This window comes from Dreissena polymorpha, chromosome 1, assembly GCF_020536995.1.
Source record: "Dreissena polymorpha isolate Duluth1 chromosome 1, UMN_Dpol_1.0, whole genome shotgun sequence".
In the NCBI taxonomy this organism is placed as follows: domain Eukaryota; kingdom Metazoa; phylum Mollusca; class Bivalvia; order Myida; family Dreissenidae; genus Dreissena; species Dreissena polymorpha.
In genome coordinates this window covers 132,397,415-132,685,772 of record NC_068355.1, presented here as the reverse complement: position 1 = coordinate 132,685,772, position 288,358 = coordinate 132,397,415, and the positions used below count along the sequence as shown (strand labels likewise).

Below are 288,358 nucleotides of genomic sequence, written 5' to 3'. Positions count from 1 at the left end.
CTTTCAGACTTGGAAAACTCGCTAACTATCATAAAGGGAATGTACAGGGCAAGTTACTCTGGTGGTTGACATTTTAACGGAATTAGGGCCATTTTTTGTCTTAGTCACTATACATTTTTTGTGAAATTTTGTGTTTGGATCCACTTTACTTCTAAAGAATCAAGGTTATTGCTTTGAAACTTCAAATACTTTCTTACTATCATGAGGCCCTCAGAGGGTACTGTACCTGGCAAGTTGAATTTGACCTTTACCATTGAATGACCTTGAATCTCAAGGTCAAATTAATAAATTTTGCTTAAATTGCCAAAACTTCTTTATTTATGATCAGATTTGATTCATACTTTGACAAAACAACACTAACCTGACATACCACAATGGACTCCACTAAAACAATCCCCCACACCCCACCCCAGAATCCCCCCTCAACAAATATTGTATTTTCCTATTTTTCTTATTTTTGAAAGATCTTTTAATAAATGACCACACCCCCACATTATACCCCCATCTCGACCACCACCCCTACCCCATCCCCCACCCAACTGGGTAGATGATCAGGTAATTTACATAATATATATATATATATATTGCTTTTTGACGTCTGTCAATCGGCGAGAGTCTGTCCGTCCGTCTGTCACAAAAGTTTGAATGGCCATATCTCACAAATGTTTTAAGATATCAACATGGAACTTCATTGATGTATAGATATTGTTGAGAAGAAGTACCATGACCATGAATCAAAACCCTTCACAAGAGTTCTTTGTTGGTTTATATTGTGCCACTTTTCAGGGCTTTATCATGCTACAAGATTTCAATATGAAACTGCATGGGTGTATAGTTATTAATGAGGAGAATAGCAACAACAATAACCCTACACTTAAATATTTTTGAAAGATTATACCATATACCCAGGGATTTGCAACCATCTATTAACAAACTGAATTTTTGCTAGGATATCGAATCTACGAATTTGCTTGTTTCTGTCAGGATTCCTTTAATAAACATATATAATATGAAGTTTTAATGTGTAGCTAAATCTGATAAGTCTTTCAATGGTATTTTGCAGATAGTCAATGCATATTTGAAACTATTGTCAAGACAGTCGACAGACAGTTGGTGTCCTGGAGAAAAGAGAATGTTTTCATTCCCATCGTATGCTGCCACTCAATGGAAGGCTGGGAATTTTACGACATACAGATTTTCCAAGGTACTATTAGTATTATATGATTTTTGTTTTCAAAAAAGAAAAAGAATGTGATATTTGATAAATATCATATGCAGTTGAAAGGTAGCTCTTTGAGGAGGAGGATGTTGACAGAAATTGATGTAACCTTTATTTATTTATTTGTTTGCAATGGGTGGGGGGGGGCAATTATCAATAAGGGGTGAGAAATAGGGTATTTAAAATATTTTTAAAACAAGCAAATTCGTTAATTGATATCACTAATGGCTGACAATATACTATGTTCCGTAAAATAACAATGTGTGCTTTTAAGGCAGTTTCCCTAGTTTCCTTGTGTCTGGGTCTTAAATAGCCGTTTATTTTTACCACGTTTGTGATATTGAATATATATTTTAATTATGCGTTTACAAACTCCAGTTATCAAGACATATAGTATGTCAATAAACTTAACTGAGTTATCATATTAACACGCGTGCAACATCAATTGATAGGGATTTTATCATTTAAATGGATAATTGGTAAATCTTACATTTGAAGCATACTATTATTCACCAAATATATTACATGACAATTAATACAGAACCATTTTTCGATAGGTGGACTTTACCATGTACGACTTGATTATGGTGCCCAGGTGCAATAATAGCCATTGGGTTTTGCTGGTGGCCCAGCCAAAAACCAAAACTGTTAATGTTTATGACTCGCTGGGTGGTGACAACAAGGTTTTCTATGAGCTTTTCAGGTAAGCGAAAAAAAAAATGTTAAAAATTAAATGCAGAAAAAAAAATGGACATGTGCTTCAACTCATATAACTCATATGTCAATACGTGTGTGTGCAAAAGACAATAAAAAGCTTGCAAATCTATTAGTTATATATGAAACAGCAAGCAGGAGACATGGAATAAAAACTCGTCCCCTTTACCATGCCAAGTTCAAAACACTGGATTTTCTTGATAGACTATCAAAATAAGGAAACTAATTAAATGGAACATTGCAATATTAATTTACATATGTTTTGTCAGCTTTTAATCTTTAGAAACAAGAAACTTGGTAGTGAAAATCAGGTTTTTCATGTTAATTCACTTATTTACTTTTTTAATTTTTAATCATTGTAAGGTCCTAAGATTTGTCAGTGCAATTTATTGACTGGAAATCATCTGCTTGATCCATCCCCAATTCTATTAACAAAGAATATCAACTTCAATAAAATCTAGGTTCAAAAACGTGACATGGCTTTGAATTTATAATCTTTCAGAAAGTTCATGAGCGTCCGGTCCAATTATATGTCTGATGGAATGGATCAGTGGCATTTTTCATCAACAGCGCAGAACAGACAAACTGATGGAACAAGCTGTGGCATCTTTACTTTGATGGTATGGATATTTGTATTTTTAGTATCTCATTAAGTTTTCCAAGATATTCATTCGATAATATTTAATTTACCATTTAAATAAATTAAGCTTGTTCAATGAGTAGAACGCTCAACTACAAATCAGAAGATTTAGGTATTAATCCTAAGCCAAGGCTAATCACTTTTACAGGGATTGGCCATACAATTGTTTTCCACTTTAAAATCAAGTAGGAAAGTTCTTAAAAAACGAGTTGGTAAAATAATTGTAATTCAACTTAGTATTGTTGAAAACAGGAGAAATTCGATCAAACAAATGGAACAATTTGAGTAAATACAAATAGAGAAACCTCTTCCTTGCATTGTCAGTTCACACAGTTAGAGAGGTATCTGTTTTATTATAATAAATTACCTATTGATGTTAAAGTTAAAGTTTAAATGCAAACTTAAGTGCAATGATTATTTGGAAGTAATTATTCAATTCATTGAAATGCAAAATGAAATAAATTTGGCACTTGTGAATTTGATTGATAATGATTATTTTGAATAACTGGATCATCAATTGTATAAGATATTTATCAAAGACGATCCATGATTTCAATCAAAATCTTTAATATTTCTTTTGCAGAAGGCTGAATGTCTTGTGAACAATCTCCCAGCACTGACACTAGGACAGTCTCACGTAGTATTTTTCCGGAACTATGTTCGAGGACGTCTGTTGGCCTCTGGGGACAGGCACACATATTTATGTAATGCCCTGCAGTGTATTGACCCCGTAGGACAACTTAAGTGGCTGAACTGTGATGTGTGTGGGCGTTGGGTGCATGAGAAGTGCATTGGAACTGGTTTGGACACTGAAGGCTTTCGATGTGACATTTGCAATGTCCAGTACAGTTGATAAGATACTGATTACAGTTGATACTTCGAAAGAGGCATTTATATATGATGGTTTTACAATCATAAGTAAGAATTTGAAAGTGTGTTCAACTTCATGACTTCATAATAAGTATCAAACTGCTAGTTATGCAGCAATGGCGTGTACATATTTTATTTTATTGTTTTATTGTGTGTGCTACAGTTTTTATATCAAAGTATAACAGTCTACAGTGTTTCATTATTTTCTTGAAAGAAGTTACCGTTACAGCAAGTTGTAACTTTTGATGTTATATTGTTCCATTGTTATATCTATGTAGATATGATTATAAGTTGTTTTTGTACTGTTAATGATAATCCGTTTAGAACTACTTATTGTAAGTCATCAGTGAAACATGTGAGTTTTGTAGTGAAGCAATCATGAACTTATATTTTAAGGGTAAAATACAGATTGTTGCATAGTTATTGCCTGTACATCATATCATTCAACAAACAGATGGTTACCGGTAGACCTTAAAGTCTCTGTTTTCTGGTTAATAAACAACAGTTCAATAATTAAAAAAGAAAAATACTCAATCACTTTTTGTCTTTATATTAAACCCAGACATTTTATACTATTAATAGAATGTATTCCTTGAAAATATGTTAACAAGAATTGTTTGAATGATTTATAAAATATTTTCCAAAAAAAGTATCAAATTGTAGTGAGAAATTAAGCTCTGTTTAAATGTTGCTGTTTGGTGTCTATGTAAATATATGTTACAACAGGGAATCATTAGTTCCATATATTTGGTTGCTGTCTGATAGTACTCTGCCTCTTTTTGTATTGAAGACAATACTTTTAAGAGACTTAATATTGTTTTATGTTCAGCCTTATTATTTGAATGCATTTTTTTCCACAAGTACCACGCTATTTTACAGGAAAAGTATACTTAAAAATACTCACCATCTGATTTTGTTAGTCATGCCTCTACATCATAACTTGACTGTTGTGTTCACAACAAACTTTTTGTTGTTGCTATTTTCTTAGAATATCTATTATTATTTGTTTTATGAAACATGTATTGTTCTGAGGAGACAGTGTATTATTTAAATAATTATTCATTGCTTCAATATATAAATTTCTATTGTCGGGAGTTTCATCTTCTACTTCTTCTACTTGATACTTCCTACAGTCAATTACTGACTATGACAGGAGGGCGTCTGTCGGGGGACCGCGAATCTTAAATGTCACGTGTTAAAAATATATATACAGTATGTACATGGAAGTGATGTTAATTGACATACAAAATAAAATGGTGACGAACAATGTAAAGTTATTACATTGACTACTGATACAAGTATAAAAACAAGATACTTATATTTATTTCGAGACAGCAGCCAGGCCTGCAGTAAACTGACTGATGCTGGTGCTGCTCTTAACGTCGTATGGAAGGCCATTCCAATACCTGATTGTCCTTGAGAAAAAAGAATTTTGATGATAAGTTGTTTTAGAGAAGGGTTCCAAGAAGTTTAAATGTCTTGTTGTTGTTGTAAGATGTTGGTGGTCTACATAGATTAGATGATGTTCAATTTTATAAAGTAGTGTCAAGGATGAGTTTATTCTTCTCTGTTCTAGAGTTTGCCAGTTAAGTGTCTTTATCATATGTGAAACGCTACTGGTGTAATGGTAGTCATTTTAAACATAGCGGGTTGCTGATCTTTGCACTCTCTCTATTTGATATGTTAGGGTTTTCTGCCATGGATGCCAAATTGAGGAACAATATTCCAGTTGCGGTCTGACATATGTTTTGTATGCTGTTTCTTTTATTTGTTTTTTATTTGTTTTGACATTTCTCTTGATAAATTTTAATGTGTTAGTAGCTTTAGATGTTATGTTGTTTATATGCGTTTTCCAGTTGAGATCATTGCTTATAGTTAGTCCGAGATATTTTACTTTTTTCTGTTGTTTTAAGTTCTATATTATGGAGTCTATAAGGGAAATTAATTATCTTTTTCTTTTTCGTTATTCTTATTACTTCACACTTATCAGGATTGAATTCCATAGACCAGTTATCTTCCTATTTTTCTAGTTTGTGTAGGTCATTTTGGAGTGTGTTACAATCATTTTCTTTATTAATGGTGAGGTAGACCACCGTATTATCGGCAAATAGCCGTGCCCTACTTTTTAAGGAGTCTGGAAGGTCGTTAATGTAGGCTAGAAATAAGCAGGGCCCCAGTACGGACCCTTGGGGTACACCTGACATGACTGGGGCTGAGTTTGATTTTTGGCCTTCAACCACTACAGTTTGTGTTCGATGTTTTAGGAAAGAAGAAATCCAAGAAGTAGTGTTGCTGTTTACACCAAGTTTGAGAAGTTTAAATTAAATAGGAGTTCGTGGTCTACTTTATCAAGAGCTTTACTAAAATCCATTACTTTTAGGTAAGTTTGTTTGCCAGCTTCTAGGTTATCATACATTTCTTGAGAGAAGAAGATTAATTGTGTTTCACTGCTATGTTTAGAACGGAATCCGTTTTGGAATGGATTAAGAAGATCGTTAGTGTCAAAATAATTCACGAGGTTTTATACAATGATGTGTTCCATTAATTTTTAGGATATACAAGTGAGGGAAATGGGCCGATAATTGCATGCTTGACACTTAGCACCCTTTTTAAATATTCGGGCAACCTGTGCAGACCTCCAGTCTAGTGGGACGGAGCCAGTGTCAATTGATGCACAAAATATTTTTGTCAAGTATGGCGCTATTTCATGATGAAGTTCTTTCATGAGACGAGGTGATATTTCGTCTGGGCCGGAGGCCTTATTTGGATTTAGATCTTTTAACAATTTTTCTACGCCAGGTAGGGTAATGTTTATGTTATCCATTTTGCTTGAAGTTGTTGGGTGCTTACCAGATTTTATGAGATTAATTTCAGCTTGGTGTCTTAGATTTTTTGGTTTAGGCTTGGAGAATATGGATTCAAATTGTTAATTAAGAATGTTTGCTTTTTGTGTGGCGTCAGTATACGTTATTCTATCACTTTTTATCGGGGCTATGCCACAGTTTTCATTTTGTTTATGTTTTATGTATGAGTAGAATTTTTTGTTTTTGTTGTTTTCAGCATCACCAGTAAAAATGACAGATTCTAAATATTCCCAGTAGTTTGTACGTGTTTCTTTTTGTATTACTGCTTTAATTGCCGTAAGTTTTGTTTTTAATTTTGCATAACTTTGATTGTTACGGTTAGTATTCTTTACTTTATTGTACAGCTTTATGGATGAGTCTAATTGTACTCTTGGAGAGCCAGGGGAGATCACTTTTAGGTTTAGTTTGTTTTGTTGGTATATATTTATTTGATAGGGTTTCTATGATTTCTTTAAACTGGAGCCAGAGTTCGTTAGGATCTGAGTCAGGTTGGTTTTTGAATTTGTCTTCAAAATTACTACTTAGGTCAGACTTGAATTGTTCCCAGTCTGCTTTATTAAAAAGTTTTACATTTCGTATTGGTGGTTAAGGACGTCCTATTGGCATATTTATCTCATGGAATACTATGTTGTGGCTCGAAGGATGACTGAACCTGTTGACTGTTTATACGTCACATATTGAAAAATCCTTCGAGTTTTCATTGATTTAAGGTACCATGACTGTAAAAGTTTAACCTTCTCCCATTTTAGGAATGCTGTGCGTTGTTTCCTCCCACGTCTGAATTCGCTTTTGGTTTCTAAAATCATGGTAAATACCTTGTCCAGGTTTATGAAATTATTGTAATAACATTTACAAAAAATAATAAATATCTCATGATGTTTGACAAATATTTAGAATATTTTAAAGTGTCATATTAAGTTCTTTCCCATTTTAATGTTCGGTCATGGTCAGATGCGTGAATCTTTATTTAGAAAGTGAAATATTTTGATTACGTGTTAACAAAAACTAAGGGTACCAGACAACTCGCCCCAGAGTATACTTGCACGAAAAATATCGTAAACTCACCCCAAATATATCGGACAACTCCCCGAAACCGTAAGATAAATCTCCCCGATTTAAGATTGCAGACACTCGCCCACAAAAATGGATAAATTGAATGACGTGAGGGAAATACTTGCTCACTGTAACCTGTTAGTAGTTGTAAAAAAGATTTTCTCATTATTAGCCCTGTGTTAAACCATTTTCTTCACAAATCAATTCAAATATTTCATTTAGTATGCATTCAAATTTTGGGCGAGTTGACAATGTTTTGAGGCGAATGGTACTGGGCAAAGGTGGCTTTGGGGCGAGTTGTCTGGAAACCCAAGTACTAATAGTGTTTCAAATATGTATGACAACTCCCCATGGAGATTGATCTGTATGTTTGAACTCAGGTTACATGCCTTATGCGCCTGATGGGCATATACAGGTATCAGCTGAACCTGGGGAGATGATCAACAATTGCCTCGTATCGACGAAACATTTCAAGCACTACTGCAGAATATAGAAGCAGAACTGACACAGACAGCTAAGTGCTCTGAAGCAAGCTTGCTCCTTTCTACATATTGACACATACATGTGTTAATGGATATAATCATCTGGAGGTTATAGAAACTTTTGGGGGAATGTCATCTTTAATTGGCTAATTTTAATCTTGAATGAAAATGTTTAATTTATGACGCAAGTTTATTCTGTTTACAAGTTGTCACTATACCTTTCTAAAAATAGATCACTGAGATATGTTAACTGTCTGCTTTTTTATGATTGGTCGAATTGCTAACTCGAGCGCACGGGTTTTCGAAAAATAGTTCATACTTGTTTTTGTAAACGTTGAACACACAGCGTTAAAAATTTTGAATTTTTTGAAAAAAAATGATGATCGCAAGTTGTGATAAATTGGAGGAACATTCCGAGCCAGGAATCTTTTGTCAAGTAGAGATTGTTGACATCCTCATTTACTTAATTGTACATTATAAAATGGACTCGCCAATCGTTAAAATCATGTAACTATTAAATAGATTCATAAAGTACGAACTGTGACTTTATTCATTGTGTAAATAGTCATTAATGTTTTATAAATGCGTGTGTTTTTAATGTATGAACAATTGAAAAATGTACATGGTGCGAATTCGACATCAAACCTCGAACAGTGCATGGTGCGGATACGACATCCAGAAATAGACCCAAAACCGAAGACATTAAAAGTTCGCTTTGAAGATAAACATGAGTAATCGTTCCAAGAGGGACACAAAAAAGATCAACTACAAGAAATTGAACGATTCAGGGATGGCGGACGTGGGCGAACCGAATTTAAAAATAGAAAAGTCGACCGAAGTAACCCATTTAGAGGCTACAGCAGAAATACATGTAAACAAAAATGGCGTCCTCCAGGTGCTTTCAGACGATGAAATCGATGAAGACGAGCTTTCTCAAATGAAGGAAGAAATTGAAAATCTAAAGAGACAAGAAGAACAACTGCGCAAAAAACAAGAGTTTCATGAAACAAAAAAGCAGCTGGAAAAACAGAAGGCGAAGATTGAATCCCTGAAGGGTAAAGTAAAAGTACTTTCTAACGGTAACACATACAGTAAAACTAAAAGTAAAAGTAGTTAAAAGAGTGATCATGAACATAAGCTTACAATTGATGACTTAAGAAAAGATAAATTACTTACAACTAAAGTTAAGAAGCAAATATCAACGCTGGGTTTAATAGATGAATCATTATCTGAATCGGATGTTGACATTGAATCCAATTATAACTTTTCTGAACACGAGTCAGTGCATTCTGATGAAGATTCTAGCTCTAATTCAGAAATATCTCAAAGTTGTTCAAAACGGTCAGTCAAGGCAGTTAAAATCAAAAAGTTAGCTAATGATAAGGTTTAACATTCTCAAAGATACCCACACACTTACTTAAGATATGAATTTTTAAGCCAAAACATGACATTTGAAAGTTTGGATTTAAATTTATTTATAGCAGGAGAATTAGAAATAATATCAGACACTAAAACCAAAGAAACAGAACGAATGGTAGATTGGAATTGCTCAAACGCATAATGTGTCTAAGTATGACATATGAATTTGAAGGGCTGAAATGTTTTTGTGCGGCTGTGCTTAGACAAATTAAATTGAACTCGGGAAGAAAAAATGGAATGACGAATTCCAGTATTTAGAAATTGCTATCTTAAACAAATTTCAAATGAAACAGTCAAGCAATATCAAAAAATCATTTTCGCCAACATTCAAAAGCAAGAAACCAGATTCTCCGACTCTCAGTAAAGAAGAGTCAAATGTGTGGTTCTGTTCGCTTTACCATAGAAACAAATGTCAACACAAAAATGATCACACAGCTGTGGTAAAAGGGAATATGCGACACGCCCTACACATTTGTGCCACATGTTGGCAAAAAGAGGACAAAAAGCTTCAGCATCCTGAATGTTCACACGAATGTCCATGTCAACTGATGTGACTAAACAATATTTCAAACAAATTTGAAAAAGACGATGTGATAATAGACACATTTCTACCAACATACTGTTGGATTAGAGATTTTAAATTCTAATTTAAGTTAACATATGTGTTCACATTCAAAATCATGCACAATAGGTTCATGTACAAAAAATTCGTATAATGATATGCAAGAGAAGATAAGAATTCATGAAAAAGATAAAGCTTCGGAACAATATAATTTTATTGGTTGTAAAATCCCAGTAAATAATGGAATCAATACATAATTTATGAAGACAATTCTACATGCTTATAATGATAAGACAGTATGTGAATTGTTAAAGTATGGTTTTCCTGTTGGTGTAGTAGAATATAACGATGAATTAGAAACCACACTTCCAGTGTGGTAGTATTATAATCATAGAGGAGCTAATGAATATCCAGAAGCTATGTTAAATTATTTGTTGAAAGAAAAGAGTTACAATGCTGTGTTAGGTCCTTTTAAATCTAATCCTTTTAGTAGTAAGTTAAAAACCTCCCCGTTAAACTCTCTGCCAAAAAAGGATGTCTCAGAGAGGAGAATTATTTTAGACTTAAGTTTTCCAAAGGGTTCTGCCTTAAATGACTTTATTTACAAGTCAGAATATCTAGGGGAATCTATAAATTTAGTGTTTCCAAAAATAGATGACATGTGTGAATTGATAAAATCAAAGGGGAATGGTTGTTTGTTGTTTGAAAAAGGATCTTAAACGGGCTTATAGACAGATAAACATTTGTCCTGGTGATTATAATTTAGTGTTATTCATATACAAACAGCACATATTTTGTGACACTGTTTTATCCATGGGATTAAGGTCAGCATCTTACATTTGTCAAAGAGTAACAAATGCTGTAGCATATATATTACTTAAACTTGGTGTAATTGTTTTAAATTATTTAGATGATTTTGCAGGTGCTAAAAAAGTACAATATGCTGAGTTTGCTTATTTATGTTTAGAAAATATTTTATAAAAATGTGGTTTAGAAGAATCTACAGATAAATCTGTAAAACCAACTACAAGAATGATGTTTTTAGGTGTTTTGTTTGATACTATAAACATGACTATGGAAATATCACCAGATAGGTTGATTGAAATATTGTTATTAGTGGAGAATTGGTTAAGTAAGGAAGTCGCTTCGTTGAAAGAGATTCAACAATTACTAGGCAAGCTGAACTTTGTTGGAGCGTGTGTTAAAGCCAGCCGTATATTTATCAACAGACTATTTAACTGGCTTAGAAAGGTATATGCATTGAACTGTGAACATGATTGTCATGCAATAACAGATGAAGTGAAGTTGGATTAAAAATGGTGGAAAACGTTTTTGCCATTATACAATGGTATTTCAGTTATTTCGGTAGAAGAATGGTCTCCTCCAGATGAAACTTTCTCGTGTGATTCTTGTTTAAGTGTTTGTGGGGGGTTCTTTCAAGAACATTATTTTCATGCAACTTTCCCCATATTCATACAAGAATTAGAGTTACATATAAGTGCACTAGAAATGTTGACCATTGTAGTGTGTGTACATCTAAAGCATTTGACATTTAAAAGTTAAAAAAAATGTAGTACAATGTGATAACATGGCTGTGTGTATTGGTTTAAATTCAGGAAAAGCTAAGTGTAAATTTATGCAAAAATGCTTGAGAGAAATTATATTTTTTGCGGCTTTAAATGAATTTGAAATTAAGGCGGTACACATATCTGGTGTTGATAACAGGATAGCAGATCATTTGTCTAGGTGGCATTTGAATGAAAGTCATAGAAAGACATTTGAAGACATCACAAAAGAAGTTACTTTGTAGAATAGTGTTGTACAAGAAAAAAAATACATTTATTAATCCTTGGTAGTGTATCATGTTGTTGCAGACAGACATATGTCTCAACTTTGTGAGGACTTGAGAGCATCTAATAGACGAGCTTATGCTGAGGGATCCAGGAAAAAATTGAAGATCCAGTGGGAATCATTTCTTTTGTTTTGCTTTCATTTTGGGATAGTTTTTCTTCCAGCATCAACTCTTACTTTACAATTATATGTACAGTTTTATAGTAGATCATTTAAATCAGTTGATTCTATTCGTAATTATGTAAGTGGAGTTCGAACCATGCATCAAATCCTTGGGTTTTCTTTAGAGTAAATAAGTAAAGTAAATAATTTCATACTGAATCTAACCTTTAAAGGCGTTTCTAGAATGCTATGTCATCAAGTTAAACAAGCCTTACCCATATCTCCAGAACTTTTGATAAAAATGTATGCGGTACTAGATAATTCAGACATAATCTCATCAGTTTTCTGGTGTTTATTTGTTTTCGTTTTTTTTTTATTAGCTAGAAAATCTAATTTGGCCCCAACAACATTACAAGATCTAAAAGATCCTAAATTCTTATTGAGGGTGATGTGTCTATTGAGCAGCCTAAGTTATTGGTTAAAATGAAATGGACTAAAACTATACAATTTGGACAACGTGTATTAACCATTATTAGTTGTTAAAAATTCACCATTGTGTCCCGTGGCTTCATTTAAGGATATGATAAGTAAAATTCCTGCTGGACCTGGATCTCCTCTATTTGTATTGAAGTCAGGAAAACCAGTCACATATAACATTTATTTAAAAAAGCTGCGTGAAATTTTATCAAAATGTGATGTAGATCCAAATTCTTATTCTACTCCCTCCTTTAGAAGGGGCATGGCTTCCTTTGCATTAAGGTAGCGCACCTCTAATGATTTCCCGCGATTTCTTCGAAGGTTGAAGAGCCTACTATTAGTTGCCGTAGCCTAGTGGTTAAGGCGATAGACTAGAAATCTTTTGGGATATTCATGCGCAGGTTCGAATCCTGCCGACGACGTATACTTTTTCGCGACGCGTTTTATTTATTTTCTAACGTAATTTGATTTAATATGGCATATAAGCTATATTTATTGTTAAATATGTTGCAATTTTTATTCACATTCTTCAATTATTAAAATTAAAACAACGTTATGGCGAAATTGGGTGATTTACTGTTGAAAATACGAACCATGCATGTTGCATTTTTATTTTTATTTCAAAAAGTAAACGGTAAATCTGTCTATTTCTTGGTATTTTTGCTGTATATAGTGTTTCTATAAAAACTAAGTTTTAAATATGACTTAAATGATACTATTTTGAATTTTATGACACTTTGTTTGTAACCGACCCAATTTTTACTTGGCTGAAATCACTTAAATTTCATGGCGCTCTTCCATAGATAAAAATTTGTAAAAAATAAATGTCTGTAAAAAAAAACTTATTTCATCTTGTTTAAACTTAAAACACCTTTACAGCATCTGTACACACCAACTGCATGCCCATATTTGGAAATTTGAATGAATTATGGAACTTTTATACACCCCAGGGGTGAAAATAAACTGGACAAAAGCCGAGCGTGGGGGTGGTTTTGAAAAAATCGGTATATTTTTTTAAAAAGCATGGAAAGCCTACCTACAAATTTGCTTGTAGTTCAGTGAAATGATGCTGATTAAGAAAATAATTAATTAGATTATATTTGGATATGTGCCCATTAGAGGTGCGCTACCTTAAGATAAAACGTATCCGCTGATAAAATTCAGCTTTTAGGTGACTGGTGTTTAGACGCTTATAAAAAAATATCTGCATATGTCTCTAGAAGATAAAGTTGAAATTGCTGAATTCATATCTGAACATATATAATAACACGTTTAATAGTGTATATATGTAAATAATTATATTTTTTCCCACAAAAATAAGAATAGACTGATTCATTATGCAGTCATATAAATAGGTAAGAAAATGCATGTTGTCGTTAGATGTTTATATATGATCGGTGTTATTTTTTGTCTGTTTTTGTTGCTTTAGTTTGCACGCTTTATATTATTTCAGTAAATGAATGGACACGCTTAATATGTTCCTATTGCTTGATTGTGTTGCTTTTCTTGTATTGTGTGTTTGGCATAATGTTAGCATTTGCATGAATATTCTATGAATTATTATATGTGACTTATAATTGTATTAAATGAATTTGTATGTATGATCAAATTATCTATTTGATTAGTATTATTTCTTGTTTGAATTGTAAATTCAATAATGATAATATTTGAATGAATTTTCGCTGTGTTACAAGGACAAAAAAAATGTAACTATTATTGAATATATCATTCATTGTAGTTATTACTTTATATAATTTTTCACTGATGAAAACTTAAGGAAAGAAAATGGCTAATTTTAATTTTGAATTAAAATGTTAAATTTATGACGCAAGTTTATTCTGTTTACAAGTTGTCACATACCTTTCTAAAAATAGATTACTGAGCGATGTTAACTGTCTACTTTTTATGATTGGTCGAATTGCTAACTCGAGCGCACGGGTTTTCGAAAAAATAGTTCATACTTGTTTTTTTAAGCGTTGAACACACAGCGTTAAAAAAAAATAATTTCCCAGTCCCACGCTCCCAAATAAAAGTAGTTTTGTGTAAATCATTTTATATAATATGTCATTGTGAGATAAGAGAATTGATAATTTGTTATTGATTATTAACTTGCTTTGTGTCTATGTTTGTATAGTGCTTTGCAATTATAACATGAATTGTTTATTTACATACTTAATATTTGTTTTCAGCTTGAATTGTTATTAACATATTGCATAATGCTTGTATTATGCTTTGAATGCTTTTGCATGAATATTCTACGAATTATTACATGTGACTTATAATTGTCTTAAATGAATTTGTATGTATGATCAAATTATCTATTTGATAAGTATTATTTCTTGTTTGAATTGTAAATTCAATAATGATAGTATTCGAATTAATTTTCGCTTTGTGACAAGGACAATAAAATGTAACTATTATTGAATGTGCCATTCATTGTAGTTATTACTTTATATAATTTCTCACTGATGAAAACTTAAGGAAAGATATTGTGATGCCATTGGAAGTCACGCCTTTTTAAGAAGGGTAGAGATTGACACAAACTACGGAAAAGGTGGGTGAAGATGACCTGGAAACCCGATGCTGGTAACTGATGGTTGACGACAAGGTAAGCATTGTTATTGACTAGTTGTTGTTTTATTGTTCAGTTTTAAATAAATGTTGGACCAACAAAAATAACCCCAAAAGTCCTGAAATATATTTCATGTATTAATCAAACATGTTTATGCCATTCTATTTATTAAGACCCTGGTCTTCAGTAGTTAACGCATAGTCTCCCTAGATCTGTTTGTTCAAATAGTCATCATTGTCCTTTGCAGCTATTTAAATAGAATAATACTAAACAAAGGTTATCTGAGCATTTCAAGAGGATGTTGTTTTGGAATATTCACTGTCAGTTACCACACTTAACAATTAACTTTATCACTGAAAACAATTGCTAGTAATTTGTCATGGCCATATATAGTAGACTACAGTGTGAAATCTCTTGCAGTTGACATTATATTGCAGTTTACAATACACTGCATTATAGTTCTCAATAATACTAGTCCGCTTTTCATAGACATTTCTATGTTTTATCTATTGGAATAAAATATATAATTGTCCGATTGTCTTGGGATATAAATGTTCCGTGTCTTTTCCGTCATTGGTGTATATGCATAGACATTTATTAATGATAAAGTACTTTTATTATTCTCAACTCCCTCTCATCTCACAATAATTTAATAATGTTTGGTCTCAGATGAGCGCCTAGCCCTCTTGTTTCATGAATCCTGCATGACCTTTTTGGGGAAGAATATACGTATTTTCAGATCATCAATGGATATTTGAGTCGTTTAGCCAGATAGTTGACTAACGGTTGGTCTGTTCAAGAGGACAGCCATGTAAACATGTTCTTTGTGCTTGCCCTCACTGCTGAACATTGGTCAGATGGAAATTGTCATTGTTAAAGGTTGGTATTTATTAAAATAGTTATGTCCCGCTACACAGGCCCGTACCCAGGCTATGGGAGAAGGGGCCCGGGCCACCCAGCTGGCTGCCGAGTTAGGAAATTTTTAATAATGGGCCTACTGCAAATTGTTCTCTCATGAAAGGGCCCACAGTACTCATTCCAACATTACATAAGAGCAGATGTGTATTATTGTCCCTTATAAACAAGGGAATTAGCGCTCGCCAGTGGAGATAAGCGTTTAGGTCATGTTTTCTTATCGCCTTGTACACGCATACCCGAACCCATTGTGATCCTGTATGCTTCATCTATCGATGACTGATGTAACACGTAATTTGATTGGCCAAAGAAAGAGAAGCAGCTTATGGAAGCAACTGATACAGGTGGTCGTAAAACAAATTATGTTCGAAGTGAGAGGTGATATTGATAATCGTCGTTTGAACCAGTAAGTTTCTTTGTTCAAATCCAAAGCCCATAACTTCACCAAAAATCAATGGACCGGAACGAAACTCATACTTCATATGTAAGTCATGTAGTTACACTCACACACCAAATAGCAGGTAAATATCTTAAAGCTTCATGAAAATGAAATGCCGGAAGGACAGACGGACGGACAGTCCGACAGCTACTGTGAACACTATTTATTTTAGTCAGCACGAAATTTCGCTATTTATAAAAAAAGACTACTTCGTCATAACTTTAATTCGCCAATTTCTGGTTTTGAAAAAAAATGCGTCAGTCAATGTCCAATTTGTTTGTAATACATGTCTGCGATAAATCACAGTTACGCGGTTGCAACAAATAATGGTGGGGAAAAGGGAGGACAGTTGGGAGTCCTGTTTGTCACTTGCCAACTAAATAGTATTCTGTTATCAGGTGATAGTAATGGGCCCTTATTATTTATGCCATTGACAAATTCATTGTTATGATTAGCGGATTAAGTTAGTAGACCGTGTGAGAGATCTTGGTGTTACAATAACCAACACTCTTAATCTTGACCTTCATATCACGAAGAAGTGCCAAATTGCCCAAATGCAATTGCGTTATTTAAAAGCTATACGCAGGCATTAGACACAGAAGTTAGCGGAGGTGTTAGCGCATGGTCTTGTACACTCACACATTGACTTTTGAAATGGTTTATTCACCGATCTACCAGCTTTCCAAATTCAAAAGCTTCAACGGACTCAAAATCTTGCCGCAAGAGTGGTCCTAAATGCGTCATTTGATCAACTAAGTACTGAACTCTTGAAACAACTCCACTGGCTACCAGTAAAAGCTAGACTCATGTACAAAGTCCTGGTTATGGTCTTTTGTGTTGTCCATGGTTATGCTCCAGATTACTTGCAAGAAATGTTTGTCCCAGCAAGCAGTCGGTATATACTTCGATCACAAAGTGACTGTAATCTTGTTTTTCCCAGGAGGCGAACTTAGATGGCGGATAGATCTTTAGCTGTTGTTGGCCCGAAGTGGTGGAACAATCTACCAAGCCACTTAAAAATCATTGACAATGAGGGCTGTTTTAGATCAAGACTTAAAACTCAGTTGTTCAATCTTTTTCACGGATAACCAATGTGCAGTGTTTGTGAAGCGCAATAGAATATTTTTTATAATAATTTTTGCGCTATATAAGTGACATGTATTTGTATTAGCGGGACCGAATAATTGTAACCGTTGACGAGTCTTTAAAACAATGAAGTCAGTTGCCAATTGGTGAACACCCTTGAAAAACACAATACACACGATGGGAAATAAAGTTGTTAACAATAAGCGCTAGCCACCACTATTCTACCTAAACGAGGTCAACGCATTCGATACAGCTTAACTGCATCCGCATTTTACAGCAATTCCAAGTGTCAGTTAAATACACTGTCTAATGTGCATCCCTTTTTGTCAAAACCGGATTTATCTTGACTACGAAACAGACGAAGTATGTAAGATAAGATAAGATAAGTGTTATTTAAAGTCGGCAAGACAGCAACATATACAAACATAAGCTCATGTGAGCTTTTGAACCGACTATTGTACAACAAGGGTATATAATAAAACAAGTGTAAATCTACAATGTTAAGAATGTAAGTTACATGATAGTTACACAATTGTAATGGAGGCACAGTATTAAGTTTAAAGGCATCATAATAAAAAGTAAAACATCAATCATGTTATTTGAAAAACATGAAAATTACCTATCCGCTTATATATAAATGTTTAAAGAAGTACTATCTAGATTAGCTAAGGAATGATATAAAAAAAGTTAAAACATTTAAAAGGACTGTTTAAGCATCTTCAGTAAGAAACACACAGCGATTTGGCACATGTAGCAGATTGGCAGTAGTAATGATTTGCAGCACTAATAACAGCACATAGCTCTAGGCAATTTAAAATTTAAATATAAGCATCTACATATGACTAGCAATTGATTACATACAGAGAGACTACGGCATATGACATCTGGTAAGTGGTATGTCTATATATATCTATATATTTGATGTCATACGGCACAGGCTCTTTGTTTACAAGCAGGAAAAAACATGTTATTTACTGAAAAATAAACTCCAAGCAACAGCATGCAAAAGGCAACACAAGGATAATATATGAATCACTACACTGACTGCAAGCTGAGACACAAAGGGGGACATATGAACAGCAATTTAACACTAGAGCATGCCCAGCAGAGCAGACCGACCCCAGAGCTGCAAGCCAGATCGACCGCGGCACACATGCCCGAGCCAGATGGATCATTCCCGTCCTGAAGAACACGGACCTCCGATCAGCAACTTCACCGCACCTGCTGCACTGAGACACATGGTATTGCAGCTGTCATGCTCCAGTGCCACTGCTTAACTAAGACAAAAGCTATACACAAAGACAAACATGAAACAAATAAGATAACTGAAAAACATGCAGCAAGCAAAACAAAACACATATAAGCACATGAGATATAAACTCAAAGAACAGCTCGTCGGTGCTGGTGGTGCTCACCTACCCAGAGTCACAGGCTATGCATTTGCAGTCTTTGCCGCTCCAGGTGGAGATCAGGGTCTTAAACTGACTAAAGCTGGAGCAGGTTCTGAAGTGATCTTGGAGTGAGTTCCACAGCACTGGCGCAACGTACTTGAAGGAGTTCTTACCATAAGAAGTGGTTCTAACCGCTTGGACCTGTAATATATAAGAATATCTAAAGTTTATACCTTTAGAATTATTTACAACAAGGTCTGATAACATAGGAGGGGCAATGTTGTTGACTATTTGAAAAGTTTCTAGAGCCATGGTTCTCATCCGGCGGACATGCAGCGATGGTTAGTTTGCCTTTGAAAGTAACATTGAAATTCTTGAGGAATAATCATAGTAAACAAATTCAAGTGCACGCTCTTGAATCTTATCCATTTTTCTAGTATTGCTATCTGAGCAAAAGTGCCATGCAAATGAGCAAAACTTAAATTTTGATAACACCAAAGTATAAACTATAGTGAGCTTATTTAGTTTGCTAAGGTTGTTACTAATTCTTTTCAGAACATTGACCTGCTGTGCAGCCTTTTTACATTTATTACTAACATGAGAATCAAATTTCAGCTCGCAGACAATGTTCACTCCCAAGAGTTTGACGACTTCATCACACGATCAACTGAACCCATCTAAATGAAAAATTGGGGATTTGCTGAGTATAATTACAGTACCCGGGGTACATGTAAGTATACTTACGAGTATCCGGGGTATATGTAAGTAGTACCCGAGCCGACAATGACCAATCGAGCCCTAGTTTAGATCCCCAATGGTTTCACATCATGAATGCGTGGATAACATTGAATCTCACGCGTACGGTAATTCGGTCTTTTTGTTTAAACATTGGACATAGTTATTCGTTAGGATCTTAAATTCGTAACTCGGTCCACTGATGAAATATACGAAAATTATGCATGCCAAAAAATAATGGTTTCACAGTATATGCAATCTTACCGGGGGCATCAAAACCAGCCCAATATCTGAAAGAGTTGCGTAAAAAAAACTCCGGAAAACGGTTATTATAAAAAAAAATCAAGTACAAGGCCCATAACTTCGCCAAAAAATCCATGGACCGGAACGAAACTCATACTCCATCTGTAAGTCATGTAGGTACACTCACACACAAACTAGCAAGTCAATATCTTAAAGCGTTTAAAAAAAATAAGTCAGGAAAATGAAAGGACAGACGTACGGACAGTCCGACCGCTATATGCCACCCTATCGGGAGCATCAAAACCATCAATCGACCGGAACGAATTTCACACTTCGTCTGTAGGACATGTAGGTAGACTCACATACCAAAAATCGTCTCAATATCTGCATTCGTTGCGTATAAAACCTCTGAAAAACGGCTATTATATAGAACATTTCTAAGTCCAATCTAATGTCAGAGTTGTAAACAATTAAAATTGTTCATCTGTGATGATAATGGTGACATTTAAAATGTGTTGGAGATGATAAACATTTTATAAGAAATTTTCTTAAAACTTAAGAGGAGGTGTGAATTCAAAGATAAAAAACTATTATGGTTATATGTCAGTCATACTTTATGATACATTTTTTAATCAAAGTTTTTGGTTGCCAGGAAAGTTTGCTTTCCTTCTTCACCAAATATCATACATTTATTAAATCTTAAGCTTTAAACATTTTGTGTGAATTTCACACCAATGTTTAAAGCTTTAGACTTAAGTAAGGCGCTGATTGAGTTGTTATATTCCATAAATGTACCGGGTATATCACACACAAAAAATAAAGCAATAAAATTCATATTGAAAAGTGCCAAATAAAAAAAAATCGGGCGGGAAAACACCTCCTGCCCCCTTCCCGGTTGGGCTCCCAGGCAACAATTCCTGCGTACGGCCATGCTGCATGTAATTATGAATATATAGAAACTACAAATCAGATGATAGTGGGTTTGTTTCCTGGCCTGGCCACTATGCGTGTTGGGATTGATGATGAAATTATTCTTATTTCTGTTCTCATTTTCTTGTTATATCTAATTATCATTTGTGAAGGAAACTAAGATTAACATGACCAACTTGTGTTTTTAAGGAGGAATGGTGGTAGACTGAAGATTGAGAAATAAAAAATGAGTCCAAAAGTACCACGCGTGTTCAATTTATAACTTAACATGGTATATTTCAGTAAATTTATTTTACATTCTTTAATAAACCGTTCCAGAATTTAGTCATTACCCAATTATCTCCCCTGATTACTCTACGCGTCTGCCATATTCAACGGATGAATTTCTTTCTAAATTCTAAGGCCGTCATGACATGGCCTTAGTTCTTTTTGTAAAACTGTTTTGTTTGTCATGCAAATTGTATAAAAAATAAAGTTTTTCTGCCAGGGGAGATGTTACGCTGTTATGACAGAAAATGTTTGAAAAACATGTATTTTTAGGTGTTTGCCTAGGAAAACTTACTCACTGGCGCATTAAAAAAGCATTTAATTAAATTAAATGCAACATTTTTCATTTGATTATTTGCATAAATCTTAAAATCGTGTAAGCCTTTGCATTCCAGTGTTCAATTGCCCCTTTGTTCTGCATAATCTCGTTTTGATCAGATATTGTCCAGGATTAACTTACAACATGGTGGCATAAACCACACTGGGTGGCAGATGACAGTCTGGTCATTTACACAATTGATGATGCCACCATGTCTCCTCTTTCCGGTAGTATTTAGCAGTCATTTGGTTGGATAATTTACCTCCGACATACTTATCGCCTTGTACACGCATACCCGAACCCATTGTGATCCTGTATGCTTCATCTATCGATGACTGGTGTAACACGTCATTTGATTGGCCAAAGAAAGAGAAGCAGCTAATGGAAGCAACTGATGCAGGAGGTCGTAAAACAAATTATGTTCGAAGTGAGAGGTGGTATTGATAATCGTCGTTTGAACCAGTAAGTTTCTTTGTTCAAATTCAAGGCCCATAACTTCACCAAAAATCAATGGACCGGAACGAAACTCATACTTTATATGTAAGTCATGTAGGTACACTCACACACCAAATAGCAGGTCAATATCTTAAAGCTTCATGAAAATGAAATGCCGAAAGGACAGGCGGACGGACAGTCCGACAGCTACTGTGAACACTATTTATTTTCGTCAGCACGAAATTTCGCTATTTATAAAAAAAATACTACTTCGTCATAACTTTAATTCACATTTAATTAACTTACAACATGGTGGCATAAACCACACTGGGTGGCAGATGACAGTCTGGTCATTAAACACAATTGATGATGCCACCATGTCTCCTCTTTCCGGTAGTATTTAGCAGTCATTTGGTTGGATAATTTACCTCCGACATACTTACCAGTTGCGTGAATTTGATATGTTCGATATTGTACAAATTAAAAGTTATGTCAAATATAGAATATCAGAAAGTGTACACGGTAAAGATACTAGCCCGTTTAATTAATGAAAAAATAAAGTATATAATAATTATAAAATTTACGTAAAAACATTTAACGTATTTAGCGGGTATCGGTTAATTAAAACTTCTTCATTCCGTATGAAGATTTATTGTTAAGTCAATGCACGAACGACATCATAAAAACACAAGAAATTACATTTGACACCAACAGAGGTAAAAATATTTAAAAAAATATATATATGTATTTAAATATATGTGTGTTAAAATGTTAGATATTTGTCACTTTAACTCACTAGTAACGTGTTTTCAATATACATGAGTACACAGTTCAAATTGCATCATGTGAAGTTGTGTTTTTCAGTTGTATTTTAATATTCCTCAATAGCGTAATTCTTTGTACAAAACCCATCAAATTAAAATTACATGTAAATACCGTCTGACATGCACTTCGCTTTTAATAGGGCTTTGTAGTACGTTCATTTTCAATGCACCCCTTACACTTTCGATCACTCATTTGTTTATCACACTAGCGTACTCATCCCATTGATACTTATATTTTTATAATTTGATGTATTACTATTGTAATTTATTGAAGCTTTTCTGTAAAAAATAAAACGGCTTATGCATAGAGCTCTTTGTTGTGTCAAATTGTCGGCCTTTCAGTCTTCAGATAATCTTAACTTTGATGCTAATGCCGCGTTTTTTTTATTAAAGATGAATATAAATGTATTAATAAATTCGTTTGGCACTAAATATTATATTTTCGAAATATTATTTAGGTGTTTTTTTCTGAGTTTTTTTCGATTAATTGACTTAACAAGTGTCGTTATCCATATGTTTTGCGTTACTGCAAATACCTATAAAATACATTTGTTGTATTTTTAGCTTTATAGCTGTTAAATGATTCCAAGATGAAATCTATTCAACTAGATATATTCACATTCTCTTCATCTTCCGTATAATCACCTAAAAGATCGTCAAGATCAATATCACTCTCTCATGACAAGAAGTTGGTTTTTTTACTTGACATAATTCAAGCTCACAAAATTTAATTTAAATCCAAACAACATTTTGTTTATCTCTGATTTCAGTTAGAACAAGAAAAATAATGGAAGGCGTATCAAAAATGTCATTCTTAATATAATATATTATGATTTTAGAATATAGAGTTTTACCAATTGAGACCAATTACAAACAATTAGCGGTAATTAATTGCGCGAGAATCTTTAATAAGTATTAATTAAAATATAATCTGCTTGATGTTGCGGCAACACAATAATACATGCGTGAATTGTTTGTAAAAAGTTAAAAGTAACAAGTCTAATCAAAGACATAATATGAGCGACTGAACCGGCAAATTTTCGACGATGGTTACCACTTGATTACACACACAAAACACAAATACACGAAAGATCGTGTGAATTGGTATAGTTAAATGCGCCTGATTGTGGTGTTATTAAGTGCATATTGGATTGTGTATTTTCAAAAGATCCTTTATAATTCTAGAAGAGCAATTATTATATTTATACAGCATTCAAACAATTATTTTAACCCTTTAAAATTGTAGAATTGTTTGTAATTTTTGTATTAAAATTCTAGTACATAAATAATATAAATTTTAAAGAGTGAACATGCCCAATCACCTTGAATTATGCACTTGAAACAGTTCCAACATATTAAGGGTCAAAATGTTATTTCATTTGGAACACTTTAATCTGAAAAGCGTGTGGTCAAATAGGCCTCTTTTGGTCCTTTGAATAACATGGTTAACATTGTTGTTTCAAGTTGATATATAGGTTTGTGCTTGCAAATGCACACACCATTTTCAAACCAGCTTGTTTGATTACATGCCAACCTTACAACCTTGACCACCATTTTTTCCTGATTAATGAAGTTATTGGCATGGATGCATTTAATCCTTAGGAAATTGATATTAAAACTTAACCATTACTATTTTGGGCAATCAACAATGAAGGTCTGAACTAATTATACTTTTATGGTGGATAATTGTTATTTGAGAAAAAAGCAAATACTCTTAGGTGCTGTCTTCTGGTGGCTTTGTTTTAAATTCTTAAATTAATGTTATGTAAATTTCTAAGACCGTTTTGTGTATTTCATTTCAATTTATCCATGCTATACTAAGACTTTTATTTCATCCATGCATGTGTTGTATAATTTGTAGTACTTGCAAAAAATAAGTGTATTCAACAGTGTTCGAATAGTTGTTTTATTGGTGAACGATTAACGTTTCATTATTAAAGGAGAATATATATATTCAAGTGATCAGAACATAAGACAGAGGTAGGCATTGTATATTCATTTAAAAAATCAATCCCACTTTGCATACTTGCAATAATATATATGTAACATATATCACATAAATGATGTAAATTACCAAACACGGTTTGGTGAAAAATTATTATTTCTTTTGGGTAGATCCTACTTTAATCAGGAACAGATAGATTAAAGTAGTTGTTAAATTTAAAAAATAAGCAATGATTTACGTCCTAGCATTGTGCAGAGCATGTAAACAAAATTGAAAAATTATTATATCGTTGCAATTTATGTTAGCTTGATTTCATGTGCACAGTCATAGATTATTGAGGCAATCGAACTCATTATCTGGTTGGGCACTTTAGAGTAGAAATACTTTAGAGTAGGAGACAGAGAGAGAGAGAGAGAGAGAGAGAGAGAGAGAGAGAGAGAGAGAGAGAGAGAGAGAGAGAGAGAGAGAGAGAGAGAGAGAGAGAGAGAGAGAGTGTCCCAAGCGAGAAGATCCAGAGAACATTCCAGACATAGTCTGACAGAAATATGAATGAAATAGTAGGAATGAAATACTGGCATTTTATTAATGAAGTTATTGATATAATTGTGACATGTATTAAAGAAGGCTTCTCATTTTAAAAGGCTGTGATTTTGTGACTAGTCAACACGGTTAGTTGTTCCGGCTACAGAACAAATTTGTCAAATTTGAGTTGTGGGTAAATTACAATATGTTCAGTTGTATGTTGTTAATTCATGACATGAGCTTTTTTAAACACAAATAATAGTTTAATAGCCTGTCGCTCAACAGAATTTGCAATTGTACGAAACTGCAACCCCCTTATACATTTGTCAGAGAGAGAGAGAGAGAGAGAGAGAGAGAGAGAGAGAGAGAGAGAGAGAGAGAGAGAGAGAGAGAGAGAGAGAGAGAGAGAGAGAGAGAGAGAGAGAGAGAGAGATAGAGGAGATAGAGAGAGAGGAGAGAGAGAGAGAGAGAGAGAGAGAGAAAGAGAGAGAGAGAGAGAGAGAGAGAGAGAGAGAGGAGATAGAGAGACAGAGATACAGACAGAGAAGATAGAGAGAGACAGAGACAGACAGACAGACAGACACAGACAACAGACGACAGAACAGACGAAGCGACAGACAGAGAGAAGACTAGAAGACAATAGAACAGAAGAGAGACAGCGGGAGAGAGTGAGACAGAAGAGAGAGACAGAAGAGAACAATAGACAGAGTACAGAGAGAGACATAGAGAATAGAGAGATATAGATGAGAGAGAGAGAGATGGATAGAGTATCAGACAGAAGAGAGAGAGAGAGAGAGGGGGGAGAGAGAGAACACAAGGGAGTCGGAGTGATAGAGGGGGAGAGAGGGAGTGGGAGAGATAGAGAGAGAGGGAGAAAGAGAGAACACAAAATGCAACATAAACAGCAAAAGACATTTTTTACAAATATTTAGCGCGCGTGCTCATGACGTCAGTATTAATACGTCAAAATACAAAGTCATATTCTTTCCCGATAAAACTGCAGCTTTTAAGCGATATTTTCATTATCTCTTTAAAACTGGGGACTTAAAGGTATGATAAACAGAAAAACAGGTTACTGCCTGATTTTTTTGTAATATATCAGCTCGGCACGAATAAAATAACGGCTCGGCAAGCCTCGCCGTTATATTATTCTTAGCCATGCCTGATATATATGTTACACACAGATCAGGTAGTAACCTGTTATTCTCTATGTACCACACACTGTTCCGCTGCCTCTCTCAGACGTGATCAATACTCGGTCAGCTGAATGTGACGATTGCAAAGATAAAGATTATTTTCAATAAAAATAAAATGCATCTCTCGGAAATAACCGATAATTGAAGATCGGCAATGATCGTAAAATAAATCGCGGAAAATCATTAGAGGTGCGCTACCTTAGACACATTTTTATAATCAAGTCTCTATTGATATATTCACATTCCTGATGAATGAACTCTTGCATGTGGGATGTTGCCTGTCTTTGAGTATCGCAATCAAAATCTTCAACATGCTTTTGGGTCTTCACCCGATTTCTGGACAGAATAAGTATTAAATGTTGCACGTTCACACTCCTAAAGTAGTACTTCGAAAGTAGGATCAATCGTTGGCTAGACAACTTGTTAGGACGTTTACATATCGAGTATGTGGAAATAACTAAATATGAACAAGATAATTACGAGGATTGTGTCCAAAACTGTGGAACATAATGATGTCCTCAAATTACCCGTATCTCTGAGATTGATTTTATTTGGAAAAAATATGAACATAACATAGTTACTACATAATGCAGACAGCCTGAAATATATTATCACAGCAATATACATAGTAAACCATGGAATGCACACACAATACAAAGGATTACACAAAAAAGAGAACAATGATTTTCAATAATTTCCATTGTGGTCCTTGATATTGATGGCAGAAACCATGAAACAGTCATGTATAAGATATTTAATAATATATAAGTATCAAATATGTACTGTTTAATATATCAAGCATATTACTGATTAAGTTATGAACAAATATTATCACATGTTCATTTTATCACAGAAGTTGCTTAAGAAAGTATCACACTGCATATGTAGTTAATTAACACACTTTGTAGCACACTAAGAGTTTGAGAATAAATTTGATATCATTGCATCATAATGATAATAAGACTTAAAAATGTATTACAGTTTTTAAAAGAACATAAAATACATACTAAAATTATACTATACAAATCTATAAAGACTGTAAAAATTGTTTTTTGATCGAACCCTTGAAATGGTTAGGTTTAGTAACATCCCTGATGTTTTGAGGAAGATTGTTCCATAAACTGATACCATTATTTGTAAATGTTAATGAACCAAAACTACCTACTCTTGGTTTGGAAAAACGACCAAAATCTTCAAATGTAAAATTTTCAGCAAAATGGTCAGATTCTGGCTGAGCTACCATATTGGAATATATAGTATACCATATTAAAAATACTGATCGCCGTGGCCTAGTGGATAAGGCGTCCGCCTCGGGATCGGGAGGTCGAAGGTTCGAGCCCCATGGGGAGCGTTTGTCGAAGGATGGCTGTTTGTCATGGGACTTGTTCCGATATGGCCGGCTCGTGAGCCGCGAGCGTTAAACATGAATGGTTACCGACTTCTATCCGCCTGGCGCCTGGCATAGTGAAAGGAGTTGGGAGGTTCATGGTAAACACGCAAAATGTGTCTCATAAGCCAAATTGGCTGGCCCTTTCAATAGGGGTAACACTATAATAAAAAAGACCTTTTTATTTAGACCTTTTTTATTGGACAACGATTATGCATGCCAGACAATGGCTTAAAATGCTCACCCATGTACTCTGGTGCAAGGCCATTTTTAACCTTATGTACATGACTTAGTATGACCTGTTCTACTCTTTTTGAAACAGGCAACCAACCTAAATATGAAAACTGTTCTTGACCAACATGGGATCTGTTATGCATATCCAGAACAAACCTAATCACCTTGTTTTGTGTAGTTTGAAGCCTATTTTTAAGTGACTGAATAAGACCAGGGTACCAAAAGGAGCAGGAAGTCAAAGTGGCACTGTATAAGGGACATGACAAGAGTTTTCTGGTGTGCAATGTTAAGAACTTAGTTTTTCTGTATAGGAACTTTAACCTGGAGTTTGCCTTTGTAATAACTGATCTAGCAATGGTTTCACCAGACAGGCACTGGTCCAATATAGCACCTAGGTACTTAACAGAACTTGATGGAGTAATTGACACACCATTGCAAGAGACATTTAACTGAGGATTTGACCTTAGTTTGGGCTTTGAGCCAAACAATATTGACTCCGTTTTACCAAGATGTAGGGACAGTTTATTGTCCACTGACCACTCACTAATAAGTTCGAGGTCACTAGAAAGAATGGATTCCATTTCTGAAATGTGTTTACCAGCTACCAGGATGCCAGTATGATCAGCATAAAGTAAAATTTTATTTTTAACCACAGCGGCCATGTCATTCACATAAATTAAAAATAAAAGGGGACCTAAGATGGAGCCCTGAGGAACACCACAAGAGATGGAGGCCTCGGAGGACATAGTACCCGATACGTCAACAACCTGGTGGCGATCGGAGAGATAGGAGGTGAACCACCTGACTGCGTCACTATGGAGACCAATAGCCTCAAGTTTCATGATTAAAATACTATGGTTGACGGTATCGAAGGCCTTCTGTAGGTCTAACAATACCATACCAACCATTTTACCTTCATTCATCTCAAAACGAATATAATCAGATAAATGGGTAAGGCAGGTGTCTGTAGAGTAGCCACGCCTAAATCCTGATTGATAGCTGTACAGAAGCTTTCAATCATTAAAATAGCCTTCAACTTGGTCATAAATTACTCGTTGAAAGATCTTTGAGATGATGCTTAAGACCGAACCCGGTCTGTAGTTACCAACCTCAGTCTTAAAACTTTTCTTATAGAAGGGAATAACTCTCGCTGACTTGAGGTCATCAGGAACAGAACCCTGTATGATTGACAAGTTAACAATATGAGCAAGGGGACAATATATGGAAGAAGCACTATTTCTAACAAATCTGACAGGAATGCCATCCGAACCAGTGGCCTTATTCGCACTTAATTTTTGTATATGCTTTAAAATTGTATTTTCAGACACAATGAAAAATGAAAAACTGTTTGGCACAACACCTTTAGAAGCGTTGTACTTACTTACATAATTCCTGCCATATTTATGAAAACTCACTGGAAGTTTCTCGACAAGTTTAGAAGCAACTGTTGTATAAAATGAGTTAAAATGCTCCGCTACTGTAAATTTGTCAAAGGAAATTTGTCCATCAATCTGAAGCCCTATGCTACTAGATGCAGAGTTCCCTTTTTAGTGGGAAGACCTAACTGCTTAAGTGTGTCCCAGAGATATTTAGAATTGTTTTTGTACTGTTGAAGTTTGTCTGAAAAATAATGTTCTTTGGCCTTACAGATAAGTGACTGAGTTGTATTTCTCAACTCCTAAAAAGAATTTAAAAAATTATTCTATTCTATTTTTCTTATATACATGAAAAGCTTTGTCTCTAGCCTCTATACTATGCAAAATATCAGGGGTAATCCAAGGCTGAGTACGTTGTATAAATCTAATTTCTTTTACAGGTGCAATGTCATCAAGAATAGATGAAAAAAAGTACTTTTTAAATTATCCCGAGCTACAGAGACATTGTCACAAACTAAGACACTACTCCAGTCTGTAGATAAAAGACATTGTTTAAAATTTTCTTTACTGTAGTTTTTCAAGGATCTGATGTGTACATTGTTATGATTACTAATTGACCAATTGAGCCCCGTATTTATGTCAATACTGTTCTGTTGGCTTGAAGACCTGGGATAATGCTCGTTAAAAAACCTGAGCGCATTGTTTTCGTGTAATATGAATGTCAGAAAGGGTATTGTCTACTTATTGGAACTGATTGTCCACAGCTGTCGCTTGTAAAACTAATATTAAAGATTTTGCGCTGTGGACAAGCAATACTTTCAATATTAAATCAAACATGCCGGTAAGCGTTGATCCGTAAATTCATTTGACGATCATGCATAAACACAATTAGTTACCAAATTACATATCAATATGGTAATTAATTTTACAATTAGACTTACATATGCAGTATGGTATTAATATTATGGGACTATTTTGAATATTAGAAAATCACTAAATTATTATGCAAATTGTGTTTAAAGGAGTATACCTTTATGCCTAGTCAGAGAGTTATAAATTACACATTGCTGCTGTGACGTAATTACTCATTGTTCGTGGACAACACACAGTAACAAGCAAAGTTCATTTCTCTTTTCATAGCGATCTATTTATGTTGAATATTTTCTAATACAACGCTTGCTAATGTTCGTGAAATACAATTTTACAGCGCGGCGGCCAATATGGCCGCCACGACAAGACAACGTTACTACTTTACTCGATTGTCAAATTTAGCCTATCTTTTGATAAAGACGAAAAATCAAAACTGACCAAACAGGCTGTTTACGTTTTCTGATAGGTCGCTGTGGTGTAATGGATATGGTGTACACGTCTTTTGATTGGACAAGGAAAGAGAAACATCGAATGGATGGAACTGATACAGAAGGTTCTAGGTCTGAACGATAATAGTGTTTTCTCTTTTGAATTCAAACCTCCTCTAGAGGCATAGCTTATTAAACATGTCTGTGAAAACTGTGTTGTAGATGATAAACATTATAATGAATTTACTTTGAAACTTTATAAAGAGGAGTTTCGATTTCAAAGAGAAAATACTTGTAGGTTATATGTCAGGTACTGACATATAACCATAGTAGTATTTTCTCTTTGAAATCAAACCTCCTCTACAGTCATACTTTATGTTAAATTTCATAATAAAGGCTTTTTAGTTTCAAAGGTTGCTTTTACTTCTTCATAAAGTGTCATACATTTCTGAAATCTAAAGCTTTAAACTTGTATGTGAATTTCACACCAAGGGGCCGTCGATAAAGCATGTCACGGTTTTTTTGGACGATTTTTACCCTCCCCCCCCCCGCATGTCACAAACTGTTACAAAATCTTGGACCCCCCACCCCCTAAAAAACGTCACAAACTCACACTTTCGAACATTGTTTAAAATTAATACTTAATTCAAATTTAATCTAAAATACAATTCACTATTAAACCGTATTAAAATTTCACTTACCGGTATAAGAACTTTCACATTACAGGCTTTTATAACTGTAGGATTGTTACAATGAGCAGTATGAATATGTATCCACGTGTTAACCTCTAATAAAAACGAAATTATAATTTAGATTTTCTTTCAACCCTTGACTTACTAAAAATGGTACCGTTCAATAAATTATTTCGTCTGTGTGGAGGTTGTGCCTATTGAATAAGCCCAGCCAAGTTGCCTATTAAACATTCGAACAACAGAATCAGGAGATACGCAATTCGTCTTATTTTGACATACAACTAATTTAAATGTATTACAAATTTTTGAAAATTATTTTTAAATTCTACTAAAGAAATAATAAATAAATTAAACATTTCTTTTAAAATAGATGTGTGACATCACACATGGGCTGACCTCCATCCCCCATGTCACAAACTGTCACACTTTCTTACTCACCATCCCCCCCCACCTGGAGGGTGACATACTTTATGGACGGCCCGTAATGATTAAAGCTTTAGATTTCAGAAAGGTGCTGATTTACTTGTTATATATCCATAAATTTATAACACAACATAATGTTTCTATATGCATTAAAATTCACCTTGAACAGTGCCAAATAAAAAAAATCTATTCGAGAGGGGCAACCTCTCCCGCACCCTCCCCGTTTGGGCCCCTCAAGTCAAAATTTCCTGGTTACGGCCCTTCAATAACGAAATTGAACTCTCAATGTGATTTTCAAGAAAGGAAATTTCTCAGAATTCATGAAAACAAATGCCAAAATTACAGGGGGCCTGCGCATACGGGAGCTTACCGCGTTTAAGTGAGAAAGTTGGAGCAAAACTTCAAAGATGGCGTCGTTTTAGTGTTTTTCGTGAAGGAGTAGCAGATATTTTCACCCGGTAAGCCAGTTTATATTTATATTTCTTTTGAATGAATTAGCCCTTTCGGCTGTACGGTGTTTGTGCTCCCTTCGGTGTTTTGTTTCAATTACGTAGACGTCGGAATAAAAAAGTTATTGAAACAAAACCGTCGACAAATTTGTTGTTTAATTTCTTGACCTTCAAGATGTTGGATGTTCGAATATCATTTTCTCTCACAATAAACAGTACTTGTACATGTTTACAGTAAAATATAACATAAATCACGAATATTTTATTATCTCGACGCGTTTTTATGTCTATTAATTCATTTAATGCCGAATTATAACGGTTTAATCCCCCTTTTTGAAACTAAACTTCCTTTAAAGCACATTTTGTGACCTGACTTCCAAATGATTAACAGTTCTTTCCTATGTTAGAAGGTTTTAATGAATGAATGAATTCCGCATTGGTGCGAATGTTTTGGAAATCATTTTTCACTTGAGGAAATTAAGAGTTTTTTATTATTTGTTATATTATTAATTGGTATTATTATATGTTTTATCGCGCACGTAACGCTAACATTTAGTATGTTTAAAATATAAGACATTCGACGGTATTATTAACACAGTGTAATTCCTACCTGTTTATTTTAACACATATGGACATACTTATGTTTGAATATGCATCAAACTGAATACTATGCCTACTAAACGGAATACAATGCTTGCTATTTCCAGATATCAAGACGCCAGTTATATATGTCGAGAATGCCAAGATTAAATCAAAGTACTGACAGTACTGGTGTGACGATGCTTTTGAGAGGATGGATATAAAAGCATCAAGTTGAGTTTATCTACATCACCACAATCACCACAATTGTGTATGTTGGTACGAAAAAAAATTTGGTACAAAAAATTTGCGAAAAAAATTTGGGTATGAGAACAAATTTGGGTACGAAAAAATATGTGGGAAAAACATTGGGCCTGAAAAATTTTTAGGTACGAACAAAAAATTGGGGATGAAAAAAAAATTGGGTACGAACAAATATTGGGTACGAAAAAAAATTTGGTACGAAAAACTTTAGGTACGGAAAAAAAAATTGGGGGAACGGGAAAGAAGTACCTGTGGGGAACTTGACCCACACTCGCACATTTTCGGCCCTTTCCGTCAAACATCAGATAAGTTCCTCGAAGTCAATAGTATGAATACACATTTCGGAAGCGGTAATGCGGTCCTACCTACGCGCGTCAAAATGTAAGCGAAATATGTACACAAGTCTGTCAGGAATGATTGAATTAACGAAGGAAATCGTGTATTGATGTAAGTTTTTTTAAGAAATGTGCAGAAAATATATTAAACAAGAGCTGTGTTTGTGAAACACAATGCCCCCTGCTGCGCAGCTTTGAAGCCATATATTTTACCTTTGACCTTGAAGAATGACCTTGACCTTTCACCACTCAAAATGTGCAGCTCCATGACATACACATGCATGCCGAATATGGAGTTGCTATCTTCAATATTGCAAAATTTGACCTTTGAACTTGACCTTGAAGGATGACCTTGACCTTTCACCAATCAATATGTGCAGCTCTATAAGATACGCATGCACGCCAATATTGAAAAAGTTATGACCAATGTTAAAGTTTTTGGACAGACAGACAGACGCTTTATATTTGACATTTGAACTTGAAGGATGACCTTCACCTTCACCTTTCACAACTGAAAATGTGCAGCTCCATGAGATGCACATGTATGCCAAATATCAAGTTGCTATGTTCAATATTAAAAAAGTTATGGCCATTAAAGTTTTCGGACGGACGGACAGACTGACACACTGACTGACTGACTGACTGACTGACTGACTGACTGACTGACTGACTGACTGACTGACTGACTGACTGACTGACTGACTGACTGACTGACTGACTGACTGACTGACTGACTGACTGACTGACAGTTCAACTGATATAGGCCACCCTACCGGGGGCATAAAAAGCAATGGCAATAATTTGCTCAGCCACAGTTAATAGTTTGATATCACAAAATGAAAGTGAAAGTAGAACTGTCAATAATGACAACCTGTCAACGTATTGTTTTTGCTGGCACGAGAGGGCGATTACACTCAATGTGTTCACATTTAGACCATATGCTTTGTCAATGACCTTTATAGTATGGGTAGCTTTGATATTATTTATTGCCATCATGTAACTGCATGATTGTGTATATGTTTACAATACACAAAGCATAAATAATGATATAAATATACTGATTGAGCTTATAATAATCTGAGAACTATAGCCAGGTCAATTCAGGACTTAAAATACAATTTTGTGTCCTGATTTCATGAAGAAATGACCATGCATGTCCCAGATATCAAATTCAAGGCCCTGGTGTGACACATTGGTAGCATTACCGTTAAACTGTTACCAGGCTTATGAAATTAGTTTTTATTGAACTATCTAAAGAAATCTAAATCAGGCACTGATTTTTCTTGTTTTAACACAGTCATAGATCAGTTGTGGCCTCTGGGTAATGACCAATTTTTGCTTACGTGTCACACCCTTAAAACTTTCCACACGTCTATAATAGCAAATCTGGATTTAGGTGATCTTCAATGGTACATTTAAACTTAAGCTCTGTTACAAGAGTGCTGGTAAAGTCCAGTCACATATTTAAATCTAGGCCATGTCAAAATCAAAGTGTCAAAGACAAATGAAAGATGCGTTCATTAATTATTGTCCAGTTGTTTACTACTGCTGTAAGTTTTTATATAATATGACTGATGAACATCATGTGAGAGAAAATTCACATTATCATTGTATATCAGCTTTAGCAGCCTTTTAGATAACAAAGTATGCTAGTTTTCAATGTCGCTTCTGGGGATCAAACCCGTAGGGCTTTTAGGAAGATTCTGAAATTTTCGATCCCTCGAGAGCAACCAAACCAAAAATGAAGTCAAATATTGCCGACTCGGTTTTTTGAGTCGGTTCATGAGGGATAATGGAGCTTGATTGGTCATTGTCGGCTCTGGTACTACTTACATGTACCCCGGGTAATCTTAAGAACACTTACATGTACCCTGGGTACTCTAAGTACACTTACATGTACCCCAGGTACGGTAAATAAACGTAATTGTACTCGGTCCATATTAGACTGTACCCGAGTTGTATTCGCGCCAAAATCCGATGTCGTAAAAAGCGCAACCGATTATCTTAAACACACTTCTCTTCAAAAAACACTGCATCAACATGCTTTTTGAGTATGTGTTCCGATAATATAGAGGCCATTCTACAGAAAATTGACATAAATGTGTATATATAATTATTACAAAAAATAGTCGACAACGACTGATTTAGGGTTAAATTTCCCGGGTACATTTTAATATATTTACCGTACCCGGGATACATGTAAGTATACTTAAGAGTACCCGGGGTACATGTACGTAGTACCCGAGCCGACAATGAACAATCGAGCGATACCGTAAGGTGCAACATCTCTCACGCCCCCTAGCATCGCCTTTAGCAGTATTCAATTCTGAACAGGAAAGTGCTGTAGTCATTGATCCCGAGGGACAAGAAAAACAATTGATTAATGTTCGAAATACATAATTTGATTAATGACAATTCTATAATTTGAGCCAGGTCACAGGAAAAGCGCAGTCAAATCAGTATCCAATTAAATTATTTGTTATTGTCAGAAAAACGCTTTAAAGCAAACAGCTTTCAAGTGACTGCAGGCTGATCTAGATCCAAACTGGCCACAATCGCCTTAATGTCTCTTTTACTGTGACACAGTTCATTTAACTTTAAAATGATAAAACGTACTAACCAGTATAGAGTTTGAAATCAATGTTGAATTTCAGGACAGCTTGGTGATCTGCAAATCCTTGATGAAATGTTGATATCGGGTATCATAGTCATTCAATAAGTCGCAAAATGCTCGAATACAATTTATAAAGCACAATGTGACTTATATTGATAACTAAATTTACCAGTATGCCAGTTTTGCCGTGTCAAGCTGTTACGATCCAGAAAGTCCTTCATTCACATCGAGTATATATCCTTCGAATTCCAACTATTGTTGTCATAAGCGGAGATTTAGTGAATAAATAAATAATATATCCTAAATGACAGCTTCTAAATAGCGAAACAAGCCAATTTATTCAGTAAGAAAGTTTTTAATCGAGACTCTCATGGTGGCGGCTATTGTTGAATGTTGAAACACGAACGACAACTCTGCTAGGAGAATGTTATTAATGACGAGCAATATACTACGCAGTGGCGAATGCAAAAACGAAGTAACTGAAAAATCGAGTTATCTCAATCGGACTGGCTCGGTCTTTTACATAGGTCGCCATTGTGAAATTTGTTTGGATGGTTATGATACCTTGGACGATGCTGTTCCAGCATCGTCAAAAATACGGCGTAACGAAGTGTGTACCGCTCTAGAAAGCGAAAGGTACATGATAACCCACCAATCAAACAAAAAACATTACGTCGAAGTACCACGCCAAACAATCACATGTACGTTCAATATAAGTGTAATGAAAAACAGAAAAGAGTAAAGCCGTTTCAATACTAGTATAAGGATGCTGTAACCAAATACTGCCATTGTTGCAATTCGGAATGCATGAAGCAATTTGGAATACCTGACACTTGCTTAGAAGATGCATATCGGTGGATGTTTTTATATGAAAACTTTAATCTTAATTGTTTATTTAATACAATGACATTTGACACGTTTTACAATAACAATACTGATACATGTATGTTACTTGATTTGTCACATTTTGGACGACTTTCTTTTAAACCACTTCTGAGTTGGTCACTATATTATACTAGTAATCGCAAAAAGTGAATTTGTAGTGGATAGAAAGATTTGTGCAAATGCAATACACGATATGATTTCAGTAGAAGTGATCAATATATACATGTATTTTTTTCACTTTTATACATACGTGAATACATATTATTTAAAACTGTTGTATAGAGGGAATAAAGAATTGGTTCACATAGAAAGATTATTTCGTTGGTTCCTAACATTGCCTTCTAATCGTTAGTTAATATGTCAAATGAATAACGAATTCATTCCGACCCAAATCTTTTTTTATCGTGTATGTAAGTGGTGTATGTAAGTGCTGAATACAATTGAAAATGTATGCAGAGACATCGTTAGAAGACATGACGTAACACAGATAATGGTTTATTTTCATAAAAAAGTAAGAAACTAGCATCATGACATATACGGAACAAAACGTGTAATTAAGTAGCACTCATAGCGATTATATGTCAGACTTGTCTATGTAGAAATAATAAAATAAAACAAACAACAAACACACAATACATCAGCTGTACATTTTTTTGTTTGGTTCGTTTGTTTTATTTGCTGTTTTATTCCGGCTCTGTTGAAGGACTCTCTCTTGCATATTCTACATTAAAACTCATGTGGTCCATGAATGGGGAATCCCAGTCCTCCGCTAATGTTAAATTCCTAATTACATAATTTTATACTGCAACGAAAGATGAACTTATTATCAACTTTTAACCTTCGTCATCTGAAAAGACAGTAAAAGAATGGATAAAGAAAACTTCATATCAGAATAAGGTCGACACGTCATAAAATACATTTAATTAATTAAAATATTACTGAAAGGGCTGATAAACATTCTATTATCTCGTACATCAGCCATCCCACAACCCATCTTCTTTAAAATCGGTGAATTGATTGAGTTGGTCGGCAGGTTTTGTGTACAATATTTTTATAATTCTACAATTAAATGATTAAGAAAACACTTATATTGCACCACATAAAATGCTATAATATTGAAGTACACACAATAATGTCAATACAACTTTATTATAGATGGGTAGGTGTTTCGTGTCAATCTCTTTCACATATGAAAGAGCTGTTGGGCATTTGGAAGTCATGTTATGCTGCTTAAAGTACATATAGATGCATAACTTAATTTAGATTAAAGCAAAATTAAACACTAGGTATTTGCCAAGATTCATAAGTGTCAAATATATACGAGAAATAACAGCGTAATCGTGCGCAGCGAGACTTGCTCATATAGAATTGAACCTCTTATTGCTTTCTTTCGAAATAATTTCATGCCTCCGAACTAATATGCAATACGCCCGGTGTTTTTTTAATATGCGGATTAATGCTCCGTTTTAGATCTATAACTAATGAACGCCTCAATTTTTTTTTAAAAATTAACACCGGATTAATGTTCACCGACATTTTTTCATACATATTTTATATAAATATGATAGAGCTGAACAAAAAAAAATACATTAAGCCCTGTTTTCCCGGCACACGCGCTGGACATACACCTTTAAAAAACGCTATACAAATTCCAGTACTAGTGCACTTAATAGATTGTAAACAATGACGGTTGAAATCCGTACGTGGGATTTTTATTGGTAACCAAGAGCGACGTCAACGTTCATGAAGCCTTTCATTCATATATGTATGCATGCGTCGGGTGTCAAAACCAGCATCACCGGATGTAAAATCTATTTTTGACCTGCATATTATTCGTTGCTGTGTGCACCCCGCCAATAAGATTAAAATGGATTCCGAACCGGTAAGTCGATAACAAAACATCAGAACATAATATCCTTCCAAAAAGGGCGCTATGCTGCTTAATAGTACATGTATATTGCAAAAAAGTGAAGCTCCCCACGTATAATGTCGCAGTTTATATAACAATACAAGTTATGTTTCATCTTTTGTAATGTAGCTTGAGGTTTCGTTTCTTTGAAAAGTATGAAAGAGGTATACATTTAAACAGAGGAAACGTTCTTTAAAACATTCATATCAATGGTAAATTCATTCACGACAGAAAGTTCGTGTTTTTGGTAGTCATGTCCCAAAATGAGCTTAAAGGGGCCTTTTCACAGATTTTGGCACATTTTGAAGTTTGTCATTAAATGCTTTATATTGATAAATGTAAACATTGGATCTTAAAAGCTCCAGTAAAAAAATCAAGAATAAAAATTAAAAAAGGAAAAAAAAGCCGGTTCCAGGGCTCGAACCAGTGACCTCCGGAGTCCTGGAGTTAGTCTGAAGTGAAAACGCATTAGCCCTCTAGGCTATTCCGCCGGGTATACATAGTTTAAGTATTTTATACCTTTATATATGCAATCTTCGTAGTTTCGTAAATTGAAACGACAACAACAGAACCCTCCAAATTATTCAATCGTTTCGCGTTGCAACGCTTTATAATTTTTAGGTTTTCAAATCGTCAAAAGATACATATTGGACTACAGTAAATGTTCAGTAATACTGTTTCCTCACAAATATCATAACTAAACCGAAATTTGCGAATCTGAAACAACTTTTTTCAATTTTGTTAATTTACCAAACCGTGAAAAGATCCCTTTAAAAGGAAGTCAGTTCCAAAAAGAGGGGTTAAACCAATAGTTTTTGGCAATAAATTAGTTATAAGAGATAAAACGGCGTCGGGAAAATGAAATAATCATGGTTTTAGTTATATTTTACCGTACACGTGCATCAATACTGTGTATTATAAGAGAAAATTATATTTGCACATCCCATTTCTCGAACGTCACGTAAAGAAACAACAGATTTGTGAACGGTTTTCCTTCAATAACTTTTTATCCCTAGGTCTACGATCTTGAAACAAAAAACCGAGGGAAGCACAAACACCGGAGAGCCGAAAGGGCGTATTCATTCCAAAGAAATATAAATATAAATTGGCTTACCGGGTGAAAATATCCGCTACTCCTTCACGAAAAACACTAAAACGACGCCATCTTTGAAGTTTTGCTCCAACTTTCTCGCTTAAACGCGGTAAGCTCCCGTATACGCAGGCCCCCCTGAATTTCAAGGTTCCACTTGAAGTAAAAGGATAAGCTAGCAGAACTATGAATTTATTTGAATGCACATTCAATTAAAAAAAATTAACGGCTAACTTTAAAATTAAAGTTCTGATGACGTTATGATTATATAAACTTAGTTGTGGAAATTTGTCAATTGTTATCTATTGTTACATAAGGTCATATGTATTTACACCAAGGCAATCGATTAAAAAGATAAGTACTAATATCACAACTGAGGTGTATCGTTTCCCTCCTCTAAATAAGTCAAAGACACTGCTAAAAAACAACAAGAACGATTCAATGTATTCAAGTTATAACTTGGTTAAGACCGGTTCACTGTATGAAACTGTTAATTTAGTATCTAACACTTCATGGCGCATGACAGTAACTTAAAGTTACGGTTTATTGTCTGTATTTAATCGGTGTAACCCAATTTATATTTTCTTTTTTAATTACAACAATTATTTAACAGTCAAAAAAAGAACATTTCTTAATGATCAAATACAATGTATTGCAGGAGTCAAGTAATGTTTTTCGTGTAGTGGTTAAACCTGACATACGCGTGCAACGTCTTTGTGGGATTGGATGGTTTTGCGCCTGACCTGGGCCGTTTCTCCCTCACCAAAGATCGTGGCAAATACTTCCGCCAGCGTTTCTATGGACATCTTTGTTGCCGCACTGGCGTTCAACTGTTCTTAAAAGGCTCTAGACAATGATGTCAATACAGCTACAGCGTTACACGAACATGCCTTCACAGAAGAGAAACTTTGCTGTGTTGTTTCCTCTATTCGCTGGACCTTGATTTGGCCGACTGAAGATCCTGTTGTGGGATTGGGACTGTTTTTCAGCGCAAGAGGGGTCATCGGTTTGTGTGACCCAGGAAGTCCAGCAACGGACTTTCTAAGTATCGCTCATACTGCAAGTATGTTGAAAAAGTTGATTTTTTTACCTCACTCTAGTTCTAACACCGGTCGATGGAAACATTTTCTGGAGGTTGTTACCAACTGCTTGCCCAGGTGAAGTCATCTGGGCATTGAATGATTATGTACAGCGAAAAATTTGCCGAAACGAGGTATCTCGTCAACTTCCCACTGTGCAAAAACTACTGAAAGCCAGGTACTCGGATGGCCAGTACGTCTAATGGGGCCAAAACCTTGGGAGATTTAACAGGGTCGCAAGCGTTTGCCGCCGTGACATTGTGTGGTGTTTCCCAAATGTGAAGACTAGTAGGCTTAGAGCTATTAGTTTAGGTTTGTAATGGCTTAACAAGCATCAGAGGCATCATACAACCGTCTTCTGTGAAGACAGTTTCTTCTGTGTCATCCTCCGGGACCTCACAATGCGATTTGTTTCCGTAAAGCCCGATTGCACTATTCTCTGGTGACAATTCAATCGTATCACTCCATGTAACGTATAATGGTTTGTTTGTCCTTCTGAGTACTTAAGAAAAGTCAGGCCGTCCGACCGCTTCTCTATTTACGCTCAGTCTTATAAAGGGACCTACTGCTGTAACTGATTGTATAGCAGGGCGGGAACTACTTGCAGTGGTCTATTTCGCGAAGTATTTCAGTCAGTACCTTCGTGGAACGCGAATCAGTATAAGAAGCGATACTCAAGCCCTAAATTGACTCGTCCTCATGTACACTTAAATCATTCAAGAGTATAACTTATGGTTTTTTTTCGGAAAACAAGAAGTACCATCAAACTCAATCTGCATCAACAATAGGTTATTCTATATACTATTCTTTAGTTCTTTAACTCTAATTTGATTTAGTACAATAAGTATTTTATATATAAAAAACACATGTTTTGCTTAGTTTAATATTTCTTTTGTTAAATTGAACTTTTAAATTGATCAAAATAATTGTAAATGGACTTAGCTTCAGTGAGAGTATTTTTAAGATATTATAAGGGCAACGCTACCTGAAAATAATATTTAGTGAAGCCATTTCATTTTATGGACGCATGATACAAAAACAGACATCTAACGCTGTTGAGATCTGCGTAGATTGACCACCATTTCGTTTTAAGACGCTGTTATTAATGCATGTATTATGTTATTTACGTACGCTATTCTGTTTACCAGAGCCATCAGCGTTATAATCCACATTTTATCTTCAAACATGAAATCATCAATGAGGTAAAAAGCGAGCATTGCTTTACATTCTAGTTTTTTAGTCGGTTAATTTACGAATTATATACACATGTGTGTAATTCGAAGTTTATAGGGCCTTCTGCGCCTGTGTCAATATTGTGTGAGGACCCGAAGTGTTAAATTCCCCCCTACCTTATTAACTAACCAGAGTTGGAACGAATTTCAAAAGTATGGCTGTAATTTCCAGCTATGTACTTTTTATTTAACTATAATCAATTTTGAGGTTTTAGCTAAGAGGGCAACCATTGTACAAAGAGGAAACCTCACCAGCCCTGTATAGTGACCACCATTAGCCAAGCTCACATGCACCGGGCGCATGAATCGAACCAGCGTCTGCTATGAGATAAGAGAGTTTACACACATATGCGCTCAAATGGACAACCGTTTAGTGTCTACGTATGGTTAATAAAGATTTTATGCCAATAATACAAGTTTATTGAAAATTTTATTTTTTATAATTGTTCGTTATAACATAAGTTAGATATGTCGAACCATATACATGTAGCCATACGCAAGTTTTGCACACATATGATGACAATACATATTTCCATAAAACACGAACAATGCACGATGATATAACCAAATGATGAACTGTACTTGTGTGAAGTCGTGAAATCTGTAGGCCTATACAATTACGGTTAACACAATTGTGTACACGATTTGACGATTTATATTACCCAAATGTGTTTGTTTGAGCCATAATGTACACATTTCCAATGCGACGATATTGTTTTGTGATAAATACTCATAACGAACGAGGTTTTAATTTTTGAATTCAAGTCAAGGCGTAAAGATGCCTCACAAAAATCATAACTATGGAACGGTACTGAGGTAAAAATTACATCATTCGTGGTGAATATCTACATTATGACTGATGTTTATTCTAATATGCTTCATGACAATTCCAACATGCCTGTTGTCTATTCGTTTATTCTTGATGATTGTTGCAACATTACATCATTCATGGTGAACATTTGCATTATTCCTGATGTTTATTTTAATATGCTTCATGACAATTCCAACAGGCTTGTTGTCTTTTCGGTTATACTTGATGATTGTTGCAACATGCTTTTTGACTATCCAAGGCTGCACACTTTTTAGCCACCAATGCGAATTGGCCCCGGTAAAATTTCCAAATAAAGAGAACATTGCTCAAGTAAGCACCATTTTGAGTGTCTAAATAATAATGAATGTCAGGTCTGAGTTGTGGTGATTTTTATTGGATGTTTATAAGTTACCAAAACATTGGTATTGTAACTATAGCTGCATACAGGAAGTAGAATTAATGCAATTTGAAAACAGGTGTAATGCTGGCTCCGGTCAGTATTTCTGTTGGAAATTTGAAAGGGCGTACGGACATTGAACTATTACAAAAAATCTAATCCTTTGACACCAAATTTTCTCCATTGCCGTTTAGTACTTGGTAAGTTACCAATGTAAAAACATGGTTTCCAGGCACCTTGCTTCTGCAGGAAAGTGGCAGTTTGTTGTTGAAACTGGCTTAAAAAGGCTCGGAAACACACAGAATTCTTGATTTGAAATAATCAATACTAAAACATTTTGCCCCAACTCATTTGATTTGAATATTACTGATTTTTCAGAAGGCACAGCCTCAACAATTCTGGAAATGTGCTTGGTTTATTTTCAAATTTGCGAGGTGAACAGTTTCCAGACATCGGTTCGCTCCTGCTTGTGTACGAGATTGGCCGAGACCAAAATAACTGTAGTGTGCCACCCAATGTGTGTGTGTTCATTATTCCTGAAACCAGTCATAATCGGTTTTGCCACTAAGCGTCATTAACAACGGCAGATAGCAACAGGCAGTAAGCAGAATGCAACTAAGCAGAATGCAAGGTACCAAATTATGACAGCAGGTGGCGCACGTTTATTTTCCGTATGTTGAATAAATTACTTTTCGGAAAAAAGAGAAAACATCCGAACCATTTTGACTACTATACTGAATAAGCTGAATTAGTTCCTTTTGTTTTATAATCTCCATTAAACTTTATACGTCTATTATTGCCATTAAGACCAATAGGCCTACACAAGAAATTGAATGCCGTGAATGTTTTTTATATTTGTAAGTTGCAGTTGGTACTCAAGAAAATATACATGTATTTTATTCAGGACATAACGGAGCTGATGTGTTGTTGATGCTGGTTTTGACACCCGACGCATATAAATTTATGAATTAAAGGCTTCATGAACGCTGACGTCGCTATTGGTTACCAGAAAAATTCCCACGCACTGATTTAAACCGTCATTGTTTACAATCCATTAAGTGCACAAGTATTGGAATTGGTATAGCGTTTTTTTTTAAGATGTATGTCCAGCGCGTGTGCCGGGAAAACAGGGCTTAATGTATTTTTTTGTTCAGCTCTATAATATTTATATCAAATCTATATGAAAAAATGTCGGTGAACATTAATCCGGTGTTAATTTTTGAAAATATTGAGGCGTTCATTAATTATGGATCTAAAACGGAGCATTAATCCGCATATATAAATTGTATTGAATATTAGTTCGGAGACATGAAATTATTTCGAAAGAAAGCACTAAGTGGTTCAATTCTATATGAGCAAGTCTCGCTGCGCACGATTACGCTCTTAATTCTCGTACATATTTGACTCTTATGAATCTTGGCAAATACCTAGTGTTTTATTTTTCTAAATCTAAATTAAGTCATGCATCTATATGTACTTTAAGCAGAATAGCATGACTTCCAAATGACCAACAGCTCTTTCATATGTGAAAGAGATTGACACGAAATACCTAACCATCTATAATCAAGTTTATATGTGCACTTCAATATCATATTTTATAGCATTTTATGTGGTGCAATATAAGTGTACTCTAGTTAATTTGATATTATGTAATGGATTTCCATCTCAACATACATACAGAGTTCCAGATAACTTTTTCAGCAAAATCTTGGTTTACTCTCTATTAAGAAATCCAGCCTTAAAGTGTATTAATAATTCCTTTTACCGGTAAGTATACTTTTTGACACATCAGCATTTAGGTTTATAGTCTAGGAAGAGCTCATGACAATTGCCGGGTTTCAGCAGACTTTTTGCGAAAAAAGGACCAGATAATAGAAAGCGTTTGGCTTTTCGACTGTTTTAAAGATGGTCTGTAATTCATAATAACGTTAAAGTGCTGTTGATTCCATAATTTTATTGAGGGCCTAGACGAGTGAGAACTCATTGATAAAATGTTTACAATATATGCATTGATATTGAGTTTTACGCATGATCACAAATTTTGAATTCTTATTTTATTTTTTTAATGTGTAACCGTACGCACAGAATTTAAGTATACTTTTTTTACTAAATTTAATTCATTTTTTACGACTTTAAGCGTCTTATCTGGAGCTCTGCATACATGTATTAGTAGCATATATTGAAATATATCCATAGAGTTTCATTGGTTATTGGAGATACATGACTGTACAAAAATTATGGTTAGTCATTAACAAAAAAAAGTTAAGTCCACAAACACGCGGTTATTTTCGGTTCAGTAGCAAATATCATACAAAGGGGCGCAACTTCTGCTATAACATAAAATTTCCGTTATACGCCGTAAATTTCCGTAGTCGTCCGTAGCATTTCGGAACGACTGTCAATTGACAGCATTGTATCAAATATGTTTTTTTGAGCTTGGGTGAAACTCACATCTTGCCATCGCGTTAATTTATTCAGCGTATCAATGTTTGATTCCATCATGCACTGCGCCTATTGCAAAAGTCTCTCTGCACAAACCAACATACACATACCCAGCATTTCAATTTACGAACAAGAATGTTGCATCTGTACACATGAATGATACCATAAAGCAGAATGTAAATAGACATTGGTCATCAGGCAAGATGTAAGTGTCATCAAGCATGAAAAGGTGTATACATACAAATTGAAAGTTCCATCAAGAATCATGACACAGTCATAAAAAAGGATGTAACTTTTACCTAAATACCGTTCCATACATAACAGTAGTATGGAAAGCGGTTCGACGCATAATCCCAAGAAACTAGATTTCTCATGAGAACCTAGGTTCTCGCTTGAAGATTGCACATGGCTTCCAGAACCTAAGTTTTCAAATGAGAACCTAGGTTCTCATGTAAAACCTAGTTTCTAGGGATTATGCGTCGAACTGCTTGCCATATCCGTGGTTTTCATTTGGGAACCATAGTTCTCGTGAGAACCTAGGTTCTCATGAAAACCTAGGTTTACAGAATTACGCGTCTCTTATACTAAATCCGTGGTTTTCATGTGGGAACCATAGGTTCTCATGAGAACCTAGGTTTCCAGAATTACGCGTTGGAAGGCGTAAACTTGCTCGTTTGGAATACGGGACACATATTAATTTCGGGCGCAGGATCAATGGGGTTCACGTATGATTAAACACGGGCTGCACATAATAAAAACACGCCGTTAAGAACTTTATTTTTGTAGATATCTTAAGTTATTGAAATATGTTTGCAAAGTCTTTAGTGCATAAGTTTTCTTGCAGTGTGGGTCGATATCTTACGATTGAATAAGACATTATTACACATTATCAATAGAGATTAAACTTCTATTTTAATACCATAACGATTGCTTACTATATCACAGACATACTTTAAAAATTAATAGAAAACGATTAATCTGAATGTGTTTCAATTTTTAGTCTCACAATAATATTTACAATTAAAGATGGATTTCATAAGAAGTTTAATTTTTTATTAGCGTGTTCAGACCAATGTCGACCGATTACTTTACTTATTTCATTCCTCAAGAAGTTTCCTCCAAGTTTTGTTGAATATTACTTAGCATTGTCTGAACAATAATCAAAAAACGTTCTTGGGGAGTAACATTCACTGTTTCACGTCTATTACTTATCATTCTACACATATGCCGCCAGCGTGTACCAAGCAATGGGAGACAACTGGAGGTATGGTAAGCGGTTCGACGCATAATCCCAAGAAACTAGGTACCCATTAGAACCTAGGTTCTCATGAGAACCTAGGTTCTCATGAGAAACTAGGTTTATGAAATACCAAGAAACCAGGTTTCTCGTGAGAACCTAGGTTCTCATGAAAAACTAGGTTTATGAAATTCCAAGAAACCATTCTCATTTAAAAACCTTGGTTTACGCTAGAGAACCTAGGTTCTCATGAGAAACTAGGTTTTTCATGATAACCTAGGTTCTCATAGACACATAGAACTAGGTTCTCATGAAAAAGCTTAGTTCTTATAGCATAAGCCTCTGTGATACATTAACGCACATAAGAAGTTACTGATTTGTCACCTGAAACTAAGAGCTGGAGGAATGTCTTTACAGATGTGTTGATATAAAATATACGTTATGGATTTCCTTACATTAGGGTCATTAACCAAAAATCTTTCCAAAGGAACTTTAAATCACCTATAAGTAACGAGAAGAAATAGGTCTGTCAATGATTTGATTGCATGCAGTTTTATATATGTTGTCACATTATGGTAGGAAACAAAGTGCACATATGTACAAATAAACTTATCGATGAGGGAGAGATTAAAGAATAGTATAGTTGACACAAGGCCAGGTATGTTTGTATTGGTCAAGCAAAAGTGTTTATACAGATAAAGCTTGTAAATATTTGGGTGGTTTGTTTATCCCGTTCCCAGGGCTTCATTGATTCAGTATCTTTAGTAATCTAGCCAACCAACAACAAGCACGCATAGAACACTGACCAATGGGATTCATAACCGAGTTTCACGGGGCAAATGTTAGAGAGAGAAATATTTAGTTAGCATTTAGATCTTGAGGTAGACAGATGGAAAAAGACACAATCATGTAGCAATCACAACGTATTTGTATAATTCAAAATATTAGTTATGTCAGACATTAAATTGGACTAGAACTTGATCTATGGTGTTGTTGAATATTTTATCCCACATTATGCAGATAAATTAACATACTCTCCAACCGGACGTCTCATCTCTTCACCCAGACGCCACATCGCCTCCAGCAAAGATGTCAAAAATAAACACTATTCATAATGGATTTCCCAAATCAGTGACGCATTCCACTTCATTGTGATTAACATTGACTATTTAAATATTCCAACATTTTATTATTTCAGCAGAAACATTCGTTTAAAATTTCATTAATTATTTGCAGATTTTCATCATATATATGTTTTAGTCACTGATGTTTTCATGTTTGCGTGTTTTATTTTTTCATCATATGTGTTAATATGTTTTCGTTTACTTCCATACTTAAATTCTTAAAGATGTTCCTGTATCATAAAATACATTAAAATCAAATTGAGAGGATAGGTTGTGTCATATTATGGTAGGAAACAAAGTGCACATATGTACAAATAAACTTATCGATGAGGGCGAGATTAAAGAATAGTATAGTTGGCACAATGCCAGGTATGTTTGCATTGGTCAAGCAAAAGTGTTTATACAGATAAAGCTGGTAAATATTTGGGTGGTTTGTTTATCCCGTTCCCAGGGCTTCATTGATTCAGTATCTTTAGTAATCTAGCCAACCAACAACAAGCACGCATAGAACACTGACCAATGGGATTCATAACTGAGTTTCACGGGGCAAATGTTAGAGAGAGAAATAGTTAGTTAGCTTTAGATCTTGAGGTAGACAGATGGAAAAAGACACAATCATGTAGCAATCACAACGTATTTGTGTGATTGAAAATATTAGTTATGTCAGACATTAAATTGGACTAGAACTTGAGATATGGTGTTGTTGAATATTTTAACCAACATTATGCAGAGAAATTAACATAAATAGATAGGGACGGACTTGTCCCATGCGTGACACGGGAAAATGGTAGTTAATACAAATCTCGTCATCATGGCAATACGTGCATGACGAGATATTAAATGATAGGCTACACACCAGTAATTTAAGAGTAATGAACATTGCTAATAACTATGTGTCGTCCATGAACTACATACGATTACGTGACAATGTTTTCAGGTACTAAAATCAATCGAACGTACATGTCGTCTATATCAACGGAATATGGGATTAATTTTAAATTATCGTTATTCTGAGCAGCTAAAAGCAGACATTTCATTAACCCATTTATGCCTAGCGTCTAGAAAAAAGGCCTTGTCAAACAGCGTAGACCCAGATGAGACGCCGCATGATACGGCGTCTCGTCTGGGTCTGCGCTGTTTGCTTTACGAAATTTCTTTAAGAATTATTATAAATATAGAAATAAATATACTAGACATCCATAATTATGCAAATAAATTGATCCAATTGAGAAGGATGGGAGAGTCCACTAGGCATAAATGGGTTAAGCGAGTACTTAAAGAGACCTTTTTCACAGATTTGGAATGTTTTGATTTGGCTTAACATTTATAAATATAAGCACCGAAACTACAAAGCCCCAGTCTAACACAATAATAAAATTAAAGAAAGATAAAAAGTAAATAGCACCTGGGCTCAATACACAAATTTTTATATTAAAAGCGCCGAAACCACCCAGTAATCCATGCAAAATAGTGATATCGGCATATTTTATACTTAATGTAAACAATGCACGTAATGTAACCTAATATATGGCAAACAACAGAACTCTCTCAAGTATTCAAGTGTTTCGTGTTTGTAACACATTATGATTGTCTCGATTTCTAACGATTATTTTTCGCAAACGAAAAGTCGTGTTCAGTGTGAGTTAACGCTGTTTGTTATATCACCCACTTATGCACATGAACTTCTTAAATATGTGACAAAAAGTTTGTAAATTGTTATTTCGAAAAATAAAATGTGAAAAAAAAAGTTTAAAACTATGATGCGTATGATTCGTTTAATAAATATGTATACATATAAATAAACAGTATTATTAAACAGCGAATAACGTTCAGTTGTTTTTCCATTACATCTGTACATGAAAATAAATATTGTGTTTGGATTCGTCTTATCATGTTCTGGTTCGAAATTCTCTGCAAAAAAATCCTACAAAGTAAAAAACAATCAAGCACAAGTATTTAAATCATGCACACATTGACATTCAGGTGGACGAAAGTCAACAATTATCTTTTTGAATAAAATATTCATGACTAACGTTTTCCGTATGGCACAAATAAGGAAAACCGAAGCAAAAGTCACTGTGCTGCATCATTCATGTTGATGTTGTCTCGGCGATCTGTTTACCCATTACACGGTTCTGTGCGGTGACTAACGAATCCTTGACCCATTACACGGTTCTGTGCGGTGACCAACGAATCCTTGACCCATTACACGGTTCTGTGAGGTGACCAACGAATCCTTGATCCATTACACGGTTCTGTGCGGTGACCAACGAATCCTTGTTCCCGGGATTCTTACTCTGATTCCTCTTTTGTCTGAAAGACACATCGTTTAACCCATTAACGCCTAGTGGACTCTCCCATCCTTCCAAATTGGATCAAAATATCGTATACAAACAATAATACAAATATTCGTACCTGCATCTCACGACTTTTAAAACCCTTTTTAAATGTTAATATAAATCTGAAGTAGTTAAAGTATCTTTTCAATTTTGATTTTTCTCCGTTTAAGCTGTATTCGAAAGTGAAACTTGTTTTTTTTTTTTTTTTTTTTTTTTTTTTTTAAATCAGAGTTAAAAAAAAAACAAGTTTCACTTTCGAATACAGCTTAAACAACTTATGAAGCTTGTTTACGTTTGACCCCGCTATTTATACTTAAACCGTCGTGACGTCAATGACATGTGACGACCGTTAAAGTAAAAATACCTACCAATGAACGTCATACGAAATGGCGGATTTTAATGAATGAATAGGATGCAAGCGCGAACAACAATAATAAGTTAAATCGTTGACAAATACACAAGTTTAACAATGGTATGACTTTAAATATATTAATAAGATATTTATCTTTAATGTTACATATAAATTCTTGCTTTGATTATTATATTTAATCGGAAACGAACCTTATTTAAATTACGCAATACAATAACAACTGGGTGGGGTAACGGCCTAGCAGTACCCTCACCTTTCAAGAATTGTCCCAATTCTTGTGGACAAAACATCAACCATAAGGTAAGTATACTATTTTAAATTACATACATTACAATGACATAAAATGTATTTTGAATAAATGTTACAATATATTTAAAACAAGAGTTCCGCGGTCGGAGATGACCGCATTGAAGCCGGATTTTTTATTTAAATGACAGGAAAGTACCTTTCGTGTTTTTGTCAATGCAATACTTAAATTACTGAAATATTGTTCAAAGGTCAAAATGAAATGTAAGTACTTTTCAAGGCATGAGCAAACCTTGTGTTATGTTTTGAATGCATGCATATACATGAACAACAATAACATTTAAGGTCACAAATATGAACTTGAATTGACATTTAACATTTTTACCTACCAAAGTTATAAGAACTTTAACATTTTTACATTCAAGGTCACAGTGACCTTGACCTTAGAATGAATGACCTTGAAATGACCAGTGGTCATCTAAGTGTGCTTGCAAACCTTCATGTCAAGTTTGAAGACTCTATGTCCAAGCATACCAAAGTTATAACAATTTTAACATTTTAACATTTAAGGTCACAGTGACCTTGACCTTCAAATGAATGACATTGAAATGACCAGTGGTCATCTTCTAGTACTGGCCAATCTTTATTTCAAGTTTGAAGACTCTAGGTACAAGCATACCAAAGTTATAACATGAAATAAGAACTTTAACATTTTTACATTCAAGGTCACAGTGACCTTGACCTTCAAATGAATGACCTTGAAATGTCCAGTGGTTACTTACTAGTTCTGGCCAACCTTCATGTCAAGTTTCAAGACTCTAGGTCCAAGCATACCAAAGTTATAACAACTTTAACATTTTTACATTCAAGGTCACAGTGACCTTGACCTTCAAATGAATGACCTTGAAATGTCCAGTGGTTACTTACTAGTTCTGGCCAACCTTCATGTCAAGTTTCAAGACTCTAGGTCCAAGCATACCAAAGTTATAACAACTTTAACATTTTTATATTGAAGGTCACAGTGACCTTCACCTTCAAATGAATGACCTTGAAATGACCAGTGGTCATCTGTTAATCCTGGCCAACCTTCATGTCAAGTTTGAAGACTCTAGGTCCAAGCATACCAAAGTTATACCATGAAATAAGAACTTTAACATTTTTACATTCAAGGTCACAGTGACCTTGACCTTCAAATGAATGACCTTGAAATGACCAGTGGTTACTAACTAGTTATGGCCAACCTTCATGTCAAGTTTCAAGACTCTAGGTCCAAGCATACCAAAGTTATAACAACTTTAACATTTTTTATATTGAAGGTCACAGTGACCTTGACCTTCAAATGAATGACCTTGAAATGACCAGTGGTCATCTGTTAATCCTGGCCAACCTTCATGTCAAGTTTGAAGACTCTAGGTCCAAGCATACCAAAGTTATACCATGAAATAAGAACTTTAACATTTTCGAGCACGCCGCCACCCCGCCCGCCCGCCCGCCCCCCCCGCCCGCCCGACAACATCAATCTATAAGCCGAGATTTTTTCGAAAAAAATCCGGCTAAAAACTTAAAAAAACTGTGTCAACATTTATGATGTCACATAATATTTACATGAACAAAATGACCTTGTGACAAAACTTTGATAATATTATGATAAACCACATCACATTTATTTTTAATAAATGTTACAATATATTTAAACAAAAATGTGTCAAATATATGATGTCACATTATATTGACATAAACAAAATGACCTTGTGACAAAACATTGATAATGCTATCAATAATAATATAATAATATCACACATAAAATGCTATTATGACAATTATTTAATGACATATTATACAACACATAAAACAGGAAAATGTCATTTAAACAATATGTTCCAATATATGAATAATATTAAAACTTTAAACAGTTATTTAAACAATTAAAACATATTAATGTTTTTTTTTATAACAACACAATACTTACACAAACAAAAGCACTTTTTAATTATATATTGTTATTGCACTTTTTATATTTTGTATTTTCTTGTGAATGTCTTTATTTCGTACAGGTAACCTCCCTCATGGTAAGCCCTGCACTCGGTCCTTTCGGCCACCAGGGTCCTCCTCATTCTTCTAAGCTCCTGGATTTTTGCCTCTACCTCGACCAGTTCTTCCACATTAACGGTAGTTTCGTCTGTTGTGTCCAGCATGTATAGTTTTTGTCTTTTGTTTATGTTTTCGGTTTCAATAATATTTTTCCGTTTTTCAGATGTTTTTTCTTCTTTCTTCTTTTCTTCCTGCTCCTTTTCCCGAACTACTTCCGCTTTTAAAGATTTTTCTTCCGTCTCCTTCTGCTCTTCTTTCATTTCTTCTGCCTTCTTCTTTTTCATCTCTTCTTCCTTCATTATTACATCATTCTTCTTTTTCAGTTCTGCTTCTTCCTTCTTAAGTTTTTCTTCCTTCTTCTTCTGCTCTTCTTTCATTTCTTCTTCCTTCTTCTTTTTCCTCTCTTCTTCCTTCATAATTACATCATTTTTCTTTTTCAGTTCTGCTTCTTCCTTCTTAAGTTTTTATTCCTTTTTCTTCTGCTCTTCTTCCATTTCTTCTTCCTTCTTCTTCTTCCTCTCTTCTTCCTTCATAATTACATCATTTTTCTTTTTCAGTTCTGCTTCTTCCTTCTTAAGTTTTTCTTCCTTCTTCTGCTCTTTTTTCATTTCTTCTTCTTCTTCTTTTTCCTCTCTTCTTCCTTCATAATTACATCATTCTTCTTTTTCATTTCTTCTTCTTCCTTCTTTTTTTTTCCTTCTTCCTGTTTTCTTCTGATTCTATTTCTTTTTTTTTCCAATTGATCTAGTTCATATAATAAAACCTCGCTCTCCCAACTCATTTTCTGGAAACTTTTAAAAGTATCAGTCTCATTCTCATCGTCCTCGCTCACCTCCAATTCCTCCAATAAAACATTCAACTTTTCTTTTTCTTCCATCTTTTTCTTCTCTATGTCTACACACCAATCCTCTGTAGCTTTGTTCATAAATATCTCCATATCTCTCTCCGCATCTTGCCCCTAATTTCCGTTTAGCTGGTTAAATTGATAAAAATCGTCTTTTGTGGCTCGACATTGGTGGGGGTTATCGTTTCTTCTGAAGATTTTCCGACACAACTTGCACTTGAAACTTATTCCACTGTGTTGTTCTTTGAGATGCGCAAGGCAGGGAAAAATAAATCCTCGCATAACCCGCATCGAAACTTTTGCTGTAAACAAAATATCATTCTTCTATATATATATATATATATTTATTTTTTTTAGGTTGCACAGTATTTTAATATTTCATTTACATTCGTTTCAGATCAAGATACATGAGCTATAGATCACATTCCACTACCAATCAGGTATTAATTTTCCTTTATAAGGTTTAAGTCTATCATGATGGACAATTTTTGCTTTTGTCTTTGGGCCGGTTTTAATTCTATAAAGAATATCATTAACTTTGTTTATAATTTTACAAGGACCAGTCCATGGTATAAGAAATTTACTACTAAGTCCCTTCTTTTTCACAGGATGGTAATACCATACAAAGTCATTTTCATTATAGATTTTGTAATTTAAATGAACATTATAGTTTACTTTCATGCTTTCTTTAGCAATATCCATGTTATTTCTAGCCATATCATAAATAATGAACAATCGCTTTTCTAAATCTGTGACATATTGTGTTTTTGAATGTTCTATTTCAGCTTCATCTTTTTCAGTGGCACCAAACATCATTTCAACTGGTAACCTTAATTCTCTACCAAGATGTAACATTGCTGGTGAAAATCCTGATGATGACTGAACAGATGACCTGTAGGCCATGAGTACTAAATCAATGTGTTCATCCCAGTCATCTTGATTTGAAGAAACATAAGGTGAGAGCATGTTGATAATGGTAGAATTGTGTTTTTCTATAAAACCATTTCCTTGAGGATGAAAAGGAGAAGATCTTGTTTTTTATATCCCCCACTATAGTAGTGGTGGACATATTGTTTTTGCCCTTTCTGTTGGTCTGTTGGTTGGTCTATTGTTCTGTTGGTTGGTTGGTTGGTTGGTTGGTTGGTTTGCGCCAACTTTAACATTTGCAATAACTTTTGCAATATTGAAGATAGCAACTTGATATTTGGCATGCATATGTATCTCATGGAGCTGCACATTTTGAGTGGTGAAAGGTCAAGGTCATCCTTCAAGGTCAAAGGTCAAATATATGGGTCAAAATCGCTCATTTAATGTACAATTTTGCAGTATTTCAATATTCAAGATAGCAACTTGATATTTGGCATGCATGTGTATCTCATGGAGCTGCACATTTTGAGTGGTGAAAGGTCAAGGTCATCCTTCAAGGTCAGATGTCAAACATATGTGGCCAAAATCGCTCATTTTATGAGTACTTTTGCAATATTGAAGACAGCAACTTGATATTTGGCATGCATGTGTTTCTCATGGAGCTGCACATTTTGAGTGGTGAAAGGTCAAGGTCATCCTTCAAGGTCAGAGGTCAAATATATGTGGCCCAAATCGCTTATTTTATGAATTCTTTTGCAATATTGAAGATAGCAACTTGATATTTGGCATGCATGTGTATCTCATGGAGCTGCACATTTTCAGTGGTGAAAGGTCAAGGTAAAGGTCATCCTTCAAGGTCAAATATATGGGTCAAAATTGCTCATGTAATGTCACTTCTGCAATATTGAAGCTAGCAATTTTACATTTGAAAGTCATGTGTATCTCATGGAGCTGCACATTTTGAGTGGTGAAGGGTCAAGGTCAAGGTCATCCTTAAAGGTCAAACATCATATAGGGGTCAAGGTCATCCTTCAAGGTCAAACATCATATAGGGGGACATTGTGTTTCACAAACACATCTTGTTCTATGCCTTATAGTTGACATACTTCTAAAAATAACTTTGACTCAAAACTTTTTCCTTGGTCAGTGTGACAAATTAATGGACATCCCCATTTACTAATATATTTATTCACTAAGGTTTTAGCAACAGTAAAAGATTCTAAATTTTCAATAGCATAACACTCAGTCCATTTACTAAATACATCTCCTACAACCATCATATATTTATTTCCACTTTTTGTTTTGACAAATTGACCCATAAAATCAATAGCAATCCTTTCATTTGAATAACCAACATTATATGTGGTCAAAGGAGCTTTAGGTTTCCGCAAAGTACCTCTTCTACTATTGCAAACATCACAAGTCTTACACCAGTTTTCTACATCTTTTCTCAAAGCATACCAGAAATAACGATCTCGAACCTTCATTAGGGTTTTCTTTACACCTAAGTGAGCTGCTGTTTTATTGTTATGTAACTGTTTAAGTACGTCCTCTCTATGTGACCTTGGTATCAAAATTAATAACTTAAACTTCTCCTTACAATTTGTATCTTCCCATTTCCTGTATAACACATTATTCTTTACTACCAATGAATCCAATCTTGCCCAATAATACTTTACTTCAACATCATATTTTGAGACTTCTTGCCAAGTAGGTTTTACACCTTCTAAAATCATATCTTTCACTAACTTTAAATTTCTATCACTGTCTTGTATCTGTACTAAATCTAATTCTTCAATAACCATACCATCATCTTCTCTACTTGTAGTTTGACTATTATTTGAACATGTACTTGTACTTGGAATATTAACAGCACTTATCAAAACAACATCTTTATTATTTGTCTGACAAGCATTATCTAGCTGTAAAATATTACACTCTTTGTTACATAACTTCTTTGTATCACTGTTCATACTAGTACCATCATTCTTTCTATCAACTGTTAACTTATTCAAGTTATGGCTAACAGTAACAGAACTGTTAACCCTCGGTATAACCTGATAATCAACACATACCTCTTCTAGAATACAACTCCCATATCAACATAAAACTGACCATATCCATCTCAAACTTTCTAACCAGGACAACTCATCTTCTACTTCCCAAAAGATCAAACATACTGTGAATAATATCACTGAAGAAATACCACCAAACACAAACAACATAGCTAAAATATCTAATACAGTGTGTAACTTTAAAACACTGTTCTTTGACCTACTCTTCACTTTTATGTCTTTTTCGGTTATCTGTTTTTCCTCTAATACAGGGCTTTGCTTTAACTCTGTTATTTGCACAGAAGCCACTAAAGGATCACTTTTCATTTCTACTCTATCACAATATTTGCATCCATCAACACATGGACGTCTTGACAAAACATCTGCATTGGAATGCAGTTTACCAGCTCGATATTCAATGGTAAAATCATAAACACTTAAAGCTGTTAACCATCTTGCTAACTGACCTTCAACATTCTTAAAATTCAACAACCATTTTAGACTTGAGTGATCACTTCTAATAATAACATAATGATGAAAATGTTTCAAAGCACTAACACTTGCTAATAATTCTCTTCTGGTAACACAATATTTCATCTCTGTTCTAGTAAAACATTTACTAAAGTACCCAATCACTTTCTCTTTTCCATCAATTTTCTGTGACAAAACTGCACCTTGACCTACAAGTGACGCATCTGTATCAATAATAAATTGATCAGTTTCTGTGGGGAATGACAAAATTGGGGCATTTGTAAGTGCTGCTTTTATTTTCTCAAAAGCAATCTGACAATCATCAGTCCAGATAAATTTTCTATTTGTTTCTGCTAATTCATGAAGGGGTTTGGCTATACTTGCAAATTGGTAAACATATGACCTGTAATAGCTTGCTAAAGATATAAAACTTCTAGCTTCCTTTGAATTTTTAGGAGTTGGCCAATTTTTTATGACCTCAATTTTCCTCGGATCAGTTCCTACACCATGTTCGTTTATCTTATGTCCAAGAAATATAACTTCTTTTTGGAACAATATACACTTCTTTGGATTAAGCTTCAAATTAGCATTTCTTAACCTTTCAAAGATAATCTCCAGCCTCTCTTACTGGGCAGAAAATGAAGGTGAAGGGCAGATAATATCATCTAAGTATATTATGACTATAGACCATAATAATCCATTAAAAACCATTTGCATCAATCTTGTAAATGTAGCTGGGGCATTGCATAAGCCGAAAGCTAATTTTTTTCCATTGCCATTGAGATCCACCGGGTATAGAAAAAGCTGTTTTATGACGATCTTCTTCATCTATATCTACCTGCCAATAACCTGATTTCATATCTAAACATGACCACCATTTTGAACCTGCCAGTGCCTCAATACTGTCATCAATTCTAGGTAAAGGTTGTGAATCCTTAACTGTCACCTCATTCAGTCCTCTATAGTCACAACAAAATCTAACTAATTTGTCAGATTTAACAATTAGCACGACTGGAGCATTCCAAGGACTATGTGAACATTTTTCTATAACACCATCTTTTTCCATGTTCTGTATTTCTTGCTCAACAATTTTTCAATTGTATAAAGGAATTCTGTAAGGATATTTCTTAACTGGTTTAGCATTATCAGTATCAATTTTGTGAGAAATTAAAGATGTATGACCAATATCTCCAGCATCCTTACTAAAATATGTTGATGTTTTATTAAAAACTTCCTCAAAATCTCAGTTTGATCAGTATCTAAGTTCTCTGAAGACTTTTTGAACATCTCTGTTAAATGTTCAGGTAAAGTATCTGTTTTCTGACTTTTTCCTATTTTTACTGCATTAACTACCTTTCTGTCAACAATTTCAACATTTTCCAGTTTTGCAGTTGTGGTATCTTTAAAAACAGTAACTGGCTTATCTGTCAAATTAATTAGTCTCACAGGTACAGTACAACTGTTAGGATTGACCAGAACTTTAGCTACCATTAAACCAGTATTCTGCATAAAACTTTTCCTGGCACTATCGTTTCTGTATTTGGCTCAACTACTATCTTTTCTGTGATTGCTACCCTACAACAACTAGCTATATGTTTTGAATCATTTCTCATGTAGCAAGGAATTCTATCACCTTTAACTAACATATAATTTTTACTTATGATCAAATCACATTTATGACTTTGCATGAAATCAATACCAAGAATACCATCTTGCACAATGTCTGAAACTAACATCTCATGACTAAACACATGATTTCCTAATTTTATATCCACTTTTGTTTTCCCCAGAAAAGGCTTGTTTTCACCAGTAACAGTACTCATCATCATACTCACTGGCAATATCTCAGGTTTACTATCTTTTTCCCAAATTTCTAAAATTTTTGAATTTATAATAGAAACATTTGCACCAGAATCACACAGAAGACACTAGAAATCCATTTATCATCACATCACAAAAATAACCATTTTTAACCCCTAAACTATTTAATTGAATGACTTCACTTTTGGACCTTACATCCGCTGTGGTCTGGTTGTGGTCCCCCAACTTGACCTGTTTCCGTTTCGCTCAAACCTTCTATCTTTGAAATTGTTATTGTTCTGAAATGTTATATCTGTATTCTGATTTCTGTTAGGATATCTGTGTGGTCTGTTGTAAGCAGTTCTGTTATTGTTGGGATAATATCCACTGTTATTTGCTCTATTTGTATTATATTGATTTCCTCGAGGGTTAACTATGTGCTCTCTGTGATGAACTTGACCATTTTTCTGTGATTCTAATTTTTCTATTAGAGCTGTCAGTGTCTCAATTTTATTTATCACATTTTCTAATGTAGGTTTAGAATGACCCTGAGTTTCAACACTTTTTAAGACATTAATTGGTTGACTTCTTTGCTTGTCAGCCAGTTGGTGAGTTTCTAACCTAACAGGAATTGTTTCTGCTTCTGCCATAGTTTTTGGACAGCATTCTCTTAATCTCAATCTGATTTCAGAGTTATCCAGACTGTCAATGAAACAATCCAAGGACAGAATCTCTATCATTACCTGTCGTGTAATTTTCTTGATGTGTTGAGTAAGATCTGAAATTGACTGATTTTTCCCCCTAGTCATTGATTTTAACTGTGCTCTAAAAATTTCAGCTTTATTTCTAATACCATACTTTGTTCTCAGTATTTCCACTAAACTATCAAAATCCCCTTTCTGTATCTCTGTCAACGCACTAAGTAAAGACCTAGCATTTCCTGACAAGCTACTTGCCAAATACAACGACTTTGCTTGGTAAGACCAGTTATTTATCTCAGAGATCAAATTAAACTGTGTCAAATATTCACCAATATCATTTGAACCATCATATGTTTGTGGTTTCTTTTTCAAACTAAATGATGAATTTGTGTGAACAATTTCTGATGTTGAGGGATTTGTGAACTGATTTGTGTTCAAGTTCCTTGTTACCTGTAAATTTGGCAGTGATTGAAACTGACTTGGAACAGTGCAATTATTGTGTACATTTCTATTCCAATTGAAATTAATTTCTGGATCAGGATTTCTCATTTCTGAAACCTCTCCACACACAGTGTGCATTTTTGATTCTAAAGAATCCATTCTCTTTTGTAATGTATCATTTAAACATTTAATTGTATTCGAAATTGAGTACATTTGATTTGACATATCACACAATTTCTCTTCTACTCTAGAGCTACAATCTATTTCTAAATTATCTGACCTATCAGCAATTGATGTATCTTGATCCATTTAAAAAAAATTAATATGTGAACACAAAATAGCAATAAAAATTTCCTTGCAACAGTTTTTACTAACTGATTAAAATATCACTGACATTTACGTTAAAAATTTTACTGACATATCCATCTTAGAAAAATTTCAATCATATATTTTTCTATTTTCAGTTACTGATGAGGAAAATTTCCAAAGTGGTGCCAGTTGAATTTCTGCATTTGAAATATATTGTATTATAAAAATCAACAATTTTCTATGTGTTTCTTTTTACTTGTGGAAAATTCATAATACCTGCTAAACAAGGCTCTCATTGAAATTTCCACAAATTTAGCAAATTTTTCCTTATTCCCGAATTGTGAATATCCTTTACTTCTGACACCAATTTGTTATGCCGTATAACAAATAAAACAAAGGTTATAAAAGTTTCTGTACTTATACTTTCAGTTTCATCATTATGTTCATTGTCATAACAAAAACATATATCAAAATATCGTATACAAACAATAATACAAATATTCGTACCTGCATCTCACGACTTTTCAAACCCTTTTTAAATATTAATATTAATCTGAAGTAGTTAAAGTATCTTTACAATCTTGATCTTTCTCCGTTTAAGCTGTATTCGAAAGTGAAAATTGTTTACGTTTGACCCCGCTATTTATACGTAAACCGTCGTTACGTCAATGACATGTGACGACCGTTAAAGTAAAAATACCTACTAATGAACGTCATACGAAATGGCGGATTTTAATGAATGAATAGTGCAAGCGCGAACAACAATAATAAGTTAAATCGTTGACAAATACACAAGTTTAACAATGGTATGACTTTAAATAAATTAATAAGATATTTATCTTTAATGTTACATATAAATTCTTACTTTGATTATTATATTTAATCGGAAACGAACCTTATTTAAATTACGCAATACAATAACAACTGGGTGGGGTAACGGCCTAGCAATATTTCTTACAGAAATTCGTTTAAGCAAACAGCGCAGACCCTGATGAGATGCGGCGTCTCATCTGGGTCTACGCTGTTTGCTTAAAGGCCTTTTTCTAGACGCTAGGCATAAATGGGTTAAAATGATAATAGTCGATTGACAAGTCAAAATATCCTTCATTGTAATGGTTTCTCAATGCACAATACTACTCAACTCAATTTGCATCACTAGAATTACATGTGGGCGAAGAAGCAATTGACATATAGCCCGTACATATAAAATAACGCCATACAAAATATCCAACTTCCTAACTATCAGTACTCATATTTGAAGAACATGTTCATATAATACAGACAAGTGATTAGTTACGTAAACAATATATACAGGTCGCAAATGTTTAGGTAACTGAAAAGAAAGCCAAGGATAATTAATGCATATATATCCAGTAATCTCTTCGACGTAATTAAACAATCTGTTTATCGCAAGTTGTTTTGTTATCCTGGCTCAATGCTTTCTCTTTACCAAATGTTAATGTTATCCGATTTCTTATCCAAACTGTTCGATTGTGTGTGATCTGTGATTGAATCAAAATGACGTGCTCCAAATGTTATGCAGCAATAAAGATCATTGTATAGGCGGAGTCACGCGAATATTTTTTCAAAACAATATGCGAACTATTAGCTCCAGACAACCCTCCGTTTTGCGCACTCCGGCCAAGAGTTCTATCGTTCCGCTATTGTCACGCACAAGTTTTCAAGCATCATGCGGCGTCTCATCTGGGTAAACGCTGTTTGCCAAGGCCTTTTTTCTAGACGCTAGGCATAAATGGGTTAATATGCGTGGGAACAAAATGGCCTTGTTCACAAATTTGTGTTTATTATGAAGTTTTTATTTGATATTTAAAACAAAACATATGAACAAAAGGCTAATAACGAGATAAATAAATAGTAAAATATCACTGCTCCCATTGGGATTCCAATCCGGGTCGACCAGAACAAAGGCTGACGACACAACCACTCAGCCATTCAGTCCAGTGTTAATTTTGCACTAGGTTTTATTTTAGTATCGTAAGCAATATTAGAGATAACACCATTATCAATCAAAATAAAAGTCTTCATCGTTTCTCAATCTCAATTTATTATTTACGAAACGGTTTTCGTTTTATATTTCAACGTTAGTGTTATATGAATAGGTTATATATTTTTTTAAAAGATAGTAGATTTACCGTGTTTTCTTCTATCTATGTAACAAAAGCATTTAACTACGGGCATCTTATCTTATATTCGTCTTCTTTGATCTGTTACATGTCAATGAGATTGACAAATTCAAGCAGAATTCGGTGAATTTATACATATTGTACAAGTAATTCATTCAATAATCCATCAACAATTTTGGTTTGGTTTCGGAAACAAAATGATTTTCATCGACCTATCCGTTGAATGATCGTTAATATATTCAGTGATACACAGCAAACTACGGGCTCATATATAAAACACATTTAAGCAGCAAACTTGAATACATCAATCTAAGATCTTAAAGGGCCATGTACACGTGTTGTGAAAAATAAAAACTTTTCAGATAGCTATTTATAGCTGTCGTTGCAGATAATTTACATTTAGATAATTGAATTTTCCATGTGAATAGACGGGATATATTTAGAATGTATATGCCGAAAGCAACCTCTTTTAATTTCGCACTCTTACTCGTCCATACTTTTTGAAGGTACCGTGGTGTAGTGGATATGGTGTCCGCCTAGCAACAGTATAAACAGTTTAACCGGCGGTTAACCACATACCGGCGATTAAAAGTCGGTAACATGTTGGTTACTGGTCGGTTAGCGTTTGTATAAAATTTGGTTAGTTATACCGATCGTTTAAAACCCAGTAAAACATACCCTGCTTCCCTAGTACAAGTAACCGAGAGGTAACTTACACAAAATGGCCGCGCGCCGCGACATTATAAAAGCTAACCATCGACGACCTTCACAATTTCGACGAGTAAACAACAAATTGCAGCGACTGACACTTTATTTGACTTAATTTACAGGGCAATACGATTTCCGACTTCGTACGACAAATTTAAGGACGCACAGAACGTGTTTCTTATATTGTGTTATGGGTATGCCGTGTGTGATCCGATGCATCAATGGCGCCCATGTTAAAATCATTTCAGAACAGGGAACAACAAAAGTACAAACAAAAAACAAAACACGTTTGAATTAGTATCTTACCTTTAATAATCCTTTAAAATCCATAAATAATCCATTTAATTCAATAATTGACGAGTTTGCATCTAGGGTCTTTGATAATTATTTTAGCATAGTTAAATAAAGACCCTTATGCCATCATATCATTATACTCAAATGAGAACTCAATAAACTTTCTTCGTCGTCACACGCTACGTCATGTACTCTATGTACATTACTGCTGTTAAAATGAACCGGAGCAGTTTATCAAATGTGTCGTGTTCTGAGAAAAATGGGCATAATGTATGTGCTTAAAGTGTCGTCCCATATTAGCCTGTGCAGTTCGCACAGGCTAATCAGGGACGACACTTTCCACTTTTATGACATTTTTTGTTAAAATGAAGTCCCTTCTTAGCAAAAATAAATTTTGGGCGGAAAGTTTCGTCCCTGAATCGCCTGTGCGAACTTAACAAGCTAATCTGGGACGACACTTTACGCACATGCATTATGCCAAGTTTTCTCAGAACACGACACAAATAATAGCCGTTGGTGAACTCGGTTGCATTTGTAGATTTCTGCATACACAGATATAATTAAACTTGAACAATGTTTTATTTGTCTACAGTATGGTAAATTCCCTTATTGTACAAGAATGTAAGTAAGTTTATTGTAAACATAAGCCAAATTAGAAGAATAGTCTAGCATGTTACGACGACCATGTATAATTTTTATGTTACATCTAGAGCAACAAGAAGAATAGACGTCTTTGTTAGCACTCTCTTGCAGTTTGGAAGCACCAGGGATTCCGCTAAATGATGCAAATCCCGACATCATTATCAATTTGTCCCTGGTCATTTTGATGAACTCATAGTTAAAATTTAAACTTTATTTTTTATTGTGATCTCATTTGTAAATGAATTTGATAAAAAAAAATACATGTCGCTGTTTATAAGCGTGACACTTCGCGCGAATATTACGTCATTAGAAATGCATTGTGGGAATGTTTTGGTTAAAATTACCGGTGGTTAAATTCCACTATGTGCGGTTAGGTTACTTTGTAGTATATCGTGTTTATACAATCGAGTTACCTTGAAGGTTACTATACCTGAATAACCGCAAACTTACCAAGGTTTGAATGTCACCGAGCGGTAACTTTAACTAGCGTTTATACAATCGGGTGCTGGAGGTCACGGGTTCGATACACACTGTGGTAGCATTCTTTGGATCTGCCCCAAAGACACCAAATAATGGTTCTTAGTCACAGGAAAAGGACTCGTCTCAGGAGCGTATTACAATAAGCTTTGGCTTCCGATGCAATCGAGCGTAAGTAAATAGGTTAAAACAAACATATTTTCATAAACTTTTCAAAGGTTCAACAAGTTAAAAAAATGTCTCATTTAATGCAAGCAATTATTCAAGTCTCCACTGGAGTCATGTTTTTTATTTAATTATCAATAGCCATTAACATTGCGTTAAATGGTCTTTAATCGTTAGACTATTGCAAACGTTACTCACTGCCTTGTGTGTATAATATTCAAATGACAAACAACGAGAGGCGTAAAACGAATTGGCATAAAATGATGCTACATCTAACTCGGTAGTACCATACCGAGTTAGATGTAGCATCATTTTATGCCGATTCGTTTTACGACAGGAAAACAACTGTCGATTATTCTGCAAATAAACACATTCTGGACGCAGCATAATCAGGGTGCAGGATCAACGGGGTCCACAGATGATTACACACGGGCTGGACAGAATGAAAACACACCGTTAAGATCTTTATTTGTGCAAATATCTTAATTTATTTAAATATGCTTGCAAAACCTTTAGTGCATAAAACACTGTTTTCGTGCAGTTTGTGCCAATATCTTAAGATTTATTTAAAAAAAATGAATACGTCTGAAATCGGTGCCCAAATTGCACGTTGCATTCAGCATTAGCGTGTTAATGAATGTTGTAAACATCGAATTTTTGGCCAATAACACAGGCTTATTAAAGTAAGTACTTCTGCGGGTTTTCGCATTGCCATAAGCCGCATAAAAACTTTTATGAACTAATTGAAATTATTCAGAAAAAATGTTTTAACAAGTTATTTGAAAAAAGCACCACTTGTGTGTGCTTACACCCATTAACATCCATTTGTGAAACCCATACATTCACGTGATCCTGCACCCTAATAATTTTTTGAGCGTATTCCAGAATAGCTCATACAAATTGTACAGTTAAATACACGCTTATAAATGATTTATATCAAAATAATAAAAAAAACGTCCTATATTGTACCAAAACATATAAATATTATGTTTTTATTGAGATCGTTTATTCGCTTGTTTGGTTTGTGATACATGCTTGGTTAAGTGTAATGTTCGGCTAGCTCACACTTCGGTTTAAACATCAAATGCTTTGCATCTAACTTCCCCATGCAATGCTCCCTTTTTATTCATTTGATCGTTATAGTTTGTGTTCTGTAATAGAAGTAGTGGATAAGAATAAGATTTTCTCTTGTTAGAGTTCTGTAGTTTCATCGTTTGTGATGCTTAAACAATGTATACCTACAAAAAACGTTAACGTCATTTGACGTTTTCTTTTAGCTGTATTTGTTAGCATGTAACATTTACTATATTATCGATAAATAAGACATTCTATCCCACTTTTACAGCGAATTCGGTTGATTAAAGCCATGGTTATTAAATTTCATCTATAATCAACGTAAGGCTATATTCAACGGCACGAAATGAAATCATCAACTGCCAAACCGGGACTACTTTTTTCCCACGCACCTCGTCACCTGTATTTGCCAAGTGCATCAATAATAAAAACAATCTCAAATGTTTTTCAATCTTAATGATCTTAAAACAAAGACAAGTAGTAAAAAAACGTGTGTGTTGTAATTTATTGTCATTAAAACCTCTAGTATTAGGTAAATTTAACATTATATTGCAAATAGGTTCTGTTGTTGTTGCTCCCCTTTGGAGAAGTCAGTTCGAGTTGCTCCCCTTTGACCGTAGAAAACAATCGTCTGGACCAAGAAATCCTGCGTTAATTTACAAGCTGTACTCGGATATGCGTCCATCCGATTTTTCTTCAAGTTAGCACCTTTTCTACCTGGCAATACGCACAAATGACACAGCATCCCAGTGGTTCTTGCGTCAACAATTGGGTGTCAACAAGCTAGGTCAGATGCTGAAGGCCATGGCAAAAGACGCCGGCTTTCCCAAGCACAAGAGAATAACGAACCACTCAGTTCACAAATTCATGGTCCAAAAACTTCGAAATGCAAACATTCCACCCACTGAAACCATGGCCATTACAGGGCACACAAATGTCCAATCCATAACCAATTATTCCAACATATCTGTTGAACAGCAGCAAAAGTGTTCTTGCTCAGTCCAGTAAATGTAACAATCCAACAGCTTCCTCTTGTTAACCTTCATGCACCGAAACTATGGCCGAAATGCAGCCTAGACAACCACTGTCTACCGTCGAACAACTTCAACAAGTTGATCTTCATGTTCGCCCCACCAGTCACTTCACCAGCAAATGTCTTTCTCTAGTTCGAACAACTTTGCCTCACAATTCTTAGGTGCCACTTTCCACATTAAAATGTTAATGTATATAATTAGCTTAAATCCAAGTAATCTTTGAAAAAAACACATACTATAACAAAGAAGCAAATATTGTGCACCTCGTGATCGACTTGATAGTTTGATATCGAAAGTGAATTGTGTGTGGTGTTAGGCTACGTTGTAAACAAATGTAGTTCCTTGTATATAACAACTTAATGTCATATTGGTATTATACAACTTTAAGATTTGCAATTCAATATGATTAAAATTGTAATAAATAACGCTCGACTCTTTGTTACAGAACGATATTCTGATTCAAAAAATGATTATTTGATCAGCGGTTATTTTTGGAACGCGGAGTAATACACTGACATTGGTTTCACTACAGTCATTATCAAAGTACGACAAACACTCATGAAAACTAATTTTGTTTAAATAAAATAAGTTTACTGAATAAAAAGTGCTCGGCACGAAAACGAAAAAGCACTCGCCAAGGCTCGTGCTTTTTGTTTTCTAAGCCTCTCATGATAAACCTGATCTATAATCAACACTAACCTATTTTTCTCTATATATTGGATCTTATTTTTCAACCGTTAAATCTGATTCATTTGCTGAATGTGTTTGCAAGAAATTGTTTTGAAATGATAAGATAACGTCATCTACACGCTTAGATAATTAATGCTGCAAAAACATGGGCCGAATGATGATAAATACAGTTACCATTCATTTACTTTAAAAAAGATTCAGATAAAAGTAAGACCGTGCTAGAATCGAAATAACATATTATATATGATAACTATATCTTGTCGAATAACTCGCAAACTTGTTATTATGCAACATTGAGTAGTTAAATTGTATTTCTATGAGATTTGTTTTCTTGCATGCAATATACTGTATTGTACAGGCAATCGGCATTAAATTAAAGACTGATGGACAAGAGTTTCGATCCAGACAATATGAGCCGCGTTCTGTGAAAACTGGGCTTAATGCATGTGCGTAAAGTGTCATCCCAGATTAGCCTATGCAGTCCGCACAGGCTAATCTGGGATGACACTTTCCGTTTTTATGGTATTTTTAGTTTCAAGGAAGTCCCTTCTTACCGAAAATCAAGTTTAGGCGGAAATGTGCGGACTGCACAATGTGAGGACTGCACAAATTAATCTGGGACGATGCTTTACGCACATGCATTTAAAACATTTTGTCAGAGCGAGGCTCATTTAAAGTGTTACCTTTTCTATCGCACGTTCAACCGCCTCGCGAAGTTCTTGATCCGGAAGTTTGTCTAAAAAATAATAAGAGTTAAATTGTGTCTACTTCTAACAATAAAGGCATAGTTGCGTTGGTATCCATGTATGCATCATCGAATATACGAAAACGGTTCTGTAGCTCATAGCATTCACATATCTGTAATTTTCGTATGAAAAGTGATATAAGCAAATGGTTGTTAGAAAATTAACAAGGTAACGAATCTCAGTATCAAAGGTAAACTGCATTAACTAAATTCGTCGTCTATCAGTTATTTTATTATGAAAGTGTTTTCAAATTCCAGAAAAGGTGTTTTCTATTACATGTATTTTGATTCAAATGCAAACACATTAGTTGGGTAAATGTACAATCCTTTTTACAAAAAGTAATGGATCTAATTATAACAGCCGATGACATCACAATATGATATTGTATTATTATGATGTAAGCCGAATGTATATATTGTTATTACATCTACAAATGCATCGATGAATATTAAAGTGATTACAGTCAAGTTACCATTACTGGATCAGTAGCGTAATAAAGTTGTTCTGGTGAAAAGCAATACATGTTTGAGACTTCTTTTACACCAGTTTGATTAATATTACATTTGCATATTTTTAAGCGCAGTCAAAATGTTTTTGTGATACCTTTTTTCGCCTCAGAATTAATGCATTAACGGATCAGTTGTAACCATAACGGATCACATGATCGATACCATTCAGGAGGGCATCTAACACGCTATTTGCACTGTTGAAACACGAACTGCGTTGTTAACAATGACCAAGTAAATTGCCAGTCATAAATTATATTCATTTTTTGTTATTAATTGTTTTCTATATGTTATCTTGTATCTACACTTTACGCATGACGTTCTTGTGTGAATTATCTGTGGAAAATCCTAAATAGATCGAAACAATATGGGCGTCTTATAAACCATGTAAATTGTTTGAATCATATCTAATCATCGATATTGAACATTGAACATAAATAAAACATTAAGATTGAGATCATTTATTGAAAGAATTAACAAGATTTGCATATATTTTAATATAATATATTATCAATACGCATATTATTACGCTTGATCAATGACAGACTTACATTTACTTGAGAGTAAAATTCCTGAATCATCTGCATATAATAATAACTTGTATTTTTACCACAGCTGACATGTCATTTACATATATTAAAAACAGAAGAGGACATAGGATTGACCCTTGTTACACCCCGCAAGAAATACCCGCAGTTGATGAATAGGTTCCTGAGACAAAAACAAGCTGCTGTCTATCAGAAAGATATGACCTAAACCATCTAAAGATATCATTACCAAGGCCATCTGTACTAAGTTTCATAAGTAGAGTTCAGTGGTCCACTGTATCAAATGCCTTTTGAAGGTCTTAAAGTATCAAAGCAATAAGGTGACCTTTATCCATTTGCAACCTTATATAGTCCGTCAGATGGATAAGACATGTATCAGTGGAATAGCCATGTCGAAAACCCGACTGAAATTTATAAAACAACTTGTATATATATATATATATATATATGTATTTATATTTATCATGATCGGTTTTCTTTGTTTCGGTTCCTTACCTAAAAGTCTTAAATCATGCTTAAAAAGCGTTTTCAGACTTGATTTATATATCATATCAACATCCGTACAAGGTTAATTGAAATCTTCATTACTTGTTTTTGCAAATCTTTAACATCACAACCCACGTTAAAGGCATATCATGAATGCCGTAGGCGTTTATCTATTTTGTTACTTTTTCATCATACATTTAGTTCTTTCTGCTATTTTAGAATCGGATCTAACTAATAAATATACGCGAAATATCATAGAGTATTGTAAACATATTGCAACGGGTATTTGTGATCCGTTGATAAATAGAGACAAGCTATATACATGTATATGCAATTAGTGTAACTATTCAAATGACCATTTACGTGACCATTCGGATGACCGATTTTGAATCGCAGTAGCATCTTTGACCGAAATGAACCAGATGCAATCAGTGTATTTAGATGACCATTTTCATAACCATTAAGATCAAACCAATGCGATGGTATTTCTTGATAATCTGCTTTTGTAAGATGATGACTGATTTTTAATCGCAGTAGCATCTTTTACCGAAATGAACCAGATTTCCGATTCAAACTGAACAATTAATGTAAGATTGAGATAGCAATTGTATTTATGGTCGAATCAAAGTTATCTTTAAAGACTGAACGTGATTTCTGATAAAAGAAACACCATCCAGGTGAACCGTGGCGAGTAAATTTGACATTGGCTTCAGGTAAAATGTTGTGTAAAGTAATGGACAAGAAAACTGTAAATATACCTAGCCGGTAATTAGTTTAATCTTTGTAGGTTATTTGAAACTGTCATTTCAGATTCTCATGAATATGCCATGTCGTATACAAAAGAGCTTACTTAAAGGGGCCTTTTCACAGATTTTGGCATGTTTTGAAGTTTGTCATTAAAGGCTTTATATTGATAAATGTAAACATTAAATTTTAAAAGCTCCAGTAAAATATCAAAAATAAAATTTAAAAAAGGAAAAGAAAGTAGCCCGCAGTAGGGCTCGACCCAGTGACCCCCGGAATCCTGAAGTAAAAACGCATTAGCCAACTGAGCTATCCTGCCAAGCATACATACTGGCGTATTTTATACGTTATATAAGCAATATTCGTAGTGTCACAAATTTAAACGACAACAACAGAACTCTCCAAATTATTCAATCGTTTCGCGTTGCAACGCTTTATATTTTTTAGGTTTTTAAATCGTCAAATGATGCATATAATGACTATATTAGACCATGGCAAATGTTCAGTAATACTGTTTCCTCACAAATATCATAACTGAACCGAAAATTTGCGATTCTGAAACAACTTTTTTCAATTTTGTCAATTTACCAAACCGTGAAAAGATCCCTTTTTTAAAGAAAAGAGCCCTTAATTAAGCATATGGTCGATTAAACCACGTGTACCGTAATAAGAAAAAAGGGTTTTCGTTTTAATGACCAAGCGGATAGTTAAAGTGTTTAAATTCTTGTCATTCAAAAGAGTTATGATAGTTTTAATAATAAACAAGAAACATATTCTGAAAAATAAATTTCTTACCAGATTAACCAGAAGTACGTGATATATATTTTTTAAATCAGGCGCGATTAAAGGATTATTGGATACGCGGAAAATTATCAACCTTTGTAAACCGTTGACAACCGCTTCAAACTGGACAATATATAATATAGTTACGTGTTATATTCAGAGATACAAATTTAAACACGGCCGTGATACTGTGGATGTCTGTGGCAAAAATGTCTGTACTTTCTTGCAGTTCTAAGCAAGTTCGGTTTCGCTCTCCGCCCGACATTATAAAATATCTCGTCATTTATCAGGCAATCTTTTAAACGGCCATTTTAAACTGTATCTCCTGATACAATTAGGACTGTTACTGAAATACGTATGTGCACACAGTACAGGTGAACCTTTTGGACCAGGAAACGTGTCAGTTTGGTAAATGAAATAAGTAATATGAATGAAATACTGTTGAAAACGTTCTCAGCAAAGATTTCTCACTCGAATCATTCTATGGATCTCTTTCTGCTTGCTGTTAATGCTCGGCATTTAATAATGCTATAACTACTGCTGATTTTAGTACAATTTAAATAACTTGCTTTTGATATAACTGTTATCGCTTCTACTTTGTGTATTTCATTTTCTTATGAATAACATATTGCAAGTATTACTGCTGCTTATACTACTGCAAGCATTATGAATGATTTTTATTGAACAAGGGACCAAAAACAAACCATATTTTGATTTCTGTATGAGATAATTTGTGTTTGTAATAAGACTTGTATTTGTTATTCAAACATGTTTTTTTAAGTCTTAGAAGACAGAAACATGTATGTATTTAAAATTAGGATTTATACCTTGTTATTGACATCAATTTTGAGCTCATAACAAAAAACGCGGATATCATACGTTCAACGATAGAGCAAGAAAGATAACTGCGTACTTACATTATATAATATTTTTAATTAAGTCCCTTGATTTGTATTTCTTCTTCTCATTACAATACTTATTGTATAACCCTATATAATAATGTTATTTGAATAATATATTTCGTAGAAGCATTTTTCTCAAGAATGAGAATGTACGTTATTTAAGGTCCTTGAAAAGTTTGGGCTACCAAATTATTTATCTGGAAGTTTAGCGGGCAAAATGCACATTTTTCGTACACTGAAACACTGCAATGGTATATATATATAAATTCCCGGGCCGAAACTAAATCAGCTGTAGTTCAGCGTAAACTAGGTCACTTCCGGTGGATAACTCTTGTTTGTCCGAAAGGGGCCCTTAAAGGTGTGTAAACAGAGCATAACACGCTAAATAGGCTGTAGGCAACGCCGATACTAATTAAAATCCCGGGTCGAAACAGGCAGCCTACGGGAGTTTAACGTGCACTAGGTCGCTTCCGGGGGATAATTCTTGTTTGTACCAAAGGGGTCATTAAAGGTGTATACCCACTCGCCATGTAAACGGAACATAATACGCTAAATAGGCTGTAGATGACGCCGACCCTAGTTAAAACCCCGGGCCGAAACTAGATCAGCCCGACAGACAGCCGACGGAAGTTCAGCGTGAACTAGGTCGCTTCCGGGGATTACTCCTGTTTGTCCGAAAGGGGCCATTATAGGTGCATACCTGCTCGCCATGTAAAAAAGCATAATACGCACAATAGGCTGTATGTGACGGCGACACTAATTAAAATCCCAGACCGAAAATAGATCAGCCCGACAGGCAGTCGACGGGAGTTCAGCGTGCACTAGGCCGCTCCCGGGGGATAACTCGTGTTTGTCCCAAAGTGTCCCTTAAATATGCATACCCGATCGCCATGTAAATAGAGTAGAATACGCTTAATAGGCTGTAAGTGGCGCCGACCCTTATTAAAACCCCGGGCCGAAACTAGATCAGCCTGACAGGCCGCCGACGGGAGTTCAGCGTGCACTATGTCGCTCCAGGGGGATAACTCGTGTTTGCCCGAGAGGGGCCCTTAAATGTGCAAACCCGCTCGCCATGAAAATAGAGCATAATACATTAAATAGACTGTAAGTGACGCCGACCCTAATTAAAACCTCGGGCCGAAACTAGATCAGCCCGACAATCATCCGAAGGGAGTTAAGCGTGCACTAGGTCGCTCCCGGGGGATAACTCTCGCCGTGTAAATATATCATATTACGCTCAAAAGGCTGTGAGTGACGCCGACCCTAATTAAAACCCAGGGCCGAAACTAGATCAGTCCGACAGGCTCCTGGCGGAAGTTCAGCGTGAACTATGTGGCTTCCGAGGAATAACTCTTGTTTGTCCGAAAGGGGCTCTTAAAGGTGCATACCCGCTCGCCATGTAAATATAGCATAATACGCTCAATAGGCTGTAAGTGACGCCGACCCTTATAAAAACCCAGGCCCGAAACTAGATCAGTCCGACAGGCTCCTGGCGGAAGTTCAGCGTGAACTAGGTGGCTTCCGAGGAATAATTCTTGTTTGTCCAAAAGGGGCCCTTAAAGGTGCAAACCCACTCGCAACGTAAGTAGAGAATAATACATACGCTAAATATGCTGTAGGTGAGTCCGACCCTAATTAAAACCAGGGGTCGAAACTATATCAGCCCGAAAGGCAGCCGACAAAAGTTCAACGTGCACTAGGTCGCTTCCGGGGGATAACTCTTGTTTGTACGAAAGGGGCCATTAAAGATGCATACACACTTTACATCTAAATATAGCCTTATATGCAAAAAAGGCTGCAGATGACGCCGACCCTATAAAAACATGTAGAGACAGCTCTTGATGAACGTCTCAGGGATATCACAACCCTCTTGTCTCTCTTATTTCTCTATGATATGGAAAATAAAACAAATTATTCATTTCTATAAGGAATAATTTCCATTTATTTTCGAATAAGGTAAGGTTGTTCGCTACCTCGTATCAAGGGACGCTAAAGGTTGCTAACGCCGAGGTTCTCCGAATTTGCACACGTGACATTTTCTGAAATGCTACTTCCTTTCCATCGAGACGAAATTCAGTTCAGACAGACTTTAAAGCTTTTGTATAAAATCGCATTTAATCTCAGTCAGCATGAAAGGTAGAGGAACGCGAAGAAAGGCAGGGACGCAGAAGAGGCCGAGGTCGGTAAACCCAGATGGTAACAGACTAAACGAAGGGGAGAAAGGTAAAAAAGTTATCGATTTTGATCAACTACTTAGAAAGGCCGAGAACAGGAAAAAGAGACTGCCAAATGGTTCAAGCACCGGTATTGTTACAAGTGAACCCCTTCATGTTAGTGTACCCACTTTTAGTTTGCAGCAACCGAGCCAGTAAACAATGCCCGTCGTGTCGAACATCACAACAGCAAGCGCGGCCATGCCAAACATCCGGATAGTTTCGGATGACGTAGCGGCCCACATCTCCGATCAGTTAAAACAACAGATCGGGCGGGGTGAATTTGTCAATTTCGCATTATTTTTAAAAGGGTCCGTAGATCTCCGAAGTCATCTATCAGGGGCAACACTTTCAGTTTCAGAGGACGGCCGCCTGGTGGCGCAACAAAAAGAATGCAAAGACACGATTGGTTTGATCGAGAAATGGTCAGACGCATTCATTATCTTCATGTCTGTGTATTTATCTTTTGATCATAACAAATCAAAAACACAAGAATTGCTGAAATATTTTTGGACCATAAGAAAGGCCGCGTACCGCCAGGGTGGGTCGGCTTGGCGCACCTATGACGAGCAGTTCAGGCTCCGTCAGGGCATCTCACCCTCACCCTGATCGGAAATATATAATGGCCTTTGGTGGCGCTGTATGCTTGTGCAACCCGCAAACGCGCGCACATCGGGAACGTTTCTACGCCCCTCACGCGACCAGTACACGTGTAATTATTTTAACCAGGGAAGTTGCCGCCTGGTAAACTGCCGTTTTCCTCACAATTACTCGCGTTGTCGGGGTAACCATCCAGTAATAAACAGTCAGAGCGTAGCGGAAGCGAGAGTGTCGCCCAGCGCGCAAACACACCGAGGTTCGATGCTCCCTATCGTGGCAGAAATAACCCAAATTCACACAGGTTCGGGCAACGTCAATTCGGACAAAACCGAGGCAATTTTAGTCGATACACGCAGTAACTGTCAAAACAAAAACATAGACATCGCTCAGTCGCCGGTTAAATTAGACGCTTTACAAAAATTTCTACGAAGGTATGATAATGCGGAGGCAGAGTTTCTTTTTTATGGTTTCAAATACGGATTTTCACTTCAATATCACGGGCCCCGACAAACACGCGTCGCAAAAAAAATTAATCGGCTTACGAAAACCCAGAGGTAATTTCTGAAAAAATTTCGAAAAAATTGTTGGAGGGGCGAGTTGCAGGCCCTTTCTCTTCACAACCGTTCAACGAATTCATTGTATCGCCAATAGGTCTACCGGTAGTTCCAAAAAAGGACCCCGGTGAGTACCGCATGATACATCACCTGTCTTACCCAGAAGGGGAATCCGTCAATGACTATATAGACCCATCTATGACATCGGTCCAGTACACACGTTTCGATAAAGCTGTTGAGTTAATACAACGTTTGGGTAAAAATTCTTTCTTATTTAAAATGGACATCAAAAATGCTTTCAAGATCATACCAATCAAGCCTTAAGATTTTCAATTATTAGGGTTCCAATTTAACGGATCGTACTATTTTGATAAAACATTACCTTTCGGTGCATCAATTAGTTGTGCTACTTCCCAACGTCTTAGTTTAGAACACTGTCGTTTCCCGAGTGAACTCGGGACTGCTAATTCACTATCTTGATGATTTCTTTGGCGGTGATAAGTCTCGCTCACTGTTCGGTGATTTGATGTCCGTCTTTTCCAAGGTTACGGTCGAACTAGGTGTCCCAGTGGCAGTTGAAAAAACAGAAGGTCCAACGATGGTTCTAACATTCTTAGGCTTAGAGTTAGATAGCGCAAAAATGCAAGTCCGCATACCAATGGCAAAGATACATGAATTGACGGAAAAGATCAGCCAAATTCTGTCCAAAAAAAAAAACAATGTTGCGCGATAAACAGTCTCTCATAGGTTCCCTTAACTTTTGTTGTCGGGCTATATCAGCAGGTAGACCGTTCTGTCGTCAGCTCATTAATGCGACATGCGGTTTAACCAAGCCTTTTCATCGAATTAGAATCAGGCGAGATATTAAGCTGGACTTGCGCATGTGGTTGCAGTTTTTTGCAAATTACAACGGGATATCAATGTTTCACGATCAGTTTTGGCTGTCTAATGAGGATGTCAATATTTTCACCGATAGCGCGGCGGGGGTGGGGCTCGGTTTTGGTATTTATTTTGAGTCGCACTGGTGCGCAGCTAGGTGGCCAGTAGACTGGCATACAGACGGACATACCAGCGACATAACGATCTTAGAGCTTATGCCTTTTCCCGATATTGGTTTCAATTGCAATATGGGGATATATGTTACGAAACAAAAATATTCAGTTCAACTGCGACAATTCCGCTGTTGTAGGTGTACTTATCTCATGGTCTTCGGAATCGGACAAAGTTATGACGCCGTTGCGTCCCCTTACACTCAAATGTTTGGAATTCAATATTTTAATCCGAGCATCCCACGTTCCATGTACAAAAAACACAGTATGTGACGCACTATCTCGATTTCAGATGGCAAAATTCAGAAACTTGGCACCGGAAGCAGACGAGGAACCACAGAGGGTACCTGAGTACCTCTGGAATATCTTCAAGACAGAGCAATCTCTTTAATGAGAAAGTCGATATCACAAAACACTAGCGCAGCATACGAAACCGGTGTTAATGCCTTTAACGCATTGTGCGATCTTTACCATATATCACAACCAGTAAACTGCAAAACAGTAAAATGCAACCAGTACCTGAACAGGTTATCTTATGGTTCATAGCATACTGTTTTGAGAAAGGCTTAGCGACCCGCACGGTCAAAACTTACTTGGCAGGAATTAACTATTGGCAACAAGTACTAGGCCACAAGCCGTTTTCCGAAGAATTTAGGCTAAGTAAGGTTATAGAAGGTTATTCGCGATCAATGGGTATAAACAAGGACAGAAGACGCCCGATCACATCCGAAATCCTCTTCAAAGTAATACAGCAATTGCCAAACGTATGCTATAACTCGTATGGGGCAACTCTATTTGCTGCGATATTTTCCCTCGCCTAATTTGGGCTATTTCGTATAATCGAGTTGGTATCACCTAAACGACCAGAAATGTATAACCAAATCAGAACGTCCGACGTTGAATTGTCGTTAAACCAGTCATACATCTCAATACGCATCGCCAAGTCAAAAACTCTTCAACACAACGCGGCGGTCACACTCAAAATTCCAAAATCGGAGGAATCAATATGTCCTGTCCAGAAAATGCGCGACTATCTGTCTATGTCACCGGTAGGTCCTGCAGCATTTCGTCATAAGGGGGTATGCCAGTTACCAGACAGCAGGTAAATGCGGTACTAGCAAAATGCCTCGACCGCACTGAATTCGGCAGCGCTTTCTTTAACACTCATAGCTTAAGAATTGGGCGCGCAATGGATCTGTCAAGGAAAGGAGTTCCTCCCGAAGTCATCGCGAAACTTAGAAGTTGGACATCAGACACATATAAAAGGTACATTAGACCATAACCTTTAAGATTTATTTAGGGCACAGCAGCTAACAGCTGTGACGTCACTAGTGATCCATCCCAGACGGTCGCGCCCATAACGAGCTGTTAAAACCAGTATAAAACGCAGAGAGGTAACTCTGTAGTTCACGTTACCGTTTCTGTTATTTGGATTCAGGGATTGGCTCCCTTTCATTTTATTATAAGTGAATGAGGATTCTTATGTTGATTTAATACTCTAGTCTCTTATAACTCAATACTTCCGAGTGCCAGCTTTTAGTAATACGATTATGCTTTATTGTATGTTGTGATTGTATATATGCTGACAAGACTGTAATTAAGTAATGAACCTATATTCGCTAAACTGGGCTACAACATTATGATTCACAGTAATATAATTGATACGTAGAATACTTGTATTCGGATATACATGCTTATACAGTTTTATGCAGTTGCACTATGAGACCTTATAAATAACGTATACTAGTATGAATAAACAATTGACCTTTGTTTTGTGTACACCCAAAATGTTATTTGCTATTGACAGAGGTATGGGTTCTTGGGGACAGTATTCCTCAGCGGGCAGGAGCAAGAGCCAAAGAACGGGGGATGGAGAACCTGCGGCAGCCCACAAGCATCGAATGGTGGGGAATTGGCGGCCTGACATGGTCATCATTACGGAGGTCAATAGAAGAAAATGTGTTGCTTTCCACACCGCCAAAGATATTGGTATTACATCTGGGCGGAAATGATCTGTGCATCGACTCATGTACAAAGGTACGGAATAATATAAAGAGAGAAATTAAATATTTAAGGACAGCTTTCGCAGACACAGCAATAATCTGGGTGGACATCATTGATCGGATAAATTGGCGCTCTTCCCTCCCCAGGAAAATTATTACGTCAAAACGTCGCCGGGTAAACTGGTCGATTGTGTGTGCAGTGGGCAAGCCGCAGCACCAGTATCACTGTGGACATTGATGCAAACACCCCGGGTTTTTTCCTTCCGGATGGGGTGCACTTGTCACCAGTGGGGTTGGAGTTCTATCTGGACACCATGCGGGATGCCATTATGCAATTTTTATAACCCAAAATATATATGGCATAATCGTGTGTAAACATTGCAATGTGTATCGATCAAGTGGCTAGTACTGGTGTGCTATCAGAATGTTTAGGAATAATTTGTTTCAATTTATTTGTTGCGTAAAATTCTGTGAGTACAGGTTGTTGAATTTCTCAGTTCCACTCATTTTGGTTAATCAGTATTAATTTATAAATAAACAAGTATATTTTAGGGGTTTTGAGCTCTCCGCTGCCATTGTTTGGGGCTCCTTTGGGACAACACCGCAATGACGCAGTGGGCTCACAACCCATCTTTTAACGTAAACATAGCAAAAGGCTAACTGCACGGGGCGAGGTTTGGTTGGTTGGTTGCTTGCTTGCTTGCATGGTTGGTTGGTTACCCAGACTTGCAGGGGTCAGGTAGATTAGATCTTCCCGGCACAACACCCTGTTGGTAAAGTTTGGTGGTTACTGGCACCGCAGTAGGAGCCAGCGTGTAATTGTGTTTACCGGCGTGTGGTGTCAAGGTTACTTGCAAATGGTATAACTGGTGAGATATATGGGTTACCGGTAAAGGTTGGTGTATGCCAGACTGTTATATAGTGTGGCTGCCAGAGGGTTATATAGTGGGTCACTGGCACAGGTATACATACGCAATTACGCTCCGTGCAAGTCTAAATTAGTAACCATCACGTCTAGGAAACTATTATTAAACACACCAAGTGCTCACAAGGTTTTGCGCCACATACTGCGGCCTTTACGCCAATACTTATCCCAGGCTTTTGATAACTTTGACATACAATGATTAATTGAATGTATGGTTAGTTTCAACATAGAAATAAAGACAATCCACGTATATTCTTGCTATTTATTGTATATCATAAAATAAGTGCTATATGTTTGAATGTTTGATAAAGATTGGATACAAAATGTAGCTCTCATAGTTGTAACGAGCTAAAAGTTGACAACCCACGACAAACGATGACGGGCATTGGGTGATCACAATTAAATGTTTTGGTATCGGAGTATACATGTAATATTTAAGCGTAAATAAACGCAAACGGTAAGCAGTAACGTGAACTGTATCGTGTTCATGTTTACCTTAGCAATATAATGCAGAAGACCTGAGGAAAAATCCAACATTTTACGGTAAAGTGGAAAGTACAGACCACAACTGCAAAGCTCTTGTCGCTAGTAGTCTCTTCAACATGGTGAGCCGGGATTCTCCGAATGTAAAAAGACTTTTTATAACTTACGTGATAACAAGAATATTTCTTGAGCAGATACAGGAATATTATCGTGCCAAAGTTCGAGGAAAACCTTGGGTAAACTAAAATGGTAACAGGAAAATTAACGTCTCATGATTTGCGTTAACAGATAAGTAACTACATGTGTAGAAAACGGAATATTATCGCGTTAAGGTTCGCGTTAAGAAGAAAATTTAATATGTCACTTAAAGGCACTTTTAGTTAATTAGTTAAGTAATAAAATATCTAACACAAATAGTTTCCTAAACGGTAACCTAACATTAAAATTAATATCACAAAAACTAAGTAGTAACGCGAACCTTTTTGAGAACGTTAACTAGTTGACGTTATATTTTTCGCGGACGTGTGTGATTAACACGATACGTAAGTGGTTAACGTGATAATTATCGCGAAACTCATGTGGTTCTCGTATGGCTCTTTTTGCGACCGTAAACTTAGTATACTATGTATGGAAGCATATTTGTGCCACCACTTAACAACTTAAAATAACATGAAAATAATGGAGGATTTCGCGAAAAAGAAATTATTTTCGCGAAAACAGATACATTTTCACGGAAATAAATATATTATGTTAACACGAATTTATGCATGTTAGTGCTCTAAACTGCCAACACATACAGATAACATTTTCATGAAAATAATGGAAGATTTCGCGAAAACAAATAACTTTTCTCGAAAACAGATAACTTCATGAAATTATGAATATAAATACGCGAACGATGCCAGTTATATAAAAATAGATGCTCTTCAATCGGTGAACATTGTCTTTATCATACAGACCAAGACCTGGATTGTACGTGCATACTATAGCAAGTAGTAAGTTTCCTTTTATTGATTGATATTTTTAATGTAAATGCATCTTTGTTGACGAAAATACATAAAGCTGCTTTTAAATATTTATTTTCAGACACAAAAATGGAAATAACTGGTTGAAAAATGGATGTGCGATTTTTCTGTATTCATTAATGCAACAGTCTATACAGTGTAAATGTCACATTTAGAGTTCAAAGGCCGAAAACGGTACAGCACCAATGTCCCCCTTTGGAAAGCCACTTGTTAGACATTTGGAGTTTTTATTTGAATAATAGATCTCTAATTTTCTTGATGATAATTCCAGATCATGCCCGCATACGATATTCAGGACGCCGATCTTGAGGGTATGTCATCACCACAGCTTATTGTTTAGTATCGTCAGAGTGGGTAGTCTATACGTGAAATACTTGAAGTTATGGCCATACGACATGAAAAATAACAAGCGAACGATCAATTTTCCGAGTCTTGAGACATTACCGCCTTACTAGAGGCCAAAGTTAGCACAGTCTCGAAGAAATTATTCAAGGAATATTGCTTGAGTTATCAGTTCCCGGTGAAAATGCTGGTTACCGGCAAATGCGTCAAAGACTCCTGATTAATCATGGACTTGCAGCTACATTTGAGATGGTTCGTCTAATTTTAGGACTCATTGATCCACAAGGTGTTGCATAAAGTCAGGCGGGAAGGTTAAGACGGAGAATTTATATAAACAATGGTCCCAATTTTTAAATCCATTTAGATGGCTGGGACAAATTGAAGCCATGCGGTTTGTCAATTCAATGAGCTGTGGATGGATTTTGGATGTTTTGGCGAAGTCTTAGAGAAATGTGTGGAAATGTATGGATGAACCATTTTAAAGATATGAGCGATTTCGGATTACTGGACACATCTGATAGTGTGTACTTAGAATGCATTAGATACTGTTTTCTTCCTGTCGTTAGTAAAGACCTGAATGAAGTTTGCAATATTTGGAATACTCATCGTGTTCGTCGAAATTACCGAATTTCCTGTCCTGCAGGAAAACCTGAGGTGTTGTTCTTTCAGCCAGAAGTTTATGGTGCAAGAGATTGTAAAATACCACTGGTTGACAATAGGGAATTAAATAATGTGGAACGGGAGTATTCTCAACGCCCTCCAGAACTTGGTGTATCACAAGAGTTCCTGACAATTGCAAAAGCAGCTTTCGGAGATTTGAATCTTCAATACCCACCTAGAAACAAAGAAGAAGGAACAGAGCTCTTTGCTGCAATAACTATGTACATTGGTTGCCTCGTTTAACACGGAAATGAAACAAAAATGAACTTAATGATACTTCCTTACAAGCTGGCTAACTTGTGCATTGGTTGACAAAATGTCAATTAATTGATATAGTTGTGTCTGAAAGCAGAGCAAGTACTAGTTTTAAACAAGCTGTTGGCTTTGTATGCGCTGTCATTGCCATGTATGATTGTGTGTCAATAAAACAATACATATTTTGTCAGTTTCGCTTTAAAATATCATTTAAATATGTGGCCAAAATGTTACTTTTATTTGTTATGAACACCCTAAAATTTAAAAAAAACAAATACCCGGTTACGGTGTATATGGAATCAATACCGTCACGGGGGAAGTAGTGTTACACGAAGGGTAGAGTGTCTGGAAATATAAATTCTGGATCACTGCACTGTTTTTGTAACACTTCCAAATTTCATATGAACGGTGGAATGCTTCTGTTCTGGCCATGTTTGGCAATCGCCCTTATACTGTCAAATAGTTATAATTTTTTGGGGCATACGGTATGAACAAGGCAACACAAAGTGCGCCTTGAGACGGTTCTGTAAAGACTAAAGATAAACATGAGAAACTGACTCATTACGACTGTCAAATTTGATATCATTGTGTCTTGCAGTCATGGCAGAGGGCTGTCAGGTGTCATTTTCTCGTGTTACCTTGAATGCAGGGGTTGTCATAAGGCACTTCTCGTCTTGCCTTGTTCCGCCAATGTGGGGTGAGAATAGCAGTTTTATGCCATACAATAAGAGTGTTTCATATCCAAACTAATTTTTATTATGCAGTAGTCTACATGTGACCTTGACCTTTGAGTAACATACCTCAAACACACCAGTATATAAGGATAAATACATCAAGAGTTATGTAGAACTAACTATTTGTTAAGGTACAACTACACCGAGTATGTGAAAGTGCAAAGGTTAGTCAGAGGTTGCTGTATTAGTTGAATTTGTTTGATAGTAATTAAGATAATATTTAAACAAGAACCGTTCGACATTCACGCACTCGACTTTTCTCAGGGCAGTGCTAGATTATTATTATAAAATGAAAATCTAAGTGAACAAATATACGTTGAACATGGGGCATAATTCTGCCAAAATAACTATGCATAATGGTAGAATGAAAAGATCGTACCAATATGCATAGTTATTTGACAATTTCTAAACATAGAACTAAACTGAATATGAAAAAAAAACACTATAAAAGTACATATGGCGCATTGGGCTATATGCAAGCCTTCTGTCTGTCTGGCCGCAAAAATAACTCGAAAAGAACCTATGATAATTATTATCATGATACACATAAGGGGAAGATGACAGGATTGTGCATGGCCTTAAATTACCTAACATGTCAAAGGGCGACTGTCGGTTACACAAAACTCGAATTGTAAACAGAATATTGTAGCAAAAAAAAATCTTTTTTTTGTAAAACGATTTTCATATGTAAAACTTGTTTCATCGTATCGTAAAAAACATGTTTCCTTTACTATCCTATTTCTTCATTCTACGAAAACCGATTTTAGGTATAAATTGGTTTTGCTTTGATATTGCTTGATAAAAAACGTACGGGGCGGATAACAATAATTGCACTGTTCGTGGAATGTAATATCTTAGCGGGATGTCTCAAATGTTTCAATTAAGTTTCGAACACCTGATATCCGTTTGACAAAACCGACCCGCTTTGAAGAGAGCAACACATGTTATCCTTACATTGCAACCTAGTATAAATCAAAGAGCTGAAGACACTGCAGTTGTTTGCTAGTATATTATCAGGTTGAACTTTAGTTCTGCACTTTGATTTAAACTCAACATCGGTCCTCAAAAAGAAAGTGCGTGTGCTTTTTGTTCTACACCAAAGTCCGTTGATGTATTTCATGTTTAAAGTAAAACGAAACGCATCATCATTGTTTTTGTAATAATTCGACATCAGTATCATCATCAAAATCACCATCATCATTTGTATTGTCAGCCTAAGATTCGCCATCGTTTTTATCATCAACGCCGTCATTATTAACAACAGTATAGTAAGCAGCATTGTTCTCATCATCATAATATCATTATCAATAGTGCAATCATCGGTTTAAGCCCATTCGCTTTGATATGTTCATGCTTGTGTACTAAACGTTTGCTTCGTAATAAATACTATCATTATGATGAAGTGTGTATCGTGTATTATAAGATGATAATGGTGATAGCGTGATATTAATATGATGACGGTTAAAATGATTATGACGATAAAGCTTTGAAGACGATTGCAATTGTAGCGGTGATAATGGTAATTTGGTGTTGTTGTCGATGATGATAATAAACATGATTGTATGGGTAGTGCTTTCGTTGTTGTTGCTCTTTTTGATGGTGATGATGATGATGATGATGATGATGATGATGATGATGATGATGATGATGATGATGATGATGATGATGATGATGATGATGATGATGATGATGATGATGATGGTTATGTTCTGCGACTTATGATGATGATGGTAAATAGTAAGGAGGATAAGTAAAAGGATAAAAAGGGAAAATATTGAGGAGAAGGATTATATTTTTATTATCACTAAAAACAACAATTGAAAGCACGAGATTAGTACCAAAGTACGGTAACGTACATTGCTGTTGAACACAAATGATTGGTTAACGCCAAAGTGTGGCGCAACAAGACACAATTCAGTTGTTGTTGTTTTTCAATAATAGCAAACCTTATAAAATTAAACGCGTTTTTTGAGAGGATTGTTGATAAAGTTTATGTTAAAGGAAATGTGTCCACATGAATCCATTTCTAGCATATAAGTTTATAATATTAAATATAGTTCATATATCAAATAAATGTAACAAATTGCAAATTACCCTTAAAGGGGCCTTTTCACAGATTTTGGCATATTTTGAGGTTTGTCATAAAATGCTTTATATTGATAAATGTAAACATTGGATCTTAAAAGCTCCAGTACAAAATCAAGAATAAAATTAAAAAAGGAAAAAAAGTAGCCGGTACCAGGGCTCGAACCAGTGACCCCCGGAGTCCTGGAGTTAGTCTGAAGTACAAACGCATTAGCCCTCTCGGCTGTTCCGCCGGGTATACACACTTTAAGTATTTTATACCTTATATAAGCAATCTTCGTAGTTTCGTAAATTTAAACGACAACATCAGAACTCTCCAAATTATTCAATCGTTTCGCGTTGCAACGCTTTATAATTTTTAAGTTTTCAAATCGTCAAAAGATACATATAATGGCTATATTGGACTATGGTAAATGTACTAAAACGAAAATTTGCGAATCTGAAACAACTTTTTTCAATTTTGTCAATTTACCAAACCGTGAAAAGATCCCTTTAATATATACCCAATTTATCCCATTTTTATACAGACATTGACGGTATAACACCTCATGGAATAAACTAGCCTGTCTCCCACCTTGTTGAATATACCTGTCGCGTGCACGGACTACTTTTAACTTTTCCATTGAATGATTTTTCATATGAAATCTCTAGAGTCGAGAAATCATTAGCTTTAAAATTATACGACCTTCAATCTTTAGATCTAGTCAAGGGACATAATTTTTCGCCATCCGTATAATGAATCAGCTGATTGATGGCGTCATAAAATGACATAGCTACTTATCACATATTTTTGGAGGAAAATATGTGATGTCATCTTATGGTGTACACGAAACTAGTATTATGCGATGTCTGGTAAAAAAACATTGAAGACGCGCATTTTTTTCGTGTAAATTTATCCTGGATGTAATTATGAAAAAGTGCATATTCTATGGACTTATTACCTCAAATGGAACCGGTGAGAGGAAGGATTTAGATCTGCATGTAGATCTAGCTTATTCGTGTTATTGATGTTCAAAATGTGCGAGCCTATTTGGATGCAAAATTGTGTGTGTAGAACATATTGATGGGTGTGTATTATGGTTGAGGAGTCTATTCGAATCTTTTTGCTTTTGGATTTAAGGTAGCGTAAGGGTATTTTCTTTGATGAATAAACTTTGTCTATTCAGTAAGAATGACCCGTTTTCAATACGTGTTTCAAAGTTTTATAGAATTATGATGGATTATCTTGTGTTGGGTCACAAACTACAGGATGTGAAGGCTAGATCTAAACGCCATCAAAAACTGCAGCGTCCATGAAAAAATAAGGGGAGTATAGTGTTTTGAAAATTTATGTTTAGAACGACTCTGTGTGTAAATCTACATGTACATGCATGTTGACATCGACATCATTTTGCCAGGAGCAATAGCCGCTATATTGGATTTTGATCATTTTCTTTGAAAATTAAATGAATTATATTTAAGTAAAATCTTCTTTTGGCGTACTGTGTTACAATATGCATGCTGCTTAAAATTGAATCGAGGCTTATGGTGATATTTTTTTCTCGTTTTACAGTTTTTACACCGAAAAAAATCTGCTTATCTGCTTCCTGTGAACCTGATTATTTCCTTCGTTTGTAACAAACTTAAATTATCGTCACGAACAATTATGAGTATGCGCGGAAATCAAAGCAAAACACCTTTTTATTTGAAATTGTATTAAGCATAATATATTAAACTTTTTCTTTAACACAATACACGCGAAAGTATTTATAATCGCAAAGTCTTTCTTCTTTTCGCATATAACATGCATAAAAAACGGTTCGACCACATGACAACGACGCATCGAATTGCACTATTTTACACAAGTGTTTTCCTTCGTGACATAAAGCATTAGCTTTTTCTGTTTTGGTTGAGTTTTTTTGTAAGCTAGGGACACAAGACTCGTTAAAAGTAAATTCTTAAAATTTCATTCTACGCCGAAATTGAAAACGGTCAAAATGCAGTTGATTTTCCGATTAATGTAACTGTACCACACAATCGAATAAGTCATTTAAGCCATGAAGTTCGCGCACAGCAATCAAGCTTACCGTAACTGGTTTCTTTGGTTTAAACTGTCTAACTCTAATACACCAAGTATTTGCCTGTAACAACGAGGGCTGTTATGTTACGAGCGTTGTATATATTGTTTAAAAAAATGAAAATTGAACTCTACAGTATGTCTGGAGTATGTGCAAACCTAAATACTTCAATAAATCCCACTTTTAATAAAGCAAAATATAAACGTTTAATGTTTAACGATAGACAGTATTAACACCACAGGCACTTTACGGACCATTGGTGTTCATCGCTAGTTCGACACACATGGTTGTTTTTTTAACACACATTGAAATTATACATTCAAATGGAACAATGTAAAAATACTTAATACAAATATTACATACCTTATATATGTGCCGTTACAACGTCTTTACTCCAGCCCACACATCAGATAAGTTCAATGCTGGGCACCAGTAGACTGTCAATGAATTCTGTCGAGTATATCTTCTACTACAAAACAAATGTTAACGTTAGGGTTGTATGACACAATAAATATCTATGTAGACGTCGATACCAGTGTCATGAGATGAAGAAGAAATAACAGAATGAAAACTGGGCCACCTATTCAAGTTCACCAATTAAGGCCACGTCGGTTCCTCATCTAGCTTTCGAGGGATAACGCTTTGTTTCATCCAAGGAAAAGTGCTTAATCGCATTCGACTGATCTGAATGAAAGACGCTGTAAACACGAATCACTGTTACCAACAATCCGGCTTCCGAATGGAGAGATTTATCGTGGATGAGATCTGGACCAATCCCTAGATTGGAGCTCACCCATCTAAGGCAACTTAATCGAATATGAGAAGGCGTTCGACAGCATTGACAGGCAACTACTGAGACACTACGGAGTGCCCGAAAAGATCACCAACATCATCAGTGATTCATATAAAGGAATGACCTGCAGAAACGTTAATTGCAGACAGCTCACTTACGCCTTCAAAGTCAACACCGGAGTGAGGCCAACCTGCTTATTCTCACCGTTCATGTTCCTTATGGCCATAGACTGGGTCATAAAGACCTCGACGGACCAGAAGCGAAACGGAATCGAGTGAACACTTTGGAAGAAGTTGGATGATTTTAACTTTGCCGAAGATCTGGCTCTTTTCTCCCATACCCAACAACAGATGCAGGAAAAGACATAAATTATTTCGAACTATTCAACTAGACTGGCCTCACCATCAACAGAAGGAATAGCAGGGTGTTCAAGACCAACGCATCCGACGACACACCATTCACAGTCCAAGGAAAAGGCGCTGGGAGGGTAGGAACGCTTCAACTATCTCAGTAGCACCGTGGATAACATAGAGGAACGGATGCAGACGTCAGAGTCCTTAACGGTAAAGCAGGAGGAGCCTTTCTTTAGCTGAAGAACATCTAGGGGATCTAGCCCGATAGGCATCAACACCAAGATAAGCCTCTTTAACACCAACGTGAAACAAATACAACTCATTGAAGTAGAGACTTGGAGAACCATCTTCACCTACATGAAGAAATTTCGTGTCTTCATCAACATCTGCCTCAGGAAGATCCTTAACATCCGCTGGCTAGAAAAGATCCACAACAAAGAATTTTGGTGAAGAAAGAGGAAGAGAGGGCGGCCTATAATTATCTGGCGCCGATACCTTCATGCAGATGCCAATCAGATGGGTAAGACGTGGGGACAGCTGGAGAGACTCGCCCAGAACCCAGACGCCTGGATAAAGCCTGTTTACGCCCTATATATTAGATATAACAACAGGTGAAATGAGATGTGATTATTGATCATTGATAAAAACATATTTACAAAATCCACATTTGTATTCTTGTTTTTTGTTCACCGATGCCTTAATGTATATGTCTACATTAAACGTGAAATCTTGTTTATATTAGATTAAGTCGTTTTCTGGGTCAACAAAATTGTCACGATCAAGTGTTGTTTAATGAAGTTTTCTCAATGATGGTGGTCTTGATCTGAGTATAAGTCACAAGGGGTATCATACACGAGATGACTTAAAGCTCATCTGTCTTTCATAATCCAGTACCTGTAAAAAAGGGAACTCTCTCTCTCTCTCTCTCTCTCTCTCTCTCTCTCTCTCTCTCTCTCTCTCTCTCTCTCTCTCTCTCTCTCTCTCTCTCTCTCTCTCTCTCTCTCTCTCTCTCTCTCTCTCTCTCTCTCTCTCTCTCTCTCTCTCTCTCTCTCTCTCTCTCTCTCTCTCTCTCTCTCTCTCTCTGCTCTCTCAGCTCTCTCTGTCTCTCTCTCTCGTTATGTTTCGTTAAATTCCGAGTATCACAGTAACATGGCATCTCAGGTATTGTTTGCCAGAACCACAATCGGTAATGATAGCCTGTATTTCAATAATACTCAATAGTCTTTGTTCGAGCTTCTCTTTCACAAACTGAACAAATATTTAGTGATTTCATCACAAAATCTAATCAATACAGTTTCACTTTCGGTTTGGATAATTTTGGAAACAAGGTTAATTCGAAAGTAGGACTAACGTGGTGAAATAATGTTGGAATTTTAAACCATTTGTAACATTGAATGAACAAATGAAAGTTGATCGTGCTGTTTTCATCAAAATTTGGGCAGAAAGTTTGGCGCTAGTTAGATACCCGTCGTATACAGCCTTATAAAAATACACGGATCACGCGTTTAATGAATCAGTGCAAGACACGAGATCTATCTACCGGAGCATACCGGAGATAGTCGATGTACCATGAATGTAGTTTTATCATAATCATCTTAAAAATATGTAACCTTGACTTTCCTCGTTCTACGAAAACCGATATCATGTTTTGAAGCCGTTTTCCTTAATCATTCGTAAAAAAAACATGTGCGCGTTGGATAACCTTGACTGCACATTTCGTTGAATGCAATTATGCAAGCATGAAAACTCAGATGTTTGGTCGTAGTTAACCATTAAATTAAAACGAGGAAAATTTATAATCGAAATTCGTCTTTTAAACTTAGTCATATGTGCGATTGGAAGGTGAATCATTTGCCTTGACAGTATAATTCGTGCGATTTTCAACATGACAACGTCACTGACAGTTGTGAGTACCGTTTTTTTCTTTTCAGACTTCAAACTTTATCTAGAAACAAAAGAGCAAAAATGACACACTTTGAAATAAATATTAAAAAATTTGAATATAAATAATTCACATTTGTATTTTCATAATTTAGGTATTGGCTTGTATATTGTGTTGATCGTCAAAAAAATATTATTGCAGTGAAAGTGAAAGTATTTTGTCAAATGTAATTTGATCTTGTTTAATACATGTAATCAATACACAGATTACTTAAAACTAAGGACAAACCGCATACACTTGCACAAAGAATGTACGAAGAGGACAATAGCTGGTATTTTACACATAATTGTGTCAGTTTTATTACGTTTTCTACCAACTTATGATATTGTTTGTCTTAAAGCAAGTTTGAGTTAATAAGCTTTACAATTAATTTTGGATTAAAGTTAAATTTATATTGTGTTATGACCATATGTTTATCATTCCGTTATAGACTCTTTCACATTCCCGAAATTGGGTTTTCTACGAGTTTGCTCTCTGTCTTTATAAAACGAATCGAAAACTAGGCACAGGTGGTTAGCGTGTGGCTATGATATAAATTAGTGAAAACATCAATTTGAATGATAAATTATCATATTATAACTAAAAATAAACGTTTCTGGAAAAATTACTATCAAATATATATATATATATATATATATATATATATATATATATATATATATATATATATATATATATATATATATATAACAAGGTATTCAATTCGAAATCACCCCAAAACAGGATGCATCGCTTTGAACAGTTTCATCAATTTTGCAGCGATTTTCACGATCTTGGTCTTATTCAACGCAGAAATTAATTTCCTTTCTGGAAATGTATATGTCATGCAATATTGTAACAAATACTGGGTCAACTTTTAAGAAATAACACGATACACAACTCGTGTGACCCAGTTAACAACGATCAGACCGTATTCATGATTGAAATCTTCACGGAGTAAAGGGCATTTTCCCTGCAAAGTTCACGGACCTCGATACCATAATTCAATAAAACGTGTGAAAAAACATTCTTACCGTGCTTGCCGTTACATTATGCATCAAAACTAACTGTCCAGCGCCGTTTGAAACCTTTGTTCATACATTTCAACTGACATTTTAAACACACGAGTGATTTCATCGGTCCAATGCGAAGGTGTGTCTTTACAACTGGAGATTTCATTCATAAATACGGTCTGATCATTGTCAAGTAGGTCAAGCGAATTGTATATCGTGTTATTTCTTAAAATTTGACCCAGCATGTGTAGAAATATAACAAGATATATACATTTCCAGAAAGGAAATTCATTTATGCGTTGAATAAGACCAGGTTCATGAAAATCGCTGCAAAATTGATGAAGTAATGGCTGTTCGAAACGATGCACGCCGTTCTCGGGTGATTTCGAGTTGGATACCTTGTTATATATATATTTGATAGTAAAAATTATTTTCAGAAAAGTTGATTTTTAGTTATAATATGATAATTTATCATTCAAAATGATGTTTTCATTAATTTATATCATAGCCACACGCTAACCACCTGTGGGCTGACGATGTGGAGACTGGGATAGGATTCAAATACATTTTAATGTACAGTCGATAGAATATTCAATAAAATAACCAAAGTCTGTTTTCTTTGACATTTTGACAATTGAAAGAACAGTTTGTTAAGGTTGGTTATATTGCCGAATCTAATTGTCACAATGCAAATATACTTAATGATCACGATATAGCCTCCTTTAATGACGTTACAATGATGGGTATAATTCTTTTGTTAATGGAAAAACACATCATTTAAGATAATAGTTGTTCGAATGTCAATATAAATTAATCGTGACTTATACAATTGAATATTACATTATTAATAAAACAAAAATGGTCTAATGGGAATGTGTGTACCCATGGGTCGAGTGAGTTTTGACAATAGGCATACCCGTGACAGAATGTGTTGTCATTGTCTTTCGAACTGTAGTAACTGTATTAGATTACCTTGCATCGCCTACAATCATAGTACGCAGATGTCTGAAGATATATATCATATAATACCATTGTTCCGTTTTGTAAGTATTTTATTATTATAAATATTATATAATATAGAAGGGTTTCCGACTAACGAGTAATTGCATGAACTTTTTTTTCAGTTGGAGATTGTTGGACCTTGGAAATTGGTTCCATTCTTCATAACCTGCATCATTTTCTTCGTGTTGTTTGCTAATACGCCTGCTTCAGAAACAAGCACACCCTGGTTCTACTGCATCGTGAAATGTCTTCCAATTATTTCACTGATGTTGTTCGTTCTCTTACATTTTATTACCACCACCGTGAATAACAGCTATTCATGGCATATCCTCATTGGGCTAATATTTTCTTGTCTAGGAGATGCGTTTTTGGTGTGGGAAAAATATTTTAAGCTAGGAGCGGTCTGCTTTTCTATCTCACAGATTTGCTATTTAATGGCCTTTGGATGGACCCCGTTTGACCCATATGTTGCGATTGTAGTGTTTGGAGTCGGATACCTTGGATACTCATACCTCAGCACTTCCCTGCATGGTGTAATCCGTTATATGGTGGCAGCTTACATCGCTGTGGAATGCACCATGACATGGCGCGCGGTGGCCCGTGTCCAGTTCTCTGATGATCTCGCGAGCCAGTGGACGAAGTTGTCTGCATGCTTAGGATCAATTGCGTTCGTGATATCAGATCTCAAGCTTGCAATTGATATGTTCAAGGGTCCGATTCCCTATGCTCACGTCGGGATCATGGTGACGTACTACGCAGCACAGTTCGGAATAGCTCTCTCTGTTGTTGAAAGTAAGGCTGGATAGATAATTGGCTCTTCCTAAATAGCTCAGAAAGAACTGATAAAAAAGCAGGAACGTGATAAAACTCGGAATGGCGAAATTGATGTCATTCTCACCATAGCGACAATGCCATGAACGAATCTTCAACTATGGAAAACCTTGTGTATAAATGACTTATTATTGTGTAAATATGGCATTTATTTTCCAAAGTTCAATTCCACTTCATGTTTGTTTTTTGTTTTTTGCTTATATTGTGTAACTTAATCGTTATAGATATCAATGAGTAGCCGGTATATTTAAACAAGATGTGTTAATGTCAATATTATGTACTACACTGTAGCAATTATGTGTTTACTTTTAGTCCCTTTATTTTGAATATTGTTTTTATTACATGATACTAGTAATGACCTATTAACAATATCGTATGATTCGCAATTCTTAATGGCTCCTTATGAAATAATATCCCGATCGAAATAATATTCAAACAGGTATTGCAATTTATTGCTATAACTCTTAGATTGTGTAAATATCTTATCGTTTGAACGACATTGTATACATTCGTACGGTACATTTGATAATTGTCAGCAATTTGGGAGTTATATGGCCTATCTTTTGAACGTCATTGTACACTTTTTTACTTTTACATTTGATAATTGATAGGGATAAGGGTGTTTAGAGAACACGTCGAAACAATTTTCTAGAGAACGTTTTAGTTTAACGATACTGTTGCATTTTTTTAATAAGCTCATTTCGTCCATTTAATTATGTTCAAGTTGGGAGCAATGGATACTTCTATAATGTTATTGCTGGTCACACAGTGACCTCTGTTTAATACCAGGTGCAGGCCATCTCTCCCATGAGTACCTTTGCATTTCTGCTAATTGCTTATCTCTCAATTTCTGCAATTTCTAGAAATTTGCATATTGGCGAAAATTTGCATATTGGCGAAACTTTGCATATGAGCGAAAATTTGCATACAGCCTTATTTGAATAGTATATAAAGAGGGTTTTGGGGATTAAAAGGGAGTTCAGGAGGGAAACGGATGGATGCTTTAAATATATATTGTTGAAAACGTGTGTCTTGAAATCAGTACGTAAATGTTTTAAATATACTTTTTGTTACTAATCATAATAGTGTATTTCTAGTGTGCTTTCTTGAATAATGTGTGATTGTGAAATAAAATTAGTAGAAGACATTTGAGTTTGGATTCAATAATTGTTCACAAATTCAACGTGGACTGATGGCAGCAAATTTACCGCTGTTTGCCCAAACTAATCCATGTTATTTTGGGCCATGCAATATTACTGACCGTGGGGAGGAACTTTATTGACACTGTGTGTTGTATGTGTTGGATTTTAAAATGAGTGACCAAGGGAAAATAAGACAATAATTACAGACAGATATGAACTGTAATATTGAATGACGCTAACATTTTTGAAATTTCAATTTAATCTTTTTCAATAAACTGATATTTAAATGTTGTAGTTTTTACATGGTTTATCTCTATGCATTATTGCTGTGTGCGACATTGTATCATAGTTTATGCAATTAATATCTTTTTAAGAAATTGTCAACGTGATGATAATATTATCATTGTAAACTGTTTTCTTAAACTGTTTAGCATTATAATATGTTTGTCTCATTACTGCTTTAAAATTGCTTTGCTTTAGGTGAGGTATATATATAGATGCTGTTTTCTTTTTATTTGCCAGAGATATTGTGTTGACTTGTTTTGTTGTTGTTGGGTGTTGTTGTTTTTTTTCTTTTTTAATGTTGATGAAAATTGTTTTGAAATAATTCTTTAACAGTTTTTTAGGGACAGTGCATGGATAAATTTCAAAAATATGTTATGACCTTGTGTGGATGAAGTTTTTGAATGGCATAGGCCTGGTCAAAATAATTTTGTTTTTAAATTTATCCATACATTTTTTTTAGAGTATCAACAAAAAAGGGTAGTTTGTAAATTTACTGTTTGAATGTGTGAGTGTCTAGTAACTGCTTATTATCCTGTCGCCAGGAGGCTCCAATCCGAGAGGAGGGCAGTGTTGCATTTTTTTAATAAGCTCATTTTGTCCATTTAATTATGTTCAAGTTCGGAGTAATGGATACTTCTATAATGTTATTGCTGGTCACACAGTGACGTCTGTTTAATACCAGGTGCAGGCCATCTCTCCCATGAGTACCTCTGCATTTCTGCTAATTGCTAATCTCTCAATTTCTGCAATTTCCAGAAATTTGCATATTGGCGAAAATTTGCATATTGGCGAAAATTTGCATATGAGCGAAAATTTGCATACAGCCTTATTTGAATAGTATTTAAAGAGGGTTTTGGGGATTAAAAGGGAGTTCAGGAGGGAAACGGATGGATGCTTTAAATATATATTGTTGAAAACGTGTGTCTTTAAATCAGTACGTAAATGTTTTAAATATACTTTTTATTACTAATCATAATAGTGTATTTCTAGTGTGCTTTCTTGAATAATGTGTGATTGTGAAATAAAATTAGTAGAAGACATTTGAGTTTGGATTCAATAATTGTTCACAAATTCAACGTGGACTGATGGCAGCAAATTTACCGCTGTTTGCCCAAACTAATCCATGTTGTTTTGGGCCATGCAATATTACTGACCGTGGGGAGGAACTTTATTGACACTGTGTGTTGTATGTGTTGGATTTTAAAATGAGTGACCAAGGGAAAATAAGACAATAATTACAGACAGCTATGAACTGTATTATTGAATGACGCTAACATTTTTGAAATTTCAATTTAATCTTTTTCAATAAACTGATATTTAAATGTTGTAGTTTTTACATGGTTTATCTCTATGCATTATTGCTGTGTGCGACATTGTATCATAGTTTATGCAATTAATATCTTTTTAAGAAATTGTCAACGTGATGATAATATTATCATTGTAAACTGTTTTCTTAAACTGTTTAGCATTATAATATGTTTGTCTCATTACTTCTCTAAAATTGCTTTGCTTTAGGTGAGGTATATATATAGATGCTGTTTTCTTTTTATTTGCCAGAGATATTGTGTTGACTTGTTTTGTTGTTGTTGGGTGTTGTTGTTTTTTTTTCTTTTTTAATGTTGATGAAAATTGTTTTGAAATAATTCTTTAGCAGTTTTTTAGGGACAGTGCATGGATAAATTTCAAAAATATGTTATGACCTTGTGTGGATGAAGTTTTTGAATGGCATAGGCCTGGTCAAAATAATTTTGTTTTTAAATTTATCCATACATTTTTTTTAAGAGTATCAACAAAAAAGGGTAGTTTGTAAATTTACTGTTTGAATGTGTGAGTGTCTAGTAACTGCTTATTATCCTGTCGACAGGAGGCTCCAATCCGAGAGGAGGGCAGTGTTGCATTTTTTTAATAAGCTCATTTTGTCCATTTAATTATGTTCAAGTTGGGAGTAATGGATACTTCTATAATGTTATTGCTGGTCACACAGTGACCTCTGTTTAATACCAGGTGCAGGCCATCTCTCCCATGAGTACCTCTGCATTTCTGCTAATTGCTAATCTCTCAATTTCTGCAATTTCCAGAAATTTGCATATTGGCGAAAATTTGCATATTGGCGAAAATTTGCATATGAGCGAAAATTTGCATACAGCCTTATTTGAATAGTATATAAAGAGGGTTTTGGGGATTAAAAGGGAGTTCAGGAGGGAAACGGATGGATGCTTTAAATATATATTGTTGAAAACGTGTGTCTTGAAATCAGTACGTAAATGTTTTAAATATACTTTTTGTTACTAATCATAATAGTGTATTTCTAGTGTGCTTTCTTGAATAATGTGTGATTGTGAAATAAAATTAGTAGAAGACATTTGAGTTTGGATTCAATAGTTGTTCACAAATTCAACGTGGACTGATGGCAGCAAATTTACCGCTGTTTGCCCAAACTAATCCATGTTGTTTTGGGCCATGCAATATTACTGACCGTGGGGAGGAACTTTATTGACACTGTGTGTTGTATGTGTTGGATTTTAAAATGAGTGACCAAGGGAAAATAAGACAATAATTACAGACAGATATGAACTGTAATATTGAATGACGCTAACATTTTTGAAATTTCAATTTAATCTTTTTCAATAAACTGATATTTAAATGTTGTAGTTTTTACATGGTTTATCTCTATGCATTATTGCTGTGTGCGACATTGTATCATAGTTTATGCAATTAATATCTTTTTAAGAAATTGTCAACGTGATGATAATATTATCATTGTAAACTGTTTTCTTAAACTGTTTAGCATTATAATATGTTTGTCTCATTACTTCTTTAAAATTGCTTTGCTTTAGGTGAGGTATATATATAGATGCTGTTTTCTTTTTATTTGCCAGAGATATTGTGTTGACTTGTTTTGTTGTTGTTGGGTGTTGTTGTTTTTTTTTCTTTTTTAATGTTGATAAAATTGTTTTGAAATAATTCTTTAACAGTTTTTTAGGGACAGTGCATGGATAAATTTCAAAAATATGTTATGACCTTGTGTGGATGAAGTTTTTGAATGGCATAGGCCTGGTCAAAATAATTTTGTTTTTAAATTTATCCATACATTTTTTTAGAGTATCAACAAAAAAGGGTAGTTTTTAAATTTACTGTTTGAATGTGTGAGTGTCTAGTAACTGCTTATTATCCTGTCGCCAGGAGGCTCCAATCCGAGAGGAGGTCAGTGTTGCATTTTTTTAATAAGCTCATTTTGTCCATTTAATTATGTTCAAGTTGGGAGTAATGGATACTTCTATAATGTTATTGCTGGTCACACAGTGATCTCTGTTTAATACCAGGTGCAGGCCATCTCTCCCATGAGTACCTCTGCATTTCTGCTAATTGCTAATCTCTCAATTTCTGCAATTTCCAGAAATTTGCATATTGGCGAAAATTTGCATATTGGCGAAAATTTGCATATGAGCGAAAATTTGCATACAGCCTTATTTGTAAAGTATATAAAGAGGGTTTTGGGGATTAAAAGGGAGCTCAGGAGGGAAACGGATGGATGCTTTAAATATATATTGTTGAAAACGTGTGTCTTGAAATCAGTACGTAAATGTTTTAAATATACTTTTTGTTACTAATCATAATAGTGTATTTCTAGTGTGCTTTCTTGAATAATGTGTGATTGTGAAATAAAATTAGTAGAAGACATTTGAGTTTGGATTCAATAATTGTTCACAAATTCAACGTGGACTGGTGGCAGCAAATTTACCGCTGTTTGCCCAAACTAATCCATGTTGTTTTGGGCCATGCAATTTTACTGACCGTGGGGAGAAAACGGTTACAATACGATCGACGAAACTGTGTAGATATTTATGCAAAGTGATATACTAGTACATAAACATTGTGAAACTACTTTCGTGAAGCAATTACTATCACATAAGAAAACAAAATGTTCAAAGCAATTTTATTATTTGTATGTGTAGAAATCAATAATTATTGATACATTAAACCGAATTGTAAAATCCAAGTAATTAATGTTGATAGTGAAAACCTAGTTGCATTTTTCAATTAAAAATTGTTAATTGTTTTATGCTTTAAGCATTACATTTTTTAATATTAATTTCATGCAAAATGATTTTATGAGATGATAATATTTTACAGTTGCACAAAAAGCTGAAATCAAGTGTAACACGCTTCGTCAGCTCACTGAATACCGGTACATAATGTTCATTAATTTCATACAAATAGAGTAAATGTGATGTAGTGATGGCTCAGGCTTCCTTTTAACTTATATTTAATCAACATAAATCGTGTACACGAAACACATTTTTCTACAAAACATCATTAGAAAATCTGTATTTACAGATACAGGAACAGATTTATGATTTATTTCCTAAATTCTGTCAAATTGTTAAAGGCCGCACATAAAAAATATACAACTTTGTTGAACATTAATTCCCAGAATATATCATCTATTTATATATCATATAAGTGGTAACATGAATATTATGATTTACGTTGGCAGATTATTATCTGATAGCAGGAATATTATCTTGTACAGGTTCGCGGAATACCTTGGGCAAACTTAAGTGGTAACAGGAAAATTAACGTGTTATGATAAAATTTAACAGATAATTAAAAAGTCGCAGGAATATAACCTTGTTAAGGTTCGCGTTAAAAAAAAAAGGTAATTTATGTCACTTGTAGGAATTTTTCGGTAATTTAGTAAAATTACTAAACATAAATAAGAAATATTTTCAAAAAAGGTAACTTAATATTCAAATAAATTTCTCGAAAAATAATTAGTAACGCGATTCTTTTTGAGGACGCTTACCATTCAACGTGATATTTTCGCGGACTTATGTGATTAACACGATACGTAAGTGGTTAACTTGATTATTATCGCGAAATGTATGTGGTCCACGTATTTCAGTGCTTGCTACCATAAAATTGGTATACTGTGAAATCATTTATTTTCGCCAGCACGAAATTTCGTCATTTTTAATAAAAATGACGTTTTCGTCAGCACTTAAATTCGCCAATTCCTGACTTTGAAAAAACAAATGCTTCAGTCAATATCCGATTTGTTTGTCCGAAATATATCGCGGTTGCGATAAATCGTAGTGGGGAAAGAGGGGGGACACTTGAGATTCAGTTGCATGAGGTGGGGCCTGTTTGTCACATGTCAATATACTAGTCTTTTGTTATCAGGTGACCAGTAATTTGCCCCCATTAGTGTATCATTATTATAATTAGCGGATTAGTGGGACCGAATAAGCGTTAACGAGTGTTTGAAACCCGGGTTTGAAACCAGTGAAGCCAGTTGCCAATTGGTCCTAATTATTTATAATCATGGCCAAACTAATAACAATCTTACCTTTATCGGCGCAAATGAGAGTAGGTGCGAAGATTATTGGTTAAAATTAGTGTTAGCAAACTGTTTGGTCAGTTTTCAATAAAGTTTCAAGAGTTTTGCATCGAAAATATTTGATCACTTTAAGTACAATAATTTTCGGAAGTGTAAAATTAACAGTGCATTATGGGACAGCGGTTTCATAGGGCAAAGTTCAGATTTAATTGTAACTACCAATGGACGAGTGAGTTTAAATTAGATTGAATGCAATAGGATACAAAGCAATGCTTTATTGCGTCATACTCAGTCATTCGAAACACGTGCTTTCCGGGGATTTCATGGTAATCGCGCAAAATAAAAGTTAATTTTTGAAAACAATTTCCTTACTTTTGGATGGAACTAATCGTCATGACAGCTAATTTCTCTTTACCTGTTACGTTTTCAATTGCTACTAGTAACAATTATTTGAAACATGTATCGTAAAACTTGTAAAAGATGTAATTGATTAAAAAGATCGATAGCCCATAAAACGAAGCACAAGCTATTTTTACACCTGTATTGTAGTTAAACGCAAACAACCAAACACAAATCAAAATGTTCTGTATTGATTTGTAATCAATGCGGAGAATGTTTACGGTAAGTATATACTTCATCATCCTTTAATTTTGTTTATTGTCTTTGATCCGAATCTAATCCGGTGCGTGGAGGCTGTATAATCTTCTGCAACAACACTGAAAAACACAATACACACAATGGGTAATAAAGTTTTTAACAATTAGCACTTATCATAAAAATTCTACCTAAACGAAGTCAACGCAGTCGATACAGCTGTACTGCTTCCGCGTTTTAGAGCAATGTTACGTGTCAGTTAAGTACACTGTGTAATCTACACCCTTTTGTGCCAAAACCGGATTTATCTTGATTACGTAACAGACGGAGTATGCATGCGTGGATTACGTTGGATTTTAGTGCCTCATGTCTTTGGTAATTCAGTCTTAATTTGTTCAAATATGGGACACAATTGTTCGCTAGGATATTGAATACGTCGAGCTACGAAATATACGAAAATTAATGCCTGACGATATATAATGGTTTCACAGTACTTAGACACGACATCGTAAGGATTATGTACGACCTTTTCATTGTACCAATATGAAAGGTCATGTCACAATAACTAACCATAGAACAAAGAAAATATGAAAAAACTAAGAAAGAACATTAGAGGTATTATCATGCATCACATACATTTCAATCCTTGTTTGTCCGCTCGTCTGTCCACACAGAATACCTCGAAAACAACAAATGATAAGTATAAACTTGATATAAACATAAGGGCAAATGACGCGGTTATAAATTGCCTTTCGTTGCTTCACATGACAAAGGGCAGATGACGGTTACACAAAACACACATTGTAAATGACTTGTATAAAAAAAAACATATCCTGTAAAGATGTTCATATGTACAACTAGTTTCATTGTATCGTTTAAAATATGTTCCCTTGACTATCCTCTTTCTTCGGTCCACGAAAACCGATTTAAGTATGAAATGGTTTTGCTTCCTTCTGCCTGAAAAACGTACGGGTCGGACAAAAATAGTTAAATACTGTTCGTGGAATATGAGTATGTTTGCTGGATGTCTCAAATGTTTTGGTCATAGAAAACTATTTTATGAAGGAAACGTTTCCTAATCACCAACAAGTCCTGTTCTGATTCAGTTGCGAACATGTGATATCCGTTTAACAAGGCCCAACCACTTTTGAGGCAGGGAGGGAGGGAAGATGGTTTCTAAAAAAAGCGTTTGGGGCATGACATGCGTATTCAAATGGCGGATATAAATCAGTTGACTGCTTGGTAGGTATTTATATTATTACATGTCATTCTCTAACAAACACCACCGGAAGAAGAAGCTGAAGGCTGAGAAGGCATGGGAGTGTCGGGGACAGTACCACGAAAAGTTTCCATACCACGGTTACGATAAGTGTTTTGAGCACATGAGTATGCTAAACCTAAGTGGAGTACATAGATCCCCTGAAGTTGAACGACTATAGAAAAAAACTCCATATTTTTAAACATTATCAGATTGACATTGATCACATAAAATAGTTGATATTTGTAACCTTCTGACACTGCTTTTTTCACTTAGCACCAACGGGATAAAGATGAACTAAAGTGACAATGAAAAACAAGATACGTATGTGTTTGTCAGAAACGTCCCCTTCTGTGCCGCTTTGAAGCTATATATATTTGACCTTTGACCTTGAAGGATGACCTTGACCTTTCACCACTCAAAATGTGCAGCTTCATGAGATACACATGCATGCCAAATATCAAGTAGGTATCTTCAATATTGCAAAAGATATGGCAAAATGTTAAAGTTGGAGCAAACAAACACACAAACCAGCCAACAGACAGAGCAAAAACAATATGTCCCCCACTATAGTGGTGGGGGACATTAAAAAAAACGCGTCCAAGCTATAATTGAGTATGACTCAGCGATTTATACATTTCTGTATTGGTTAAACCATCTATCCTAATACTGTGTTACTAGCACCATCCGAATATCACAATACAATACAATATAGTTTATTCGTATTTTAGGGCCTCCAGACCATAATACACAGATTCTGCATATACCTGTATGTAACAGTGATAACTATACACAAAACATCGTGTATTTACATATGATACTACAAATGAGATTAAGAAATAAAGCAAGACCTATAATGCAAAGAATCAAATGGTAACAAAATGTATGAATATGCATATGCATTATTTTTACCGTTTCAGGGAAAATTATTCACGCGGTAGTTGAATCATTATTTCCGCTGATAAACGTTTTTCTTAGCAAAGTTGCTTTATGCAAATAATTAAGTAATCAATTAATCAAACACGGGAAAAAAACAAGGTGCTGTTTAACTACTTTATTGTCCAGTTACATCACCAGTGTTTGAAGTACTGCCAAACTCCTTTATTTTGTGATAACAAATATGTGTTGTCTAGGTTTTTATTACAATAAAAGAAGGTTTGCACAAGCATAAGTATTTAAGGTGGCAAAGGTAAATTCTTGTGTAAACAACCATGTTTTCAATGTGTCTCCCAGGGTTACATCACTAGTTTGTGTAATATGAATGGGTTTTTTTTCACAAACTATTGTCAAGTGTTTGTTCTTCATTCTTAAAATGCAAGTAATGGACGATGACTTTACACTTCAGTAAAATAATCTAATAAATGCATGTTTATTTTTCAACAAAAGTTTTACACCTGGAGATAAGGGAGTTAACATAAAGTGGTTGAACAAAAAAAACGTTCTGCTAAACATGAGATGGCTTGTCACGTAGTCAGGATGAAAGACGCCACCAAGGTTTCCAAAGTGAATTAGTTCATATGCGACAAACTCTTGTTTGTCAAAAATAGGCACTTTAAATTGCCAGAAATAAGCATTTAAACAATAGTTTATAGCTAGCTTTATAACACGTCATGTGCATGTTTATAATAAAGACGTCTTGTTGCCTAGCCAAGATGGGAACTAAAGTGGTGTCCAGAATGACACAGTTTGTTATACGGGTAAAATTGTTGTTTTTCAGAAATGGGTACATAAAATCTACAGAAATAAGCATCCAAACACCGTTTTATCATCACATTGAATCTGTGTCACTTTCACGAATATAAATTGGACAGAATCTAAACTAGACATGGTGAGTATTTATATAAAGTACTTAGGTCTCAAATGTGGACAGTACTTAGGTCTCAAATGTGACATACGAGTAAGCCGTTAGACGGAGCAACCTCTTGTTAGTCAAAAAAAGATACTTAAAAGTGCATGAAAGGCACTTGAACAGTGCAAATTAACTAAATAATGTCACATGCACGAATATAAATAAGACAGCATGACACCTAACCCGGGTAACAGACACTATATAGTTATACAAATAGGGATAGATAGTTTATTATATGGGGCGAAATTCTTGTTTGTCTGAAGTAGCAACAGGTACTGATATACCTTTCAGAAATATGCAAACAAAGAATGTTTTACTCCTTGTCATGTGCACGATGTAAAATAGACGACTTGTCAGCTAGTGAGGTTGATTAAGAGTATTAGGGTCACCTTACACCCCGTCAGGTTCAGAATGAAATTTAGACTCATTTTCTTACTCAGAAATTGTGACAGACAGTACCTAGTTCTCCAACGGGACATAGATTGCTTTACAGGCAAAACTTTTGTTTGTCAAAAATGGTTACCTAAAATCAGTGCGCAATAAGAATTACAAGAGATGTGTTCGTCAGAAACACAATGCCCCCTACTGCGCCGCTTTGAAATAAAATTTCTATTTATCATTTGGCAGGTATAGAAATAATCTCCCTTTGAAGCTTTTTACTTCCTTTGGATTTCGTCCAATCTAACGGGGGGGGGTCTGTAGACAGTCAAAAAAGACCAAGTCAGACATCACTGACAACGGAGGCCTGTGGTTTATCAAAGAGATCATAGCCAGAGTTCATCATGTATCTATGGACACAAGTCCACAGGTATGTAATGAACCCTACCATTCACAAATTAGTACAGGAAAGAAATGATAATTATATCATTTAAAAACAAGAGATGTGATCGTCAGAAACACAATGCCCCCTATTGCGCCGCTTTGAATTTAAAAAAAAAAATTGACCTTTGACCTTGAAGGATGACCTTGACCTTGAACTTCCACCATTCAAAATGTGCAGCTTCATGAAAACGCCGCTTTGATTTTATTTTATTTTTTACCTTTGACCTTGAAGGATGACCTTGACCTTGAACTACCACCACTGAAAATGTGCAGCTTCATGAGAAACACATGCATGCAAAATATCAAGTTGCTATCTTCAATATTTAAAAAGTTATGGCCAATGTTAAAGTTTTCGGACGGACAGACGCCATATATTTGACATTTGACCTTGAAGGATGACCTTGACCTTCACCTTTCACCACTCAAAATGTTCAGCTCCATGAGATACACATGCATGCCAAATATCAAGTTGCTATCTTCAATAGTGAAAAAGTTATGGACAATGTTAAAGTTTTTGGACGGACGGACAGACGCCATACATTAGACATTTGACCTTGAAGGATGACCTTGACCTTCACCTTTCACCACTCAAAATGTGCAGCTCCGTGAGATGCACATGCATTCCAAATATCAAGTTGCTATTTTCAATATTGAAAAAGTTATGGCCATTAAAGTTTTCGGACGGACTTACATACTGACTAACACACTGACGGACAGTTCAACTGTTATATGCCACCCTACCTTTTACAACTCAATCATTTGAGTTATAAATAATCAAAAATCTGTACAGTAACTGTGAAAAGAACTTAAATTCTTGGTATGGAAATATATCATCTGAGATTTATAATTATATAAATTACTTCCCTTGAAAATAATTGTCTCTAACAAATCTCTATTTTTAGTAGCAAATAAGTAAAAGCCACTACCGTGACTGTAGATTCACCACTCAAAATGTGCAGCTCCATGAGATACACATGCATGCCAAATATCAAGTTGCTATGTTCAATATTGAATAATTATCTCCCTTAAAAGCTTATTACTTCCCTTGGATTTGTATATTTGACCTAAGACCTTGAAGGATGTCCTTTTACCACGATGTGTTTGTCAGAAACATAATGCCACCTACTGCGCCGTTTTGATTTTTTTAACAAAAAATATATAATTTGGCAGGTCAGATAATTATGTCAATTTAAAGCTTATTACTTCCTTTGGATTTTTTTTTTCGACCCCGTGACCTAGTTTTTGACCCGGCATGACCCATAGTCGAACTTGACCTAGATATTGTCTAGATACAACTGCTGACCAAGTTTTGTAAAGATCGGATGAAAAATATTTAAATTAGAGAGCGGACAGTGTGACAGACTGACGAACAGTCCTAATCCTATATATACCCCCTTTTCTTCGAAAGAGGGCATAAAAACAGCATTTTATCACCTCCTGTTTCCCTGCAACTAGCACCAATATTATTTAGACAGCGTGTCTCTTAGTCAGGATGATAGACAGTACTTAGGTCTTCAAACCGACATCAGTCGTTATATGATGAAAACTCATGGGTACCTTAAGACTGTCAAAAATAATAAGTAATACAGCATTTAATCCCTATCATAAATCCCTGACAAGTATATCAATATAAATTATAATGCATGCCACCTATTCATGGTCCGGGTTACAGAAATTGACACAGCGCTTTATCTCTATCCTCACCCTTTGCCACATGCATGATTAGAAGTTGCACTGAATGTCACTAATTCAAAGTGTTGGACAGTACTTAGTTCTCCAATGTCAAATAAGTCGTTGTTTGTTCCTTAAATCTGTCCGATACCTCATTACCTGGCCCATTAGTAAATGCATGAATATAAATTAGACCGCATGCCACTAAGTAAGGTTGTCCCCAATGTAATATACGTATGTAGGTTGATATATGGGGAAACTTTTGTTTGTCCGAAATGTGTACTAATAAGTGCTTGAAAACGTCATTTATACTCCCTGATGTGTACTTATAGTGCTTGAAAACATCATTTAAACTCCCTGTGTACTAATAAGTGCTTGAAAACATCATTTAAACTCCCTTTCAAGTGCATGATTATACTGGTATGCAGTGAATTTCGACCTTGACATTGAGAAAGTTCAAACCCTATCCAGTCAGTGTTCAAGACATCCCAGTACAAGATACTGGTTCCATTCTTTAAAATGACTCAAAATGAGATGTTTTCTTTAAAAACTATGCTAAATGAATGTTTGTGAAGTGTCGTTCCAGATTACCCTGTGCAGTCTGCACAAGCTCATCAGGAATGACACTTTACGCCTAGACTGGATTTTCATTCAGAAGAGACTGTTAAACGAAACATTCCATGATAGCGGACTGCACAGGCTCATCTGGCATGAAACTTTACAAACAAGCATTAAGTCTGGATTTCGCAGAATGAGGCTAAAAATATCCCAACATTTCATGGATTATCCTAGGCTTCTTCTACATCCATACAGTTAACAAACAAGAGGGCCCAGATTTAAGCAGATCTATCATTGTATACAATTTTTAAGTGTATGATTCGGAAGTACAAGACAACAACCAAGAGAATGTGTCATGGTGGCGAAATTTATTGATTTTCTGTCCTTAAATACATCAGACAACTGATACATGTTATCAAGCATTTGCAAATTTTGAAGTCATTAACTTGAACAAGTTTATTGCCAAAGTCCTGTATTAGGCACATGCAACGATGGTATTGACTTCTCAAAATAAAAATATTATTTTTATTCCATACCCTTCCCTTTTCATGGGATTTGCATCATTAATAATGTATAAACAAAATTATTTTCACTTGCTCTGTAAAATGAGGGTTTTATGCATGTACCGAAAGTGTTGTCCCAGATTAGCCTGTTCAGTTCGCGCATGCTAATCAGGGACGACACATTCCGCTTTTGTGATATTTTTCGTTTACAGACAGTTTCTTCACAGCAAAAATCCAGTTAAGGCCTAAACATACGCACATACATTAAACCAGGGGTGGCGAAATCAAATGTCCGAGTTGCCCGAGTCGTACATTTGCTTGTCTGGGCAACTGATTTTTTTCAATTAAGTTGTCCGTGGACAACAAGTTTTTTAAAAGTCGGGTCCAGGTATACAAAAAAATAAATTGTATTAAAGCCGTAATTAAGTTTTACAAAACCGGATGTTGACATGCGATTACATTTTCAGTGCTATTTGCGGAGCAATCAAGCTAAAATACTGCCACTCTCCTGCACAGTGATCTCCCTTATTCTATAAGAGACCAGGAGCATGCCGCATTTTAAACATTCGGCCCGACTGTTAGACAGTGTACAGACTGGTTTCTTTATTTTTACAATCAGACGGAAATAAAAAGTATCAAAGTAAGATAATCAAAACACTGTCTACCTTAATATTTAAGACGACTTTAATGGTAAAAATGGAACATTTAGTTTTTTTAAATCTTCAACAACGGAGCAGAAACCCGAAGCTTTGAGCAGTCCACCTCCCAAAAAAACTAAGTAAGATTATGATAAAAAATATGATCTTTTAAACGCACCAGAACTTTTCAAGAAACTTGGCTCACAGATTTTCAATGGTTACCAGTTGATGATAATCAAATTGCTACCAGTATTGGTGCAGAGCCTCAGTCTGATGAGGTCGACATATTGCACTAGTTTAATTTGTTAAGATTACGATGTACTTATGTTCAACACATGTTTTAATAACACTAGCTTTGCAAGATTAAAAGTTTTCGAAAGTCTTTATATTGTTTATAATATACTGCTATAATGAATGTACTATTGAAATACAACTATAAACAAAACTAGCAAATCATACTCATTTTGGTATATTCCACATTGTTTTACATTAATCAAATGATGCGTTTATAATTTATATAAACATTTACTGACAAGTGTAGTTCAGCAACGGACAAGTAAAATTTCCGAAATAGTTGTCCGTGGACAAGTATAGTTTTTTGAGATTTCGCCACCCCTGATTAAACCCTTTTTCACAGAGCATGGCCCATATGCAAATGTACAAGTAATCGATTAATGTTATGATAATACTGTATATTCACACTCCAAGTTAAAATCCTGAAATTATACAGTGTATTTTTTTTTTTGGGGGGGGGGATAAATTAGTCAGGCAATTTTACTGATTCTTTTCTGACAGTAAAATTACAGGTTGAACATGGGGGATTCCGTGCATCTGTGCACTTTGCCTTCAAAATGTAATAATATCTTTTGCTAAAGCTGTTTGAGGATTAGAAAACCAGGTGTCAATGTCAACTTTTGGGGAAAATGCATAATTGTCACAAAAACATTCATAAATGGATGAGGTCCAAACTGTGTCTCAGTTATGATTTGTGCTAGCTGACACACGTGATCACTTATCATGTATACATAGAGGAGATAATGCACAGAAACCAACAAATTTTCTTTTTATTTTATGTTTTTTTCACAGTTTATATACATTGTTAAAGAGTTAAACTAAATAATTTTGTTGGGAAAATGACGTCCTTTCATCACAAAAATGACGTCATTTAACATAAACAGTGAAAATTATCGATAATTTTCACTGATAATTTTCATTGTTTGAAACAGTGAAATTATCAGCTTAATTCACTGATATTTCTCTATAAACCACAGGAAAGCATAAAATAAATACTGGTTACCAGCCTACATGCTTCAGTAACCAGGAAAACATGTTCAACAATCAGCTTTATTCATTTAATAAAGATTTGACTATATAATAACTCTCAATAAAGCATGCAGACATGTAAACAGTATTGAGTAAAAACTTTATGTTTGCACATATTTGAAAGACATTCAGTCTTATACAAAGCTATTAATAAATATAGAACACTAAGTCTAACACACTTTTAATGTTACCGGGTACAGTTTTGTTTGCAAGCTTTGCACACACTTTCTTCCCTAATGTTTCCATTACACAATTGAATGCCTTCATAACACCCTTAAACAACATCCTTACACTGTTATGGTAATTAAATTCCAAACAATAACTTATCCATTTTGGCATTCAATGAAAAGACTTCTCCCTGAAGAATATCGTTTCCATGGATACAATAACCATGTCTACCAGCAGACGCAGCCTCATTTTGGCGCACATGAAGCCACTTCACGTGAAAGTCACTTTCTTTTTCTTAGAGTTTGGTACAACATTTTTGTCTCTCAGGACCCTTACTGCCTCCCGGATGTGACGTGGCTGTATGGGGCCGGTCTCTCCCCATTGCTCAAGGACATCAAGGGCTGAGAAATAACAAAACAGTTAGCATACTTCTGGGAGAACTGTGCATGTGCAGTAAAAATTCCCAGTGCAGGGCTAATGAGCTTGTGTCTTATTTGACTATATAGTCACTTTATGGGAAAACTGGGCTAAATGGAAGTGAGTAAAGTGTCGTCGCAGATGAGCCTTTGCTTAATAGGGAGACTACAGTTTTTGCCTCAACGGTATTTTACCTTAGTGACATCCTTTACAGGAAAAAAATCCATTAAAGCAAAAAGTGTTTTCCCTGATAAGCTTCTGCGGTATGCACTGGCAAAATTTGACCTTTGACCTTGAATGATGACCTTGACCTGTCACCACTCAAAATGTGCAGCTCCATGAGATACACATGCATGCCAAATATCAAGTTGCTATCTTCAATATTGCAAAAATTGACCTTGACCTTTGACCTTGAAGGATGACCTTGACCTTTTACCACTCAAAATGTGCAGCTCCATGAGATACACATGCATGCCAAATATCAAGTTGCTATCTTCAATATTGCAAAAGTTATGGCCCATGTTAAAGTTTGACACAAACCAACAAATAAACAAACCAACAGACAGGGAAAAAATAATATGTCGCCCAGTATAGACTGGGGGACATAAAAAACAAAACCACAGACTTCCTACACGACCAATATTCAAGATTTCTGTCCATATGCTTTTAACACTCTCATCATTGAAAGTCTAAATATACGCCAAGACTGTCCAAATTACACAATGATACATGATCAGAAAACAGGTCTAATTTCAGATGTTGCAAAAAAGTTATTTACATTTATTTTTGTCACTTGTCAGGTTATTTCGATGCCGCAGAGCATTACTTTTTCATCTTAATGTGTCATCTTAATGTGCCAAAATTATCCTACTTTGCTCTACGTGGATCACAAGGAATAAGTCTCAGAGCTCTACAAAGGAACTACACTTCAACACCGTTATTTCGAACACCGATAATCCGAAGTCACCGTTATTTCGAAGTATTTTTCGGGTCCCGAGTTTGGTTCTTCTTTGTTTAATGTAAAATTTTATTGTTAATCCGAACTTCGTAAGACCAAAGAAATCGTTAATTCGAAGTGATTCAGTTGGTCCCAACACTATAATTCGCTACTAATTATCAATCTTTAATCCGAAGTCAAAACTGCAAAATACTGAGCGTAATTTCACACCTTTGTCGTGTCAATAGCCGATAATTACACCTTTGTCGTCTGCGCGAACGCCAGTGTTCAGAGAGACATTGCGTATTAGTTAAAAAAATGTTAATTCATTTCCGAAAATGTATTCATATGTATGTATGTCTGATCATTTGCGATATTCGTTATATTTTATATGTTGTGTAATTAGACAAAAATAGACACAAGAACAAGAATCGTTTATTCCTCCGTTTGTTACAAGTGGAAATCTATTGCTATCTGACTAGTTTACGCTAGAATTCCACAACGATTTTTTACAGAATCAAAGAAGTCTTCGGTCAAATGTTTATTTTGAATCATCGTTAATCTGAAGTTTTTTTAACGGTCCCGACGACTTCGAAATAACGGTGTTGAAGTGTATCTTAGAAATGTTAACAAGTATTTATATAGTATATGGTTTTAAATTTAAACAACATGAACAACACAATACATAATTAAAAAGTTGCAATGAGAACAATAATGAAATATAATTCTCATTAATAGAAAAAACATTTCAATGTTATCGATCAAAAATCAAACACACTATGCCCCTATAAAAAGCTGTAGTAAATTAACTCCAACCAGAAAATGGTTTTGTGTTAAACTCCAAATAAATGGCTTTGAAAAGCTGATTTCATGAAAAAATACTATTTTCAAATTTTGAATATTTTTTTAACGTGGGCTTGTACACTCATTTTAGCAGTTTTTTGCCTCTAATTTTGCTTACAATTTATCCGAAGCCAAGAAATCAATACATACAAAAATTAGGTCAGCAAATGCACACTTTACATAACTTCCATGTCAATGTGTGTGTTGATTGGTTGGCAACTGTTTAACTGTCATCAAAATACCTTCCAACTGTGGAAGATTTAGGCACTGCAGCAGTAAATATTCAACTTCACCCTGCCCCTTAACAAACATGGTTGAAAAATGATACCATACAAAGTCATGGACAGACAACTTTTAGCCCCTTACAAAGATAGTTGAATTCAAGTTGGTGATCAAAGAATGTTTACCTACATGAATGATGCTAACCCTTTCCCGCACAGAGGCATTTTGAAAATGACTTGCAAACAGCATAAAACCAGAAATGCCTGTGAGAAACTCCCAGGCGGTTCAGGTGGTATGCTGTTTGCCGGTCATCAGTATTGAAGGGTTGGAAATGAAACCTTTAAAACCTTATTATATAAAGTCTTTAATTCATTTTTTTTTTCTAAGGGACTACAAATAAGTATCTAAGAGGTAAAGGGTTAAATGAAAGATCAATTTTGCCAGACTCACCTTCCTCTACCACTTCTCCCACAAACACCTTTGCAATTCCTGCCATTGCTATGACAACGTTCGGAGATATGGTTGTACCTGTGATGCTCTGCATTAGCTGCAATATACAATATACAAATGCTGCTGTCATTAAATTGAACAGAGGGGCTAAAGCACCCACCTGAAATTTGTCCCACTGTATGCCTCAAAGACTTACTCTGATGATCTAGTTTTGCCCCCCACATAATGAAAAATGTTGCCTCTTGACAGGTACTAGTAATAAGCTAAAAATTGACCATAAAGTTTCATCAAAATTGCATCCTCAAAGTTGCTTCTAGGGTAGTGACAAGGTTTTTCAAAAAATATCATGTGACCCATATTTTTTACACACTGTTACACATGACCCTGATTCAAAAGTGGCCTTGATACAGTCAAGATAAAACTTTCTTACCAAGCTTCATCAAGCAAAAATGTGTTCTCTAGAGTATGAACAACCACAAAAGTTGACACGGCACGATGCCAATCCCTATGGCGCACTAAAGAGGCTGAAACTTTAACTTCTGCTGCAGCCCGAGCAGCATTTTTTTTTTGCTGCAGCAGAAAAATCCTGCTTGACCAGCATTTATTATTAGAAACTGTCAGCCAATCAAATTTGAGCTTATAAACGGACAACATAAGCTACCTCTACGGAATCAAAACAGACCTGACAATAACTTTAGAAATTAAGAATCATTAAGTAAGTAAATTGATAGAAACAGAGAACCTACACTTGCCAGCAGCAATAATTAAGAATAATTAAGTAAGTAAATCGATAAAAACAGAGAACCTGCACTTGCGCACCCATTCTTATCAGACATTGTCGTAATTTTCGCACAAGTTTTAACAGCCGTTAGACATGAATTCTGATTGGCAGATGCCATATTCCAACAAGGGACAAAATTGTCACAAAACCAGGTTTTCAATTGGAAAAAAAAAGTCTGATATTAAAGGGAGACAATTCAAAATGCGCATTGTTACCCCTTTTGTGTAAGTTTCAATCCATTTTTACTCGAGGCGACCTTGATTTCAATTTGAAAAAAAAAGTGTGATAAAGGGAGACCAACTCAAAATGTGCATTGTTACTGATCAAAGTTACATGTATCCCCCTTGTTTCAAAATCAATCTATTTTAGTCGTGGCAACCTTGACCTTAGAGATATTGACATAATTCTTTCCCGCAACACACCGTCCAATGATGGTAAACAAATGTGCTAAATGATTTTAAAATCTCACAATGAATGACATAGTTATGGCCCGGACAAGCTCATTTATGGCCATTTTTGACCTTTAAACTCAAAGTGTGGCCTTGACCTTGGAGATATCGACGTAATTCTTTTGCGCTACACACCGTCTAATGATGGTGAACAAATGTGCCAAATGATTATAATATCTCACAATGAACGACAAAGTTATGGCTCGGACCAGCTTGTTCCGCCCGCCAGACTGTCCGCCAGCCCACCTGCCGACATTCGCCATTCTAATAAACAGTTTTTTCCTTCGGAAAACCTGCTTAAAAATAAATGCTGCACATGAAGGAATTTGCTGGTTGAGCAGCTGCTCGACCAGCATTTTTTCTGCTGCATTAGACGTTAAGTTTCGACCCCTTTGGTGCGCCATAAATCCCCAGTCATAAGATTATCACAATAGCTCACCATAAGCACTTAAAACACATCCTTTGCTTTAGTTATGATAATAACAATATTCAGGCATTTTAACAGCCACTTTAGCTTCCTTTATGATGTTAACAAATATCAATTTAGTCACTTTTGACAAGTTATTGTTATCTTACTTCTTCGGCTCAAGTGCAGACTAAAGTATGGTGATAAAACAAACAAGGTCTGCTACAATTCATTTTGCCTTTCCCTTCCAGAAAATTCACTGCTTACCCTTTTGATAGAGGCTTTAGGAAATGCAGCTCTCCTGAACATTTCATAGCGATTCAACTGATCTTCTGAGAAGTTGGACACAAGCACCCTGGAAAAGACAGGAATATCAGTGAAGTTGATAAGTGCTAACCCAGTGTAGCCTAAATAAATGTCATTAAGAATAAAATCTGAACGCTGAAATACTGGTCTGAAGAAATCATAACAAAAAGTACAAAGTAACTCAATATTGCCTAATTCCAATGCACTGGCCAGTCAACTACTATTGATAATTGACTTAAGTTTTGTACGAGAACCAGCAGACTCTCGCAGTGACTGTAAATGAGTACATCATGAATGATGCAACAGAAATGTTTGTTGAAACTCTGCATTTAAGAAGATAGAGTTGAATATTAGCACAAAAACTCAAATGACTTTAAGGTGACAACTTATATTAACTACTCCCCAGTTCTTCACTTTGTCATTGAAAGTGAATTATTAATTCCGGAGACAGCGCCCAGCAATGAAGAAACATGGAATACCTGGGCAATAACTTTTTGAAAAGATAATGCACCTAAATGTCCTAATAATATGTGCCAACCTATAAGAAGATTAAAGTTTATTCAGTTTATAAATTATTGAGACCTTGCAAATACAAGAACACACAAGCTTAGAAAATGTCCTATTTGTAATCAAAGGGAAATTATTAAATGAATTTTTTTTTAAATGGAATGACCTAAACATTTGAATACATTCATCACAATACATAGTGATGCTGCATATAAAATCAGAACTGGCGTGGCAGAGGCCTACGCGTATCCCCACGCCGCATGTTTGACCCAGGGGGCATCCCTGGGTTGGTAATGGGGCCATGCATAGTTGAGATTGACCGTATTGTCATAAGAGATGTTCAGTATCAATTGGAAGTAAATCGGTGTAGAAATGAAGAAGTTAATGTAAAATAACATAAAACAAGAGATGTGTTTGTCAGAAACACAATGCCCCCTCCTGTGCCACTTTGATTTATTAAAACAAAAATTATCATTTGGCAGGTTCATTACTTACATGTACCTCCCTTTAAATCTTATTACTTCCCTTGGATTTGTTTTTTTTACCTTTGACCTTACACAAGGCCCTCTCCTGCGCCGCATTGATTTATTTAAAAAAAATTATATCATTTGGCAGGTTTATTACTTACCTCCCTTTAAAGCTTATTACTTCCTTTGGATTTGTTTTTTGGACCTCTGACCTTGAAGGATGACCTTGACCTTTCACCACTCAAAATGTGCAGCTCCATGAGATTAAACACATGCATGCCAAGTTGCTATCTTCAATATTGAAAAAGTTATGGTGAATGCACCATACCTGGGACATAAAAATGAGTGAAAATCTCTGACCTGGCCCCACCCCAAACCCCATTACTTTTGACCCAGGGGTCAGATCAAAATTCCAAATAGTGCAGGGTCGGACATATGCTCATAGCTACCATGTGTGTAAGTTTCAAGGTTCTAGTGCTTATAGTGTAGGAGGAGATAGTGGCCAGGAAGGACGGACGGACGGACAGACAAACAGACGGCGGAGATAACCACAATATACCCACGCTTTACAAAAAGCGTGGGGTTAAAAATAAAAATATGCTGATTTGCATTTCTTTCATGATATCCAGGGCTCAGCATTACAAATTTTGATAAAACAATCGATACACCCACGCTTTCAATGCGGATGACATGACGTTATACATGCAGCATGTTTTTGGCATGTTTTTTATCAAGAAAAAGAATCAACACGAAATACATGTGAACTGTTTATTTGAAGCTATAATTTGTTGAAGACACGTTTTGGATTACAAATTTAATTATGCTCCTTCGAGAATTAAGCAAAACGTTTAAAGTTGTGCGTAATGAATTCAACGATAATTCGTTGAAACGCTTGACATGTCAAAATAGAAATGGCACGGCAGAGGCCGACACGTATCCCCACGCCGCATGTTTGACCCAGGGGCGTCCCAGTGTTGGTAATGGGGCCATGCATAGTTGAGATTGACTGTATTGTCAAAAGAGAAGTTCATTATCAATTAGATGTGAATCGGTGTAGAAATGAAGAGATTATAGTAAAAGGCAATTTTGCGTGGGCGTGGCTTATGTGGGCGGGGTGCCCCAGGGTTGGTAATGGGGCCTTACATAGTTGAGATTGACCATATTGTCATAAGAGAGGTGCAATACCAATTTGAGGTAAATCGGTGTAGAAATGAAGAAATAATAGTAAAAGGCAATTTTGGGTGGGCGTGGACTATGTGGGCGGGGCGCCCCAGGGTTGGTAATGGGGCCTTGCATAGTTGAGATTGACCGTATTGTCATAAAAGAAGTTCAGTATCAATTTGAAGTGAATCGGTGTAGAAATAAAGAAATTATAATAAAAGGCAATTTTGGGTGGGGGGCGGCCTATGTGGGCAGGGGCCGCAGGGTTGGTAATGGGGCCATGCATAGTTGAGATTAACCTTATTGTCATAAGAGAGGTTCAGTGTCAATTTGAGGTAAATCGGTGTAAAAATGAAGAAATTATAGTAAAAGGCAATTTTGAGTGGGCATGGCCTACGTGGGCGTGGCCTATTTTTTTGTGGGCGGGGTGCCCTAGGGTTGGTAATGGGGACATGCATAGCTGAGATTGACTGTATTGTCATAAGAGAGGTTCAGTATCAATTTGAAGTGAATCATTATAGAAATGAAGAAATTATAGTAAAAGGCAATTTTGGGTGGGTGTGGCCTACGTGGGTGGGGCGCCCCAGGGTTGGTAATGGGGCCATGCATAGTTGAGATTGACCCTATTGTCATAAGAGAGGTTCAGTATCAATTTGAAGACAATCGGCGTAGAAATGAAGAATTTATAGTAAAATAACAAAAATAAGAGCTGTCAGAGGACAGCGCGCTCAACTATTTGAGTACTTGACAGTATAACGTAAGCCATCATTGGGAAATTGTTCATATTCAATAATTTATTAGATGATCTTTCAAATATAAAAAAGGACAACAAAAATCTTTTTAGGTAGGGGGTAGGGGGGGTGGGGGTGAGAGAGGGGTATAATGTGGGGTGGGGTAATTTATTAGATGTTAAAAAAAAAATGGGGGGGGGGGGCTTGGGGGGGGAGGGATTCTGTTTGGGTGGAATCCATTGTAGTATTCAGGTAAGTGCTGTTTTGTCAAAGTAATAATAAAATATGATCATAAATAAAGAAGTAATGGCAATTTAAGCAAAATGTTCAATTATCTAAGTGTAAAAGGGGCCATAATTATGTCAAAATGCTTGATACAGTGGTCTGCTCTTGTTTATAGGTTGGGGTCTTGTTGGTAAACAAGTAGGCAACATATAAAAGCATTATGTCAAAGGATATAGCAAATATTTGGGGTAGTACGCAAACTTTAACATAGATATATTAATAATATGCATATTATAAGTATAAAAGGGGCAATAATTATGACAAAGTGCTTGATAGAGTTGTTTGCTCTTGTTTATAGGTTGGGGTGATGTTTGTAAACAAGTATGCAAAATATAAAAGCAATATGTCAAGGGACAATGAAAATAAATGGGGTAGTACGAAAACGTTTACCTTTGCTGCATATTCTAAGTGGAAAATGGGCCATAATTATGACAAAATGCTTGATAGAGTTGTCTGCTCTTGTTTATAGGTTGGGGTCATGTTGGTAAACAAGTATGCAAAATATGAAAGCAATATGTCTAGGCCTCTAGGGACAAAGAAAATATTTGGGGTCTTACGAAAACTTTAACAGTTGCACGCTAACACAGACACTAACGCTAGCGCAGACGCTCACGCCGACGCCAGGGTGAGTAGGATAGCTCCTCTATATATATTTCATATATAATAGTCGAGCTAAAAATGAGTAAAAATCTCTGACCGGGCCCCACCCCAACCCCCATAACTTTTGACCCAGGGGTCAGATCAAAATTCCAAATAGTGCAGGGTCACACATATGCTCATAGCTACCATGTGTGTAAGTTTCAAGGTTCTAGTGCTTATAGTGTAGGAGGAGATAGTGGCCAGGGCGGACGGACAGATGGCAGAGATAACCACAATATCCCCACGCTTTTCAAAAAGCCTGGGGATAAAAAGGGTCAGTTAATGCACCCATGATTGTTCAAAAACTGACAAAAAGATAAACATTGCACATGTGGTGTTTAGTGGTTGTATATTATTCATCATTTCATCATTCCTAGCTCTTTATGCACCTTTTGCCTTTTTATGACCCTCTGTACTAATGCTAACCTGCATACAGAATTCACAAAAGAGAACAAGTCTTGAATTCATTTTTCATCCATAAATACAAGGTATTTCATTTATCACATATTCAAACAAGAAATGGCGCAGCAGAGGCCTGCGCGTATCCCCACGCTGCATGTTTGACCCAGGGGGCACCCCAGGATTGGTAATGGGGCCATGCATACTTGAGATTGACCGTATTGTCATAAGAGATGTTCAGTATAAATTGGAAGTGAATCAGTGTAGAAATGAAGAAGTTAATGTAAAATAACATACATGTATGACAAGAGATGTGTTTGTCAGAAACATAATGCCCTCTCATGCGCCGCTTTGATTTATAAAAAAAAATATATCATTTGGCAGATTCATTACTTAACTCCCTTTAAAGCTTATTACTTCCCTTGGATTTGTTTTTTTTACCTTTGAGTTTGTCAGAAACACAATGCCCCCTCCTGCGCCGCTTTGATTTATTTTTATTTTTTTTCATTTTGCTGGTTCATTACTTACCTCCCTTTAAAGCTTGTTTCTTCCCTTGGATTGGTTTTTTGGACCTTTGAACTTGAAGGATGACCTTGACCTTTCACCACTCAAAATGTGCAGCACCATGAGATACACATGCATGCCAAATATGAAGTTGCTATGTTCAATATTTCAAAAGTATTCATAAAATAAGCGATTTGGGCCACATATATTTGACCTCTGACCTTGAAGGATGACCATGACCTTTCATCACTCAAAATGTGCAGCTCCATGAGATGCACATGCATGCCAAATATCAAGTTGCTATCTTCAATATTGCAAAAGTATTTATAAAATAAGCGATTTGGGCCACATATATTTGACCTCTGACCTTGAAGGATGACCTTGACCTTGACCTTTCACCACTCAAAATGTTCAGCTCCATGAGATACACATGCATGCCAAATATCAAGTTGCTATCTTCAATATTGAAAAAGTATTCATCAAATGAGCGATTTTGGCCACATATATTTGACCTCTGACCTTGAAGGATGACCTTGACCTTTCACCACTCAAAATGTGCAGCTTCATGAGATACACATGCATGCCAAATATGAATTTGCTATCTTCAATATAGCAAAAGTTATTGCAAAATGTTAAAGTTGGCGCAAACAGACCAACAGACAGACAGGGCAAAAACAATATGTCCCCCACTACTATAGTGGGGGACATAAAAAATATATATCATTTGGCAGGTTCATTACTTACCTCCCTTTAAATTTTATTACTTCCCTTGGATTTGTTTTTTACCTTTGAGTTTGTCAGAAACACAATGGCCCCTCCTGCGCCGCTTTGATTTATTATATTTTTATATCATTTGGCAGGTTCATTACTTACCTCCCTTTACAGCTTATTACTTAGCTTGGATTTGTTGTTTTTTTACCTTTGAACTTGAAGGATGACCTTGACCTTTCACCACTCAAAATGTGCAGCTCCATGAGATACACATGCATTCCAAATATCAAGTTGCTATCTTCAATATTGCAAAAGTTATGGCCAATATATGCACCATACTGGGGGCATAAAAATGAGTGACTATCTCTGACCTGGCCCTCCCCAACCCCCCTAACTTTTGACCCAGGGGTCAGATCAAAATTACAAATAGTGCAGGGTCGCACATATGCTCATAGCTACCACGTGTGTAAGTTTCAAGGTTCTAGTGCTTATAGTGTATGAGGAGATAGTGGCCAGTACGGACAGACAGACAGCGGAGATAACCACAATATCCCCACGCTTTTTGAAAAGCGTGGCGATAATGATTGTTTTGTAGTACATATTTGCCTTTTGCAAATTCTGTCAGTTACATGTGTACATGGTGAGTGGATTCACAGAGACCCATGTAAGGCATTAGCTAGGTCTTGGTGTACTTCATAACAGTGCACTCAGGACCTGAGTATGTATAAAAACCGTGAAAATGATCGCAAAGTAAACAGTATTATTAAAGTAGTGTTCCAAAAGGCCGAACTTGGAAGTCACTGGTGAACTTCAGAAAAGTCACGAATGGACAAAAGAGAGATATGTGCATTGTGCTAAAAAAAAAAATTATTTTCTGTAGTTGAGATGCGCTAAATTTTGACTTATTTTGAAGTAAGTTGATGGATTTATTCCAATCGGTGTTAGATATCAGATATTTTATCATTGATGATTTCGTCTCTAACATTTTCCTGTTTTAATAAGCAGTGTTTGGAATAGAATCTACCAAAATGCAAACGTCAGGGTAATGTATACAATGACGGACAATTTTAGTAGTGAATAATTAAGTACTTCAATTCCTGTCGGGTGTTAACCATCTTAACATCAACTTTTAGCAAATATTTTGGTAAGAATCTATTACTTGGGAATCGAAATGTGTTGAGATGAAATTTCTTTTTTGTGGTCACAATTTGCAATGTTAATCGCCAACATAAGAGACGCGGACGCCGCCATGTTTATAAAGCGTAAACGAATGGATCTGTAGTTATCGGATACAATGTCCTATAGGCAAAACTCATAACGTACTGTACAGGCGAAAAACATCGCCATCAGATTTTTATCCGCAACCAAAAGAATCGTTAGGGTCGGGGGCAAAAAATCAAGACTATTTTTATTTGGGCCTTATTCAAAGTGTACCGTAGGTTTCCTCGTATAGCGCGCAGTGTTTTACCACCAAAATTCGAATTAAAAAGCTGGTGCGCGCTAAACACTGATACAACACTATCCTGGCTGCTAAATTGGTAAAAATATGTTTGTAATCGTAAATTATCAAAATGGCCACCATTTTTTTTCCAGAAAACTACCACCCTATAATCGTACAGACTGAGGGGCCATTGTCGAAACAACAAGAAGTCGCTACTGGTAGATATGAACGCGGTAGAAGAAGTTTTGGTCAAAAATAAATTTGTTTAAATAAACTTGCGGACATTTCTTTGTTTGTGTTTTTACACTTCTTTATGGATGAATTCCGATGGGGACTGTTGTCGTCATTCCGGAGAGCAGGCAAGGGGAGGTGCGAACGAGGTCTTTTTTGCGGGTAACGGTAGGTGTGAAAGGGGGTCATTTTGCACTTCGTATTTAATTGGCAGATGTTATTGAGTAATATGTTCTAGATTTGTTTAGACGCTAATTGACATTTAATTGAGACACTAATTGACACTTGACATCGTGAAAATATGCAATCGCATTTTGTGTGCATAAATATTTAACTTTTAACAGTTGTGTTTCAAACATTCACTAAAATTGTCCAAAATATAGTGCTACGCCCGCATACCTCAACAACTGTATCCCTGTCTCACATGCGACATTCAAATTTAATGCCCATGCTTTCCCTGAGGAAAAATCACACGATGTACACCGATTCTTATTTTCTCACGTTTTTCACGAAATGCACATGGACTGTTAATCTTTTGCTAAAAATTACAAAATTGTCAGAAAAGTATAGTGCTATGCAACCCATGCTCCTAATCATAATGACGCTTCCTATTTTGAATGCTTAATTAAGCTTTCCAATGCCCCTGATTATTGGATTGTGCAATAGTAAAATGGCGGCCATTTTCGGTCTGATTTGGTGATTTATTGTCTTTAAATATTTTTTTCTCCATTTTTGCATTTAAAAAACAGCCTGCGCGCTATACACAGGAGCACGCTATACGAGGAAACCTACGTTATGCTCTCATTGGCCAAAATAGATTTTCAAACACAACGACACTTCACTGTAAGGCGGAATATAGTTTGGTTAAAGCAAAACATGTAATTGACACTCATAAAGATGCTCTCAAAATTTGTGGGCGAAGTCCATATTGCTTTGATTTTAAAAAGTACTCCTGGATATCAAGTGCCCGAATTTTTTTCTCACACATGCTGAAAATGTGCGAGATTTTCAGAAAAATTGGGCAAATAGCGCAGTTTAGAATGGCAACTGGACCATGCAATCTAACTGGTATGCTGCATCCCCAAAGCCAAATGTGCTTACTGCATCTTTAATCTTTCCTCCTCTTGTTTAGCGTGTTTTGCCTTAATTTCTTCATCAGTCTCTGCTTTTCTTTTCCGATCTTGTGACGGTGACTGTTTCACTCTTGCCGGCGACTTGTTTTTGCTCTTGTCAGGCGACTCAGATTCATTATTATCATGATCAGATTCCGAATTATGGGACCTTCGAGGAGATTTCAAACTTGAACCAGAGAGTGCGTTTTTCTTGTCGTGAGAACTTCCAGAAGTAGATGGTTTGCTTTCTGGAGACAGAATTGATGAATCCATAATAATCTTGTATGGAAAAAAAACGTTTTTAAAAACAAATTGTTAGTGTTCTTTTTACTTTTAATAAATTGATCACGTTTACATCGATAGAACGCACGATTTTCGATTCCAAGCACCTTCATGATGTGATGTATCCAAATCGGTCGCATGACAAAACGGTTCACAATAGTTTTCGGTGCAAAAACTTTTTCACTGGCATACCTTTAAAAAAAATTTAAATAAAGTGCTAAATAGTGGACAAATCCCTGAATCGTCGACTTCAAATAGCCATATTTCAATAAATCATGAATGATAATAACCAGGATTTTTCTAACATTCATTATAATACCTCCTTTGCATATACCAAATGATATTTTAATTCAAAAATACCTTTCAACAATTATAGAACTGGATTTACTTAACCTACCGACATTCAGCAAAATGTTTTGGCAACTTTTCCAAGCACATCCGATTTTCACAGCATATCGGGTTTCCGGTGGTGACTTGGGAAAAAATGAAAACTTATAATAATTTGCAGTGGTATGGATCTGTCTGTAGGAGAGGTGGTGCATGTAACGAGTGAATCTGGTGTGTCGCTCGATATATGATGGTAGGGGCACAGCCACTAAACCTTGAACAATTTTGAAAAAATATGATTACTTTAGTGTCATTTCGTCTGTCTTGTAGGGTCTGCCAACCAGGTTCCTGATGCATGGAGTTGACACTGTCGTATGGAGAATAGTTATGCTTGACCCAGCGGACTGCTCGACGCAGTACATTTTCAATTTTTTGTATATTTTGGATTGTGTGAGGACTCCATACGGTAGAAGCATATTCAACCTGTGGTCTAACTATGGTCTTGTATGAGAGCTGGCGAGTGTTACAATTTCTTGTCTGTATGTTCCTTCGGAGAAAACCAAGGGATTTATTAGAGTTATTTGTAATTATATCTATATTGGTGTTCCATGAAAGGTCTTTTGAAATGTCCACACTTAAGCATTTTGGATTGTCAACAGTTTATAATATTTGTCCATGAAGTCTGTAATAAAAAGAGAATTTTGACGGCTCTGTTAGTGATTTTTTTCATTAGTCATGTTGTTAAGAGTTAATAATGAGACAAAAAGAAAATGGCTAATAGGTAAATACGTAAAAGATGTTACTCATTACCATCAAGCGACTTGTGATGGCGGTAATTCGCATGCCTCGAGAAGTTGTAACTTTGGCTCGATTGGACACCGGCTCGGGTACTACTTAAATGTACCGCGGGTATTCTTAAGCATACCTCTAGATCTGGATAGACATAATGCATAGCCTTTCAGCGTTGGCGCAACGGAAGAGAGGGTAGTTAATCCCACTGTATGGCAGTTGACAAATGACATGAAGCTGTCAACGGTATTGATATGCACAACAATGTCTTCTAGTTTATTCCAATCTATTATTGTCTTAGGGAAAAATGGGTTTGTGTATTGTGTAGTTTTGCGCTGGTTTTGTTCGAAACACTTTGAATGATTAATTGAATGACCTTTAACTATATTATCGACTTTGAAGTTTTGAAAAGTTTTTGGAGTAACTCTGCGTTTGGATTTGCGGACGGAGTTTACAGATTCATGGCATGGCAGGGCTGTTACCAGCCCATCAACCACCTTATAGAAGAAAGGTGACCGGTTTGCTTTCCTTCTTCATTGGAGTGGGGGATTTTCATGTCTTCTAACATACTTGTGACGCAGCCTGGTGTTCTGGTAGAGTAGTCACCGGTACTCAAATGTACCCCGGGTTCAGAAAATATACTAACCCGGGAATTCTAACGCGTAATTGGTCGTTGTCAGCTTTTTTCATATTATTCATGTTCAAATCATGTCAATGTTTTGAAAATTTGCGTCTATATTATCGAAATTCAAAAAAGCATATAGAGGAAAGTTTTGGTCAAAAAGAATTTTGTTTCGTATTCCGCAGTGCTTTTTACATCGGAATTTTTGGGCGGGAATAAAACTCGGGTACAGCCTAAATTGGCCGATTACCTTTTATTATATTTACCGTACCCGAGGTACATTTAAGTAGTACCCGAGCAGCCGACAATGACCAAGCGTGCGTAACTCTGTTCATGTGTTAAATAACAACTAGGTATATGTAATTAAATTGTATTTAAATCGAAGTTATATTATATTTGATTGCTTTTGAATTAGAAGTATACTGATTTAGGGTTAGTATTCATTGATACTTGTGTTTTGTGATTAAATCTGGTTTAAGTGTTATGTTTATTAAGCCTTTCTACTGTATTAAATCCTCAATGCGCTAAGCCTAAATGTAATTTACCTACACATCACATTTAAGCACAAAACTATCGTTTTTTATTGGATTAAGTTTATACATTTATTAGCAACAGTGACATTGACTTTAATCCGTCTGACACGTATGAAATCCCATTTAAGGTCTGCATGTTAGGTTCAAATGCACCCAATTGTAGTATATTTGCCCCATTCACACTAAAGTTCTGGAGCCTAAACTGATTTCCTCGTTTTAGAAACAGTGACCATGACCTTGACCAACTTCACAACAATACAATCCCTGACAGTGCAATACCTCCATCCAAACTCAAGTTATAAAGAAGAAGCAGTTCTTCATTGTTTTTAGTTACAGTGGCTTTGAAGTTGACATGACTAGCATTAAATACATCAAACTAGGTCTCCATGCAAGCTTGCTATATCCAAACATTCATCCAGTTTGGTCATTACAAACTAAAGTTATTAATCGGAAACCACCTGTTTGCTTTTTTATAGTAGCAGTGTACTAGATATTGATCCGACACGCCCTGCATCCTATTCAAAGCTAGGTCAGCATATTTACTGCATACACACAACATTTCAGTGCAATATCTCTATCAAAACCCAAGTTATTTAGCGGACGCCGATTTTTGCTCTTTATTTATAGTGATTTTGACACGTAACGCCCAAAATGCAATTTATATTATTCAAGCTTTGGGTAGGAAACCGTTTTTCTCCATGTTTAGTGATTAAACTTGAGTTAATGACCGGAAACCAGCGAATTGAAGTCGCTCGCGCGCCATACCCGAATTCTAAGAATCCACGGAGCGTATATTGACAGGAGTTGTAATGAGTATTTGACCCTTACTGTAGTCAATTCAAATTTATGAAAAAAAAACAATCATCCGATTTTATTGGTTTATACGTTATCATGTTGCTTATTTATTCCTCTTTCAAAAAAATATAACTTTTAGTATATTTCCTTTGTTATTAATGGATGTATAGCGAGTTAAACACGAGAAATACACATTTTATGTTTTACCCACGCGCTTTTAACCTTGTCGATACTTTGTTACGTAACCAGTAGCTATCGATTAGAGTACATCGAAACGCCGAGGTTATACATTTTGATGTACCCACTAACGTCTTTTTTCTATTTTTACTTTTATTTCTCGGCCGATTTTGACAAATTATATATCATTAGAAAGCCTAACGAATTTCCTGGACGAGTTTAATAAAATATGGTATGATATGACAACGAGTGTAAGATCTTTTTTATCACATGCTTTTAAATGAGGAAATTAAATAAATATTTACGCAAACATAATGGCAAATCACGAATGTTGTTTACATTTCGTGATGTCATTAAACGTTGCAACGTCATTTCAGCAAAATAACAAAATGCGATTGGACAATAAACGAAAACTAAGCCAATGAAAACGCTTAAAAATGTTGTATTACACATGGGTAACATTAAAAAATATGTAATGGTTGTATTACATGGGAAACAGGGTATAGCATGTGATAAATAAATATATATGAAGTTTTACTTCTAATTTGGGCAGCCTGGCGAGTTATAACTTTAACTTTTGCAAATATCATACCGTTTTAGAATCTAATTTTACGGTAAACATGGTCGTACTTTATACAGATTTGTAACGTTTATATTAGGAGTTCAGTTTTTAAAACTACATCTTGCTTAGGAGAATAGAATTCTGTATACGACAGAAAAAAATGGGTTTAAAAATGAAAGTAAATAAGGAATGACTTTGTACGAAAGTAGCTCGCGGTCATAACGCTCCGAACTGATGCTACGGTCTTGGCGATTATGCTTTTGTTTAGATACCGACCATTAAATTTCCGTTGCCAGGATTATTATATTTTTTCTCAAATATATTGTTCACGAAACATATCAATAAATCTTACTTTTAATGAAGCTTAATCAATTAACGATTTCGGCTCTTGTTTATAAAACTGACAGGGTGATAATTTTATATGAGACCTCGTATATAGCGGACCCTCTTGATATTTTCGGCTTTGCACACTTCAAATAAAATGAGTGTGAAAAATATTCGTTTGTTGTTTATTATCAAATAATTTATTATGTATAATGATATGAAAGGTGATGTACCTTAAATTATAAATTAATTAAACTTATTTAGAGATTCTTGAAAATCACGGTCGGTGTTACGCAGATCATTTCGTATTTTGACATTAGTGCATCATTTCCAACTATTCAAAATCGGATTTTTTTCACTGGGATGATGACGACTTAGATTTAGACGAATTGTTAGGTGATTACACATGTAGCAGTGATGATTCTGAGAATGTTAAACCGTGTTAGAAAGTAAAAGTGACAAAAGCAATCGAATCAGTGGGTGTCTACCAGTGTACTGAGTGCCCAAAAACTTACAAGACAATGTCTCGTTTTCGGGGTCATATGATTTCCGAGCACGGATACGAAAGAGTGAATGGTAAATATTTCATTTGTTTCATCATGCTTATTTCATCGATTGCATCTGAATCGGAGGGCATTATTGCTAGTGATAAAGAGAAACAGATATTGTTCAGTTTGACAAAGGTAGATTGTTTTTACTCCATTACATGTTTGTCATAATCATTCTTGATTTTAGTTGTCTTTCACTTGGAATTAATACAAAAATAGAAAGGTCATTGTTTGAAGCTTTGACACCTTGATTAAGCCTCATCAGGGGTGTGAGTGCTTGATTGTTATACCCATTAATGGCACGCTCCCAACCAGCTCTTGTTTATAACACAGACCGGGTGTTAATTTTATTACGAGACAGCGTATATAGCGAACCCTCTTGATATTTTTCGGCTTTGCATACTTCAAATAAAATGGGTGTCAAAACATTCATCGTTTGTTGTTTATTTTCAAAGAGGTTATAATGTATAATTAAATGAAAGGTTATTTACCTCAAATCATCAATTAATTAAAATCATTTAAAGATTCTTGAAAATCCCGGCCGAAAAATATTAAGAGGGTCCGCTAAATACGCTGTCTCGTAATAAAATTAACACCCTGTCTGTGTTATAAACAATAGCTGAAATCGTTAATTTATTAAGTTTCATTGATAATTAGCTTTATTGATATGTTTCGTGAACAAAATATTTCAATATATTCCATAAAAATATAATAATCATGACAAAGGAAATTAAATGGCCGGTATCTAAACAAAAGCATAATCGCCAAAACCGTAGAATCATTTCTCTGCGTTAGGACCGCGCGATACTTTCGTACAAAGTCATTCCTTACTTAATTCAAAGACCTATAGATGTTTTCTATAGGTCTTTGCTTAATTTCATTTTTAAAACCATTTTTTTTCTATCGTATACAGAATTCTATCCTCCTTAGCAAGATGTAATTTTTAAAACTGAACTCTAAATATAAACGCTACAAATCGGTATAAAGTACGAACATGTCAACCATAAATCTAGACTCTAAAACGGTGTGATATTTGCAAAAGTTAAAGTTATAACTAGCCGGGCTGCCCAAATCAGAAGAAAAACATGATATATATTTATATATTTGAAAACTACGTAAGGCTTTCTAATGAGATACAATTTGTCAAAATCGGCCGAGAAATGAAAGTATAATTAAAAAAAAAAGACGTGAGTGGGTACATCAAAATGTATAACCTCGGCACTTCGATGAACGCTAATTGATAGCTACTGGTTACGTTACAAAGTATCGACAAGCTATTTGCCGATAAGGTCCCGTTTCATATCCCTCTCATCTAGAGTCCGTAAAGAATCTAAAATCTGGTTAATAATGTAATGTAAATAATGTAAAAACAGTGCTAGTTATGTATACTTTATAATCGCTCTTGTGGTGGTAGCAAAGTTATGGTTAATACACGACTGCATGGTGTGACTCAAGATCTTGGTAGATATAAATTATTCATCCTGTGTCAAACAGGCATTCGAGCATCAAATCCACTCTGCGCGATGATGGGCAATAAATATTACAGATATAATTATTACTTTTCGTTGTTTTCTATTATGTTTTCTTTTTTGACGTCAATCAATAGTTAAGTGATATGGTTTGTAAAAGACTGCATTGATTTTAATTAAATTAGACATCAGTCCCGGACTCATCTGAAAGTGGCTTTTACGTAAACAGCTTATTATTGCATACGTATACCGTACATGAAATTCAAATATAAAAAGCAGATTTTGAATATTTGTGTTGCCCCTTTACTGACCAGTTTCGCTGATGTAAGACAAACGCATTAAGGCATTATTCAATGGGGTACGGGTGGGGGATATGCACCCTGCTGAACATTAAACTTAAAATTGCATAATAATACACATACACATCTCCCCTCCCGCAATTCAGTTGATGCCCTTTATCGTTATCGCTTATCCCTTAAAGTACAGATTACGGCGGATAATATGGCGGCGCATTACTAACAAATGAAAATCCTTATCGCGTAATGTCGATATCACTGTACATATAAACAAAAACTGAAGCCTTTATGCTTATGTGATATGTCGGCATTTCGATGTGATCATAGAAGCTTACCAGAATATGCATTACCTATTTGTGTAAACCTTTCCGAGGGGTACACGGAGATGATCACAAAGTATACTGTACCACAAGTTTCAACTTGGCTCAGTCTATGAATTTATAAAATTAAGGGTGTGCAACTTGATATAAAAAGTCACCGGTTACTCCCTTAAATCTATGGAACTTACCATTATGCTTCATTAGATATTCGTCTTAATCATGAACATACCACGGCTAGCGCCGAGCATAGAATGATCTAGATCTTTTTACTGAAGATGTTTGGCCAAATATAATAGCGAATATTAGTGAAAGTAAAACCAGATCTACAGTATATGGTTTACGAAATATGCCTAGGCGAACGTTATTGAATATGTATGTTACAATGATATATGACGATGCTATTTTTCAGGTGCAGTGTTACACTTATGGAGCTATTGCTTCATTAAAGTGTATAGCGTAAAATTCCAAAACAATTTTGTTAAATTATTTCAAGGACACGCGATTAAGTTAGGAAATAATAGTATTGTTTCATAATCACTTATTTCATTGACTCATATCGCTTTGCTAAGTTAAAGTTGATTTGGTTTTATAAAACTAGTAGTTGTTGTTTAATTCGCAGATACTCTGCAATGAAAGCGTGTTGTTGTCGTGTATTGAAGTTTTTGCACGTGTAAATGAAATACAAAAATGTGAACGCAAGCTTATTCTGTAAAAACTGACTTAACAGTTTTCGAAAAATCAAGGCGTAGTGGTAAGTTTTTAATTTTTGACACCTCATAGTACTCCTCTACCATGTTTAAATCATTCCCATGGGATGTCGAATTTTGTCTCCCCCTGTTGGTACCTTGTTCTCATTAAAGGTTGTTTCCAATAAGGAGTTATAAGAAGGACATTGTTGAAGTGGGACAAACGTAAGCTATATCTTGCCGTCAACGTTTACACACAATCACGTGTTTGCAAGCGAACAAAGTTCAGTTACAAATTAAGACTTAACTTTAATTTAAAACGCGTTATTTTCAATATATTGATATATCGATTAATCCAGAAAACTTTGTGTTATTTAATATAAAGAATGTGTAACCATAACCAAACAATGGCTATTCAAAGCTATTTCAATCATGAATTTCCATCGTGCTAGTATACCAGCCATTTCAAACACTATTTATAATTATATATTATACTATAAATGTAACATTCTGGTATCAGCTAGTAATGAAGTCAATACTATTTTGGAAAAACAGCAACAATAACAATTATTTTGTCTTCCATTTTTAACATTGTCTGATTCATGTATCGGCTTTTGAGTTATAAAAGTATACACCTATCATGTAATGTTAACAGAAAACTAGTTGCAATAGACCAATGTCTTTATTGTTAACTGATTCCTATTAATTATTTAAATTTAGAATAGCTAGATTGTTCTGTTTTCCCGATACAGGAATTTCAAAATATATATTTCTCATCTTTTCATTGTTGTCTGTGCATGGAAAATGTCACTCTCTTACACTGCGGTTCATTACATGTATGTGTAGGCACGAACGACAATTCTGCTAGCAGAATGGGAAATGTAGGACTATAGACAAATTGAAGGTAGTCGAAACGGACCTTGTTATGATTTGACCGAAATCAGTTCGGTCTTCTTTACGCAAACCGTAAAGGTGGTTGTAGAATTTTAGCGAACGAAGGTAATTTTCTATTGGTTGCATTCAACTATAAGGCGGTCAAAAAGCACGACTTCTATCGGCCTTTATTTGTTGTGAACAAAATGTTTAAAGTGTATTAATTTATCAAAATACATTCTCAGACCACCGTTGTTTACTAAGGTTAACAACCCAATCAGTCAAGTATTGACTTTTATTAAGCAACAGTTTTACTTGCTGATTTTAACATGAATAACGAAGTTTTAATTATCGCAGAACTGCTGGTATGAAAACATGTTTTGAAGCGGATGATTAAAAAAATCTTGATGCAACAAAAAAATTCTACCCCCAAAGTATGGGAAGCAAAAACGAATAAATATCAAGGGTGCTGAGGAAATTTGGAGAATGTCGTCGTGTAATCTGACACTGCCCTTAAAACTGAATCGTATCTGCTTTTGACGGCCTTGACTACAATTTTTAAACGCTAAGCAAAATATTCGCTTTCAGTGCTGTGTAGCCGCAACGTATTTATTATTTTCGTCTAAATAACTGACATTTAAATTGAGTAGGGATATTTTAAATTTAGAACATTTTTTTTATTTAAAACGAATCATTTTAAGAAGACCTAACACACATATTTTCCAAATATATATTTTTATCACCAAGAATGCTGATAACCGTTGATTATTCATAGAAAAGATCAAGTTTAGAACTATTTTATGGCCTCATCGTTGGCGGAAGAATATTATTGTTGTGTTCCGCGGTCGATCAGATGTTCGCAAACTCAAGTTCTGTGATTTTTGAAAGAGTATAATTAAAGTGTATTAATTGGACCTTCAAATCGGATTAAATCACAAGCGAGCCTTTTGTCACATTAATTGCTTATCACCCATCCGTGGCAATTTGGAAATTAAGAAACAAGTTCCTGAAAGGCCGGGTAAGTGAGTTTTGTTGTTGCTGTAAGAGTGAGTGTGACATTGTGACTTATTGTTCAATATATGTATCCCAAAAAACGCAAATTTTTGGAAAAACCCACTAATCTGCTGGTACAAATAAACATGACCCATTTATAATCCTTTCAAAATTACACACCGTATCAACCGTTATTATTAAAAGGAAGTTATCATTGGTTGATATAATGGACCAGCGTTGTTTGTACCGGGGTAATTAGTGGGTTTTTCTAAACTCGTGCTTTTCCGGTTGATGTCAACTCTTGTTAGAACAAAGGGAGTTGAAGCGGAGCTGGAGGTTTTGGTAAATGACAAGTTTGGTAAATTGGATTTATTTAGCGAATGCTGTGGAGGTTTCGGTAAATTGGTTTTTATAGAGGTGGTATACCTACAATGACTGAATGAGGTGTTAATGACACCTATTATTGGCTTACAATAACATCAGGGGCATATATTTGCAAACTGTTGATTAATTTTTAGTTGAGTAATTAATGCTATGCCTACGGTAAAGAATTAAGGGGCATTTAATTTAATCTGAACTTTTTAAAACGAATTCTTTTAGGAAATTGTAGCTACCAAACCAAAAAAATGTAGATTGAATTTAAAATGTAACTCTATTGAAAGTAAATTTACGATATAAACAACTCAATACTATTTTTTCAAATAATTGGTGCTTTTATTTAAATAACAGAATAGTAATAATTAATGATGATTCAGCCCTTCCCAAAATTATAATTTATTGCCGGCCATGAGGTCCTATAATCATGAAGCCATTTCCGGCCCAGACTGATTATTTCAATCCCAAAAAGTAAAAAATGACGACGAAAGACAAAGATGACATTTTTAACAATATTTTAATATTATCAGATTAATAAATAAATCATGCATTTAATCATTCAGAATTGCAAAGATTTCTTTAGCATTTGTCTCTTCATCCTGGATATCTGAATCCTCTATTGAAGACACATCCTCTGACTAATCTTCTTGTGTTGGATACCCATCAGGCATAGCCTTGGGTGGGCGCTAATAGTTAAGTCGACGAAGACCATCTCCCTGTATCATGAGCATACAATACTTAATCTTTTTTCTAAGCTGTTGTAGGCTAGCATACCTTATAATATTATACTAGTCTTAAAGTCAATCCTAGTTGCAATAATCCAACTCCCAGCTATTAACCTCCGGGTCCTATGAGCTGTACGTATGTACTCATAACAGCTCAGAGCATTCGAGAAGAACTAAAGTCAATTCCAATGCTTTTGAGTGAATTATTTGGATGATATTTTTTAATTATGGTAGAAAACTTAATTGGTCCTGTATGTAGGTGTGAGTTTGTTAAGTAAAAACGTCATTAAATATTTAATTTTACATAAAACCATCGAATCTTAACAGCCATTTGTCTACAGCTGCTGAAGGGTCATAAGCTGTAACATCTGCAGTGCTGAGTTTGATCATAATGAGAGTTTGGTTTGGCTCCTTCACCAAATTTTAATTGAAACGTTTTAAGATATTAAAAAATAAAATGAAAACAAAATCACCAGTTATTTATCTGGATACTCTGTTTTCCTTCGAACTCCTGTGTAGATATTGTCAGATCGCTTCGAGCTCCTGTGTAGGTGTTGACAGATCGCGGGAAGATCACAATGACATGTGTTAATGCCCTGCTTGCTTAAGTATTAATCGGATATAAGTATATGGGATCGTTTCTCTCCCTTTGCGAATCTACTCATATAGTGATGACGTAGTGTGTACATGTAATTTGCATTGATGATGCAGCAAAAATCTTCGGATACCGTATACATGTATGCACGTACGTCATTCAAGAAATGAAACCAATGAAAAAATGTTTTACATGATTGGAGTATTCATAAATAACTCTGTTAATTCCCACTTTTGCCTTGAAACTTTTCTGGAAATAGCTTATGGAATTCCAAATTTAGCCATAATTTTATTACCGGACACGAGGTCCGGTAATATTAGAATCATTTCCGGATTTTCCAAATTATTATCGGAAAAATCCGAGGACCGACGGTATTTCGGAAAGACTGATGATTTACGACGGAATCAATGTTAGATCTTCAATTAAGATTAATGCTATTTAAAAAAGGTTCTTGTAAAATATTGTTGACATGATTGATTAAAAATGATTTCAGTTTAAATATAAAGCGCAATAGTATGTTAGACCACCTAAAAGCACTTAATTTCTCAATATATATACATGAGGTAGTTTGCCAACATAATGAATATGTTGCCCAGCTCTTGCCACGTGGAGGCGACCTCTTGTAAGAGCCAAATGTTGAATTTCATACTACATATCACAATACACCATCAGCGGCCGAGCGCAGAATACGCTGCAAAAATTGTGGGTTGCTTCAAATTAAAGGTCAAATTCCGAGTGTGCTTTATATATAACACTGTTTTATTATTTCTTTCTGGTTGAGAAAAACACAAGAAAAAAATTAATATTACATATAATACGTGTACGTAATTTATAAAAAGAAATATAATGATACGCGTTATGTTTTATAATTTTGTTAAGTGCGCGTGCCATTGAACGTTGAGTTAAGCGAAGAGATGCGAATTAATACACATAATTAAAAACTGATAAAAAGGACATCTAACATAACGCCAGCAGACCCGCATGAATACACTGTGTATTAGCAACCTGCTGCAGTGATTTTTTTTGCTCAAATTAACAGCCGAATTTCGGCTGCTTCCCAATCGCAAAAATACACGTTTTTTCCCAAAATTCTGACCAAAATTTCCCCCAAAAAGCCCAACTTAAAAAAAAAAAAATTTTTTTTTTTTTTTTTTTTTTTTTTTAGAAAGAAGTCTCATATTACTTAATTATGATTTCTTAAATCTAGGTATCAACTTTATTTTTTAAACATCTTACAAAATATATAACTTGAATTTAGTCATTTTTGTCCATAAATCATTCCCAAACTTGCCACTTTTATTGATTAAAAAAACAACATTGACCAGACTCCTTTTCTAGAAAACTCTCTGAACATGCACTTAAACACAATATCACTTCTGTTACTTATAATCCTATTTATAATGCTTAATTTTTCCCAATTTCATGGTTTATCGCGCTATTTTTCCCAATTTCACAGTTTATCGCGCTAATTTTCCCAATTCAAAAGGCACAGGCTGTAACAAATTAAAGCAAAAAAAATCACTGTGCTGTGGTGATCCCTATCTTATCAGCTTAATACACAGGCACCTGGCTACTGTATTGGAACAATGGGATTTACGGCCAAAATAACTGATTTCATTTTTTGCCTGAACAAATCCGTTGAATAAAAAAATACCAACTGATTAACTTTGTAATCCGTTTTATTTACCACATATTATACATGTAAATAAGACTATCTTTTTTATGTGCTGACCTGCTTGTAGTAAAAAGAAGCGAAATTTTATTCATATAAAAAACAATATATAGGATAAAATTATTATTATTTTTATCTGATACACTTTGATTAAGGTTTTTCCAACTAATTGTATAAAAACCTATATTAAAAACAAAAAAATCATGACCTAGAGATAAACTTTTAATATATAAATTACCTTCCTTGATTAGAATATCAATAGGTTGCAAGTCTGGATATTTATTATTAACACTTTGCAAACATCTCTAAATTGATAACATCAACTCATTACATTTTAATCAGATAATTTAATTAGTGCCAAACAACTCAATTTATATACACGCTTATCGACTAAATGTGCGATAATCCCTATTTATACCAATTTACCAAAACCTCCACGGCATTGACTATATAAATCCAATTTACCCAACTTGTCATTTACCGAAACTTCCATAACTCTTTGAAGCTGTAAGAAAGTAACATGATTATCACATGGCTGTCAAGTGGTTAGTGCTATAAAATGACATAATGAAATGTTTACATGTGCTGAAATTAAATACTAATGATATAATATGTTATGAATGTAATCAGTGCTCCAGCTAGCAATAAATAGAGGGGCACTGCCCCCCTCTAAAATTTGCCCCATTAAAAAGCGCCCCTCTATTTTTCTGTCAATTGCCCTGTTTGGTCTATACAGTAAATTCCTGTTTTCAGGCCGTATACAGGGTTTTTTTTACTAAGAAAGTGACGCCGATATTCGGCGTCTTCCCCTACCCAGGGGTTTCAATTTTCCGGATTATTCCAGAAATCCGGATTTGAGCCGTCCAGGGTTGATTTTGAGGTGAATGTAAATCGGATGAGTTTGTTTAAGGCGGGTGGGGGTAGGGACAAATTTCTTTGAGTGCGGGTCCATTTCAGAACGAATATTGTTATAGCATCGTCGGCATTCTGGACATTTACGCTTGGTACCGATTTTATTTATTGATTTCTGATTGGTAAGCGGCTGGCACTGACATCAGCAGTAACTGGCACAGTAAAGCACTGCAATATCATATTTTAAAACAATATGTTAATCAAATTATATATTGACTGCGTATTTGCTAGGTTACTGGTTACTGGTTTTCATTTTCTGCAGTCAAACGATATGCATATTTTATTTCATTTGCAAATGATGTATCGCGACATGTTTTCGGACAGTCTTTTTCGGAGACGCTGGTTTGTCGATTTTAATTTAATTTCGAAGTTCTTAATATCGTTTGTTTAGAATGACAAATACACCTGCGGTGTTACGGATGGTTTGGTTTATAATATTTCGCATTGTACTCGCCAGAAATTGCACCTAGAAAGACTTTAAAAAAAGAACAATAAGCTAGGGCTCGGGGGGTTGGGTCCTCTCTTCCCTTTATCCTACGGCTTAATATTCCGGATTTTAAATTGGGGACAATTGACATCCCTGCTACCAGAATTTCCCCCCTAAAACTACCATTTCCCCTCCAAAAATATAGATTTTCACCAAAATATAATATTTTACCCTAAAAAAAATGTTTTTTTTCTTTTGGGAAGTCGACACTTATCCAATTTGTATCATGTACAACAATCTCGCTCTCTCCCTCAACTCCCGACGAACACTCAAATCTAGGAATCCCGGTGATTCTATATATAGCTCTTAAATCACGTCATGGAAACCGGGCAACTAATTGTATTAATCATGTGACTATTTTACTGGATTCCGGTCTTGCGCGAGAAGGGTGTTTCGTCAATTAATTACAGGAAACCAGTCGTATTTCATCCGGGTTATGTGAAAGCCAAGATATAAACGTTAAAACAGAAAAAGTCTCACAATTGGCGTTCATACACGAACAAAATAAAACGTTCGGACTCGGAAAATATTAATTGCGTTGAAGCTTTTTTTAAGAATGAATCATCAAAAACCGTTGAAACCCAGCAGGATTCAGAGGTACACGTAATCAACATCGATTAATACTGTCGGATTATTGTGAAAGTGAAAGTAGACAATCGGCAGCTGCCGCACCTTTCCCTTCCAATACTGTAGCAGATCTAGATTGTCAACCCATTCATCATGAAATTGAATTCACAATATTGACATCGTTCCCCGGCCCCTGGAGTTGAAAACATTTCCCATTATTAGATCTACCCCTGCAACTTTATTTAGGACTTTAACTTTAATATCATACTTGTTCATGTGTTTAAGAACAAAAAGGTCAGAGACATGCCTCTTTTTCTAAAAAAAACCCTGAAGTCTGTAGGCGTCAGTTATAGACATTGAAATAAGCAGTTTTTAATTTTTTTCCAAATATGTCTCTTTTGCGCTCGATTTTCCCCTTTTACCCAGCGTCCAGCGTCTTCCCCTTTTTCTAAAAAAAACCCCTGGTATAAATCGCCAGAAACATCAACATGAATACACAGATAACACCCTTAAGTTACCGGTACATGACTCCCTGGGGCGTGTAAAGTCAACACATTGTGAACAAACAAGCCCCAAGGGCATGATTTGTTATCCGATCACTAATTAGCCTTTTGTTGCAGACGATAGTAACATGCTGTGAGAGATTATCTCTGAGGTCACGCTTGGTAAGGCACAATCACACTCAAATGAAATCAAACTCGGCACTATTGAATTTTTTTTTAACTTCTGAAGTCTTTGGCTATGATTTTTTGTTTGCAAAAATAGTGTTTTTTAATTCAAAATACCTATTAAAATTGGAATATTAATAATCTTTTTTAATGTGAATATGCGGTTAATTTTTAGTCCGAAATTATGACATGGAAAAACATATTTGTGTTTGGATTTTATTTCTGAACTTTAAAACACTGTCATTCCTCAATCATGATGAATTTTAACATGATTAGGGGCAGACAGTTGTTATTTCAACAAATAAAGAGCTTGTTTGGAAGGAGGATTTATCCCTCTGCAAGTAAACTGTTATTTTGATATTGTCACATATTTTCGAAATTCGGCTATGTTCTCAATCCCCAAAAAAATACTTTTTCTTAAAATGTGGCAAAAAATTCCCAATTTCCAAAAAAAAAACTTTTTTTTTTTTTTTTTTTTTTTTTAAAGAAGTCTTATGTGTATTTTATCTCAATTTTAATTCAATTACATCTTACAAAGTATTATATGATTTTGTTCTTTTAATTTTAATGATTATAAAGGGTTATATCAAATTAAGTATTTCTCTAATCAGTGGACTTTTCGTGTGGAAAAAAAGGCTAATGAATTTATTTTCCCAATTTCATGAAAATGCCGATAAAATTCCCAATTCTAAAGCCATGGGCTATCTTCCCAAAAAGTAGAAAAAAAAACCTGTGGTGACATTGCTCCTTGTTTAGACTTTAAATTTGTCAATATAGATTTTTGTTTGAATTAATATTATATTTTTATTGTGGACAAACATTGGTTCAAAGTTATTAATAGCAACGAATTTAAGTGGTGACAGTCACAACGTTTTTTTGACCCAGTGAAACCCCTGAATTTATTTCATGTTTTCTTCGTTTCTTCTACAAGGCCACTGATGCTAAAACTGGAACCTGAAAGATTAACATGCAGTTCAATGATGATAGGTGATAAAAAACCCATCAAATCCCCCCCCCCCCCCCCCCCGACACACACACACACATCAGAAAGAAATATGATATCTACATATCTCTAATGCGTGCAGTCGGATGCTAGCCCAAGTCGGTTATGAAATTGGCTACTAAGTTGTTTTACTTAGTACCAATGTAGATAGTAATATATTTATTATAATTTCATTACACAAAATGAGGAACAGCATACAATTGGTGAAATCATCCAATGCACTCATGTTTACAATTCAACAGTATATAGTATAACCAAAGTATATATATATATATATATATATATATACTATATATTACAGTGCTCGATTTATAGGTAGGTCTTACTGACTGCTCCAAAGCTGTGAATTATTCATGCGTGAATAACCCCGTGTCAGTATCAATCGATTATGCCAGAGGCTATGTTACATGTACATGTATACCAAGCGCACTTTTCGGTCGGCAATGTGTACTCCTCCACGATAAAATCATTACTTCGGAGACTTTTGATGAAAAACTTGATGTTATTCTTGTGGCAATTGTGCATTGCATGCATTATTCAGTTATATCAAAACATATATTTTTACGCATAATTACATTTAAAATCACAAACAAATTTATTCTTTATCGTTTTCGTCTTTAAGATAATTAGATCTAATTATTGAAATAATTTTGAGACGTATACTAATTTAACAAAATGCGAATCGCGTATACGATTACACATTGCTATGCGCACCTGTCGCTTACATCATTTGACATTTTATCAACATGGCGGACTATACAGAATTAAATTGTGACTCAGCAAAAATGGCAAATAACGTTGTAAACGATCAAATTAACGATGGCGATTATACATTAAGAAGGAATTAATGAAATGTCTGTGATAATCAACGATGCATAAAAATGTTTTAGATAGCAACAACATTATTTATTTATTTGTAATCTACTCAGTGGATGTATGTCACGGAAACGAGTGTTTGCATATTGTTAGCGATCAATTTACTCGCAATGTTATTTTAAACATCTGTCAAGATTATTGTTAGAAAATGGGATAAGACAAACATGGTTTAATTTATATGTTAGTGGATCTGTGTATAATCAGATTCATATGCATATATTGCTTTATTATGTTTGTCGTGCTGTACAGTTTATTGAAACAGCATGGAACTTAAATGTAAATTGCAAGGTAAATATATTAATATAAATCATAGTAAGTTAAATACATCTATTACCATTAAATGTGCTTGTTTATATGTTATTTTTTCCACAACTGCTTCAGATGCGATTACATGTTTCCCCGTAATTCAGGTATTCAAGGAACGTTTTTGCCCTTTTTTGCCTAAACTGGGCGCTAAAATGCCCTTTTTGAAAGTAATGGGCCATGCCCCTTTGCCCTCCTGGGAAAAACACTAACATAGGTGCACAGCATACATTGACAATAGTTTTAAAGAAATTCAGTTGGACACTGTCAGTTACATAAGAGTGACCTTTGTTTGAATTTACATAAATACAAATTCTTAAGCTCGTTAGAATATTATTGTTGACTAGAACCCTACTAGTAGCGCTAGTGCTGAGACTGTCAATTCCACAGGGCAATTAGCCCTTTTTACCCAAAGTTTACTTTACTTTGCACGACTGTTATTCTTGTAAGATGCAAGATTTGGATGATAAGCCTAGGGATCAAGCAACTGGGCGATTTGGGTGATTATATCGCCGTGGCTTCCTTTGAATCGTCCGGATTAAAAGCACCGGCATTATCACATCACCCTAAAATCTTACAATTATCATATCCGCAGCGCTATCTAAGTGGCTTCTGTTTATTACCGAATTCACGCCAAAGTAAATCAACTGACCGAATCAACAAAACTCCGCCCCCTGGCGTAGTAAATTATCTATTGAAATTGATAAGCAACCATTCACAGCGCTCGTCATCCAGGAATCTCTTGACCAAGCAGAGTGAAATCACTGAAGCGTGTAAGTGTTGCAAACAATGTTTTTACTGCTATTGTAAAGTTTTATGGGGGTTATTATCGGATAACAGCGCCTTTATGATAGTGAGCAATAAATAAAGTAACACTGTGACAAACTCTCACCACAATAAAAAATTATAATGATTATAAGGGCCGTTTCTTTACCATTTAATCAATAGTGACTGTCAATACCACGGGCCTGGCAAAAGCATTTAACAAAATCAATTTCTCCACAAAAACACATGAAATCTTGTTTCAACAGGAATTTGTGAGCATTTCTGTTCAATAGTTTAATAGGCGATCGACAGCGAAACCCCTGGAATGCAATGCATTAAAGGGAGGCCAAGCTTCCACTGCTGGAACGACAGCTTTTTAAACCTTTATACTTTTACATGTTAGATGTTCAATTTTGAAAACAATTTAAAATGGCCAAAAGTTCAAAACGAATATCAGGATAGGGAAAACAATACTTTTATGAACTTAAATATACTAGTACACAGACAGGAATATGGAAGTAATTACTAAATATGAGAACATAGCCTTTAAGTACCAGTGATTTTTTTGCTTTTATTTGTTACAGCCTGTGCCATTTAAATTGGGAAAATTAGCGTGATAAACCGTGAAATTGGGAAAATTAGCGCGATAAACCATTAAATTGGGAGAAATTAAGCATTATAAATATGATTATAAGTAACGGAATTAATATTGTTTTTAAGTGCATATTGAGGAGGTTTTCTAGCCATTTTGGGAAAAGAAGTCCGGTCAATTTGGGAATTTCTTTTAATCAATAAAAGTGGCAAATTTGGGAATTATTTATCGACAAAAAGAACTAATTTATAGTTATATATTTTGTAGGATGTTTAAAAAATAAAGTTGAGATCTAGAGTTAAGAAATCATAATAAAGTCATAAGAGACTTCTTAAAAAAAATAAAAAAAAATTATTTTTTTGGAAATTGGGATTTTTTGGGGAAATTTTGGTCCGAATTTTGGGAAAAAACATGGAATTTTGCAATTGGGAAGCAGCCGAAAATCGGCGGTAATTTTGAGCAAAAAAATCCCTGAGTACAAACGCTCTGGTGCTGGCAATCCTCTGAAAATAAAAGGTGCACACACAAACTGTATTGATGTCGAGAGTTAAGTGTAAAACTGTTCTAACTATCAAGCCTTTTCATCAGAGATAAAATTGGTTCACGCAGTAAAACAGTGTTACAAAGACGCGGTCATGTTTCCAATGTTCTGGCGGTATCTTCAAAGCAGCCAATTGAATAAATGAAGTGTATTCATTCGTATCTAGCTGCGGGAAATTTTATTTGAATTTTATTTATTTATCATTTGGCAGGTTAATTTCTTACCTCCCTTTAAAGCTTATTACTTCCCTTGGATTTGTTTCTGGACCCTTGACCTTGAAGGATGACCTTGATCGTCACCACTCAAAATATGCAGCTCCATGAGATACCAAATATCAAGTTGCTATCTTCAATATTGCAAAAGTTATGGCCAATGCACCATACCAGGGGCATAAAAATAAGTGAAATTCTCAGACCCTGCCCCACCCCAACCCCCATAACTTTTGACCCAGAGGTAAGATCAAAATTCCAAATAGTGCAGGGTCGCACATACGCTCATAGCTACCATGTTTGTAAGTTTCTAGGTTCTAGTGCTTTTAGTGTAGGAGAAATATTGGCCAGGATGGACGGACGGACGGCGGAGATAACCACAATATCCCCACACTTTTCAAATAGCGTGGGGATAATCATACAGCAATTGTAAGTGAATGGTAGTATTAATATGAAATCCAAACCATACACATATGATTACTACACCCATGCTAGGTATTTCCAGAGTACAGCTCATATATAAAGACCAAAAATACCACTTAAAATCATGGCAATTTTAGGAATCAGTATTGATAAACTCATAGTTTTGAGCATGCTCAATGCATTTGAGACGATTCTGTGGGTCTGGGCTGATGAGGATTTATTGAATATTCTTTATGATTCACACCATGTCCTTTATGCCAGTTCACAATTATGATGTGTTCTTAGCTCACCTGAGCACAACGTGCTCATGGTGAGCTTTTGTGATCACTTTTTGTCCGTTGTGCGTCGTCAACATTTTGCCTTGTGAACACTCTAGAGGTCACATTTATTGTCTGATCTTCAAGAAATTTGGTCAGAACATTTGTCCCATAAGGCAACTCGACTGAGTTCGAAACTGGGTCAAAAACTAGGTCACTAGGTCAAAAAAAAGAAAAACCTTGTGAACACTGTAGAAGTCACATTTGATGCCCAATCTTCATGTAATTTTGTCAAAATGTTTGTCAAAATGATATGTTGGTTGAGTTAAAAAATGGTCCGGTCCGTTGAAAAACATGGCCGCCAGGGGTCAGGGCAGTAATCCTTATATGGTTATAGAGAAACCTTGTGAACACTCTAGAAGTCACAATTTTTGCCCAATCATCATGAAACTTGGTCAAAACATTGGTTCCATTGATATCTCGGATGAGTTCGAAAATGGTCCAGATCGGTGAAAAAAATGGCCGCCAGGGGGCGGAGCAGTTTTCCTTATATGGCTATAGTAGAGGCCACTTTGATTGTCCAATCTTCATGAAATGTGGTCAGAAGATTGGTCTCAGTGATATTTTGGATGAGTTTGAAAATGGTTACGTTTGCTTGAAAAACATAGCTGCCAAGGGGCGGGGCATTTTTCCTTATATGGCTATAGTTAAACCTTGTAAACACTCTAGAGCAGGGGTTTTTATCTGATTTTGGGGAAAGGGCCTGGCCTTTTTTGAGGGGAAAAAAATCGCGCGAAACTTTGAATTTTGGGGGAAAAAAATCTGCAAAAGCCGGATTTTGGGGAAAATAAGGAAAGTCTAAAATAATCAATTTAACATATTTTACTGTTTTTAAAACAAATTCAAGGCAACAGATAATTTAATTATGCAATATTTTTCTAGTTTCTACAGTGGATCAGGTTCACTTATATATAAAAAGGTAAAAAAAAAAAAAAAAAAAAAATTTTTTTTTTTTTTTTTTTGAGGGGTAAATGAAATCTAGGGGAAAATTTACCAGCTGAGGGGAAAAAAAATCCGAGGGGAAAGGGCCGATTTTCGGCGGGTCCCAAAGAAGGAAAAAAACCCTGTAGAGGCCACATTTATTGTCCAATCTTCATGAAATTTGGTCAGAAGATTGGTCTCAATGATATATGGATTAGTTCGAAAATGGTAAAGTTTGCTTGAAAAACATGGCTGCCAAAGGGCGTGGTATTTTTCCTTATATGGCTATAGTAAAATCTTGTTAACACTCTAGAGGCCACATTTATTGTCCAATCTTCATGAAACTTGGTCAGAAGATTCACCCCAATAATATCTTAGATGAGTTCAAAAATGATGCTGGTTGGTTGAAAAACATGGCTGTCAGGGGGCGGGGCATTTTTCCTTATATGGCTTTAGTAAAACCTTGTTAACACTCTAGAGGCCCCATTTATTTTCCGATCTTCATGAAACTTGGTCAGAAGATTTGTGCTAATAATATCTTGGATGAGTTCGAAAATGGTTTCGGTTGCTTAAAAAACATGGCCACCAGGGGGCGGGGCATTTTTCCTAATATGGCTATATATTATGCTTTAGTAAAACCTTGTTTACACTCTAGAGGCCACATTTATTGTTCGATCATCATGAAACTTGGTCAGATGATTTGTCCCAATGATATCTTGGATGAGTTTGAAAATGGTTCCGGTTGGTGGAAAAACATGGCCGCCAAGTGGGGCGTGGCATTTTGCCTTATATAGCTAGAGTTAAACCTTGTGAACACCCTAGAAGCCATATTTATTGTACGATCATCATGAAACTTTGTCAGAAGATTTGTCCCAATGATATTTTGGACAAGTTCGAAAGTGGTTCCATTTGCTTGAAAAACATGGCCACCCGTGGGCGGGGCATTTTTCCTTATATGGACTTATGAATCTTCATGAAACTTTGTCAGTATATTTGTTTAAATGATATCTTGGATGTGTATGAAAATGGTTCTGGTCTGTTGAAAACGTGGCTGCCAGGGTGTTCACTAGTCATGAAAGTTGGTTAGAACATATTGTTCTAATGACATCTTGGGCTGCACAGAACAGGTCAGTTCCTTTGAATCTCAGGTGAGCGACTTTGGGCTTTTCAGGCCCTTTTGTTTCTTTATCTCATCCACTAAGATTCTGTAATTTGCAGAAATTGTAACCAAAATCGTGAATTATGATAAGGGTATTCAATTTTGCAAATTGCATAGCTCAGGTATGAATTAATGATGTGCATTTAAATAGTACAGTTCTTATTCATTTACACATACAAGCACTCATTATTAGTCAATAGAATGATATGTTTATGTTATCAATAGCAGCTGTTTTGTAATGATTGTGCTTTGAAGTCCAAAATGGATCATTTACTACTTTGTAACTTTTGTTACTCTGCAGGGTTGAACAGTAAATTATCTTATCACAATGATTTGAGCCTTGCTCTGGAAAAACTGGGCTTAATGCATGTGTGTAAAGTGTTGTGTTGCATTTAGCACAGGCTAATCGGGGACAACACTTTCAGCCAATACTTTTGGGAAGAAGATAATATGCCCCATTAGTGCAAAAAGGTACCATGTGCCTTCTTTTTTTAATGTCACGTGGTACCTTTTTGGACCAAGAGGGCGATATTTTGTTTCATCAAAAACAACCATGAAAGAAGGAAGTGTTTTCCTGCTAAGCCTGTGTGGCCTGAATAGGCTAGTCAGGACTGCACATGCATTAAGTCGCATTTTCCAGTGCATGGCTCATTTCCATATGGGGGTATTAGTAGCCAAGCAGACAAAACTATTATTTCATAAAGCCTTATAGTTGGCATTTGCCCTCTTCCTATTGTGTCTGCTCTGTGTAACTGTTGATTACCATCCCTGTTATATACTGCCTTGATAGAAGTACACTAATAGATAGAGGTTAATGCAATGTATACTGGTACATTTAATGAATGTTCAGGATTAATGACTTATTGATTATGCACACTGGATAGCAATCTCAATGGTAGACATAGTCACTTGGCAGCTTTACAACCATGGTTTCAGTTATCCATTATACGATTGCATGATTGCACCCAATCGGTATTATATAAACTGCATGAAATGATTGTTATCAAAGGTAACAAGTTTCAGTAGTTAAAATGTTGGACCAGACCATGCACTTGAATGCTCTTGGAAAAGAAGTGAAAGAAAAAGCACAGACGTTCAGTGTCCATAAAAAAACAACATTAGACTGTTGTTTCAGCACAACATACATGATTATAGTTGGCTCAACTCGCTGTATGTTGGGTGGACCTAGGCACCTGGAGTAACATCATCCAGACCCTCACAGCAATTAACAGTGACATAAAAAACAAAGCCTTGGTATCTCCTTAAACATGCTTCAGTTTGCTGTATGAACCTTTTCCACTTAAAAACCAGACCTACATAAGCTGAATGAACTGTTCCAGTTAGAAACCAAGCACTTGAGCTGGGTTCTCTGACTCTGATAGTAACAGTTTTTCCATGACAGAGGTATGTTGTTAACTTAAGTGTATGGTAGTTTTAGTTTAAAGGAAGTATCTTTTTAGTGAAAATCCAGTTTAATCGGAAAGTGTTCTCACTGATAAGGCTCTGCAGACAGCATATGCAGTAAGCCCTGTTTGGCTCAAGTTTTCTGTTATATACTTAAATTTACAAATGCCCTGTCTATAAAACACAAGGGATGAATCATTGATCATGCTTTTCAGTGCTAAGCTAATACACTCAGCTGACCAAAATCAATGATTCTATTATTGTCTGTTAGTTGAGTGTTGTAAGAGGTCTAGAGGGAGCTTAGCTCTCCAAATATTTATATTTGTTTTCCTTATTCTCAATTAAGAGCTGTAATATCCGTGGTATTTACTTATAGGTTCCGACACTAAAATTTGCACATTCTGGTATCATTTTAGTTTGAAGCACTTTATTGCAATTTGTATAGTTGTGTACATGGGAATGTTTCAATGAAATGTGTGATAAATACATGTACAATGATTATATTGAATTATCGCTTTAAAAGCCATTGGGAACAGAAGAAACAGTAAATATCAGCATTATTGGGTCCATCTCGGGTAAACACAAATGTGCTTTGAAATGCTCTGAAGAAGAAAGCAGATCATGATGGCGCACTGGCTCCTTTTTAAACCTTTACCTTTTAGATATGTATTCTCAGGCATTTGTAGTCCCTTAGAAAGTTACATTTAATTAAAGACCTTTCTCACTAGATTCAAGTTTAAAGGCTTCATTTTCCAACCCTTAGATATTGATGAGCTGCAAACAGCAAAAAACCTGAACAGACTGCTAGATACATGTACTTGCAGGCTGTTCTGGTTTTATGCTGTTTGCACATAGCCACTTGCACTTTGCTTCTGAGTGTGAAAGGGTTAAGCCAATTTTCAAACTGTGCAACAGTCAGGGATTTAAGAAAATCTTGTATTTTGTGAATGATTGAGAAAAACTATTCTTAAATACATGTATAACTTGGGTAATCACATACTGAAAAATTGAGTGACCAAGTTCTCTAGTTAGTTAAAAATTAGTAAAACAATAAAATAGCAACACTAAGTAAAAGTAGGTAATAGATATTACAAATTGAATAATTAACTTCCTTTCAAAGTACCTGAAAAGGTTTAACTTTTAAGTCATTTGTGATTGATTGCTGGGCAGTGAGTAATTTTCCCATTAGACGTTAAACCTGTTTTGTTGTGATTGGTTCTTTCATATTGGATTACTTTTAGCACTGAGTCATTCAACCTTTCACGTTTGAAAATAGATTTAAACTGTCATAGTTTTGTTGTTCAATATTCAACCTACTGTGATAAAGATACTAAGAAGTACTAATAAGCAGTAATGTGCGAACACCATAGGATCGCAGTATTCATAAATAACAAAATTAATGTACACAAAAAATACTGAACACACTGTCATTTTGTGGGGATGGTGATGTGTACTTCAAATATTTATAGACCAAGATCATCAATCTGCATTATAAACCTTTTTAAAACATCCTGTTACGTCTACTGTATGAAACCTGTAGGCCAATACTGTTTTGTGCAGCATGTTTGGGTCCACTCCTAGGAATTCTACTGCTCCTTATAAACTGGCAAAATATCATTTAGCAAATGTTCTGGGAGGCCTGGTTTGTAACTGGAACAGTTCAGTTAGGCTTCGTTTCTAACTGAAATGGGTTATTCCAGGGACTTTTAATCATGATTTGGGGAATAGGTCTGGCCTTCCATTTTGGGGGGAAAAATGTAGAAAAAGCTCTGAGGGGGATGGGGCTTTTTGTGTTGTGGATAGGACCTCTACAAGGCCCAAGCTATAGAGCCTATAATAGAGGGTCACAAAACCATGTTCCTTAGCTAGGTTTCTAACTTGAACAGTTAGAACAGTTTAACTAAGGTTGGTTTCCATCACTTGGGTTAAGCAAGGTTTCTAATTGAAACTGGCTAGTCTAGGTTTTAAACTTGAACAGTTGGATGGCTAGGCTTGATGTCTAACTGGAATGGTTTAATCTGCCTGTTTGATCTTTTACTGGAACAGATTGTTAAGGTTTTCTTTGGTTTTCTACATTTAAATACTACAAGATTGAGATAAAATTCTTTTTTTTGTGTTATCAATATATTTTACCTATTTCTTCTACTTATGTCATGTATGATTTACCATACACTGTCTATTCCTAGAGATTCGTTTGATTAAACTTAGTACAAATGAAAAAAAAATGTACATGTATTTCCCCTTGACAGTCACATGATTTCATATTTGTATTTCTATTATGATTGTGCCACAACTTTTTTTTATTGGTTTGCAAAAATTATTTTGAAAATGGTCCATCAGGCGGTCGGAAAAAGAAGATCATTGGAAAAAAAAGTTAATACTAATAACATCAGAACAAAGACAACATATCTTTTATAACCTTAACACTGAGAGACAAAAAATCAAATTATGCAATGAAACCTATCTATATCTTCAAATAAAATGATTCCTAAAAGCACCTTTTGTAACATTAGGCAATTTTAAACACTCCGTTACATGACATGCGTTCTTCTCCCATTTAACGAAAAACTGCACTTCATTTCCGTAATTCGATACGCACCATTACGCAATGTGATGACCGTTGCATAAGTCTTATATAATCTAATCATACACAAATTATGTGTTTCCTCTTACTCTACTTATGAGATTGTCCATGAAAAAAATCGAGGTAGATCAACGCGGTAATGTTTGTTAAAGTTGTTGTCATGAAAACTCGTTAATTTACAACGCAAAACGTCTTATTTGAACTGACGCAAATTAATTTAATCATATTTTTCAACTTTGCTTTTGCTTTATTTTGATAATTTAATCCAAAGTTTAATGTTAGCAAGTGTTTTTTTACTGGAATCTTAAACAAGGAGTCAGTTAAAGTCTTCCGAAAATTTGCAGTCTGTGTGAAATGACAGTTTAACGTCATCAAAGGAAAGCCGCTTTCTGTCTGAAGCAATAAAGCGACAAATTTCGCGCCGACAAAATTGGCTTCCTTTGTCTAACAATCAAGATGCGGAACCAATCGTGTGTTTGTTTCTCAATTGCAATCCTCCAATTTAATAATAGCACGTGCATAGCTCCGCCTTCAAATCTTTTGCAGAGAATGGAGGCGGAGTTTAACGGTTAATTGAGCTAGTGTTTTTTGCAAGTTGAGTTCCGATTTGCCGAAATTACTCGGCCCTAAGCATTGAAACGACACTGCTCCTATAAACTATGGCGGACGTGTTTACAAAATTCCAAAACACATATATCGTGAATAATGTTTTATTGGATTATTTATACTAATTATCAAATTGCAAGGTAATACTTTTTTATCTACTATAATATAGGGTTTGTTTAGTATAATTAACATGTTAAACATTATAGTTGCGCCACAGACTCGGAAATAAATTTTGATGGGGTCGACATTTTACTGACACTGATTTTCCTATTGTCTGTAACTTTTACCTGAAATAAATTTTGAGAAGTGCCCATAAAAGGACTGGTTCATAATGTGTCACATTGAAAAATATTCCGATCTCTGCAATATATGTGAACCAATCGTTGATTGTACTTACTTGATTTTATTCACAACTGTACTCAAACTGGATCGTTTTTTGTCTTGTTTCGCTCGTTTTTCAGATCGGTCGGGAATAAAATATATTAAAAAAAGACGATTTTCCGATTTTTTTTTCCCATTTTCAAACAATTAGGGTCGGCCGTTTTGTAAACCAAGAAATAAATAAGTTGTGGTCTTGCTATAAAAATTATGTTTATACTTTTTGTAAATGTTCACTGTTTAATAATATGTTGGAAAACTTTATCCTTTGAATTAACTTGCAACCTCTATAAAACACTGATTGAACAATGGGTCATCATATAGATCTGAAAAACAAGAAACCATTATTGATATATTGATTATTCCAAGTTCAAGCTTAACAAAAGGTGTAACAAAACAATTCTGTCATATAGAATGATGTGAGTTGAGCAAGACACAATTGTTGATGTTAATTCATAGTGTTGAAAGTATTACTCTGTAAGACTATTTTATGGGCAGTTTTTAAGATTGAAATTTTATTGCTGGTGTCATATGGGATTTTTTTTAATGGTAAATGTTCAGTTTGGCCCTTGCATTTGTTTCAACCTTTTATAAAGGTAAATTGACTCTTTGTCACAGATTGGCCTGTGCAGTTTACACTGGCTAATCAGGGACCACACTTTCCAGCTAAAATGGAGTTTTGCTTACCGGTACTGGAGAGACTTCCTTTAAACGAGTTATATAATTTAAGAGGGGAGTGTATTCCTTATTATCCTGTGTAGATTTCACAGGCTAATCTGGGACAACACTTAACGCATATGCATTAAACCATGTTTTGTGCTCAATTGAAATTGTGATATGTGTTAATTGTCACCACATGTTACAGACTATTTGATCTACCAACACAGTATAAACATACAGATCAGTTTGAATTGTTGTACAAAAACAAGTCCACATCCAAAATATATTGCATAAAGATTATACAATGTCAAAGCACAATAAATAATATGGACATGGAGAAGTACATAATACAGTTGACATGTCATGTTAAAATACAGTCAGCAGTATAATAACGTCCTTAATGATTTAAGTGGTGCTATATTTAACTTTGATCAGGAGATTATATCAGATCACTTTGCAAAGATCCTGGAAAGTTAGGTGGTGTGATATGTGCGAGGAGTAGAAGCAGTAGCTGGTAATATGTTTCCTTTACATTCTGTAATTGATTAAAAGAAACTTATTTTTCTAATGATTTATGTGTGATGTGCCTTTATTTGTGCATGTACTGAAAGTGTTACAGTATTTGGGCCGCCCTCTGTGAAAAAGGGGAGTACTGCATGTGCGGAAAGTGTCATCCCAGATTAGCCTGTGCAGTCTGCTTATCAGGGACGACGCTTTCCGCTTTTATGATATTTTTTGTTTCAAGAAAGTCTCTTCTGAGCAAAAATCCAGTTAAGGCGGAAAGTGTTGTCCCTGATTAGTCTGTGTGGACTGCACGGGCTAATCTGGGACGACACTTTACGCACATGCATTAAACCCCCTTTTCACGGAGCGCATCTCATTTATATTAAGGTGCATATTCATAATATTTTATAATGTGGTTACACAGTTAGGCGTTAAATAAATGCTGTTTTCTTTACAATTTGTCTGCGTCAGCATAGTAAGGTTTCTTTTCTATTACATTGTATGATATTTGTGATGATTCTTTTGTATGTTTTGATATTGATTGCCGACGCAATTTGCACCTATCATAATTTTGACTCAAAGTGTCTGGCTTTGTTAGCGGGATTTATGACCGGTATACTGTCGTCACCATAGCGACGCATTAACGCGCCTACCGGAATAAACATTATGACACCAGGAACAACTTTTTTGACAATGTTTGAAGCAAATTTTACGAATACAAAGTCTTTGAAATTACTCAATTTTTTATTTTTTCTTCCGAATATTCGATTCGGAAAACAGTATCCGAATATTCGGTCCGGGACCGAATATTCGGATATTCGGATATTCGTTGACATCCCTACTAAAAATAAAATAATTGAACATAAATGTATTGTATTGATCCCTTTCATTTAAAAGTGTTAATATTGACAACAAAATTAAAGTATCAAATGAATTTCGTCATATGTTTCTAAAGATTTGATGAAATAAGGGTCCAATCGGGACAAGGGTATTCCAACATGCGTAAATCACTTAATGTGGTGTGCGCGCATTGTGTACAGTTCATGTTCTGTTAAAAATTGTGGCCACAAATAAATACATGTATATGCCAGTGATATTTTCGTGTATAGGCGTGGGTGTATTAATTTATACACAAATAACTGCGAAGAGCAGACAACATTGTTAAAGCTTCGTACTTCTAGTGAATTTCCATTTAATTATCCGGATACCTTGCAAATGATTTGGGATTGACATTCTCTCTGCATAAAATAAAAGGCAAAAATGCTGTGTCATTATAATCTTTTACTTTGTTCAATATTGCAACAATTATTGTACTATATCTGATTGCACACTAAGTGCCGTGAACAGTTCATGAATATTCTTTTACAATGACCAATGAACAGCGTCCTCTATATTTGATTTCATTCAACATGTACAAGTTATTTTCTGGAAATCGGGAGAAAGTTCAAGCGATTTTTCGAAAATAAACCAACGTTTTTATGCCCCCAGAACATAGGTTCTTGGGGCATATAAAAATCGCAATGTTAGTCCGTCGGTCTGTCTGGATTAGTTTCCGCTCAATAAGTCAATCAATTGTCATCAGATCTTCACCAAACTTCATACAAATGTGTAAGGCAATAACATCCAGGTCAAGTTCGATAATCGGCCAAATTGACTCAGACACTCCTGAGTTACGGCCCTTGAATCATCGTAAAATTTGGGTTTTTCTCGTTTCCGCTCAATAACTCGAGCAATTGTCATCAGATCTTCACTAAACTTCATGAAAATGTGTAAGGCAATAACATCTAGGCCAAGTTCGAAATCTGCCAAATTGACGCAGACACTCCTGAGTTACGGCCCTTGAATCATCGTAAAATTGTTTTTTTTCTTGCTTCCGCTCAATAACTTGAGCAATTATCATCATGTCTGCACCAAACTTCATGCAAATGTGTAAGGCAATAACATCTAGGTCAAGTTTGATAATCGGCCAAATTGACTCAGAAACTCCTGAGTTACGGCCCTTGAATCATCGTTAAATTGTTGTTTTTTCTCGTTTCCGCTCAATAACTCGAGCAATTGTCATCAGATCTTCACCAAACTTCATGAAAATGTGTAAGGCAATAACATGTTGGCAAAGTTCGATAATCGGCCAAATTGACTCAGACACTCCTAAGTTACGGCCCTTGAATTATCGTAAAATTGTTTTTTTTTCTTTTTTCCTCTCAATAACTCGAGCAAAGGTCATAGGATCTACACCAAACTTCATAAAATGTTTAAGGCAATAAAATCTAGGTTAAGTTTGATAATCAGCCAAATTTACCCAGGCACATCAAAAAATTGCGTTTCTGCTCGAAAAATGCTCATAACTTCTATGTCGCTTCAGATGTAACCATCATATTTGGTATGCATGTGTATATGGACAAGGCCTTTCCACACACACAAACATTTTGACCCCTTTAACCTTGACTTTGAACTTAGGGTCCACGTTTAGGTTTCGAAATCTGCGTTTAGGTTTCGAAAAAAGCGTTTTTTGGGGGCATATGTCTTCAGATGGAGACAGCTCTTGTTTTAATTTTATTTGTCATAATTATTTATATTTTGTGTTGTCTATGTACGTTTGTTTGGTTCTCATTTGTTTTCAGCAAATCTTATGAAAATGAATATTTTAATTGTAAATGTTTAAAGCAAGTCCCGTTTCCGAGATCATATACGAGAATTACTTCGATATGTTTACTGACATGTACAATCATTGTTTTGACAGACGACAAGTGCTTATCTAAAGTTTGTGTTTTGTAATACATAGGATATTGGAATTTGGGTGCTTGATTGGGAAATAAAACAAAGACGCATTTGGCAGTGTTCTATAGGCCTTTTGTACTGACCAACATAATAATTAATAGTGCACGTGCTTATTTAACATTTAGGGATAAGAAACAGGGGTTCTAGACACTTTTGAAGAAAGAACGGGTGTTCCCGTTAACGATAGCGTGCAATCGCAGCAATTTTGGGTGTTCGCCGAACACGGCGGTCAGTAGCGTGTCCGTCCCCCGCAAAATGTCACCCATTGGGAAAAGTGAACACCGCGGACAGGTGTTTTTGTTTATGTACACGGTGCCTGTACTGTAGATGTACGTAAGGAAAGATGTATTGACTGCAAACAGTTTTTGCTGAATTATAGCCCTTGGTCTTTTTGTCTGTTGTATTATGTTTAGTGGATTTGTCTGTGCCCAGGCATATATTGGGGAGGCACCAATGACTGTGACACATTTTTAGTCTGTTAACCCTTTTCTGTTCAGAAGAAAAATGAAAATGGCTACATGAACCCAGCATAAAACCTGAACAGCCTATGAGTAAATTGAATGCTGTTCAGGTTTAATGCAGCTGTTTTCTGCTCATCAGTATCTAGGATTGGAAATAAAGCCTTTAAAACTTGAATCCAATTGAAAGGTTTTTAATCTAATTTGAATTTCTAAGAGACTACAACTGGGTCAAAATGCCTATCATAGTGGTAAAGGGTTGAAGGGATCTTTTCACGGTTTGGTAAATTGACAAAATTTAAAAAAGTTGTTTCAGATTCGCACATTTCGTTTAAGTTATGATATTTGTGAGGTTACAGTATTCCTGAACATTTACCGTAGTGCAATATAGCCATTATATGTATCTTTTGACGATTTGAAAACCTGAAAATTATCAAGCGTTGCAACGCGAAACGATTGAATAATTTGGAGAGTTCTGTTGTTATCATTTAAATTTACATAACTACGAAGATTGCTTATATAACGTATAAAATACTTACACTGTGTATACCCGGCGGGGTAGCTGAGAGGGCTAATGCGTTTTTACTTCTGACTAACTCCAGGACTCCGGGGGTCACTGGTTCGAGCCCTGGTACCGGCTACTTTTTTTCCTTTTTTTAATGTTATTGTTGATTTTTTACTGGAGCTTTGAAGATCCAATGTATACATTTATCAATAAAAAGCATTGAATGACAAACTTCAAAATATGCCAAAATCTGTGAAAAGGCCACTTTAATGTTTTCATTGATCGCAACTCCAAAATGGGCACAGCAGTGCAACAAATGCACAGTCCTCACAGTAAGGCTAATCACTGATGACACTTTCTGCTTTTATTGTATTTTTTATTTAAAGGAAGTATTTTCTGAGCCAAAATCCAGTTTAAGCCAAAAGTGTCATCCCTGATTAGCCTGTGCAGACTGCACATGCCAATTTTGGATGACACTTTACGCATTGAATTAAGCCCTGTTTTCCCAGAGCACAGTGCATTAATCCATGTTTTCAATGATGCATGCTGGTGATTTCAGAGTCGCAACTCCAAGATGGCCACAGTAGGGGAACAAATGCAGGTGAGCAACCACACAATAGACAAGGTGACCCGCGCCAAGGTCACGCTGGAGAACTACTACTCCAACCTCATATCACAGCATGAGGAGCGCGAAACCAGGTAAACTAGTAGTAAACAAATAAATGAGCCAAGCCCTGTGAAAAGGGGTTATATGCTTATGTTTAAAGTTTTTTTCCAGGCACAGCGCTTTCTGCTTAAACTGTTTTTTGCTGAAAAGATACTTTTTATGTCCCCCACCACTATAGTGGGGGGGGGACATATTGTTTTTGCCCTGTCTTTTGGTTTGTATGTTTGTTTGTTTGCCCCATCTTTAACATTTGCAATAACTTTTGCAATATTCAAGATAGCAACTTGATATTTGGCATGCATGTGTATCTCATGGAGCTGCACATTTTGAGTGGTGAAAGGTCAAGGACATCCTTCAAGGTCAAAGGTCAAATATATAGCTTCAAAGCGGCGCAAAAGGGATCATAGTGTTTCTGACATACACATATTTTGTTTAAATGAAAACTATACAAGCGGAAAGTGTAGCCCCTGATTAGCCGATGTGAACTAACAGGCTAATCTTGGATCAAACTTATTGCACATGCATTTAATCCTTTTCACAGAGCGATGCTCAAATCTTATTTTGAGTCAAATGATCCCCATGTTCCTGTGTTACTTGCCCTTAAAAGTGGCAATTTTTATGGCATTAACATTAAATCTTCTTAGTTTCCGAGCCAACCACTTCCATATTCATCCAGTGATCAAATATGTCATCACTATGAAGTGAAGATGTACCAAATGCTTTTAATACCACATATCCCTGAGTAATTTGCCCTTGAACATAGGTCACACAGAATTAAGGGGTTTGTAGTAATGTCAGTGATAGACAATGAATATTGCTCTGTTTGTCAAGTACATCAGGAAAAACACTGTTCAGTGATGTATTGTTTTTTTTCCTCTGACCTAATCATGATAGATCATTACAAAGTTCGTTCATTAGACGGCACCATAAGTTCTATAAATATCTTTGTTGCTTAGCAATTATAAGGCAGATGGCAATAATCACTCTGACAGTTAGTCCTATTACTTTTTCTATAAATAGCCGGTCCGTTTATAGACCACAAATCCAATACTGGGATAATTTCATGTCAGCATCAAGGGGTTAGAAATAACTCCAAATAGCAGAATGGCAGACATTATCGTGATTTTTGTGACATAAATATCATAATTGTAAATAAAAAGGTTTGAAAACATTTGTTTAATTTAAAAAATTGGAATCTGTGGAAAACGTTTTGGAAATGTTGTATTTGCTATTCTGAAAATAGCTGCCTTCATAAATAGCCTTGAAAGTAATTTCAAATTAATGTTTTTTTTGACACTGTAAAACATATGATATTCGGTGGGATCACAAGTTTTAATTTAGTTACAGGGTATGAATAATTTACTAATTTAATAACTGGCTTTCTGGGTCAGCTGGTAATAATGTAGAATTGTTATTTTAAGCTGATGGGTTGACCCACATTTAACCTTACAATTTGTGGAAATATACATGTACATCTGCGTAAAAATATTTGATTAAGAATTATCATAATGATGTTAACATATTTGTTATTATTTTATACATAATTCTTATTCTTTATTCGTGATTGTGTCATTAAAGTGATATAGATTTTTATTTTTAAAATATTCATAAATTGTTAAAGACTTAAAATACTTATCAATGAAAAATCACTACCTTTGATTCTGGTTAAAAGAACAAATTTATAAAATTTGAAAGTTAGAAAATGGAGATATTGCTTTTTAACAAGACATTTTACAAATATTTATGGAACATACTTATATTTAATGTGAAGTTAAAAATCAGTTATTGCTGACCAAAAAATACAAAACAACATAGCTTGGTGTAGATCATATTTTATCAGTCATGTAAATTTAAATATAAACTAGATTAATGTAATCACTTTTGTATTGTGCTAGAGTCTATTGTTCACTGATACAAGGAGGTCAGTCACCTGGTGTCTCCTTTCTGAGTCATCTTGATGTCGGCTTTCTTTGTAGAACTTGATCATTAAGATGATTAGCAATTAAAACTACACGGAAGGATCACTTATAAGGACACATTTGGGGTTTGGGGGTCATATTACAATTTTGGGGTTGGCTCGATTCTCAATCTCAAAAAGTATATTTTTGTTCCAAAAGACTATATTAAATTCCCAATAAAAAGTATTAAAAAATATATATAATTAATATTAATACATGTATACAGTTTATCCCTTTCCAGCTCTGGGAGATAAACCTATTAGTGTTTAAAAGACTTTTATTCTCAAATGCGTTGTATTTTTAAGCAAAAAGAACAACAACTAAATTTCCCAATTTTAGTCAAAACATTGCTATGCTGAGTCTGGGCCCCATATTCAATAAAAAAAAGCACTCCAGATATTTATGCTTTGGAGAAATTAATATTCATCTTATGGTTTGATATTAAAGCTTGCAGATACAAATATGTGTAAATTATGGTGCTAATAATGGGTACAAGACATTAATTAATTACAGTGTCTTAGCAATTCATTTCCGTATTGAACAGGAATATTAACTCTTTCATTTCTGGAACCGAATTTTGAAGGCCTTTGCAAACAGTTTGGATCCTAATGAGACGCCACATTCGTTTGCAAACAGTTTGGATCAAGATGAGACACCACAGAACATGGCGTCTCATCAGGATCCAAACTGTTTGCTATTCTGATAGTATTCTTTGAAAAAAATGCTGATTTTAGAAATCCAGCAGACAACATTTTAGCTGACAACAAATTTCCCAGTATGCAAAAAATTAATAAAATCTGTAACCTTTTGGCCCTGACATTTTTCTGCAGCTTTTTCCTATGTCCATTTGAAATAGGCTGTTTATGTTTTACAAGCTCTAAACAAAGTAATTTCTACATAACTTGGTTACTTTTGTAACCATTGGAATATTGGTTAATTATTTTTTTTAAATTAAGTTGATGCACTGCAGGGGTTGGAGAATCCACTCGACCCCTCGCATATGCGAGTGAAGTTGATGGTCGGGCAAGTAAAATTTGTTAAATACTCGACAGACCGGGCGAGTGCTGTTTTTCAAGTTGAGAAATATAAATTCAGTTCCAGAACTCCTTCCACATTGATACAAATTGCAAACAATTTTTCGAACGAACAAAAAATACGTTAAGTACACAAAGAAACTGCACTTTCGTTTTCACAATGAAAAATGACGTCACCGGCACAGTAAAAATAATTATCGAAATCGGCTGCGCTCTTTTCGTCGTTGTCAGTGCTCTTAGCTAATCGATTAAAAGTGAATAAAACTGTTAAATATATTGGTCATTCCGTGAATTTTAATGTAAATATCAATAAAACAATAATACATCACTGGTTAATTATTACACTTCTTATATTTAATCAAAAATAAACAGAAGAAAATAATTATTAATAAACAGAATAATTCCAGATTTCGTGATCAGAAGCTTTAGGCAAAATTTACCATATTGTAACCGTTTGTCAATCAAGCGTGTCTTTCAGTAAAAGTTCGTCTGAAATATTAAAATGGAAAAGGGTTCTTTTTTAAAATATCTGCAAGGTGGTGGCGACAGGGAACAGAAAGAATTAGAAAGGTTGTCAAAACGAGAAGCGGAAAGAATTGAGAAAAGGAAAGAGGTGCAGAAAACGTAAGGAAAGCCAGCGCCCTCACACTATTTTGGGGGAAGGGGTCCGCAGCACTTAAAGGGGGGATTGTTCGCGGTGTTTCCCTTTTTGGGGGATTTTTTTACTTACTCTCTCATTTTTATGTTTGTACATGTTTGCACTATATTCATTGCATTTTTCATAATTAAGTATGTTTGAAAAGATTAAATTGAAATAGAATTGAGATATAATAATCATGAGACACACTTTCTATTAATAAAAAGATAAAAATATTTTGGGGGGGTGGGGGGAATTTTCTCCCCAAAAGGGGAAAAAAGTATACTTTTTAGGTAGGGGACTGCTGCCGAAATTCGGTGGCAGATTTGATAGATTGAGGGCCCTGAAAGCAAATATAATCCATCAGATAATGTAGATAATTTGTTTGCAGTTTAGTGTCACTATGTTAAGTAGGTTCAGAAGGTTCTGGTTGATCATAACTATAAATATAGATCTATTTTTTTAATACAGGGCGAGTAGATTAAAGTGAAGGGCGAGTGGATTGTCAGGCCTACTCGACCTGCAGGGCGAGTGGTTCTGGAAAATTTCTTCAACCCCTGCACTGATGCACACACAAGAAATGTATCTGTCCCTGAAAACAAAGCGAATGTAATCATTTGAAATTCAAATTGTTTGTTTGCTAATGGCAGTTTAAGCCAGTCACCACAAAATGTTAATAATGTGAATTCAAGATTCAAGAAAAAACATTATTTTATCTAAATTGATCGTAATGATGTCAGAGTCACACAAGTATACTTTTAACTTAGATGTACACTAAGGTATATCACTGTTCATGGTTTAATAATGTGCATGATTTATGGTGGTCATTGGAGATATTAATTAATATGCCATAATGCGTAATTACTAGCTGTCACCTGTTGTATGATAGGTCCTGCTTATTAAATGTTAAATTAATTGGAGTGACCTAGTTGGGATTGCTCAATACATGCATATGTGTTCGAACATTTTATGTATTTAAGGCCACTCCAAATTGATTTGTTGGTCGTCGGATTTGCCGCACCTATTTTTTCAAAACGGAAAAAAAAAAAAAAAATTACCGCTCTTCCTCATTTTTGTGTCCTTCTGTAACCATAGCGCATGTGTTTTTGTTAATTTGTGGAAAAAGAAAAAAAACACTCGCAGAAACGATTATGACGCTGAATATGAATGCAAAATATAGTGTTTCGTAACCTTTGTTAACTATAGTCGCTCGAAAATTCTATCGAGACGACCATAAAAATGGCTTCCTATGTGACCGTTTTAACAAATTGCGGTGAAAAGTTGCTGCAGCCATCCCTTGTAAATAAAAACACATCTGCTTCGTTCTGTGACTTATTTGAATGTGTTTGTTCACGTTCGAACATGATACTATCAGCAAATACCGTTGAAGCATGTTCATTTTGAAACAACATCGGGAAACATGACGTAAGTTTTTAATGCATTTTCTTTATTAAATGGGCATATGGACGGTATTTCCCTATATGTAGGCAAATGTTTCCTTTAACACATTTTTAAGTGAACAAAAAATAAAAATAAAATCAATAAAGGCTGGTTCTAAATGATTCACATGGACAATGTTTTAGAAGTATTAAAATACATGGTTGACGGAACATGTTTTAAAGCTAGGCCCATGTATTTTAGAAACATCAAAACAGTTCTTTGTAATGTATACATTTATTTCAGAAAAATACAGTACCGTACTAGCGAGTAGCCATCAAAACGCCCCTTTTAATATAAGGTATCGACAATGGATTATATGCATGGCCTTTGTCCGACTGTCTGTCATTATCATTTTGATGATTGCCCCTCTTCACGTGCTATTGCAACATGGTATACCTTTTCACAGCTTGCAACATGGTATACCTTTTCACAGCTTTCACTACTGAAAACTTCGAACAAATATAAGCAGCAGTAGGTAGACATGTGCCCCTCACTTCAATGATATGGTTATATTTCGTGGTCAAAGGTCATATGCAACTTACTCCTATAAATATGATATACATCGACCTCATATCGTTTAACGTAAATTTGCTGTAGCATCATGAAATCATATCGGAAGCTTTAACGGCTGCAAATTCATATACAGTACAGGCAACGTGTACTTTGACAAAAACGCGTGTCCGCGGTGTTCAATTTTCCCGATGGGTGACATTTCGCGGGGGGCGGACACGCTACTGACCGCGGTGTTCGGCGAACACCCGAAATCGCCGCGATTGCACGTCATCATTAACTGGAACACCCGTGATCACCGCAATGCCGCGCGGCCATTGATACATATAATACCTGTCTGCGATGGTCATTCAAGAGTTTTAAATTTACATGTACATGTACAATGTACAAATGAACATAATAAACTACATGTATGTGCAAATGTATGCGTACTTAAAGTGATATTATGGGCAACTAACAGTATTTACAATATACAATGTAGGTGTGTATCGTAACCGTTGTTTATTTTTTGTGTTTTCGCTCGATATACACTTGCATTTGTTAATGCAGCATCAACATAATTAAACAATATCCCGAAAAGAAAAATAATCCATTTGAATATCAACCGTACTTTCGTTTTGACAACTTACGACAGAAATGAATCGATGTACGATGCGAGTCTAAATGTAGTTTTCATGCATATTCTTTCATACGACACAATGACACAATTTGGTTTTACGGATCATTTCAGCTTAGAGGGATGGGTGAGTCATGTAACATATCGAAAATAATATATATTTTTTATAATCAACCGGTAACAAGATGAGTTGTAGATAATTTCAGATACCACATTCATTATAACTTATTGTTTTCACCCGTTTCTTTTCAGCTCAATTCAACAGTAACAAAATGCCCATCACTTTAAATTCGGACAGCACGTAAAGTCGGAAACGTAATTAAAGCGCTTATATCATCAAGTCTATTAACTGGTATGGTGTTAAGCAATTCAATCGCCGTTTTTTAACAACACATATCGAGTTATAAAGAAAGTGAGTATTAAATAATTTATTTGCGTCCGCCTGTACTGTCTGAAATAACGTACTGCATCAGTATGCTACGAAATTTAGAAATTGTCAACTGTCGATTGCAACGACTGCAATCGTAAACTGTTGGGTTTTTCTATTCATATACATGTATTTTAACAGATTATATTTTGTGTCTTTCAGGTTTCTTCCATTTCAGCACTGGACTCGTTTGTTGAAATAAAGTTCTTTAAGATCTTTGAAAGAAGTTCAAAATTAGTAAATATAGCATGTATATAGAGAATGATATTCCGGATCATTCTCTTTCATGCGGTATTTTCGTTAGAGTTGTTTTGTTCGTTTGTAACTTTTTGTGCTTCTTCCCGACTTTTTCTGCTGACATTTCCGCTTGTTCTCAATGCTTTGCATGGCGAGTTGTGAACAATATCTGATGTAAGATATTTTATATTGATCTAATCAATATTTACTTTCTAACGTAGCCCATGTCATCCTTCGTTTTCAAGTTAGTTATTATTTATAAAGATTTGTTACCGGTTATAAATTTACATATCAGGTTATGAATATTTGATAACAACTCGTGATATTCGTTCATGTTGAATTAATTGTTTGTTTTTGTTTTTCCTGCGTCTTCCCCTTAGCATATAACATTGCATTATTTAATAGATAGAATCCTGTATATACATGTATGTACGTAATAACAACAACATTAAAAAGTCGGTATTTATTCGAAATGCACAGTGAATATCAAATATATACAGTATTTACATAATTTACATTCAGTAGAAGTATTCACATGTTGTTGTTCAGAAGCGACAGAAAAATATATACAGTATTTACATAATTTACATTCAGTAGTAGTATTCACATGCTGTTGTTCAGAAGCGACAGAAGCGAAGTGTCGCATGAGGTGTTTATCTCGGGAAGCATGCCGTGCAGGTCCTCCATGTACCCGTTGATGTCGGCAGATGTGCCCGCATCTCTCCTCATTCGTCTCTCCTCTCTACCCTGGCGGCGAAGAAGTTCATTAACCTTAGGCACAACACTGTCACGCCATACATTTTCCGCCAGGGCTTCTGGATAGAACACACCGCATTTTGTTGTTTTAGATTGATATTATGCGCATTTTCGACTGTTGAATTGAGCTGAAAAAGGGAAACTGGTCAAAATATTTAGTTAAAATATGGTAACTTACCAATTATCTACAACTCGTCTTGCTTCCAGTGGTTAATAAAAAATATAATATTCGATATTTTTCATGACAGTTCAGTCCTCTAAGCCGAAATGATCCGTAAAACAAATTTGTGTCTTTGTGTCGTATGAATGAATCTGCACTAAAATGAAATTTAGGTTCACATCGTACCCAGAATCATAACGAAAGTACAATTGATATTCAAATGATTTTTTTATTTTTCCGGGATATCGTTTTAGAATGTTGATGCTGCATTCATAGATATAAGTTTATGTAAAGTGACAACACCAAAAAATAACCGACGGTTGCGATAGACACCTATAAACATTGCATATATTGTTAGATGCGCATAATATTACGTTAAATACTTAAAATATCCTTCGACCATCATGTACATAAAAATAGACTATATTTACTTGTATTCATTATCGCTTTAAAGCGGGTATATACGATTTTTATATGTGTTTAATTGTAATTGTAATACATTGATAAAATATGTTACAATAACACAAAATAGGCAAGAAAAATTACACATTAAAGCCGAATTTCATAAAATGCAGCAAAGAAAATTAGCGCCCCGAGTCGATTGTGACGTACATATTTTCCTACAATAACCGAAGCATTAGTCTTTGCATTAGGATCGGAGTTAGTGTTCGTGTGTCGTATGAATAGATATCGTTGCAGGAATTCAAATAAACCGTTAAACTAAGTTTAGATTCACATCGTACATGTATGGTTTACATGCTAGCGAATTCGGCTGTACAGCCGTTTTAAATTTCAGAATTAAATATCTGGCTTATTTCGCATTTTTCGATACGTTCTTCTTAACTTTTATTTTAATTTATATTTAAATATATATATAATAAGTTTATTACACATTTTATATAAATTCATAAATATTTGACAACAACGTATATACCCGCTTTAAATGAAAGGGATTAATAATTTACGTTTATATTTAATTATTTTATTTTTAGCGAACACGATGAACACCGCGGTAGATATAATGGGTCCGCGGTGATTCGCGGTGTCCACCTTATTGAAAACGGCCCCCGCGAATATTTGATCTGAACACCCATCGCGGGGGTCGTTTGGTAAGCGAACACCGTAAAATGAACACCGCGACGAGTGGCGTTTGTCAAAGTACACGTTGCCTGTACTGAAACAGCGAAGAATCTTCCTGGAAGAGTTATTCAATATAAAAAAATAAACATTATTTTACTAATTGCATTAGAAGATGTTTAATTAAAACTTACAAGTAATGCTATTCCTGATATGAAAACACTAGCTTTAGACATGTGTTCTACATTTTAAAGTTTAAGTTCTGAAACTTAATTTCAGTGCATTTTTATTTAAAAAGTATGTAACTCATAGATACATTATTGCTTGTTCGCACATAAGATTATTTTCTTTGTATAAGAATTTATTTGAATGTAAACTATAGCTGTTTAAATCTGTATCTCTTGTTAATGCAATATTTTTCTATCGAAATGGGATTTTTTTTATTCTTCGCTCTTCGCTCGCTCGAAAATTTTCCTGTTTTCAAAAAAAAAAAAAAAAAAAAATTTGTTGCCTATTCAGCTTTTTTTACAAAAAAATCAGTAGACCAACAAATAAATTTGGAGTGACCTAATGTAAATGGACAACTTTTATCCTAGTGAAACCGTGGGGGGGGGGGGTGGATGTCAAAGTCTGTTGTTTATGAGTCTAGTATCATAGTCAGCCTATAAATGCCATTTGCTTTGACAAACATTTATTAAGAATTCAACAATTTTGTACTAACAGGCTGAGTTTGTTCAGTGTTTTATTTCTAATAGAATTGAATATGAATGGTTACTAATTTAGAATCAAAATGTACATTGAGACAAAAGTGAATTATGGTATAAATGTGTTTATGTTAAATTTAATAGTATACTCTTTTATGACATAATCTTTTAATAGGCATAAAGCATCACAATTTGCATAGCCTTACACGAAAATTGTTGTGAGAAAAAGAATAAACACAAATGCAATAATAATTAGTTCACCAAAACTTGGTTTTAAAGCAAGGGTTCTTTCCATCTGACTTTGCTTAAAGCCAAAATTCATCTTCAAATTCTTAGGCGCCACATAGCCTGCCTGTTCACTATCTTATAAATTTCTTAAAGAAAATAAAGTTGTCAGCATTTAAGCTGTTTAAATTTAAAGTAATAATCCATGTTTTTTGGACAAAACTTCCTTGCAAAATCTGTGGTCTATAGCAGTCTTCAGATCTTATAACTTCCTTATTGAGACAGGTGGTTTCAATTGGATTCAAAAACCAATAAGTTCATTTTAAGAACAGTGTGCAACGATTTTGTACCAGATAGGTTTCAGTTTCAAACTCAGCACAAAATTTGGCACAAATGACAATGAGATCATTCATCGAGTCCTATTGCAAACCCATTGAACAATACAATACAACGAAGGCAACATGCAACTTTAAGTTGAAGTTTTGAAGATCTCCAGTTTCTGCAAATCTGGGCTTAATGCCCCGCCCCACCAGAGTAGCCTGAGGGTCATTATTATTATTAAAACTTCCAGTAAATATAGGTGTATTTAATTTAATGCTGTGTCATCATGTTATGTTATGATAACACTTGTAACATAATAAACTTTGCCACTTCCTTTTGACTATAGATAGGAAAAGTTATCTGCTCACTCCTTTATTAGGTCAAGGATGCACGTCAAAAATGGATAAAAGTACTTCCATGGCAATTCTCCCCTTATATCTGAATCAAGTAGGTCAGGTGTCAGGTACTGACACGAATATAAGCACTTGGTATGGTTAAACCTGCTAACGAGGAACAGTGTAAGTATGTTTATCAACTACTATAGTATGACTGATATTCTGTTGAAAACGGCAAACATAATTTAAACAAACATAAAAGATATGTTAAAATATGATCTTAGCTCTGGACAAATGGGGCTAAATGCATTTGTGTAAATTGTTGTCCCAGATAAGCCTGTGCAGTCCGTTGTGCTTTACATTTTTATTGTACATTTCATTTACAGAATGTCTCTCTTTCACAAAAAACCAGTTTACACGGAAAGTGTTGTCCCTGATAGCCTGTGCAGATTGCATAGGCTAATGTGGGACACCACTTTACGCACATGCATTAAACCCCATTTTCCCAGACAGAGGTTCATATCATACCGGTACATGCCTGTTGAGAGAGACCCTCCTGCATCATTCTCGTGTCGTTGCAGGTACCGCACCCTGGAGAAAACTATGGAGGAAGATGGACTCTCTGACGAACAGGTAACTGAAAAAAGTTGACCCTTTACCGCTCAAAACAGCATTTTGAACCAAGTTTCAAAGGCTTCATCTCCAAAACCTGAACAGACTGCAAGTTACCGGCAGGCTGTTCTGGTTTTATGCTGGTTGCATATGGCCATTATTACTTTGCTTCTGAGTGGGAAAGGGGGTGAACTGACCAACATGACCATCATTTAGTATCTCTTAACCCGACTTTACCCAAATTGTTTAGCTTTTAAAATTGAGCTGTGCTTTGTAAAAAGGGTTTTATATGCATGTGCGTAAAGTGTCATCCCAGATTAGCCTGTGAAGTCCGCACAGGCTAATCAGCGATGACAATTTCCGCCGAAACTGGATTTTTGCTAAGAAGAGACTTTCTTGAAACAAAAAATATCATAAAAAATTATGCATAATGCAGCCTCAGGTGCCTCAGGTACCTCATGAACTTCGAAATACAAACACAAACATTCAAGTTCATACCTTGCAACAACCTTAGTTTCTGAACCATTGTTTGATGGAGGCTAAACTAAAACTTGCACATGTTCATCAGTAATAATATTAACACCAAGCATACAAATAAGCCATTCAAGCGCCAAATAACAGATCACAATTTATTGGTCATCAGTTCTGAGATAATTGCATTGGCAGAAAGCCGGACTTGGCAAGTGACTCTATTGGTATTGGAGTCTATTGGGAATTGTGGAAAAATTTATGTCCACTAGAATCATCCACTTGCTTTGAAGCGCTGGTTTTTGAAGGCAAGGGGGGGGGGGGTCAAAAGACATAAGCATTAATCATTAATCTTCAGTTTTCCTTTTTTGTCTTAATTGAAAGCACTGACCGGGATAATGGAAATTTTAGCTGTCTTCACCCAGATAGCGCAGTCGAATAAAGAAAGGACATGAAAGCATTTTTGAAATGATTTGGTTTGATTTTTAGCTCGGCTGTTTTCGGAGAAAACCCAAGGTATTGTCATAGCCGGCTCATTGTGTCCAATGTCATGTCGTCCGCGTCGTGCTTAAACCTTTACATTTTGTAAAGGTTCTGAACATTGACTCTAGAATCTAAGTGCTTCAACCTACAGCTTTGAAGCTTCATATGTAGCTGCACCTTGATGACTTCTACATGCTGCTTCATGTGAAGTTTTTGAAATATGTTTTAAGTGTTCATAAGCGAACGTCTAATGATGCTGTATATGGTGAACTGGGACGTTATCCTTTATATGTCGATATTATATGTAATACTGTTAAATATTATCAGAGAATGTATTCTGGTAAAGTAAGTGCCTTATTGTCAGCTGCCTTTAGTGAAGGAAATAAACTTTTTAATAGTGATAAGAACAGCTGGGTCACAAGTGTTAATCATATTTTCAAAAGTTTTCAAAATCCTCTACTAGTTTGCATAAAAAGAATTTTCATTCTCTGGTAAAGCGAAAGTTAGTGTCCCTGTATAAATCAACTTGGCGATCAAGAATTACTAGCACAAGTGGTAAACTAAGAATTTATTCCCTGTTCAAAAACAGATGTTGTAAAGAGCCATATTTCTATACTTTAAAAAATAGAGATATCAGAGTTATGTTTACAAAGATTAGAGTTAGCTGTCATAAATTAAGAATTGAAACTGGCAGATATCAGAAAATCCCAGCTGAACAGCATTTTTGTACTTTATGTAATTTAAATTTGGTAGAGGATGAAATTCACTTTGCAATGTTTTGTCAATGTTTTCATGATGATAGAGAAAAGTTATTTGAAAATGTACAAAATATAAATAATAATTTTATTAAACTTTCAAATGAACAGAAATTTGTCTGGCTTATGAGCTTTGAACAACATGATACTATCTCACTTTTTGCCACCTTCTTGTATAATGCCTACAATAAAAGAACTAATTTGGTAACTTGTTAAAACCTGTGTAACTTTAGATAAATGTTGCATAATATTATATACTATTTATGAATAATGATTATGTAAAATCTTAAATAGTTTAGAGTAGGCTCTTAGTATTACTTGTGAGTTCATATATATTTCATACTAAGTACATTTAGCATTTGTGTATCAGCTAATACGAATTAAGCTTTATTTATTTCTTTAATATCCTTACTTATAGTATATTGTGTTAATGATGCAATATATTATGATGCTTTATTTGAGATTCATATGTCATTAATGTGACCCATTATTGGTGTAATAAACAATTCTTATTCTTATGCCACACCCATTTTTTGGGTCACTAGGTCAAAGGTCAAGGTCACTGTGACCTCTTAAAAAACAAATAAAAAAATTCCGACAAGCTTTAATTTATTCAAAACTGCACCCACAGTCGAGCGTGGCACCCGTTATGCGGTGCTATTGTTATACTGTATAATATAAGTATTATTATGCACTGAAACTCTAACTTAACCTATGACTTGAATGCCCTTACTATAATTGTGATGGGTGAAATTAAATGGGCTGTAATGTTATTTTTATAGGGTAGCATATAGCAGTTGAACTGTCCGTCAGTATGTCAGTCTGTCCGTCCGTCTGAAAACTTTAACATTTGCATAACTTTTTCAATATTGAAGATAGCAACTTGATATTTGGCATGCATGTGTATCTCATGGAGCTGCACAATTTGAGTGGTGAAAGGTGAAGGTGAAGGTCATCCATCAAAGTCATATGTCAAATATATGGCGTCTGTCCGTCCGTCCAAAAACTTTAACATTGGCCATAAATTTTTCAAAATTGAAGATAGCAACTTGATATTTGGCATGCATGTGTATCTCATGGAGCTGCACATTTTGAAAGGTGAAAGGTCAAGGTCATCCTTCAAGGTCAAATATATGGCACTGTCCGTCCGACCTAAACTAACATTGGCCATAACTTTTTTATGCCCCCGAAGGGTGGCATATAGTTTTTGAACTGTCAGTCCGTCTGTCTGTCTGTCTGTTCATCAGTCAGTCTGTCTGTCCGTCAGTCAGTCAGTCCGTCCGTCCGAAAACTTTAACATTGCCCATAACTTTTGCAATATTGAAGATAGCAATTTGATATTTGGCATGCATGTGTATCTCATGGAGCTGCACATTTTGAGTGGTGAAAGGTGAAGGTGAAGGTCATCCGTCAAAGTCATATGTCAAATATATGGCGTCTGTCCGTCCGTCCAAAAACTTTAACATTGGCCATAAATTTTTCAAAATTTAAGATAGCAACTTGATATTTGGCATGCATGTGTATCTCATGGAGCTGCACATTTTGAAAGGTGAAAGGTCAAGGTCATCCTTCAAGGTCAAATATATGGCATCCGTCCGTCTGTCCTAAACTAACATTGGCCATAACTTTTTTATGCCCCCGAAGGGTGGCATATAGTTTTTGAACTGTCAGTCCGTCCGTCTGTCTGTTCGTCAGTCAGTCTGTCTGTCCGTCAGTCAGTCCGTCCGTCCGTCCGAAAACTTTAACATTGCCCATAACTTTTGCAATATTGAAGATAGCAATTTGATATTTGGCATGCATGTGTATCTCATGGAGCTGCACATTTTGAGTGGTGAAAGATAAAGGTCATCCTTCAAGGTCAAAGGTTAAAAATTGCAATATTGAAAATAGCAACTCAATATTTGGCATTCATGCATATGTCATGGAGCTGCACATTTTGAGTGGTGAAGGGTCAATGTCATGCTTTAAGGTCAAGGTCAAAGGTCAAATTTTGCAATATTGAAGATAGCAACTCGATATTTGGCATGCATTCGTATCTCATGGAGCTGCACATTTTGAGTGGTGAAATGTCAAAGTCAAGGTCACCTTCAAGGTCAAGGTCAAAGGTCAAAAATTTTCAATATTGAAGATAGCAACTTGATATTTGGCATGCATGTGTATCTCATGGACCTGCACATTTTAAGTGGTGAAAGGTCAAGGTCATTCTTGAAGGTCAAAGGTCAAATATTGCAATATTGAAGAATTAGCATCTCAATATTTGGCATGCACGCGTATCTCATGGAGCTGCACATTTTGAGTGGTGAAAGGTCAAGGTCATCCTTCAAGGTCAAGGTCAAATTTTGCAATATTGAAGATAGCAACTCGATATTTAGCATGCATGTGTATCTCATGGAGCTGCACATTTTGAGTGGTTAAAGGTCAAGGTCATCCATCAGGGTCAAAGGTCAAATATATGGCTTCAAAGGGGCGCAGTAGGGGGCATTGTGTTTCACAAACACAGCTCTTGTTTGTTCAAATTTGGGTCTGTTAGGAAAAAAGTATATATTTTTCCCAAATGGGACCTAAAAAATCCCAAATGAAGATTTGTTTAAATAAGTATAATCATGTCAATTATCTCCAAACCAGCTTTATAAGATGATTTGAGAAAATATTATATTGAAATCACTTTTATTATCAATTTTTAAGTATACGTAAGCATAAAATCAACAAAATTAATTCCCAAATTTTAGTAAAAAAGATGCATTTGTTTCCCAATCCAAAGGGACCCGTCCCCATTCCAAATATGGCGAAATAAAAGGCTAATCATGGCGGACACATTCCACTTTTATGATACTTTTAGTTCAAAGAAAGTCTCCTCTAAGCAAAATCCAGTTTAGTGGGAAAGTGTCTCAACCTCACTTTGCGCGCATGCATTAAACACACTTTAATCAGAGCACAGCTCAAATATACTCATTGGTATAATGTTCAGGTGGGATACATTCATCATGTGACAGCTGTGATTTTCATGATCATAAACCAGTCATGATTTCTTGTTTTCTTGTTCATTTCCAATAGTTCCCGGTCATGTGTCCTTCCACTAGAAAATATTGGGGTGAGCATTCAAGTGGATGTCATCATATTAAATGTTGCAAATTACATCTTGTTATCAGCTCTTTATTGTATTTAATCATGTTGTTGACCTTGGGATACATCAATAATAACCTGATAATATACATTATCACAATGACAGTGTATAATTATAAGCTGCATTCTGGAAAAAACTGGCATTAATGCATGTGTGTAAGGTGTCATCCCAGAAAAGCCTGTGCAGTCTGCACAGACTAATCAGGGATGACACTTTGCTTGTATGGATCTTTTAGTGAAGGATGTCTGTCCTATATAAAAATCCAGTGTAGGCAGAAAGTGCTGTCCCTGATTAGACTGTTTTGACTGCACAGGCTAATCTGGGACAACATTTATGGCATATTTATTAAGTCCAGTTTAACAGAACAAGTCTTTATTATTATCAAGCTGATCAGGCGGAAAATCTTCAAAGCTCATTCCGTTTTCTCCAACAACTGGTAAATAATTTGTTTCTTATTTTAGCCTTTATGTGGCTGAGATAATTGAAAATATATCCATATATATCCCTGTCTTTGGCTGTATGGTCCTTTTATTGCATCTTTCAGTTTGATTCAATAATTTCATGTCAAGTATCTGAAGGTTAGATGTAGATATAGTTCAAGAGTAATACTTGCATAGATAACATGTAAATGAGACCGATTTTAAGTGTGTCAAGTGCTATTTGTAAATGACTTACTTAATGGTGTCCTTTTCAGTTTATTGGAAGTTGCTGAGGAAATAAGTAAAACCAAAGGGCTAATGCATTTAAAGGAATATAAATATAAATAACTTGCTGACCAGGTGAAAATATGTGTACTCGCACAGTCACTTTTAATATACACATGCCCCCTCTTTTACAATGACTGCAATCATACTGATCAATCTGATCATAAATGAAAATCTTTGCCATGTATGAAATATCTAATTCCTGAAAAAAAACATGCAATGTTTGCTGATAAATATGAACTATGCAATTCCTGAGAAAAAAAACATGCCATGCGTGCTGATAAATATGAAATATGTTACTCCTGAATAAAAAACATGCAATGTTTTGTTTTAGGTAATTCCTGAAAAAAAAGCCATGTTTGCTGATAAATATGAACTAAGCAATTCCTGAGAAAAACAACATGCCATGTGTGCTGATAAATATGAAATATGTAATTTCTTAATAAAAAACATGCCGTGTTTTGTTATAGGTAATTCCTGAAAAAAGCCATGTTTGCTGATAAATATGAACTATGCAATTCCTGAGAGTGAAAAAAAACATACCATGTTTGCTGATAAATATAAAATATGTAATTCCTAAAAAAACATGCCCTGTTTGCTGATAAATATTTAATATGTAAAGACTGAAAAAAACATGCCATGTTTGCTGACAAATATAAAATATGTAATACATGGAAAAAAAACATGCTATGTTCGCTGATAAATATGAAATATGTAATGCCAAAAAAAAGCCATATTGTCAATATTTTAGCTTGAAACTATTGTAACTGATGTTGAAATGTACAGCACATGCATCAGGTTCATTTAAATAGTCTTCCAGAACGAACAAGATTTACTATTTCACAAGTGTTTGGTAAAATGTACAGTTGACAAAGTTTGTATTGTGACATGAGTGCAAGTGTGTTGAAATGAAGAACAAACAAATACTGTTTTTGTCACAGGTTTGTGAGATATGGGTAGCAAGCTGCACACTTGTTGATTGCTATCATTTGTCAAGTGCTGGTATTAAGTATTCCCACCCAGTAAAATATTACCTGCCTTGTCTTTGGTTACTATTTACATCAGCTGTTATCATAAACATCCATAAGGACATTAATGTTTGAGGATGTTATAAGTCCTAAATTATAACCAGGCAATTAAAATATATATAATTTACACGCCATTGCTCACCATCTATTGGATGGGCAAAATGTTTTGAACATTTTTCAGAAGTTTGCATGTACTTTTTTTATTGCTTAATGAAAGTAAATAAACGCATAGGTCGTATGTGCCATATTTGATTTGTAAACAAGATAAAATGCAAGATATGTTTGATGTTTTAGTGTGTATTTATTACCTTATGATTTATGTTTGTCCATTTATTTTCCATTTCGAGATAAAATTTGATGGTTGTATTAATTTTAGACCTTGTGATTTGCACTGTAATCAATGAAGCTCAAATTGGCGTATATAAAGGAGGAAGTCAAGTACAACCTAAAGAGATCCAGGCTATTCATTTCCGTTTAACTTGAAAGTTTGTACATGTACCTTAGAAGACTGTGAAATTGCCTAATGGTTATCAAAATTAGTTGTCTAATGTTTATCAATATAAGCCTGTGATGGATTGAATGCACAAAGCTAGATAATATTTTGTCTAAAGTTAGCCACTTATTATATAATGTGACACTTTAACTTACCATCATCATTGAAATGAATTGTAATATACATTATTTTTCGGGTTATGAATGATAACTTAGATTGCTATGTGCATATATTATTTTGTCTGATTCTATATATCATAAACTTAATATGCTTTATATGCATTGTTTTCTGAGGTAAACTTTATCAAAAACTCATTTAATTTTCTGTTTTTTTTGACACCCGATCTGAAGTGTCTACATGTTTTAATGAGTTTTTTATGCCCCCGGTAGGGTAGCATATAGCAGTTGAACTGTCCGTCAGTCAGTATGTCAGTATGTGTGTATGTCAGTCTGTCTTTCTGTCCGAAAAAAACACTTTAACGTTGGCCATAACTTTTGCATTATTGAAGATAGAAACTTGATATTTGGCATGCATGTGCATCTCACGGAGCTGCACATTTTGAGTGGTGAAAGGTGAAGGTCAAGGTCATCGATCAAGGTCAAATGTCTAATATATGGCGTCTGTCCGTCCATCCAAAAACTTTAACATTGACCAAAACTTTTTCACTATTGAAGATAGCAACTTGATATTTGGCACGCATGTGTATCTCATGGAGCTGAACATTTTGAGTGGTGAAAGGTGAAAGTGAATGTCATCCTTCAATGTCAAACGTCAAATATATGGCGTCTGTCCGTCGGAAAACTTTAACATTGGCCATAACTTTTTCAATATTGAAGATAGCAACTTGATATTTGGCATGCATGCGCATCACACGGAGCTGCACGTTTTGAGTGGTGAAAGGTCAAGGTCATCCTTTAAGGTCAAATGTCTAATATATGGCGTCTGTCCGTCCGTCCAAAAACTTTAACATTGGCCATAACTTTTTCACCATTGAAGATAGCAACATGATATTTGGCATGCATGTGTATCTCATGGAGCTGAACATTTTGAGTGGTGAAAGGTGAAGGTCAAGGTCATCCTTCAAGGTCAAATGTCAATATATGGTGTCTGTCTGTCCGAAAACTTTAACATTGGCCATAATTTATTCAATATTGAAGATAACAACTTGATATTTGGCATGCATGTGTATCTCGTGAAGCTGCACATTTTGAGTGGTCTAAGTTCAAGGTCAAGGTCAACCTTCTAGGTCAAAGGTCAAAAAAATAATTCAAAGCGGCGTGCTCATGAAGCTGCACATTGTGAGTGGTGGAAGTTCAAGGTCAAGGTCATCCATCAAGGTCAAAGGTAAAAAAAAATAATTTCAAAGCGGCGTTCTCATGAGGCTGCACATTTTGAGTGGTGGAAGTTCAAGGTAAAGATCATCCTTCAAGGTCTAAGGTAAAAAAAATAATTATTTTTTATTTCAAAGCGGCGCAATAGGGGGCATTGTGTTTCTGACGAACACATCTCTTGTTTTGCAAAGTATTATCCCCCCCCTCATAATATTTACATTTATCGCGAAACATTGAAGTTTGTTGACAATTAAACTTTGCTATTATCAAGTGTTATAACTAGCTTTTGATTTAATCATTGAAAAGTAATGATTATTGAACAAAAAGGTTTTTTCAATTTTGTTTAAGACTCTAATGGTAGTTCATCATGTTTAGTATATAATACAAGTGCAATTCAAATGTGAATTAATTGTAATGTCATGCTTATGATACATTCTTTAAGTGCAAACAATACAAGATTGGTTAGTACAACTGACCCAATTTTACTGTACATTGTATAAACCAATGTTTGTGACTGTCCCTCCTGAGTGCAAACCAGAAAGGGCCGTGTATAACTGCCTTATGTTTATGTAATACTAAATAGGCTTATATTGTAACCAGTTTAATGGTGTGCATAATGGTGAAGTTAAGTGGTTTAATGCTAATAGTTGAACTTTTCATCTGTCACACACAAGCTGTGTTATAGGTGCCTTTGACACAAATTAGCTATTGATCTTTTTGTGTTGTAGTCATATACAATGTACCTATAATGTTGTATGGAAGAATTGTTAGCCTATGGTATACATCCTTGAACTCTTGAACTTTGTGAAAACAGTTTTCTGGAGGTCTATTGCTTTTCAGCAGGTTTGGTGAAAACAGACCTGGTGTTTGTAGTAATTATTCATTCATGGGGTTCTGAATGACTTCATGGGGCTTTGAATGTGGAGGTCTGACTTGAATTAATAGTCAACCATTTCCCGCTTAGATAAGTTTTTTAACCCATTTGTAGTCCCTTAGAAAGTTACATTTAATCATTTTATTAATTCTTAATAAACTCAAGTTTAGTTACTGATAAGCAACAAATAGCATTAAATCTGAACAGATGCAATTACTCGCAGGCTGTTCTGGTTTTTATGCTGGGTGCAAAAGCCATTTTCACTTTGCTTCTTATGGGGAAAGGGTTAATCTTATTGTATTTGTGGTTTCTGCAGTAACCAAAAAATAGACCAAATTAAGGACTGCCTTATAACAAATCTATAAATAGAAGGTGCTGAATATAATCTTTATGTGGGAATTTATTGGGTTGCTTACAAATTAATTGGTATTGCTTTTTTCAGAGGTTTTCATGATGACATATTGGGCTGAGCTTCACTTATATTCGATTTCAATTAATTCTCTTGTATCAGCCATCGATCAATGAACATTCTTTAACCCTTTCCCCCATAAGAAGCAAAGTGAAAATGGTTTAACTCGCAGTCTATTCAGGTTTAATGCTGGTTGCTGCTCATCAGCACCATAGGTTTCCATGTGTAGCGCGCTCCCGTGTATAGTGCGCAGGCTGTTTTTTAAATGCAAAAATGGAGAAAAAAATATTTAAAGACAATAAAACCACCAAATCGGACCGAAAATGACCGCCATTTTACTATTGCACAATCCTATAATCCGGGGCATAGGAAAGCTTAATTAAGCATTCAAAATAGGAAGCGTCATTATGATTAGGAGCATGGGTTGCATAGCACTATACTTTTCTGACAATTTTGGTTTTTTTCTAGCAAAAGATTAACAGTCCACGTGCATTTCGTGAAAAACGTGAGAAAATAAGAATTAGTGTACATCGTGTGATTTTTCCTCGGGGAAGCATGGGCATTACCGGTAAATTTGAATGTCGCATGGGAGACAGAGATACAGTTGTTGAGGTACACCACTGTTGAACGTTCAATATTAATACACACAAAATGCAATTGCATATCTTCACGTTCTCAAGTGTCAATTAGTGTCTCAAATGTCAATTAGCGTCTTAACAAGTCATGGCACATATTACTCAATAACATCTGCCAATTACGAAGTGCAGAATGACCCCCTTTCACACCTACCGTTACCCGCAAAAAAGACCTCGTTCGCACCTACCCTTGCCTGCTCTCCGGAATGTCGACAACAATCCCCATCGGAATTCATCAATAAAGAAGTGTAAAAAAACAAACAAAGAAATGTCCGCAAGTTTATTCAAACAAATTTATTTTTGACCAAAACTTCTTCTACCGCATTCATATCTACCAGTAGCGACTTCTTGTTGTTTCGACAATGGCACCTCAGTGTGTACGATTATAGGGTGGTAGTTTTCTGGAAAAGAACATGGCGGCCATTTTGATTATTTACGATTACACAACATATTTTTTACCAATTTAGCAGCCAGGATAGCGTTGTATCAATGTATAGCGCGCACCATGTTTTTTAATTTGAATTTTGGAGGTAAAACACTGCGCGCTGTAAGTGGAAACCTACGGTATCTAAGGGATGGAAATGAAGCCTTTTAAACTTGAATTTAGTAACTAGGTGTTAAATAAAATTCAACTTTCTATAGACTAAATGTGTCAAAATACATATCTAAGTGGTAAAGGGTTAAATATACACTGGAGCAATTGTTAAAAAAACTGATCCCTATTCTGGGAAAACAGTGTTTAATGCGTATTAACCTGTGCGGTCATACAGGATTGAACAATAATCATAACATTTTGTCATGCAGCATGTTTCCTGTTGCATATGGAATAGAACACTTGTGTCTGCAAGTAGAAATCAATGTTCTCCCATTACCCAGTTGTCAAACTGGTGTTGATTTATCCTCCAGACATTGCAAGTCAAATCATGTTTCCCATGTGCATATTGTTGAATTTATTTTGCATAAAGGCTTCTGTTTAAACTACTCGGAAATGCTTTGACATAGCATTTCCTTGAATATATTCATTTAGTTATACTATTTTTATTTTTTTTTACAGAGGAACCTGTATTTCCATTTGTACAAGTATTTTATATGAAAAAGTAGTTTCTAATGGAAACAGTTACATGAAGTTCTGTTATTGAATTCTTAATCATTATTTCGAATTTTATACTAGTGAATGAAATACCAATTTTCAGAACTCCAGATAAGGGCCAGACAGCGGTAAATACGGCTTTTTCATGAAGGTTTATGCATTTATTTTTATAAACTAGACGTACAATTACGACTTTAATATCCCTTTTACGCATTTACCGATATGTCCGTGTCAGCGCGGCGTGATTTGTTGGTCTCTAACCTAACGGCGCTTTTTGTTTATTTAAATTACCGAAAAGTTGTAGACTGGGTTCAGATATTATTGTCTATTATGTCGCATGATTTCCAGTAACTTGTAAACCCGTCAAAAACAATATGTATGCGCGCAACGGAAGGCCGGCTAACTTTTGGTTAAAAAAAACACACTTTGTTGTCATATAATGGCTACATACGGTCGTCCAACTATCCTGATATTCAATATGTCAACCCAGAAAAAGACATTGTCGCCCCGATATTAAACAATTTGATTGCATTTGTGGCTACTTTGCAATTTTGACAGTTAACTGCTAAAGCAACGATTCTTTTGAAATGAGACAGTGACATTAGTGTTCATTTACTTAGCTTACTAGTTGGCTTGTGTTTTCTTGTCAAGAAAAATGAAGAAATTGTATTTAGTCATGCGTTTTAATGTGTTGTTTTATTTGTATAATAATGCAGAATGGAAAACCTAATAAAGTAACTGTTTAAGAAGCTAAATATATTTAATATAATTGCTGCAAATGTTTCTGTAAAGTCAGTTATATACATTTCAATATACAAGAACACGGGTAGTACAGTACTACCTGTATTTTTGGATATGGTAGTACAGGTACTTATTGATTTTCAGCGTTACTCCTTTTCTTTCTGTCAGTGGCAGTACCATTACTAATTTCACAAATCCTTCTGGAGCTCTGAATTTTATTTCAGTTTTACTTGTTAACCACTAGCATTTGTAAAAAGCTGTGAATCATGCCTTGTACAGACATATTTCTGCTTGGGTCTTCTGTCTTTTGAATTAAGGCATAATTTCTTCTTTATTTTTTGATCTGCTGAGTATGATAATGAATGGGACAGAATTTTGTATTGGATAATTTGTTAATAACATCCAAATTACTAAGAGTGGTGTATTGCCTGATTACCAACGAATCTGCAAAAAATCATATTTAATGCTTACATAATGGACAAATGTTTTTATGCCACCCTTCAAAGAAGAGGGGGTATATTGTTTGCTCATGTCTGTCCGTCCGTCCGTCCGTATGTCCGTCCACCAGATGGTTTCCGGATGATAACTCAAAAACGCTTAGGCCTAGGATCATGAAACTTCATAGGTACATTGATCATGACTCGCAGATGACCTCTATTGATTTTTAGGTTACTAGGTCAAAGGTCAAGGTCACTGTGACCCGAAATAGTAAAATGGTTTCCGGATGATAACTCAAGAACGCTTATGCCTAGGATCATGAGACTTGATAGGTAGATTGATCATGACTCGCAGATGACCCCTATTGATTTTCAGGTCACTAGGTCAAAGGTCAAGGTCACGGTGACCCCAAATAGTAAAATGGTTTCTGGATGATAACTCGAAAACGCTGATGCCTAGGATCATGAAACTTGATAGGTAGATTGATCATGACTCGCAGATGACCCCTTTTGATTTTCAGGTCACTAGGTCAAAGGTCAAGGTCACGGTGACTTGAAATAGTAAAATGGTTTCCGGATGATAACTCAAGAACGCTTATGCCTAGGATAATGAAACTAGATAGGTAGATTGATCATGACTCACAGATGACCCCTATTGATTTTCAGGTCACTAGGTCAAAGGTCAAGGTCACAGTGACCCGAAATAGTAAAATGGTTTCTGGATGATAACTCAAGAACGCTTATGCCTAGGATCATGAAACTTAATAGGTACATTGATCATGACTCGCAGATGACCCCTATTGATTTTCAGGTCACTAGGTCAAAGGTCAAGGTCACGGTGACTTGAAATAGTAAAATGGTTTCCGGATGATAACTTAAGAACGCTTATGCCTAGGATAATGAAACTTCATACTATTAGGTACATTGATCATGACTGGCAGATGACCCCTATTGATATTCAGGTCACTAGGTCAAAGGTCAAGGTCACGGTGACCCGAAATAGTAAAATGGTTTCCGGATGATAACTCAAGAACGCTTATGCCTAGGATCATGAAACTTGATAGGTACATTGATCATGACTCACAGATGACCCCTATTGATGTTGAGGTCACTAGGTCAAAGGTCAAGGTCATGGTGACCCGAAATAGTAAAATGGTTTCCGGATGATAACTCAAGAACACTTATGCCTAGGATCATGAAACTTGATAGGTATATTGATCCTGACTGGCAGATGACCCCTATTGATTTTCAGGTCACTAGGTCAAAGGTCAAGGTCACGGTGACCCGAAATAGTAAAATGGTTTCCCGATGATAACTCAAGAATACTAAATATGGCTAGGATCATGAAACTTCATAGGTACATTGATCATGACTGGCAGATGACCCCTATTGATTTTCAGGTCACTAGGTCAAAGGTCAAGGTCACAGTGACAAAAAATATATTCACACAATGGCTGTCACTACAACTGAGAGCCCATATGGGGGGCATGCATGTTTTACAAACAGCCCTTGTTGCAATTGACAGTTGATTTTAAGGTTTTAATTTAGAGCTCAAAGCCCAGTCTCGCTATGATGCCGGTGGAGCCCTGTTGCGTGATCCGGGATTTCCCAGGATGAACCAGGGCTCTACCGGGATGAACCGGGCTCCACTGGGGACGACCAGGATGAACCAGGGACAACTGGGTCACCACCCGGAAAGTATTAAAATGTTTAATACCTCCGGGATGAACCAGGAGTCACTTGGAAGGACCGGCAACGACCTGTGTGGCACCGGGAACAACCGGGACGGCACAGTAGCTCCAACGGGCCTATAAGACCCCTGCAGAGCTACGGCAACGCTCTGGTTGTTGCCGGTGTTGCCCAGGTGGAGCCCGGTGAATGCCAGCAGAGTCCCAGTACATCCGTAAATCGGCGCTCTGCCGGGACGCCACCAGCATTCGCTGGGGCTCCGCCAGGGCATTACCGGCAACGACCGGGGTTAGACCAGGGAGTTGCCCTAGCTCTGCCGGCGTCTGATGTCGGCAAAGCCCCAGTGAGTGCTGGCGGAGTTTGGTATACCAGGGCTCTGCCAGGATGCTGCCGGCTTTCACCGGGGCTCCATCGGGGCATTACCAGCGACAACTGGGGCTTCACTGGGATAAACCATAGCTAGTCCGGGGTTGACAGGGACTCTGCATGGTTGTTTACTTGCTTTAACCGGGGCGGCACTGGAAAATAGTGTGACCACATTAAAAAATTTCTGTGAATCATCCCAGTTTTCGACGGTCGACCGGCGTTAGCAAACCCAGATGGACCAGGGCTCTACCGGCAATAGTGAGACTTGGGCTTCAAGATCGGGATTTCTAATGTCTGAAACTTTATAAATATCAATTTCATTCTTCATGTTCTTTTTCTACAAAGAAATATGAGAGTTTCATGTTAATAGAAAATCAGCACAGGTAAATGACCATCGGCAAACTTTCACCTTTGCTAACTATGGATGTCCTAACAGTGCAGGACTTGTTTATTGTCCTGAACTCTACGCCTTACTTGAAACGCGACCCGTATGACGCAAGTGATGTATTTAATTTCAAGTTTCAATTACTTTTATATTTGTCTTTACTATGACATCTGGATGGTATCTGGTGTCTTTAAAAGTGTATCCAATTTTGGTTATAAACCCAAGTTATAGTCAGATTTAATTGTACTTTAAATTTATTACTTTATTAAGCATAACAGAATAGTGACCCTGTATTCGACCATCTAAATTGCCATCTCTTTCAACTTCTAAATGTATATGCCCCTCATATGCTGTTATATGATAATTGGTGTTTGTTGGCTTTTTGGACCCTTACAAATGTACTTTGTATTATTTAATTTGTAGATGTTTAATGTTTTCAGGTGTAAATTTATTTTTCAGCACTTTGATTTGCATTCCATTTAGTGCATCATTAACCATTGTACAGATTGTCTCATAATTGACATCACCAAAATAAGAAAATTCTGGTGTGGGTCGCATTAATATTATTGCACCATTAAACATTTGACACAATTTTCCACGTTGCAAACCATTGTATACTTGGCAGAAATAATAGGCTGTAGAACAGTTTTATGTAATAAAAAAAGAAAGATAGAAACTGCCCCAAAACTTGCTTTCATTGTAACTGTATCTTTTACCACAACATTAAGGATTGAAACTTGTAATTGTATAATTTGAGCCTCCTTTCCGCTTTTATGGAATTTTCTGTTTAACTGAAGTCTCTTCTTAACAAACATACAGGTGAGGTAGAAAGTTTTATTGCTGATAAGCCTGTGCAAACTGCACAGGCTTATCTGAGATGACACTTTACGAAAGTGCATTAAGCCCTGTTTTTCCAGAGTGAGGCTCAATCATATTATTTAATTATATTTCTTCTTTTTGCTTCAGAAAAGTCAAAAGCGCCAACAGCACGCGGTAAAAGAAACAGAATTCCTCCGATTGAAACGCTCAAGACTCGGTGTGGAGGACTTTGAGCCGCTTAAAGTGATCGGCAAAGGTGCCTTCGGAGAGGTGAGAATTTACAGAGTTACGGCCCTTCTGTTTACAAGTTGTGGGTAATTGCAGGTTTTGGAAGTGGAAAGTGTCGCCCTTGATTAGCCCGTGTGGACTGCACTTGCTTATCTGGGACCACAGTTCTGTCTGCAGTAACAGGGATTAATAAGGAGTGTTTTTCCATAGGACAGCATTAAAATTTTCATAGTGCTGTCGATTTTCCTATAAAAAACACGCTCACATGTTAACTTTCATTTAACCTGCACAGCATATCTCTTGAAAGTCTTATTTAAACAAGACTGTTTGATTTGTGATTTAGTGAGATACACTTCCTGTTATGAAGTGGTTGATGAATAATGAAGTTCCAATTGGGAAGGACCTTGTAATAGTGAAGTGGACAGTTTAAGTTCTCTAAGTAAATGTTTATTTAACTGTAAACTGAATGTTAATTTCGGCTTTTCAAACATGTTTCTTTTTGGATAATGTCTGGATTGTTTTGAGTATTTCCAGAATAATTCTTATGTCTACAATTGGCATGTCGCCGTGATGTAGAGGATATGGTGTCCGCCTAGCAATCTTGGGTTCAAACCCCTTTGGGAGCGTTCCTTCAATCTCCCCAAAAGACACCAAGTACTGGTTATAGTCCCAGGAAACGGACTCGAGAGCGTTTCAATAAGCCTAAAGCTTTCGTTGCAATCAAGCTTTAATAAATAGGTTTAAAACTTAAACTACAATTGGTAAATTTTTGGGTACCATTAATTTGAAATGCGATCATTAAAAACGTTAAAAACATTTTCTTTAGAGTTAATGACATTCCATTTTTATGCTCCCCAAATATATATATGGGGAGCATATAGTTGCCAGTTTGTACTTCTGTACTTCCGTACGGAAAAAAGTTTTTCATAGCACCATCAATACTTTACCGATCTCTTTCATATTTGGCATGTAGATACCTTGCATGGACCTCTACCTTTTGATGACGTTTGAGGTCACTCGGGTCAAGGTCACCAAGGCTAATAATAAATTTTTCCGTCACACTTTTGTTACAGTTTCTCATAGCACCTTCAATACTTTACCGACCTCTTTCATATTTGGCATGTAGGTACCTTGCATGGACCTCTACCTTTTGATGATGTTTGAGGTCACTGGGGTCAAGGTCACCAAGACTAATAATAGACTTTTGTTACAGTTTCTCATAGCACCTTCAATACTTTACCGATCTCTTTCATATTTGGCATTAGATACCTTTCATGGACCTCTACCTTTTGATGACGTTTGAGGTCACTGGGGTCAAGGTCACCAAGGCTAATAATAGATTTTTCCATCACTTTTTTGTTACAGTTTCTAATACCACCTTCAATACTCTTTCATATTTGGCATGTAGATACCTTTCATGGACCTCTACCTTTTGATGACGTTTGAGGTCACTGGGGTCAAGGTCACCAAGGCTAATAATAGATTTTTCCGTCACACTTTTGTTACAGTTTCTCATGGCACCTTCAATACTTTACCGATCTCTTTCATATTTGGCATGTAGATACCTTTCATGGACCTCTATCTTTTGATGACGTTTGAGGTCACTGGGGTCAAGGTCACCAAGGCTAATAATAGATTTTTCCGTCACACTTTTGTTACAGTTTCTCATACCACCTTCAATACTCTTTCATATTTGGCATGTAGATACCTTTCATGGACCTCTACCTTTTGATGACGTTTGAGGTCACTGGGGTCAAGGTCACCAAAGCTAATAATAGATTTTTCCGTCACACTTTTGTTACAGTTTCTCATGGCACCTTCAATACTTTACCGATCTATTTCCTATTTGGCATGTAGGTACCTTGCATGGACCTCTACCTTTTGATGACGTTTGAGGTCACTGGGGTCAAGGTCACCAAAGCTAATAATAGATTTTTCCGTCACACTTTTGTTACAGTTTCTCATAGCACTTTCAATACTTTACCGATCTCTTTCATATTTGGCATGTAGGTACCTAGCTAGACCTCTACCTTTTGATGAGGTTTGAGGTCACTGGGGTCAAGGTCATTGAGGCTAATAATAGATTTTTGTGTGTCAAGGTCACACTTTTGTTACAGTTCCTCATAGCGTCTTCAATAATTTACCGCTCTTTTACATATTTGGCATGTAGGTACCTTGCATGGACCTCTACCTTTCGATGAGGTTTGAGGTCACTGGGGTCAAGGTCACCAAGGCTAATAATAGATTTTCTCAAAGTCACACTTTGGTTACAGTTTCTCATAGTTCCGTCAATATTTGACCGATCTTTTATATATTTGGCATGTAGGTACCTTGCATGGACCTCTACCTTTTGATGAGGTTTGAGGTCACTGGGGTCAAGGTCAAGGTCACTGAGGCTTATATTAGATTTTCTCAAGGTTTCACTTTTTTCCACACAATTAACCCATATATCGACAAAGCATCATTGGGGAGCATCCATCAGTTTTACTGATATCCTTGTTTTATACATAATCAGATATTGTTTGACTTGACATTTCAGAAAATCAATACTTTTAATGATACAAACACCTTTTGTGTCCTGTACATTCACAACCAAAATTTAAAAGATCAAGCTTTTAACCTTCAGGAAAGATTTTGCATAAAAAAATTCTATATGTTGTAATATAAAGGTATAGATTTGTTCATCCCTTTGTTTACTTACTTAAGCACATGGTGCTCATAAGGATCGCGTCCATAGGTTCAAGTTTGTGTAAACTTTTTCGTCTGACATTTCCTTTTTCATAACTCTTTGGTAGGTTTCAAGAAAATGTTTTAACAATGATTCTTTTGTGACCCTCTTTCAAAGTTGTCAAAATCAATCCAAGTAGTAATTAAGTAAAGAGATTTAAGAACATGAAATATGAAAACTACAAAAATCATCTCCGAAATCACATTGGTCAGGGTTAAGGGGTTTAATATGTGATGTGTTACATGTCAGGTGGTCTTCTACTGTGTTTGTTCAAATCATGCACCTAGGGTGGAAAATGGCCATACACTAGAGTGCACATAATATATATAAACTTATGCAGCAAAATAAATTTAAAAAACCTGTTAAACTACAAGGGGAACATGTTTCTTAAAACATCTTCATGCTTTACCAAGTTGTTTTGTTTTTACAAATCACGCCCCTGGGGTCAAAACAGGCCCTCCCTGAGATAACTTTTTTCCCATTCATTTATATAGTGAAAACATTGCTATTTGTTATCTAACATCATTTTTGGTGGTCCTGTACCAAGTTTTTATTTCAAATTATGCCCCTGCAATCAACATTGGCTTAAAAACTAAACGCAAAAATAATTTTTTGGCAATTATTGATAAAATATGTTCTGAACATTTATTCTCATGATTTCTTGGCTGATTTCTAAAATGGTTAAGCCAAGTTTTCTCAAAACAGGGCTCATTGGGGAACATTTATTCCGGTTGTATGTCTTGGACAGTTCATTACTTAAGTTTATTAAAATAGTTGCGAGTTTTCTTGTACACAGGAAATTATTTTGGTTTACCATTGTATAATTTCTATTTAGGGTTTGAATGCATCTAGACTTCACCAGATTTCTTGTTTATTTAATGTAAGTTCAGGGACTGTATCTATTTACAGTCATTAGTTTTATGTTAACTAAAAAAAAAAGAAAATAGATGAAATCAGATATATGACGTGCTGTTAGAAGTGTGTGTTACAGACGTGGGACATCAAATTGCATGCTTCATTGTTTGCCATAAAATGACTTACTAAAATGTTCATCTCATTTAATGGCCAATTTTAAAGCTGTAATTTATGTCGATAGATAGCAATAAAAGTCTGTGCTTGTGTGTGTGTGTGGACTTAAGATGTCAACTGTGAAGTTGCTCACATTAATGAAGCAGAGGTTATAAATTGTCAATTTCAGTGTTTATTAACCCTTTACCACTTAGATACAAACTTTGACTCATTTGTAGTCCCTTAGAACGTTAAATTTAACCAAATACCTTTCTTAATGAATTCAAGTTTTTAAGGCTTCATTTCCAACCCTTAGTTACTGATGAGCAGCAGAGATACTCATGGGCTGTTCTGGTTTTATGCTGGTTGCAAAAGCCATTTTCACTTTGCCTCTTATGGGGGTAAGGGTAAAGTGGAGTTCACAGTTTTAGTTTGTTGAGATAAAATGTGTCATTGGCTCCAGATTTAACATAAAAATTTAACATAAACATATTTAGGCATGTTAAAAGTTAAAGATAAAAATCAAGAAATCATTTTGAGCACAACACTAGCTGGCTGTCTGGAACGTCACTTCTATACTTGATGATTATATAAAGGATTAACGTATAATTATCTCATGCTACAGTTATTGCCCCAGTTTGTTGAAAAGCCTCTTTTTATGCCCCCAGTAGGGACTGGCATATAGCATTTGAACATCAGTCAGTCAGTCTGTCCGTCCTACCGAATAATTTTACATTGCCCACAACTTTGCAATATTAAAGATAGCAACTTGATATTTTGCATGCATGTGTATCTCATGGAGCTGCACATTTTGAGTGGTGAAAGGTCAAGGTCATCCTTCAAGGTCAAAGGTCAAATATATGGCTTCAAAGCGGCGCCGTTGGAAGCATTGTGTTTCTGACAAACACATCTCTTTTGTTCTTTGAATTTTCTATTCACAAGTGTCAATAAATGTTTTATGGCATAATATTATGAACACTGTATGTCACTATAAATGTCTGTTGTGCAGCTTTTCATATTGAACTTGTTAACAGAGAGTTATTACCCATACTTTGTTTTTTTAATGTATCGCTTTAAACTTACATGATTTTTCAAACGTTAGAACTACACATGTTATACCACACTTTTCTGTTTTCAGAGTTCACATACATGTATCACATTTATTGTTTGTGTCATGCGGCCAAGGGTTTCACCTAAACTTGACCTGAAAATCTCTCAAAAACTTGTATTGATGTATTTTAATATTTATTTTTGAAAACTTTCATGTCTGTTGTAGCAACTGTAAATACTTGGTGATCTGTTTACAAGAGCTCTTTACTTGCATAAATATTATCCACTTACAAATAAGAGCATATGTCTATTGAACCTAAGGGAGAAAGAGCAGACATGTTTTATGTTTTTTAAAATGAGTATAAGATCCAAGGAGAGACAGTACCAAAATTAAAAGAATAGGAATAAGATTATTATTAAAGTAGGTGGCCATTTTGGAACTTATAGCTTTTGTATTTTGATATTTGTGAAACACTTTCTTGAGATCATATCTCAATCTTGAGGTTGTCAATTCCTTCAGCATCATTTTATTACCACATGCATTCCAAGCCACTGTTCTTTTAATGTGTTTTTATGTCTTTTTGTTTGAATGTTAATGAATTGACTTTGCTTATTAGTAGGATTTTCTTCACAGCCTAAAGCTTATAGTGACATGACCATGAAGCTCTAATAAGGTCCAGAATATTTAAGATTATGAAATTAAGTGATATTAATTTTATGATATTATTAAAATTTTATTTCATTGTTGCAATAAATATTGCTGTTTGATATATCTGCTTTAATGACATAACACTAAATTAACGGACGATTTAACATGTCCTTGTTATTCTTTTCATAAGCAAACTTGATGATTGTATAATAAATGTAAGATTTGTGGTTATCTGGGACAGCAATCATACCTTTGTCAAGTTCATTCATAAGCTAGAATGCAATAAAATTAATTTCAACTCTACTCATATACAGAAATTACAAAATCATTTGCTTGCTTGATGTAATACAGGGTGTTTAACATGAAGCTTGGCCATAATATGTATGGGTATAAAAAAAGTAACTGTTGTCAAAGTTTGATGACCAGACACTTCACCCTAAGCTCTTTTTTGATAACCAGCCATATGTCATTAAGTTCTTCTGAATTAAGGCTCTTAAATTATCAAAATATATAGCAAACATTAGCCTAACTCTCTTATAGTTGACATCATGAAACTTGGTGATGACACATTCTGGAAAATAATCTCCATCCAGTATGATAACCAGCCCAATAGCATGAAGCACTACTGAATTATGGACCTTTTAAAATCCCACATTTGACAAATTCATGTTGCCTGCTCTTCAATACTGGTAGATGGTTTTCGGTCAATAAATTTGCATTTACCAATTTCGGAAAACTGCAAGAGGGTTACGATCCTTTGAATAAAAAATTACCAGCATGTAGTAGTACCATCTTGCATTTCAGCGTCGACCCTTTGAAATGTTTGTAGGGCTTTTGCCATGTCTGTTAAGGTCACTGTTACCGAAAATAGTAAAAAAAAATCCTCTCAGTGTCCTGAGTTTTGATGGGGATATAGTTACACTCAATGTGTAGGTTACTGTCTTTAACACCAAGCATCGGATTGCAATTCAGGCCAGTTGGATAAATGTCAAGGTCACAGGTGCTAAAAATAGAAAACCAGTATCTGCTGTGTTATTAAGGTCTGGAAGCAAGTATTGTGCTGAAATTTTGTGTTTAGGTAATTTACACTACTCGACACGTGATTTGTACATTCATCTCGCATCACCGTGATCGATGCAACGTTACAAATCGCGGTGATTCCAAGGGACAAGAAAATTTTAGTGATTCCACGATGACTGTCGCGCGATTCCACGATGACTGTCGCGCGATGTATCTAGCTGTAAGGCAATTAGCTCGAATCACCACAAACTGCCAGGATTCACGTTTTTTCGCCAGTTGCGTTGACAGTAACACTTACATGCATTCCTCAAACTAGGAAACATTGTATATAACTGAAATAATAAATATTTGGCCTATTGGGAATTGGCAAAAAATGACTTCACAAACCGGAAATCTGAAAATCGAAATTCGGCAATCCGGTACAAAGATGACGACGATCACAGCTTAATTGCTTTATCCGTCTGTTTAACCAATTTTAATCTCTTAGATGTTGAATGACCTTCGACAGCTAATTGGTGTTAATCTGTTGTGTAATGTCAATAAAGGTGAGCAAAACTCGCGAGTCATGTTTATTACACGTATTCTTTTCAGAGCAGTACGTGTAAGAAAAATAAATGAAATAATTCAGACGATTTATTTACATGCTAACGCAGTGTAACTGTTAACAGATATTCATTTTCATTTTTACCCGTTATCAGAAAGTCCCTGGGAAGCACGTTTTTTACATGACTGCGTATGATGCAATTAAACATTTCTTTGTACATGATTATATTGTATTCAATCCAATGAAAGCTGTGTCCCATAATGCACTGTACTCTTTCCACTTCTGAAACATGGCATAGGCATACATTGGTTGAAATTCTTAAACATATTTATCGTCATAAATGTTTTAGATTATTTTTTCGTAAGTGATGTTGTAATTATATTGGATTATCGGATAAATGTGAACATTAGGAAAGTGGTATGTATACAGTTATCGGTACGATTTGGTTTATATGCATGAATTGGCGAATCACCGATGACACCGTTATCCACTGCAATCACGGCGAATCACCACAAAATTGACAAATCATGGGAAATCTCTGTGATTTTCTACTAAAAAATCAAACTGTCCACCATGACTCCGCGAATAAGGCAAACATCATGGGTCGCGTAGCGTACTTGCAAACCTTACATAAGGTTGCAAATTTATCATTTTGATTATATTTTATCAATAAAGCTGTTTAACATTGAATACCTGGTTTCATGGCATTGCAATGTTTTTTGTGTACATGTTTTCCTGAATATTGAGTGGGTAAACTGATATATTATTTATGTTATCTTAACCATCGAGAGTGTCTTGATCCAAAAATATGACTTATAAATCCTTCAGGTCCTTTAATCTTAGACCTGAATTGTTTATTTTCTTGTTGAGGGTATTCAACAGGATCTGAGGATTTTTTTTGGAAGATATTGATAAGTGAAGTTCAAAAGAAAAAGTGGTAAGAAAACATGTACTGGTGGTTGAAAAGTATGAATGCCTTCTATTGAACTGTTTATAAAAAACTCAACTTTATTAATATTGCACTCCGTAGTTAATGGATATTTGCCAAACATGTTACAAGGCTGTTTTATATTGAAAGTTTTCTATTGACTCACTTTAGTCTGCTGTGATAGGTTGAATGGTGAATGTTGAGTTAGTCATCAGTATTTTAAGGGGATGTTGCTATGAGTTGAACTGACACACACCAACTGATGCAATTAAAGAACACTGCTGTTGCTGCACTGAAATTCTATAAATAAAATGTCAATATTGAGTTAATCATTGATGGGTTTTGTGGTTAACCACAATAATTGCGTATTTATAAAACTGTACTTAAAAGTGCTTATAGATTTGTTACTTAAACAAATGAAAGCTACTGGGAAAACAGGTTGTAATGCATATGCATAAAGTGTTGCCCCAGATGAGCCTGTGCATTCTACACAGACTTATCAGGGACAACACTTCCTACCTAAATTTGATTTTCAATAAATAGACACTTTCTTTTAACCAAATAAATGCTGAAAGTATCATTCCTGCTTAGCCTGTGCAGACTGCTTAGGCTTACCTGGAACAACTCTATGTGCATGCATAAAGCCCTGTTTTCACAGAAAGAGACTCATTTGTAACTTAACCCTTTGCATGCTGGGAAATTTGTCGTCTGCTAAAATGTCATCTGCTGAATTTCTAAAATTAGCATTTTCTTCGATTTTTTTTTCAAAGAATACTATCAGAATAGCAAACAGTTTGGATCCAGATGAGACGCCACATTTTGTGGCGTCTCATCTGGATCCAATCTGTTTGCAAAGGCCTTCAAAATTCGGTTCCCGCACTGAAAGAGTTAAACAAATGCGAGTTATTTATATAGCTGACAAATGCTGATACATACACAGACGTGGATTTTGTCATAAACATGGATCAGAAAGCAAAACTAAACCCTTATGTTGATAACAACCTTTGATAATTGTTTTGTATCCTGTATCATAGTAAACACTAAATAGCTGATGGCAAAAAGCCATGTCAGCAAACAGAAAAAAGGCTAAATATGCCCTAAGTAATGATTACACTTGATTGTAGATTGATAATCATGCAATTGAAATGAGTTGTGTTGTTGCTGTAACAAACATTCATTTCTCTATTGTTCATTCAGACTCCAAAATCTTCAATGCACACATATTAACAAAGTCATGTCATTTTATATTCACATAAGTGAACTAAGTTGTACTCACTACTTTTTTTAAAGTCTTAGTTTATATAATCACTTTTATTCTGAATTGATTAATTTGATATTATTAATTGAGCCTTCCCTGTGGGAAAACAGGGCGTAATGTATGGGCTTAAAGTGTCATTCCAGATTAGCCTTTGTGGACTCTGTCTACTCAGTAAAATCAGTCTGTCAGTCTGTCTGTCTGTCTGTCTGTCTGTCTGTCTGTCTGTCAGTCAGTCAGTCAGTCCGTCACACTTTTCTGGATCCTGCGATAACTTGAAAAGTTTTTAATATTTGTTCATGAAACTTAAAAAATGGATAGATGGAGATTATGCACGTCATTTCATTTTGTTCCTACGTCAAAAATTCTGGTTGCTATGGCAAAACAAGTATATAAAAAAAATATTTAAAAAATCTGACAATGGTGGAGTTTCACCAGTAGGAGACCATATTGCTTGGCAATCTCTTGTAAAATATAGAGGGAAGTTAAGTTTCTTTAAACATATTTTACATATACTGCACACTTTAAAATACTCTAAATAGACTTGATGTTTATTGCTTTATGCAAGTGTGAATTTCATGAAAAGGATATTATATCTGATATCAAGCCAGAAATACATTTCCTATCATTGATATGAATTTATAGACGATATTTTGCAACTGCAATCGTTATTTAATACCCATAATAATCAAACTGGATGCAGCATTTTCAAGAAAACACCAATACAATTTCCCCTTAATTTGTGTTTAAGACAGGATGTCTGCTTGAAGATCATTACATAAAGTGACACAGCATTTTGCATTGATTTGATCAGAGGTGATTCATGCCTCTGGGTGTATAATGCATGTTTAAATTGGGAAATCAATTGACATCTTGTGCAACCATTGCCAGTACTTCACTCGTGCTTGACATGTAACCTACAAATGCTGGACAAATTTAATGTAATAATTAAAAAAGAATGTAAAGTTATTTTATACCTTGTATCAAACTTTTCTGTTATTGCCTAGTTGACCTCGTCTAGGTATTGATTAGTGTTTTTAGTAATATATGTTATAAACAATGTGTATAAAAATATAAATGCAAAATGACTTCAGTTATAATCAGAATGGTACGCACTTTTAAAATCGTACTGGCAAACATTTATCATATTCTGGGATAATTATTTTATTAATATATGCTGAATACAGAAAAGCACTTCTGTAACTTTTAGCAAATTAACCTTTTGTGACACAATTTACTGATAATTATGTTGTACTTCTATACCAGTTTGTTGTAGGTGACTTTGTCATTCTTGTAGTTGACAAAAGGTTTTCGTCATGTGCTGGTTTAATTATCTTGTTTAAAAGCACAGTGACAACAAACTGTTTGACAGACATGTGTCTATAAACACCATGGTTTTTGGGTTGAAGTTTGATTTGAGGAAGAACAAAACAGAGCATTGTTCAGTTTTAGACAGCAACATTCTGTTGGTTGTTGTTCAATATGTTATTTTTGTTGTTGCCTGATAGTGGTTAGGTTTTTGCCTATTATTTGATATTTTTATACAATGGCAATGAGGAAAACTGTCTGCTGTTTGACAAGAATTTGTTATGCTTGCATTATTTTATTCTTTGTGACTTTGCTCTGTTTCATTTAGTTTAATTAATTCTCAATGATTTATCAATTCACTAGAAAAAACGTTATTATTCACATATATGTCCATGTCATTTACATATATTTATGTAAGTATTTTAACTCTGCAAAGAGGAATAATTCAATCTCTTGCAAGCTTTTACTTGATATAAGGGAGAATACTGTGATGAATATGTTGACTGCCCAATTTGTATTACCTACCCTTAGTGTTTTTCCCAGGAGGGCAAAGGGGGATGGCGCATAACTTTCAAAAAGGGCATTTTAGCGTGCAGTTTAGGCGAAAAGGGGCAAAAACGTTCTGTTAATACCTGAATTAAGGAAAAAATATTAATCCCATAAGAGGCAGTTGTTGGTAAAACATAAAAATATAAAGAAGCACACTTAAAGGTAATTGATATTTAACTTACTTTAATTAATATTAATTTATTTACCTTGCAATGTCTGACATTTAAGTTCCATGCAGTTTCAATAAAATGTAAAGCACAACAAACATAATAAAGCAATATATCCATATGAATCTGATTAAACACAGATCCACTAACATATAAATGAAATCATGTTTGTCTTATCCCACAAATATGTTGTTGCTATCTAAAACATTTTTATGCATCGTTGATTATCACAGACATTTCATTATTTCTTTCTAAATGTATAATCTCCATCGTTAATTCCATCGTGTACGACGTTATTTGCCATTTTTGCCGCGTCACAGTTTAATTCTGTATAGTCTACCATGTTGTTAAAATATCAAATGATGTAAGCGACAGGTGCGCATAGAAACGTAAAATTGTATAATACGTCCGCCTTATACGCGATTGGCATTTTGATTAATTAGTATATGTCTCAGTAATTATTTCAATAATTAATTATGGTAAAGACGATACCGATAAATAATTAATTTGTTTGTGTTTTTAAATGTAATTATGCGTAAAAATGAAGGATGGCAACGGTTATTCGTTTAACCGGTTATCAGTTTCTTAAGGAGGTTAACCGGTTACAATATTAATATTCGGTTACTCTTCAGAAAACACAATTTTTGGTTGAAAACAATAAATGCTCAAATCGTTAGTTTTGTTTTAATTCATTTAACTGTATTGGCTAATCCGCTTACCTTATCGCAAATTATTGGCAATTACCATCCCGTGATGCCCCATGCGGATCAAAAGCGATTAGAGTTGTTAACTATCGGGGTGCAGCGGATTAATGAACAGGTTTTATTGTGCCATTGTGTTGACTACCATTGCTTGATAAAATCAATTAAGCTGGACACTGTGATTACACCCGATCACTGTTGTTTTAACAACTATTGCAAACTTAAACACCCTAATAAAGACATTGAGTATAAACAGGCCTTAACAACAGAGGTTAGGAAACCACAATGCCCATGGCAAAATATATTTATGCTAATACACAATTGTTATTAATCAGCAAGCACGTAATTTTTAAAGGATAATGAGTGTAAATAAAACACAACATAATTTGAATTCTGCACTAGCTTTCATTGGTCAAGGTGTAGAACAATAATTATGTGTAAATGACATGAAGGTAATATTACAACAGAGAAACATCACAGTTCACCGACAAGCATGTAAACAATGTCGGAAATGACTTTCAGAAATGACTAAGTATTGGATTCCAAATGTATATTCCCAATTTAAAGGATCAACACAATTTGTAACAGTATTTAATTGATAACATGGTTTTAGTAATTAGGTTACAAGACAATCAACAAGACAGAGTATATTTGCATATACATGTAATTGTTTATAAACATATACGTTTTTTTTTCATGTATGTGTCAATACGACGGTTGGTTAACTGCTCGAATATCGAAACAGGTTAACCGGTTACGGATTTGCTTAGGTTTGCCATTCCTAGTAAAAATATATATGTTTTGATATAACTGAATTATGCATGAAATGCACAATTGCCACAAGGATAACATCGAATTTTTCATCAAAAGTCTCAGTAACAGTCCACGTTTTTATCGTGGAGTATTACACATTACCGACCGATTAGTGCGCTTGGTATAACATAGCCTCTGGCATTATCGATTGATACTGACACGGGGTTATTCATGCATGACTAATTCACAACTGCGCGAATCTTCGCTGCCTTGGGGCCATAATCTGATACTAGTCGGCTTAGAAGTTTGGTCAAGGGGCAATTTAGATGTTATCAATATTGGCTTTTTCAATTTATACCATGAATTAAAAAACAAACAATTCCCAATCTGAAAAATGTAAAAAATTCAATTTTCCCAATTTCAGGATTTTAAAAGCTAATTGTTCCCAATTGGTACGGTACAGGTACTTTTCCCGATTAGAAAAAAATTGCCGTTATTAAAAATTGGATGGGGTGAAATATTGTAATTTGATGCTTCCAGAATACTTTTTACATGTTGTTACAAATGATATATGTATAAAATCTGCAAATCCTGCTCTAACCATTTACCACTTAGATAGGTGGTTTGACGCTTTTGTAGTCCTTTAGAAAATTACATTATTTATTTATTAATTAAATACCTTTCTTACTAAAGTTTTAAAATCTTCATTCCCTTAGTTACTGATGGGTGGCCAACAGCATAAAACCAGAACAGATTGCGAGTAACTCGCAGGCTGTTCTGGTTTTATGCTGGTTGCAAACGCCATTTTCACTTTGCTTTTATGGGGGATGGGTCAAAGTAGTTTCACATCTTCTTCATTAGTTGCAGTGGATTGCATGTGCAGGTCTTGACCGCTGTGCATGGGTGGCTTGTTTAAATGGTTGTGAATTATATTTTCAGGTTCGTCTTGTACAGAAACGGGACACTGGTCATATATACGCCATGAAAATATTACGAAAGGCAGATATGCTAGAAAAAGAACAGGTACTGAATAAATGAGATTTTGTAAATAGAGGTTTTTGCTCTACTTTAAGTCAATCTGGTATTATATTCTTTCTCTTGTCCTAATGTATTTAAGCCAAGCATAGTCATAGTGGGGTTACAAAAACTATACATGACTTGTAAAAGCAAAACTATTTAGTTTGTGTGATTAACAAACATCCCACTGTGTCTTGTTCTGAGACAGGGTTCGCACAGGGCTTGAAAAGTGCTTGAAAATGAGTCCTAGGCTTGAAAAGCCCTTGAACAAAGGTTGGCCTTGAAAAAGTGCTTGAAAAGTGCTTATTTCATGTAAAAAAGCCTTGAAAATGTTTACTTCTGCTCAAAATTACGTTTATCATCGCTTTAATTATTAACTTAAATCGTTCTTAAGGGAAATATTATGAAAATTTATCATAAATTCCTTCGCGCAAAAAGTTGAGTACGAAATATAAGCTTCCTACACTATTGAGTACGAAATGTTATGTGTACACGTCACAGATTATGTGTACTACGTCAGAGGTTCTTCGTTGTGATCAATTTTCGCGAGTGAAAACGCAGCGATGGGGAAGTGTCGTTTCAAACCAGGGTGGTTAACTGAATATTCCTGGGTACAGAAAACAAATGACATTTGAAAAGCACATTGTCGAGAATGTATGAAGACCATTGATGTCGGGGGATTGGGGAAAGCGCTTTGAAAACCCACAAGAAAGGGGAAACCCACACAGAAAACATGAAATTGAGAATCAATTTATTTGTTTGTAATAACTTTAAAAAGTAAATACATATGTGAGACTCATTGAGTTAAGGATGGATATTAAAACATGTATTTGTATGTAATTAAATAACATGTATGAGTTAATATGCAATAAGTTTAATGAGGTTGAGCAATTAAATGACATTTACTGTGTTAATCTGGTTTGAAAATGCATTTTTTTAAAAGGAAACTAACGTACTGTTCTTGGCCTTGAAAATGAAAATTTGGCCTTAAAAAGTCCTTGAAAAGTGCTTGAAATTAGGTTTGCGATTTCTGTTTGAACCATGTGAGAAAACTGGGCTTAATTCATGTACGTACAGACTAATCAGGGACGACACTTTCCGCTTTAATGGTATTTTTAGTTTCAAGGAAGTCCCTCCTTACCGAAAATCAAGTTTAAGCGGAAAGTGTCGTCCCTGATTAGCCTGTGCATATAATTTGATTCTTCACTACCGTTGCCTGTCACCTTACAGGTGGCCCATGTGCGCGCAGAGAGGGACATCCTAGTGGAGGCGGACCATGAATGGGTCGTGAAGATGTACTACTCATTCCAGGACAAAATCAATCTTTACCTGATCATGGAGTTCCTGCCAGGGGGTAGGCTAGCTCGCATTGTGTAGAACAGTATTCGTATGAGCCGCTTTTTGCAACATTTGGGCTTAATGCATGTGCATAAAGTGTTTTCCCAGATTAGCCTGTGCAGTAAGACGTTTTACTCACATGCATTATTCCATGTTTGCACAGAACGAGGCTTATTTGTATGGTAGAGATAGAAAAAAGTAAGAAACAAACTACATGCAAACATGGATCATTTTTTACGTTGTCTTGAGTGTCATGAAAAGGTTTTTATTAAAATGTAATGAGCCTAATTAGCAATTGTTAGGCATTTTCATTTGCATCACTGACATAATGAAATGAATGAGAAGACTTTTGGTTCCGGTTTTCTAAACCTTGCTTAATAAACTTATCCAAAACTAGCCTTGTACACTCATTTACCGAATTTGCCACTTTAAATAAATAAATTTGGATCAGTAAAAATGACAGTGATAGAAATTAACGCATCTCTTCAACCCTTGCACTTACAAATTTTAATACTTTCCCACTTTAAGCAAAGTGAAAATTGCTATGTGCAAACAGCATAAAACCAGAACAGTCTGCAATTAGCTCACAGTCTGTTCAGGTTTTATGATGTTTGCTGCTCATCAGTATCTAAGGGTTGCAAATGTAGCCTTTAAAATTTTAATCTAGTAAGAAAGGTTTTTAATTAAGTTTAACTTTCAAAAAGGCCTACAAATGGGTCCAAATATATATCTAAGTGGTAAAGGGTTAATCATAGCCTGCCCAGATTTTCACTTTCAGATATGTGGGCATGTAACATTTGAACTGCTCTCTGGAGACATGGCATAATGCATGTGAGGGGTTAAATTAAATGGAAAGTGTCTTCCCTGCTTAGCCTGTGTGGACTGCACAGGCTAATCTCCCATGACACTTTACGCAAGTGCTTTAATATTTCTCCAGGCGACATGATGACCTTGCTGATGAAGAAGGATACCCTGACAGAAGAGCAGGCCCAGTTCTACATGGCCGAGTCCATCCTGGCCATCGACTCCATACACAACCTGGGCTTCATACACAGGGACATCAAGCCAGACAATCTCCTCCTCGACTCACGGGTAACCGGCTTTATGCAGGGCACAGTGTTAGGGCGGAAAGTGTCGTCCCTCTTTAGACTGTGCAGACTGCATAGGCTTATCTGAGACGACACTGTTCTGGTTTAATGCTGCTTCCATAGATCCATTTTCACTTTGCGAAAGGGTTAATGTGCATGATCCAAGGCAGGTGTTACGTGCATTACATGAAACGGTTGTAACAGACATGATACCAAGCGGGTGTAATGTAAATGATGTGTGCCAAGTTTTACTAAAAATTTAAGCAATTCTTCAATATTGCAATTTAAAAAATATTCTTTATTCTTAGACTTAACTGTAAGAATTTGTTGGTTACAGGCTTGGGTCTGCTGTTCAATTTAGATCTGCTAGTTTTGTATTACAGGTTCTATTGTTTGTATGGAAATGTTGTTGATTTTTTGGCAAGTTATCCCCTTGCAATATTTATTTAAAAGCATGTTATCTTAACAATTAGTCAACCTGATAACTGGATTTTCTTATGTGAACTAATATTTTACCAATTGTGTTTTTACCATTGCAGGGCCACATAAAGCTGTCCGACTTTGGTCTCTGTACGGGTCTCAAGAAATCACACAGGACAGAATTCTACAAAGATCTCTCACATGGAAAGACTGGCAATTTTAGTGAGTTTGCAGCCAAAACATCCCATTTTAGTGAGTTCCCAGCACAAACATTAACTGTCACTTCTGTATGAGTAGCCCTCTGGTTGAAAACCTTACTTTATGCATGTGCCTTAAGTGTTGTCTAATATTAGCCTGTGCAATCTGCAGTCTGCGCAGGCTAATCAGGAAAGATACTTTCCACCCAAACTGGATTTTTGCTTGTGGGAGACTTCATTTAAATGAAAAACATCATAACAGAGGAAAGTGTCGTCCCTGATAAGCCTGTGTGGACTCTCTTAGGCACATACAATAAGCCCTGCAGTGTTTTTATTCATTCAAAATCAGGTCCGGGATTCGGCCACATTCCCGATGGAAACATGGGGCTTTTGCACTTTACCGGTACGTAAAAAAGAACGGAATAATGTACCCTAACCCGCAACACCTAACACCTAGAACGCAACACCTAATAATCCTTTTTATCCTATATATTTCCTTAGTATCGGGGGCTACCGCCCCCAAACCCCCGCTTTGTTGATAGTGGTAAACAACTGCGTAACGGTAAAGTGCAATCTAGCCTAAAAAAGTATATACATTTCTCAAATGGGAGCTAAAAAGTCCCAATGGGAATTTCCAAAATAAAATCTCAATATTTTGTTCAACTGCCATTCTTATAAGTTCAGCCTTAGTAAATTAGAGAATATAATACTGAAAACACTTGTATTCTTAATTGTTAAGCATTTTTTAGCAAAACAACAACACTAATTTCCAAATTTTAGTCAAAACGCCGCAATTTTTTCCAATCCGAAGGGACCCAGCCCCATTCCCACAATGATGGAAAAAAACACTGACTTGTTTTCCCAGAGCTTCATTGTCTTCCATGGTCTGTATTTGCCATTCATCTTGCGTTGCATATTTTATTTAATTTGTATGATAAGTCTTTATTTTGTATTCTGTGTCAATTAGTTAAACTAGTTTACAAATAATGAAAACATCTACCAAAAACATGTTTTAGTTATATTAATGGTATAATTAAATAATAATAATAACCATTATTTTAAAGAAACAACCCGGATTTTATTTAACAAATATGACCCTCGGTTTGGGAAAAGGTGCAGTTCCTTAAGGTCAGGGACAACACTTTCTGCTGAAACTGGATTTTCACAAAGAAGAAACTTTCTTTAAATGAAAAATACCATATAAGCGGAAAGCTCAGACTAATCTGGGACGACACTTTAAGCACATGCATTAAGCCATGTTTTCCCAAAGCCACCTAATGTGTAATACACTGATATAATAAAAGTAGGGATGGCAACGAATACCGATTTTGGTATTCGAATAATCGGTCATCCATCCGAAGGAATATTTGGATATTTGGTCAACATCTGTTGGAAAAAAATCAACAAAATCAACTTTGTTTACCGTACCATTAGCTGATATCAATTACTCCATAAATTGTACTTTCGTTTTTACTGGAAGTTCACCGGAAGTGACGGATATTGCCACAGCGTTTTTTAACTTCTATTGTACATCAAAAATAGAACGAGAAACATTATATTTACATGATGAAAAAACAATTGCATGACAAAACAGTTAGTTCTAGAAATAAGTTAAGCTGAACTTAAACGTACTACTTCGCTTTCGGAAGCAGACACTTTCTTGGGCGTACTCTCAAACGATGGCATTGACGACTGTTTCTAAGAGTCCCCAGCATCATTCGAAGATGCAAAAGATGGGTGTTTGTTATTCACATTATTGAGAAGATTGGATGTACCGCCAATGTACTTTAGATTAGCTCCACACAAGTAACACGTTGCCGACTTCTTATCGGATGATCTCGTGAAATACCTCCGAGCAGCGGAAGGTGTAGGTGGCATTTTGATTTGACAGAGATTTACTTTGTTCGTGTAGCAATGATAATATTTTCAATTAAATTAGGGCAAACACCAAAAGCATTTCTTTAAGTAAAGTACCTGATTGAATATTGAATAATTAATTAAAGACCAAAAGATACGCAAATTCTCATTAAAGGTTGAGTAAATTATTTTCTAAAAGCTTTTTTGATTGGACAACGTGATTGTAACCATACAATACGCATTTACTCAATTTAATTAGAGCAAAAACATTTTGAATTGAAGTATGCGATTTACGTCAATCAAAAATCATTTGCATAAGTTCTTATTTGTTGTTTACACCAAGTCGGCCTTTTCTTTACTCATTTAATTTTGGATCATTTTAAATGTAATTCGAGTCATTAGATCAAGTGCAGGTCGGTGTTTTAATTGCCAAAGCAATTTGCACCTATCATAACTTTAACACAAAGTAACTGTCTTTGGTCAATTATAGTTTCCCAAAGGTAGGCAATTAGCGAGATGAGACGCATTATCACGCCTACTTGAATAAACACTATTATACGAGGAACAACCTTTTTTAACAATGTTTGAAGCAAATTTCACGAATACAAAGTCTTTGAAATTACTCTATTTTTTTCCAAATATTCGATTCGGAAAATAGTATTTGAATATTCGGTGTGGGACCGAATATTCGGATATTTGTTGACATCCTTAAATAAAAGCAATAAATTCTCTTCATATTTTGTATTTGATTTGTCTTCTGTTGTCCCATGGATCACTGTCAAATAAATAATTGAGTGGAACTTGGGTGGTGGATAATCTTTCATTAACCAATTACAATATTGAAGTGAGCAATACAAACTGTTATCTAAATCTAGCAAAATTTCACTCTGGCACTGAGAAGCACTCTTATATTGCATACGCACATGAAACCACAAACATAAATTGACAATGATTCTTTGTTATTGATTATTCATGAAAGTCTCATTTTGGTTTCTCTTGTTTATAGATTTGAATCCTATGGATTCCAAACGAAGAATGGAAAGTTGGAAGAAGAATAGAAGACAATTGGTAAGAACTGTTTCTGTTCTAATAAGCCATGCTGAAGGCTACCTGCTCTTAACCTAACATTTCACAGGGTGGTGTTAATCTGAACTGGACATTTAATCATCCATTGAGAGCATCTTCAACATTAATGTGCATGTGATGTCAAAACTGGGTTACTGTTTCCCTTTAACAATGCATTTATTAAAGTTAATTAAGCAGGTACCATTATGAACCAGTTTGGTGTTCTGGTGTTAATAAAGACTGACTCCAACTGTGTCTGTTTTTAGCTCACCTGAGTACAACGTGCTCATGGTGAGCTTTTGTGATCCCTTTTTGTCCGTCGTCCGTTGTGCATTGTGCGGCGTCAACATTTTCCTTGTTAACTCTCTAGAGGCCACATTTATTGTCCAATCTTCATGAAATTTGGTCAGAATATTGGTTTTAATGATATCTTGGATGAGTTCGAAAATGGTTACGTTTGCTTGAAAAACATGGCTGCCAAGGGGCGGGTCATTTTTCCTCAAATGGCTATATATGGCTAAAGTAAAATCTTGTTACACTCTAGAGGCCACAGTTATTGTCTGATCTTCATAAAACTTGGTCAGAAGATTGATCCCAATAATATCTTGGACGAGTTCGAAATGATGCTGGTTGGTTGAAAAACATGGCCGCCAGGGGGCGGGGCATTTTCCTTATATGGCTATAGTAAAAGCTTGTTAACACTCTAGAGGCCACATTTATTTTCCGATCTTCATGAAACTTGCTCAGAAGATTTGTCCCACTGATATCTTGGATGAGTTCAAAAATGGTAACCTTTGCTTGAAAAAAATTGGCTGCCAAGGGTAAGGGTTAGGCGGGGCATTTTTCCTTATATGGCTATATATGGCTATAGTAAAATCTTGTTAACACTCTAGAGGCCACATTTATTGTCCAATCTTCATGAAACTTGGTCAGAAGATTCATTCCAATAATGTCTTGGACGAGTTAGAAAATGATGCCAGTTGGTTGAGAAACATGGCCGCCAGGGGGCGGGGCATTTTTCCTTATATGGCTATAGTTAAACCTTTCTAACACTCTAGAGGCCACATTTATTGTCCAATCTTGATGAAATATGGTCAGAAGATTTGTCTTAATAATAGCTTGGATGAGATCGAAAATGGTTACGTTTGCTTGAAAAACATGGCGACCAAGGGGCGGGGCATTTTTCCTTATATGGCTATATAAAGCTATAGTAAAATCTTGTTAACAATCTAGAAGCCACATTTATAGTCTGATCTGCATAAAACTCGGTCAGAAGATTCATTCTGATAATATCTTGGACGAGTTAAAAAATGATGCCGGTTGGTGGAAAAAAATGGCCACCACGGAGCGGGGCTATTTTCCTTATATGGCTATGGTAAAACCTTGTTAACACACTAGAGGTCACATTTATTTTCCGATCATCATGAAACTTGGTCAGAAGATTTGTCCCAATGATATCTTGAATGAGTTCGAAAATGGTTTTGGTTGCTTTAAAAACATGGCCACCAGGGGCGGGGCATTTTTCCTTATATGGCTATATACAGGGATCATATTTTCCCGCAACATCAATCGGTCTGGATTTAAATGGGGGAAAAGCGTCCGAAAATTTATATCCAAAATCATGACAAATTACGTTAACATATATACCATTGATTTTGCCATTCATGAAGGTGGTATAATAAATGTACAAGTTTAATATCCTTTGGCATTTTTTTTAAACGGAACATACGAGTTTTCTCAATTGGTTTTATGATTTTTTTTCTCTTTTATTGTTGTTTCGTGTGCTGTTGTATCTGAGTTTTTTCATTGTTGTTGATATAATTTATCTGTGTAGGTCTATACCGATGTTTTAAATCGTTGTAGACTCGATAATAGTTTACATACATGCACTGAACCTAACAAATGTCTGTGCGTAGGTTGGATACTGGCAACAACAAAACCAAATAGTTGAGAAATAATTCGTGTACGTTATAGTTTGTTGTCAAATAACCCACGGCCGATAGTTAAGATGCGTAGGGATTAAATCACGAGAGCGAAGCACGAGTGATTTGAAACCACGCATCTAAACTTCCGGTCGTGAGTTATTCAACAACAAACAATAAAGTACACGAATTATTTTGATTCTAACACGATTTCTACTAAAGATTTATACAATGTATATTATTTTTCTTGAGTACTATTTTATGTGACGTTCCGCCCATAAAAATAACTTTCGGCTGTTCTGTCAATCAGATCCGCAACTTTCATTTATTTTTTGCCGGATAATTACGCTGGTGGAAAATGTATCGGCATGTTTTGTTTAGTTGCAGCGCGTGTTTTCAGTGTATAAGGTCCGCCCACAATAATATGAATTATTGCAGAATATCCGATTTTCTTCTTTGTTTATATGAAAGTTTACTGTATCATGCATGAAATGCACACTTTCCACGAGGATTATAACATTGAAGTTTTCATCTCCGAAGTAACTGTCAACGATTTTATCGTGGACACGGAGTGTATATGAGTCCGTGTCGTGGACGAGTACACATTACGGACCAATTAGTGTGCTAGGTATAAGCCAGTGAAATTATTGATTGATATTGACACGGGGTTATTCACGCATGACTAATACACAACGGCGCGAATTTTCGCTGCTTGGGGTCATACTCTGATACTAGTCGGCTGACACGCAATAAACTGGTCATGACCGGTTTAGAAACTGCAGTGAAGGGTACAGATAATCGAAATACTAGTCTAATTAGGGTATGTTAACATGTGCACTGTGTAATCGATTTCATGACATGGGAATTTTAGCACACAGAATCGGACCGACTGTTTGGGATTTTCAATCGGTCTTTCATGACCCCAATCGGTCTAAGACCGACAAAACCGAAAAAAATATGATCCCTGGCTATATATGGCTATAGTAAAACCTTGTTAACACTCTAGAGGCCATATTTATTGTCAGATCTTCATGAAATTTGGTCAGAAGATTGGTCTCAATGATATCTTGGATGAGTGTGAAAATAATTATGTTTGCTTGAAAAAAATGGCTTCCAAGGGGCGGGGCATTTTTCCTTATATGGCTATAGTAAAATCTTGTTAACACTCTAGAGGCCACATTTACTGTCCGATCTTCATGAAACTTGGTCAGAAGATTTATCCCGATAATGTCTTGGAAGAGTTCAAAAATGATGCCGTTTGGTTGAAAAACATGGCTGCCAGGGGGTGGGGCATTTTTCCTTATATGGCTATAGTAAAACCTTGTAAACACTGTAGAGACACATTAATTTTCCGATCTTCGGGAAACTTGGTCAGAAGATTTGTCCCAATAATATCTTGTTATCTCAGGTGAGCAACTTTGGGCCTTTCAAGCCCTCTTGCATATGTTTCCGGTCTACTTAACCTGACTTTGATGGCTTTAAAGTGTATACACCTATTCTCTATTAGTCAAGGTTATATCTTATGATAATCATTTGCCAAGTTTGAGATGTGGTTTGCATTAGAAATCTATTTTTGAGCCTTGTTCAAGGAAAATTGGGCTTATTACATTTGCATTAAGTGTTGTACCAGATTGACCTGTTCAGTCCACACAGGCAAATCAGGAACAACGCGTTCTTCTTTAATGGTATTTTTCATTTATATGAAATCTCTTTTTAGACAAAATCCAGTTTAGGTGGACAGTTTTGACCCTGATAAACCTGTGCGGCCTGCAAAGTCTAATCTGAGACGACACTAAATGCTATACATTAAGCCCCATTTTCCACAAACGAATCTTGTATTTTATATATCTGCACTGCAGGATGTTATATTACTACATTGCAGGCCTACTCAACGGTTGGGACTCCAGACTATATAGCCCCGGAGGTGTTTATGCAGACGGGGTACAACAGTTCCTGTGATTGGTGGTCACTGGGGGTCATCATGTACGAGATGTTGATAGGTACGTGATGTTCTAAACTTACACCAATCAGATACGCACTTTGACACGTTTGTAGTTCAATAGAAAATCTTATTTGTTCCTGTATATCATTTATCTGTGTTTCTGTATATCTTTACTCTGTGCTCCTGATTATCATTACTCGGGGTTCAGGCTTATCATTTATCTGCGTTCCTGTACATCATTACTCTGTGTTCCTGTACATGATTACTTATTGTTCCTGTATATTATTTATCTTTGTTCCTATATATTATTACTCTGTGTTCCTGTACATAATTTACTCTGTGTTCCTGTACAGAATTACTCTGTTTTCCTGTACATCATTTGTCTGTTTTTGTGTTTCATTCTCTGTGTTCCTGTACATCATTACTCTGTGTTCTTGTGTATCGTTCTCTGTGTTCCTGTTTATGATTGGTCTGTGTTCATGTATATCATTACTCTGTGTTCCTGTATATCATTATTCTGTGTTCCTGTACATCATTACTCTGTGTTTGTGTACATCGTTACTCTGTGTACCTGTTTATGATTGGTCTTTGTTCGTGTAACTCCTTTCTCTGTGTTGCTGTATATCATTATTCTGTGTTCCTGTACATCATTTCTCTGTGTTTGTGTTACTCATTACTGTGTGTTTCTGTATATCAGGTTACCCGCCGTTCTGCTCTGAGAACCCTCAGGAGACATACCGCAAGGTGATGAACTGGAGAGAGACCCTCGTCTTTCCTCCCGAGATGCCCATCTCTTGTGAAGCCAAAGATCTCATTCAAAAGTAGGCATGCAGCAATGACAGAGCCGCACTCTGGGACAATGGGCGTAATGCTTGTGTGTAAAGTGTCTTCCCAGATAAGCTTGTGCAGTCCACACAGGCTGATCAGCGACAACACTTTCAGCCTATACTCTGGGCCCAGACTGCACAGGCTTTTCCGGACAACACTTTACGCACAAGCCATATGCCCCATTTTCCAAGAGCAAGGTCTATTTATGTTTATCTCACGGCTTACTCTGCCATTCACCAAATTAGGCAACGGCTTAAAATAAGGAAATTTAGCTACAAAAAATTGCATTTGGCTACAAGGGTTTCTGCATTTTCACCCATAAATTATCCTAAATAATAAGAATTAAGACATAAAAAGGTAAATTTGGCTACAGAAAACTTTGAGCCAAAGGCGGCTATGTATCTCCATAAAAGCCAGAGATCTCATTCAAAATCAAAATTAATATCCTAGGAATAATAATGATTATACAATATATCCTCCTTTAAAGCATCCTGATTGCTCCATTAAGAGACCTGTATTACTGAAAAGGAACTTTTGAATCATAAAGAGTTTTTCCATATTGACACCATTGTATAAGACTGTGGAAAACTATTTCCCAATCCTGCTGTCCACATCAGCCACTTTCAGGTTAAATGCCTAATGCATGTGTGTAAAGTGTCAGCCAATTTCAGGTTTAATGCCTTATGCATGTGTGTAAAGTGTTTCAGGTTTAATGCCTAATGCATGTGGGTAAAGTGTTACAGGTTTAATGCCTAATGCATGTGTGTAAAGTGTTTCAGGTTTAATGCCTAATGCATGTGTGTAAAGTGTTTCAGGTTTAATGCCTAATGCATGTGTGTAAAGTGTTTCAGGTTTAATGCCAAATGCATGTGTGTAAAGTGTTTAAGGTTTAATGCCTAATGCATGTGTGTAAAGTGTTTCAGGTTTAATGCCTAATGCATGTGTGTAAAGTGTTTCAGGTTTAATGCCTAATGCATGTGTGTAAAGTGTTTCAGGTTTAATGCCTAATGCATGTGTGTAAAGTGTTTCAGGTTTAATGCCTAATGCATGTGTGTAAAGTGTTTTACCAGATAAGCCTGGGCAGTCTGCAAATGCTTATAAAGGACAACACTTTCTGCCCACACTAGATTTTAGTTTTAAAAAAGACTTCCATTTTGCAAAACAAATCCACTTCAGCCTGTGTTGTGATCCTGATTTCAGCTTGTGTTGTGATGCCATCAGCCAGTGTTGTGATTTATCAGCCTGTGTTGTGATTCTTTCAGCCTGTGTTGTGATCCTGATTTCAGCCTGTGTTGTGATTCTTTCAGCCTGTGTTGTGATCCTGACCGCCGGCTGGGCTCCCGGGAACAGATCCAAAGTCATGTGTTCTTCCGGGGCTGTGACTGGGAACACATCCGGGACAGACCCGCAGCCATTCCTGTTGAGATTAAAAGCATCGATGACACTTCCAACTTTGATGAATTTCCAGATGTTGACCTCAAGTGGCGTAAGTGTTTCGTGGCAGTGCTCGTACTGTCATGTCAGTGGACATATGAAACTTAATCTGCGAAAACTGGGTTTGATGAATTTACATAGTGTTGTCCCAGATTAGCCTGTGCAGTCTGCAAAGGCTAATTAGAGATGAATCCACCTGAACTGAATTTTTCGTCTAGAAGAGACTTCCTTAAATTAAAATATTTTATAATTATAAAAATGGGAAGTTGCATCCCTGATTAGCCTGTACAAACTGCACATGCTAATCTGGGACGACACTTTGCGCATGTGCATTAAGCCCAGTTTTCACAAAGCTCAGCTCATAAAAAAACAATATTGAAACTGTTTTGTTTAAATATTTTAGTGCTGTTCATTATGAAACAAAATAGTGAATATGTAAATAATTCAATCTTCATTTATAACATTGTATGCCCCCAGATCGTATGATCGGGGGTATATTGTTATGGGCCTGTCTGTCTGTCAATGTATGTGTGTGTGTGTGTCTGTCACTAAACTTTAACTTTGGTCATAACTTTTGCAATTTTTAAGATAGCAACTTGATATTTGGCATGCATGTGTATCTCATGGAGCTGCACATTTTGAGTGGTGGAAGGTCAAGGTCATCCTTCAAGGTCAAAGGTCAGAAAACAAAATCCAAGGGAAGTAACAAGCTTTAAAGGGAGTTAATTTTATATTTATCATGTGGCTGGTACAAATCATTTTCTTAAGGCAAGTAATATTTTTTAAAGGGATATAATACAATTATTTTTTTTTATTTATAGCCAGGACATTGTGTTTCAGATTAACACATCTCTTGTTTTATGACGCAATCAACATTTAAAGCCTACATATACATGTATACATGAATATTCAAAGTCTTAACGTATTTCCTTGGTTCTTTGTATAATCTATATTCTTAAATCTAAAAATGGGTAAGTGAATATAGGCTCAGTCTTATATAAACCCTTTCCCACTCAGAAGCAAAATAAAAATGGATTTTGCAACCAGTATAAAACCAGAACAGCCTGCGAGTAACTCACAGTCTGATCAGGTTTTATGCTGTTTGCTGCTCATCAGTAACTAAGGGGTTGGAAATGAAGCCTTTAAAACTTGAATCTAGTAAAAAAGGTCTTGAACTAAATTTAACTTTCTTTAGGACGACAAATGCGTCAAAATATGTATCTAAGGGGTAAAGGGTTAAGCACACTTGAGTAATCATTTGTGTCTTTAATTTCAGCTACCAATCAGAAGGCAGCAGACTTTCATAAAGAAAAGGAAGCGAACAACAAGGACTGGGTGTTCATTAACTATACATACAAACGTTTTGAAGGCTTACCGAAATCCTGGCAGGGCAAGAGTTAGCTCACCTTTGCTTATGAAAGTTCATCTTCAGCGGGGATAACAGACTGTGTTATTGTGATACTAAACAATGCTACTGAATTCGGGTTGTGCTCTGGAAACTAGAGCTTAATGCATGTGGGTTAAGTGTCATCCCAGTTAAGAATGTGCACTCTTCACAGGCTAATCATGGACTTTCCGCTTTTTATGGAAGTTTTTGTTTAAATGAAGTATCTTCTAAAGGAAAATCCAGTCGAGGTGGAAAGTGTTGGTCCTGATTTGCTTATAATTAGCTTATGCTGACTGCGCAGGCTTATCTGGTACAATTCTTTATGCACATACGTTAAGCCTTGTTGTCCTAGAGTGCGGCTTATTTATATTTAATGTTTATGCTGGCAAATTATTTTAATAGTTATGTTCACACTACTTGGTTAAGTTTGTTAAAAGCACATTTGCAAAGTGTTTTGAAAACAATTGCATTTACAGAGTGGTTTGAACAAGATTCAAAATATTTATTCACTTAGCAGATCAGTAAAAGTGTTTTTTTTCACCAAGAAATAATTTTAGATAATTTTAGAAATTCCTGTTGTTTTCCTGACAAAGCAATTCTCAATTATTGCTCATTCCATGTCCTTCTAACACATTTAAGGACCATGTTTATAATAAATTAACCTGGGATTAGTGTAAAACAATATGGTACCACTAAAACTGTTCACTCTTGTAACATTATCGTGTACTATGAGCATAATTTTGTTTCTGATGTATTTAAGTCCTCAATCTTTGTGATCACATTCATTTCAAGACATTTATTATTTCATTGATAATCTGGAGGTATTACTGATTTTAAAACTGTTATCCTGATTTTCTCGTGGATTGCCAAACTGAATAAATATGAGCTCAGTCTAATCGGGGACAGAATTTCCGGGTTTATGGTATTTTTTTTTGTTAAGAAAGTCTCTTTTTAGCAAAAATCCAGGTCATAAGGAAAGTGTCGTGTCGGATTAGCCTGTGCAGACTTCACAGCCTTATGGGGGACAATAATTGTGCATGTACATTAAGCCTGGTTCTTTCAGAGCGCTGCCCATATGAATATATGTTAGTAACAGATTGACAGATTGTGCTATCTAATGGATGCTTTATCATTCATTAATGCCTAGATTGTTTATCTACAGCAGTTTACTAATAAAATCTGGTTTTAAATTCAAGTGAGTGGGACAAATAAAGTCTTTTGCAGAAGGTTTTAACATGTAAAATCTGTTTACATACAAAATTCCTTTATAATTTATGAAGATTTGTTGTTTATTCAGTATTGAATATGTTTAATACCCAGTGACTTGACTACATTGAGGAGTTGACTATTGATCTAGGTGAAATATTGTCATGCAGTGATGTTGCTTATGTATATCAATAAATTGCAGTTTAACATATCATTAAAACATGGCTTTAATATATGTGTGTAATATGTGTAGAATTATATGTATATATGTGTAGGTATATTGTTAGCAAGTTTGTTTTCGGAGAAAACCCGAGCTATTGTCATAGCCAGCTGGTCGTCCGACGTCCAACGTAGGCGTCGTGCTAAAACCTTAACATTGGCCATAACTTTATTTTAAAATATTTAAGATAGCACCTTGATATTTGTCATGCATGTGTATCTCATGGAGCTGCACATTTTGAGTGGTAAAATTTCAAGGTGAACATCATCCTTCAAGGTCTAGGGTAGAAAAAACAATGTCAAGGGAAGTAATAAGCTTTAAATGGACATATTTATCTGACCTGCCTAGGTATATATTTTTGTTAAATAAATCAAAGCGGCGCAGTAAGCGGCAATGTGTTTCTGACAAACACATTGTGGTAAAAGGTCGAGGTCATCCTTTACGGTCTATGGTAAAAAAATACAGATTTTAGGGAAGTAATAAGCTTTAAAAAGGGAGAAAATTATTCAATATTGAACAAAGCCACTTATATATATTTGGGATGCATGTGGATCTCATGGGGCTGCCCCCCCCCCTCGGATGGATTGGACAAAATTCAAGGGAAGTAATAACCTTTAAAGGGAGATGATTTCTATACCTGCCAAATGATAAATCGAAATGTTTTTTCAATGCTGCGCAGTAGGGGGCATTGTGTTTCTGACAAACACATCTCTTGTTGGGTCACTAGGTCAAAGGTCAAGGTCACTGTGACCTCTAAAAAAAAAAAATCTGACAAGCTTTCGCAGCCGAGCCTGGCACCCGTTATGCGGTGCTCTTGTTAATATTTATACTCGTTGTATGATGCAACTTTTGCGTTGTATGATGCAACTTTTGCGTGAGGTGAACTAGAAGACGGCCCAATGAGATTCTGACATGATTATCTGAATAGGAGCCACTTTCTGGGAACTCTGGCTTGATGCACCTGTGGTAAGTGTCTCCCAGATTAGCCTGTACAGTCTGCACAACACTATCTGCCTAAAGTGAATTTCACAACCTAGAGACTTTTTTAACCGAAAAAAATACATAAAGCGTTGTCCCTGATTAGCCTGTGCAGACTGCAACAGGCAAATCTGGGCTGAAACTTTATGCACTTGCATTAAGCCCCATTTTCCCAGAGGGAGGCTCAACTGTGTTCAGATCAACCCCAGTTCCACAAGAGTCTGAATTCACCATATTGCTGATACGTTTTAGTGCTGACATTTGAAAAATGTGCATTTGTGAAGCTGCTGGTGTTGTTTTTTCATAAAAAGTTTTTAATACTGGTAACAGAATTGAAGCACTTACTACTCTGCTTTGTCAGTGTTATTTGTTGTGCTTTTTCAGCAGAAGTTTCAAAGTGTTTGTATTAGTTGGTCATCTAGTCTTTCAATGATGTATTCATATCAGCTTGTTGAGTACTATAGCATGTTATGCAAGTAACGAGTCTATTGTTTGTGGGGTTTTTCATTTTGAAAACCTCCCGAAAGCAAGGTGTCTGAAGACATGCCAAGCCATGTACGAGTCTAAATAATGTTTGATTAGCTTAAATCTATTTGACAGGGCAACATTATTTTCAAGATTTACAAAAATGTGTGTATTTATAACTCGTTTTTATTCCATCAGGTTATGAGATGTTTTCTAACCTTTTTGGGATTGTGTGGTATTAAGATTTCCAAAAACTGTATGTGTTACTATATTTAGTACCAGATTTAACTACATTGCAGTGCAGTGTATTTTTGGATCATTTAAAGAATACATTGAGTGTTTTTGTTCCAAAATGAATTTAGCTAGTAATTTGCTGTTAAAATGATGTACATCTTGTTTATTTTTAATTGTATGAGGTCCTTTGGAAATGTTACTTCATGGGAAGTAATTCATGTAAAATGTAAGAGTTAAGTTTATGGGATTATCTCTCCTGCACATTTCAAATTTACAAAATGTTTTCAGTATCAGACATTATTAAACTTTTTAATGAAATGCCAATATTTGAACTAACATTTATAAATTGTTTATTTAACAACTCTGTGATCACTTTAGCAAGTTGAAAACGTGGCCTTGAAACCAAGTCAAACAATGTGTTCAATGATTTTATATCCTATTTGCATAAAGAGATCAATATGTTCTGAATAGAAAACTAAATTGTGTCTACCAACTTATGGTTGCAATAGAAATTTATATAGCTATACATGTGAAGACTTAACCCTTTTCCTTTCAGATGCAAAAAGAAAATGGCTATGTGCAAACATCATAAAACCATAACAGCCTGCAAGTAACTTGCAGTCTGCTCAGGTTTTATGCTGTTTGAACCTCACCAGTATCTAAGATTTTGAAATGAAGCCTTTAAAACTTGAATCTAGTAAGAAAGGTCATTAATAAAATTTAACTATCTAAGGGATCAAAAAAATGTCAAAATATGTGTAAAGTGGTAAGTGTTAATGGGGACTTAAATGTACTGTACGTCTTTAACTTCAGTGATGAGCAGATTTATGATATTAAAAAAATTTTGAATTTTTGTAAGCTCTCAATATTATCTCAATTAACAATGCTAGATTTACGCCGCAAATTTGTATGAATGTCATTTCAGAAAAGTTCCATCAACAATTGTATAGACATGTGCTATACCAACATTCCATATCTATTTGACTTGGACAACCAATGAGCATCGTTCTGGAAAAACTGGGCTTAATGCACGTGTGTAAAGCGTCATCCAAGATTAGCCTGTGCAGTCCGCAGACTAACCAGGGACAACTATCTGCGCTTTTGTAATGCAATTTTTTGTTTAAAGTGCATAATCTTCTGAATGAAATCCAGTGAAGGAGGAAAGTGTCAACCCTCATAAAAATGTGCACACTGCGCAGGCTAATATTGGATGGCACTTTACATACAAGCAAGAAGCTCGGGTTTCCCAGATTGTGGCTCTGTTGTAGATTGTGAAGGTGTAGAAATTGTCGTAGAATACTATATGCTTTATGTTAATTAACCCTCTCCCACTCAGAAGCAGAGTGAAAATGGCTATGTGCAAACAGCATAAAACCAGAACAGCCTGTGAGTAACTCGCAGGCTGGTCAGGTTTTATGCTGTTTTTTGCCCATCAGTATCATGGGGTTGGAAATTAAGCCTCAAACTTGAATATATCAAGAAAGGACTTTAAATGTGTCAAAGTGCGCTTCTGAGTGGTAAAGGGTTACAGCTTAGTCCCTCCATAACAAGTCATTTGTCTTTTCAGTTTTTATTTGTAATAGTCATTTTGATGTGTTTGTATTTTCATGTTTCCTTTGTTTTATTATTGTATGTTATTTAGCACTTTTGATTTTAGCCTGTAATATGTTTCATGGCACTCTTTGGTATTTTTTTGTTGTTGTTCAAAAGGTAACGATCAAGTTAATATCTGGGGTTAATTTGTTTCGCAAAAAATGTAATGTGTTATTGTTGTTATTGCTGGTAAGTGTGTAATATATTACTAAGCACTAGTTATTTTATGTTAATATGGTAATTCTAGGTTTTGAGTGTAAAACTATGGTATCTGGTATAGATTTGTGATTGAGATGCAGTAGTTTTACAATCAACCTTTTACTTACTGTTCTGTGAAATACGGATTATTAAACAAACTTTTGTGCTGAAGATCTCTGAGAGTATATCTACAAAGGGAGGACAACTTGTGATGAGTTAACATGGCTGTGAGCCTCGCTCTGGGAAAACCAGGCTTAATGCATGCTTGTCAAGTATTCTCTGGGAAAACCAGGCTTAATGCATGCATCTCAAGTATTTTCTCATATTAGCCTAAGCAGTTATCTGGGATGACACTTTCTGGTTAAACTGAATTTTTGCAATGAAGGGGCTTCCTTTAAAATAAAAATTCCATGAAAGTGGAAAGTTGTTTTCCCTGATTAGCCTGTGCAAACTTCACAGGCTAGTCTAGGACAACATTTTATGCTTATGCATTAAATCTTGTTTTCCCGAAGCGGCTCAGATATTATCTCTGTGCAAATTAACTGGGCTGGGAAGGTGCCATGATTATTGAACTGTTGAACATTTTGTTGTTATTTGATTTCATTAACACAAAAATAATGTTGATTAAATTGTTAATAAACATAGTTTTTTTTTTGTCTTTACCATGATGAAGTAAGCGTGGGGGATACTTAATGCAATTTGCATGTAAGCATTAACTTCTTCTAGTATACATTGTAGTCTGCATGAAAAAAGCCGAAATACAGGAAAGAGAATATTTATATGTTAAAAGAACTTCACATCTCACAATTTAATATTGAAAAAAGCTAATATGGAATTGCACAATTAATTAGGAAAAAATTGTAAATTCTTCATTCTGTGGTGAAAATTATGTGAATAAGTTTTTTTTTGCAATTTTTGCAATAAACGAGTTAATAATTTGTGAATCACAATGAGATTATGTTGTTGTTGAACAATGTACCAGCACATGCCATCAATTATATTTCTTGATATGAGAGCAGTCATAAAACTGGAACAGAAAACATTTGCACCATGATGGCAGTAAAAGATAAATTGTCCAACCTTGTCCTAGTAGTTTGACAGTGTCAGTAAATACCTTAATGGCGTTCATCTTCAAACATGAAGCATCTGCCCTTCATAAAGTGTCACAAGTCCTGAGCTCATTAACCCACTTAAGCCTAGTGGACTCTCCCATCCTTCTAAATTGGATCAATTTATTTCCAAAATTAGGGATGTCTAGTATATTTATTTCTATATTTATACTATTTCTTACAGAAATTCCTTTAAGCAAACAGCGTAGACCCTGATGAGAGGCCGCACGATGTGGCGTCTCATCTGGGTCTACGCTGTTTGCCAAGGCCTTTTTTCTAGACGCTAGGCATAAATGGCTTAAGATTACAGAGGATATGGCATCTCTTTTGAACAATTAATTACAAACAAACAAAAATGTGCCAGATGTGATTAAACTTGATAAGATTTAGTGTACTGTCAAAAAATATCATGAAGACAAGTTTAACTGAACACCAGGGCATTAGAAAAAAAAATTGACAAATGATTTAACCCTTTCCCACTCAGAAACAGAGTGAAAATGGCTATCTGCAAACAGCATAAAACCAGAATAGCCTGCGAGTAACTCGCATTTTGTTCAGGTTTTATGCTGTTTGCTGCTCATCAGTATCTAAGGGTTGAAAATGAAGCATTTAAAACTTGAATCTAGTAAGAAAAGTCTTTGATTAAATTAAACTTTCTAAGGGACCACAAAGATGTCAAAATATGTATCTAAGTGGTAAAGGATTAAACAAAACAAGATGTCTTTAAGGCATTTGTATGATCCCTTAATAAAATAACAATTTGGTGGATAATTGACAAAGACGACAAGGTAATTTTTATGAAATTTAGACTGAAGACTGCATTTCAGAATAGACACAATAAAGGAAGAATAACGCAATATTAGGCATTGACATTGACTAAGTCTAAATGCTTAAATTTGTCCCAAAATACCTAGTAGTATAGGTAACCAACCTACTTGGCTGACAATTTATGCTGTCAAAACATGGCCATCAAGAGGCCTGGTTTCATGTCACTTTCACATTCTTTGCCAAGCTTAAAGCAGTTAAGAAAATGAGAAAATCATTTGTATGCTCTTTAAAATTGAATAGATATGAGCCAGTCTTATCTGAGGATAAAACAGGAAGATTAGCCCATGCAGTCAGCACAGGCTTATCAGGTACAACAATATGCTTATTGAATGTTTGATGAAAGGAAGCCCCTCCTACACTAAAAATCAGTACAAAGTGTCTTAGTCTGAACTGGGATGAAACATTATGTAACCCTCATGCATGAAGACAATTGTCCCACAGCAGGGCTTATTTATATCTCAAATAATGTTTGGTGTTGATATATTCATATCTTTGTTCCAATGTGCATCTGCACACTGCAAGATTGGGGCATTTTGAATGTCAATGAAAAGTGAAAGTTTACTTCAGTGCAAATGTACATGTGCAGAAACAATATTTGAAACAGAAAGGCACATAAATATTATTCATTTATCACCGCAGAAATAACATTACATTTTATTAATATTTTTTAGATTTGATTAGGCATGGACCAAATAATACATTGTTTGATAAAAGAAAACATGTTAATACGATAGACACTTCATAGACAAAACAACATAATTAACACACACGTTTGAAATTAGATCATACTCATAAAAGAGCAATTAATGTAATTTTAAAGCTGCCAAAAGCATTAGAATAAATTCTTTTGTTATAAACACTCCATTTAATTGTTTAGATTGGGAACAGTGCCCAAGGCCAAGCAGTTTAACATTTACAAACTTAAACATGACACACATTTAAAAGGCAAAGATTTGTTCACACATTCGACAATAACGACAGATGATGCAATCTGAGTTTTGTGAATAACTGAGTTTTGTTTGTTAGTTTTTGAACTTGTTTGTAGGTTCTTCACTTATAGTCGAACTGTTCATTTGGGTGTATGTGGTGCTATTGCATATAATGTGAAATATTCTGTTTTGGTGACTTATAGGCCCATCGGGTCGGGTTCAAAACACATTTGCATATATAATATATATATTAATATGATGTTTTGTTATATTGCTCATGTCACTATAATAAACAATTTACTTACTTACTTACTTACTTACATGGATACTGCATCAATAACTTGCAAACATTCTTAAAATAACTTAAGGTAGTGCACCCCTAATTGGCACATATCCAAATATAATCTAATTAGTTATTTTCTTAATCAGCATCATTTCACTGAACTACATGCAAATTTGTAGGTAGGCTTTCCCTGGTTTTTAAAAAAATATACCGATTTTTTCAAAACCACCCCCATGCTCGGCTTTTGTCCAGTTTATTTTCACCCCTGGGGTATATAAAAGTTCCATAATTCATTCAAATTTCCAAATATGGGCATGCAGTTGGTGTGTACAGATGCAGTAAAGGTGTTTAAAGTTTAAACAAGATGAAATAAGTATTCTTTTACAGACATTTATTTTTTACAAATTTTTATCTATGGAAGAGCGCCATGAAATGTAAGTGATTTCAGCCAAGTAAAAATTGGGTCGGTTAAAAACAAAGTGTCATTAAATTCAAAATAGTATCATTTAAGTTATATTTTAAATGTTGTTTTTTATAGAAACACTATATACAGCAAAAATACCAAGAAAAAGACAGATTTACCGTTTACTTTTTGAAATAAAAATAAAAATGCAACATGCATCATTCGTATTTTCAGCAGTAAATCACCCAATTTAGCCATAATGTTGTTTTAATTTTAAAAAGTGAAGGATGTGCATAAAAATTTCAACATATTTGACAATAAACATAGGTTATATGCTATATTAAATCAAATTACATTAGACAAGAGGGCCATGATGGCCCTGAATCGCTCACCTGACTCATTAAGATCAGATGAAAACTATGACCTCTATTGTCTACACAATGTTTTTCTATGATTTGACCTAGTGACCTAGTTCCTGACTCTAGATGACCCAAATACAATCCCAATCCAGATTTCATCAAGATAAACATTCTGACCACAGTTCATAAATATTGGATGAAAACTGTGACCTCTATTGTCAACACAAGGTTTTTCTATTTATTTGACCTAGATTTTTACCACAGATGACCCAAATACAATCCCACCCAGATTTCATCAAGAATTCTGACCAAATTTCATAAAGGTTGGATGAAAACTGTGATCTCTAATGTCTACACAAGGTTTTTCTATTATTTGACCTAGTGACCTAGTTTTTGACCCCAGATGACCCAAATAAAATCCCAACCCAGATTTCATCAAGATAAACATTCTGACCAAATTTCATAAAGATTGGATGAAAACTGTGACCTCTATTGTCTACAGAAGGTTGTTCTATTATTTGACCTAGTGACCTTGTTTTTTACCCCAGATGACCTAAATACAATCCCAAACCGGATTTCATCAAGATAAACATTTTGACCAAAGTTCATCAAGATTGGATGCAAACTGTGACCTCTACTGTCTACACAAACAAATTGTTGACGGACGGACGCACGGACACACGCAGGCACGCACAACGGACGCCGGACATCACACGATCACATAAGCTCACCGTGTCACTTCATGACAGGTGACCTAAAAATATGTGTCGGAGATAAACATGAACAGTTGTGGTTAAAATCCCATAGAAACAAGGGCTGTTTGTAAAACATGCATGCCCCCCTATATGGGCTATAAGTTGCAGTAGCAGTAATTGTGTGAATACGTTTTTTGTCACTGTGAATGGTGGTGGTGGTGGTGGTGGTGGTGGTGGTGGTGGTGTAGTAGTAGTAGTAGTAGTGGTAGTAGTAGTAGTAGTAGTAGTAGTAGTAGTAGTAGTAGTAGTAGTAATAGTAGTTGTAGTAGTAGTAGTAGTAGTAGTAGTAGTAGTAGTAGTAGAAGTAGTAGTAGTAGTAGAAGTAGTATTAGTAGTAGTAGTAGTAGTAGAAGTAGTAGTAGTAGTAGTAGTAGAAGTAGTAGTAGTGGTAGTAGTAGTAGTAGTAGTAGTAGTAGTAGTAGTGGTAAAAGTAGTAGTAGTAGTGGCAGTAGTAGTAGAAGTAGTAATAGTAGATGTGGTGGTGGTGGTGGTGGTGGTGGTAGTAGTAGTACTAGTAGTAGTAGTACTAGTAGTAGTAGTAGAAGTAGTAGTAGTAGTAGTAGTAGTAGTAGTAGTAGTAGTAGTAGTAGTAGTAGTAGTAGTAGTAGTAGTAGTAGTAGTGGTAGTAGTAGTAGAAGTAGTAGTAGTAGTAGTAGTAGAAGTAGTAGTAGTAGTAGTAGTAGTAGTAGTAGTAGTAGTAGTAGTAGTAGTAGTAGTAGTAGCAGTAGCAGTAGCAGTAGGAGAAGCAGTAGCAGCATTACAAGACCAATACTTAAGAATGATCAAATGGGAAAAGGTAACCTAGCACTGGCAGTAAATATGGGGCTCATTTACAGGTCAGATTTGGAATCTCTGCTGTAAAATGAGATTTTGAAAGAATTAAAGGGAGGCAAATCTGTAATAAAAAGAACATGCATAAACCGTAGTTGTTTCCCTTGTTTGAACCATGCTAAATCCTTACAAGTTTGGAAAGAATTGGATGAAAAATTTGGACTTCATTGCATAAACACCATTTTCTCAATTCAAGGGGAGGTTATTCTGTACTTCATGGACCAATAATGCTCATTTTTTCTAGCGTTCGTGTCCTCATTGATATAAAGACACTGTGCAAATTTGGAAAGGATCGGACAAAAAATGTGGAAGATTTTTGAAAGTTTTCACAAAATAGGCAAAAACGAATAAACATGCAAAGTTCAACGAGCTCCTGCGGCCATGTTTTTTGACGAATCAAATTTCTTTGAACAACTTTTTCAGGGGAGCCTTCAAAGGTCATCCCTGTGAAATTTTTTGAAAATCTGATGAGCGGTTTCTGACAAGAAGATTTTTTAAGGTTTTTACCATATATGGTCATGGCGGCCATCTTGGTTATGTGATCAAATTTTTTTTAACAATTCTTTTGTCCCATGACCTAGGGATGCTCCACATGAAATTTAGTTGAAATTGGCTCAATGGTTTAGTAGAAGAAGATGTTTACAAATTGTTTACAGACAGACAGACGGACGGCCAGACGCCGGACGCTGAGTGATCACAATAGCTCACCTCGAGCTATCGCTCAGGTGAGCTAAAAAGAAATAAAACGCGTCGCAAAAAGTATGCTATGTCGGCAGGATTCAAACCTGCGCTGGAAGATCCCAAAAGATTTGTAATCCATCGCCTTAACCACTCGACCAAGACAACTTCACAATTGTGCAAGCTTAAATTAGATATCCTTAAGTAAACAGGCAAAAAGGCTCGTCGATCTTTGAAGAAATCGCGAATCGTATTTTTTCAGATGATATTTGGATCAAAGTCAATATTTATTGTGAAAATAATGTATTCTAAAGGAATTACGTAAACATATATCAAAGTTTGAAAAAAATAAAATGCATCTCTCGGAAATAACGGATCATTGAAGATCGGCAATTATCATAAAATAAATCGCGGGAAATCATTAAGGGTGCGCTACTTTAATGTAAAAAAAGCTTGGGAATTTCATTGAATCATTACAAACACAATTGTATTGATGATATGTAATTCTAAATGAAAAACATTTAACTGCATTATCTTTGAGAAGATGACACTAAAGAGCAAAAAAATAAGAACTATCTTTAAAACTAAATATAACCAGAGTATATACTGATTTTGAAAATAAGGATTGAAAATTAAGGCTATTAAAGGATTTAATTGAGAACAAGGGCTTATATTATCCACCGCGTAAAATGTTTTTAATGTGGTTTATTGCATTTTTATGTATACAATTTGTTAAGTATGACCTTGACCTTGAGTTTTTGTAACTGTCTTATGCTCATCAGCTGAATGACATCAATAATAAACCCTCCTTTTCGACTCAGAGGCAAAGTGAAAATGGCTTTGTGCAAACTGCATAAAACCAGAACAGCCTGCGAGTAACTCGCAGTATGTTCAGGTTTTATGCTGTTTGCTGCTCATCAGTATCTTAAGGTTGGAAATAAAGCCTTCTAACTTGATTCTATTAAAGAAGATCTTTAATTTTAGTAGATTTTCTAAGGGACTACAAACGCATCAAAGTGCGTTTATAAGGGAAGAAGGGAAATCCCCAAAGAAAGTCTAAATTATCAGCAATCCTCTCAGCAGATTCATTTCGTAATGTATCAGAGTCTTGGACCCTGGTCTCATGTTGACTTCACCATCTGGCCGTTCCAAAATGTGTCAAAAGTAGGATCCTGGGCTGAAGCCTCTGAAGGCAGTTGCAGCGCTGGCACCTCCCGCGCAGCCTCCTTCAGCGCCTCAAGTCTGCGGCGTGACTCCACCTGGCGACGGCAGCATGAGATACACCTGCAATATAGAACGATTAATTAGCAATCTGTTCTTTTTTTTTCATGTTTGCTGCTCATAAGTATCTTAGGGTTGAAAACGAAGCCTTTATAACTTGAAATTACTAAAAAATTGTCTTAAATTACATTATGTTTTCAAAGAGACTTCAAAAGCTTCAAAACATGTGTCTCAATTGCAAAGGTTTAAACAAAGTTGAAGTCAGTGTAATAGATGCAGAAAACAAACTTGTTATGGCTCTGGTATCAACTGGTGCCTGTAAAACATGGCCTATGCTTGTTCAACAAGCAATGAAAGAAAAGGTTAATGAGAGGAAATCTATCACATTAGAATATCGTGACAGTTTGCCATGAACACATGCACTTTAGTGCAATAAATTGAAGGAAGGATATTGGTTGAATAGCTTCTATTTACTCAAACATCATAAACCAATGAAGTATATTTATTTAAGAGTTCACAACCTTCTTTTGTTGACATGTATCCAAGCTACTTGGAAAGTTGTCAATGCATCCTGTTTTTGTGTCAACTAATGTTTTTGTTGATGTTAAACCAGCAGAGTGTAAATTAATATTACTTGCTAGTTGAGAGGCACCACTTAAATTTATTGTCACTTAACACTTTTGAAGACTAGTTTTCTTAGAAAAACCTCTCAGATCTTCAACTGACTGGAGAACAAAGAAAACATCTGGCAATTTAGTACAAGAAATAATTATTTTAGTTAACAATATTTTTGTATGAACAAGTTAAGTTAAGAAATGATGCATACAAATCATATAGCTTTTAATAATGCTGGAAAAAAAACACTTAACTAGACTTTAGGAAGCGCATTCTCGTGTATTTTATCCTGCCCCAACTTTGTGGTCTCATGACCAACCATAAATATGGCAGAATGTTGTTAACATAACAGGTCATTTTTCAACACCCCTGCTAGCCACTGTTGTTGTACACCCACACTAACAATAACTGTCAAAACACTTGTGACCTCTTTGCCAAGTGGGACAACTGACAAAAGCTAGCTGTTTTTCATTACATGTGGTTTTATGGTTACAATAACAGTTCAGAGATGGTTCATTAAATTAAGCACAGTTGAAATGTGAAGGAAAACTTAAGAATCAATGTTTGATTATTAGATGGAATTGTTAAATCTTTCCCCCATAAGAAGCAAAGTGAAAAGGACTGTTAGAAGGTCATTTTAACACTAGTTTCAACTATCTCAGTCAAACAGACTTCATCCTATCTTAATTAAACTTCAAGCAAATATTAGCAGTGCATTGGGAAAAAGATTCCAATGCATGTGCATAAGGTATTTTCCAGATTAGCCTGTGCAGTCCACACAGGCTAATCAGGGACAACACTTTCAGCCTAGACTGGATTTTCATTAAATCACAGGCTTTTCTGGTTTTATACTGGTTTCATATAGCCAGTTTTACTTTGCATCTGAGAGGAATGGGTTATTCCATTCTGACTGGAATAGGCAACAATTCTGAAAACAGACGTCTTATCCTTGTATGATCGTTCAAGGGTAAAGTTTTACCCGCCTCTCAACTTAGCCATGTAACTGCATCTCTCATGGTATCTGTGAAACTTGCTGACCACAAACTCCCAAGCCTTAACAACAGACTTCTACATGAATATCCAGTGTGGGCAGAAAGTGTCATCCCTGATTAGCCTGTGCAGACTCCACAGGCTTATCTAGGATAACACTCTACCCACATGCCTTAAGCCCTATTTTCACAGCGCCACCTACTTGCATGTCTCCTGAAGTCGGTGAAACTTGCTGGCCACAAACTGCTGCACCTTAACAACGGACTGGTTTTTACGGCACCAGAAGCAGTAGATACACATTGCAGCCAACGCCGCAGTTACAGCCCCTAGGTAGATCCCTATTTCCTGCATCTTTGTTGAACTGCAGAAGATCATCATATGAGCATTATTCAAGGAAAACTGGACTCAATGCATATGAGTTAAAAATGTCAGTTTGTACAGGACGACAACTTATCCCTTAAACCAGATTTTAAAAGAGACTTCCTTAAAGTGAAAATTCCATAAAAGCATTAAGTGTAAACTCTCATTAGCCTGTGGGTAGTATTAAGCCCTGATTTTAGGAGCAAGGCGTAAAATATTCAATACAAAGAGTTTAGAATAAACCCAGATTAGCCTGAGCAGTCCGGACACACTGTTAAGGGACAATTCTCCTTTTATGGAATTTTTTGTTTGTTTCAAGGCTCTTCTTAACATAAATCAGAGTTAAGGGCGAAATTTTTGTCTGCGGTTAGCCTGTGCAGACTGAACAGGCTAATCTGGGATAACACTTTACTCATATGCATAAAGCCCAGTTTTCCCAGTATGAGGCTTATCATATTATTTATCAATATCAGGTTTCAAGTTTATTGCATGAAAATAACAAATTCTTTCAGCCTTTTGAGATCCTTACAGAAATAATAACATATTGATTTTGTGGTTTGATTTTGCCCTCAACCAGTGTTACTGTTTTAAGCTCACCTAAGCACAACGTGCTCATGGCGAGCTTTTGTGATCGCCTTTTGTCCGTTGTGTGTCGTCCATCGTGCGCCGTCAGCATTTGCCTTGTTAACACTCAAGAGGCCACATTTATTGTCCAATCTTCTTGAAATTTGGTCAGAAGAATGGTCTCAATGATATCTTGGATGAGTTCGAAAATGGTTATGTTTGCTTGAAAAACATGGCTGCCAAGGGGCGGGGCATTTTTCCTTATATGGTTTAAGTAAAACCTTGTTAACACTCTTGAGGCCACATTTCTTGTCCAATCTTTCGAAACTTGGTAAGAAGATTCATCCCAATTTTTTGTTGGATGAGCTCGAGAATGATGCCAGTTGGTTGAAATACATGGCTGCCAAGGGGCGGGGCATTTTTCCTTATATGGCTATATATAGCTATAGTAAAATCTTGTTAACACTCTAAAGGCCACATTTATTGTCCAATCTTCATGAAACTTTGTCAGAATATTCATCCCAATAATATCTTGGACGAGTTCAAAAACTATGCCAGTTGGTTGAAAAACATGGCCCCCAGGGGGCAGGGCATTTTTCCTAATATGGCTATAGTAAAACCTTGTAAACACTCTAGAGCCCATATTTATTTTCCGATCTTCATGAAGCTTGGTCAGAATATTTGTCCCAATGATATCTTGGATTAGTTCAAAAATGGTTTTGGTTGCTTTAAAAACATGGCCACCAGGGTGCGGGCATTTTTCCTTATATGGCTATATGTGGCTTTAGTAAAACCTTGTTAACACTCTAGAGGCCACATTTATTGGCCAATCTTCATGAAATTTGGTCAAAAGATTGGTCTCAATGATATCTTGGATTCGAAAATGGTTACGTTTGCTTGAAAAACATGGCCTCCAAAGGGCGGGGCATTTTTCCTAATATGGCTACATATGGCTATAGTAAAATCTTGTTAACACTCTAGAGGCCACATTTATTGTCCAATCTTCATGAAACTTTGTCAGAAGATTCATCCCAAATGCCGGGCATTTTTCCTTATATGGCTTTAGTAAAACTTTGTTAACACATTGTTTTTCCGATCTTCATAAAACTTGGTCAGAAGATTTGTCCCAATGATATCTTGGATGAGTTTGAAAATGGTTTTGGTTGCTTCAAAAACATGGCCACCAGGGGGCGGGCATTTTGCCCTAATATGGCTATATATTGCTTTAGTAAAACCTTATTAACTATCTAGAGGCCACATTTATTGTCCGATCATCATGAAACTAGGTCAGAAGATTTGTCCCAATTATATCTTCAATGAGTTCGAAAATGGTTCCGGTTGGTGGAAAACATGGCCGCCAAGGGGGCATGGCATTTTTCGTTAAATAGCTATAGTAAAACCTTGTTAACACTCTAGAAGCCATATTTATTGTCCGATCATCATGAAACTTTGTCAGAAGATTTGTCCCAATGATATCTTGGACAAGTTTGAAAATGGTTCCAATTGCTTGAAAAACATGTCCACCAGGGGGCTGGGCATTTTTCCTTATATGGACTTATGAATCTTCATGAAACTTTGTCAGAATATTTGTTTTAATGATATCTTGGATGTGTATGAAAATGGTTCTGGTCTGTTGAAAAACTTGGCTGCCAGGGTGTTCACTAGTCATGAAAGTTGGAAAGAACATTTTGTTCTAATGACATCTTGGGCTGCACAGAACAGGTCAGTTCCTTTGAATCTCAGGTGAGCGACTTTTGGCCTTTCAGGCCCTCTTGTTCAATAATTCTGTCTTTAAAGTGACTCTTGTGAAATATTGTTATTTACCATGAAGACATAATTATCAATTGCGGCTTTAATACTTCTAATAATTTTAATAATGACCCTTTATCTGGTGTCCTGCCAGATACTCTTAAAATATTGTATGATGTGGAGATTTCTCCACCAAGTGCCAAAGAATTAGAATCAAGCAGTCAGTTGTAATAATTATTATTCAAACAGACATAGATCTATATAATTTGTAATATACCAAATGATTTACAGTTATTATGACAAAATGTTATTCAATAAGCATCCATAACAGCGCCAAAAAACATCTGCATTGGACATGTGTCTGGCATCATATCAAATAAGAAAGAAATCAAAGACTGTTTGAAACATTTCAATTGATCCAATATTGCATGGAGGGGAGGGGGGGTATTGCATCATCCTGTTTGTATACAGATAACATTGACTTACCATAACCCACTTAAAAGTGGCATTGATTCGCTGATAACATCAGTCATGAATAATGTGAATGAAATTATCTATTGCATCACTGTGTACTTGCCAAGGTTTTAGAGGAGTATACAATAGACATACATGTATGCCCCAAAGTGGCCAAAACTGGCTTACGTCAATTCCTACTTAGCCTTTATTTATCCTACATATCTGAATACAAACGTTTCAGATAAAACTTGAATGTACTTTTGCAAATGTTGGGCTACCGTAACCTCGTGAAGAGGCCAGTAGGACCTGTAAATAAACTCTGAAACACACACACACACGCAAATGTTGGGAAATTATGTAAAGGAGGCATGAATACAAAATGCGCATGAACACCCTCGTATAGTAACTATGTTAAAGGGGCCTTTTCACCGATTTTTGCATGTTTTGAAGTTTGTCATTAAATGATTTATATTGATAAATGTAAACTTTGGATACAAAGAGCTTAAGTAAAAAATCAAAAATACAATTAAAAAAAGAAAAAAAGGTAACCCTCAGCAGTTCTCAAACCACTGACCCCTGGAGTCCTGGAGTAAAAGGTCTCCCACTTAGACCACTCGGTCATTCTTCCAAACATAACACCCTATGTAGTTTATACTTTATATAAGAAATCCTCGTAGTTTCACAAAATAGAACGACAACAACAGAATTCTCCAAATTATTAATTCGTTTCGCGTTGATACGCTAAATAATTTTCGGGTTTTTAAATCGTCAAAAGATGCATATAATGGCTATTTTAGAGCATGGTAAATGCTCAGTATTACTGTTTCCTCACAAAAAGTATAACTAAAACGAATATTTGCGAATCTGAAACAACTTTTTTCAATTTTTTCAATTTACCCAAACGTGAAAAGGGCCCTTTAACTTCAAACGAAAATGGCACAATAAAACCATGCTGAACTTAAGCTGGTGATTTGCATATACAAAAAAGACATGCTTATGTTGTTGTTATTTTTCTTTTTATTAAGAATCTACTCAAAAACAGTTTGATTCGTTGATTTAATTTTGTAATTAATACTTATTATCTTCATGATAACAAAATAGGGTCATAAACAGCCTTTCATTGCCAAGTTTATTACATTAAAAATACTAATACTAAAGATATTTGTAACTGCTTGCTAGTTTACTTCTGAAATCTATGTGCTGATTGAAAAGACGCTCCTGAAATGATATATTAACAAAACAATGTTGCATTTTCTCGATACATATCATATGCGCTGTTAATTAGTCTGTGATGCCTTATACATTGTGTCTAATTTATAACTCACACAAAATATAAGCCTGGATCTGGAAAAACAGGCTTTAATGTATGTGCTTAAAGTGTCATAAAGTGTCTGCATCTGGCTAATCAGGTACAACACTTTCGACCTAAACTGGACTTTCACTAATAAGAATCCTTCTTTAAACAAAAAATCCATATAAGTGTAAAGCCGACTCTTAATGCTAATCTGAGACTTCACTATACTCACATGCTAATCTGAGACAACACAATACACACATGCTAATCTGAGACAACACAATACACACATGCTAATCTGAGACAACACTATACACACATGCTAATCTGAGACAACACTATACACACATGCTAATCTGAGACAACACAATACACACATGCTAATCTGAGACAACACTATACACACATGCTAATCTGAGACAACACTATACTCACATGCTAATCTGAGACCACACAATACACACATGCTAATCTGAGACAACACAATACACACATGCTAATCTGAGACAACACAATACACACATGCTAATCTGAGACAACACTATACACACATGCTAATCTGAGACAACACTATACACACATGCTAATCTGAGACCACACAATACACACATGCTAATCTGAGACAACACTATACACACATGCTAATCTGAGACAACACTATACGCACATGCTAATCTGAGACAACACTATACGCACATGCTAATCTGAGACAACACTATACACACATGCTAATCTGAGACAACACAATACACACATGCTAATCTGAGACAACACTATACACACATGCTAATCTGAGACAACACTATACGCACATGCTAATCTGAGACAACACTATACACACATGCTAATCTGAGACAACACTATACACACATGCTAATCTGAGACAACACAATACACACATGCTAATCTGAGACAACACTATACACACATGCTAATCTGAGACAACACTATACACACATGCTAATCTGAGACAACACAATACACACATGCTAATCTGAGACAACACTATACACACATGCTAATCTGAGACAACACTATACTCACATGCTAATCTGAGACAACACTATACACACATTCTAATCTGAGACCACACAATACACACATGCTAATCTGAGACAACACTATACACACATGCTAATCTGAGACAACACAATACACACATGCTAATCTGAGACAACACTATACACACATGCTAATCTGAGACCACACAATACACACATGCTAATCTGAGACAACACTATACACACATGCTAATCTGAGACAACACAATACACACATGCTAATCTGAGACAACACAATACACACATGCTAATCTGAGACCACACAATACACACATGCTAATCTGAGACAACACAATACACACATGCTAATCTGAGACAACACAATACACACATGCTAATCTGAGACAACACAATACACACATGCTAATCTGAGACAACACTATACGCACATGCTAATCTGAGACAACACTATACGCACATGCTAATCTGAGACGACACAATACACACATGCTAATCTGAGACCACACAATACACACATGCTAATCTGAGACAACACTATACGCACATGCTAATCTGAGACAACACAATACACACATGCTAATCTGAGACAACACAATACACACATGCTAATCTGAGACCACACAATACACACATGCTAATCTGAGACAACACAATACACACATGCTAATCTGAGACGACACAATACTCACATGCTTATCTGAGACGACACTATACGCACATGCTAATCTGAGACGACACAATACTCACATGCTAATCTGAGACGACACTATACGCACATGCTTATCTGAGATGACATTTTACGCACATACTAATTTGAGACGACATTATACGCAAATGCTTATCTGAGATGACACTTTACGCACATGCTAATCTGAGACAACAGTATACTCACATGCTTTAGAAACCCCAGTTTTCCTTGCATGAGGCTCATATAAATTTAATCTTGTGATAGGTCATTTAACCTTGCGATAGGACATTCCACCTTGTGAAAGGTCATTTAACCTTGTGATAGGATTTTTAACCTTGTGATAGGACATTTAAACTTGTGATAGGTCATTTAACCTTTGTGATAGGTCATTAAATCTTGTGATAGGACATTTAACCGTGTGATAGGACATTTAACCTTGTGATAGGACATTTGACCTTGTGATAGGACATTTAACCTTGTGATAGGACATTTAACCTTGTGATAGGTCATTTAACCTTTATGATAGGTAGTTTCACCTTGTGATAGGTCATTTAACCTTGTGATAGGACATTTAACCTTGTGATAGGACATTTAACCTTGTGATAGAACATTTAACCTTGTGATAGGACATTTAACCTTGTGATAGGACATTTAACCTTGTGATAGGTCATTTAACCTTTGTGATAGGTCATTTAACCTTGTGATAGGACATTTAACCTTGTGATAGGACATTTAACCTTGTGATAGGACATTTAACCTTGTGATATGACATTTAACCTTGTGATATGGCTTTTCCTTTTGATAGGACATTTAACCTCATGATGAGGAAATTTAACCCTGTGATAGGACATTTAACCTAGTGACAGGGCATTTAACCTTGTGATAGGGTGTTTAAACTTGTGATAGGGCATTTAACCTTGTGATATGACATTTAACCTTATGATAGTACATTTAATCTTGTGATAGGGCATTTAACCTTGTGATAGGACTTTTTACCTTGTTATAGGACATTTAACCTTGTGATAGGTCATATAACTTTTAAATAGGTCATATAACCTTGCGATAGGTCATTTAACCTTGTGATAGGACATTTAACCTTGTGATAGAACATTTAACCATGTGATAGGACATTTAACCTTGTGATAGGACATTTAACCTTGTGATAGGTCATTTAACCTTTGTGATAGGTCATTTAACCTTGTGATAGGACTTTTAACCTTGTGTTATGACATTAAACCTTGTGATAGGACATTGAACTTTGTGATAGGTCATTTTACCTTGTGATAGGACATTTTAACCGTGTGATAGGTCATTTAACATTTGTGATAGGTCATTTAACCTTGTGATAGGACATTTATCCTTGTGATAGGACATTTAACCCTGTGATAGGACATTCAACCTAGTGACAGGGCATTTAACCTTGTGATAGGGTGTTTAACCTTGTGATAGGGCATTTAATCTTGTGATATGACATTTAACCTTATGATAGTACATTTAATCTTGTGATAGGGCATTTAACCTTGTGATAGGACATTTTACCTTGTTATAGGACATTTAATCTTGTGATAGGTCATATAACCTTTATATAGGTCATATAACCTTGTGATAGGACATTTAACCTTGTGATAGAACATTTAACCTTGTGATAGGACATTTAACCTTGTGATAGGACATTTAACATTGTGATAGGACATTTAATCTCTGCCAAATATTGTAGCCATATGACTTTGTTGGACTGTCTGGGAATATATAATGCAGCATCCAGACTATTTTACAACTGACAGTCTATATATTCATGTCTGCAGCAATTTTCCAGAGAATGCAGCAGCAAAGACTGTAGCTTTCATGTACAATAATGATATTAACAAATATTTATGAGCCATGCTCTGTGAAAAGGGGGTTTAATGCATGCGCCTTAAGTGTCATCCCAGATAAGCCTGTGCAGTCCACACAGGCTAATCAGGGATAACACTTTCCACCTAAACTAGAGTTTTGCTAAGAAGAGACTTTCTTAAAACAAAAAATAAACATAAAAGCAGAAAGTGTTGACCCTGATTATCTTGTATAGACTGCCCAGGCCAATCTGAGACAACACTTTATGCAAATGCATTAAACCCCCTTTTCACTGAGCATGGCTCATATTATACAGTGACCCCGCGTTAATCAGGATCTCGATGGTCCGGAAATTTCGCAATCCAGACAAAAGTCAAGGGGAACAGATTTATTATGCAGTATTTTGTCCCGTTAAGTCTGGAATCACGAGTTCCCGATCCTGACGTAGATTTCCCTGACACCGATCTGTGTATTTAGCTGTAATTATGTTTTGTTCATCCGGATGCTTCCCAACATGGGGGCTTAATCGCCCACCCGCCATATAAACAAAAGCTTAATCACTGAGGCGTGAAGTATTGTTGTTTTAGGCTTAATCGCAAACCCATCATTCAAACAAAAGAGCGATCATCGAGGTGTGAAATATTATTATGTTTAGGCGTGATAGCTAACAGGCGTGACTAAAACATGATTGGTATCCGACTTAAAACTTAAATTGATGTCGGCATTACACAATGCATCTCCAATGAAACACTTGGTAAGATGTTTGATGTTCTTTAATGTCTTTAATAAGCTGAACACCAGCTTACAGCTCACGTGCCATCCATGGCAACGCCTTTTCACTGCGGCAGTATCACACGAGATACACGTAGTCCTCATAGAAAGTTTATACAGCAACGAAATATCGATTTAATACTACGCTATCAACACTTTTAACTGTGTGATTGTAACATTCACAAAGCTTTATGTCATGCGTGTAAATGTACTTAAATTTAGTTACACGTTTTTGTATTTAGATTGTTTAACAACATATCATTTTGTAAACTAAATAAAGATCTGCGTAAAAAGAAAATATCATTCTTGATACGAAATAAAAATGTTAATTCACATAAACATAAGGTTAATGTCATAAGGTAAATATTTAAATCTTGAAACCGCACTGGTTCGATTATTTGGAAGAATTGTTAATCCGAGAATTTCTGCCGGAACGGACGTGTCCGTATAAACGCGGGGTCACTGTACTTGTAAGCTGTCTTGGCCATTCCATCATTGTTGCATCAAAGATAAGTTTTAACCCTTTAACACTTATAAACGTATTTTGATGCATTTGTAGTCCCATAGAAAGTTAAATTAATTTAAAAACTTTTCTTACTAAATTCAAGTTTAAAGGCTTCATTTCCAACATTTAGAGATGACTGCGAGTTACTCGCAGGCTGATCTGGTTTTATGCTGTTTGCACATAGCCATTTTTACTTCGCTTCTGAGTGGGAAAGAGTTAAATACAACTTTTGGTACACATGTATTTTTGTGTACCTATGTTGCCAAAACTAGTGCACTATCTTGCATATTCAGTAGTCATGTACATGTATTCCAATGTATGAGTAATTCTCCAAAATATATTGTCCAACATCATCCAAGTTTTTTAACTTGCCTATGATAGGAGCCACATTGGGCTAAATGCATTTGTATAAAGTGTCATCACTAATTAGCCTTTGCAGTCAGCAAAGGTTAATCAGGGAAGACATTTTTCCCTTTTAAGGAATTTTTCATTTTAATGAAGTCGTTTTTAACGAAAATCTGGTCAAGGTGAAATGTGAAGCGCTGATTCACATCTGTGAACTGCACAAGCTAATCTTTGACAAAACTTTACACATATCCACTCATCTAAAAAAATGTATTCAATTATCAGTATTAAAGAAATCAAACTTGTTACATTTTGAAGAGAACTCGAACAAATGGTACCAACTCTTTACTGGCTTACAGGTCGCCTGAAGGCATGCACAACTCAAAGATACAATTTCCCACAGTGGGCAAGCACTTTAAAGACTTTGCATTTTTACAATAACATTTGTAGAATTTGTTTAAATATTTGACATTATCAATTGTATATAGCAAAAATATCAACATACATAGTTCACATGTTAATCACTCATTCCTATTAAATAAACTTTAAGTCTTTCTCACTGAATGATGTCTATATTGATATTCTATTGTTACCAAATACAAACATTGATATAACAATAATGTAAAGAACACAATAAAGCAACATGGCGAAACAGAGATCATCTGTTTACGCATATTTTGAGCTCGATACTAATTTAAACTATTTTTGAACAATATACATTTTCTGTGTTCAGCACATTTTCTGTTAAGAACCATGCAATCTTCAAGATAATGATAACTTCACATTTTGAAATGATTTTCAAATGTATTAAACAAAATATTTGTGATATTGTCAATTGAGTTAAATTTAGATGTATAAAAAACCAAGCAAATTCGTTGAACTAATATCCCTTGCTGAATAAATTTTGTTTATTGGGTGCAAATGAATAAATGGGACTGCAAAATAACAAAGTGTTACTGACGGGTTTGTCGTTTTGCTGCATTGCAATAATCCTCATTAATATCTATACACCAATGAAGTTTCATGTTGAAATCTTGTAGTGTATCTGAGATATAGCCCTGAAAAGTTACATAATACAAAAACATCAAAGGGTGCTAACTCTTATTTAAAACAGTGTTGGGTTATGGTTCTTGTGCATGGCGCTTCTTTTCATTCATATCTAAACACAAATAATGTTTTTATGCTAAAATCCTTTGATGTATGTCTTCACTTGGATAACTTAACAAGGAGAAATGCTTCTTGATTTGCCTCTTTAGCAGAATGTATACCAGCCTCACAAATATGCATGTAAAATAATTACATGTAAGAGCATAATGATAAAGATACCATATGTTACACACAATCAATAACACATATTATAATGATAAATTGTTATATTGATGACAACTTCTTTGTGTATGTGTAAAGATCATGTCAGCAATGCAAAATTGGCCCTTTCAGGAGTTTTACTATTACATATTAGGTTGTCCTCGGAAGAGCTAAACACAAATGAAGGGCATTAACTAATAAAAATATTAAAACCATGACTCTTGTGAACTTCACATTCCCTCATTGAAATACACATTATCATTTAGTAAAGTACTTTATTTTTTATTTTTGAGATATGCTTCAGACAAAACTTTACTAGAAAAAATAACAAAGGCCAATAACTCTATTAAAAACAGTGAGCAAGAGTAATGGTTCTTGTACTTGGCACTTCCTCTAAATAAGATCAATAAGATCTAACTACCCATTCAGTTTTAAGTGTACAACTCTTATAGCTTAAGAGGTATTTAAATCTATATAAAACAAAAAAACAGCAACAAAGGACATGAAATATAATGTCTAAGTTGAATGGGTAATAACTTTTGTAACTTTTTATGTAGGATGAAAGAAATCCCACATGCACAAATTGATATCTTGAGGAACAACACACATTGTGTGTCACTGTAACATCTGACGATTCTAGGTGATACAACTAGCATAATAAACAATGACAAAGGTGAGTTTTGTTGCACAAGGAATGCACTAAACTTTCATCAGATGACATACTTAGGTTCTATTTTTGTGTTGGTACACGTGCAAAGGTTTTTAGTAGGATACTCATACAAAATAATTAATGTCTGAAGGTGTGAATTAATAGGATGTCAGGACATTTTGACATTGTTTTTTATCTTTTCAAGCCATTGAAAGTCATAAAATGGTTGATAAAAATTGTTTTAATCGTATTACAATTGCATATGGTATACATAAGTCACAGTCACACAGCATAAGTCAGTCACACATGTTCCAGCGCATGCCATAACGGATTTCAATGAGAGCAGTCACATAACTGGCAACATTTGCACCCTCATGGCAGTCAAAGATAATAAGTCTCAACTGTCACTCATCAGGAAATTAAAACATTGAATTATTGTTGACATTACATAATGATCCCTTTACCACATAGATACTGGTACCTATTTTGAAGCATTTGTAGCCCTTTTGAAAGTTAACATTTAAATAAATACCTTTCTTACTAAATTCAAATTTTAAAGGCTTCATTTCCAACCCTGTGATACTGATGAGCAGCCAACAGCATAAAACCTGAACAGACTGCAAGTTACTCGCAGGCTGTTCTGGTTTTATGCTGTTTGCACATAGCCATTTTCACTTTGCTTCTTATGGGGGAAATGGTTAACCTTTGGAATAGATCAGATAAAAGTAATAAATATTTAACTTAATTATACATAAACTTGCAATTCAGTTAACAGAATATGATTCCATTGCATACAATTTGATAAAAAGGGGCAAGATACAGGTGTAACTTGTTTACATAACATAATATCGTAAACAAAACATTCTCAAATCATTCTCAAACCCTTAACCGCTAAGATATGTATTTAACCAACAGCAGGCTGATTGAGTGACCCACAGTGTGTTCTGGTTTTAGGCTAGTGGCATATAGCCATTTTCAGTTTTCTTCTGTGAGAGAAAGAGTTATACCATTTAAGTAAATGAAGATTCATTACATAAAAAAGAAACAACCAAAAAACAAGCCACCAACCCCATTATCATAAACATATATAAACATGTTGATTTCATGACATACTTCTGGTTTGGCATGCAGCACCCAGTCTCATTTTCGATTGTGCAGCACTCTGTTTTGCCCATCTCCACCATGGCAGGGGCAGAACAGTCCATGTAGTTGTCATTAGCCTCTGGCGGTAGGCTAGGATCCACTATGCACTTAGGATTATCATAAGATAATCTCTGTCCTAAAAGAGGTTCATACAGCATGAAAATAACACAGTTTTCAAGTTTTATTGACCCTCTTTCTTGGAACACTGGGCTTAATGCATGTGCGTAAGGTGTCAGCCTAGATAAGCCTGTGCAGTCTGCATAAGACATTCAGGTACAACATTTTCAGTTTTTAATTTTTTATATGAAAATCCAGTATATGCGGAAAGTTAGATCCTTGTTAATCTTGTACGGATTTCACAGGCTAATCTGGGATGACACTAAACGTACATACATTAGGCCCAGTTTTTTAGGAGCATCGCTCTGATCGGCACCAGTAGGCTGTTTCTCAACAAATAGGTCAAATAGAAATGAAAAAAAAGTATTATATGGAATAAAGAATGAAATAAATTTTACTAAATTATCTGATAAGTTAATACATATGTTCTTAAGGAACTGTTAGGTACCATTTTGCATGCATCAAATATTTATTTAAATCTGCATGATTGTTTAATGAAACCAAATTAAATAAAAAAATGTGTTACTGAGAAGCATACTTGTATACTTTCTTTATCTCAATTCAAATTCATTCACTAATTCTTAAATATTCTCACCCAAAATGACCAATATCATATCATAGCATAACATAAATGTGGTTTTTAATTTAAAATCAATGAATCTGATCACCCCTAAATTCCGTTGCAATTTAACCTTCCTAATACTGTAAACAAAACAGTAATCTAATATAAATACGAGTAGCCAAACACTTTTTCTGTAAAGCAATGAGTTCAAATGTATCTTTTAACTAGAAATGGCGCTGCAGAGGCCGACGCGTATCCCCACACCGCATGTTTGACCCAGGGGCGCCCCAGGGCTGGGAATGGGGCCATGCATATTTGAGAATGACCATATTGTCATATTGTCATTATAGAAGTTCAGTATCAATTAGAAATGAATCAGTGTAGAAAGGAAGAAATTATAGTAAAAGGCAATTTTGGGTGGGTGTGGTCTATATTGGCGGGGCACCCCAGGGTTGGTAATGGGGCCATGCATAGTTGAGATTGACGGTATTGTCATAAGAGAGGTTTAGTATCAATTTGAAGTAAATCAGTGTAGAAATGAAGAAGCAAATGTAAAATAACCTAAAAAATGAGTGAAAATCTCTGAACCGGCCCCACCCCAACCCCCATAACTATTGACCCAGGGGTCAGATCAAAATTCCAAATAGTGCAGGGTCGCACATATGCTTATAGCTACCATGTGTGTAAGTTTCAAGGTTCTAGTGCTAATAGTGTAGGAGGAGATAGTGGCCAGGGCGAACGGACGGACAACCGGACAGACGGTGGAGAAAACCACAATATCTTCACGCTTTTCAAAAAGCGTGGGGATGATTAATTGTTGATGAAATATATTGATTCTGAGATAGAACAGCTGGGTAGGACTCAAACAAATATTCAAAGTATCATGAAGTGCAACACACATCTTGAACACTGAGACACATTCGAAACTGTTCTTAAAACACATACAGATATTCATTCATACCCTTTGATTAGACAAGAGGTATTCATATTCTAGCATGTGATATTGTACTCACATGAAATGTGTCGTGTTCTGAGAAAACTGGGCATAATGCATGTGCGTAAAGTGTCATCCCAGATTAGCCTGTGCAGTCCGCACAGGCTATTCAGGGACGACACTTTCCGCTTTTATGGTATTTGTAGTTTCAATGAGGTCCCTCCTTACTGAAAATCAAGTTTAGGCGGAAAGTGTCATCCCTGATTAGCCTGTGCAGACTGCTCATGCTAATCTGGGATGACACTTTACGCACATGCATTAAGCCCAGTTTTTCCAAAACGCGTCTCATTTAATGTTTAATTTGTAACAGTTAACTGCACAAAACAGATAATATCTCAGTTATGGAGAAGGTTCATTTAACATATTATACATGAGTAATATTGATTTAATAAAACTATTTACAATCATAGAATACTCACAAATACCTTTTAACGGTGACATTTGATACACCACCACCAACAACAACAACAGCAAAAACAACGGTTGTCCTAACCACATGTTCTTGTTAAAGTAACTTAAACAAGTAATCATAAATGTGATATTCAATGAAAAGTATTATTGACATAATTTAAAGCTGGTCATTGTGGAATAGGTTTTGCAAACAAATTTCTTATTATTACAATAATTATTGACCAAACAGTTATTGCTAAATAATTGACATATCAAACAATTCAATATCAGGTAAGTTTAAGTTTTAAAACTGAGCTAAGAAACTCAAATATAAAGAGCTCGTTTTCATCAATGTTAATCATTAAGTTGATTTGAAAAATGAAACTGCAACCGAAAAAACTGAAAACTAATCAAAACTTGACTGATAACTGTTGGTCTGGAAAAAAACATGAATAGTTTGTCTCCAAAAAACAACAGTAAAAAAAGTTTTTTCCGCTCTCAGAATAAGGGAGTTTAAAGCATGTGCAGATTAAACTGTGCAGTCCCCACATGCTAATCAGGGACGACACTTTCTGCCTAAACTTGATTTTTGCTAAGAAGAGACTTTCTAGAAACGAAAAAAATCATAAAAGCCGAAAGCGTCATCCCTTATTAGCCTGTTCTAACTGCACAAGCTAATATGGGACAACATTTAAAGCAAATGGTTGAAATTTACCACTTTACTAACATTTGCGCCTCGCTCTGTGAAACTTGGCTTATTTCATCTGCGTAAAGTGTCGTCCCAGATAAGTCTTTCCAGTAAAAAAATTACCATCATCTAAATATTTACATAATTAAACTGCCTAAGATTGAAAACAGAAGCTTCAGGATGTACGAACAGACTTACAGAGTGACAGACAAGTGCCACACCTTATGTCGCCAACTACCCAAAAATTCATGAAAATGTTTGCACCTTTTCTTTGCATGTGTTGGAGAAGCATCGAATGGTTATTGTTTTTACAAAAAATGGGTGTTGATCTGTAGAGATTCAAAGCAAAACAGTGGTAATTATAATGCCTTTAAAATAGAGTCAAGGAAGTAATCCAGTAAACGCCAAGTTATCCAAAGACAGAGCAAAGACACTGGTGTATCGCTTTACTAATTATTTCAGCTGAAGTCAAAAATCTAATTGCAGCCTCTGGCCTATTTGATGAAGAATTGAAGACCTATGAGAATTCTTGTTAGAGTAAGAATGGGTTTCAGTAAAAATATGTTCCCCAAAATATTGGAGCTGGGGCCCCTGCAATCCCTGCTCTGCCTTGCATGGAGCCAGTCCCTTTAAAAGGGACCTGTTACAGCAAATAATAATGATGATAGTTAAAATTACTATAATATGCACATGTACCATAAGATAAACTGATAAAAAAATACAATTCAAGATGGCTTACAAATAAAAAAAGCTTTTGAGTGTTAAGTCTTTCGATTTGACTACTTGTAAGTTGACAACCCATAAAAAATAATAATAGCCTAATACACGCGCGGCATGTGATACCCGTGCATTTCGTGCACATGGCATTAGATTTTAAATAGGACTTCCGATATACTGTTATCATAACTCAAGACATCATTTAAAGCAATTTCAAATTCTGCATCTACCGGATTTGCGTAACGTAAATAAGCGTATAAGTCAAGTTTGACTTATTTGACTAGCCATATGCAAAGGTAGAAACAATCGCCTTCCGATTACAGTACTCGTTTTTGCAATGCATTTTCGGAAGTGAAATGATAACGAACCCAAGTATGCGTATTGTTTTGAGAAAGTATTGAAGAAGTGTGGTTAATCATTTAGTTTGTCATTCAGATAACAGTAACGGTGTGACGAATGAGTGGTAGTTGGGTCAAAGCACCAATCATTGACGACGTAAATAGTACACACAAGGGAAACCACTCTGAACAGGACTCAGTTTACGGATAAATCATTCATTCGGAGCACACACACACTAGAAGAACTTGTTTACAATCATATCGCCTTATTTGGGTTTCCATAGAAATCAATGAAATGGGGGATAAAAACGACAGGGCCGCGAATGTTGATCTTCTGGTAAGTGAAATTCATTTAATTTAAGATTTATAATCGTGATATAAAACACGAAGTGTGTTGTAAAAAGGAATTGTCGTTTGGTTCCTGAAATAGGCGCAACGTGGTGCCTGTAGCCATGTTGGAATTCGTTTGTTTATATTTGATCGTCGATATGTTTAACTGGGTTATATGTATAAACAAACGTTTCAATATATAAGGATTAAAAGTTATAAACAATATGTAATATTTTGCCCCAGTTGTAACATTATTGATCATTTAAATTAGACTTAAAGCAGTCACGTTTCACCATAAATCGTTATGATTGTGTATTGCATCATCGAGGTCGTGACCAGTTCATTTATTGTTAGTGTATGGCGGGAAATAAATTAGCCTAGTTAATGTCTGACTATTTACAGTGCAAACAAGAGGAATAATGATGTTAAAGAAATTTGTATATTCAGCATTTATTAAACTTACTATTTTGTACAAAATTATATAGATCTATCCACACATTGTGATTAAAATTATACCATAACAACATAACAAATGGTCATGATCAAATCAGGAAATTATCATACTCATAGCTCTACAAAATACCTCCAATATTAAGTTATATTTTAGTCCAACAGAATACCACCCACTTAAATTTCCGTAAGGCCAGAACAAACATATTAACTGTGATTTAACATTTAACCCTTTTCCGCTCAGCAAAGTGAAATTGGCGGTAAACAATCAGCATGAAACCAAAACATCCTGCACATATTGTATCTCAGTCTGTACAGGGTTCATCAGTACCTTAGTGTTGGAAATTAATCTAGAAAACAGGTCTTCAATTTAATTTGACTTTTTTTAAGGGACTACAAATGCATTAATGTGTGTTTCTGTGTGGTAAAGGGTTAAAGTGTGTTTCTGAGTGGTAAAGGGTTAAATGTTCACATTAGGGATTGTCCTGTTGAAATTTCACAAGCATTCATTGATAAGAAAACCAACCTGTATAAAGATTAGCCCTTTATTTCAAAATGAGCTAAGTTCTACTTTCATATATTATCACAGGCATTGTTTTCATCTTCTTTATTTTTAAGTGTTCAGCATCAACATATAAAAAATCAGAATAAACAAAAAAAAAATTGGGCTAATTGATAATTGCAAGATGCAATATTCACACAATGAATGACACCTGGTTCCTATCAGTTCTTCCAGGTTTATTGGTAAGTTCAATACAGGATATTGCATAACGTCATAATTCTCATGATAGCCAACATTGTGCATAGCAGATAACATGGCATTACAGCTGCATCTTATGGATTGTGTCATACAGGAAAAACGTAGAAACAGACAAGATTACCAAACAAGATTGACCACACCTTTTTGTCAATGGAATAATGTTTGAAATCAAGTCATGATGTTCTCCCTGTAATATTTTGAAATATATTATAATTTATAACACTGAAAAAATAATAAGGGAAATTCCAAACACTATTAATTCTTAGCCAGTTATTTTTAGTTTTATATGGATAATATAATATATAAATCCTTTGGAAACAGTGAAAAATTACCAACAAGTAAAACAATGGTACTTGTTATTTTTTTGGCTCGCTAATGTAAAATATATTTCTGTTTCCCATGAATCTAAGTCAGATTACTTAAGTTATCAAGCAAACAGATGTTACAGTCAATACTGGTCTCGTCTGTGACATGTTTTCTAGTGAAAGGTTACATTCCACTTTAAGGTAAACACATAGTCACTGGTATTTTCCATTCTTAAGGCTCGACTTCTTGAGTAAGGGAACAATAATATTATGTGTTTGTTTATTTTAATAAGTTTATATTGAAACTGTGTGCATGAACTAGAATTGTAATTGTTTTTGGACAAGGATTTATTGTGTAAAATAAGGGAAATGTTTAAGTAAGCAAATAACTTTTGTTTAAAGTTTTAACTGTTTTATCATTTTGAGGAACACTAACCATTGATTTCAATGCACATTTATCAGTTATTTTATGTGGATTTTTTTTGGAACATTTCCATTAACTGAGGTAAACACCTTTAATGATGATGCAATTCATAGACTTTATGCGAAGTTAAAGGCTGTTGCAAATAATAAACACTCACAGAACAGTGACATAAATGGTTCAGTCTTTTGGCACCAATATATAGTGTTATTGTGCGGATAAGAGAATGCTTAATTCATGACTGTTTAAGTGTATGGTGATATAAATGCAATAATATATCAATTCTATTGATTGTGTATTCAAGACTACAGTTTAGTGAAGAGGTTAAATAACTTTTGGAGTACATTTAATTAAAAATGTCAGCGACTGTTCCATGTTTGGGAGACTACAAAGAAGTTGATATGCATGATATAACAGACAGACCCTCACAGGTAGGGCTGGGAGTTTACTTTATTTTTAGCTCGGCTGTTTTCTGAGTAAACCCGAGGAATTGTCATAGCCAGCTCGTCGTGTCCGCTGTCCGTATCAAGGTTTGTTAAGGTTTTTAACATTGGCTCTAAAAAGTCCTTACACCTACAACTTTGAAACTTCATATGTAGATGCACCTTGATGAGTTCTACAGGCCACACCCATTTTTGGGTCACTAGGTCAAAGGTCAAGGTCACTGTGACCTCTTGAAAAAAATAAATTCTGACAAGCTTTCGCAGCCGAGCGTGGCACCCGTTATGCGGTGCTCTTGTTACTATTTTTCTACACTTTGCCACACCAATCCTGTACTTCTCTCTTTTGAAGTTTCAGTTATTTTAATGTACTGAATATTGAACTGTAAAGTAATTACTTCATGTGACAAAACAGAACATTTAATGTTCTGTATGTGAATTCAACACCCATACTACCGGTGTAAATACATTTTTCAGTGGGACATTTTTCAGTGTGAATGTTATTGTATTTGTTGTAGAAATGATGTAAAAATGTAAACCTTGAATATTGTTAATAAAGCTCCAAAGGTAAAATTTTCAAAAATAAAAGCCCTTAATGATATGCACTGTTTTAAAATAAAGTTCCAAACTTAAACGCAATAAAAAATAAAATGTGTACTTTTATTCTCTATCATTAAAAGATACCACATCTCTAAGCATGTCCACCCCTTGTTCATTATTGTTCGTTTTCAAAATGTTGGTTTCGGTTATTTTAAATGAAACCTTAATACTAATCTGATAAATATTTTCATAGGGCTTTCAGGAGTGTAAAGTTTAGGTGTTTTTGAATGCCTGAGTTCACCGAAGATTGTGTTCACATGCACAAAATGGAAGCATTTATTTTATTAATCTGAAATGGAAGTTTTAAACTAATCTGAAATGAAAGTTTCAAACTGATTAATAGGTTGTTTTCTGACCTTTTGACCAATGTTTTGGTATTGAAATCAAGTACAAGTTAATTGATTAGAGGATTTATAGTGGAAAGCTGACCCCAGTGTCCAAGGCTTGACCATTTCATTTGAACTATTTGGTTTAAACCAGCTTCAATTATCTATTTTCAAAGACTGTTTTGCCTTTGCCAATTTGTTACTTTTGTTGAATTGGACAGGGTCATGGACATATCAAAGTTGTTTACTTGTCCGTGTAACATAACGTCACTAATTCTGTTTCTCAGCAAGAGGCCCTTGTCCCATACAAAAATATAGTTTAGATTTTAGGCCTTCTTGATAATTGTTTTAATGACAAATAAAAGACTCACAATTTGTTAGTGTGTTATTCAAACATTCAAGATTATTATTATTATTATTAATTGAATTTCAACTTTATTTTTACTCCCAGACCTTTTACTTGTGTCACAGAGTTATAGGTATAATTTTGATTTGTGCATGTGTTTGAAAAAAAATATCATAATATAAGATTCAAATCAACATAGTTAGAAACATTTTTAAGATTGTTTATTAATTTTTCTTTTTCAACTGAATGGCAGTAGTAAATTTCTTCTGACCACATTTTTAACTTGATATTAAACAAATTGTGTTAGTAACAGTCCTTTCATGTTTTATTTGACTCTTCTGTTCCATCTCAAATCAGACTCTATAATCTATAATCTATTAATCTAGTACCTGTTGGAGGGGATGATCTGAAGATTCTTTATCTAGCTGCTAATTGATATCAGACTATAAGGGGCACTAATAGGCTGTATAAATATGGTCTATTAATCTAATAACTGTTGGAACCTTAGATCTAAAGATTAAATATCTATTTGCTAATTGATATCAGACTAAAAGGAGCAAGCGTGGTTTTGGCTTTGCAGGCCTTTCTCCAAGATTTTATATGTCCCATTCTAAAAAAGTATATATTTTCACAAATGACTGCCTAAAATTCCAAATTCTTCTTCCAATCAAAATATTACTCATATAATATGATATATTGTAACCAAATGATCATTATTTAGCCTAACTAGCCCATACTATGGTGTCTGTGGTGTGACAGGGCAAGACTTTCTTAGGCTATTTTATGGTGTAGGCGGTTGGTTTTGTACACGGTCACTCATTTTGCAATAATTCACCCAAAAAAAACCATACACGCCTACATAAAGCCGTGGATAAGAAAAATGAACAAATTTGTGTGAGTCTTACCTTCAGTTACGCCTTTTCGACAAAATTGCTTGCAAGGTTTTATTTCAGTTTGGCAACTATCAGCTTTAAGAAGCAGATTCTTTGATATAAATATGGCACATTCTGTGATAAAAATAAATGAGGAAACTTTTTATTGACATTGGTCCCTTTATTGGATAAGTTGGTTATGAATAGTTGAGGATAGCCTGGCATAGTGGGTTATCATATGCGCATTCTGCACTGCCTGTTAGAAATATCGGGAAGCATTTGTCTTCCTATTTATAAGCTGTGTTTCTGTATTCAATCTATTGCATATTTGTGAAGGTCTGTTTCCATGGAATACCACAGACCGCAGTTCTCAGTGGGCTTGCTATGTTGAGCAGACCATAGACTTGTAATCTTAGGCAATTTTCTCTGAACTAATACTTGTTTGTCAGAAGCTGTGTTGTTATCCAGTGTTTATTTTTATGGCAATTTCGGGGCCGATATTCGGCCCCATTCCCCTCCAAAAAAGCGTATATTTTTTCTCCCCATTTTGTAAAAAAAATCCCCTCCAGTTGTCAAAAAATTTTGTTTTTTGTTTTTTAGAAAGAACTGTTTCATAATCATGATAAATCTCAAATTTATTTCATAAATAACTAACAAAGTATATAACTATAATTTATATGATTTTTAGTTATTTTAAAATGTTATAGTAAATTTGATTAGATTTTCCCAAATCAGTGGACTTTTCACATGAATTGCATTTTTCTCCCAAAATGGCCAGGAAAAGGCCTGATGTATCTATATTGTGTCAATATTTGTTGATAAAAACATTTCCATTTGGTCCATTTTATTGATAAAAAATGCTCAAATTTGCCATTTAATTGATTTAAAAAACTCAATTAGACTCAAAATGGCTAAGAAAACTGAGACTGTGCATGAAGGCTGAACTGTCTGAAACTAATGTTGAAAAAATCATTGATATATATTTCAGAAAAAGGACAGAGACATTCTTCTGTGAATATTATATTCATACAAACATGAAATTGTGTATTCATATAATAAATATCATTACATATAAAAGAGTGAATTTTTAATTTTCCCCTTTTCCTAAAAAACGACGCATTTTTTCCACTTTGGACGGGCCCCGCCACCATTCCCCTATAAGTGAAAAAAAAACACTGTTATCACTTCTTGACTTCCCAAGTACATTTATCCTGAATTGTGTGTATTATATTATTCGTAAGGGCTGCAGTAGTTTGTACAGTTCAGGGGTTTATAGTTTGTAATGTTTCTTTGAGACAATCATAATGACTGAGAAAAAGTTTAGCATCAAATTTATTTATTGGCGGGGGATATCAATTCAACAAATTTGCTTGTTAGATTTTGTTCTTTATACCAACTTAAGTTCAAAATGGTCATTTTGGCTTGCATGTGAAAGAATGTTTTCAAACAAAGTTAAAATGGCTATGTGCAAACAGCATAAAACCAGAACAGCCTGCGAGTAACTCGCAGTCTGTTCAGGTTTTATGCTGTTTGCTGCTCATCAGTATCTAAGGGGAATAAAGCCTTTAAAAGTTCAATCTAGGAAGATAGGTCTTTAATTTAATATAATTAAATATAACTTTATTATTGACTGGAAATGTTAAAATACGTTTCTAAGCGGTAAAGGGTTAAACAGTCTTCATACTTTTTTTGCTTTATGCCAGTGTCAGCTGCTAGTTATGCTCAAGCAGTTAACAGTTGAAGATTGTTTAATAGCCCAGTAGGACCCTTACTTTGCCTGATTTAAAGAACATTCTCTGGATGCTGAATCAAAGCCATTCGTGGACAAATTTAACCCATTCATGCCTAGCCTCCTGATAAAAGGACATTGCAAACAGCGTAGACCCAGATGAGACGCCGCATGATGCGGCGTCTCATCTGGGTCTCCGCTGTTTGCTTAAAGGAATTTCAGTAAGTAATATTCTAAATATAGAAATAAATATACTAGACATCCCTAATTTTGGAAATAAATTGATCCAATTTACAAGGATGGGAGAGTCCGCTGGGCATAAATGGGTTAACAAGAACCCTGATGAAGCCTTGCATCTACAAGCTAGATTCAGTCATGATTTCAATCTACGACAAGCCTTTAGAATGTACATGAAATAGTGGGTTAATACCAGATAAGTGTTGTATTGCTGTGCAAAGAATTACTGTGCAAATATGAAATCAGATTATCTAGTGAAACAGCTTTCATTTAGACCTGACGTGGTGATCACTCTTTAAGCTTGTTTTCAAAGTCTGCATGTATTCCTTAGGTCACACACCACAAATTTGTGTTGTTATAGGTTGAATTGTCTCCTTTATTCATATATAACAAGAACATTTATAATCCAATGCGGACCAATTCTTTATAACTAGAACTATCATATAAAATGCAGAACCATTTCCTAAATAACTGGAACTTCAATAAACAATACAGAATGAATTCCTTTATAACTAGAACATCCATATACAATACAGAATATTCCTATATAACTATAACATCTGTTGTTAATGCAGAACATTCAGATGTAACTAGAACATTTATATACAATTCAGAACATGTCTACATATTTAGAACATCTGTATACTATATACACTACAGAACACTCTAAATCAATCAGTAGAACTCTCACATGTTTTATGCCTCAAGGGACAGAACTCTTGTGTGCTGTTTTTAATAATGAAAAGTTGTGACAACAAGCATATCATTACTTTTATACCTTCTAACTCTTTTAAATTGATATGTGTTTAAAGTATGACAGGTCACAGCTGAAATCCATAGGGTTAAATTCTAGAAAATCTGATGAACAACAGTTCTGTAAATAAACCAAACCAAACTACAACATGTATTTAACTTATTCAGAGAGGGACAGAGAAGTACCATGGTGGCAGTGGGGACCATAGGCGTCATGGCAGCGGGGACAATAGACGCCATAACAGCGGAGACAAGCGCAATGACAAGAGCAAGTACAGCGTAGCCTACTACAAGAATGAGGGTGAAACACGAGGGAATTACCCCACGGAAGATGAGGTACAATCCTCATATTGTCAATATCAGGATAAGGAACTAACATTTTAGTTTAGTTTAAACGTATTTATTTAACCTCAATTGCATTGAAAGCCAGAGACTTGTTGAAACGCACTAGAGTCCATTACAGGGTAGGACTAGTACTTGATGTCTTTGGGGGAAATCTAAAGAATGCTCCCACAGTGGGGATCGAACCCATGACCTTCAGGTTGCTAGGTAAAGACCATATCCCAACTTCATGAAGATCCTAATCAATTTGAAATTTTTGCCATGGTTGCTCACCATTGGCCTTTCTATTTTTCGTTTACAGAGTGTAACAAGTTTCATAGACAGTCTTTGGATTCATCAGAAATTGTAGGGGCCATAGGCTAGTGGGTCAGTTCTGATATGTATCCCTAGAACTGCACCTTTAAAATTCCGATGTCACTATATGTTAAGGTATATCATCACCTAGCCACCTACATTCTAGACATTCTTAATAGTTTTAGATAGCTTTATAAATCAATTATTGCTTGCTATGCTGACAGCCATCTTTCCTAAGACCCTTGAACAGCTGGCACTGTCCGAAAAATAAGAATTGTATGTGTGCGACTATTTGCCTCCCCCTTGTGAATTGTATTTCATTTTGAGCTCACCTGAGCACAACGTGCTCATGGTGAGCTTTTGTGATCGCCTTTTGTCCGTTATCCGTTGTGCGACGTCAACATTTGCCTTGTTCACTCTCTAGAAGCCACATTTATTGTCCTATCTTCATGAAATTTGGTCAAAAGATTGGTTTAAATGATATCTTGGATGAGTTCGAAAATGGTTACGTTTGCTTGAAAAACATGGCTGCCAAGGGGCGGGGCATTTTTCCTTATATGGCTATTGCAAAATCTTGTTAACACTCTAGAGGCCACATTTATTGTCCGATCCTCATAAAACTTGGTCAGAAGATTCATCCAAATAATATATTGGACGAGTTCGAAAAATGATGTTGGTTGGTTGAAAAACATGGCCGCCAGGGGGCGGGGCATTTTTCCTTATATGGCTATAGTAAAACCTTGTTAACACTCTAGAGGCCACATTTTTTTTCCGATCTTCATGAAACTTGCTCAGAAGATTTGTCCCAATAATATCTTGGATGAGTTCAGAAATGGTAACCTTTGCTTGAAATACATGGCTGCCAAGGGGCGGGTAGTTTTCTCTATATGTTTTAGTTAAAACAGTCTAGTTGTGATAAGCCATAATGTTAAAGAAAGATAGCCTGTACATACTTTCTAATAGTTAAGTAATAATTAACTCCCTTGTATAAACCTGGGACTTCTTTCATAAAATGTGGTGTACATAAAGACAGTAGTTTGCATGCAATTTAATAAACCTATCTCATAAAATAAATGTACATGTACTAATGCACTGTCGAGCCTTATCTTTGAATTTTACTGATAAGCCAAGTTAACCTACTGTTTTTTGGTGTATTTAGCAGACTACTGTGCTATGAAACTGTTTCCATGGCAACCTTGATATTTGGCATTTTCTAAATTAGAAAGACTCTTTTGATTGAAATAACTTTTGTAAATTCTTCTTATTTTTTTACATTTGAGTAACTGGAGTTTTCCACTCTCCATCAATTTTGTTCTTTAGATTAAGTTAGACTTATTTTATAAACTAAATTTTTGAAGCAACTTCTAGACTCACAGAAACTAATATTTATATCAGTTTTTTTGACAGATTGTGAACTTCTTGGATATGACGGTTGAGTTCGAAAATGGTTTAGACTGGTAAAAAAATGTGGCCGCCGGGGGGGGGGGGGGGGGGGGGGGGGTCATTTTTAACCAGGTTTTCCGAAGGAAAAAACTGGTTATTAGATTGGCGAATGCGGGCGGGCTGGCTGGCTGGCGGGCTGGCTGGCTGGCGGGCTGGCGGAACAAGCTTGTCCGGGCCATAACTATGTCGTTCATTGTCAGATTTTAAAATCATTTGGCACATTTGTTCACCATCATTGGACAGTGTGTCGCGCGAAATAATTACGTCGATATCTCCAAGGTCAAGGTCACACTTTGAGTTCAAAGGTCAAAAATAGATTTATTTTTTTTTAAACAAACTTACAAAGGGGGTTAATTTTGTTTGTTCATTTCAAAAGTTCAGTTTGAGTTTTCTCCCTTTATCAGATTTTTTTTTCACAATGAAAACCTGGTTTTGTGACAATTTTGTCCCTTGTCCTTATATTTATTTAGTAAAAAAAGCTTGTGAACACTCTAGAAGTCACATTTTTTACCTAATCATCATAAAAAAAAATTAAACATCAATTTTAAAAATATCTCGGACGAGTTCGAAAATGGTCATGATGGGTGGAAAAACATGGCCGGTGGAGGAGGGGTGGGGGTGGGGAATGTTTTTATTCTTACAATAATTATTCTTTAAATTACAATTTTTAATAACTTTTAAATTCATTGATGATATGTTAACTTATAAATTCATTAATTATAGATCTAGTATATTTTCATTGTATGATAATTCTTAAGAAATGAAATAAATGCTTTTAACTCTCTGTAAGTGCAGATAGTTTACATCAGTGGTCAGTGATGATCATTGATCAGTGCTTATCTTTACCTGGATGCTAAGAATAGCAGTGATCTCATTTGATTGGATGTTTACCTTTGTTACTATGCCTGCTACACTTCAGAATCAGGGGACTGGCACATTGTTGACCTCTCCCATATGAATTAATCAACCAAAACATCTGGGTATACATGTGAAAGACTAATGCTAGACCCCCTGGCTCTAAGTTGAAAGAGTTAGTCCACTAATTGAAAGATTGGGGTTAGTGAATTACTAATCTGCCAGACCTGTTTAATGTAGCAACTGTTAGTTTTATCATGGAGGTGAGTTAAATGTTCTTAGTTGAAATTTCACCAATTTAAAGTGACTTAGTCTTATTTTTCTCTAAATGAAAATTTTGAATTAACGATTTACTGTGTTTCACTAACTGGGAATGTTAATTTAGTGGAGTTAGTCAAGTTCTTTAAATAAGTGCAATTATTAGTTAAGTGATTACTATGGCAAAGTGAATTAGTATTTTTTTTCTCTAAGTGAAAATATTGAATTAGTGAATAATACAATAAAAGTGAGTTCTTAATTATTTGTTTAGTGAAAGTGAAGTTTGTGAGTGAATTCAATTATAGTGATCATGGGTGTTTGTTTATCCTAGTGCTTTATACAGGCAATTGTCTCGTACTGAACACAAACTGTTGACCAAGTGTAGACATGAATGTGTTTAATTGTTTTCGAAACCTTGTTTTAACTGTGATTAACTTTTGAAAGTTTATTTCTATATGAATTGTTTGTATTGTTTGCATTATTGCTTACGTATAAATGATGAATGTTTGGAAAGAATAAAAATAGTTTGGTCACATTGTTGTTGTTTTTATCTCAGGTGAGCGACTTTGGGCCTTTCAGGCCCTCTTGTCCTAGACATTTTAAAAATTCATTACTTTGCTTCCAGGGGATTATCGATTTATATATTGGTAAGATATTCCATATCAGCTAGGAGGCTGTACTTCTTGTTTTCCAAGACCCTTTAGAAGTTGAGGCATATTAAACTGATGTAGACAAAAATGGATTGTTACGTCAAGATATGTCTTAACAAAACTGTCATTCATATTGTTTCAGACGGTTAAACAGTGGTTACTTTACTCTTATAACAAAATTCTAGATTGATAAAGTCTTGTAAACATGATACTGGGGTATGCTAGGTTCCTTTAATTATGCCCCCCTTTCGAAGAAGAGGGGTATATTGTTTCGCACATGTCGGTCTGTCGGTTCCTCCGTCCACCAGATGGTTTTGGGATGATAACTCAAGAACGCTTCTGCCTAGGATCATGAAACTTCATAGGTACATTGATCATGACTGGCAGATGACCCCTATTGATTTTCAGGTCACTAGGTCAAAGGTCAAGGTCACAGTGACTTGAAACAGTAAAATGGTTTCCGGATGATAACTCAAAAGTGCTTACGCCTAGGATCATGAAACTTCATAGGAACATTGATCATGACTGGCAGATGACCCCTATTGATTTTCAGGTCACTAGGTCAAATTTCAAAGTCACCATGACTTAAAACAGTAAAATGGTTTCAGGATGATAACTCAAGAATGCTTACCTAGGATCATGAAACTAGGATCAGGTCACTAGGTCAAAGGTCAAGGTCACAGTGACACAAAAGAGTAAAATGGTTTCCGGATGATAACTCTAGAATGCTTACGCCTAGGATCATAAAACTTCATGGGTACATTGATCATGACTGGCAGACGACCCCTATTAATTTTCAGGTCACTAGGTCAAAGGTCACAGTGACTCAAAACAGTAAATGGTTTCCTGATGATACCTCAAGAATAATTAGGACTAGGATCATGAAACTTCATAGGTACATTGATCATGACTGGCAGATGACCCCTATTGATTTTCAGGTCACTCGGTCAAAGATCAATGTTACTAAATGTGACAAAAACGTATTCACTCAATGGCCACCACTACAACTGAAAGCCCATATGGGGGGGGGGGGGTACATGCATGTTTTTCAAACAGCTCTTGTTTATGAATGTGTTTACAAACTGAAATGTATACGTGCAAACATACATTTATCCTTTATTTTTGAAGGACAAACGGTGAAACCACCATACCCGACTTAAACCCTAAACATTAATTGATCGGTATCTAATTTCACGGTACTTAATTGACGGATTTAATTTTAAAAGCCTATGTGGGGATCGAAAATTAACACATTATCATTTAAAATAAATTAGTGATGAACTTCACATAAATTAGGATGTGTTGTTTGTGAAAGTCAATGTAAAACTGTCCAAAACAGATGATGCAATGGCTCCATTTACCTTATAGCACTTATCTTAACACCTGTATGAATTTGAATTAAATGGAACCAGGGAAAAAATTAATAAATATAAAACAAATTTAATGGTGTTTATGAAGTTTGTAGGTTAAGTTGCATTGTAATATCAACTGACAGCTTATATCATTCTTTGAAATAAAACCAGAACAGTAAGAAAGCTTTTTAATAATGTCACCTGACATCTTATAATGTTCTTTTAAAGAAAAACATTTATTAGACCAGTGATTTTTTTGCCCAATATTACAGCCTCTTACAGGCAGTTTCCCAATGGCAAAAAGTAACATTTTTCTTTAAAAAAAAACTGACCAAAATTTCCCAAATAAAAAGCAAAACTTTTCCAAGAAAATCAATAATATGTTTATTGAGTTATTATACAGCTATATAATTCCTTAAGACTTTGTAATATAAAGTTTTAAAATGCAATTAAAGATGCACTTAAATACTATTGGAATACTGTTAATATTTAACTAGAAATGGCGCGGCAGAGGCCGACGCGTATCCCCACGCCGAATGTTTGACCTAGGTGTGCCCCAGGGTTGGTAATGGGGCCATGCATAGCTGAGATTGACCGTATTGTCATAAGAGAAGTTCAGTATCAATTAGAAGTGAATTGGTGTAGAAATGAAGAAGTTATAGTAAAAAGCAATTTTGGGTGGGTGTGGTCTATGTGGGCGGGGCCCCAGGGTTGGTAATGGGGCCAATGCATAGTTGAGATTGACCGTATTGTCATAAGAGAGGTTCAGTATCAATTTGAAGTGAATCGGTGTAGAAATGAAGAAATTATAGTAAAAGGCAATTTTGGGTGGGTGTGGTCTATGTGGGCGGGGCGCCCCAGGGTTGGTAATGGGGCCATGCATAGTTGAGATTGACTGTATTGTCATAAGAGAAGTTCAATATCAATTTGAAGTGAATCGGTGTAGAAATGAAGAAATTATAGTAAAGGCAATTTTGGGTGGGTGTGGTCTATGTGGGCGGGGCCCCAGGGTTGGTTATGGGGCCATGCATAGTTGAGATTGACCCTAATGTCATAAGAGAAGTTCAGTATCAATTTGAAGTGAATCCGTGTAGAAATGAAAAAAATATAGTAAATGGAATTTTTTGGTGGGTGTGGCCTATGTGGGCGGGCGCCCCAGGGTTGGGATTGGGGCCATGCATAGTTGAGATTGACCCTAATGTCCTAACAAAAGTTCAGTATCAATTTGAAGTGAATCCGTGTAGAAATGAAAAAATTATAGTAAATGGAAATTTTTGGTGGGTGTGGCCTATGTGGGCGGGGCGCCCCAGGGTTGGGAATGGGGCCATGCATGGTTGAGACTGACCGTATTGTCATAAGAGAGGTCCAGTATCAATTTGAAGTGAATCGGTGTAGAAATAAAGAAGTCAATGTAAAATAACCTAAAAAAATGAGTGATAATTTCTGACGCGGCCCCACCCCAACCGCTATAACTTTTGACCCAGGGGTCAGATCAAAATTCCAAATAGTGCAGGGTCGCACATATGCTCATAGCTACCATGTGTGTAAGTTTCAAGGTTCTAGTGCTTTTAGTGTAGGAGGAGATAGTGGCCAGGATGGACGGACAGACGGACGGACGGACGGCGGAGATAACCACAATATCCCCACCTTTTTTTCAAAAAGCGTGGGGATAATTATATTAATAACATTTCAATTTTCCCAACTTTATGGTTAATTGTGCTATTTTTCACAATCCAAAAAGCACAGGCTGTAAAATAAACCCCCACCCCCTCCCCCAACAACACAAAAAATAACTGTAGGCTTTAAATTTTGTAAAATTTCAGATTGTACAATTGTTGTTCAACTTATTGGGATTTCTGTTTTTTTCCAAACATCAAATGAACTAAGAGATTGTTAAATAGTGGCCTGTTAGCTCAATAGCTCTTGTTATGAATGTTCCATTCAAGAGGGCTTAAAGCATTAACTTTCCAACTCTGGTTGAATTGTAAGAACATAAATCAATCCAATCTTATGAAATTGAATGGCAAGTACTTTTTATGTCCCCCACCACTATAGTGGGGGACATATTGTTTTTGCCCTGTCTGTTGGTTGGTTGGTTTGTGTGTTTGTTTGCTCCAACTTTAACATTTTGCTATAACTTTTGCAATATTGAAGATAGCAACTTCATATTTGGCATGCATGTGTATCTCAGGGAGCTGCACATTTTGAGTGGTGAAAGGTAAAGGTCATCCTTCAAGGTCAAAGGTAAAAAAATAAATAAATTCAAAGCGTCGCATAAGGGGACATAGTGTTTCCAACAAACACATTTCTTGTTCTTGTTTTATTTTACCCAGTTTGAATGTTAATGTGCTTGTTAACCTTTTTTTTTCAATCATACAAAATCTCGTGTATCAGTGTTTTTTCACCATTTTAGGAATGGGGCTTTGGGGGGGGGGGGGGGGGTCTTTGGATTGGAAATGTTTATTTGCTTAAACCGTTTTGCTTTAAATTTTAAATGCTTAAAAGTTCTTTTTGAGATTGGGAGTGAGGAATTCGCCCACAAATTTGACCAACAAACCCACTGTTTATTGTTTCTGTATGTTCAATTTTGAGTAGAATGTTTTCATTCTTTTCGCAGAGTGATTGGGATATGTTGATATCTCCCCATGCTGGGTATAATCAACCAATGCGAAAGAAAAAAAAATTCTTACAGGACATGAGGTCCTATAACTTTTAAAATTTACAGGACCTAACCAGATTTTACCGGACCTTGTTTTTCTTTAACCAAATACCAGAGAATACCTTTAATAGAGATTATTTGTTTCATTATTTCGTTCACAATGTTTTACAATTCCAAATACCCGGGTACATCATTAAATTGAAGCCATGGCCTGTCCTTTTTCCAAACCTCTTGAAATCCTATTTCGTCACGTTTTTCTACTTCATAAGCCTTCCACCTCTTTTTATTTTCCTCTGCTCTTTGGTCAATACTCACCTGGCATTTTCTTTTTTCGCCAGACTTAGCCCCGTCAAAATAACGTAGCAATGAAAATGTCATTATGAGTCTGACAGTGACACACTTTACAGCTAGTTTTAGTGTTTAGTTAAAAAATAATAATCAGGCTCAGAAATTAATAGATTAAGACTTTACACAAATAAAAGGTATTGCAAAAACGTAAAACAAATACAATATGAAACAAAATCACCTGATAAAAAATACACGTATTCGCAACCGGTTGAAGTGCTGATTTTCGCTTTCAATGTTGAAACGGAACAGGCAAAGGTCGTATGGTTCCCCGCTTTCGCTTTACGATTATCACAAGGATTGAAACCAGTAAAATTCATGTCAACCAATTAAAAATGTGTTGTGTCGCTTACGTCACAAAACAACGCGCAGTATTTGACAGGTTCAAAGAATAAGCACTACGAGTTTGTTAGGTCACAAGTAAAGATAGCAAGTTTGACTGGTTTGTAACAAATCTTTTTATGTCATACCGTCTATCAAAGTAGATTAATTCATACCAGTCAGTATTTTTTGACATATTCGTAGTTTCATTTTCATTTCCAACCAAAACAAAGTTTTACTTATTGTTTTTTTCGTTTCGGACATGAGGACCGCCAGTTTCGGGACAGATACCGGACCTCAGCAAATTTTATCGGAAATGTTCGAGGTCGGACGTCTTTCGCATGGGTTGGGTATAATGGTAATCATATGATTTTCAGATCATTTTCTAATTTTCATGTGACTTCAGAAGATACAGATATGTTTTCTATAGCTGTACAGTTATTACCTGAAATTATTAACTTTGGTGAAAGCATGTTACTGACAACATGGCAGATGTAACCATTTCAAGATGCCCAGTATATTTTACATTTAAAATATGCAAGGGTCTTTATAAAGAAAATGAAATCAATTTTATCATTAAGAGAATACAATTTATAACAGTCAAATTTGATTGCAAAAGTATTTTTAAGAGTTGAAATTTAAGAAAATTGCTGTTGGCAAAACTTAAAATATGAGTCTTGCCATATGAATTTCTTTTTACAAACTTTAGGTACTGCACCATTGCTTGTTGAATTGTGCAGGCATGGTTTAGAAAGCAGTTTTGGAATTTACAAATAAATAAGTCCGTCCGGATGAACTGACTTAATCCATAGCTAACAACTTCAGAAATATTGGGAACAAGTTGTCTCCAATTGTGTTATGATGATGGTATTTTCATATTGATAGTGACAAAATGGACAGTATTGATGAAGGTTGCTATAGGAGTAGTTGCCTGAAACTAGTTCAGTTAACAGCGTTTTTAAAGACAAAGAAATTTGGTGTTTACATGCACAGGAACTATAGGAAACATTTGTTTCTTTGTGATACAGACATTTTTTTGTGAAACCTGTTAAACAGTTTGGCAAATCTTTAAAAAGAAAAGTGCAATAGACAATCATTTTGTGTTGGTGATATTGTCCTAATGTAATTATGTATGGCAGATTGTCCACTTAGAAAGATTAAGAATAGGATCAAGTTTGAGTTTAAGTATGTTTTGTAGTTGTGAGACCTGAATGCAGTCTCCTACTTGACTCAGTGAGCCTTGTTCTGGAAAAACTAGGCTTTATGCTTGTGGGTAAAGTGTTGTCCTAATTTAGGGACAACAATTTCCGCGTTTATGGAATTTTTCATTTAAGGGCAGTCTCTTCTTAAAGAAAAATCCAGATTATGCGGAAAGTGTGGTCATTTATAAGCCTGGACTGCACATGCTAATCAGGATGAAACTTTGACATTTTCCCTTTTATGGAATTTAAGAGAAGTCTCTTCTAACGGAAAAAACCCAGTTTTGACTCAAAGTGTTGTCCCGTATTAGCCTTTGAAGACTGAACAGGCTCATCTGGGACGACACTTAACGACGCTTGCATTAAGCTCAGATTTCCCAGAACCCATTGATTCACTTGTCTCAGTAATACACTTTACGTATGCACACTCGTCACCAACTTTTATTTCATCAATTTTCATTTCATCAACTTTCATTTGACCAACTTTCATTTCATCAACTTTTATTTCATCAACTTTCATTTCATCAACTTTCATTTCACCAACTTTCATTTCATCAACTTTCATTTCATCAACTTTCATTTCATTAACTTTCATTTCATCATTATTTTCAGAATCCCAACGAGAGCCTTGTTCAGGACATCTCCAGTACGGCGGTACTTACACCCTTGGATGATGACCTTGTCGGGGAGGTTCCAGATATGCCTGACCGAGGCAACTGGAGTGGTCGCTTTGACTTCCTTATGTCACTACTGGGCTACTCTGTAGGCCTTGGGAATGTGTGGCGCTTCCCTTATTTGGCATATACTAACGGTGGCGGTAAGTGAACCTATTTAATAAAATATAATCGCTCAGATATGCATTTTGAGGTGTTTGTAGGACCTGAGAAAATCTAATTAGATTTAAGACTTAAATTTTAGATTCCAAAGGTTCATTTCTAACTTTTTGATACTGATGAGCAGCAAACAGCATAAAACCTGAACACACTGCAAGTTACTAGCCAGGCTGTTCTAGTTTTATGCTGGTTGCATAAAGCAATTTTCTTTTTGCTTCTGAGCGGGAAAGGGTGAAACTCCAGCCCTGAAGAAAGTTTTAGAAGGGGTATATTAGAGTAACTAGGTCAGTGGTTTTATCAGATGGTCGTTTGGTCAGTTCTCATAAAATGCAACAAGTTTGTGGAGGGAAATACGTCCACATTTCTCAAGCAATTAAATTTAAATTTTAAGTATGTCACCTTTAAGTGAACATGTGCAAGACACTTTTTTATTCAAGTGATGTACACATTCCTCTGTTACCTGCCTTTAAACATGGCTGACAAAGCTTTTCAGATGTATCCTAAATTGTTACTTTTTATGGTCATGTATTTTGATCATCAAAATTGTCAATGATGTAAAATTTAAATGAATAGGTTTCACAAATAGAATAAGTAATTGGCATGCTTTGAACATCATTCAAGATGGTTATTGTTCAGTGATGATGTAAGGGTACTTTCTGTACCTTAAGCTGGGTTCCCACTGCCGATCAGATCAACTCGATCAAGCCCGTCCAAGCGGTCAGGTATTGGTCTGGTTTGGTCGGCATGTGTGGCCGGGGGCGGTTGGGTAGGTCGGCATTGGTCGGGCTTCCTACCCGATATTTTTTTACATGTCAAAAACTATCGAGTAGCGGTCGAGTAGGAAATGGATCGAGAAGCCCTCAGGCAGTGGTCGTGTATAAGTTGAGTAGAAGATCGAGTTTATCGTGAAGCAATCGTGTGGCGATCAGATTGACGTCTTTTACACGATCTGTACCCGATCCGCTTGACCTCTACCCGAGTTATTATCGATCGCAACACAAAATACTTGACCTCTATTTGATTTGATGGACAGATTTACTAGACTGCAACACGACAGCTACTCAACCGTACACGATCACTCTCCGATTGCTATTCGAACATACACAAGCTCTGTACCCGATCGGTTCGACTTCTACCCGAGTTATTTTAGAATCGCTTTGTACGACTGTAGTACGACCATCACGATCTGGTCGTGTGAAGATCTGGTGGCGATCGAGCTGAGGTCCACTTGGTTGAGCTGAGATCGTATAGGGCGCGCGTATAGGTCGAGATGATCGAGCGGAAATCGGAAAGATGGTTGAGTGGACGTCGTGAATGAGTCGTGTGGGGGTCAGTGTTATCAACAAGAGGTCGAGAAGTTGTCGTGTATACCCTTTTTAGTCGAGCTTGGTCGGGAAATTTCGGTGATCGGGATGATCAAGTTGATCGGATCGGCAGTGGGAACCAACCTTTAATGATGTAGCTTCTGTACTCTCTGTGAAGCAGTGCAATTACACATGAACTTGAGCGATTGCTTTTTGCTCCTTGCAGTGGCTTGAAGTCTGAATAAGATAAGGAACATTTGTTTACTTTGTTTTTGTGAAGTCCTGCCAGCTTTGAGTACTTATTGTGAATACCTGATACTTTACTGGCTGTGATCTAGTTTCAGGACATATTTCCAGTCTTTTACTTTAAACTTGTGTATGTGGGCTTTTGTTTGGACATCTGAATAGTACAAGTTCATGTACGTCTCTTGTGTCAACCTTAATTTTCTTGTCACTGTTGTTTTTGTTGTGTTTTAAGGGAGGGGGGGGGGAGAGATAGGTTGGGGTGGGTTAATTGCTTTAACTTATTGTAATACCTGGTGTGTACGTCATTATGTAGGTGTGAAATTGCAGTCTGAATACATTGACACAGTTAATTATTATTGTAAATACAAGACCTTTGTACATGTATGATTGCTTCTCATCTCACTGTCTCTGACATCCCGTTTAGCATGTTTTGATTTGATTTGTTCAGTTGGAAACCTAATTGCTATAAAAATGTGTTATATGTCTTTGTGTGTTTGGGATGGGATGTGATTTATAGCGATTGTAGATCACAGGCATTAATAACATTTTCTGACATCACTGTCAAGACAGAGTGTCTTGTAAGAAATATCGGAGGATCATCTGAAAACAGGCCAAGTTAGCTCTGGGAAAATGGGGCTTAACGCAGTCTGCACAGGCTAATTAGGGAAGACACTTTCTGCTGTAATGGTACTTTTCTTTTAAAGAAGGTCTCTTCATAGGGGAAATGCAGTTTAGCTGGACAGTGTTGTCTCAGATTAGCCTGTGCAGACTGCTTAGTCTGATTTTAGCACATGCATCAAGTAAATATAGTGTTTTTTCCTCACCACTTTCGGAATGGTATAAGTACTGGTCAAATTGGTAAAATAAGTGTTGTTTTCATGAAATGTTAAGATAAAATCTGCAACCAACTTAGCACGCTCCTCTTACTTGACTCGTATTGAACATTATGTAAGAAATTGTATCTTGATTTATACTTAATAGAAAATTAGGATATATTTCTCAGAGAGCGTAATCCAGTGACTAACAATATGGAAACGTCCATGCATAGACAGGTTTTTTAACCAGGTTTTCCGAAGGAAAAAACTGGTTATTAGATTGGCGAATGCGGGCGGGCTGGCTGGCTGGCTGGCGGGCTGGCTGGCTGGCTGGCGGGCTGGCGGAACAAGCTTGTCCGGGCCATAACTATGTCGTTCATTGTCTGATTTTAAAATCATTTGGCACATTTGTTCACCATCATTGGACGGTGTGTCGCGCGAAATAATTACGTTGATATCTCCAAGGTCAAGGTCACACTTCGAGTTCAAAGGTCAAAAATGGCCATTAATGAGCTTGTCCGAGCCATAACTATGTCGTTCATTGTCAGATTTTAAAATCATTTGGCACATTTGTTCACCATCATTGGACGGTGTGTCGCGCAAAATAATTACGTCGATATCTCCAAGGTCAAGGTCACACTTTGAGTTCAAAGGTCAAAAATGGCCATAAATGAGCTTGTCCTGGCCATAACTATGTCATTCATTGTGAGATTTTAAAATCATTTGGCACATTTGTTCACCATCATGGGACGGTGTGTCGCACGAAAGAATCACGTCAATATCTCCAATGTCAAGGTCGCCACGACTAAAAATAGATTTTTTTAAAAAACAAACTTACAAAGGGGGTTAATTTTGTTTGTTCATTTCAAAAGTTCAGTTTGAGTTTTCTTCCTTTATCAGATTTTTTTTTCACAATGAAAACCTGGTTTTGTGACAATTTTGTCCCTTGTTTGCCCTTTGTTTGATACCCTTTATAACTTGCATTAATTGTTAAAATGCCGCTCACTTTCCAGACATATCAGCAAAAAACTGATAAGCGTTTATTTGGTATTAATATTCACTCTTTATCTCAAATTTTCTTAGCAGGAGCTGTAATTTTTATTACTTGCTAAGAAATTTTGCAGGGAGTTAAGTCAAAATAAAGTGTGAATTATGAGACCATATATACTCTTATCACTTCTTTGTCGATATGGCTGGAAAGTTGGTGGCATTCAAACAATTGATAAAATAAATAAAGGGTATACAATAGCGAAAACTACCTTTCTCGGCATGGACATCGCCATCTTGTTTGTCACGTGATTACCCCCTCTGTTTCTGTCTTTACACATATTGAATTTGAAGATTTGTATATAATTATATGAAGATAAAGCAAATAAACTTGATATTCTTTGCAATTAAATGTAAAACAATCAGCTTTACACCACGACTTATTAAATAAAATCCTGATTTCACCATTGCTGTGTAACAAAAAAACAAACATTCTGCAGTGTGTGGGCTTTACAATCATTGTTCAGTTTAATGCCCCATTAATTAAAGAGAGGGCGATACAGATACTGGTCAGTTTTGGGTCAAAGAGGTACTTCAGAGCAACATTATCCTTCCCATCATCTGTACTATTTATCCAATTTGTGTACTGGCCATAGTGAGAAACCTTTGTAATTGGTATTTTCAAGTTTCATCCAGAAGTTTTGTGACATCTCAGTATTTATGTTGTTAAGCTACTGCCATTTATTTGGACACTAGTGGGTCTGCTGTCCTCTGATATTGCCTCCAAACACTGAAACAGAATAAAAACAAATCTAACACAGTTATTTATCTTGGCATGTAGGTCTCTTGATTGATATTTTTCAGTGTAAATAATCCTTATAACTAGGTGACTGTACAGGCCTTGCCAAGGTATTAACCCCAGTTTTGTTGGGGGTCAGGGTTTTATTTCATATAAATCAATGCTGGCCACCTTTGTTTCATGAATGGATCAATCACAGCAGGGATTTTTCATCCATCAATTCTGTTGACTGTCATTTAGATGTTATCTCTTTGAAAAATACTGAATTTATCTTTCTACTGGTGAATTCACATGAAAAATGTTATGTTTGGAACAAAAACCCTATATAAACCTATGTCTTGTGTGTAGTATAATAATATGAATCACAAGACATCTGGCTTTGTATACTCTTAAGATTTTTTTTATAAGATAGTATGCCCTTTAGCCATACAACATTACGTTCTATTTAAATAAATAAGAGATCTTACCAACTTGTTATTTGTTTAATAGTCTGACCTCACAAAACTGAACATGTGGGTACAGTTCATTTCTAACATTTCAAAAGGCCAATGGCAGCTTGGTAAAGGTAACACCTGTATGTGCTTTACATGTAGCTGGAGAATAAAGACTCTGTAACAGTTTAAAGACAACATAACATAAAATCCTCACCGAGTTTTCTTGGTTTATTCCTGTATACATAATTTTAAGTTGAGCTTACTATGTCAGTGCCTTCCCCAGGAATTTTTTCAGGCGCCCCGGTGCCGATCTGGGGTGGGATAGGGAGGGGTGTCCCCTCCCGAAGTTGATTTTTTTTAATTTAACGTGTCAATTCACGTTCTGTGGTGCGTTATAACTCAAAGAAAAACAGCGTCAAAAGACGTCATTTGTTGCGCTATGACTCTCAAAAAAACCCCCCAGTCATTTAAAAATATATTTTTTTATATTGTTTCATTGTTTTAAAACTTTTCCGCACAGATAGTAAAATCCCGACTCGAACGATTTCCCAATACATCCGTTTCAACCCGACTCTATTACTGTATACTTACTATTTTTCAAGTTTCTATTTATTACCCGATAATCCCGTTTATTCCGTTTTTATCAATCTCTTTCTGGTAAATATTTACGATAAAAGCTTTCAGTTATTTCTTTAACACAAACCTTGCCATTTTTTAAGTGACTATTTATAGATTTGATGAAATATTGCCTCTGAATATGCGTCAATCCCCTGACCTGTTGTGTGCTTGTTAAAACGCTCAATATACGCCATTTGTATGCAATAGACGCAACGTTGTACATGCTGCATAATTTTCACGCTCTTTTTAATTGAGAAAAAGATTCGACACAAAATAAATTTGCACTGCTAATTTGAAGCAAAAATATTTAACGTTGCGGTTACATTTACATTCGGAAGTGTGTTTCGGATTAAAAACGCGTTAACATCGACTTACGGGAATGGGTTTCGAATTACAAATTTAATTATTCCCATTTAAGATTTCAACAAATATTAACTGTTGCGTTATAAATTTAACGATAATTTGTTTAAACACTTTACGAGTCGAATAAATGTTTTGACGGAAATATGCATGAAATTCACGTTGTCCACGAGGATCATGGCCGGTTGCCATCATCAGTCTTCTAACTATCGATTATCGGACAAAACATTTACAAGTGTGCGTAATTAATTCAACGAAAATTTGTTAAAGCGCATTACGTGTCGAATAAATGTCAGAAAAACGAGGTTAATCAGTTCTATAAATGGACCTGTTGAAATATACATGTACTGGAATTAAATAAATTGTTATCACATAATTGTAACCGGGAGTCATTTGCACAACTTACTCGCTATAATAATTAATTGTTTACCACTTGCAATTAATTTCTCGTATTAATTATGAGTCATAGGTAACACTTATTTACAGTAAAAAGGTGTGATGATGATGCCCTAAACCGATTCTTCAATATTCTGTACTGTACTAATTACCGGTTTATATTACTCCAATGGTACAACTTCTTACTAATCAAGCTGCGATAAACTCTTACTTCATGCCCGACGTCAATCAAAAATAATGGTCGATAGTTAACCCCGCCCTCATAAGCATTCGCGTAACCGATTGGACGATGAACTTCACAGTTTGACGACTGGAAAGTTACCAGATACACCCTTGTCAGCATTTAAATGACCGTGTAATGTGGCTAGAATAATCCATACGCGCGTCATGCTATTCTCTTATCAGTGGATTATCCATTACCCCATGTGGTGTTTATGGCGATTACTTGTGAAAGTAGGTACCGAGTGCTCTTTTAAAACAGGGAATATTGATACACTGATAGGGAAACCTTGATTTTTTTGGACAATCTCCACTTTCTTTTACTGAAGAATACACTGATCGGAAAATTTCAAGCGCCCCGGGGACTCTGATTTCGAAATTCAAGCGCCCCGGCAAGGGGCCTGGGGAAGACCCTGTATGTAAAAAGAGACTTAAGCAGAGGAGGAAATGTATACCATTCCTACTAACACTTTGAAATGGAGTCGTGTTCTGAGAAAACTGGGTATAATGCATGTGCGTAAAGTTTTGTCCCAGATTAGCCTGTGCAGTACGCACAGGCTAATCAGGGACGACACTTCGCTTTTATGACATTTTTTGTTTAAATGAAGTCTCTTCTTAGCAAAGATTCAATTTAGGCGGAAAGCGTTGTCCCAGATTAGCCTGTGTGGACTGCACAGGCTAATCTGGGACGACACTTTACGCACATGCATAATGCCCAGTTTTCTCAGAACGCTACTGAATGAGTGTGTGGAATTCCTGTGAAGCAATCACTTGGCTAAACTTTCACGTTCATATAAGCCTCACTGGGCTTAATGCATATGAGTAATGTATTGTCCCAGTCAGCACAGTCTTATAAGAGACGATGTGTTCTGCTTTAATGGAAGTTTTGGTATGAAGAACTTCTTTTCTAAACAAAATCAAGTCTAGGCTGTAAGTGTTAGCAGACATCACAGACATTATTCTCCTGCATTCTCAAATGGGTAAATAAACTTAAAATTAGCCAATTGCTGTAAAAAAAAAATCCAAATTAATGGTTTCCTAAAAAACAAGAAGTCTTTGGGAGCAAAAAATCAATTACACCAATTTCCCAATATGAAGACTTCACGTCGCGAATTTTCCCAATTTCAAGATTTTGCGCGCACATTTATCCAAACTGGGCTGGTATTGTGGTACTTTTCCCATTTGGGCAAAAAAAATCGCTGCTCCTTTTATAAAAAAATATAAAGGAATAAAAGTGTGAACAATACTACATTCCCCCTAATAGCAATAAGTATATTAGGAATCCTGTGATATCATTTCAATGTGAAATTATTATTATTCTTTTGGGCTTTCAATAACTGCCTATGGCTATGCAATGTTGAAAGTTCATGGCCCAATTGGTTGTGAAGATAAAGTTAGTTTTGGAAAATACCCATTAGTGGTTTTGGTTCACTTTGTTAAACTAAACTTTTGTATTATGTAATCTTTATTATGTAGTACTAAAGTCTGTTAATGAATGGCATAGGCAAAAAGGAGTTCTATTTCAATATGGAGAGTGTATTGTTGACAATTCATTTTCATTCAAGTGTATACAAACATAAAGATTATTCTTACTGGAGTACCAGTATTGAATTCTGATATGAAAGTTTCAGGCTAACCTAGCAAAATGTGAATCCAAGACATGCAAATCTAGTGGAATATTTTAACCCTTTCAGTGCGGGAACCGAATTTTGAAGGCCTTTGCAAACAGTTTGGATCAAGATGAGACGCCACAGAACGTGGCGTCTCATCTGGATCCAAACTGTTTGCTATTCTGATAGTATTTTTTGAAAAAAAAAATCTAAGAAATGCTAATTGTAGAAATTCAGCAGACGACATTTTAGCAGACGATAAATTTCCCAGCATGCAAAGTATTTTAACGGATGGAAGTCTTTCACATGCATAAGCATCATGCTTACAAGAGACCGATATTGATCAGTGTAATGACATTATACAGGGGTTCTGAAATATGCTGTCCGAGTTGTCCGAGTCGTCAATTTCCCCTTCTGGACAAGCAGTTTTTGAAAGCTGACTTTTCCGGGGACAAGTAAAATTTCCGTGTTTATTTTTTTTCGAGAACGAAACTACTCTATTTTCCGAAAAAATCAAAAACGAAAGTTTATATAAATAGCTTTTGATTAATCTGCGGACTGGCACACTTTTTCAACTGGAGGTAGGTTATTTTCCGATAATAATAATTATTTAATGTAGTAAACCAGTCCACGAGTATATATAGCAACAGTCAATCACGCATAAGAAAACAATTTTAATAGAGAAACCAGCACACATGTGTATAGCAACAGTCAATTACGCATTAGATAACACTTTTGGTACATTGCAAATGGCCGCATACATGTTCTAACGACCTGCATTCGATTTTTATATAATAAAACCACTTCAACGTCAAGCCATGACGCTAATCAGACCAATGATAAAATCAGTTTGGCGTCAAAGAAGAAGAGAAAAGCCAAGTATGAATATGATAAACATACGACGCCAAGCGGAAACGAGAATTTGTTGAGTCTTGGCTAATTGATTTTCCTTGGCTTGAAAACGTTGCCGATGTGTGTAAATGTAAATTTTGTAAGGAGTTTCCTTTATAAGCAGATAATTATATACTTACAATTAACGGAGATTATTTTATTTCAAGTGAATTGTCTAGTCATGTTGAGATTATTAAATATCCGAGATGGTATCATGTGTGACTTATACGTGATCTTATTATAGGCACATCTTGCTTGTATTTTTTGTTCATGTGAATTTTCTAGTTAACTATGTTTATAATTTAAAATAGAAGTTAACAAAAGTGTATGCTTGTATTATTTGCTTAATTAGTAATTACCTTTTCCTTTATCTATCTTAAAAGTACGGACAAGTACTTCTTTGGTACGAACAAGTGAATTTGTGGGTCCAACTTGTCCGTGGACAAGTGACTCTTAAAATATTTCAGAACCCCTGCATTATATTTTGATATTCTTGCTTGATCATCTTAGCAAAAAATGCATGCCTTTTATAATGACTTATTTTATGAGAATCCTTTTTACAGACTTTTGTCATGATGTTCAGTCGCTGTTTTCATTTGGTTACATTTTAAAGATACTGAAAATTGTATATCTAAATGTTGATCTTGATGCACTCTTTGTTTTCTTATTGAGGGCAAAAATTTCACAGACATAATTTTAGTTTTATCAGTGGCCAGCCTTAAAAATCAGCACATGGATTCCCGTGATTAGTTTAATCCTATACTGGTACTTTTTATCAATGAGAAGTGTAAATAAATGCTTAATTTAGGCAAAATATTTAGCATTTAATGAAGAATACCAGATATTTGCTTGTGTGAGTAAATTGCTGTGAAATACAATCCTTTGTCACAGTCCTTTGCTGTACTGTGATATTAGCCGGACTCAAACGTAAAAACCTGGATCAATGTGTGTATGTTAAGTGTCATCTTAGATTAGCCTGTGCCATCACCACAGGCTAATCAGGGACGACCCTTTCTGCAAGGACTGGAGTTTGTTTAGAAGAGACTTTCTTCAAATGCAAAGTCCAAAAATGTGGAGATTGTTTTCCTGTGTGGATTGCACCAGCTAATTTGAGAAGACACTATACACATGTATTAAACCTCATTTTCCCAAATCAAGGCAAATTTTTACTTCCAACTTTCAATGTCATGTTTAGCCTTTGTGAGCAGTATTTTGCAGGAATGTAATGAATTTGAAATGAAGTCATGAAAACTTGAATTTATTAAACTTTCTAAGGAACTATATATGCGTCAAAATACGTATATAATTGGTAAAGGGTTTATTTAATGATCTTTGGTCTGAATTTTGATTAGCACATGGATGAATAATGGTTTTATCAGAGTGTATTGTTTATGTTTCAGGTGCATTTGTGTTCCCCTTTGTTCTAATGCTGTTTCTACTGGGGATCCCCCTGATGTTTGCAGAGCTGGCCCTGGGGCAATATGCCGGTCTGGGACCTGCAAGCATCTTCAGTAGATTCTGTCCACTATTTCATGGTAAGTTGTCTGTCCCCTATTTCATGATAAGTAGTTTCTGTCCCCTAGTTCATAATAAGTTTTCTGTCCACTCTTTCATCGTTAGTTTTCTGTCCCCTATTTCACTTGGCAAACATTTTCCTTCATTATCCTTTGCGGGCTGCACAGGCTTATCTTGGATGACTCTTTATTAAGCCAAGTTTTCCCAGAAGGAGTCTCCAATGAATAATGTTTAGCAATGAATGTTGTTGTTTTTCAGGTCTCGGCTATGGAATGATATTCATCTCCGGAGTTGTGTCCCTCTATTATACTTGCATCATTGCCTGGTGTATACTCTACCTATTCATGTCGTTCAGATCAGAACTACTCTGGGAGAGATGTCACCCTGATTGGACCACATCGGGTAAGGCAACACTTTAACTAATGCACAGTTTTGAAAACTGGAAGACAAGTTTGAACCTGTTTGTTTTATTTTTAGCTTGATTGCATCAAAATCCTTAGCCTTATGAAGACTCTTGAGCCCATTTCTTGGGTAGAGCTAGTAAGTGTTTTTGTAGTTTAACTTATAAATAATGAAAACTTGTGATGTATGCAAAATATTTCCTTCACCGGGATTCGGACCTGAGACTTCTGGAAGTAAAAGCTAGTGTTTTACCACTACGCCACACAGGGTTTAGTATTTAACAGTGATTAATAAACGCAATATTTGTACTGCAACACTTGTCCAAATTATCAAGAAAAAGTGTCTAAAATAATTAATTATGTACGTATAATGGTATGTATTCTTTTACAGATTTTGAATTTTTATTATCTGGTAAGGCAATATTTTGCTTGCTTAAACATAATATGCACTTTCTTTTTTATGCCTGTGGATCGAATGATGGGGGTATATTGTTTTTGGCCTATCTGTCATTGTATATGTGTCTGTGTCTGTCCCAAAACTTTAACCTTGGTCATAACTTTTGCAATATTGAAGATAGCAACTTGATATTTGGCATGCATGTGTATCTCATGGACCTGCACATTTTGAGTGGTGAAATGTCAAGGTCATCCTTCAAGGTCAAAGGTCAAATATATGGCTTCATAGGGGGGCAGTAGGGGGCATTGTGTTTCACTAACACAGCTCTTGTTTTATCTGTCACAATTCTTCCAAAGAAAATATAATTTTACCAAACTGCAAAGAAGTCCTTTCAAGCCTTTCCCTCTCAAAAGAACAGTTAAAATGGCTATATGCAACCAGCATACAAGCAGAACAGCTTGTAAGTAACTCGCAGACTGTTCAGTTTTATGCTATTTGCTGCTCATAAGTATTTCAGGGTTGGAAATAAAGCATTTTAAACTTGAATTCAGGAAAGGCAGGGGTGTTTTTTTTTCTCCTTTCAGCTGATTGCCCCCGTTTCAGCGTCGAACATATTTTATAAATAGTTGTTAACTTTGTGTAATGTATGTACAAATTAAGAGTTTAATTAAATACTATAAGGATATGGCATTTTCTGCGTTTCTCAGTGGTAAAGGTGACTCTGTCTTATTTCAGGTTGCTATGTTACATTTCAAGTTGCTATGTTACATTTCAGGTTGCTATGTTACATTTCAGGTTGCTATGTTACATTTCAGGTTGCTATAGCTTCTTACAGGCAGATGAGTGCAAGGAAAAACCTGACTCATTTTTCTACGGGATAAATAATTCCTGCCTCAACCTGACGCAGGCTACTATGGAGAATCTTACCAATTATACGATGGAGAAGCATTCACCTGCACAGGACTACTTTGAGTGAGAGTTTTTACAGTATTCTTCCTCCCTCTGCAGAAATTGGCTTCATGCATGTGCATAAAGTGTTGTCCCAGATTAGCCCACACAGTCTGCACAGGCTAATCAGGGACACAACTTTCCGCCTTAACTGGATTTTCATTTATAAGAGACATCTTTAAAGGAAAATTCAATAAAAGCAGAAAGTGTCGCCCCTTATAAGCCTGCGCTGACTGCGATTTAAGGCTAACATGGTTTAATTTCATGTGCATAATACATATCTAGATATGTTTTCGTGTTCGGATACAGTTTGGTTCGTTAATTTAAATTTCATCATTGGTAGTGTATAAAATTTCAGAATTTTAGGTGTCAAACCTTTCTGCATTGGTAATGTGTAATCTTTGACTTTAAATGCGTATGTAAATGATATTTGAAACATCTAAGAGTCATGTCAGTGTTATGTGTACACAGCCTTAGTCATATATGACATTTGACAGCCTACTTGTTTTAGATTTCAGGGGGGGGGGGGTGTTTTAAACAACTCTCAAAAGTATCATTGTCACAACCGTAATGCAAATAAGGCAAAATAACCTTTTAGAAAACCGATTGCTTTGTCATATGTTCACCCAACTCATGGATCAAAATTTATGGTTTGCATGTTTGAGGGTCTTCCTTCATCAAAATGTCCAGTCTGTAAGAAAGCTGATTTTTTTATAATTTGAAAAAGTGTTTTAAATGAGTATTCCATCTCGAAATCGAGACATCAATTCAGGTCTAAAAATTGTAATATTGAAGAAAATATGCTAATTAACATGAAATCTTCCAATACAAATCTTGACGGATGACATTAGGTATGGAGACTATAAAAACGGTTTTCAAGGAGTCCTTGATGAAATACAAATATCTGATTGTTGGGTTAGTATAGAAGTCTTTAAGTTTGAAATAAGTCCGTTAAGATTCAAACTTAATGGCTAAGAAATTGCAAAATGGATTTTTTTCCTTGCAAATTTGACTTGACACAGTTTATTAATTGTAAGATTTGTAGTGCTTACAAATGGGCCGGTTTTAACCCTTAACCACTCCGATATGTGTTTTGACCTGTGTTTGGTCCATCAAAAAAACCAGTTAAATAAAATTACCTTTTTGAATCAATTAAAGTCTAAAGTCTTCATTTCCAACCCTAAGATACTGATGAGCAGCAAACAGCATAAAATCTGGACGGACTGCGAGTTACTCGCAAGCTGTTCTGGTTTTATGTTGGTTGTTATCAGCCATTTTTACTTTGCTTCTGAGCATGAAAGCGATAAGAAAATAACCTCACAACTGTCTCCCCTTGTCTTCCAGGGTTGGGGTACTTAAGAAGTCCACCGGCATAGACGTAATGGGTGTGCCCCAGTGGCCTATAGTCCTGTGCCTTCTCTTAGCCTGGGTCATGACCTTCCTGGCCCTCAGTAAGGGGGTCAAGTCAACAGGAAAAGTGAGAGACTATTCAATTGAACTTCGCTTTGGGTAAACAGGGCTTAATGCGTGTACGTTAAGTGTTGTTAGATTAGCCTGTGCAGTGTGGAAACCAGTTCACCTCATGTGCCTCTTTCTTTTAAATTTCACAGGTTGCTACAAATGCGATTCACTGATTGGTTATAAATCAGTCAATTTTATTATGCCCCCCTTCGAAGAAGAGGGGGTATATTGCTTTGCTCATGTCGGTCGGTCGGTCGGTCGGTCCATCCACCAGGTGGTTTCCGGATGATAACTCAAGAACGCTTGGGGCTAGGATCATGAAACTTCATAGGTACATTGACCATGACTCGCAGATGACCCCTATTGATTTTGAGGTCACTAGGTCAAAGGTCAAGGTCACAGGTGAAGGTCACAGTTACTGGAAATAGGCATTTTAAGGATTTAGCATGGTTCAAACAAGGGAAACAACTACCGTTTATGCATGTCCTTTTTATTACAGCATTTGCCTCCCTTTAATTCATTTAAAATTTCATTTTACAGCAGAGATTCCAAATCTGACCTGTGAGCACCATATTTACTGCCAGTGCTAGGTTACCTTTTCCCATTTGATCATTCTTAAGTATTGGTATTGTAATGCTGCTGCTACTGCTACTTCTACTACTACTACTACTACTACTACTACTACTACTACTACTACTACTATCACTACTACTACTACTATCACTACTACTACTACTATCACTACTACCACCACTACACCACCACCACCACCACCACCACCACCACCACCACCGTTCACAGTGACAAAAAACGTATTCACACAATGGCTGCTACTACAACTTATAGCCCATATAGGGGGGCATGCATGTTTTACAAACAGCCCTTGTTATCATTATAATTTTATATGCCATACTTTTGCAAGGTAAATTTTTATTTTTTAAAAAAATTGATCCGACTTTCTTCATCATTCTGATGATCATTATGTGTTTTGATCTGTCTCGTTCAAGGTTGTCTACTTCACTGCTCTGTTCCCATACGTTGTGTTGCTGATCCTGTTCTTCCGTGGTGTCACTCTGCCCGGTGCTATGGAGGGAATTATCTACTATATAAAGCCCTCATTTGCTGAACTAGGCAATGCAAAGGTAGGCTATCAGATTCAAATCATTTGCAAAAATCATGACATTTTTTCTGAAAAGGGATTCCTCTGCATTGTTATTTTCAAAAAAAATAATTGAGAAACTGTGTCCTGCAAATGTTTGATTTCAGCATGGACTCTAGATTACACGGATATGAAACGGGACCGTTACGCCAAATATCTTGTTGTGTCTAAGTCACGTGACCGTGTCGTAACTATCGATCTTTTATCGAAGCGCCGAGGTTATAAATTTGATGTACCCACTCACGTATTTTGTTAAATTATATTTTCATTTCTAGGCCGATTTTGACAAATTATATATCATTAGAAAGCTTACGTAACGTTGTTTTCAGATATATAAATATATATTAAGTTTTTCTTCTGATTTCGGCAGCCCGGCGAGTTATAACTTTAACTTTTGCAAATAACATACCGTTTTGGAGTTTTAGAATCTAGATTTACGGTTGACATGTTCGTACTTTATACCGATTTGTAGCGTTTATATTTGGAGTTCAGTTTTAAAAATAACATCTTGCATAGGAGAATAGAATTCTGTATACGATAGAAAAAAAAATTGTTTAAAAACGAAAGTAATTAAGGAATGAAGGCGGGAAAATGTAGCGCGCGTTCCTAACGCACTGAACTGATGCTACGGTCTTGGCGATTATGCTTTTGTTTAGATACCGGCCATTGAATTTCCTTTGCCATGATTATTATATTTTTTATGAAATATATTGAAATATTTTGTTCTAGAGACATATCCATACAGCTAAGTATTAATGAAGCTTAATAAATTCACGATTTCAGCTCTTGATTATAACACAGAAAGGGTGTTAATTTTATGATGAAACAGCGTATACAAATGTATAGCGGACCCTCTTGATATTTTTCGGCTTTGCATACTTCAAATATAATGGGTGTCAAAACATTCATCGTTTGTTGTTTATTATCAAAAAGGTAATTATGTAAAATTATATGAAAGGTTATTAACCATAAATTATCAATTAATTAAAATTATTTAAAGATTCTTGAAAATCACGGTCAACTGTCTATGCATGTATATTGAAATATCTTTATAAGTTAACAGAGTTATAAATATATAGAATTCTAAATTAAAACTCTGTATTATTTGTATTTTTTGGAAAGATTATTTAACCCCGTTGTGGTCAAATGAGAATGCTGTTTTTAATTATGTTGTTCCGTACACTACCATACACTCTTTATAGGACTACGAAATGACGGAGTTTTTTTACCGGTACCCGCTTAATACGTTAAATGTTAAGTATTAGATTTTTTAAATGTTTAAAATGTACATGTATAGGTATTAAGCACTTATAATTATTGTGATTTAGCTGGCTGACATCTATACAGTATTTAGTTTATGGCAATCTGTATGGGCAGATGACTATAAATGTTTTTAATACGCTACATATCTTATAAACGCAAAATTGAGTATTTGGCGTTACATTACTCCAAGAAATGACCACTAATACCACGAGAAGACATGGAGGTATCATAAAAAGTGTAAACTGACCAGACATTGCCACCTGTGGTTAGGGACCAATATACAAGTATAGGTCCCTGCTGTGGCGTATGACACCATAGTGTTATTTAGTATTGGTCGGCACAGTATCTGATCATAACGAGATAATTGGTTTGTGCTGAACACAGGGGCAATAAAACCACAGATCTATCAATAAACAAGATTATTGAGATATCTTTTATTGAACACCGCGATAAAAATGCTCAAACCTTGGACTCTAGATTACACGGATAAGAAACATGGCAACATTCTCAGAATCATCACTGCTATATGTGTAATCACCTAACAATTCGTCCAAAAATAATTTATATATTTGAGTTGAAGACGATGTACTGTTGTTTAAGTCTGAATAAACTATCTGTCTGCCTGTCTAAATCCAAGCCGTCATCGTCCCGGTGAAAAAAAATCTGATTTTCAATAGTTGGACATGATGCCCTGATGTCAAAATACGAAATGACCCGCGTAACACGGACCGTGATTTTCAAGAATCTTTAATAAAGTGATAATTTAAGGTAAATAACATTTCAAATAATTATACATAATTACCTTGTTGATAATAAACAGCAAACTATGAATGTTTTTGACACCCATTTTATTTCAAGTATGCATGCAAAGCCGAATAATATCGAGAGGGTCCGCTATATACGCTGTTTCATCATAAATTTTACACCCTTTCTGTGTTATAAACAAGAGCTGAAATCATTAATTTATTAAGATTCATTTATAATAAGCTTTATTAATATGTTTCGTGAACAAAATACTACAATATATTCCATAAAAAATATAATAAGATGGCAAAAGAAATTCAATGGCCGGTTTCTAAACAAAAGCATAATCGCCAAGACCGTAGCATCAGTTCAGTGCGTTAGGAACGCGCGCTACATTTTCCCGCCTTCATTCCTTAATTACTTTCGTTTTTAAACAATTTTTTTTTCTATCGTATACAGAATTCTATTCTCCTAAGCAAGATGTAATTTTTAAAACTGAACTCCAAATATAAACGCAACAAATTGGTATTAAGTACGAACATGTCAACCGTAAATCTAGATTCTAAAACTCCAAAACGGTATGATATTTGCAAAAGTTAAAGTTATAACTCGCCGGGCTGTCGAAATCAGAAGAAAAACTTAATATATATTGATATATCTGTTTACTACGTAACGTAAGCTTTCTAATGATATATAATTTGTCAAAATCGGCCGAGAAATGAAACTATAATTTAACAAAAGACGTGAGTGGGTACATCAAAATGTATAACCTCGGCCCTTCGCTGTACGCTAATCGTAAAAGATCGATAGCCACAACACGTTAAAACGCGCGGTGGTAAAACATAAAATGTGTATTTCTTGTGTTTAACTCGCTATAAATCCATCAATAACAACGGGAATATACTAAAAGTTATATTTTTTTGAAAGAGGAATTAATAAGCAACAAGATAACGTATAAACCAATAAAATCGGATGAATAGTTTTTGCATAAGATTGAATTTACTACAGTAAGGGTCAAATACTCGATTCATCTCCTGTCAATATACACTCCGTGATTTCAGAGTTTAACTTATTATTTGCTTAGTGGTGTGTACGTTTGTAGGAGATTCATTGACAGTCATCTTATGGGCTGGTTCATACGAAAAAGGGTCTTGTGGCAAGTTGCTCCAGACAACCCTGCACATTCACCCACTCTAGTCAGTAGATAGCCGGTGCAGCAATCAAACCACCAAACCTTGTTTGACGATAAAGGATAGTGTAGGTCCTGACCAGACTGTGCAAATGCGCAGGTTGAAATAGAGCTACACTGTCCTTTAATGAAATCCGACCCATTTTCGCATTACACAGCCTTTCAGAGTATTGATTTCGGGGTCTTCACTGTGTAAGAAGACCATTTTAGTGTTTTTTAAGCAACCAATGTTATGGCTAAGTTCCATAATTCATACACCACAAGGTGCTTTGATTCTGTTTATCAAAGTTGATGAACTTTTAAAGAAATGTTTTTCTGAATCATTGTTAAGAACTCAAGAGTAGACTGTGAGTCTAAGTCTATACACTGAACAGAGACTTCAAAATTGTCTTACTTTTCCAATGTTGTCCATTTCTGCTAGCCACTTTTTCTTACAGTCTTTCTAAATTAGACACTCTTTTCAAAATGCTCTCATACTTCAGCTGCGTTTTTCAGCTTTTGACTATCAGAGTAAGTTCATGTGAACTGTGTAAACCCCACTTGACTCTAGGGTAGTTTCAATGCAGGTATGGTCACTCTAGTGTTGTTGCTATGCATGTATGGTGGATCCACTTGACTCTAGTGTTGTTTCTATGCAGGTATTGTCACTCTAGTGTTGTTGCTATGCAGGTATGGTGGACCCACTTGACTCTAGTGTTGTTTCTATGCAGGTATGGTCACTCTAGTGCTGTTGCTATGCAGGTATGGTGGACCCACTTGACTCTAGTGTTGTTTCTATGCAGTTATGGTCACTCTAGTGTTGTTGCTATGCAGGTATTGTCGACCCACTTTACTCAAGTTTTGTTGCTATGCAGGTATGGTCATTTTAATGTTGTTGCTATGCAAATATGGTTGACACGCTTGACTCTAGTGTCATTGTGAAGCAGGTATAGTCACTAGTGATGTTGCTATGCAGGTATGGTCACTGTAGTGTTGTTGCTAGGCAAGTATGGTCACTTTATTTTTGTTGCTATGCAGGTATGGTCACTCTAGTTTTGTTGTTATGCAGGTATGGTCGCTTTATTGTTGTTGCTATGCAGGTATGGTCATACCACTTGAAACTAGATTTTTTGCTATGCAGGTATAGTCATTCTAGTGTTGTTGCCATGTAGGTATGTTCACTCTAGTGTTATCGCTATGCAGGTATCAATGACCCACTTGAAACTAGTGTTGTTGCTGTGCAGGTATGGTCAACCAACTTAACTATAGTGTTATTGCTTGGCAGGTATGGTCACTCTTGTGTTGTTGCTATGCTGGTTTGGTCACTCTGGGTGTTGTAGCTATGCAGGTATGGTCACTCTAGTGTTGTTGCTATGCAGGTATGGTCACTCAAGTGTTGTTGCTATGCAGGTATGGTCACTCTAGTGTTGTTGCTATGCAGGTTTGGTCACTCTAGTGTTGTTGCTATGCAGGTATTGTCACTCTAGTTTTGTTCCTATGCAGGTATGGTCACTCTTGTGTTTTTGTTTTGCAGGTATGGTCATTCTGGTGATGTTGCTATGCAGGTTTGGTTGCTCAAGTGTTGTTGCTATGCAGATATAGTCTCTAGTGTTGTTTCTATACAGGTATGGTCACTCTCATGTTGTTGCTATGCAGGTTGGTTCATTCTAAAGTTGTTGCTATGCTGGTTTGGTCACTAGAGTTTTTGCTATGCAGGTTTGGACATGCTAGTGTTGTTGCTATGCAGGTATGGTTACTCTAGGGTTGTTGCTATGCTGGTATGGTCACTGTAGTGTTGTTGCTATGCAAGTACGGTCACTTTTGTTGTTGCTATTTAGGTATGGTCTGATGCTGCAGCCCAGATTTTCTTTGCTTTGAGCCCAGCCTGGGGAGGCCTGCTTACACTGGCAAGCTACAACAAATTCCATAACAACTGCCTCAAGTAAGTTTATGTATGAATAAAAAAAAAATCAGTTGGGATTTTTATTGGGGCCAATCCCAGAAGAACTATTAGAGTAAATGTGATTTTTTTATGCCCCCTTTCGAAGAAAAGGGGGCAGATAGTGAGTGAACTGTCCGTCTGTCTGTCGGTCCGTCTGTCCGTTGTTCCGTCACACTTTGCAGTTAGGTTTCGAAAAATGCTCATAACTTCTATGTCCCTTGAGATATAACCTTCAGTTTTGGTATGCATGTGTATATGGACAAGGCCTTTCCATGCGCACAACATTTTTTACCCCTGTGACCTTGACCTTGAACTAAGGGTCCGCGTTTAGGTTTCGAAATCTGAGTTTAGGTTTCGAAAAATGCTCAAACTTCTATGTCCCTTGAGATATAACCTTCATTTTTGGTATGCATGTGTATATGGACAAGGCCTTTCCATATGCACAAAAAATTTTACCCCCTGTGACCTTGACCTTGAACTTTGGGTCCGCGTTTAGGTTTCGAAATCTGCGTTTAGGTTTCAAAAAATCGTCATAACTTCTATGTCCCTTGAGATATAACCTTCATATTTGGTATGCATGTGTATATAGACAAGGCCTTGCGATACGCACAAATTTTTTTACCCCTGTGACCTTGACCTTGAAGTAAGGGTCCACGTTTAGGTTTGAAAATCTGCGTTTAGATTTTGAAAAATGCTCATAACTTCTATGTCCCTTGAGATATAACCTTTATATTTGGTATGCATGTGTATATGGACAAGGCCTTTCCATGCGCACACAAATTTTGACCCCTGTGACCTTGATCTTGAACTTAGGGTCCGCGTTTAGGTTTCGAAATCTGCGTTTAGGTTTAGAAAAAAGCTCATAACTTCTATCAAGCGTTTATAGGGGGCATAATTCATCCTATGGTGACAGCTCTTGTTTTTCATGCACAGACATGGCTAATGAGTTGTGTCAGGGGAAAATGGGTCTTGACTCTTTCAGTGTTGAAACCGAATTCTGAAGGCCTTTGCAAACAGTTTGGATCCAGATGAGACGCCACAGAACGTGGTGTCTCATCAGGATCCAAACTGTTTGCTATTCTGATAGTATTCTTTGAAAAAAATCGAAGAAAATGCTAATTTTAGAAATTCTGCAGAAAACATTTTAGCAAGCGACAAATTTCCCAGCATGCAAAGGGTTAATGGTCCATAAAAGGCCTGTGTAGCTGCATACCAGCCTTAAACATTGCGCAGTCTGGTCAGGAGCTATGCTTTCCTATATAAAGTCAAAATTGTGAGGTCTCATAAGGTAACAGGGTAGCCCCCCACCAGACTGTGCAAGTCTCTGGTATTATATGGCATTAGACCCATTTTCACAAGACACTAAGATAATTTAGCTGAAGCCTTGAAATAAGCCAAATTGTGGGTGTGAACATTAACTTGAATTTTCGCTCATTTGTTCATGAAGAAAAAATACCAGAAACAAAAATTAATTCATGATAGAAACATAGTTTCAATTTAATATTCTCCAACCACTCCTTTTGCATTTTCAAGGGCATACATGTATGTCGTCTGATAGTAACAGATCTTGTTCTTATCAATCTAATTATGAGATAAGCTCATGATCTCTTCATTTTATTTCAGGGATACGATGATAGTAGCATTCGGTAACGTTGCGACCAGTCTGTTTGCTGGATTTGTGATATTTGCCATCATTGGCTACCTGTCCCATGAGCTCAATATGCCAATTGAAAAAGTGGTGGCTGAAGGTAAACAACCAGTCATACATAATACTTTGTATATGATCCTCACTCTTACAAAACAGAACTTAGTGCATATCTGCACAGGCTTATCTGGGATGACACTTTCTGCAAAGACTGGAGTTTTGTTTAGAAGAGATTTCCTTTAAAGGAAAAAATGCCATAATAGAGGAAAAATGTCATCCCTGATTAGCTTGTGTGGACTGCACAGGCCAATCAAGGATGAAACTTGATGCACATGCATTTAGCCCTTATTTCTCAGAATGCTGCTCAATTATTGAGAAAATCAAAACTAGTCATCCTCTCATATGAACTTAACGATGCATTACAAAAATAAGCTGAAGGTCAATAGCCAGTCATATGGAAGTTTAGTTTGAATTGTATTTATATACTAAACAAAAATTTGATTCTAAGTTTTCAAAACATCAGAAATATTGAATAAAAAATATTTACTCTGAAAAATAAAGGACAAACAAGTATATCAGTTTGTAAAGCATTTAACCCTTTCCCCATCAGAAGAAAAGGGAAAATGGCTTTTGCAACTAGCATAAAACCAGAACAGCCTGGGAGTAAGTCTGTCTGTTCAGGTTTTATGCTGTTTGCTGCTCATTAATATCTCAAGATTGGAAATAATGCTTTAAAAACTTGATAAAAGAAATTTTAAATTTAATTAGATTTTCCAACGGACTACAAACGCCTTAAAGTTTGTTTATAAAGGGTAAAGGGTTAACAGTTGTGTGTGTTTTTCTCACATGCAGGTTCCGGCCTGGCATTCATCGTGTACCCTGACGTTGTTACACGCCTCCCCATAGGCCCGCTGTGGTCTATATTATTCTTTGTCATGATGATCACACTCGGAATGGGGTCTGAGGTAAATGCAGTGGTTTTTTATGGTCCAATTTTGGGCTTATCTTCGGCCACATTCCTAATCTCAAAAAGTATACAGAGCTCCAGATAAGGTTTTGTGAAATTCTTAACGTTACTACCAGATTTTCAAAAATAATTCTTAACTCTGAAATTTTATTCATAATGTTACTACTAAGTTTTGGAAAATAATTCTTAACTTTTCTAAATGACCTTAAAATAAATAATGGGTGACATCGTATAATATCTTTTCTATAATGTCTTTCTGAACATTCAACTTAGGCTCACTTTGAGTACAATATGTTAAAAGCGTGTTTTTCTGCACACTTTGCAGTTTTTAGGACGTCCTCTGGGCACAGCCATTTTTATGTCCCCCACTATAGTAGTGGGGGACATATTGTTTTTGCCCTGTCTGTTGGTCTGTTGGTCTGTCTGTTTGCGCCAACTTTAACAGTTTGCAATAACTTTTGCTATATTGAAGATAGCAACTTCATATTTGGCATGCATGTGTATCTCATGAAGCTGCACATTTTGAGTGGTGAAAAGTCAAGGTCAAGGTCATCCTTCAAGGTCAGAGGTCAAATATATGTGGCCAAAATTGCTCATTTTATGAATACTTTTGCAATATTGAAGAAAGCAACTTGATATTTGGCATGCATGTGTATCTCATAGAGCTGCACATTTTGAGTGGTAAAAGGTCAAGGTCATCCTTCAAGGTCAGAGGTCAAATATATATGGCCCAAATCGCTTATTTTATAAATACTTTTGCAATATTGAAAATATCAACTTGATATTTGGCATGCATGTGCATCTCATGGAGCTGCACATTTTGAGTGGTGAAAGGTCAAGGTCAAGGTCATCCTTCAAGGTCAGAGGTCAAATATATGTGGCCCAAATCGCTTATTTTATGAATACTTTTGCAATATTGAAGATAGTAACTTGCTATTTGGCATGCATGTGTATCTCATGGAGCTGCACATTTTGAGTGGTGAAAGGTCAAGGTCATCCTTCACAAGGTCAAGGTCATCCTACAAGGTCAAACATCATATAGGGGGACATTGTGTTTCACAAACACATCTTGTTTAACAGACTGATCACGCGGCGCGTCTTTATTGGAAAAAAATGCGCTTCGTTAAACAAACCCGATAACCACTCTATATAAGTACCGAAAAGATCTTAAATACGCGAAAAGAACTCATTAAAATCTATATGAACTGATGTAAAAATAATATTCTTTACTTGATTTTGTAATTCTTAATGGTACGACCATATTTTAAAATAAAAACGTAACAGACTTGAAAATAATTCTTAATTATAAAAATACGACCCTTATCTGGAGCTCTGAGTATATATTTTTCCCAAATGAATGCATAAAATTCTTAATTGAAGGTTTTTGAACAAAATTTAATTAAAATAAAACATAATAATGAAAAAATTATTCAGGATTCTGCGTGAGAATCTGGGCACTACGCTTGAAGCACATTTATTGTGGCTATTTCAGTTTGCCATTCTGGAGACTTGTAAATCGGCCTTGTTTATTGTGTCTATTTCAGTTTGCCATTCTATAGACTGGTATAACAGCCTTGTTGTCCCCTACTGGTTTCACCAGAGGGGACCTATGGTTTGCGCTTTGTGCATCTGTGAGTCTGTCACACTTTTCTGGATCCTGCGATAACTTAAAAAGTTCTTAATATTTTTTCATGAAACTTGGAACATGGATAGATGGCAATATGGACATTATGCACGAAATTTCATTTTGTTTCTACGTCAAAAATTTTGGTTGCTATGGCAACAAATAGACTAGAAATACTGCTGAAAATGGTGGTTTTCTGGATCCTGCGATAACTTTAAAAGTTCTTAATATTTTTTCATGAAACTTGCAACATGGATAGATGGCAATATGGACATTATGCACGTCATTTCATTTTGTTCCTTCGTCAAATATTGTGGTTGCTATGGTAACCAAAAAATAATAATTTCTGAAAATGGTGGAATTTCTGACAATGGTGGTGAAGCCGGTAGGGGACCATATTGCTTGACAAAAGCCTTGTTTATTGTATCTTTTTCAGTTTGCCATTCTGGAGACTTGTATCATGGCCTTGTTTATCGTATCTTTTTCAGTTTGCCATTCTGGTGACCTGCATAATGGCCTTGTTTATCGTATCTTTTTCAGTTTGCCATTCTGGAGACTTGTATAATGGCCTTGTTTATCGTATCTATTTCAGTTTGCCATTCTGGTGACTTGTATAATGGCCGTGTTTATCGAATCTATTTCAGTTTGCCATTCTGGAGACTTGTATAATGGCCTTGTTTATCGTATCTATTTCAGTTTGCCATTCTGGTGACTTGCATAACGGCCTTGTTTATCGTATCTATTTCAGTTTGCCATTCTGGTGACGTGCATAACGGCCTTGTTTATCGTATCTTTTTTAGTTTGCCATTCTGGTGACTTGTATAATGGCCTTGTTTATCGTATCTATTTCAGTTTGCCATTCTGGAGACTTGTAGAACGGCCTTGTTTATTGTGTCTATTTTAGTTTGCCATTCTGGAGACTTGTATAATGGCCTTGTTTATCATATCTATTTCAGTTTGCCATTCTGGTGACTTGTATAATGGCCTTGTTTATCGTATCTATTTCAGTTTGACATTCTGGAGACTTGTATAATGGCCTTGTTTATTGTGTCTATTTTAGTTTGCCATTCTGGAGACTTGTATAATGGCCTTGTTTATCGTATCTATTTCAGTTTGCCATTCTGGAGACTTGTATAACGGCCTTGTTTATTGTGTCTATTTTAGTTTGCCATTCTGGAGACTTGTATAATGGCCTTGTTTATCGTTTCTATTTTAGTTTGCCATTCTGGAGACTTGTATAATGGCCTTGTTAATCGTATCTATTTCAGTTTGCCATTCTGGAGACTTGTATAACGGCCTTGTTTATTGTGTCTATTTTAGTTTGCCATTCTGGAGACTTGTATTATGGCCTTGTTTATTGTGTCTATTTTAGTTTGCCATTCTGGAGACTTGTATAACGGCCTTGTTTATTGTGTCTATTTTAGTTTGCCATTCTGGAGACTTGTATAACGGCTGTACAAGACACCATGCCCAGTCTGAGAGAGAAGAAGACGTATGTGGTGGCAGTTGTGTGTGCTATTGGATTTTTGGGAGGCCTTGCTGTGACTTGCGAGGTAGGGAGTTGAAAAATGCATGCAAAAATGGAGTATCACAATTCAGATTTTAACAATACGTATTTTAGCAATGTTGATATCTAACTCTTTTGTTGAACAGTTTAGAATAACTTATACGGTTCTTATGCTTATGTTGCTGACTAACTTATTAATTGAAATAAATTCAAAAGTAATGCAATTCCATCTTGAGTATAAAGGTAGAGAATAACTAAAGTTGTTCATTGGTTCTTTTTAATCATGGTATATAATGATGATGAAGTGTTTTACAAGTATATGTTAGTATTGTTTTAAAGAGAGGCAATGCCTCATATTTTTATGCCCCCCTTCGAAGAAGAGGGGGTATATTGTTTTGCACATGTTGGTTGGTCGGTCCGTCCACCAGAGGGTTTTCGGATGATAACTCAAGAACGCTAAGGCCTATGATCATGAAACTTCATAGGTACATTGATCATGACTGGCAGATGACCCCTTTTGATTTTCAGGTCACTAGGTCAAAGGTCAAGGTCACAGTGACTTGAAATAGTAAAATGGTTTCCGGATGATAACTCAAGAATGCTAAGGCCTAGGATCATGAAACTTCATAGGTACATTCATCATGACTGGCAGATGACCCCTATTGATTTTCAGGTCACTAGGTCAAAGGTCAAGGTCACAGAAACTCGAAATAGTAAAATGGTTTCCGGATGATAACTCAAGAATGCTTACGCCTAGGATCATGAAACTTCATAGGTAAATTGATCATGACTTGCATATGACCCCTATTGATTTTCAGGTCACAAGGTCAAAGGTCAAGTTCACAGTGAATCGAAACAGTAAAATGGTTTCCGGATGATGACTCAAGAATGCTTACGCCTAGGATCATGAAACTTCATAGGTACACTGATAATGACTTGCAGATGACCCTAATTGATTTTCAGGTCACTAGGTCAAAGGTCAAGGTCACAGTGACTTGAAATAGTAAAATGGTATCTGGATGATAACTCAAGAATGCTTACGCCTAGGATCATGAAACTTCATAGGTACGTTGATTATGACTGGCAGATGACCCCTGTTAACTTTCAGGTCACTAGGTCAAAGGTCAAGGTCACAGTGATAGAAAACGTAATAACACCATGGCTGCCACTACAACTGACAGCCTATATGGGGGGCATGCATGTTTTACAAACAGCCCTTGTTACAACTAATTTTAACCTGTTAATTTGCTATAAATGCTGCATTTATTTACTAAGGTATCCTTACAAATTCAGTTGATTAGTGTGCTTCTTTTGCAAGGAACTCTTTGATACTTAACTCTTTTAAGAAGAATTTCAAGATTGGTTGCCATGCTTCTGTTCACTAGCAAAGTTTTTGTTCAAAATATACACATGACTGAAATATATTATTTAGTCATTCTTATTGTATCGTATTGCTTCACAATTTAATGTCTTATATTTGAGCGGCGCTGTTGGAAACCCGGCTTTAAACATGTGGGAAAAGTGTCGTCCCAGACTAGCCAGTGAGGTCCGCACACTCTAATCAGGAACAACACTTTTCGCCTAAACTGGACTTTCAGTTTCATTAAGGAAAGACTTTTAAACAAAATTTTCATAAAAGCTGAAAGTGTCCTCTCTGTTTAGCCTTTGCGGACTTTCACATGCTAATCTGGGACAACATTTCACGCACATGCATTAAGCCCGATTTTCTGAGAGCAAGGCCTATTAGTAATAAACGCTTTTATTTATTTAAAAAGCAGATGCGGCATCAGGGATCAAGGCAGATCCTTTGAATACTTGATTTACACTTAAAAATGTTTTAATTATCAAAATGAGTTGTAATCCTAACACATGAAACTTACAGGGTGGCATATTTATTCTGCAATTGATGGACAATTACGTATCTAGCTGGTCTGTGTTTGTGATGGCGGCTACGGAGGCCATTTTAATTGGTTGGGTTTATGGTAAGACCTTGAATGGCCCTTTATAATCAGAGAGCATTGTTTAATCCAGAGTGGTTTCAATTTTTATTTTACCAAGAGGGTCAATTTTCATGGGAATCTCTTGTGATTTTGTTCAGATGAAAGGAGTTTTCTCTTTACTTATTCAAGTTTCGTATGCTTTGCTGACAAATGTATAAATGTAAAAAATATTGTGTGTTTTTTGTTTCTTTTTTGGGGGAGTGTGTTGCATATAGCTTTAGGAGATAAAGTGAGACTTGACCCCCTGACCTTAGCTATGGGGCTCCAACTGGAGCAACTATCCAGTGCTGTGGCTGTTTAAGCTTACTGTTTTGTAAATAAGTTGACCAACTTTCTTCATCACCATTCAGACCAATTTAATACTTGGCTACGTGTTCATTCAGCTTTAGCATGTTTTCATATGGCATAATTTAGTGCTCACCAAAGTTCATAATATGGTCTGAAAAATGATTAATGTTGGTCTTTCTCAAGAACCAAAGATGGCCCTTTTTTTCCTTTTTATTTAGCCTGACATTTTGTAGCATTTTTGTTGATATACTTTTGACGAATGTTTATATACTTTAGGTAGCTGTTGTTGCAGTCAAGAAGAAGATTGTGCTTGACATAAAAAAATGCATTAAAAATATCATTCATTATTGAAGTGTGTCAAATCTGTGACAATAGCCCACTCATTCAAAGCAGTTAGTTGCTTAACTCTGACCAATACCGCACTTTGTAACAAAGTGAGTAAAACATTTTTTTGGATAAACTAGGTTCATTGCTGCATTTTTCATTATTTTTTATTTGCATTTTACATGCATAGTTATTGCTCAATCTTATTAATATTTGCACGTGTCCATGTGTCCGTAAGTCTCCAATCTTGTGTTTTGGACTCTTTAACTACTCTTTAACTTTCAGAGTTCAATTATGAGATTTACAAATTTTGGGCAACATTTACAAATTCTATTGAGTAATAAACACATATTTTAAATATTTTTCTTAATCAGGAGTTTTGTTTTTTTTTGTAATGCATACATTCTTCTTTGAATCTGAAAATTTCTTTAAACCATTCCCTTCCACTACTGGGTGAATCTCACTCTCAGTGTAAAAAAGCTATGTGTATATGATTGCTAAGAAAGTAATTTTTGCTGTGACCAGTCGGTGATTTTTTCCCCCAAAAAAATTACAGCCTTTTGCAGACTGTTGCCCAATTGCAAAAATTAAAAAAAAGCTGTTTCCCAATGGCAAAAAGTGACATTTTTCCCCAAATATTTGACCAAAATTTCCCCCGAAGTATGCCAAACTTTTTAAATAAACAAAATAATTGGTTTATTGAGTTTATTATACAGCAATTCAATTCCCTGGCACTTTATAATATACATTCTAGACAGCAGTTACACATGCACTTATAAATAATTGGTATACTGTTTTTTATAATATTTATAATGTTAAATTATTCCCATTTTAATTTTTCATCACGCTTTTGTTCACAATCTAAAAGACACAGGCTGTAAAATATAAAGTAAAAAAAATCACTGCCAGTTTTTAGCTCACCTGAGCACAACGTGCTCATGGTGAGCTTTTGTGATCGCCTTTTGTCCGTTGTCCATTGTGCGATGTCAACATTTGCCTTGTTCACTCTCTAGAGGCCACATTTATTGTCTAATCTTCATGAAATTTGTTCAGAAGATTGGTCTTAATGATATCTTGGATGAGTTCGCAAATGGTTACGTTTGCTTGAAAAACATGGCTGCCAAGGGGCGGGGCATTTTTCCTTATATGGCTATAGTAAAATCTTGTTAACACTCTAGAGACCACATTTATTGCCCAATCTTCATGAAATTTGGTCAGATGATTCATCCCAATAATATCTTGGATGAGTTTGAAAATGATGCCGGTGGGTTGAAAAACATGGCAGCCAGGGGGCGGGGCATTTTTCCTTATAAGGCTATAGTAAAACCTTGTTAACGCTCTAGAGGCCACATTTATTTCCGATCTTCATGAAGCTTGGTCAGAACATTCATCCCAATGATATCTTTGATGAGTTTGAAAATGATGGCGGTTGGTTGAAAAACATGGCCGCTAGGGGGCGCATTTTTTCATATATGACTAAAGCAAAACCTTGTTAACACTCTAGTTATGTTATAAAGTGCTGCTTTAATGTATTCTTACAATGAAGACAATGTTAAGTTAATATCCGTCCTATTTTGCATATTAAACTTGCAATAATCTATAGATTTTTAAAATTAAATGACACCATAACCTCTTTAAAATTATTTATTTAATTCAGTTGCCCAATCTTCATGAACTTTGGTCAGAACATTTGTTTCCCGTGTAGTAAAGTTTGGTTTTATTATGTCATTATTATGTACCATTAACTGTATTATTTAATTTTTCATAACACAGAATTTTTATAATTAACTGTTTTAGTCATTATTACTTATGGTAAGCCTATCAACTAAGAGATAGCTGAAAGAAAGACAA

At 35.5% G+C, this 288,358-nt stretch overlaps 5 protein-coding genes and 1 long non-coding RNA gene across 14 annotated transcripts in view; 3 read left to right on the top strand and 3 right to left on the bottom strand.

Annotated features, from left to right (window-relative positions):
- Window positions 1-52,484: 52,484 nt before the first annotated feature.
- LOC127852571 (uncharacterized) lies at window positions 52,485-53,583 on the bottom strand. Its single transcript, XM_052386555.1, has 2 exons — window positions 53,459-53,583; window positions 52,485-53,428 (listed from the first exon to the last, which is right to left on the bottom strand). The coding sequence occupies exons 1-2, from the start codon at window positions 53,581-53,583 to the stop codon at window positions 52,897-52,899; spliced, it is 657 nt and encodes a 218-aa protein (XP_052242515.1). The 3' UTR covers window positions 52,485-52,896.
- Window positions 53,584-89,829: 36,246 nt separating this feature from the next.
- Window positions 89,830-98,409, top strand: LOC127850526 (uncharacterized). Its single transcript, XR_008035337.1, has 2 exons — window positions 89,830-90,442; window positions 92,595-98,409. It is a non-coding gene; the product is annotated as an uncharacterized LOC127850526 (long non-coding RNA).
- An 8,762-nt stretch (window positions 98,410-107,171) lies between these two features.
- LOC127850520 (transcription initiation factor TFIID subunit 11-like) lies at window positions 107,172-122,838 on the bottom strand. Its single transcript, XM_052383626.1, has 4 exons — window positions 122,444-122,838; window positions 114,228-114,315; window positions 112,325-112,421; window positions 107,172-109,856 (listed from the first exon to the last, which is right to left on the bottom strand). The coding sequence occupies exons 1-4, from the start codon at window positions 122,725-122,727 to the stop codon at window positions 109,726-109,728; spliced, it is 600 nt and encodes a 199-aa protein (XP_052239586.1). The 5' UTR covers window positions 122,728-122,838; the 3' UTR covers window positions 107,172-109,725.
- An 8,885-nt stretch (window positions 122,839-131,723) lies between these two features.
- LOC127850506 (serine/threonine-protein kinase 38-like) lies at window positions 131,724-215,505 on the top strand. 3 transcript variants are annotated; one of them, XM_052383596.1, is made up of 13 exons: window positions 131,724-132,075; window positions 155,597-155,736; window positions 166,723-166,774; window positions 182,732-182,854; window positions 196,412-196,495; window positions 197,720-197,843; window positions 198,765-198,919; window positions 199,455-199,587; window positions 202,396-202,457; window positions 206,259-206,376; window positions 207,016-207,139; window positions 208,454-208,632; window positions 209,857-215,505. In XM_052383596.1, the coding sequence occupies exons 2-13, from the start codon at window positions 155,612-155,614 to the stop codon at window positions 209,979-209,981; spliced, it is 1,404 nt and encodes a 467-aa protein (XP_052239556.1). In that variant the 5' UTR covers window positions 131,724-132,075; window positions 155,597-155,611; the 3' UTR covers window positions 209,982-215,505. The 3 variants fall into 3 exon arrangements, with proteins under 3 accessions (XP_052239556.1, XP_052239573.1, XP_052239563.1); XM_052383613.1 differs by having other exon boundaries at window positions 131,727-132,075; window positions 199,455-199,557; XM_052383603.1 differs by lacking the exon at window positions 131,724-132,075 and adding an exon at window positions 151,160-151,306.
- Window positions 215,506-221,452: 5,947 nt separating this feature from the next.
- Window positions 221,453-241,522, bottom strand: LOC127850485 (uncharacterized). 2 transcript variants are annotated; one of them, XM_052383581.1, is made up of 4 exons: window positions 241,467-241,522; window positions 236,520-236,685; window positions 224,065-224,223; window positions 221,453-222,320 (listed from the first exon to the last, which is right to left on the bottom strand). In XM_052383581.1, exons 2-4 carry the CDS (start codon window positions 236,609-236,611, stop codon window positions 222,158-222,160), a joined length of 414 nt encoding a protein of 137 aa, XP_052239541.1. In that variant the 5' UTR covers window positions 236,612-236,685; window positions 241,467-241,522; the 3' UTR covers window positions 221,453-222,157. The 2 variants fall into 2 exon arrangements, with proteins under 2 accessions (XP_052239541.1, XP_052239537.1); XM_052383577.1 differs by lacking the exon at window positions 241,467-241,522 and adding an exon at window positions 241,269-241,358.
- Window positions 240,466-288,358, top strand: part of LOC127850429 (sodium- and chloride-dependent glycine transporter 1-like) — a 163,739-nt gene continuing 115,846 nt past the window's right edge. For 4 of the 6 annotated variants that reach the window (XR_008035306.1, XR_008035303.1, XR_008035295.1 and 1 more), the window contains exons 1-12: window positions 242,717-243,052; window positions 248,093-248,260; window positions 258,255-258,459; window positions 268,555-268,689; window positions 268,928-269,071; window positions 270,283-270,439; window positions 271,760-271,892; window positions 272,884-273,018; window positions 278,049-278,152; window positions 279,776-279,900; window positions 280,650-280,762; window positions 283,813-283,941. Coding sequence is in view for 3 of the 6 variants with exons in the window: in XM_052383462.1 (XP_052239422.1) it covers window positions 242,978-243,052; window positions 248,093-248,260; window positions 258,255-258,459; window positions 268,555-268,689; window positions 268,928-269,071; window positions 270,283-270,439; window positions 271,760-271,892; window positions 272,884-273,018; window positions 278,049-278,152; window positions 279,776-279,900; window positions 280,650-280,762; window positions 283,813-283,941 (1,623 nt within the window). In the remaining 3 variants the exon portion in view is untranslated. Of the gene's footprint in view, window positions 240,693-242,702; window positions 243,053-248,092; window positions 248,261-258,254; window positions 258,460-268,554; window positions 268,690-268,927; window positions 269,072-270,282; window positions 270,440-271,759; window positions 271,893-272,883; window positions 273,019-278,048; window positions 278,153-279,775; window positions 279,901-280,649; window positions 280,763-283,812; window positions 283,942-285,777; window positions 285,878-288,358 lie in introns of those variants that run through there. The other 2 variants (XM_052383469.1, XM_052383480.1) reach the window with 2 other exon arrangements.

What these genes read in the sequence shown, in the direction of transcription:
- LOC127852571 (XM_052386555.1), bottom strand. Translation starts at nt 53,583, where the DNA reads ATGAAAAAAGAGCAGAAGAAGGAAGAAAAACTTAAGAAGGAAGAAGCA. An exon ending in GAAGAAGAAATGGAAGAAGA is followed by an intron (nt 53,429 to 53,458) that starts GCAGAAGAAAAA and finishes AAAACTTAAGAA; the next exon opens with GGAAGAAGCAGAACTGAAAA.
- LOC127850520 (XM_052383626.1), bottom strand. Translation starts at nt 122,727, where the DNA reads ATGGATTCATCAATTCTGTCTCCAGAAAGCAAACCATCTACTTCTGGA. An exon ending in CTAAAGCCTCTATCAAAAGG is followed by an intron (nt 112,422 to 114,227) that starts GTAAGCAGTGAA and finishes TGTATATTGCAG; the next exon opens with CTAATGCAGAGCATCACAGG. An exon ending in GGGAGAAGTGGTAGAGGAAG is followed by an intron (nt 109,857 to 112,324) that starts GTGAGTCTGGCA and finishes GTTATTTCTCAG; the next exon opens with CCCTTGATGTCCTTGAGCAA.
- LOC127850506 (XM_052383596.1), top strand. Translation starts at nt 155,612, where the DNA reads ATGGCCACAGTAGGGGAACAAATGCAGGTGAGCAACCACACAATAGAC. An exon ending in CATGAGGAGCGCGAAACCAG is followed by an intron (nt 155,737 to 166,722) that starts GTAAACTAGTAG and finishes GTGTCGTTGCAG; the next exon opens with GTACCGCACCCTGGAGAAAA. An exon ending in ATGGACTCTCTGACGAACAG is followed by an intron (nt 166,775 to 182,731) that starts GTAACTGAAAAA and finishes TTTTTGCTTCAG; the next exon opens with AAAAGTCAAAAGCGCCAACA.
- LOC127850485 (XM_052383581.1), bottom strand. Translation starts at nt 236,611, where the DNA reads ATGGACTGTTCTGCCCCTGCCATGGTGGAGATGGGCAAAACAGAGTGC. An exon ending in TGCTGCATGCCAAACCAGAA is followed by an intron (nt 224,224 to 236,519) that starts GTATGTCATGAA and finishes GATCTTCTGCAG; the next exon opens with TTCAACAAAGATGCAGGAAA. An exon ending in CGACTTCAGGAGACATGCAA is followed by an intron (nt 222,321 to 224,064) that starts GTAGGTGGCGCT and finishes TCTATATTGCAG; the next exon opens with GTGTATCTCATGCTGCCGTC.